The following is a 288,358-nucleotide window of genomic DNA, read 5'->3' on the forward strand; positions in this document are numbered from 1 at the left end:
GCAGTCCAATGTAATAATGGTCACTTCTTGCACTGGAACGGTGAAACAGCACCCACAGAGGATGCTGCCCATTTTGTACTGGGGGCACCAGATCCCTCAAAAAAATATTGCACAAGCGCACATTAAATGTAGGGGTTTTCTGTGGCACATGGGGGGGGGGGGGACAATCCTCTTTCACAAGAAGCTATGTATAATCAGCCTGAAAGGCGTGCAATGCTAGAATGAGGTTTTGAACATGCTGGTAGTTAGTGGCATTAAGGTCCTTGGTTTTTTAGGTCGAGACCTGCGTAGGCTGCGCTTACGCAGTCGCAGGGAGAGATCTTATGTTTACAGTGTGGAGGCTTGAACCCGCCTCTCTTCTCCATTGCTGGCCTTGTAAATGCTGGCCAGCCATTGGCGGAGAGGGGCGTCACTCCGTTCAAACCCTGTCTTTTTGGGATTTGGGGGTGTGTTTTTAACTTTCTTTCTCTTTTCTTTCTATCCTTTTCTCATTGGCTGGAATTTTACCTTCCAGCCAATGGGAAGAGGAGAGAAAGAAAACACGCCCCTGAATCCGAAAATCACGGGTCGTTTCTCCGAGGCATTCCTGCCTCGCCTCGGAGAAATGTGGTGGTGTCCCGGTGCCCCCAGCTGGTCTCCTCCGTGGTTTTAGTGATCTGTGGTTATCAGCTTGTTAACCTGCACAGTAAAAATGATCAGGGAATCACTTATAACGCATGCTAACTTTTTTTTTTTTTCCAAAGAGGTTTACACTAGCAGTCCCTTTCCCAGAGCTTTGCCAGGTAAATCTGATCTCTCATTCCAGAGATAGCCGCCCTGGAGGTGCCGACCACGAGGCGGAGAGCGATCCGGCAGCTACTGCGAGACCGTTACATCAGACACGGGACCGGCGGCCCTGCGCTGCGGTCTGAGGCGTGCCCTGCCCGTGTTGGGACCTCACGCCTCGTCACCTCCCGATCGAGTGTTTGCCTGGGCTGCTCGGAGTTGCGGTGGAGGCCTCCAGCGGTGTGCGAGCGGACTGACGCACTGTGTGGGTTCTGGTGCGTGTGGCCACCCTGGAGCTCTCCTCCCGCCTCCCTTATGGTGCCAAGTGACAGAAGTGTGAAGTGGGGGCCACGTTTGGAGCCCCCTCCCCGCAGTGCTTGTGGACTGGTGTGAGCTCGGCACCGGGGGCGAACAGTTTACCACGCCCCTCCCTCGCTGCTTCGGGCCAGCCTGAGTGAGGCATTTCAGACTGCACGCGACTCAAGAGCCCCCAAGAGCGCAGGTGCCCCCGCCCCCCCTGCTTCCCGGGTGCATTATAGGGCAGCAAATACACAATCAGCCCCCAGGCGGGTCACAAGCTTTCTCTGCACCCGGCGGTAACACTTTAACCAGGACATTGGAGAGAGGAGACGTGGCGCAGAAGGTGTGGCAGCCGAGAAGCGCGTTTACAGATCTCCTGACTCAACCACAATTGCTGATTCCTGGGACCTCGGCGGGATTTATGTACTGTGGGTACCTAGAGGAGGCTCACTACCACTACTATCCTGCCATGCTACTGGCAGACCCTGTTCTCTAGGACCGCACTGCTCCTCTGGCTTCGGCTCCTCACCCTATATTAAAGCTTGCCGCCATGGCTACTGTAAAGGGCTCCAGGCAATCCCACGTGGTAAAGCTAGCGAAATTCGCCCACTCCAAGTCCGACACTGTCAGGGAGACAAACTACGCGGCCGGACGACGAAGGGGCCCCGATGCTGGTGGATGTGATGGAGGCCCTTCAGGGGGTTCGTACTGCCGTGGAGCACAAGATTAACACGGTGTCCAAGGAAGTTACTCTTATACGTGCGGATCTGCAAAAATAAGGGGAAGGGTCAAGGCGACCGAGGATACAGTTTCAACCCTTCAACACTCTCCGTGTTTTTGGGTCGGGTGATGCCTGGGCACCAGGCGTTCCCGGTCCGTAGGTAGAATGGGCAAAACAGATATATGTAAACAGATGTGGCATAGCTGCCAAGGTTTCAGAATTGCTATGTGTGACATTTTCATAATTTCGGACTTGGATTTACCACCGCGACCGTCCGGAGGGAAGGCAGCGAGGACTCGCACAGCACGGCTGGAGCCAAGGGCATGGGGGCGACACTGGGCTGACTGATGCCCGCTTTACACACGCTGTGCCTGGTGAGGCTGGCGGCGGCGGCCCAGAAGCTGCTCCCACGCCTCACCTTCCAGTACGGTAAGCCGGCTGCTTTCTGCCAGTGTTTGTATTCATGAGCAGGCTGAGGGGAGTTTGCGGGGTTGGGGGTCATTTTAGTGTCCGCTTGCAGAAGCAGGGCGCCTATGAAATGTAGTGTTTTGTCATGCATCCTGCCACCGTTGTGCTATTTTGTGGAATTCGAAGCTTCTGTAATGGGATAACTCAGTGGGTTGATGGCACTGCTCTGCACATTTACGCATGTCCTGAACCTTACTAGTCCGTTCATTCTCATTTTGCAGATAAATAAGTCCCAGTACACTAGAAGGAAGCCACGGGGCTCTGCAGCCAGTTCTGTACTATCTGTCAGGGTGTGCAAGATCTCTGGCATGAGGGCCACTTTAAAAGCTGTCTAAAGGCATCATCCTGGCATTTGATGTCTTTATCCCAAGCAGATGTTTGTTCTCTGATGATAAAATGCATGTACCCAGGGGCATCGCTGACGCTTGCACTGTTCCCTCGTTGTGCTTGCTTTCCTGCCCCCTGTTCCCTCGTTGTGCTTGCTTTCCTGTCCCCTGTTCCCTCGTTGTGCTTGCTTTCCTGCCCCCTGTTCCCTCGTTGTGCTCTGTGTGTGTGTGGGGCTCTGTGTGTGTGGAGCTCTGTGTGTGTGGGGCTGTGTGTGTGTGTGTGTGTGTGTGGGGGGGCTCTGTGGTGGTGTGTGGGGCTCTGTGTGTGTGTGTGTGTGTGTGTGTGTGTGTGTGTGTGTGTGTGTGTGTGTGTGGGGCTGTGTGTGTGTGTGTGTGTGTGTGTGTGTGTGTGTGGCTGTGTGTGTGTGGCTGTGTGTGTGTGGCTGTGTGTGTGTGTGTGGGTGCAAATGCAATAGGTCTCGCATTTGCGAGAGATTAAGCTATTGACATTGTAAATGACAATGCCATTTATTTATCTGTTTTTAAAACCAACACAAATAAAAAAAAATAAGTCATTTACAATGCCAATAGCTCTAACTTTGGCAAAGGCGAGACCGTTGCATTGTAAATGCTTGTTGTAACTGGCTTCCCTGTTTCAGGTTCAAGGCTAGCACAAGTTTGGGGGAGGGGGCGCTAGAGAGCATGAAGCAGGATGGCCGCACATTAGTGCAGCTCTGCTGGTCGGGGCCAATATCCGCACAAAATCCGTCTTTTCTCCTAGTCATCACAGCACGAGAGCTGGCAATTCTGTAGCCCCAGTAATCACTGCACATAAAAATGTTCGTGTTGGTGCGATTACTGCTGCATAGCCCCCCTGTATTTCAGGCTGCATGGACCGGCAGCGGCATGGTGGACTGCGGAGAACCTGTGTGACAGCCGGCGGTTGGAACGGCATCCGGACGTGAAAACAGGGTGTTGAAGCAGACTGCCCCGACTGGCTATCGTCGCGCTGGGTGAGCCTTGCTGCCCCAGATAAGATGTGCATGTTACGGAGACTTGCTGACCTACTCCCGCGAGGCCTGGTGCTCCGGGAGTGGAGGCCCTGCCCGGGGGTCGGCTGGTGGCGACACGGCAGGCGGAGTTCGCCTACGTCCCTGATCGGGTCTGCACCTTGCGACTCGGCGTGTGCAAGGGCATCCTGAATTGACTGCCTGTCGCCGCTGTCCTGGTGCGGAGACGGATTCGATGTGGTGAGGAGTTGTGGGCCGCACCAGTGAGCACTACCAGCAGCGAGTTGTGGGAAAGTGTGGTGGGACAGGTGAATGTAAATGTACAGGAATTTATATAGCGCAAATCACCAAGCTGTTTCGAAGCGCTTGCTTAGGGAACCCGTCCTGGTATTCCCCTGTGAGATAACCCCGGCAGGGTATCCGCAAGGTGAAAGCCAGGCATCCCGCCGCGAGGGGCCGTTGTGGAGATTAAGCAAGCTATTGCCCAGAGTCGCAGAGTGTGAACCCGTGAATCGAGTAGGCACCGGAGCGAGAATTGCAGAGTCCATGGACATTTTAGGACTCTAGACCCCGCCGAGCCGGGAATTGAACCCTGGTCCCGGGCTGACCTCTGCTTCCCAGTCTGCCTCCTCTAACCAGTGAGCCACGCTTCTCCACCGGTGCTGGATATATCCTGCTACTTTGGCCCCACATCGCTTGGGTGATGAGCGATGAACCTTGGTCTGACCGGCTGCTGAGCGCATATTTGCAACATAGGTGATGTTGCAAATATGATGCATCTGTGACATCGCACTGGTAGGTCTCAAAGCGGCAATATTGGCGCGAACTGCACACATACTGATAGAAGAGACCAACTGCTGGCCCAAGGAGAGTACATAGGTCTTTGCGCGCCCTGCTGAGGACGGAGAGATTTTGGGCATTGCGACTGATAGCGAGACTGAGCACGGGCAGTGCAGTTCCTCGCTCTCCATCGATCTTCGAGTTGCAGAGCACCTGTGCGGGACGCATTTGAAATGTAGAGCGCCACTGCTGCACAGCTGACGAAGGACGGTGGACTCTGGCCTCTAGATGCGGTGAGTTGAAGATACTAGTGGCACAAAGCACTCCTGGACAGGCTGTGTGATTGCGCAGTGGTGGGGCAGTTGGGTTGTACTGTGGAGTACTAGACAAGACAACTGAGTCTGGCACCAACACTGGCAGGCATCACCTTTGGGGTATCCCCTGCTGTCGTGCAGGGAAAGTGGTGCGCATTGTGACAGATAAAGCTCTTGTGGTTGAAGATGGGCAAACCGGAAAAGCAACAGCAGGCCAAACTATCCTTTGAATCTAAACGGCCAAAGAAGACAGATGCAGGCTGCCTCAGATACCGAAACTGAAACACATGATGCTGCCCATGCAACAAAGCCCTCAAACAATCAATAGTAAAATGTAACACCTAAATCTGCGCATGGACAAAAGGACAGCTAAATTGGACAAGCATGGCATGTGGTTAACGGAGGCAAAGCAGCGCTTCTCCACCACAGAGGACAAGTTGGAGACTCTTACAGACTCCTGTAGCCAGATGGACAAATTGCTTGCAGTCATCCAATCTAAGAACGAAGACCTGGAGGCCCGGTCCAATAACCTCCGCATTACAGGTGTGCCGGAGACCACAAATACAGGTAAACTGGAGCTGTACGTGGAGGAGATGCTGAAAACCATGCTGGGGGCAGAACATTTTTCAAGTGTACTGGTAGTGGAAAGAGCACATCGCTCTCTTGCGCCCAAGCCCAACCCGGGGGGCGCCGCCACGTCCCATCATTGCTAGGCTACTCAACTATCGCGACAGATGTTGCACTTCGCCTGGCGAGAGAAAAAGAAAAAAACACATACCAGGGGGTGGAGGTGGCGCTTGTTTCCGGATTTCACAGCAGCGGTGCAGCAGGCGCAACGGGAATTCCAACAAGTGAAGAAAAAACTCCAGGAGTTGAAGCTGCAATACACAATGTACCCCGCGTGTCTGTAGCTACAACATGAGAGCAGAGCCAGGATCTTTACATCCCCCCAAGGACACAATGCAATTAATGCGGCAGCTGGAGAGACAAGAATCTTCTAGAATGGTAACGATGCTGATACTTGAGGTTCTGTGGTTTTCGACTTTGTTTCGTTTTTAGCCGCCATTTTGTGTCCAGCCGCCATTTTGTGTTGCCTTCACTCAGGCAGCACGGCGAAGGTAGTGTTTCTGCTTTTTCAGCTGCTATGCGTCTCTTCTGTTAAAAAGTAACCCCTTGTCCTTGTTTACGAAACCGATGTCAGGGTCTGACCGAGTTTGTTAATCCATGTCTAGACTGATTGAACCTGGTCTTAGTCGACTGTTTGGGTCCCACCATTCTTTCTTACTTTATCTTATTTGACTGGCCTTCGCTATTCTCTCCTTGTATTCTCCTATTACACAACTATCCTTTGAAGCACGCAAATATGTCCTGCCACCTGCAAATTGGATTACGGGCACTAGCAATGATTAACGTGAGGGGAGGAGAGTACACGGGGTCTGAAAGGAGGGCGTACTCAAGATACTTGATAGCTTGTTTTCAAACTTTTCCTATTTGTCAGCTTTTATGTTTAGGGAGTAGACGTTGTAAATATGTGTATTATAAAAGATTGTGCGCCACGGAATTAAGTGGCAGTCTCCTAAGAACATACAACTGTTGAGATATGTTTTTAATGTTATGTGTAATACTCTTGTTAAAGGATGGGGAGATATGGATTTGGATTTACCTCCTCAGGCTAAATTTGACAAAGGACTTATTGTGGGTCCCGAAGTTGAGGATGCCGTCAAAACACTTGTCACTTTTAGGTCTTCCTTTTTCTCTCAAGATTCTCTCGAACTGCCGGCTAGAGGGGTTTCCCCCTGACAGCCTCGTTTCAACTTTCAGTTTCGTTTTCCTACTCCGGGCCTTGTCTGATTGGAAGACGGCTCAGATCTACCCTTGATCCGGCTTGGCTTTGCTTCTCTGCCGTGTGTCAACATCCGTGAGCGCCTCGCATCAAGCTGCTTCGGCATTTATGTTACTTTGGCCCACTTTTGTTGACTTTTGGCCTCGCTACAAACGGCCATTTTCACCAGGTCTCGCGGGCCCCACCGGGGCACTTTTTCCAATATGGCCACCAGACTAGACAACGAGAAGCGTAAGACCAAGACGCCTCTCCGAGGGGGACCGACTCAAACCAATGTGATGGATCGCTACACTCATCCTAAGGGATCCCCGGGCGGTACCAGCCGTACTCCTGAAGACCCTAAGGCTGACCCTGCTGCTTCTTCTGAACTATCCCTACAGGATGTCATGAGCGCCATTGCCAGCATGAAGGCCTCTATGGGTCAACAATATGAGGCTCTTGCTTCAAAGATCGATACGGTGGCCGTTGAAGTCACCTTGATCAGAGCGGACCTGGCGAAAACCAAAGAGAAGGTCAAGTCGTTGGACTTAAAGACCTCCAGCCTGACTATCAACGTCTCGGACATACAGACCGAAGTCGGCAACCTGCGCTCCTCAAACGAACTGATGGCCCACCGACTGGAGGATTTCGAAAAAAGGGCCCGGCGCAATTACGTACACATTATTGGAGTCCCTGAAAACCCCGAAAACTCTGCAACCGACCTCCTGGTGGAAGATCTTGTCTTGAATCATCTCGCCCCCACCGGGCTTAGCAAATTCTTTGCTGTAGAACGTGCCCACTGAGTTCCGGGTGGGAAGCCAAAACCGGGAGACCTATTATTGCCAAACTTTTCCACTTTAGAGACAGAGATGCCATCCTGCAGGCTTCTCGGGTGGGCGGCCCCGTAAAGTTCGAAAACACATCCGTTAATTTCTACCCGGACTTTACCCAGTTGGTTCAAAGGCAGAGGATGGGGTTTCAGGGAGTGAAGCGAAGGCTGCGAGATTTGGGCCTTAAATACGCCATGCTGTTTCCAACGAGGCTTCGGATCGAATACGAGGATCGGACATTTTTCTTCGATCGTCCAGACAGTGTCAGTGACTGGCTTGATTCTTTGCCTAAAAGAGATGATCGAACCGAGCACCCTGGCAGTGCCGAGGGTGGTTCGCCGGAGCAAGAGTGACACTGTGGTTCCCGATGTCTGAACACTTCAATGGTTTCTCAGCTGAGTTGGATTATTTTAGTCTTCGTATGTCTTATTTGAGATTGGCCCGAGGGTGGTGGGGGAGAAATGGGACTCTTTCCTCTTCCTGGGATTCTTTGTGTAGATTAGTTTACTGTCTGGGCGACAGGCACACTGCAAGTTGGGGTGGCTCTTGAGTCGTACGCAGGGGTGCAGGGTGGGGGGTAGTTGTAACGGGTTCAATTTGGGGGGTGTTCGTGTGTTTGTTATTTTTCACAACGCAACGTATTGTTTTCTCCTTTGTTCCGATCATTGTGTTCCGTGTTGGGTGTACTCTGCATTCTTTCCGGAAATGGGGGGTAGTGAGTTGAGACTACTGTCTTGGAATGGGTTGGGGGATAGGATAAAACGAGGGGTTGTGCTGCAGTTCCTGCAACGTCATTCCCCTGATGTTGTTCTTCTGCAAGAAACACATTTAATTGGTAACGCATGTCAAGCCATGAATAGACGTGGTTATCGCCTTGTTGCTCACTCCGGATTCACTTCTGGCTCTAGGGGGGTGGGCATTCATGTTCGGTCCTCTCTCCCCTTTGAAATAGACGATGTAATACTTGACAGAGGGCGCTATGCCGCGCTCACTGGTAGATGGGAGGAGAAGACACTCTCCATACTCACAGTTTATGTCCCCCCGGGCATGCAGACTTCCACCTTTGCTGATATTGGACGGGTTGTTCTAGGGCTTCCTGAAGGTCTCTTAATCCTGGGTGGGGACTTTAACTCGGTTGTCTCTGGTACTTCGGATCGTTACCCTCCTAGGGACTTAGCTAGGTCTCAGTCGTGGTTGAGTGGGTTATTGGAAACTTTTGGGCTGATAGACAGTTGGAGGTTGATGCACCCGGTGCAGTTACAATATACCTTCCATTCGGGGGCCCACGGGAGCCTCTCCAGGCTTGACTATTTACTAATGCCAGCAGCCCAATCCTCCTCTATCAGAGAAATCAGACATCTTCCCAGGGGCATCTCAGATCACTCTCCCCTGTGGCTCTGCATGGAAGCCGGGGTGTGTAGAGAGGGCAGGGTGGCTCCCATAAACCCCTGGTTTCTCCGGAATCCTAAGACCCGCTCTGAACTGATAAAGTCTATTGACCATTACTTCCTTGATAATGTGGGGTCTGTTTCTTCATCTGTGTCATTGTGGGAGGCTTTCAAGACTGTTATACGTGGACATTCTTTGTCGTTAATTGCTGGTGCCAAGAAAGCCAAATAGGAGGAACTGGTACGTCTTGAGACTGACATAACTGAGCTTGAGAGTGACCTCGAGGCGGGTGTAACCCGTTCTAAACTCCATTCCCTCAGCTTGAAACAATCGGATTATAAAGCCTTGGTGACCGACGCTGCTAAAGTAAAGAATAGAGAGCAACAGGGCAGATTGTATGATGTGGGCGACAAGGCTGGTAAATTGATTGCATGGCTTGATAAGAAGGAAAGAGCGAATCGTGTTGTCCCTGTGATTGAGAAGCCGGATGGAGTATGTGTTACTGACCCAGCTGGGATAGTTGAATGTTTTGTGGACCATTTCCGAACTGTGTATTCTTCGGTCTGTGGTAGGGATAAGGAGGATTCCCAATTGTTGTTGCGTGACATTGCATTGCCCTGCCTGTCCGACGCAGATAGAGACCTCATGGATGCACCACTCTTGACAGACGAAGTCGCTGTTGCCATTCGTTCCCTTCGTTCTGGTAAGGCTATGGGCCCCAATGGTTTGCCTATTGAATTGTACAAATCACAACCTGACAAAATGGCGCCCTATCTTACGGATATGTTCATTGAGGCACTAGACTCTGGTTCCCTCCCTACGGATCAGCGGCTTGCCACAATCGTGGTAATTCATAAGGAAGGGAAGCCGCATGACCGTTGCGCTTCCTATAGACCCATATCACTCTTAAATGCCGAACCTAAAATTTTAGCCAAATTGTTAGCTAACCGTTTGATCAAGGTGATCAGTGACTTGATCCACCCGGATCAATCCGGTTTTATCCCGCATCGCAATACTGCCCTTAATCTTCGGCGCCTCCATGGCGTTCTCGCGAGGGTGGAGACTCTCTCTGAGCCGGCCATTTTGGCTTCCTTAGATGCCACAATGACCTTTGATACAATAGAATGGCCGTATCTTCGTATCTTTGGGCCCTGTATTAATCACCTGGGTGAAATTTCTCTACGAGAAGCCCCTGGCTCAGGTGGTGGTTAACGGAAAAGTGTCCGGCACTTTTACTCTCGGGCGTGGCACTCGGCAGGGCTGCCCGCTGTCTCCCCTGCTTTTTGCCCTCGCGCTAGAGCCGCTGCCTGCATGGCTCCGCTGGGAGCCTTCGATAAAAGGTATTCGGTGGACCCCTGATTTTGAGATCGTATTTCGCTCTATGCGGATGACATCCTTTTGTACCTCACATCCCCCCAGAAATCCCTGAACGTGCTTTTTGACGTGTTAACCTCCTTTGGGAAGAACTCTGGTCTTAATATTAACTGGACGAAATCCTGTGTCTACGTACTGGCAGGAGGTCTCCCTCCACTGCCTAGTAGATTCCCAATTCAGGTAACCGAGACAGGTTTTAAGTATTTGGGGATTTACGTCTCCCTGGATCCCGCTGTTCGCTATGAGCGCAATCTGCTTTCCCCTCTCCAGCGGCTGAAACTCGACGTTGCGTGTTGGTGTCAGTTACCATTGTCACCGCTTGGGCGTGCGGCCCTTTTCAAAATGATGGCGCTGTCGAGATTTTTGTATGCACTCCAAAACTCTTCTGACTCCATTCCCTTTAGCTATTTTCGGGAAGTGGAGAGCCTGCAGAGACGTTTGATTTGGGACGGGCGTGCGCGTATTGCTCTCTCCAAACTCACGCTCCCTTGGTACGATGGAGACATTGCTCTCCCAGATATTAAGCGCTATTATTGGGCCTCTCAATTGAGTGCGATTAACCATGCAAACTACGCACCCGGTCCTACCCCGGCTTTTGAGATGGACAAACACTTGTTACCGGGTGGGAATTACAGCAGGGCGCTTTATTCCAAGGGGATTTGTAGGACACTGTCGGGACCCACTAAAATTGCTGTGCGAGTTTGGCATGATGCGAATGAGGCTCTGAGATGGAGTGATAGACTGACCCGTGCAACCCCATTGTATGCATCTGAAAGATTAGGTTGTCTGTGGAGAACGAAAGGTTTCGAGAAACGGGACATGATTGGCATCAGCAGAGTGGGTGACCTCTGGTCCAAGGGGAATGTTAAACCTTTGAAGCGTTGAGGAAGGAATATGAGCTCGGAGACAGGGAATTTTTCAGATACGTGCAGGTTCGCCATGCCTTGATGTCAGTTTTTGCTGCGGGCACTGATATTCCTGAGTCTTCTCCTCTCGAGGACCGTATACTAGACGGCTATGTACCCGACAGCACGATTTCATTACTTTATAAAAAGTTGATTAATAATCGGGCTGATCTACTTGTGCGTCTTAGGGAAGTATGGATTGGTGACGGATTGGAGTTGGATGACGAGGACTGGCAATCCGCGTTGTCATCACCCAAGGAAGTTGCCATACCTGCCCGTCTTCGGTTTGTCCAGCTCAAGATCCTCCACCGTATATATGTCACTGGTCCGAGTCTGGTTCGAATGGGTTATTCTCTGGATGGGTTATGTAAGCGTGGCTGCGGCATGATTGGTACCTTCCTCCACATTCTATGGGAATGTCCGGAGGTGGTTGCGTTTTGGGCCCGAGTGCATGCAGTGATGGAAAGACTGTTAATGCGTGTATTATGAATTTAGCAGATATTGATTTGCTGATGGGAAATGTAGTCCCTCAGGCATTGTGGGCCCGGATTCGTAGGGAAGACCACGACCAAGCTTTAGGTGGTAATTGGGATGCCATAACTGCAGCGGATACAGCACAAGTAGGTGGTGCTAAACCTGATGATTTGATCACAGAATTGCCTGGTAGAATAATAGCTCTAATGAAGACGATGATGCCTGCCCTAAGTGTTAATTGGGATAAGTTAGCTGCGTGTAAAAAGAATAAAGATGTGTCTCCGATTCCTTTACTCGTTTTGAAGAGACGTTCATCTACCATAGTGGTCAAGATATGAGTACCGAGGGTGGACAGCGATTATTTGTGGATAATTTTGTATTTAATTTACTTCCAGAGTTATCGCATAAATTGAAAGACTCCAAGAGTTTGTGGGCTGTTTCATCGTCTGCCCAGATATTAGCTACTGCTCAGTATTACGAGAATAGGGATAAGGAAGAAAAGGATAAAGTGGAAAAAAAGACTAAAGAAGGTTCTTTTGCAACAAGCTTATCGCCCTCGTTCTGCTCAGCGTCAATTGCAACAGCCTCCACAGTTTCAAAGATTGTTACAGAAACCTGCACCTTTTGTTCCGCGACCTTTGTTGGGTCCTAATCAATGTGCCTATTGTAAAGAGGAAGGTCATTTTAAGAGTAGTTTTCCGGTTTTATTGCAGCGTAATGGTGGACTGCCAGTGCCACGAGGCCGTGGTGGTTTTCAGTCAGCATCTAGGGGTAGAGGGCGAGATGCGTTGTCTCAGGGACAGCGTTCTTTTCCCCCTCAGAATTCTATGAATTATTTTGATTAGCAAAATTCTCAGTCTGCACAATATTACAATGACGATTATTGTACTGAAAGTGAAAATCAGGATTTTCATACTAGCTAGGACAGCCATGGACAAAGTAAGGGAGTGGTATCAGTTCCAGTGGATCAGAATGGGCCTTATGTTAATGTTGTTGCATTGGGTGTTTCAGAGCCATTTCTTTTGGATACTGGTGCAATGAGAATTTCCATCATTCACTCCAAACTCCCTGGGGCACCTTTGTCTGGCTTAACAAAAGTTTCTGTAGGATTCTCTGGCGCCCCAGTACGCAACCCGGTTTCTTGTCCTTTGCCTCTTTCCATGGGTCCTTATGATTTGGAAGCTCCGCTTATTTTAACGACTGGTTGCGGCGAGAACTTGTTGGGTTTGGATTTGTTAAAACGTCTACATGCAACATTGTATTGTTCCCCCTCTGGTGTACATCTTACTTTAGGAGATAAATTGGTTTCTCCTATGTATTTGTCTAGAGATCAACTGCCACTTGAATTGCGTTCACTTCCTGCTACGCTTTGGGCCATGGGTCCGAATGATGTTGGTTTGCTCAAAATTCCACCTTACGTGATTACTGTCAAGACTGATGTTAAATTGCCTCGCATTCCTCAGTATAAGATTTCTAACTATGGCAAAAGAGCTCTGTTGGCTATCGTTTATGATTTAGTTCAGAAGGGTGTGGGTGAAGAAACAAGAGGAAGTTTGCAACAGTCCTGTTTTGCCTGTTCTTAAACGTACCGATCCTTCTAAGCCTCCTGTATACCGTTTTGTGATAGATCTTCGAGAGGTCAACAAAATTGTTGTCCCTCAGTTTCCCGTTGTCCCGGACATTACTGCTTTGCTCACAATGATACCTGCTTCGGCTGTTTGGTTTTCAGTTATTGATCTCAAAAATGCTTTCCTTAGCATTCCTATTGCTGAGGAGAGTAAGGATCTCTTTGGCTTCTCTCTTGGAGGACGAAGTTTTCGATTCAAACGTGCACCTCAAGGTTATTGTGAGAGTCCATCCATTTATAGTCAAGCTTTGAAATCTCAGCTTGACGCTTTTTATTTGCCTCCAGGTGCTACTATTATTCAGTATGTGGATGATTTGTTAGTGGGTGCCGATTCAGAGGCTATTTGTAAGGATGCAACTGTTTCATTGTTACCACATTTGTCTGATTTACACCATAAGGTGTCACCTTCTAAATTAAAATATTGCCGCCAAGAGGTTACCTATTTAGGTCATCTCTTGTCGAAGGAGGAAGGCGATTGACCCCAAAACGTATCCATGCCATTGCATGAATGTCTGTACCATCCACACAAAGGGAGGTGCGTGCCTTTCTGGGTATTACCTCTTAATGTAGACAGTGGATTCGAATTTTTCCTTATTGGCTAAACCTTTGTTAGCACTTATTCTGAAAGATACACCCCAACCTCTTCCTTGGACTGATGAATGTCAGCAGAGTTTTTCTGATTACGTACTGCTTTGTGTTCTGCTCCTGTATTGGGTACTCCACATTATAGTAAGAATTTCACACTCTATGTTCACGAAAGAGAAGGTTGCGCATTGTCAGTTTTAACGCAACAATTTGGAGACAAACAAAGGCCATGTGCCTATTTTTCGGCTACATTGGATCCAGTAGCCAAGGCATTGCCTAGTTGTCTCAGAGCAACAGCAGCAGCAGCGATCTCCATTCGTCAATCTGCTGAATTGGTATTGGATCATACTCTTGTTGTTATGGTCCCACATGCAGTGGATACTCTTTTGAACAGAACGAAAACGCAACATCTTACGAGTGCTCGTTTGTCTGGGTACGAGTTGACGCTTTTGGCTAGTCATATACATATCAAGCGATGTAATGTTTTAAATCCAGCAACATTGTTACCTATTCCAGAAGAGAAAGATACACAAGAACAATATGATTGTTTTCTTCGAACAGAGGAGGAAACTAAAGGCAGAATAGATTTAAAAGATACGCCCCTCGTGGACCCGGATGGGATCCTATGGGTAGATGGGTCTTGTTTCAAGCTTCCTAATGGCAAGACGACTGCAGCCTATGCTGTTACTACTTTGTATACAGTAGTAGAGGCTGCACGTATTACACAGAATTCAGCACAAGCAGCTGAGTTGATTGCACTGACGAGAGCGTGTGTGTTGGCAGAGGGAAAGAGAGTGACTGTTTACACCGATAGCCAATACGCCTTTGGCGTGGCTCATAGCTTCGGTCGATTGTGGAAGGAAAGAGGATTCTTTACTTCCCATGGGACTAAAATACAGCATGGTCAGTTGGTAACCGACCTTCTCGAATCACTTGCCTTGCCTACTCAGATAGCAATTGTGAAGTGCAGTGCACACAAAAGGATCACTCATGATGTGGGTCGCGGGAATGCTCTTGCAGATGAGGTAGCGAAAGAAACAGCGAGAGATGTTAAAAGTCACATGTATGTTGCAGGCCCTGCAAGATGGGTCAGAGAAGGAGGTATGTGTGAGGACACAGTAGAAAGTGTGAAAAATGATCCAAGAAGAAGCAACTGAGAAAGAATTGAGTAAGTGGAGACAGAGTACGGGAATGTTGGACGCAACAGGATGTTGGACGGAGTTGTCAGAACACCAACGTTGGTTGTTACCAGATGCCTATGTACTGCCTGTAGTTACTATGGCACATGGTCCAGCTCAAAGGAATATGTAAGCTTTTGGCTCTAGTATGGCAGAATGAAGGAATTCCTAAATGTGTGGAAAATGTGGTGAAGCATTGTATTGTTTGTTTGATGCATAATTCAGGAAAGGGAACCCAACTCCGGCAGGTCATTTGCTCCCCCTACGTACCCTTTTGAGGTATTACAAATTGATTACATTCACATGGAAAGTTCCAATAACCTCAAGTATGTTCTGGTGGTGGTTTGTGCCTTTTCCAGATGGATAGATGCCTACCCCCTAACGGATAATACTGCTTTGTCTACTGCCAAAGTCCTCTGAAGGAATTCTTCCCGAGGTTTGGTGCGCATTGTCTGGAGTGACAATGGAAGCAAATTTGTAGGCCAAATTATGCAGGTGTGTGTGGGTCTTGGTATTAGACAGAAATTCCATGCGGCAAACCACCCTCAGTCAGCGGGTTTGGTAGAGTGCTATAATGGCACACTCAAGCTCAAATTAGCAAAGATTCAGGCCAGCACGGGGCTTTGCTTGGTGCCTTACCTTTGGCACTTCTCTCTACAAGAACTGTACATTCTCGTTTAGGACTTAGTCCTTATGAGGTTGTTTTTGGGCACCCAGTCAATGTCTGGGGAGTCCCTCGACCTAAAAAGTATTCCAATATTCCATAACCATTGTTGGCTGTTTACTTGCATGACCTCACCGCTATATTACGTGTTATTCATCAACAGGTCCAAAACGCTTTGCCAGAGGCTTCCTCAGATCCAGGTCATTCCATCCAACCTGGAGACTTCGTTTGTCTGAAGAATTTCCAGAGGAAAAAGAACATGGAACTTCGTTGGGGCCCGCCACGACAGGTGCTTCTGGTGACACGTACAGCAGTGAAGGTCGTCGGAAAGAAAAATTGGGTCCACGGCGTGCACTGTAAGAGGGTACCCTTGCCTTTACCGTATGACCAGTGGGTCCAAGAAGGCGTAGGTGACAGGGAGAGTGAGAAAGTACCCCGATTTGTACCTTTCAGTAGTGCACGCCTGGACTGGACAAATTCTGAGAAAGAAGATGACGACGTGTTGCAAGAAGTTGTACCATCACATTTGCGATTGAATACAACGAACCCAGAGACTTTGTTTCGAGATCAAACGGTACCTGGCAAGACACGGTACAACCTAAGACCTAGGTTGACAAAAGACAATTGAACTTTTTTTCCCCCTTTTTCTTCTTTTCTGGTTATACCTTTTTTTATTGAAAGACATTTCTTTTCCACTATCCATCAAGTTGCAGGGTCACGGTATGAGTCTTAGGCTGTGACCTGAGTAGTGACCTGGGTCAGCAGGACTTGCAGTGTCATAGGACGGCTAATAACCACAACTAAGTGATCCAGGAAGATTATCGTGAGCAACGCTTTTAGAGAATGGATAATAAAGTGGAAGGGAATGATAAAGTTGCAATGAAAATTAAGTATAAGAAATTGTTTAGTCGATGTGGCGTAGCATTGTGTATTTTAGTATGTTTATGTATTTTATTGGCTTGTGTGGGTTGGGCTATCCACACTATGCAGCAAGCACCTGCTCCTACTTCGGTTTCTTTGCCTTTTTCTACTACTACTTCCCCGCATAAGTTCTATACACTCCCAGATCATGAACAAATTAGGAGAACAGAATACTTCAACAATTCATTCATCCAGTTGTTACATCAGCATCAACTGGTAGTCAACACTACTGACTGTTGGGTTTGTGGGCTCATGCCACATAACACAGAGAAAGGGATGCCATACTTAGTTCTTCCGTTTTCCTATGAAGGTTCCGCTTGGGCTTATTTGGCTATGTTTTCTAATGCATACCAGAATCCACTTCGATATGCTCTTGGTGGTCCATATAATGGTGGAGCAGATTTTGGTCCTAGTTCTTTGATAAAGGGAATAGTGACTATGGCTAAAATTGCCGAAATTGGTAAGATTCCCGTTGATGAGAAACGAGCATATGATGGTTGGAACGTGACTCGTTACGTTACTAGCCTCACTGATAAAGCTAGACAAAGAAGATCTTTACCAATTTGGACCATACCACATAGAGGTAACCTATGTCTGCAGATAAATGGTCAGAATACTAAGAATAAACAGGAAAAGAGTGTTTGCTCCCATACATACATCTATTCGCCCCGGATTTCCTCACCGTTAGTACCATCTCAATGTACATATTTTGTTTGTCATGATAGAGCCTATACATGGCTTCCCACCTATTTTTCAGGAACATGTTATGTGGCTTTTCTTCTTCCCCCAACATTTACTGCTCCTTCAGGTCATCACAGAAAAAGATATGGCAGAGGGGTTATTGATTCTAAAGACACAGCTGGACAAGAGGGAGGAGACTTTATCAAAGGGTTTCTTCCTTTCTGGGGCCCAATGGCCAATAGCAGAAAAAATTAGACAGGTAGTTAGTGTTGTCGAGGCTACCATAAATGTGACTTCTGGAGCCTTGAGTAATCAGACAGCCGAACTTCAGGCGGATCGTCTTATGACTTTGCAAAACAGAATGGTTTTAGACATTGTCCTTGCAGATAGAGGAGGAGTCTGTAAATTGATTGGGTATAGTTGCTGCATTTACATTCCTGATAATGCCCCTACAGTTTACCAAGCCATTTCTAAGCTACATGTAATTTCCGAGTCTATTCACCAGGACATAGGAGATTGGTCTATAATGGGATGGTTTTGGGGACTACTGTCCACATGGGGATGGAAAGTGTTAACTTTCCTTGGAATGATTTTGGCCATCATTTTCTCTTGCTGTCTTTGTTTGCAGTGTGGCCCCGCCATTTGTGGACTGTGCCACCTTGTGTGTCCCAAAGCCTGTGTCACAGAAAATAGAGAACATTAAAATGATGTTGCAGCAACAGCTCAATGACCTCATGACCATTGACATTGACTCAGACTAACTTGAGTCCTTTGTGTTTTGCCTGAGTAATGGCAAAAGGAGGGTCTGAGGTTCTGTGGTTTTCGACTTCCTACGTATTTAGCCGCCATTTTGTGTTCAGCCGCCATTTTGTGTTGCCTTCACTCAGGCAGCACGGTGAACGTAGTGTTTCTGCTTTTTCAGCTGCTATGCGTCTCTTCTGTTAAAAAGTAACCCCTTGTCCACGTTTACGAAACCAATGTCAGGGTCTGACCGAGTTTGTTAATCCAGGTGTAGACTGATTGATCCTGGTCTTAGTCGATTGTTTGGGTCCCACCATTCTTTCTTACTTTATCTTATTTGACTGGCCTTCGCTATTCTCTCCTTGTATTCTCCTATTACACAACTATCCTGTGAAGCACGCAAATATGTCCTGCCACCTGCAAATTGGATTACGGGCACTACCATTGATTAACGTGAGGGGAGGAGAGCACATGGGGTCTGAAAGGAGGGCGTACTCAAGATACTTGATAGTTTGTTTTCAAACTTTTCCTATTTGTCAGATTTGTATGTTTAGGGAGTAGACGTTGTAAATACGTGTATTATAAAAGATTGTGCGCCACGGAATTAAGTGGCAGTCTCCTAAGAACATACAACTGTACTTCTTGGATAACTGTGCTTAGCTGCAGCTAATAAACCTGATTTTCTACGCCTAACAGAGTGTCCTGTGTCTGTCTGACAAGGCAGGTGAACCCGGAGATATTATGCGTGCCCTGCGCCGCTCGGCCCATAAGGCCCGGTTCTCCATACTGAGGATTAACGCACTTCTCTGACCATCTGTCCAGATCGGTATTGTTTATATTATCTTCACCTTATACACGTAACTGAGATGAGCTCTATCTCACTGAATAGCAATAAGTCGGACACATAGTACATGAACGGTGTTCCAGTTTATTTACTGAAGGGATTGGGTTGTTGCGCAGTTGGGGTGTTGAATTGTATGTACTCTAGGAAGCTGAGCATACGGTTTGTTAGGGCAGCTGTGGACAAGGAGATGGACCTACTTATGGGACTATATGAGAACTACTGATACTGCGCCCCAAGAGGTGAGGCTGATGAGTGTCACCTGTGGTGAAGGCGCTCCGAAGATAGTTATATTCTGATCACATGGTTGAATTGTTAAAATAACAACTGATATAGCACGTAAACTATGCATGTTTAGCACCTTGACGGAACACTGAGCCTCAGCCAAAGTTACTGGTACTTACTACTGAATGTTATTCCCAATTGTTGGTGCTGTTCATATGCGGGGTAAATATAGGTAGTTTTTTGATATGTGAAACCAAAGCAGGCTGGGAGAACACATTAGAATTGCCCCCCCCCCACGCCATACTGAGGCAGGGGGGATCGAAGGGCAACTAGCGACCTGAGAGGGTACGCCCGTCGGCACTTAAAGATCAAATGTTCTGTGAGGGAGTGCTAGAGGCCATTGTGAATTATTTTACTGAAAATGTTGGGTCAGTTCACTGTCTTGGCACGCTATGGGAAGGGTTCAAGGTAACAATACGTGGTGTGTGCATAGGGTTGCAAGCCAGGGTGCTTAGATCTTTAAGGGGCTCCATGAAAAAGTCAGAACAAGAGTTGGGGCAACTTGAACGCACCAATGAACGCCAAGTAATGCCATACTGGCTACCATTAAAGGAAAGATCACTGAATATAGCGATCTGGCAGAATAGGAGGTGAGGCACATGTCAAAGTGCTGGATGGCCAAATATTACTGGGGGGGGGGGGCTGTGGGGTAGACCTGGGAGTGCGCTGGCTTCCAGAATTGCTGAACCCTGGGCCAGGAGCCATAAAGTGAAAGCGATTACCAGAGATGGTACGGTTAACTGTGACACGCAGGGTATTCTTCACTCCTTTGTGCACTACTATCAGGACATGTATGACAGTAGGCAAACAGCAACAGAAGATGAAATAGCGCAATATTTGGAGGATATAGCCTTGAAATGGCTATCGAAAAGGCAGCAGGATTTCCTAATGCACCCGCTGACAATAGATGAACTTCGAGCCGCTTTAACTGCCCTGCCCAATGGAAAGGCTACTGGCACAGATGGGTTGCTGTCAATTTTATAAGGAGTACATTGATCTCCTGGTCCCTCACCTCCATGAGATGTATGAAGAGGCCTATGATCAGCAACAGTTTCCAGAAACACTCTGAAGTGCTGATTATAGCTCTACTGAAACCAGGGAACCACCGGACAGCTGTGAATCGTATACACCGCTTTTCCCTGATGAATACAGATGTAAAGATGTTATCGAAGGTCTTGACAACCCACATGCGGTTGCTACTGCCTGACATGGTCCTCCTTGACGCCACTAAGGCATTTGACTATCTCGTGAGGTATATGTTGGCAGTGCTGCACCGTATGAGGGTGCCCTATAGCTACACAAACTGGATCAAGCTGTTGTATACCGACCCAGTGGCACGTGTCCGGATAAATGGCCAGATATCTGAAATGTTCCGAATTAGACGCGGAACATGGCAGGGATTCCCCCTCGCGCCTTTATTATTTGCGGTGGTATTGGAGCCGTTGGCCTGTGTATTGCGACAGGGACATGCCCTGGCAGCACTGCGATTCTACCAGAGACCACTGGCAGTATCCATGTACGCGTATGACATGGTGCTCTATGTGCGTGAACCTGCAGTTTACCTAGAACGGCTAATACGAGAATATATTCGCTTTGAATGGCAATCAGGCCTAGGAATAAATTGGAGAAAATCGATAGTGCTCTCCTTGACAGACTGCTCGACACGGGTTGAATTGGGATATCTGCTAGAGTGGGGAACTGACCCAGTTAAGTATTTGGGGGTTTGGATTCACAAAGACCCGCAAGTGATCATACGAACCAACTATGGACAGGCAATTACGCGGCTTGAGGAGCAGGTTTCTAGACCGATCAAACTGCCATTGACATTAGCAGATAGGGCAGCATTAATCAAAATGGTAGTGCTTCCGAAGTTTTTATACCGCTTTGTGAATATTCCCATTAAATTGACACAGCATTTCTTTAATACACTTCGCACCTTATTGGTCACGCTAGTATGGGGTGGTAAGAAACTGCGAGTTAAATGGAAAGTACTGACACTGCCGTATGAGATAGGGGGATTTACGGTACTGAATCTACAATTATTAGTACGCCTACTATGGCAGCAAGAGCCCAAATTAATCCCACATGTTGAGGTGGAGGCTGGTGCTGTCCACCCCACTCCACTCCACTTAAAGCAATGATTGTAAACACCACCACAGTCTTTGAAAAGGGAGAAGTGGATACTGCGCGCTGCACAGCTCATGCTTGGCAGGAGCTGAGGGAAAGGGCACAACCTTTGCCGCTCTACGTGCCGGCAATGCCTCTGGTGCATCACACAGTGCTTTGAGTAACAAGCGAAACGGGTGCTCTAAAGGCACTACAGGTAGCGGGTATGCGAACAATGAGTGATATATACATTGACGGGGAGTTTGAGCTCCTGCGATTTGTGGGAGAACAAGAGACCTGTCATGTTAACGTTGATATATAGTAGACTGCGGCCGGGGCTGAGGGCACTCTACCCGTGCTTTCCAGAGGAGCCGAAGACACTGGAGACGCTGCAAGTAATATATACAACACAAACTCAGGTCAAACTCATTACTCGATTATATAGTATCTCGCAAAAGGAAGATCGGGATGTTAAACTGGGTCCACTGGAAAAGTGGAATGAAATTTTGCCCCAACCCTTAGCAGAGTGGATAGGTTGTTGTAAACTAACAGGACAACTAAGTGCGAATGGGAATATTAGACTAATCCATAACAAGTATATACACCAAATGTATTATTCACCTGCACAACTCTATAAATATGGTCTGAGAGACTCACATTGCTGTATTGGATGTGGTAAGAGTATGCCGACTTACAGCATTTGGCGTTGAGTTGCCCAAAAATACAAGCATTTGAGGAAAGTCGTTCATACATTGACAAATTATAGGTGAGCCGAAAGAATGTGATATGAAAGTGTGTTTATTGGGTACTGTACTCAAACTTAAAGGTGTTCCTAAGAGGCTTGCAACTGTGGCCTTGCTTCTAGCAAAACATAGAATCTCAATCCACTGGGCGGGGGGGGGGGGTGGGGGGAGGAGGGGCAGACCGGCACCAAAGCATGCGCACTGGCTTCAAGATGTAGCATACTGTCGAGACCAACTTACATGTTACGCTGAAGAACTACCACGCGCATCTAGGCCCGTGATATTTGGACTTTATTCACCACATATATTATGACTAGAGCGGAGGACTAAATGTTCCATAGGATGATGTCTGATGTATTGTATGTTATTGCCATGAACCATGTTCTATTGTCACTGTCGAACTATAATAAGATGTACCCAAGAATTGATGTGTATTCCGTACGCATGAACAAACAGATGTATCTGGTGGTTGTTTTTGTTATGAAAATCAATAAACAAATAAAAAATTTTTTTTAAAGGATAGCACAAGTTTGCGATTTCACCATTTTGACTTCTTGCTCTGGATTAAAGCCAAACGCAACTAAACAAGACAATAGGACTTCTACAGACCTCTCTGGGAATTTAGACTCAAAACCAGAGTGTCCTGCCTTGTGTCTTCTCAGAGAAGAGCACATGAAGCAGATTACAAGCAGCAGAGTCAACCACAAGTATGAAAACGACTTGGGGGGCTTGGCCACCAAACCCTTAATTGAGAAATCATACGAATCGCATTGTATCGTTGCATCTGCTCTCAGCCCTCTGAAGTCTGCTGGGACGAGAGGTGGAGCAAATCACATGAATGGTAAACTACTACTGCAACCAAAGAATCATCTAGAGGGGTTTGAAAACCTTCATGCTGTTACAGGAAAGGAAACCGCTTGGATCTAAATTACCAGAGGCAAAGAGCAAAAAAAAACAAAAAACGTCACCAGCAATAAAATATCTTCTTAAAAAGCAGTTGAAAATAAATGCTCTCAAAAACAATCTGGAGAACTCAAGTTAGTGGCAAAAAACTAAAGAGACTAGCTTGGTGCTAGGTATTCTGGGAGCTATAAGTCCCTCGTAAATGTGGGGACGTTAAGCATTTTGATACCTGGTTAAAAAAAAAAAAAAAAGGAAACATTTTAAAATACATTTTTAAAACAAATGAGCACAGGGTTCCTGTGGTGCTGTGAAAATAAGCAGATGTCATTAACCTGGATAGATTAGAATGTTACGTAGGAAAAGCAGGATATTTTCTAGACAAGCAAGTGCCTGAAAAGCATATGGGAGGCAGCTTCCCAACTCTTTTTCAGTTTCTCAGAACCAAAGCCCTGATTAGATGCCATTCCTGCCAGCGTTTATGTGCTGCCGGGAAATTTCCAACTCAAAGACAAGATAATCCAAAGTGAGAAGTTATTTACCTTCGGTAATGCCTTATCTGGTTGAGACATGATCTAGCTGCAGATTCCTTACCTTGGAACTTCCAGGCATCCGGCTGGATATAGAAGGTTTTTCTTAGCAGTACTCCTGCGTGCCTGTAGGTGGAGTCGGTTGACTCCATGTGACATCTTCAGCTTCGTGATAGTCGATATCATGACGTTTACTTTGTCAATATAACCGCCACTATGGCACACTGACGTCAGTGCTTTTCATGACTTTCCACGCCAGAAGCCCAGAGCCACGAAGTGACTGACCATGGTGTGTTAAAAACAAGCTAGGGCCCTGAAGGGGATAAGCCTGGACACTAAAAACAATTCCGCAGTGCGAGGAAGATGGGTGGGTTTGTAAGGAATCTGTGGCTAATCAAGTCTCTACCAGAAAAGGAGTTAACGAAAGTAAGTAACTTGACCATCTGATACATATAACCGTAGATTCCTTACCTTTGAACAGATACCCAAGCAATACCTTCCACGGAGGAGGGACCGCGGAAAAGCTTAAACTAGAAAATCATGCAGGACAGAGCGGCCAAACAGGCCTTCCCTGCGAACCTAAGAATCCAGGCAGTAGTGTCTGGCAAATGTGTGCCGACACGCACGTGGCAGCTTAACAGATATCAGCAATCGGAACTCCATGCTGATGGGCTGTGGTAGCTGCCTTTGCCCAGGCTGAATGAGCCCAAAGGCCCTCAAGAGGTTGCTTCCTAGCGAAGGCATAAAAGATTTTTATACAGAGGATGATCCAATGGGAGATGATCCTCTTTTAAACCACATGCCCCTTCTTTGCTCTCATGTATCATAATAAGAGTTGGTCATACACCTGGAACTCTTAAGTGCAATCACAATAGAATGATGGCGCCCTTTTTGGGGCCAGGCGGTGGAGACACTACTCTTCCTTGGAAGGATGCAGAGGTGCATTGAAAGTGGGCAGGGTAACGGACAGTCCCAGAAGAAAGGGAGTTACAACCTTGGGCAAAAGGGGTGCCCTAGTTCTCAGCATCACGTTTTCCGGAAAAACGGTCATGTAAGGAGGCTGTGATGACAGTGCCTGCAGTTGACTCTCTCCTAGTAGAGGTAATTGCCACCAAGAATGAGGTGTGAGGAATATCGCCCAGCGATGGGGGGCACTGGTCCCACCCACAGCACAGGACTGGGAAAAAGACTTGGACTGGGCAATGTTTAGAGAAAAGACTGTATATGTATCACATGGACATCCCAAAAAATGGTCTTGTGTATGGGGCCCGTGGAACTCCTATCGTGGACAAATATGTCAGCCCCCCTTGGCCCTTACATTGGATGACCAACCCCCCCCCCCCCCCCCCCATTGCCCTAGACCTTCCATAATGCGTGATTATATTTTGTAATATTGCCTACTGTATCAATTATGCCTATCGTACTGCTCCCACTGTACTGTCATGCTATTGGTGAGGCTTGTTTTTCTTAAAAAAATGTTTTACAAACAAAAAGTAGTATGTGGTGTGATGGTGACCAACTGTAAAGGGCAGTTGTGCATCGGCTCAAATGGTGCGCAGATCAAGAAGGCGAGGACCAAATTAAGGTCCCATTGTGGCATAAGAGAAGGAGAAGGGGGAATCAAGTGGGTTAAGCCCTTCAAAAACCTCTGCATTAGAGAGGACTTGAAAAGTAAAGTCTGATTTAGTAGCCAAAGAAAAGCTGAGAGGGCCGAAAGATAGCCCTTCAGTGTGCCCAAGGAGAATCCTGCTGTTCCAAGGAAAGGATAAACAAAAGGATATCTGCCAGAGAGGAAGACAAAGGGTCAATGGACCTTTCTGTACAATGTTTACAAAATGTGTCCCATCAGCAGGCGTACACCGATTTCGTGGAAGGACTTCTGGCTGCCAGAATAACCTCACAGACTTTGGGAGGGAGGTCAAAAGCGGTCAACTGTCACCACTCAATCTCCATGTACGGAGGCGGATAGTGGACCGGTTCAAGTGGAGGACCCCTCTCTGCTGCTGCGACAGAAGATGCTCCTGAACAGGCCGCCTCATTCGCTTAACATATCTAGAAGCTCGGGATACCAAATTCTCCAGGCCCAGTCCACAGCCATAAGAATTACTTGTGCCTGGTAGAACCTGATCTTCTTGAGCACTCTGGGCAGGAGTGGTATGGGAGGAAAGGCGTACAAGAGGCCTTAGTTCCTTTGCCGACATGAGCAGCCTTGAAAACTCCAAAGCGCAAAACTGCTGACATTGAGAGTTCTCTTCGGAGGCGAACAGATCTAACCAAGGCTCTCCCCACCGCTGAAATAGACCTTGTGCCACCTCCGAATGGAGACGCCACTCATGATCCGCACGGCACCTACACGGAGCTCTTCCGCCCTGTTGAGACAACAGACCAGGTGTTGACACCAGGGAAAAGTGCTGTTCCAGCCAAGTACAGAGACGCAGGGCCTCTTGACAAAGTCCAAGGCCCCACTCCGCCCAGTTCGTTGCAGTACTGCATGGTGATAGGGTTGTCCGTGAATACTTATACAAGCCTTCCCTTTAACGACGACAAAAAGGCTTTCAGTGGCGGATTGCCTGAAGCACCAACAGACTGATGTGGAGCTTGGCTTTCGAAAGAGACGAGAGTCCTCTGATCTCCACCTCCCTCAGATGTCCACCCCACCCAAGAAGGGACGTATCTATCACTACTGTGAGCTCCGGGGGGGGGAAGGGAGAGGGGTCTGCCCTTCTACCAATCCCGGTCTGTTAGCCACCACTGCAGGTCTCTCGCATTGCCCTCTGAAATCCTAAACAGGTCGGTGAGATTTCCTCGATGCTGTGCCCATTAGAACTTCAAGTCCCACTGCAGAGCTGACATGTGCCACCGTGCATGGGTCACTAGCAGGATGCAGGAGGCCATGTGGCCCAATAGCCTCAGTAATTCTACCCAAAATCTAGGAGAGAGGCTGAAACATCGGTATCATTGTCGTTAGGGAGGATAGGCCATAAACTGAACCATGTCCAGATCCGCTCCAATGAAAGGGAGTTTCTGAGAGGGAGTCAGGTGTGAATTCGGCACTTTGATAGTGATAGGGGAAGACTGGAAGCCCTGATCTTCACAGATGACCTGCAACCACTGCCATCATCTTTGTGAACACCCGAGGGGTGTTGGGGAGGCCAAAAGGGAGCACTGCAAATTTAAAGTGCTTGTGGCCCACCGTAAACCGCAGATAGCGACGATAGGCAGGCAGGACGGGGATATAAAACTAGGCATCCTGCAAGTCCAATGCTACTATCCAGTCTCCCGGGTCGGGAGCAGACAGGATCCGAGCTAGGGGGAACATCTTGAACTTTTCCTTTTTGAGGAAGCAGTTGAGGGCTCTGAGGTCTAAGATAGGACGAAGGCCTCAGTTCTTCTTTGGAACCAGAAAATAGCAGGAACAACCACCACAGCCTGTTTCTGGACCAGGAACCATCTCTATAGCTCCCTTGGCCTAAAGAGTCTTGACTTCCTTGCGGAGCAGGGCAAGGTGATCCTCCATCAGCCGATCTTATACTGGAGGCATAGAAGGAGGGGTAGTCTCAAAATGAAGGGAGTAACCCCTTCGGACAATTTGCAGCACCCACCTTTCTGACGTGGTAGAGATGATGGCGTGCCCCGACACCAACTGGCTGTAAATGATCCTGGAAGATCGGACTAGGAAGGTTTTGCAGTATAGGAAAGGATTGTGGCTTGGCTCGACCTGGAACCCTCTCTATAGCTCCCTTGGCCAAGAGAGTCTTGACTTCCTTGCAGAGCAGGGCAAGGTGATCCTCCATCAGCAGATCTTATACTGGAGGCATAGTAGGAGGGGTAGTCTCGAAATGAAGTGAGTAACCCCTTCGGACAATTTGCAGCACCCACCTTTCGGACGTGGTGTCCCGCCAGTGGTAGAGATGATGGCGTGCCCTGACACCAACTGGCTGTAAATGATCCTCGAAGATCGGACTAGGAAGGTTTTGCGGTATAGGAAGGATTGTGGCTTGGCTCGACTTTTTGCCTCCTATCCTGCAGAGTCAGGCGAACTGCATCCAAAGCCCTGTAAATGCTGCTGAGCTTGCGTGCCCTCTGGTTAGAATAGGGTTGGCGTAGTTGATAGCCCCTTCCGTAGCCACGAAAGGAGCGAAAAGCAGGTGCAGCCCGGGGAGTTGTGGTGAGACCAAAGGATGTGGCCTGCAGTCGAAGATGGAATCTGCTTGGTCTCTGAAGAGATGGAAGCGATCTAAAGGCATGTCCATAAGGATAGCTTGGACATCGCCCGAAAATCCAGAGGTTCTCAACCAGGCATGGCGATGGACGGTCCGCCACCATCGTGGAAATCGCTCTACCCATCGAGTCTTTAGTGTCCAAGCCATATCTGATGGCGAACTTTGCTGCATCTCTCCTGTCGGAAATTGCTTGCCGGTGCTGCCCGGTCCTCCTCAGAGACCCTGGGTAGCACCTGCGTAACTGTGTCCCATATAGAATGGGATTAACGGCCCTACAGGCAAGTGGTGTTCACAGACCGCAATGTCAAACTGCCGGAAGAAAAAATTCTCTTTCCATAATTCTCCAGTCTCTTGGATTCCCTGTCTGGGGGTGCGGAAGGGAACGTGCCATGGGAAGTGGAACCTTGGACCACCAAGCTTGGTGGGATGGTTGGGGAAGAAAAAGTAGGTCGCCTGGTGCAGGGCGATGGCGGCGGGCAATTGTCCGATTCAACCCTGTGCTGGGTTTGGACCAGGTGCCAGAAGGACGTCCGTTAAGGCCTCATTAAAAAGCACCAAGGGTTCCGAGCTGGAGACCCCAGGCTGCAGTGTAGGAAGGTGGATATCAGACTATATGGTTACCCCAACTTTTTGCCTTGTGTTTTGCTGGTTTTTGACTTAGTTGGCCTGGAATCCTGCTATTCAGGGCCGCAGGCTATCTGCTCTTTCTATAAAATGGACTCCATGTACTTTAGGTACATACCAAATTGGATATTGGGTCACCTATGTGAGCCCCTGCATAGTGTACCATAAATACCCAGGGCATAGGTGCATCCAAGGCCTACCAGGGGCTGAAGCATGTATTATGCCACCCCTGGATGGCCATCCAAACTGACCACAGGCTGATCACTCAGCTTGGGTAAGGTGGTGTAATCACCCTTTACTTATATATAGTATACCTATATCTACCCACATATACACCTATAAGTCACTCCTATGGTAGGTCTCGACAACCCTGGAGGCAGAGTGCTTGGTTTTATGTGAGAGGGTGCCCTAGCGTGAGCTGAGCCCCTCTGCAGCTTTCGGAACCATGTCCTTATAGCTGTTCTATGATATAGCCATACCAGATACTCTGAAGTGCATTATAATCCTCGCGGTTAATGCTAACTTTGGTTTGGCTTTATCAAAACATGTCGTGTAAGGTGTCAAACACTTTGGAATACTACCCACCACCCCCCGCCAATTCTAGCGGCAGGGGTAGCATTCCACCCTTCTAGAGGGAAAAGACATGTATGTTACTGCTTTACCCAGTTAAAATTAAACAGAGCCTCAGCATCACCAAATGGATGCTGCTGCCACAGACCCAAGTCTGACCTCCTGCAGCTGGACGAAACTCCAGCAAGGGAGGTCTGGACAATAGGTTTCCTGTCAAAGGAGGTGCTAGCACCTCCCCAGACAGCCTGCAGTGTATTGGGGCAGGGTGGGTTGAATGGAAAGATGCTTTTCCAGACACTGCCTGGGGCACACAAGGTGCTCCATGCATAGCCCGGTTCAAACCAGTTTCTGGGGCACTCCAGCCCCGCTCTGGAACGAAACTGGACAAAGGGAAAGGGGTGTAACCACACCCTTCTCAGGGTCCACCCATAGGAGGGACCTAGCAGGTAATCCAGCCCCTAAAATCAGTATAAAGATAGTTGCTGAGTCCAGAGACTTTAGATTATCCTGGACTGAAACTAAACTCTTGGACCTTTGACGTTCTATACCGACTAGAAGACTGAAGACATCTCCCTTGTGGTCAAGGAGTGACCACCCTGTTCAAACAGGCACCACCAGTAACTTGCTGGTCTGCTTTGTCGACGCTCCCGATGGATCCCGAAGACTCAGCGACTCAGGAACTGGACTCTGATTTCTCTGACTCCGACCCACTTCCACAGCAAAGTGGAGACCCGTGCTGGACACGAGAGACGTGGGACCGGACAACCTGGACATCCTGCAACTTGCTAACTGTGCAACGACCGAGGCACCCTCGCAGTTGTGCATTGGGGTACGAGAAGCCCTAGACCCGAGCACCATTTGCACCAAAGCTTAGCCCTTCACGAGTGCGGCGTGGGGCCTGCTCCTGCATTTCATCGCGATGAGTCTTCCCGGTTGCTAGCCCGTTGGCTAGTGAGCCCTCAGAAGACGAACCTTTGAATCTACACCGTTTGCCTGGTTGCTCCAGGCTTGCTCCAGCTTCCCTACAAAGGAGAAGCGCCCCAGACCTTGCCGGTATGACCTGAAGCCTATCTTCACTTCCTGCGTGGATTGCGTTTGCCAAGGCTTGTTGGGTCCAATCTAGATACCGACACCGCATCCTTCGTGGGACAGCTCAAATCCAGCTCCTGGTCGTCGTCGACACCGCCTGGTCCTCGTGGCTGCAGAGACAAGCTTCACCTCTTCACCTGATTGCATCACAACATCGTCTGGTTTCTTCCTGGTCACTAGCTAGTGACCCAGACTGTCCCCTCTGCCTTCAGGTTCTTCAATTCTTCGATCCACCCTTGGATCCACCCGGACACTCTTCCTTTGGCCGCCTGCAGCACTTCTTTTGCAGATCTCCATTGAAAGCATCGACGAAACCAGACACGAAAAGACACCTATGCACCCGGCTTCCCTGGGTGAGGTAACTAGAGTCCTCCGGTGCTCCTGTGGGTATTGACTATCCAAGTGTCCTAGTTTAAAAGGGTTTTGTCGTAGTCCATCCGGAAGTGCCCCAAATCAGTAACTTTGTAACTTCTTTGTTCTCCATTATAAGTCCATGGTAACTCGTGACTGTGTTCCCACACTGCACACGTCTCCCGTGGGTCTCCTACTTCCTAACATTTGGTTCTGTAGTGTAGCCCCAGCAATTCCCTAGGCCTATTCACTATTCCTGAAGTGGTTTTTATACCACTTACTTAGTATATGGTTTGTGAGGCCCCTAGGGCAAAACTGTATTTGTGCAACTTAGTATGCTTAATGAGTAACTTGTGATGTATTTCGATCTCTGACCTCAAAGAGTTCCGAGGGGTGGTGTTAGAAATAAATACATATATATTTGATATATACCTTGTGTGGTGTCCTTTCATTTGGTACTCAAGGGATTATAATTGGTTAAACAGCTGGCTTCACATGCTCTCTGAAGTTTTAGCCTAAGACTGCTGGTCCATGCTACCACTAGGATAGCTTGTCTATAAGGTTGACTTTACAACCACCATCAATAAGGGTCGTTTAGACTGGTGCAAGGTGCCCACTAGAATAGTGGACATCATATGCCAGGCTAACTTCTCACATCAGGACCGCGGTCAAGACATTAGTCTTGACTTGCACCATAGGGAGCTGCAGGTCCAGGACCTCCGCAGCCCTACACCCAAACATAGCAAATTATGCCCCCTACTCCATAAACAGGGTAGCTGGAGACAGCATGCCTGATACTAGGGAGGTGTCCAAACCAATGGTGTCACCCAGTTCCTCATACAAGTCCATCTCTTGTGGGTGCTGGATTTTCAAGGGATCCTGCTCCCCCTCCCATACTCATCCATCCCTAACCCTTCAGAATAGAGCAGGTTGAACAACATGGCACAGTATGGCTCAGTCTAAACGAGTCTCTGCATCGCAGGACGACAGACCTGCTCTGTGTCGTTGGGTATGAGAACAGGGGAGGCGCTGCTGGCGACAGAGGATCTCAGCGCTGGACCTGGAGCCACGGAAGGTCACTGTAGAGGTGCGACCGGCGCCAGTCTGGACCCAGGAATGGGTCCACTCTGAGGCAGTGGCGCCGTTGGCAAGAGCTGCATGCGCAGAGCCAACGGGGATTCCTCCATTATCGGAGCCTGCGGGGCCCAAAGGCGAGCTGGCAGGGTCAGACCGCCCAAATATGGCATCAGAAAACTCTAAGCAGGATGGGTGTCAATCTCGGACCCGGAAAGGCTGGGAAGCGAAGAGCCGACACACCTGCTCTGTGGAACAGGGCCTTGAAGGCCTAGGTTCCTCCGTCACATCATGAGACTGGCAGAGAGAAGTCGAAGCACGCTTCAACTTCTTGTCCTTTTTGGGGTGCCCCTTACCTGACAGACAACTTTCACGAAGAGAGACCTCGATTCACCTTGGACCTTCCTCTCGACCGGGACGAACGAGTTGACCTCCACGGTGCCGGTCCGCGAGCAACTTTAGGGACCACTTCCTCAAAGCCTCCGGCACCACTGCCCAGAAGTCGGAGCATGACTTGGAGTCGGTCATTACGCCACAGACAACAAAGAAACACCAAGTAGGGGTCCGTGACTGGCATGGGGACAGGCACCACACGGCTTGAACTCCGAAGTCCTCTTGCTCGACATGACTCCTACACACCAAAAGAAGTCAACAAAAAGTCGCAAAAAGTGTCAAAAAATGACAGGGGTAGCTCTCAATGAATCGGCGCTGGCTGGCGTGTAAAGAAATAAATATGCTACTTACCAGTATGCATCTGTTCTTGGCATGTAGGGCTGCTAACATTCATATCTATTGCATAGATCGCCGCCTAGTGTTGGGTCCGGATGATTGCACATTGTTGTCCTGGAAGAGTCTTCGAAGTATCACGAGATAGGTGGCTCCTCCCCTGGACTACAGTGCGCATGGGCATCGACTCCATCCCCAGATTGTTTTTAGCCATTGTGGCAAAGATGGAGTGTGATAGTAGAAATGATGTCCATGCTAGTGATGAAATGCAAGAAGTAATCTGCAGCTGCTACAGGCGCCGGGGAGGAGGGTGGGCGATATGAATGTTAGCAGCCCTACATGCCAAGAACAGATGCATACTGGTAAGTAGCATATTCAGTTCGAGGCATGTGGGCTGCTAAATTCATATCTATTGCATAGAATACATAGCAGTCCCCTCATTTAGCGGCGGCCGCCCGTGCCAGCTGCAGAAGTCTGAAAAAGAGTTTTGAGAACAGCCTGTCCTACAGCTGCCTGCTGTTTGGAGTGCACATCTACACAGTAATGTTTGGTAAATGTATGTGGTGTAGCCCACGTGGCTGCTCTACAAATGTCTTCCAAAGGAATGTTACCTAGGAATGCCATGGAGGCCCCCAACTTGCGCGTGGAGTGCGCCCTGGGGGGGGACCGTTAAAGTGCGTTTAGCCTTCTGATAACAGATTTGAATACATTTAACGATCCACCTGGCTATTCCAGCTTTGGAAATAGGGTTGCCTTTGTGCGGTGCCGAGAAGGCAACGAAAAGTTGCTGTGTCTTTCTAAAGTGTTGTGTTCTGTCAATGTAGTACATTAATGCCCTTTTAACGTCTAGCGTGTGGAGCATTCTTTCCGCTACTGTTTCCGGGTTTGAAAAGAATGCGGGCAGTTCAATTGTCTGAGTGACATGAAACTGTGACACCACCTTTGGAAGGAACTTGGGGTTAGTGCGAAGCACTACCCTGTTTGAATGGACTTGAATAAATGGCTCTTGTATTGTGAGCGCTTGTAGCTCACAAACACGTCTTAGAGACGTGATAGCAATGAGGAAAGCCACTTTCCATGTCAAGAACTGAACCTCACACGAATGTAGAGGCTCAAAAGGTGGGCCCATCAACCTAGTGAGGACCACGTTGAGATTCCATACTGGAGCGGGTGGGGTCCTGGGAGGAATGACCCGCTTCAGCCCTTCTGGGAAAGCTTTAATGGCAGGCACCCTGAAAACAGAGATGCTGCCTGTTCTGAAGATAAGCCGCTATGGCGGATAAATGTATCCTAATGGAAGCGTACACTAGATTGCATTTGTAAAGATGCAACAAATAGCAGATGATGTTAGGAATGGATGCATCTAGCGGGTGTATGTTATGTGCTGTACAATAAATGACAAACCGCTTCCACTTTGCTGCATAGCAAGCTCTCGTAGTGGGCTTCCGTGCCTCCCTGATGTCCATGCATTCCGGGGGCAGGTTAAGGTAGCCAAACTCTAAGACCTCAGGAGCCAGATCGCCAGATTGAGCTGGTGCGGATCTGGATGCTGAATGTCGCCATGGTTCTGCGTCAAAAGTCTGGGTGTGAGGTGCAGCCTTTGGTGCGGTACCACGGAGAGTTCTAGAAACGTGGTGTACCATGGTTGGCGTGCGCACGTTGGAGCAACCAGGATGAGTGTCATCGAGTGTTGCTTTAGCTTTCTTGCCACCAGCGGTATTAGAGGTGCTGGGGGAAAAGCGTACGCAAATCTGCCTGACCAGTTCATCCATATCGCATTGCCCTGCGATTGTGGGTGAGGGAACCTGGCGGCAAAGCTGTGGCATTTTGCGTTTTCCCTTGTGGCAAACAGGTCTATCTCTGGATGACCCCACTGCTGGAAGTACGGGCGGAGTACTGATGGATGTATCTCCCACTCGTGCATTTGATGGCTGTACCTGCTGAGCAGACCTGCCATCTGATTGTCCTTGCCCGGGAGGTGTTCCGCCATGAGGAAAATGTTCCTCTGAATGGCCCACTTCCACATGCTCTGAGCCAGATGAGACAGCTGAGGAGAGTGCGTACCCCCCTGCTTCTGGATATAGTACATGGCAGTCATGTTGTCCGTCCGGATCAACACGACTTTGTTGCACAGATGTACCTTGAAGGACTTGAGTGCCATGAAGATTGCCATCAACTCTAGATAGTTGATGTGCATCTTCTTTTGCTGTGTCGTCCATAGTCCCTGCACCGTGTAGTGGAGCACATGAGCTCCCCATCCCTGGAGAGAGGCGTCCGTCGTCATGATGATCTGCGGCACAGGCTCCTGGAACCGTCGGCCCTTGCAAAGGTTGTGTGGATTCCACCAATGCAGAGAGCTGTATGCCCGACCAGTTACCAACACTAGGTCTTTCAATTTTCCTTGAGCCTGTGTCCACTGATGCGCCAAGCATTCCTGGAGCGGACGCATATGCAACCTTGCGTGCGGGACTATGAATATGCAGGAGGCCATCATGCCTATCAACTGCATAAACACTCTCGCGGGGAGAGATTGTTGCGGTCTGAACCTTTGGATGAGCGACTGGATGTTGTCGATCCTCACCTGGTTCGGCTGAGCTGTAGCAGTCAAAGTATTTATTGTCGCGCCTAGGTACTGCCGCACATGGGCTGGCTGAAGGTGCGACTTGGGATAGTTCAGTGAGAACCCCAGACTGTGAAGGAGGTGAATTGTGTGGGACATGTCCACGGCGCACTGCTGTTCCGACTTTGCTTGAACGAGCCAGTCGTCTAGGTAAGGGTAGACATGTATGTTTTGTCTCCTGAGGTGCGCCGCTACAGTCGCCAGACACTTTGTGAACACCCTGGGGGCAGTGGTCACTCCGAAGGGTAGGACCTTGAACTGGTAATGCTTGTTTTGTATGGTGAACCTGAGGTACTTTCTGTGGGATGGGTGGAGTGGTATGTGAAAGTAAGCATCCTTGAGGTCCAAGGTTGCGAGGAAGTCTCCCTGGTTTAACAGTGGAAGAAACTGCTGCAGTGTTAACATGTGGAAGTGTTCTGAGAGGATGTACAGGTTGAGGGGGCGTAGGTCCAGAATGGGCCTGAGCGAGCCGTCCTTCTTTGGGATTAAGAAGTACAGGGAATAAACCCCTGTGCCTTCTTCCTCCACCGGCACGAGCTCTATTGCGCCTTTTTGCAGCATCACAAGAACCTCTTGCTGCAATAAGTGCAAGTGCTCTGCTGACATAGGTCGTTGTCTTGGGGGTATGTTGGGTGGAGTGGACGTTAACTCTAAACAATAACCGAACTGGATAAGTGTCCTCACCCACCTGTCTGTGGTGATGGACGTCCAGACTGGCAGGAACTGCTGGAGTCTCCCCCCGACAGGTGTTGGATGGTCGGGGGGAAGGGACAGTGAGTCACTGTTTGTTGGCAGCAGAGGAGCGGGAACTATTGTTGCCTCTGCCTCTGGCGCTGTTGCCTCTGTAACCACCTCTATTCTGTTTCGGGTACGAGGCTTGGGCGCCTCCCCTGCCGAAATGTGACTGCTGTGCCAAGTGGCCTCTGGTAGTACCCCGCGCACTTGAGCGACGAAAAGTGTTTCCTCTGAATTGCTGAGACTGAAGCGCCCCCATGGACTTAGCCGTCTCAGTATCTTTTTTGATCTTCTCGAGTGTGGTGTCAACCTCCGGCCCAAACAGTCTGTCTGGATTTACGGGCTGGTTGAGGATAGTTGTCTGTATTTCTGGTTTGAACCCCGAGATGCGGAGCCATGCTTGACGCCGTAACATAACACTTGTGTTGACTGCTCTTGCTGCTGTATCTGCCACGTCTAGCGCACATTTAATTGCAGCGTTAGAAATGAGCTTGCCCTCTTGTATCAGCAACTCAGCTCCTTCTTTAAACTGGTCTGGAAGGTGTTGTAAGAGCTTCTCTAAGGTGTCATAGTGCGCCCTATCATACCTGGCTAATAGGGCTTGTGTATTGGATATGCGCCATATGTTTGCTGCCTGCGCTGCTACCCTTTTGCCCCCTGCCTCCAGCACTTTCGACTCTTTGTCTGGGGGAGGAGCTTCACCCGTTGTCTGTGAATTTGCCCTCTTGCGGGCATTGGAGACGACCAAAGAGTCTAGAGGCAACTGGCCCCGTATATAAGCAGGGTCCCCAGGTGCCGGTCTGTATTTTTTTTCTATCCGTGGGTTGACCACCCGTGCCCTGGTGGGTTCCTTGAAAATGTCAGTAGCATGTTTGAGAACCCCTTTAAGCATTGGCAGTGTTTTTACAGTCTTTTCCGATGCAGAGAATGTATCAAACAAAAAGTCAACTTCCACAGGGTCGGCATGCATCTCCACCTTGTGATTTGCAGCCGCCCGTTCGATCAAGGCATTAAATGCCGCTGAGTCTTCAGTAGGAGAAGCCTTTATTCCATAAAGCTGTTGGTCACCCTGGTCACCAGTGTCTATCCATGAGTCCTGCTGCTCATCAGGGTCATTATTGGCAGGGAAGTTATACTCCTCATCCTGTTCATTGCCATCCCCATCTGAGTAAGTGGGTGAAGGTGTTGGGCTCCTCCTAGGCTGTTGAGGAATGGGTTCCACAAGCTCTGGAGTATCTGGTGCAGGCCTTTTCTTTTTTAGAGGGATTACATAGGAGTCCACCGGCTGGGATGTAATTTTCCTCTTGTAGAGCATTAATTTTCCCGTGTCGGCGTCGATAAAATGCTCCGATTCGTCGTCCTTCGAAAGTGGTAGAGCAGAGCTTCCACTACGCTGAGTCTGCCGCAGCCCCTCCGAGTCATCGGGCACTGCACGAGGTGCGAAAGCCTTCAGGGCCACTTTCGGCGGCAGAGTATAGAGGATCGGCGTCGAAGTCTTCTTCGGCGGAACGGTCGGCGTCGGTACTGAGGGCGTTTTCGGCTCCGACGTCTTGTCCCGTATTCGCTTCAGGGAGTCCGCGACCTGCTTAGTAAAAGAAGCGGACGGCTTCGTCGATCCGACCGAGGGCCTTGATCCACCACCAGGTGATGATTCGAGCGTCAACGACTGCTGTTTGGGCGCGGAAGCACCCTCGACGGCAAGGGTTCGGTCCACCGTCTTGGCCTTAGGCGTGGACGCTGCCGGCTTCGGATCGGCAGATTTTTCCCTTTGCGACGTGGTTCCAGACTTCGGCTCGGCGGCCTTCGCCGACGCCACTTCGACTGCCCGTTTGCCTGTAGGCGCGGTAGTTTTGGGTGAAGGTTTTTCGACAGTCTTCTTCGACGTCGACTCCACCACCTTACTCGACACATGCTCGACGACCTTCTTCGAGCCGGCCTCCTTGGCCCCTTTGGGTGCCTTTTCGTGTTCGAGCGCCTTTTTTGGCTTCGAAGCCTCCAGTGTCGAAGTTGTCTCTGCCGTCTTCGGTTTCGATGGCGTGTCGGCCATTTTAGAAGTAGTCGAAGCCGATGGTTTCGGTTTCTGTAACGGAGGCTCCGCCGAAATGTCTGTAGCCGGGCCAGAAGGCGGGGCCGAGGACTTAGGTTGAGGGTTGTGGGTAAAGCCGAGTGGCGATCCCGTGACCTGAGCCTTAGTTATTGTACGGACGGGGCATAGCTCTTCCTCCGAGCTATCTTCCGCGGCCCCATAAACTTCCTCGTCGTCCCCTACCTCCTCGACGTAGTCGTCTAGGTCCAGGTCCTCAACGGCGTCACCGTAGTCGGCCTCGACCTCCGCCGGCGAGATCTGAAGCTGAAGCTCTTGCTAGTCTGCTTCGGGGTCGTTGAAGATGTCCACAGGTGCCGATCGCTGGGCCTCGAGGCGCGCCACGCGCCGAATCTTGAGCGTCTTCTTCGACCTGAACTTCGAACAGGCCACACAGTTGGCCTCGTTGTGGTCCGGCGACAGGCACTTGTTGCATACAGGATGCACGTCGATGTGTGGGTACTTCGAACCGCACACGGGACACTTTTTGAACGGACTTCGTTCCATTGTAGTTTCGTCGGGGTCTTGCTGTGCCGAAGGGCCTCGAGGACCGAAGAGTCACGCGACTCCCCAGAAAACCGACTCGAAGAGTTGGAGTATACACGAGAACCGAGCGCCAACAATACCGACGAGGTTAGAAAGCCTTTTGGCCTTTAGAGAACAGTATTTTACCGATTCCGACAGGAGACGTCGAAATCACATCCGAACCCAATGGCGGAAAAAAACAATCTGGGGATGGAGTCGATGCCCATGCGCACTGTAGTCCAGGGGAGGAGCCACCTATCTCGTGATACTTCGAAGACTCTTCCAGGACAACAATGTGCAATCATCCGGACCCAACACTAGGCGGCGATCTATGCAATAGATATGAATTTAGCAGCCCACATGCCTCGAACAGAACGGACGTCAGTGTACCAGAATAGCAGTTATATTGACGACGCGGACGTCACGACAATGATCACGATGACATCATGTGGAGTTGACGACATCACCTACCGGCACGCAGGGGTGCTGCTAAGAAAAATCTTCCAGATCCAGCATGACGCCTGGAAGTCAAAGGTAAGGAATATGCGGCTAGATGTCTCTGTCAGATGATATGAATCTAGAACAATCACTGTGGAACGCCATAATTTGCCTATAAAAACCAGTCACTATGCAATTTAAAGATTAGAAAATGTAGTTAAGAGAAAAAAGATCACAACTTCTGGAACTTTTGAGCCACTGTCCAAGAAAAGTAAAAATGCAAGAATTTTAAAAAGGGGTTTTCTATTTTTATTAAGAGATTTTTGTATCTAACAAAACATTTAATTGGGACAAATAGACAGAAAAACATAAATAGAAGCATGATGACTAAAGAGCATTGGTATCAAGATTTCAGAGTTTCTTGTGTCAGCCTGTTAAGTTGTAAGAAATGCGAGCCCCAGCCTCAAGGAAGCCCAACCCCTTTAGAGATGACCAGTCCGAGACAACTGGTGTGTGCAGAATATGGGAATTTTACCTCTTAAAAGGTATGATATGGAGATGCGAGAGTTGAGCACTCCTTGATAAGAGTGTAAGCTATAAAAAGGAGTTTGTACAGTGAAAAAAATATTCAACGCTATAAGTTAAAATAATGCAGGTGTAGATGTGATGGATGAGATGCTAGACAGTAAAATACTAAGCATATGGCACAGGAATCTTCTTGTTGAATGAGAGAACACGCAGATCGCTAGCCCCCACCCTGCAAGTGTACAAGGTTTTTTGTACCAATGCTCAAGTTGGGGTGCAACAAGATGTGTCCGGCCCATTTAGGCCTGCCACACCCCAATCCCTTGCAGAGCTATGTCTCCATCCTCACCCCTGTGACACAGAAGTAGGGTGCAGTACACCAGGCGGTTTGGCCCCTTTACAGTCACTATTCTGTGCTCATATGTTGCAGGTGGCATGGATGGATGGATGAAAAAGCTGAGCTGGAACGGAGCAGAGGATTCATCCAGCCACCCAACAGAAGCACAAGTTAAATAATTAAAAAGAAAAGGTGACGGAGAGTACTCCAGATATGAAAATATTTATTAAAAAGGCAAACACGTAGAAGAAAGTATTAAAAAGTGAGCACATCCCAGAGAGACAAGCATAGAGGAAGGGAAAAAGGAATATTGGTCTAATTTGATGAGTTTGCTTTTGAGCTACAAACACCACCTACAGACACCTCTCCCCAGAACACTCGAAATGTAGGGTCCGTTGTCCATTCTTGTTGTAAGTCTTGTATCTTGACAATGAGTGGTATTTTTTTTAAGTGTGGGGACGGGGGGAGGTTAAGGGGATGGGGACACTAACAAAGCCTACCCCTGGGGCAACAGAAATAGGTCTTGAAAATACAATCTTAGAACAGTGCGAGGCAGTAAGGAAACCCAGCAGGAGGGTTTGCAGGGAATGGCTAATATTTGAAGGGTACACACACCCTTGTTAGGAACAAACCGGGTTATTTCCAAGTCATAAAAAAATATTTGTCCGATTGAGTTCTTGAGTGTGGTAGGTCGGGACTGCTGCTCAGCACAGAAAGAGCAGAGGGGTGCCCGCTCTCTCAGGCACCTGTGCATGTTCCCTACAGTGTTTGGAATATTGGACACAGTTCCAGCTGATAAGGGAACAAAAAGGGATTAAGAGGATAAGAGCAGAAGAGATGCTGCCGAGGTCACAGGAAGTAATCTGCCACTGGTTTCTTGGAGGGGATGCCTCTGGTCTCCTGCGGGGCTGCCTCAAAGATGATGAATTCCTTCTGGAGGTGCTCGTCCAACTCTAGAATGGCTGCGACATTACCACATCTGTAAAGAAAAGACAGAAGTGAGTACACAAATCTATCTCTCCAAAGTAGATTGGCATTAGGGGAACGCAAAGATCACCAAGTGTTTTTGTGAAGCTATAAATATGAATCTAATGAAAACAAACCCGGATATGAAAGACAATGGTCATGCGCATGATGGGTGGGAATGTGCTACTGCAATGTTTGCAGTGCTAACAACCAGCTTTAAAATGGCACAAACCAGAGGCCTGTGAAGGAGAAGCTATGGAAAGGTTGGAATGCAAAAATGTGCACATTGTTAGCAACTAGCACAAATGCAAAATATCATTATGAAAATAGAATCTTGAAACTGGCAGAAGAAAATGGGACTTCTGCAGTGATGGGGGCTGTTTTGATGAGGGTTGGAGGGAATGTGTACGCAGGCAGCCTCCTGGCGCAACTCAAAATACATTGTGCATCCTTTGCACAGGACTTCAGAGACGGAACTACAAAGTAACATTAAACACTAGCATCCCCTTAAGCATAGCAATGCATCCCCAACCAAAACACATGCACAATTTAATAATTAAATATGAAAACAGCAAACAAATTCATCAGGAAACTGAAAACTAGCAAATTTAAATGCCTTCCTAATCAAGATCTCCATGTTGTCACTAGGGCCAGATTTTTTTTTTTAAAGAATTGCACCCAATGTATTTGCAGTAGTCTACCTTTGATTCTATTGCACCAAGAAGCGCTGTAAAGCAGCTTTCAGTTGCATAGAGAAATCCAAATTAGGCAAACTGACGGATTCATGCAAACTCAAACCAAAGTATTAAACTGACTGACTTAAATCGGAATATGAAAAAGTCAACTAACTAGAACTATAGTTTTTAACCTTGAATAGTTTAAGATTGGTATGCTGAGCATTTTAGTTAGCTTATTTAGTGGTCTGGTCATTGAAGTTGATTCTTTTCCACAAGGGTTTGCGCTTTGGGCTGAAACCACTGCAGTGTTTCATGGGATTAATTGGACACATTCTGCTTTACACAACATCCCACATTTATATGACAGGCCAGCAATGTGTTGTGTGCATTTTGTGCTCTGTGTATTTTGGTAACACTTTTTTTGCGGTGTCCTTATTGCTTGTGGGTTTTTTGCAAACTAAAAGAAATTTAGGATACTCACCTATAGCAGTAGTTGGGTGCCGACCACACAGTCAGCACAGTCTCATTGAAATGCCACTTGTAACCTTCCATGACCAACTGGTGGGCCCGGCAAATCATGTCTATGTCATTGGCCGCGTTGAACTGTGCCACCACGTCACTGCCGAAGAGATAGCCGGCTCCCCGTGGGCTCACGCCCCACCCGGTCGTGTCTGCAGCATAGGAGAAAGAGAAAAGTCCAGTCAAACATGGCCGAGAGTGAATGCAGAGAAAAAAGCAGAGCAAAAAGAATAGAAATATAGACAGTATATGGAAAATATTCTCAACAGCAAAATCCCACCTCAAGCTTGCTCAATTAACCCTTTTGCTAAATTCAATAACAAATAGGTTTACGTCACGTTTGCAGCCATGGTAGTGCAGGTACAAGTATGTGAATGAATAATTATACAAGCTAGAGACCAAGAGTCGCAGGTATGCAACATAAAATGTATTAAAAAGAAATATCAAAAATGTTCATAAGCACAAGCAAAGCCTAACGATCTGCCTAGTGTGGAAAGGGGTGGTTTTGTAATACAGTAGATATAAAGGATAGATATAGATATATAAATAAATAAATAACCGGCAGGGTCACGCCGGTAAATATTCACACTTTTATTTTTACCTCGCGGTAAAAAAGATTGAAACGTACACACTTGTTAACAGAAGTTGTGGCGGTTTTATTCACAAAGTTTCACCATGCCCAACGCGTTTTGCCTTCACATAAGGCTTGTTCACAAGATGTAATCACGAAAGAAAAGGGGCTTCTTTTATTTCAATAGGCACACAGTTACTTCCTGTTTTGTGTTTGCAGTGCATTGTGGTTTTCGTAGTGAAATATTTACACAACTTATGGCCCTAAGTTTCAGTGAAAAGTGCGCATTTTTCTTGTGATTTAAAAACATTTTGAAATCAATCCATTTAATAGGCTATATACATGCTATTTTGTCCTTTAATGTCCACACAGTTCATGGCTCTCTATTGAGCATTTAGTTTGTTAAGTTTTAACTCCATTTCTAATAATGGTTTGCCTTCTGCTACTTTTTTTCGTCCTGTATTTCGTTCCCGAGTAGTTCTTCTCTCTGGTGAGTTTTTATTTGGGAAATGGCTGATTTTTCGGACTCATGAGTGGTTTCTTAGAGGTGCACATAAAGTTCTTCATTTTGATTTAGACCCCTCGGATCTAGGGTTCTGAAGGAGAGTATATGTTTTGATTCTCGTTGTCTCAGGATTTTCTTGCGATCTCCACCTCTTTCTGTTGTTGGAATTTGTTCTAGAGCCCAGTATTTTAAAGACTCCCACTTGGAATCATGATGTATTTCCATGTGTTTTGCTATGGCGTTTGTGCGGTCCTTGTGATTCGTGGCTCGGATATGTTCGAGGTTTCACTTTTTTACTTCAAAGATCGTGCTTCCTATGCATCTTAGTGTATAGGGGCACTCAATCATGTAAATGACAACATTTCTTTTGCATGTAAGATGTTTGATTTGCCATTTTGTGCCGTCTCTGATGTCAACTTCCCGTTTGTGTTTTGCGATTTTGCACACTTTACAATGTTTGCACGGCCAGAAGCCTTCCCTTTGAAGCCAAGTTGTTACTGGCGCTTGTTGAAAATGACTGTGGACAATTTTGTCTCCTATGTTTTTCGCTCGGCGATATATGTTACGCTTGGATGATCACCAATTATTGCTGATAAGGTCGGATCCAGTTGTAGAATGCCCCAGTGTTTTTTTATTAGATTTATCAGACTTTTTTTCTGCATTGTATGATGTTATTAGTCTTATTGTCTTATCTACTGATTTATGTTTGTTCTTGAGTAGTTCACCTCGTTGTTGATTTGAGGCTCTTTGTAGGCATGTTTCAATTATTTTCATTGGGTATTTTCGTTTCTGAAATCTGTTACTTGTTTTTTTGCTGTGTTTAGTAAATTCAGATTCAGTTGAACCGTTCCGCCTTAATCTTAAGAATTCCCCATATGGGATGCTCCATTTACGCTTTTGATTATGGAAGCTTTCTCCATGTAATATGGCATTTGGAGATGTTTTCTTACGATACAGTGTTGTCTGTAGGGAATTATTTTCTATGTAGAGGTTTGTGTCAGGAAGGTCACCTGTGTTGTACTGACTTCATATGTGAATTTTAATTTTGACACATTGTTGTTGAGGCTGTCAAAATAATTTTCAAATTGCTGTTCCGTGCCATCCCAGATGATCAGAAGATCTATGAAGCGCAACCATAGAATTATCTTTTGTAGCGATTAATTTTCTGTTGCCCACGCCAATTTTTGCTCGAACCACCCCATTGTTAAATTTGCATAATTGGGCAAAAAGGAAAAGCCCATCGCACATCCTTTTTTTTGTTTGTATAGCTGTTAGTTAAATAAAAAGATGTTGTTGTTGAGGCATAGGGAGATCATTTCATTAAGCATGATATTATGCTCATAGTATTTGCTGTTCCTCTTCCCTAGAAAGTATTTACATGCCTCAGTACCAATGGAGTGTTCTATATTCGTGTAAAACAAAATTACATCCATCGTGATTAGTTTGTAGGTGGGCTGCCATGTTATTCCATCCAATTTTTTGAAGGAGATCGGTAGTATCTCCGAGATATGAGCTGAGGACTTTTACAAGCGGTGCTAGGAAGTAATCAATATAGTTGGAGATGGGTTCCAAAAGGAATTATTTGCCGACACAATCGGTCTTCCGGGGGGGTGTTCTTTACTTTTATGAATTTTGGGCAAGCAGTAGAACGTTGCTAGTGTAGGATGTTTATGGCTTAAGTATTTCTGTTCTTCTTCGTCTATCAGTCCCTGTTCATACCATGATAGGAGTCTCGTAGTTAGGTTTTCTTGAATTTCCAAGGTAGGGTCGGTTTGTAGTTCATTGTAGCATTCCATGTCTGTCAATTGTCTCCTAGCTTCTGCTACGTAATCTCTTTTATCAAGGATGATAATATTACCACCCTTGTCCACTGGTTTTATCTCAATTGACTTGTCTTGTTGTAATTTGTTCAGAGCTTCTCTTTGTTGTTTTGTCAGGTTGTCTTTTATTTTCGAATTTCTGATTTTATAAAGATCTCCCGTTATAGCTTCATGAAACAAATCTACCTTATTGCCTGGTGGTAAAATGGGATTATATTTTGACTTAAGTTTCAGTCCACTTCCTCCTGCCCCTTTTGAAGGTAGTAGATCTTTTAGTTCGGTTAATGCTGTATTTTCTTGTGATGTTGTTACTGCCCCCATAGTTACTAAAGCTTCCAGGCCATGTACATCTTCTGCTAGAAGAGTACTGTGTGTTGAAGTTGAAGTTGATATTGTTGCTTGTTTCAATGTGATATTTTCTGCATGCATCTTGCTAGCTTGATTTTTCTTGTGTACTTGTAAAGATCAATCCTGGTTTGAGCAATATCTATGCGAGATGTCGGGCAGAAATGTAAACTTTTTTGGGAACTTCTGTTTCAGTGTTTGTTAGCATTTTTTCAGAGAGATTGAGAACGTTTAGTTCTTGGCTTTTTTGTTCTTCTATTTGTTTCCTTGGTTGTCTCAAGCGTTACTTGGTCCATGTGTCCTGCCGTCCTGCTTTATTCTAATTTCTGATGTTTGTGGGGTGCCTTCATTTTCACTGGCATCTGTGCTAGTCAGGGAATCATAGCTTGAAAATTCTTTATTCGTTGTTTCCAATTGGGCTTTGCCTTTCCGTGCATCAAACTGTTGTCCAAAGGTAAAAATCCTACCTTCTTCAAAATAGATCTTATCACGTACAAATTTGTGCTGTTTTCGTTGTTTTACTCCGTCAGAGGGTAGTGTTGAACAAGTTACTACTTGTGTAACAATATATCTGTAAGAGACATAGTTAGTGATAAATTCCTTAACTTCGAATATCCCCAGGCGTCGGACTGGATCCGGGAAGTTTGGCTTAGCAGTACCCTTGCGTGTCAGTAGGTGGCGTCCTGCGGCTCCGCGTCTGTCACTGGCGCGTCAGCGGCGAGATGACATCACAGAGAGTACTTAAGCGCCACCCATGCGTACGGACGTCAGTTCTGTACACGACTTTCCACGCCAGGAACGCAGAGCCAGGCAAGATACTGACCATTGGTGCATAAAACTAGGGCCCTAAAAGGGGATGACCTTAACCCTAGTAATCAGTTCGCAGAACGGGGAGGATGGCTGGGGCGATAAGGAATCTATCACTAACTAATGTCTCTTACAGATATATCGTTACACAAGTAGTAACTTGTGCATCTGAAAGAGACACGTTAGTGATAGATTCCTTACCTTAGAATAGATACCCCAGCAATACCAACACGGTGGTGGGTCTGCGAACAAAATTACACCAGGAAGTCACGGAGAACAGAACAGCCAAAGAAGCAGTCTCTCTGGACTTGACTGTCAAGGCAGTAGTGCTTTGTAAACGTGTGCAGCGAGGCCCACGTAGCTGCATGACAAATGGCCTGCAAGGGAACGTTGCGTCCCAAGGCAGTAGTGGCTGCAGTTGCCCTGGTCGAATGGGCACACAGCCACACAGGAGGATCCTTCTTGGCCAAGGAGTAACATTCTTTAATGCGCAGAACAAACCACCGGGAAATCTTACGTTTGTGCACGGCCAGACCTTTTTTGGTAGCCACATAGCCAACAAAGAGCTGATCATCCACCCGGAATTGTTGCAGATAGAAAGCAAGCGCACGTTTTGGGTCCAGGCGGTGGATCCTCTCCTCTTCCCTGGAAGGATGCGGACGCAGGAAGAAGGTGGGCAAAGTGATGGTCTGCCCGATGTGGAAGGGCAGTGACAAACTTTGGCAAGAAAGAAGGACGGGTCCTCAGAACCACCTTGTCCGGATTAACTGAAAGGAAAGGAGGTTTGGAAGAAAGAGCCTGGAGCTCACTCACTCTTCTGGCAGAGGTGATAGCTACCAGGAAAGCAGTCTTTGAGGTGAGAAGACGTAAGGGACAGGCATGAAGGGGCTCAAAGGGAGCGCACATCAGTTAAGTCAAGAAAAGATGCAAGTCCCGCGGAGGCATTATGAAAGGCACGGCTGGAAACGTGTGTGTAATGCCTTTGAGAAAACGGTTAACAACCGGGAACTTAAAAAGAGAGGGCTGATCAGGAAGCCTCAGAAAGGCAGAGATGGTAGAAAGATAACCTTTGATAGTGCCCAGAGCGGAGCCCTGCTGGGTCAAAGACAGCAGAAACAGAAGAACCTCAGAAAGAGGGGCAGAAAGGGGATCCACAGCTTTTACTGTGCACCATGCCACAAATTTGTGCCATCGGCAGGCGTATACCGTTTTAGTGGAGGGACGCCTGGCTGCCACAATGACATCACAGACTTTGGGAGGAAGATCGAAAGCTGGCAACTGTCGCCGCTCAATCCCCAAGCATGGAGGTGGAGGCTGGACAGGTTCGGGTGAAGGACCGTCCCCTGCTGCTGTGACAGAAGATCCTCCCGAAGAGGCAGTCGGATCGGGGAATCTATGCTCATACTGAGTAGCTCGGGATACCATACTCTTCGAGCCCAGTCCGGAGCCACAAGAATAACTTGGGCCTGGTTGCGCCTGATCGTCAGCACTCTGGGCAGAAGTGGTATAGGCGGAAAGGTGTACAACAGACCGCAGCTCCACTTGTGATGAAAAGCATCTCCAAGTGAGTGCCGCCTTGGAAAGTCCAACGCGCAGAACTGATGACATTGCACGTTCTCTTCGGTGGCGAATAGATCTAACAAAGGCTCTCCCACTGCTGAAAGAGCCCTGCACCACGTCCAAGGTCAGACGCCATTCGTGATCCATCAAGCACCTTCGGCTGAGTTCGTCCACCCCGGCATTCAGAGAACCTGCCAGGTATTGAACCACCAAGGTAATGCCTTGATGTTCCAGCCCTGTCCAGAGGCGCAGAGCCTCCCGACATAGGGTCCAGGACCCCATCCCGCCCGGTTTGTTGCAATACCATATGGCGGTGGTGTTGTCCGTGAACACCTGCACTACACTTTCTCAGACAGAGGGAAGGAATGCCTTCAGTGCAAGTCGGATCGCCAGAAGCTCCAAAAGGTTGCTATGGAGCCGGGACTCGGCCGGAGACCAGAGGCCTCTGATCTCCGCCTCTCCCAAGTGGCCCCCATCCCAGGAGAAACGCATCCGTCACTACTGTGTGCTCCGGTTGGGGAAGGGAGAGGGATCTGCCATTGACCCATTCGCGATTCATGAGCCACCACCGCAAGTGACATGCAGTGCCCTCCAAGATCTGGACATGATCCGACAGGTTGCCCTGATGCTGTGCCCACTGGAACTTCAGGTCCCACTGCAGAGCCCGCATATGCCACCTGGCATGTTGCACTAATAGAATGCAGGAGGCCATCAGGCGCAGGAGTTGGAGGGTCATCCTGACAAAATCGGGATAGAGGCTGAATGATCGGAATCACAGCATGAATATCCCAGACTCGCTGCTTGGGAGGATAGATCCGAAACTGCATCGAATCCAGAACCGCTTCGATGAAGGGGAGCTCCTGAGAGGGACTCGGGTGCGACTTCGGCAAGTTGATGGAGAACCCCAGCAAATGCAGGAGGTCGGCCGTAGTTTGAAGGTGGGTGAATACTGCCTGGGCGGGCCCGCCTTCAACAACCAGTCGTCGAGGTAGGGGGAAGACTGATACCCCTGACATGCGCAGATGAGCTGCGACCACCCCCATCACTTGTGAACACCCGAGGGGCGATGGTAAGGCCGAAGGGGAGCATGGTAAACTGAAAATGCTCCTGGCCTCCCCTGAATCGCAGGTAACGCCGGTGGGCCGGCAGGACGGGGATGTGAAAATGTGCGTCCTGCAAGTCCAACGCTACCTTCCAGTCTCCAGGGCAGCCAAGACCTAGGCCAGGGTCAGCATCTTGAACTTCTCCTTCCGGAGGAAGCAATTGACGTCCCGGAGGTCCAAGGTAGGACGCAGGCCCACTTTGTCCTTCTTGGGGACCAGAAAGTAGTGGGAACAACAACCACTCCCTACTTCTGGCCCAGGAACGCACTCGATGGCCCCCTTGGCCAGCAAGGCCGTGACTTCCTGTCGGAGAAGAACCAAATGATCTCCTGACATGCGGTGGCACCGAGGTGGGATGGCTTGAGGGGAGGACTGAAAGGGAAGGGAGTAGCCTTGGCAGATATTCTGCAGCACCCACTTATCTGATGTAATCTCACGCCAGTGGGGGAGGTGGTGATGGATCCTGCAACCCACCGGAGTGGGGTGCTCCCCGAAGCTCAGATTAGGAAGGTTTGGAGGTGGAAATAGCGGGGGTGGAGGTGGACGGACGCGCACGCTGGTTCCCGGACCCGCCCATGCGGAAACCATGACTACTGCCGCGCTGAGGCTGGTTCTGCACAGGCCTGGTGGAGGGACATGCCTGGGTGCCTCTACCCTGGCCACAAAAGGAAAGAAAACCAGGAGTGGCCGGGTTCTTAGTAGAAAGACCCAAGGACTTGGCCGTAGCCCACGAGTCCTTAAAGCGCTCCGTAGCCCGCGAGTCCTTAAAGCGCTCCGTAGCCCACGAGTCCTTAAAGCGCTCCAGTGCACTGTCAGCCTTGTCGCCAAACAGGCAGGTGCCATCAAAAGGCATGTCCATGAGTGAGCTCTGGACATCGGGCGAGAAACCAGTCAAACGCAATCAGGTGTGGCGCCGCAACGCCACAGTCGTAGAAATCCCCCTGCCCAATGAGTCGGCGGTGTCCAACTCACACCGAGTGGCAAACTTAGCCGCATCCTTACCCTCAGCAATCGCCTGAGAAAGGGCAGCCTGCACCTCCTCAGGATACTGAGGCCAAGGAAACCTGAGCAACGGCATATCACACACAGCGTGGGAGTAGCGGCCCAACAAGCAGGCGGTGTTCACCGACCGCAGCCCCAGGCTGGCCGAAGAGAACCACCGCTTCCAAAACTGGTCGAGTCTTTTAGAGTCCTTATCCGGAGGGGCTGTGCAAAAGGCACTCTGCGACGTCTAGGCCTGAATGATCAGGTTCAAAGGGCGCAGGGTGAGTGGTCAAGAAAACAGGGTTGCCGGGCACCGGCGTCTGGCGGCGTTTCTATCCACTGGGGCCCACGTGGCTGGTCTCGACCAAGTGCCTAAGAAGACCTCTGTAAGGGCGTCATTAAAAGGAAGCAACGACTCAGACGAAGTAGATGCCGTCTGAAGCACCTCTGTGAGGAGGTTGGGCTTGAGGGCCACTGTGGGGAGGTCAATGTTGAGGGACTCAGCAGCCCGACGGAGCACCATTGTATAGGAGGCACCCTCCTCCATCGTAGGTGGGGGAGAGGCGAACCCCAGGTCAGAGGAGACATCGAGGTCACCTGCATCCTTCAAGTCATCCACCCAATCTTGCTCGGAGTCACATTATCCTCGGACCCTTCCCAGTCTTCGTCCGCCTCTAACGTAGAGGGGGCTGGTTGCGACGGCAGAGCCTGAGAAGGGACGAACGGCATCGGAAACGGCCTGCGGGAGCCAGAGGCCTAAAAAGGCAGTCCATGGCAGCAAGGAACTCTTGCATCTGTTCAGGAGTTGCCGACAGACCCGGGTATAGCGGGTAGGCTGCAGGACTCCCAGGCTCCAGAGGAGCCGCAGGGGCGAAGCCCCTGTCTCCCTCGTCCGCCTCAGAGGAGCGACGGGGGGACGTCGGAGAGCAAACACACTTCTTAGACTTCTTTTTATGGAATCTCTTACCGGAATCCGAAGGCGAAGACTTGGAGTCCGAGGAGCGACGGCTCCGGTCCCGCGAGCGGCCCCTAGACCCGGAGCGGCGAAGCGACAAATGCTGGACCTCAAGCAATTTCCGGCGCCGCTCCCGCAAGGCCATGGGGTCATGGCACGACAGTCTTAATCGGTCTCCAGGCAGTAGAGGCAAACATCGTGGGGGTCCGCCACCGACATATTCCGGCGACAGGCCCACAAGACAAAGCAGGGCATCCCTACATGCACCAGGAGAAAAAGTGGGGAGACAAAAGTCTCAAAATAGCAGTCAAAAAGTGACTAAGGTACATGCTCAATCCGGATCTGCGCTTACTGTCGCGGAAAAAGAAAGAACTGAAATCAGCGTGCATGGGTGGCGCCTAAGTACTCTCCGTAACGTCATCTCGGCGCTGACTACGCCAGTGACGGACGCGGAGCCACAGGACGCCACCTACTGACGCGCAAGGGTACTACTAAGCAAAACTTTCTGGATCCAGTCTGACGCCTGGGGATATTCTAAGGTAAGGAATCTATCACTAACGTGTCTCTTCAGGATAAGCATTTATTTTACACACACTGGCAAGAAAGGATTTCACACACTCAAAGACTGAACCCTGACCTATTTGTTTTGTATAAAAATATTATTGAGTTGTATTTTATTTCTAGAACCAAGCCAGGTCTGGTGCAGGTAAGTGAAATAATACTTGCAACAACAATACCGTTGTATGTACTTGATTTGTATAAAGATAGGTCAATTATTTAGGAACTGTTGAGATTACTTTTCCGTTACTTTGCAGGAACTGTATGATTAATTTATGTTACTTTTCAGATTACTTTTCTTACTCAGTGGGATATGCCTGGATATCACACTGGGACATTTCCTAGGTCAAAGGCAAGTAAAACAGTTTCTCATAACAGTTTCTTAGGCTCCCATACAAAACATCCTCCCCACTGAAGTTTTTCAGAGGAAAACAGTTGATGCAATCCTACAGAGGAAGATAGTGTTATCGTTTTGAAGGTAAGTAAATGGTCTTGAGGGGTGAGTTTCTGGGTTTAGAACAAGGGTTCCCCCAGGGTCAAGGATGTACTCTCAAAGCACCCTCAGTGGCACTAGGGCAGCAGAGTGCAGAGTGCTGAGGCCCAATGTTATCCAATGGGGAATAGGGGGCCTCCAGTTGGTGGCTGCTCACGAGCAGGCCACAAGGTTAGGGAGCAAAGCTGGACTTAAAGCTCAGGGCAAAAGGCGTTCAAGTTAGCACCCAAAGTGCACCCTCAGTGGCAAAAGGGCAGCCGGGTGTGGGGTGCTGTTTTGGCGTCGGGTGCCTGTTAATTTCAATGGGAATTCTCACTGCAGGCTTGGGCATGAAGATCTTCTGGAGGCGACCACTGGTTGGGGAGGCAAGTTGGGATGTTGTGGGATGCCAGGACATCATCGGTTTGGCCACCCAAGGTTGTGAGGTGTTTGGTGCAGGGGTGTCTTTTAGCGTCGGATTCTTCTTAGCGGCTCTGGTTTCCTCCAGAACGGGACTGCAGGAGTCGTTAGGAGACTGGAGGTAGGTCAGGAATCACCAGATCCCAGGTCAGGATGGCCAGGGAGACCACCTCCTGGCGTTGGGCCACTCGAACTCAGGCCGTGAGCGTCAGGTGCAGAGTGGTGCAGACTCGCAGATTTGGCTGGAGCCAGAATCTGTTGGTGAGCAAATCCTGTGCTCACTGGAGAAAAAGTCTGGCTGGGGAAGGCAAGGCAGGTTTTCCGGGTTCTGGCTGCAGGACACCGGAATTTCATTGGAGGAGGTTGGGACAAGCTGGTAGGGCAGGGCCAAGTCAGTTGGTGTCATCCACTTGGTCTTTCAGCATGGCTCTTCGGTCCTTCTTCATGTATCTTCTTGTTTGAGGAGGCATGGTTCAGGGTTGCCCCTAAATACTAAATTTAAGGGTGTTTCATGTAGGCACAGGTTGGAACCAATGGGGCGGGCACACACTATTATGCCACCCTCCAGTCGGAGGGGCATAAGCCTCACTCTTCAAGACAGTGGTGACTCAGAGTTGTGCTTCGACTCACCTACCCCACCTGAAGGGTGGGGTTGGCTAAGGTGGGCACACCTCTCCTATCTTAGTTTCCCACCGATTCTCCCGTCCACTTGCGGGGGTCAGAACCAGTGGTTGTCAGTTGCTGGGAGCAGCAATACGCCTGGGTCAGCTTACAAAGGTGGCAAGCCTTTAAAGCTTCCACTTCATGGACTCTGCCCATCCGTGGGGAGGCAGCTTGGCACCTCGACCCAGGATGAGATTTGTTTCACGACCCAGAGCAGCAGGGTCTCGACCCATGGGTCCAGAAACATGTCTGGTGGTGGCAGCAGGCGAGGAGCCACTCAGCCAGGACACTAGAGACAGGTCATTTTTCAGGGGGCATCTCTAAGATGCCCTCTGAGTGCATTTTTCATTTAATCCCACACTGGTATCAGTGTGGCTTTAATGTATGAAGAAGTTTGATATCAAACTTCCCAGTTTTCAGTAAAGCCATTATGGTGCTGTGGAGTTCGTAATGACAAACTCCCACACCATATACTCTTAATGGCATTACTGCACTTACAATGTCTAAGAATGGACTTCGACACTGTAGGGCTCCTGCACCTGTAGCCTCTCCAGTGGTATAGTGCACTCCGCTAGAGGGGTGGCTGACTTATGCCATGGGCAGTAGGCTGTAGGCATGGCACACAGGAATGTGTGCCATGTCGACTCTTCACTTTGTTCTGCACAAAAACATTCAGCCGGCAAAGTTAGTATGTGGGTGTAAAGGTACAGGGCCGCTAAGGGTGGCAAAACAAGTGCTGCAGCCCTTATAGAGCTTTCCTGGTCACAGTGCCTCTGGTACCTATGGTATATTTTACAAGGGGCTTACTTGTGGCCAGAGAATTGCCAATTTGGGTTTGCAACAGTACAGGGAAAGAACACAGGCCCTGGGTACCGGGTGGCAAGAACCCAAGACACTTGTCAAAGATCTTCAACAACAGGCAAAAAGTGGGGTGCAAGCATGCAAAAAGGGGCATTATCCGGAGTAGTTCAGCTGAGACCGACTGGTACTATGCAATGACTACTATCAATCTGGCTGCTGCATTTTGTCCTGTTTGCAGAATGATTAAAGGAGATTTGTTTAAGTCCTGATAGAGCACATTACAAGAGTGAAGCCTGGATGATATGAGAGCCAGAACCACTTGTTTACGCCCAGATATTGGAATGAATGAACACGATTTACAAAGGATCCTATTGATGCAGAATTAAGCGGAGACTGATTAACCTGCTGGTCAAAGGCCAGATTTGTGTCCACAATCACCCCTAGATTTTTTAACGAGTTAGAGGGGTTCAGCCGTGATCCTAGCATCTCTGGCCACCAATTGATAATCCAAATTGATGGCTCATTGCCAAACATTAGACCCTCTGTCTGGTCTCCATTTAGTTTTAAACAGTTATCTTTCATTCACTTGGCTACCGTCATACAATGGTTGAAATTGGCTGAGACCAATTTTTTTTTTTTTTTTTTAAATAGAGACAATTTGGCTGTCATCGGCGTATGAAAGTGCCTGTAGTCCAAATGTCAGATTCAGTTTCGCTGGTGGGGATAAATATAAATGGAATAACGTTGGGCTCAGGGAAGATCCCTGAGGAACCCAACATGGCAGGGAGGAGTCCGACTTGAATTGGTTGATTGTCACCATCTGAGACCCATCTGTGAGAAAGGATCTTACAAGCTCTAAATCAGAGCCTTTAATCCCTAAATCCTAAAGTCGACCTATTAGACTGGAGGGGGAAGATGGTATAAAAGGCTGCAGGAAAGTCCAAAAAGATATGTTTCGCAGCCGGACTGGTGTCAACCACTGATCTGATATTGTCCACTGCTACCACCAGTGCAGTTTCCGTACTGTGATTGCTCCTAAACAGAAAGCAGACATCCAGCATATCCTGTGCCTCCATATGGGACATGAGCTGTACATTTAGATGCTTTTCCAGAACCTTTGCCGGTACAGGAAGCTAAGAGATGGTTAGTAGTTTATTTTTTTCCCTTTAATTCAGGGTTATCCAGATCTGACTTTTTTTTTTTTAGAAGAGGTCTAACTGCAGCTTTTTTTCTATAGACTAGGGTAGCATCCTGTACTAATAACTACTCATAATAGAGGTCAGGGTAGGAGCAGTGGTATTAGGTACTACACATATTATATTTGGAGGGCAAGGCTCAAAAGAGGACCCTGACTTTATACTTTGGAGATATAGCTCCATTTGTTCCACTTTCATTGGGGTAAAGTATGTTAGGTTAGCTGAAGGCACCCCTATTTCATCTTGGAGCTCTGAAGCATGAGGTCCAGACTGTGATTCAGAGAGTGAAGACACATGCATTTCATACGAAGGTGGATCGAATTCCCTTTAAATCATAAAAATTTTAGTTTGGAAATAGCTAATGATAGCTGAACTGGAGTCAGGTCTGCAAAGATCATATCGGAAACAGACAGGAAAGTCACTGGATTCCAGAAATGTGTAAGGCCACACCAATGGCAGAATTTTTGCTATATAACACCCGTAACAAAACAAATGCTCAATACCTTCGGGGTCAGACCACAGTAGGTCACACATTGGGCCATCGTGGGGCACCTCCTGCTTCCGGTCTATCGTGCGGATCTGGTCGAGGGTCTGGATAGATGGGGACAGGCCACCATGTACGCAGAATATCTGAGGAGTCAAAGTAAAAAGGACTTTAAAAAAAGGTTATTTTTGGACAAAAGTACAAAGCTCTTTCCTACCTACGGAAACTCAGAGACAGCACACAACTAGTACAACACAACAAGTCAAAACAAACGTAAAAAGTTAAAGGCCATCAATGGAAGGTACACCAGCACTGAAAAAAATGCATTATCGGAGACAGTGAAAGTCCATGAAGACACTAGTCTCTCACCTGCTAATTTCCTGCTATATACATGATCGGCATAATCGGGGGGTTTGTTCGTTTTTAACCAAGGATGGCTACTGCCCTATCTACCCGGTTTATGCACTGACCCACTAAGGAGGGGTGACTAGTTCAAAGATTCTGGCAATTTCACCTGTATCCCAGTGGAGTGACAGCCCATTAGCTTTTTGCAGAACAGGTCTGTCCATGATGAAAAATGTGTTTGGCTCACAGCTGAAAAGGTGAATGGTGGGTCTATTTTGGTGGGGAGGAGAGTGTGTGAGGCACAGATGGATAGTTTTCAGAATGTAGAGGTTGTGATTCCACTCAGACGTCATTGCCTGCACAACGAAGAGGTGTGGGGTAGCGGCTAGGGCGACTGACTCTGGAACACAGGGGCTCACAGTTTGATCCCCGGCACCAGAAGCAGGTTAGCCCAGCACATTGTGACTGAGTATTAGCTCGCTTAATCTTCCAGAAGGCCCCCAGCGCCGGGACACCGGGAAAGCTGCACACTTTACAAATGCTTGAATTATTAATTATACACCCTTTACTGTCCACCTTCTTGAAATGTTGTACCCAGTAATAGGATGGGAGGTGTTCAGCCCATATTCATTTGGCCAGAGTAGGTTTCCCCCTCTATTGGCTACAACTCGTCCATTCCCCACTTCACCTCACTTAGCAACAGGAGTAGATGAAGGTCTCAAAGGTGAAACTGAACTCCAATTTCAGAATCATGCATAATCTGCCCAGCAACAGGATGGTCCTTCAAGACTGCAACATTTAAAGATTTGTCAGGTGTTTCAGACTTGCTAGTTGGTTCTGGCATCAAGCATCGACTACCAGAGGAATAGAAGTACTGGACCCCTACATTAATTGTCAGGACTGTGAGGAAGCCATCACACCAGTGTAGAAGAAATCGACAAGAGGACCTGGCGAGGATTATCTGCTTGACAAGGACACTCGCTCCAGACTAGGCATCAATTATTTGACTATTATAACCCCTCACGGTTTTAGAGATATCATTGTTTGAAGCAGTGACTAGGCTACCAAAGGGGACAGGTAACTGCAGGGAGTATCTGAGATCCGGTTGGTGACAGACAAAAAACAACCCTCTTGAAAACAAAATCAGTACATTTCAAAATACCAAATCCAAATGGAAGAGACACAATTAGTAATCAACTTTGAGAGCTATCCCATTATTTCCCTCAGTCCCATGTCATAATGGGCCTTTGTGCTCTGGACTCAAGCTGATGGGAGAAAGTCCTTAACCGGACACCTCGGACCAAAAAAAACATTCTCTTCTACCAAGAGAACCATACACTTTTCTTACTGATTATATTGGGTGTGATCATGGTTGTTTAGATGGTGGGTTTTTGGGCTTTACACTCGGCAACGCTGGGCATTAGCTTGCCTCATCTCTACAACGGCCCCCCACATTCGCCGGGGATGCCTGGTTTCACCTTGGAGATACCCAGTAGGGACCATCTCACAGGGATAGCCAGGACGGGTTCCCCAGCGGTCTACAGCGCCACAGGGCAGCAGTGCGCTTTACAAGACACATACATACATATGCATCCCTTGTACACCTTTAACACCAATTAGGGAAAGGAATGAGCATGGCTGCTGAGTCTCGGAACTCCATTCCTCCGGGTAAGGACACAAATTCAAACTCTGTGCGTTTGGAAGTCTCCTAAAGGAGGATGCATAACTGGAAGTCTTGCCAGAGAAGAGGCTTCTACTTGAAAAAGATGGAAGTCCCGCCAGCAGTCTGAGTAAACCTCATCTATCCATGGAAGAAAGGCTGCCATCTTTGATGACTAGAGGCTGATAAAGGGCTCACGATTCCACACAGAATACCAACCAACAAACTAGCAAGAGACTATTGGTATGGAGGAACTAGAATGGTGGTTCTACACACACCCCAACAATGAATGAGACAAAAGACTACAGAGCACAATAAGCAAAGAAATGTGTGTTGGAGAGAACAGGCTGCTGTTGTACCTGAACCTTAGCGCAGAACCCCCAACAAGAACAAGCATTTGCAATGCAATAGGTCTCGCATTAGGAAAGTTTGAGCTATTTGTCTTGTAAATGAGAATTTTTTTTTTTATGTGTTGGTTTTGAAAATAGGGAAATTAATAGCTATGTCATTTACTATGCCAATACTTTTAACTTTTGCAAATGTGACACCTATAGCATTTGTAATGCAAATTGTGTTGTATTTACGTGACTTAGATGTATTGATATTACAAATAACAATGTTTTTTTTTTTAAATAATTAATACTTAAATAAAAGTTATTGTAATTTATAATGGCAATAGCTTAAACTTGAGTAAATAACTTTTGTGAAGATTATGTTCAGTGTATTTTATTGTGGCGAAAATCCAAGAAAAGAAGTGAAATATTAACATCTTTTTGTGACATTTGTAATAAAGCTTGAAACATTGATAGAACATATTTGAACCAGTTGTTGAATGGTTGCACACATTGATGCTGTGGTGGTGCTGAGGGATGCTGTGATGATGCGATAGATAGAGTCAGGGCGTGCGATCGCGCGAGGGCGAGCGATAGCGCGAGGGCGAGCGATAGCGTGAGGGCGATACTTACTTTACAGCAGGTATTTTAAAGGTAGATAGACAGCCTAAAATTGTTATTCACTGTTTAGTACTGAAATCAGTCTGACTGAGTACAAGGAAACGGACTTGCGGTGCAAGGGGTGTACCTAAAAACCAGCTCTGGCAAAGCCAATAGGTATCAACTTTCTAAGATAGTGATATTTAGTCATGCTGTACAGCAGGGGTACTCACAGACATTTCTACAGGGGCATCAAAGTATGGTCTGTGGTGTGACAGAGGGCCGCACTGATGCCAGAGGGGTGGTGGTAGGGGTCTGGGTGGGTCGGAGACTGTGTGAGAAGGTCTTAAAGTTTTTTAAATAAACGGACAAGCATTTCTTTGCAGGTTAAACATTTTTTTCTGGATAATAGTGCTCAGCAGCTCGCACTGCTGTTCACTAGGAGGAGGCCGCATGTAAAGGTCAAGAGGGGCACAAGCGGCCCCCGGCCCCTACTTTGAGTATCATAGCTGTAGAGCATTGCGGCTGCTGAGCATCAGGGCTTATATTTTTGTTGGAAAAAAAATACATATATAAACGCCATTATGAAGCCAACTGTCATTTTGTAGGAGCATGCCTATATGCATGCCTACAAAATGCAGAAAGTACTTTTTTATTTACCAATATCTTATTGTGTGGTAATTGCTTTATATTGCGCTTACTACCCTGGATGAGGGAGAGGCGTTGAATAGCTTTTTTCGGCGAGTAGCACCCTACTCCGAAACCCATACAGGATTAGTGATGAATTAGTATAGTGAAATATGAAAGTAATTTGAGTGGTGGATATGATAGTTAATTATTTGGATTAAAATGGATAGTGGAGGGATAGAAGAGGGAAAAAAGGTTTTCATTTATATAGCGCTTGCTACCCCTGTTGGGGTGTTGAAGCGCTTTTTTGGCCAGTGCTATTCCGAAACCCATAAAGGATTAGTGGTGAATTAATATAGTGAAATGTGAAAATATTTTGAGTGGTGGATATGTTAGATTGGTAAAAACAGCAGGAAACGTGATTTGTTTTTACTTTTAGCACAAAGGTGCTCAAAAGAAAGAAAACCAGTAAGGAGGTCCGATAGAGGTAGAATAGAAGAAGTGAGATAACTGATCCCTGAGGGTCACTGCAGAGTGGGCTGTGGAGAGGGAGTGAAGGTGAGTGGGGGCCTGTTTTCTGGCATCTGTCTTTGAGGTAACAGGCGATTTTTTTTCAGAGTCTTTCTGTAAATTTCAAGGCTTTCCAGCCTGAGAATGAGTGTTTGGTGATGGGTTGTATCAGAAAGCTTATGCTAAGTCCATAAGGCAGCAGTGGAGTTGTTTTGTCCTCTGTAATATTTAAGTCCTCCAAGCTGGATATCTTTTAGGTCATTCTGATTTTGTGCCTCTGGCTGGTGGGAATCCTAATGATTCCTCTGTCCGCAGGTCGTTTCCCAGGGTGAGGTTAAGGAGATGTGCTAAGACCTTTTCTAAATCAGCTTATCCAGGCGTCTGGGAACTGGTCTGTAGTTTGCAGGTTTGGAAAGTTCAAAGTTCATGGTTAAAAAGAGTTCTCGTGTAGGAGGCCTTTTGCTTGGATTTTTTTCAGGATGTTACTTATTACCGATTTGGCACAAGTATTCAGTGTTTGATTCACTCTTTCACTGGTTGGTCGTGGGGTGTGCGAGTCACACATGCGTTGTATCTCGTGCTCCTTCACAAGAACATGCTTGCCTCTCTCTCTCGCTGTCAAAGCGCTTAGAAGCCACATATATTTGGTGCATTACCATGTATGCAAACAAAGTATTGAGTTCTCTCCTAAAGCCTGCATCCACTTCATTCATACTGCAAGTATTTAAATGTCTCCCTCATTGCTCTTCTCAGTAGTTTGCTCTGCTGCAGAGAATCCCTATGCCGGCTCCGCCTTTTACCATCGACCTGTACTGTCTTTCTAGCTGATAGACGAGCTTGCCTTTAAAAACTGTGCCTCCTCCAAGCGCCTGATCAGAGCCTTACCATACGAATCTGTGGTGCACAGCGGGAACAGGAAAGATATCAGTGATGAACCCGATAATAATTGTCTTTTTTTTGGAATTGAAAGTGCTGAGAGAGTGGAATTTTGCGGTACAAAAGGGGGTGGTGATGGACGGAGCATCTGAACCAATCAAACACTCACACCCAGTCAAAAGATCTGGGTTTGATCCAGCACCGTTCTTTAGCCCACTCTGCCACCCCAGTTCAGACATGGCTATATGCAAATCAGTCTGACCCTGTGCCTCATGGGAACAGTCCAGCCCGAACTGCCAAGCCATGCCTTCCCTGGACCGGAAACAAGCTTCCGAGGACCGAATTTTGCAGCTGCTGCAAGAGCCGTAGAAGGCGATCTAGATATGACGGAGGTACTTGTGGATGCTGTGAATGACAGCGGTGGAACAAACGAAGCAACAATGAGTCACCCCCTGTTGAAAAACTGCAAGGGCCACGTAACACGTGCAGCAAGACGCACGCAGACACAGGGGGCGGCCACACACACGCAGACACAGAGGCGGCCACACACACATGCGACACTGATGTGCAAACAGGCACCACGTGCAGCCACACACATACGACACTGATGTGCAAACAAGCTGCACGTACACTGTGACACTTATCTGCCGACAGCCACACAATTAATTAACCCCTTCGACGCTCATGACGAGCTCAGCTCGTCATGGAGTTTCCATTGATTTCAATGGAAATTACATGAACATCCTTGAGAAGCCTTAGCATCCAAGTGGTTAATGCACTCACATTGGCACAGATGCCTGCACAGGGATACTTGCACAAGCAGACTCTGGGACACTCCTACACAACGACACGAGCGGCACTACTAACGCACTCCGCGTGTGTTGCCTACGTAGAGTGCGCACCCAGGCACAACAGTTCTGCCCGCCAATGCCATACTCTTACGTAAGTACCACAACCGCGGGACGCTCACACCATCGATGTGAGTCTCACACTGCACAAGCCAACAGGTGACCGGGATCACTCCAGCGCGTGATGAATACATATGCCAGGCTTCCTCGAAACAGGCAGCAAGCAGTGTGACTGAAACCGCAGAGCCATGTGTAAACAAGCGCACGCGCTGTACGGCTAGCTCAGAACGTTGTGAGGGTATACCAAGGTGTGCTATACAAATCACATTTCGTGCAACATAGCAGCAAGATTTATTTAATTATCTGTGTGGGTGCAAACTGCAGTGTTCTAAAAAGCCATGTTTAACAGGCAGTGAGTTTTATTTCAAGGTTCCAGTACAATATGGGTTTTTTTACACTGGGAGGACCTACATTCATTCTGATTTCCTTCCTGCAGCCATTTAATATATAACGCATGATAGATAGTGCATTTAGATAATGATAGGTCCACACCACTCTATAGAACGTCATCATAGCCCACAGTTTAATCAAACTGTTCATGAAAGCGAAGCAAAACCTGACCGTTGTAATTACAATCAGGGCCTCTTGTTAGATGAACATAGCAGGAGCAGCTTAAACAAGTCTTCTTTAAAAACAAGCTGCCTGTGGGAGGGAGGCTGATGATGCGATGACGGGCAGAAATGAGAAGCGGCTGTGAAGCAGGGGGCGGGGCAGCGGAACCCTTTGATGTAGCTCACGGCCTGGCGGCCGTGAACGTGCAAGCAATTAGGGGGGAGGAGAAGTGAGGCCAGCGCGCACTGCGCACGCTGAGGAAGCCTGTGGGAGGGAGGCTGATGGCTTTGATGTGGGGAAATGCGCGTGCTTGTGGTCACGTGATTTCACGTGAACGGTTTGAAATCCGCCCGATGGTTTGAGAACTTATTTTGCCCACTAAAATTCTCCCCTATCCATTCCTGCGGAATGGGATAGGCTCGACCTAAAAAAGGGCAATTTATAATTCAAGAACACTTTCCATATATCTCCATATAGCAATGTTCATTAGCTACTCCTTGAAGCTCCAGGTAGGTAATGGGGATAAAAAAGTACTGTCACACAGGTAGAGGCAGTATTATCCTTCCTAGACAATGATTTGCTTGGAGTGACTACGTTCAAGTGATTTGGGGACATGTGGGTATATGAAGATTAAGAGATTGAAAGGTCATTGCCAGCATTACTTCAACCTACATTGGGAGGGATCCTCGAGAGCTGGCTTCTATAGCTGCTAGCAAGATCGCTCAACCTCTTTTGTCGCTTCCTTCTAAATCAGACTGGGAGCCACAACCATTTATTGGATTATGATGGCTATTGCAACCACACCAGTTAGTCTGGACAGCCGTTTAAGTATCACTCACCGAGGAGACTGTCCTGGTTCGTTGATGGAACACACATTCTAGCTAGACATGCTGTTAGATCGGGAATTTATGGAGGTCCTACATATCTAATTCAGTATTTATCAATTTTTTGATTGCTACCTTTGCATTTAAACAGTTTTGAGAGTAGGTTTAATAACTTTACAGTTTAACATAACACTTTTACAATTATTCTTTTTGGGCGATGTACCTAATTTTCTACTCACAGCTCAAGCAGAGTGATGTGTTGAGTATATTCTTCCTCCGACTACTTTTCAGAGCTTGAAACTTATCCATGAGTATCCCAAAAGAGAAGCATCTGTTACAATGGTCTGCAAAGGAGTGCTCAGTTGACAGGGACACACTTCAGAGGACTAGCTGATCAGTACAGGTAAGGAAAATAGTCGATTGCAGCTTGGGAGAGTTAACTTGTCTTCACCGCTGCCTTATGAGGGGGGGCAAGGGTGGGACTGAAGTACTTTGATGTCCTGAGGTTGGTTTTACTTTAGGTCTGTAAAATGGGCCAAATGCAATCCCTTTTGCCTCACACTCAATTCTCGGCATGGCGAGAAATCACAGGCTTCTCAGGAAGATAGTGGGGCGCTCAAGCTCAACAATCACACAACTGAATGTCCAGTCCAATGCTTCGCTTTATAAGAAAAATACTTTTACACACTAGAACAAAGTACATCAAATGTCATAAGAATGCAATTTAGTGTATTTGGACGCCTTCTAGACAGTGCTGGGCCTCTAACCTTTATATTAACACCTCCCCATGATCTAGACTTCCCTTCCCTGGGACTCAGTGAGCCCCTCTACATAAGGTCGGAGCTTGAATATAGGTCAAATTCAGTTTGTATCACTCTCAAAAGGTGAGCTCTGTTCAGTCTTACCAACCGCAGTGAATCAGTCACTCCTCCTGCAGAGTTGGCAGGCATAGCCCCTCTCTAAGCAGGTAGGCTGGGGCGTTAGCTCTGATGTACACCTCCTCTAGCAAGAAAATTCGACTCCATTGATGTCCTCTAAATTCTGGAATACTGGCTGCAATGCAGACAACAGCCCGATTGCACAGCAGTTCTCAGAGTACTGGGCAGAGCACAAATGTCTTTACCCATACAGGACTTAGAAATGGAACAAGTGGAGAAGTTCACACTTTTATACACCAAAATTAGACAGATGTGTCTCCACTTCTGCAAAGGATGGACCGGTTTGAAGTTGTTGTCCTTTCAATTGTCAATTCTAAACTGCTATCTAGACACAGCCTTTGTGTAGAGAGATGTTTCTCACAGCGGGGTTGCGTACAACTTGAGGCACCCACAACATACGCACAAAGGGTGAGGTTTCTGCACCTGGCAGTTAGTCAAAATAATTAGGAATCAGGAAAAGAAAAGGCCAGACTCACAATTAAAGGTGTCCTCGCTTCTACATAACAGTCTGTAGTCAACCAGTCTCTCCTTCCATCCACCAAAGGTAATATATTCCGAAAGACTAATTCCCAGCTCCTTGATAGCAAAAGATCTAATCGAATTTCTAAAGGAACCCTATCTCCAATCCCCTAACTTAAGTGACGATCTTCTCCAGCCAGCTTCAGGCACGTAAGCAACTGTCCATGACACAACCTCCCCATCATCTTGCACAAAGGCCCGGCATGGAGTATACAAAATGGATCACAGAGGCCTCATTAGTCTGGCTAGAGCACGCATATCATGCGTGTTCCAACACAGCTACATACAAGCATGCACAACTTGCACTGGGGATGCTGGCACTAGCAACTTGGTAAGCACACAAGCTGTACACTAGTGGGCCTGTAAGCTTTCACAACTGTAACAGTATTCCTGCACAAACACCTAAGAATCACCACCACTGGTCCTCCATGCACCATTGCAGCGGTCTCACCTGTAAGAGATGCAGGATGAAATGGAGTCCAAATGAAAATCAATTTGATGTGTTGTCAGATAGCTCATCTTTAGAAGCTTCTTACACTCAGATGGACATTACACAGACTCTCCACTGAAGATCTCTTGCCAACTGTGCACATGCACATCACTTCTCAGTAGGTCCACTGGAATTTTGCTATTCTGTGCATTCAAAGTTTCTTCAGCAAAAGTGTGGATTCGCTGCATGAGCCGCATAATCCACCACAAGCAGCAGAATTAAACAAAATATATATTATATATTCATATATATGCTAGCTCAAATGGATCACAAGTTACTAAACACATAGTTGCTCATGTTGCAACAAAGTGGATTCCCATTCGCGAAGGTTCATTGGTCCACTATTTGTTGCTTAATGCTGTATTTGGGTGTTAAAACTGTACCTTACTGCAGGGTTAAACGAAAAACCTACAAAATAATGAAGCAATTCAATCAAAAAATTTGCCTAATTGTGCTGCATAATTTGCCTTTTCTTCCAGATAACATAGTTTACCGGTCGGTGTAGTTTAGCAACTTGAAGACTTTCTGGATTCACTATGCTGTGCATTATTCCACCATCTAATGGTTGGGTCCGAATTGTAGTCTTTCTTCGCTCTTTTTTCCGTGGCCCAGGTGTTCGTCGACATACCACCATTTGGCGTCCTTTCGTGACGTTGACTAGTTTCCTACGGAAGCTCCCACCTTTGGTTGCCATCTTCGGGTTCTTTTTTCTTTTCTTCTGTGATTTTTGTTTTTCCTCTTATTTTTTTTAAGTCCTGTTCATCTTTAATCCCTTTCCTCTTGTCTCATCTTTCTGGCAGAGGAGGGTGGGTTCGCTATTGAATCCAGAAAGTCTTCAGGCTGCAAAACTACACCGACAGGTAAGAAACTATACGTTTTGCAGCGTGAAACTTTTTGGATTCACTATGCTGTGCATAGACTATGTAGCGGTTTGTCCTTATTGTGGTGGCTGGGTGGAATAGGTGCACCGGTTACTGAATATGTGTTGTAAGACCTTCTGTCCCACTTGAGCTTCTTTGTTCATTTGGATATCCACACAGTAGTGCTTAGTGAACCTGTGCACTGAAGACCATGTTGCAGCTTGGCAAATGTCTTGAATCGGTGTGTTAGCAAGAAACGCAATTGTAGCTCCTTTCTTCCTTGTTGAGTGAGCATGAGCTGCTCCCTGTAACTGTTGCCTAGCTTGTTTGTGGCATAGTTGAATGGTTTGTGCAACCCATCGTGCAATGGTATTTTTGGTAACTGGTCGTCCCAAAAAACTGCTTGCGAAGGAAACAGTTGCTTTGTCTTTCTGCACTCCTTTGTCCTTTCTATATAGTGCATCACCACCCTCCTGGTGTCCAGTGTGTGCAGCGCTCTCTGAGCTTGTGGTTGGTTTTTGGAAATAACAAGGTATTTGGATTGTTTGGCTGATGTGTAACCGAGACACTACCGTTGGCATGAAGTGTCGGTCTGTTCTCATTACAATAATATCACTGTGCATCTGCAGGTAGGGCTCTTGAAGTGTTAGCGCCTGCAACTCACTCACTCTCCGTAGTGATGTGATAGCTACTAAGAAGGTTGTCTTTAGTGTGAGCATGTGCAGTGTAACCTTGTGCATGGGCTCGAATGGTGCCTTCATCAATTGAGTCAGCACTACGTTGAAGTTCCATGATGTTGCTGGCATTCTGTTTGGCGGTGCAATCCTCTTCGCCCCTTCTAGAAATCTCTTTACGACTTGGGAGGTGAAGAAACTTTATCCCGTTTCTCCTCTAGTGTAAGCCACAATCGCCGCTAAGAGTACCCTTAGGGACGTGTAGCTTAGTTTGCTTGCAGTAGATGTGTTAAGTATTTTAGCACGGTTGACTTCCTTGCGATTTTCCTTTGCAATTCTTCCCTAATGCACCATTCTGCGAATCTCTTCCACTTTGGTACGTAGCATTTCTTGTGGTAGGCCTTCTTGCCTCCCTGAGCACTGCCATTGTGCTTGCTGGTAGTTTTAGGTGTGCAAACTCTAGGTCTTCAGGAGCCATGCCGCCAGGCTGAGCCTCTCTGGCTCTGGATGTAGCACCCTTTCGTTCTGCATTGTTAACAGGTCCCTTCTATTTGTGTGCTGGTGCCTGCGCCATCTCCACAATCTGCGAGAACAATGACTGTCTGGCCCACTGAGGCGCTATTAGTATCAGTTTTGGAAAAGGGGGTGGTGATGGACAGAGTTTCTGAATGATGCAGAATACTCTTACCAAGTCAAGAGATCATGGTTTTAATCCATCACCTGTTTTTTAGCTCACTGCACCATCCCAGCTCAGAACCTGGCTATATGCAAATTAGTCTGTTCCTGTCCCAGTGCATGATGGGAACAGGGCAAACCAAACTACCAAGCCAATTCTTATACTGGGAAGGAAACAAGCTTCCGGGGACCGGTTTCTGGCATCACAGCCTTCGTCGACCCGAAGTGTGTGGGAGGGTATACTCAGACGTGAGTCCCTTGCTCATTGCACCATCAGGATTCAAGCAAGCCGGGCCGACGAAGGCGGTGATGCCAGAAACCGGTCCCCGGAAGCTTGTTTCCTTCCCAGTATAAGAATTGGCTTGGTAGTTTGGTTTGCCCTGTTCCCATCATGCATTGAGACAGGAACAGACTAATTTGCATATAGCCAGGTTCTGAGCTGGGATGGTGCAGTGAGCTAAAAAACAGGTGATGGATTAAAACCATGATCTCTTGACTTGGTAAGAGTATTCTGCATCATTCAGAAACTCTGTCCATCACCACCCCCTTTTCCAAAATCGCTATTAGTATCAGTGACATGTTGCTGATCCTGCATTTGCCCTGTGTATCAGTGGGATCGCGCTACTGACCGTGTTCCTCCTTGCTTGTTGATGTAGAACACGGTCATGGTGTTGTCTGTTTGGATAAACACCCTGCTTCTGTACAGCTGCTTCTGAAATGCTTTCAGGGCCAGGAACACGGTTTCAGTTCCAGGTAATTGATGTGCTTGACCGCATCATGTTGCGACCATAGCACTCCCACCTTCAGCTTGCGCATATGCACGCCCCACCCCAGCTGGGAGGCATCTGTCGTGATGGGCACTGTTGGAGTTGGTTGTGTGAATGGTTTCCCCGGAGATATGTTTTGTTTGTTCCACCATGCTATTTCCTGATGCACTGCGTGTGTGACCACCACTAGATCTTCCCAACTCCTAGTTGCCCGCGACCATTGCTACTGTATCTATTCCTGGAATGGCCTCATGTGTAGTTGAATATCTCGGACTAGGTGAATGCATGACACCATCATTCCCTTTAGCTTGCTCACCATCAGAATTGCCCTTGCAGTAATGAGGTGTTTCCTTCAGTATAGCCAATGTTCTCTTCCTGCTGGGGAACACCTTGGCCTGTATGGTGTCGATCTGTGCCCCATAGAATATCTGGATTTGCTCTGGCTCCATTGATTATTTCTCCCAATGAATCGAGAAGCCCAGTCCGGTCAGTGTTTGGATGTGTAGTTTGCATTGATCGCACAAACTTGCCTTTACGAGCCAGTCGTCGAGATAGGGTTATACGTGTATCCCTTGCCTTCGTAGGTGTGCCGAGACAGCTGCTAGGCATTTTGTTAACACCCTTGGTGCTGATTTCAGGCCAAATGCCAGTACTGTGAACTGGTAGTGGCTTTGGTTGATCACAAACTTTAGTAGGCGCTTGTGTTTGTGGTTGATGGGGATGTGCAAATATGTGTCCTTTAAATCTATAGTAGCCATGAAGTCTCCTTGCAGGATAAGGAGTAGTTTCTTACCTGTAACTCCAGTTCTGTAGTAGGGGTATCTCTGTTCTAGTCATAATCTAGTGAATAGTCCCGCTCATGTGCGGGGACCCAGGAGCAATCAAAAATAATCTCTTAAACCGTCTTCTGTGCAGTCCTGCATAGACACTTAAGAGAGAATTAAAGACAAATAATGCAGCCTATAAATGCAAGGCTACACTGTCCAGTACTTCAACTAGAAATGCTAAAGATATTCCACCAATATCATATTCAGTACAGTCTCCCCAGTTTCACCCATAGAGAAACTTCCCCCTTCACAAAATCCTTGGAATGATGTAGAGGAAGGGATGGACAGACAAGCCCCCCATAGGCTCCCATTATGTGTCTTAAAAAGGGATTCCGTGCCTTTAAGGAAACTTTCCAGAACTCTCAGTATCCCAGAATGCACAGCAACTCCCTCCACTTTCAGTTCTTTTTGGAGGTGTATAAAGCTAGACCTCTAGCATTCAGTATTTCATCCTTTTCTCCATCAGTGAGGAGGGCGGGCGCTTATGACTATAACAGAGATACCCCTACTACAGAACTGGAGTTACAGGTAAGAAACTACTCCTTCTGTAGTAGGGGATCTCTGTGTATAGTGAATTTAGAAAGATTCATGCTGCAAAATGTAGCCTTCCCCAACCACATATTTCAAGTGGCCCTACATTTAAGTAATAATGGACTGAACTGAGATTGCTGTAGACTGATTTACTCAGGCCAGATTAAAGCTGGTGCTCACTGGAAACCGAAATGTAGGACTCTAAATTGATAGTGTACATTGCCAACCAGAAATTTTAGGAATGTGCAATGTTTCTGTATTATGATGATGTGGGGCGGGGGGGTTTGAGCAATCCGTTCTATCGCCTTTTAGATCAGGAGGGTGCCGACTTCAAATTAGAGTAATTATTAACGGTATAGAGCTAAGGACCAAACACTAGGCGGCGATCTATGCTATAGATATGAATTCAGCAGCCCACATGTCTCGAACTATATTTTTGGGCGGAGGAATGGAGCGAAATTTCATAAACCCAGAACAGCCATTATGCACAATATTCAGCAGCCACCTGTCTCGTTACTTTCTTTCACTCTTCCAGATCACTCTCCCACCGGAGTTATGAATGTAACAGGGGAAGTGGAAATAACTGCTTGGCTGGTTTGCCTGCAGCAGCTGGCATTACATAAACACCTTTTCCTTTCGAGTACTTAAAAGCTAGAAGAAAGTTTGATGTGGTTATTGTTGCTGCGGAGTTGATTGAACCCTCTGTTGCAGGTAATGCCCACTGATAGGGTTTGTATTGGTGTTTCCTATACTCATTCAGTTTATCTAAGACCATCACTTTCATTGTTTCCAACTCCGCCTTCAGGGACTGTATTTCATCTCCCACATGGGTTCCAAACAGAGTGGTTCAGAAAAAAGCAGGGTTAGCACTCTGCTGTGCCTATGGTTTAAAGCCAGTAAGGAAGGGTCTACAAGAGTGACACAGAACCAGCCCATGACAGCAACTATAGGAAGACTGTTAGAAAGGCGGTCCCTGGGGAGGCAGGAGATGTCTGACTGACCACCCCGAGACCCACTTCTCCTTAAGGAGTTGGCCGAGCGCCGTCGAGAGGCCTCCTGAGCGAGGGCCCTCTCCAAGAATCGTCACAGCAGAGTATTCACACACTACAAAGGGACACCACACAAGAGAGTACTTCTTAGAATCTTTATCGGCATTAATGGTTCGGTTCCTTCAGTAATATATACAACGGATCGAGGGATCCTCAGAGTCTCGTTCACAAGGGGGGAAAGGGTAGCGGGACAGTCTTAATATCAGGCTAGCACGGGGATACCTTACGCTCAGCTCTCAATCCTCGAGCTGGGGGGTTCCGTAATGTTGGGCCGCGGCAGCGCCAGCAGGACTCCAAAGATGGTTTCAGCGAGGTTGGGCAGCGGCAGCGCCAGCAGGACTCCAAAGATGGTTTCAGCGAGGTTGGGCCTCGGCAGCGCCAGCAGGACTCTCGACTCCAGGATACAACTACTGACCCATCCCAGAGCTGCCCCAGATATAGGTTTGGAGTCCTTTGATGTCCGGACCCTCGCGCCTGGGGGTCAGAGGGGCCGGGATGAGAGTGTCCAGACACCCGGCAAGGGGGGGTGGAGCCAGCGCCCAGGGTGGCCGGAGGGCGATCGAAACCAGGTGTTCGGGGACGGCTGGAGGCCCATCGAAACTCCCCTCTTCCTGGATCCGTTAAGTGGCCGTTTTACCACCTGGTTGGGTCTTGGTGCCTCAATGTCTGGGCTTCGCTGGGGCTGAGGCCGGGCCGGGGCCACGTGGTCCGGGCGTGTGGGGTCCAAGATGGAGTCGGGCCTGAAATGGTGGGCCGGAATCGGGGTCGGATCCGTAGAGTGGGGCGAGCCGGGGTCACCGGGCTCCCGAGGGGGAGAGCCAGGGATCGCCAGGGGTGGCGGCTCTCGTGAAGTTTGGAGGAGATTGCTTTTCGGCCGGGGGATAGGGGTTGATGTTGTCCAGGGCCCGCTAGGCGGGAGCAGTGGGACCACGCCACGAGGCCGGGTCCAACACACGTCCCCCCCCCCAGCTGAAGGCGGGGAGAGTCACCCATCTTCTTGGGGGTTCTCCTCGTCGAGGCGTCGGCGTGGTCGTGGCCGGGGCGATGTTCCACAGTGAAGTCCATCCCTTGGAAGGAGATGGACCATCGCAGCAACTTTGGATTTTCCCCTCACATTTGCATCAACCACTGCAAGGGCCGGTGGTCCGTTTGCACCCGGAAGTGGGAGCCGAAGAGATAGGGTCGGAGTTTCCTGAGGGCCCACACCACAGCGAAGGCCTCTCGTTCAATGGTGCTCCAGTGTTGTTCTCGGGCCAGCAGACGCCGGCTGATGAAGGCCACCGGTTGATCAACTCCCTGGTCGTTGAGTTGGGAAAGGACCGCCCCAACACCGTGCTCCGAGGCATCTGTTTGGACCACGAATTCCCGGCTGTAGTCGGGGGCTTGGAGCACGGGGGCGGTACACATTGCTGTCTTCAGAGTCTCAAAGGCGGCCTGACACTCGGGGGTCCAGTGCACCTTCGTGGCTGCTTCTTGGAAGCGAGTTCGGTGAGGGGGCCAACAATGCTCCCATAATCCTTCACAAAGCACCGGTAATACCCAGTGAGCCCCAGGAAGGCTCTGACTGCTGTTTGGGTGACCGGGGGCTCCCAGGCCATGATGGCGTCGATCTTGGGTTGGAGGGGAGCCACCTGGCCACTCCCCACTTGGTGTCCCAGATAGGCCAAGATTCCGTGACCTATCTGGCACTTGCTGGCTTTGATTGTCAGTCCGGCCCGTCGGAGGGCCGTCAGGACCTCCCAGAGGTGCTGGAGGTGCTCGGCCCAGTGGAGGCTGTACACCGCAATATCGTCCAGGTATGCGGCGCTGAACCCTTCTAGCCCCGCCAGCACCTTATTCACCAGTCTCTGGAATGTTGCGGGGGCGTTCTTCATCCCGAAGGGCATCACTCTGAAGTGGTAGTGGCCATCGGGGGTCGAGAAAGCAGAGCGCTCTTGGGCGCCCGGAGTGAGTCCGATCTGCCAATAGCCGGAGGTGAGGTCGAAGGTGCTCAGGTAGCGGGCCGCCCCCAGGCGGTCGATCAGCTCATCGGACCGGGCAATGGGGTGTGCATCGGTCCGGGTGACGGCGTTCACCCCCCGGTAGTCGACACAAAATCATAGTTCGGGAGAGGCGCCAGGGGCGGCTGCTTTTGGGACCAGGACGACTGGACTGGCCCACGGACTGTCGGAGGGTTCGATTACCCCCAGGGCCAGCATCTTGGAGACCTCCGACTGGATGCAGTTCCGCACTCGGTCGGGAACTCGGTAGGCCCAGTGTCGCACAGGCGGGCTGTCCCCGGTATCGACGTCGTGGACACACCACTGGGTGACTCCGGGGGTGAGGGAAAACAAGTCTGCGAATTGACCCAACAATTTCCGGCAATCCTGGTGCTGTTCGGGGGTCAGGGCGGAGGAGAGGGTGACCCCCTCGACGGAGCCGTCTTTTTCGGAGGTGCTCAGAAGGTCTGGTAGGGGCTCGGAGTCGTCTTCGGCCCCGCCATCGGTAGCCATCAGCAGGCTAAGCTCTGTTCGGACAAAGTGCGGTTTGAGCCGGTTGGAGTGGAGGACCCGGAGGGGGTTCCGGGGGGTCTCCATGTCCACCAGGTAAGTGACAGGGCTCTTGCGCTCCACCACCTTGAAGGGCCCCGTCCATTTGTCCTGGAGGGCACAGGGTTCGACCGGGGACATGACCCAGACTTGTTGGCCCGGCTCGAACTCAATGGAAGAGGCGTTTTGGTCGTACCAGCGTTTCATTTCCTCCTGGCTGGCCTCGAGGTTAGCTTCTGCAAGTTCCCGGAACTTCCGAGTCTGATTTCGGAGGGTTAGGAGGTACCGGTAGACATCTGGAGGAGTACCTTGGGCTGCGACCTCCCAGCCTTCCTTGACTAGGCTGAGGGGACCCCGGACGGGGTGTCCGTACAATAGTTCGAAGGGACTGAAACCCAGGGATTTCTGAGGGACCTCCCGATAGGCGAAGAGGAGGCAGGGCAGCAGCACGTCCCATTGGCGACGCAAAGGTTCCTCCAGGCCCATGATCATCCCTTTGAGAGTTCTATTGAAACGTTCCACCTACCCATTCCCTTGGGGGTGGTAGGGGGTCGTAAACTTATACGTGACCCCGCACTGGTGCCACAGGGATTTCATGTATCGAGAAATGAAGTTCGTACCCCGGTCACTGACCACTTCTCGGGGGAAGCCCACCCGGGAGAAGATCCCCATTAGTGCCCGGCCCACCACGGGGGCCGTCACAGTCCGGAGAGGGATGGCTTCGGGATAGCGAGTGGCATGGTCCACCAGGACAAGAATAAACCGGTGTCCTTGGGAGGTGCGGGAATCCAGAGGCCCCACAATGTCTATTCCCACCCGCTCGAAGGGGGTGCTGACGACTGGGAAGGGTTGGAGGGGGGCCTTGTGCTTCCCTCCACTCTTCCCACTGGTGGGGCAAGTCCGGCAGTGATTGTTCACATCGTTTTTCATTTTGGGCCAGTAGAAATGGTTCACCAGGCGGCTGTATGTTTTGTCCTGCCCCAGGTGCCCGGCGAGGGGCACGTCGTGTGCTAGGTTCAGAAGGAAGTCTCTGAATCGGAGGGGGACCACCAGCACCCGGCTGGCCCCTAGTTCGGCACATTTTTGTTCACTGTAGAGGAGATCGTGGTCCCAATAGATCCAATGGGACCCCGAGGGGTCTTCGGCGGCTTGTTGTCGGATCCCCTCGAGGGAGGGACAGGTTTTCTGCTCTTGCCGGAACTGTTCCTGTGTGGGGCCACCTTCTTGGCACCACTGGGCTAGTTCCGGGAGGTTGCCAAGTTCAGCAATTTCTTCACTGGGGGGCCCCAGCGGGTCGGGTTCTGGGTCGCTGTCTTCGGATACGGCAGGTGGCGGAGGTGCGGGCCACTTGGGGTCTTCAGTCGGGCGACTTCCGTCGGGGGGGGGGGGGGGGGGGGGACATGGCGACCCGGGCGGCCATGGATCGGGGGGTCGCGCAGGCCCACTCTGGAAGGCCTAGCATCCCCAGATGCTCTCTCCGTTCGACGCCGCCCCAAGGGGAACTTTCTAGGTCGTTCCCGAGGAGGCAGTCCACGGGGGCATCGTCCCGGACGGTCACTTTCAGCATGCCCAACACCCCCCCACCCCCATTCGAAGGGAATGCGGGCCATCTGGCACAGGCTTTCGGAATTGTCCGCCGACCGCACGGGGCACAGCACATTGGGCAGGATCTGATTAGGGGTTACCAAGTGGCAACGGACAGCCATCACGCTGGCTCCGGTGTCGCGGAGGGCTTCGGTCCGGCGCCCATTAATGGTGACCCACTGGCGGTACTTTTGAGTGTTGCCTGGGATCGGGGCCCGGGGGATCATATCTCTTTCGCCCAGACACACCAGGGACATCACGGCGGGCTCCCACTCTGCCTGTTCGTGGTCATCGTCCTCTTCCTCGCCCCTTTCTTCTCCTAGGGCGGCGGCGATCTGGCGGTTTGGAGGACCGGTGGGGCCGGGTCGTTGGTTCATCGGGCAGAGGGGGTCATTGGCATAGTGACCAGGCCGCTGGCATCTGTGGCAGGTAACGTTCGGTCGTGCTGGGGGGGGGGGCCTCTTCTGGCCAGGGATGGTGAAATGGAGGTCGGGGGCGGCCCGCGGGGGAGTCGCGGCTCCTGCTCGGGCCTCCTCCGCCGCCTCGCGGGCGGTGGTTCCCCGGGGAACCTCGACCGTAGTCTCCCATCGGGCTCCGGGGGACCCGGGTGCTTACCCATCGATCGGCCTCGATGGCGAGTTTACGGGGCTCGGTCAGTTTGCTGTTGAGGAGATGCTGCCTCAGTTCGATAAAACAGTTGTTGGAGAGGTGCTCCCACACGATGCGGTTGAACAGTTGCTCGTAGGTGGTGACCTGGCTGCCTTTGATCCACCCCTCTAGGGCTCTACTATAGAAGTTCACGTACTCCACCCATGTAGTACCGGGGAGTTTTTTACAGTCACAGAATCGCTGCCGGTACATCTCGGGGGTGAGCCCATAGCGAGTAAGGAGGGCGGCTTTCATGTGTTCATAAGAGGTCATCTCTGCGTCGGGGAGCTCTAGCAGGGCGTCTCTCCCTTCGTTGACGAACTTCCCCCACAAGCCGGCACCCCAGTCTTTTTGGGGTATTCGATGAGAGGCCATGGCTACCTCGTAGGCCTTAAACCACTGCTGATGTCGTCGTTTTTATAATATTCCTTGACGACGTCTTTGGGGATGTGGACCTTCGTGTCCGCAGGAGGAGGTGGGCTCCGGTTCCCGGAGGCGTTGGCCTCCCCAGTTTTGGCCTTGATCTCAAGTTCTTTTAAGCCACGCTCGTGCTCGAACGTGAGCTTCTTCTCCTCGAAGTCTCTCTGCCTTTGTTTTTCCTCTAGGTCCCCTTGTAGTCGTAGTTGCTCAAGGGCTATCTTTTTCTCGGCCAGTTGCAGTTCTCCGTCCAGACGGAGTCGGCGAGCTCCAATTCGTGGAGCCGGCTCCGTTCTCGCTCTCGGCGTCTTCGGGGGAGAGGCCCGTGTATGTTCGTAGGTCTTTCCCCCGCTGGGATTGCGTTGGCCTCGGGGTGTATGTTCGGACCCGTGTCGTCTTCGCTTTGGGGTGGCGTTGCTCCTGCCTCCAACCATGTTTGTAATGCCTGTTTGAAATCTTCCTTGGTGCTTAGTCCAGTGGTAGCGATGCCCAGGTCCTTGCAGAATTGTTTCAATTCTTTGTGATTATAATCGTCTAGTCGTTCTTTCTGGAACTCCGCCGTTGGTCTGGTTTCTTTGGTAGTCATGTTTGCGGTGTGTTTCTGTCAGTAGTGGGTGAGTCACTCTATACGGTTTGCGTCGGCTCGGATCGCACCGCTTGCCACCAATGTTAGAAAGGCGGTCCCTGGGGAGGCAGGAGAGGTCTGACTGACCACCCCGAGACCCACCTCTCCTTAAGGAGTTGGCCGAGCGCCGTCGAGAGGCCTCCTGAGCGAGGGCCCTCTCCAAGAATAGTCACAGCAGAGTATTCACACACTACAAAGGGACACCACGCAAGAGAGTACTTCTTAGAATCTTTATCGGCATTAATGGTTCGGTTCCTTCGGTAATATATACAACGGATCGAGGGATCCTCGGAGCCTCGTTCACAAGGGGGGAAAGGGTAGCGGGACAGTCTTAATATCAGGCTAGCACGGGGATACCCTACGCTCAGCTCTCAATCCTCGAGCTGGGGGGTTCCGCAAGGTTGGGCCGCGGCAGCGCCAGCAGGCTCCGAAGATGGTTTCAGCGAGGTTGGGCCGCGGCAGCAGGACTCCAAAGATGGTTTCAGTGAGGTTGGGCCGCGGCAGCGCCAGCAGGACTCCAAAAGGTTCACCGGGCTCCCGAGGGGGAGAGCCGGGGATCGCCAGGGGTGGCGGCTCTCGTGAAGTTTGGAGAAGATAGCTTTTCGGCCGGGGTATAGGGGTGGCGGCTCTCGTGAAGTTTGGAGAAGATAGCTTTTCGGCCGGGGTATAGGGGTTGATGTTGTCCAGGGCCCGCTAGGCGGGAGCAGTGGGACCACGCCACGAGGCCGGGTCCAACAAAGACAAATAAGCCGAGTCACAAGCAGTTCTCCTCACCTGGTTGGAGACCATTAAGCCCTCTTGTAGAACCTCTGAAAAGGTTTCAGTCATCTTGAAGTAGTTTCTCCTCAAAAATTTCCACATGATCATCACAACACCCACGTGTGGCAGTTGCACTCTCAATCTTCATGGCAGTTGTAAACAATGATTATTTTAACTATAGGCTCTTTACAATGTAAGCCCCTGACAGGAGACTGGCGGTATCCGGGTTGTTTACCTATGGCTAATCACCCCTTACTACCATAACCGTATGGCAACCTTCTCCTTTTTTTTTTTTGGAGTCTTCTATTTACCATCTGTCAATAGATATCCATAAAAAGCACTAACAGTTGAGATCCCACATCTGCTGCTTTTGCTTCCTAAACACTTCCGTGTTAATACTATATACCTCACTAAGCAACTAACATCTCTTGTGACCAATCGTCATTTCCCCGAATGCTCCAATTTGCAATGCGTTTTTGCCGCTCTAGTCATAACCAACACTTCCGAGTTCAGTGCGCAGAATGTTTATCCAGGTCACTAAGCAACCAACATCCCTTGTGACCGATCGTCATTGCCTCCAGAGCGCTCCGATTGGTAGCGCGAGTCTGACGACGTGCCTGGTCACGAAACCACGCCCACCCGGAAGCAATCACCGCCTCGCTACTTTGCTTTTAAACAGTGAACCGAGCCCGCTTCATCATCGCCGGGGTCCGGTTCGAGGGGGACGTAGGTAGACTGCGGGTGCTGAGCGTCAAGGGCGTAAGTGGAAACCAGCTACCAGTACCAAGCTAAGTACATATCTCGCTCCGTTTTACTAAGGGGCATTACATTGTTTTTATGCCTTTCTCCTTTTTCCTATGATTTGCCATTCAACAGGGTGTGCCGAATACGCTTCCACCCCCCTCCTGAGACCCATGGTGTTCATTCCTAACACCTACAAAGTGAGACATTTTTAACTTGATTGCGATCTTTTTAACATTTATATTGAATCGCTGAGTTGACGATCTTCTGTGAAGATTTTCACCTTTTTATTCCTTAGTCACTACTAGTCTGTACCACGAATAGTACACCGCACCTCTCATAGCTCATCTGAACCCGGGGCTAATAGGTGGTGTTAACCATAGCGCTATTCGACCACAGCTAGAATGATTATCACCTTTGGAGCACGATATTTACAATAACAACCAGTAGAAATTCTAAGTGTTTGTTCTGTCATACTTGTATGTCTCTGTCCTTTTATCTTCCAGGTGCAGAAACGATAAGTAGAAGCCTCCTAAACCAGGAGTAATTAGGAATAGTTCAATCATTCCTAATTTTTTTGCACTTTTCACTTTTATTTAATTTTCACACTCACGTCCCTAGGTAAGGGTGGGCCTTAGAGTGCCCATACCGCCAGGGTTTACCACACACAGTCCTGATGAATTGCCGGGTAAATTAACACCGTTTCGATGGCAAGAAACATGTCGACTACCCTTTAGGAAAAGGAACCCACCACTCAATTAAAGTGGACTGTTTCCTCACATATTTTAATATCTTTTGTCTTTAGTGATCATTTAATAAAATTATTACCTCAGATACACTACTGACCATTTTAATACCCCCACCATTCACTAGTTCACATTTGCACTCAACACGCCCTAAACTCACCATCCCGCTCCGCAGTAATCCTGGCGTTGCAGCACACCAAAGAGACACTCGGTCTCTTTGGTGGGGCCCGATGATGAAGCATGTCATCACTAGGTGGTGAGTGAGGGCTTTCTTCAACATCCCAGTGTGGTTGTTGTTTGTGCTCCCTAGAACGGCTTAGCCTTCTCCATAGACACTCTTCTTTTGATTATTGATTACTGACCGGGGAACAAGAGTGTCAGTGTACTCTCCCTACCTCTCTCCTTGTTACTCATACTTAGCAGCGCAGAGCTGTGAGAGCTTTTCTTATTGAGCGCTTTTCTGGCTCTTTTAAGAATTTTTATCTACCCATTTTGTCTCTAACAAACATCTAGGGTCTACCATGGCAAACTTAGGACTTACATTCTCTGAGTCAGAAATAGCTAACATCCTGTCTGACTCTGATCTGTTCGCTGATCCAGCTATTTCACAGGTAATAGCACATACTTCAGAGTGGGATAAACTCACTGAAATCAAACGAGACAGGATACGTACTATCCTCCATGGCACAATACTGAAACAATATCTCCTTAAAAACATAGCACCACGAGGACTACTCGTCACGAATGCCCCACAAATCTTTCTAAATGACGCCACATTTAGAAAGGAATGGGCCATGATCGCGTGGCATTGTACCCGCGACTGGCTTGTCCTGATCATAAAGACAGCCTTAAGACTCTCCGATGCCCTACAAATTGAAATACAAGAAACTGAGTCTAAATTCAAAACAACAATAACAGGTTACAAGAAAAAACTTGATGAGATAAATAAGGAGGTAAATGAGTATAAAGACAATTTGACGCAAGCTAAAGTCAATAAATTCCAGAAGGATCTGAAAAAATTTGAATATGAGAAAGTATATCCATACTCAACTCCAGCATATACTCCACCCTCTAACAAAATCCTACTAATGATGACCTGTCAGATGACAATACATCCAACAGCAGTGGATCCAGCACAGGGTCATTTAAACAAGGAAGAAGACGAGGGAATAGGGGTAATCGAAACAATCGCGGCCAACAGAGCTTCCACAACCAGCCCCCAAGATGGCCAGTACCACCTCAGATGCCAACATTGGGTCATCAATTCCCATTTCATCAACCACCATATCCGATGATGGGCTGGAATCCAGGATTTTTTCCACCTCCCAACTACCAACCCCATTATCGCCAGCCTTTTTTAGACCAGGGCAGGAGAGGAAAGAGAAGAGGCACGGGTCAACCAATGAACCATGTGTCATGGGAGGCCGACGATGCAGTGAGCAACCACACCCGCAACAGGGAACAACAACCAGGAACGAGCGGAATATGAGTCTTATAAACAATCTGTCTGACAAAGTCCTGTCCCCAACAGAAACCTCAGTCCTAGAAAGAGGTCTGGGCTTTGTACCAACCGCTCACCCTGATAAATTTAAGCTACATTGTGAGCTCTCGGCGTTCTTCAGAAAACTTAAACTCAAAGCTTTTTTCGAGGGAAAGGAAGACCCGAATGAAGCACTGTGAAAAGGTGACACTGGATTAAGACTGAACTCTACTTTTAATCCACCGATTCAGACAGTGCCAGCCGCTATCACTGCTTTTGAGCAGGCAGTATTCCTGGACCTAGAAACCTACCAGGACACTCCATCCTACAGCAACTTCAGCACAGAGGAATACCAACCATTGAGATCCTTGCAAAGTGACCCAAAGATCACTATAAAACCAGCTGACAAGGGCGGTGGATTGGTAATTCAAAATACAATTGATTATGAGAGGGCATGTGAAGTACTCCTGACAGACAGGAAGAACTACACCCCCCTAACACAAGACCCCACCCACGACCTAAGAGCTCGGATCACTAATCTGGTCAAAAGAGCTGAGGAGAACGGGGAAATCTCCAAAAATGAGGCGGATTTTTTGAGCACGAGTGAAAGTGTAATACCCTATTTTTACACTCTTCCAAAGACACACAAAAACCGGCTACCACCACCAGGGAGGCCGATCGTTTCTGGCATCGGCTCTCTGTTAGAGCCGCTTTCACGGTTTTGTGATCACTATCTCAAACCCTTAGTGCAAAACACTCCGACCTACTTAAAGGACACAAAAAGTTTACTTCAACTGCTTCAAAACCTTGATTTTCCTGGAGACACAGTCACACTGGTGACATTAGACATTGAGAGTCTGTACACCAGCATCCCCCAGGACGATACCATCAAGGTCCTGGGGACGGCTTTAGACTCCATAAACTGGGATTACCAGGCATCCAAGACCTTTATACTAGACTGCGCCACCATAGCATTAAAGGAGAATTTCTTTGCCTACAAAAACAACCTTTACCTGCAAACAACGGGGACATCTATGGGCAGTACATTTGCCCCCAGCGTGGCAGGCCTGTACGTCGCGGATTTTGAGGCGAGGCATATCACACAACCCAATGGCCCCTATACGTCTTCCATCAAAATATGGAGACGTTACATTGATGATGTCCTGGTAATATGGACAGGCAATGACGAACAATTACAGGCCTTTCTAGTTTGGATTAATACACTAGACACCAACCTGAAATTCACCTCTGAACTGAGTAAAACAGAGGTCACTTTTTTGGATGTGAGGATCCAGGTCTCTGGGACCAAACAGACAACAAAAACTTACCAAAAACCCACCGCTCGCAATAACCTACTTGAATTCACAAGTTTCCACCCTAGGCCCCTCAAAGAAAACCTTCCTTACGGACAATATTTGCGAATAAGACGCAATTGCTCTGATCTCCAAGATTTCAAGATCCAGTCTGCTGATTTAACCGATAAACTCAAATCTCGAGGCTACCCTACCCAGATATTGAATAAAGGTTACAAGAGGGCTCGTAACCAACCACGAGAATCTCTCCTTGAGGACAGGGTTACCGATAACAAGACCATACCACTGACCTGTGTAACCACGTACAGTACGATGTCTAACCACATGAAAAAAATCAATCAATAAAAATTGGCGCATTGTGTCCAGTATAAAAACAGATTGGGAAAAACCTTTGTTCTCTTTTAAGAAAGGACGCAGCCTGAGGGACTCCCTCGTGCATACCCGACCCAGAATTGAGGCATCCACCATGGAAAGATCGATCACAGAAATGTGGGGGGTCTTCCGCAAATTATTGGACATTTTCCTTGCACCAACTGCAGTGTGTGTCACCTCACGACACACACCAAAACCCTTGAGCTTAAGCCAGGCAAAGTATGGACACAGAAAGGTCATACAAATTGTAACACCCAAAATGTCATTTACCTGATCACCTGTCCCTGCGACCTACGTTATGTAGGAATGACGACCCGCAAAGTTAAGCAGAGGATAGGTGAACATAGCTCCAATATCAGGTGTAAGAAACTGACCACCAAAATGAGCCGCCATTACTTGGAACAAAATCACACTCCCAATGACATGCGATGGACTGTCATCGAGCAAGTGATTGGTGGCACGAACATTTCTAACCTTTTTGAAAAAGAACAAAGGTGGGTATACAGGCTGGCTACCCACCTTTTAGGTCTTAACGATGATATTCCTTGGAATACTGTGATGAAGTGAACCAGAATGGAGTCAAACGATTTCCTACTCTATGAATCAGTATGATTATTTTAACTATAGGCTCTTTACAATGTAAGCCCCTGACAGGAGACTGGCGGTATCCGGGTTGTTTACCTATGGCTAATCACCCCTTACTACCATAACCGTATGGCAACCTTCTCTTTTTTTTTTGGGAGTCTTCTATTTACCATCTGTCAATAGATATCCATAAAAAGCACTAACAGTTGAGATCCCACATCTGCTGCTTTTGCTTCCTAAACACTTCCGTGTTAATACTATATACCTCACTAAGCAACTAACATCTCTTGTGACCAATCGTCATTTCCCCGAATGCTCCAATTTGCAATGCGTTTTTGCCGCTCTAGTCCTAACCAACACTTCCGCGTTCAGTGCGCAGAATGTTTATCCAGGTCACTAAGCAACCAACATCCCTTGTGACCGATCGTCATTGCCTCCAGAGCGCTCCGATTGGTAGCGCGAGTCTGACGACGTGCCTGGTCACGAAACCACGCCCACCCGGAAGCAATCACCGCCTCGCTACTTTGCTTTTAAACAGTGAACCGAGCCCGCTTCATCATCGTCGGGGTCCGGTTCGAGGGCGACGTAGGTAGACTGCGGGTGCTGAGCGTCAAGGGCGTAAGTGGAAACCAGCTACCAGTACCAAGCTAAGTACATATCTCGCTCCGTTTTACTAAGGGGCATTACATTGTTTTTATGCCTTTCTCCTTTTTCCTATGATTTGCCATTCGACAGGGTGTGCCGAATACGCTTCCACCCCCCTCCTGAGACCCATGGTGTTCATTCCTAACACCTACAAAGTGAGACATTTTTAACTTGATTGCGATCTTTTTAACATTTATATTGATCGCTGAGTTGATGATCTTCTGTGAAGATTTTCACCTTTTTATTCCTTAGTCACTACTAGTCTGTACCACGAATAGTACACCGCACCTCTCATAGCTCATCTGAACCCGGGGCTAATAGGTGGTGTTAACCATAGCGCTATTCGACCACAGCTAGAATGATTTTCACCTTTGGAGCACGATATTCACAATAACAACCAGTAACAACCAGGAGAAATTCTAAGTGTTTGTTCTGTCCTACTTGTATGTCTCTGTCCTTTTATCTTCCAGGTGCAGAAACGATAAGTAGAAGCCTCCTAAACCAGGAGTAATTAGGAATAGTTCAATCATTCCTAATTTTTTTGCACTTTTCACTTTTATTTAATTTTCACACTCACGTCCCTAGGTAAGGGTGGGCCTTAGAGTGCCCATACCGCCAGGGTTTACCACACACAGTCCTGATGAATTGCCAGGTAAATTAACACCGTTTCGATGGCAAGAAACATGTCGACGACCCTTTAGGAACCCACCACTCAATTAAAGTGGACTGTTTCCTCACATATTTTAATATCTTTTGTCTTTAGTGATCATTTAATAAAATTATTACCTCAGATACACTACTGACCATTTTAATACCCCCACCATTCACTAGTTCACATTTGCACTCAACACGCCCTAAACTCACCATCCCGCTCCGCAGTAATCCTGGCGTTGCAGCACACCAAAGAGACACTCGGTCTCTTTGGTGGGGCCCGATGATGAAGCATGTCATCACTAAGTGGTGAGTGAGGGCTTTCTTCAACATCCCAGTGTGGTTGTTGTTTGTGCTCCCTAGAACGGCTTAGCCTTCTCCATAGACACTCTTCTTTTGATTATTGGTGAGTTGTAAACAAGCCACAGAACCTCCTACCAACATCATCCATCTATCTGCTTACTCTCCTTTACAGGGGGTACTCAGCGTTTAGGATGAAGTGCCAAGGTACTTCATACAGTATGCATGGCGCAACTTAAGTGATGAGATGTTACTTAAGATCTTCTCAATGGCTACATCTTTAGTGCTGAAAGCTTTACTACCAGTAAGATCAAAAGTGACGTCTTGGTGATACTGACCAGTGATGTCTCCTATGTTGAGGACTCCTAAAATGCCTCACTGAAGTTCTAGATCTTTCTCCTGAAGTGGTCAAACAACTCGCAGGAGTTGAGAGGGTCATAACGAAGGCAGTAAAGCCGAATAAGGCCACGTAGGTTAAGGTGGTACAGGAAAGGCAGGACAGGGATCTTCCGGAGGAGCGTGCAGCAGGTGGCTATATGCACTAGAGATTGCAATTGGTGAGGAGGCCGGGAACCGTCTTAACCTGATTAACTTGGCAAGACTGCGCCCGACTTTGAAGTCTACATGTACTCTCCACCTCATCTTTCAGACCCATTCCGCAGACACCTGGAAGAACTCAGTGAGATATCCCTTTGAAGCAGAGCACCTCCTCGGCAACGATACAGGCTTCAACATAGACATTTTGGTCGACACATCTGTCTTCCAACGTTAAACCAGGTCACGATGGTGAACAGGTTGTCACTTAAGTGTCATCCATTTGATATCATACCACACTGCTGAAAACAAGCATTTGAAATGCAATAGGTCTAGCATTACTTAAAGTTTGAGCTATTGGCATTGCGTTATTATTTGCAACTCTAATAGGTCAAACTTTCGGTAATGCTAGACCTATTGGATTGCAAATGCCTGTTTATCACTGCAAGCATGTGGTATCACGCAATTCAAAATAAATACATATGTAAAGTTACGGGCAAGCTACAGTAAGTACCACACTATACAGCATTATTTAATATTTGAGTTGCTCTTCAATCAGTAATATTAATACTTGGTAGAAAAATTCAATACCATTCTTGTGGGAAACTGCAAAAGAGTTAAATATGTGTCAAAACATACAAGTTGTGTATTTTGGCTAAATAATGGTATCATTCTGCTTAATGTAGTTACTTGCCAGCAGGTAATAATTGTGAACCACTGACTGAGGCCAAGTGAAGTATAGCCAGTCACTGGAATTATGCGGCAGCAAAGGGACAATTTATGCAGCAGGGTTATCATTTGAAGTTCTCTCTACCAGCGACATCCTGCAGACACACCAGACTCAAACGTTTTAGCAAACAATAGCGTGTCTTCTGCAGTGTGGTGCTGCATAGAGTGAAACCAGACCCAAATGTCAAGCTGGAATGAACGTAGGCCCTGAGAGGTTTGCGCAGTGTAGCACTGACAGCGGGCTATCGATCAGTGAATGATGCACGTGTCTTCTGTCACAGGAATCACATCCTGCATGATAAATAGTGTTCCACCAAGGCTAGTGCCATGCTGCAATGGCAGTCCATCCAAATTTGCTTAACAGGAAGGTGATGAATGTTATCTTTCAAAACGATTAACTGTACGAACAGGCCAACAGAGTGTTTTGCCAGGAGGCCTAGATCAGTCACACTTGACACCTTGTTGACCACTTGAGTACAACTTGGCGCACATCAATAGAGCAGAGCCTTGAATAACAATGTAGAGCGTAGCATCCTGCCTCCCTTCTAAATACACTAATCATTGTGCGCTCAAGAATAAAAGTTCCACAAACGTCTTAAACACCAGAACTGTTAACACTCATGTCACATGCAGCCTAGGAGGGAATAAACCACTCTTTATTCCAGTACAATAACCGATGGTCATGCCGTACAACATAATTGTTTGATGTGCCATCAACTTATAACACATCACCCATTAAACTGATGTACACAAATGAATCTCCGGTCCAATCTCGCCACGGCGTGAGGAGGATGAGAGCTCATGACCTCACAAGCCAACGTTGATCAGCTGTTTCACGCCTCAGCCAACCTCTGACAAACTATCAGCACAAAAAACATTCCAGTCCTGCCAAGTATCACGCATTACGTGTGACACTAACTCATTTCAGTGTGGTGTTCCGCATCACCGCACTGCAAAATGCTTTGTCACGCATATTAATGCCACTGAAACTGGCTGGTGCTAGCGCGCCGGCTCTGCTGCTCCAGACTTGTCGCAAGAAGCTCTGGCAGTTTGGCTCATAAACAGTTAAATTCTAGTGATCCTCAGCTCTGGCTGAGTGAGTGAGTCGTTGAGACGGCTGGCTGCAGTGCTGCTATGTTACATTTGCGGCCTCAACCGCCTGGCTGCATTAATTAATTCCCGCACGCAGAGCGAGAGGCTGTCTTCCAGCCCACACTCTGCCGATTAAACACCAGAGGTGGGGCCTGACCATAATCCGGATGTAACCTCACGCAGACCTGTGCCAGTGGCCCAGTCACCACAATCACCCCGTGCCGCTCAACGCTATGGCCCCCGGACGACTGTGTAGTCTTGACTGAGAAGTACGTTTTACTGTCAGTTTTCGTACTTATTCAAGTTTCCACCACTGCTGGGCAGGCGGTGGAGCTCTGCAATAGTAAGGGTAATCTTCCTTCCAGTCTGCGGGTCGTTGCGGAAGACAGAGTGGTTATAGAAAATTGTGGAGACTCGTTCGCTGGTTGTTTTTGTTGAGAGCTGGCGGATGCACCTTCTCCAGTGCTTCTTTCCCAGTCTTTCCTGCAGAGGTGAGTTGTGACAATTTATATAGCGAAGTATGCAGAGGACGCAGCTTCTTGGCACTCGTCTGATAGCTGTGTTTACTGACATAGGAAATGTTCTGCCTGTGCCTGGGACCGTTACTGCAGCTCTGTGTATTGCTATCTGTTACTTCTGAAAAAAGTTTATTTCCTAGTCCTTCTAATGGCGTTTGTCTGCCTAATGTTTTGGAGGAGGTGGTGGGAAGTAAGTACTTGGTGAAAGCATAACATCAGTAAGTTGAGTGGCCATGTTAAAAGCGCACTGTAAAGATTGCTTTCTTCCCTTAAAATCTATTACGAAGATTTAATTGTAATGATCCGCTGACTGTAAAGAACTGGCTAATGAAAACTTTTGCTACCCTAGTGCATTGACAGGATTTAAGAGTTTAGTCTACCTTGTTGCAAAATGTACCAGATATGCTTATTTCTTTGAAAGCTGAGAACCTAGTTCATCAAACAAATAAGTACATTGATGTTAGCGCTAGGTAAGGTGCCTGCTGCCGGCTTTCTCCAGCTTGTTCTCTGGTGCTATTTTTCTACCCACACCTCTAAGAAATATCACCTGCGCGCGGCCAGGCCATCTCAGCAGGGGTCATCGAAGGACTAAAGCCTCCTGGTGCCGGCTAACGGCAGCCACGGCATAGGCCCTTGGTTGCCCGACTCGTGCCCACTGGCCCTGGAAGGGCATACGCCATTGCAGCACAGCCCGTGATCTGGTCCACGTCGAGAGTGGCAAAGCCATAGTGTAGGTACTGGAAGCCTCAGAGTTGGGTCCTAACAGCCAACACATGAGTGCGTGTAGCAGTAAATCTCCATTAAGCACTATATAAATGATCAGACGCGAGCACATTTGGTCGTGCCCGCAGAAATGTTCTGCTAAACATAACACGTGTTCTTGACTGTTTTCTCTTGGCAGGTTGTCATGTGTTTATTTCGCTGTACGTCATATTGGTCTCTCATCAATTAAACAATACTAAGGAGAACATTCTGCACTGAAGTTCTTGAGCTGCCAGCCAACTGATTGGGACTGTTACAGTGTCGGTCTTTAAGTGACTGTTAACACCATTGGCCTCTTGAGCCAACATCCCAGACGACAGAGTAGAAGTCTTCGGCTACAATGTTACGATTTTTCAGAGCTAACCACTTATCGGTTCCCATGGGCTCCTCTGATCGCTAGAGCATATCGACAAACACCATTCTTTAACGCACGAGGGTCAGAAGTGCATGTATGTGATGGGATCACCGCCGAAAGCCTCTCATTTTCACATTTCATCTTCCCGAACAGCAACACATTGTTAATGCTACACCCAGGTAGCTAGTGCAGGTCGCCATTAAAAAAAAAAAGCAACGTGACTTGAAGAAACAGTTCCCAAACTCTTTCCTTCATTTAGTTGCTTCCCTGTGAAATGGATCAAAAAAAAAAAAAAAAACAATCCCGCAAGTGGTGCACACACACGCGCCACAGCGAGACATGTTATTTCAATTGTCGCGCCCGTGTCTGGGCACGATAATTGAAACCACATGGCAGCAGTGCACGTAATAGACACCAATAGGCCATGGGTGGAGCAATGCGCCCGTCTTCGGCCAATTGCGTGCTGTCTTTGATAAAAAGACGCACGCAAAGGCCAATAGCGTGGGCCAATAGGAAAAGCACACGCACAAGTGTGTGAGATTCCTAGGTCTGTTTTGAAACTCTGTACAAGAGGTCTCTCGCTGCGAGAGCAATGCTGCGCACTGGGACACAAGCGCAAGACCTAAAAACCTATTGACAATTTATCCTGTCCAAGTCTCACATGACTTTTTATGGTCAGACCATTTATGCTCTACTGGTCTCCTTTGACCAACATTCATTACCTTTTTGTGTCCGTATGTATTTTTCATAATACATTATTATCTACTTAAACTAGGTATAAAGTAGACTGTGCACGTTTTTGCATTTCCTATGGCAGGATAGTAATGTTGCTTTGCACACTACCTACCCACACTTACTCTGCGGCTGCCTTGTAGCTAAGATCAGATATTTCGGGCAGGCAGTTGTAAGCTTCTCTTGTTAAATATTATTCAAATCAAACTGAAACTATGCATGGACTGCTCACTGTGTGACAAGGGGACCCTGCATTATACCTTTTCTACACAATTCAGTCTCACTGGGAGATTGACGCAATATTTTCATGTGTGCTGCTCTCTTCTAGCACATATATGAATTAAATGATTACTGCCCTGCCCCTACTGTGCAAGAATGCGACTCAGAGGTTCCATTTGTTACTGAGTCCTCCACACAAAATGCACTGCTCTGTTCAATTAAATGACAGTGGCCCCTCTAAAGAGGAGCCTATTCTGCAGTCAGACAGATGTATACCATCACTGCTTACCTTTCCATCGATGATGGCAGACAGGCTGAGGTAGTCAAAGATTTCGGTGCAGTACCGCCATACTGTGACTGAGCCATACTTGCGCAGGCATTCGTCATAAAAGCCATAGACCTGGGTAATCTGTCGGCTCTCGTGGTTCCCCCGAATCAGAGTAATACGGTCTGGGTATCGCACCTGAAGAAAAGTGGAGAAACGGACACATAAAATGTTACATCTTAAGAAAAGGGAAGGGGTATAATAAGGAATGTTGGTAATTTGGGTCAAAATTCTGAATTCAAATAGAGGACCAAAAGTAAAATGCAAAAAGAAAAAAAAAAAAAAAAAGGAGGAGGAAGCACAATATATATACCACCACAGAGGGGGATTAGGTATATAAGAGGAAGGCGGGTGATCCTGTAAATGAGGGCGTTTAGAGGTGAAGTATATAAATAAATCAGTATAAAATAGTGTCTAGGAAAGAGCCCCGGTTACTCTGCCTGACTCATTGTAACTGCTGTGGAGGAACATCCATCAACATTCTTTTTCATATGTATGTGGATGACACGCAACTATATCTGAAAATCAACTCCTCTGAAGACTTCATCTCACTCAACTCCTCATTGACGAAAACAGAATTCCTTCTCATCTCCCCTCCCAAGCACACCCTCAAGATTCCTCTGGATGAAACACCTCAACTTTTAACTGCTCCCCGGTTATCATCGACTCAGCTGAATCTCTTGGAATCACTCTAAACCCGCACTTGAACATGAAGAAAAATATATTTGTAAGATGTGCAAGGGTGCGAATCACCAAATAAGGATTCTTAGAAACCTGAAACCATTCCTCCCTCAAGAGGAGTTCAAGCAGGTGGTACAAGCACTTGTTTTACCGAGGCTAGACTATGGGAGTGCAACACTCTGTGGCCTCCCCAAATATGCCTTGACCCCACTCAGGGCCTATTGAATGCAGTGACCAGACTGATCACTGACTAAACGAAATGAGCACATTTCCCCAGCCTTAAGATCTCTAAAATGGTTACCCTACGAAGCAAGAATTCATTTTAAGATTGCTTGTTTGACGCACAAAGCCCTACAATCTAACACCCCTGGATGCCTGGCTCAAAAACTGGATCTATCAGGAGGGGGCAGACCTTCCAGAAATGCAAACTCTTTACTTCTGAAACCTCTGACTTTTCGCAAAAAGAAAACGAGACTCAGCCTTATCTGGCGCAGCTCCCAAGATCTGGAACTCTCTCCCACCTGAAATTTGCAGAATCCCCTCCATGGCGGCGTTCAAACATGAAGTAAAATCAATCCTAATGAACAAGTTCCTGCCTTAATTGGCTAATGGCCTGTCTGTTTGCAAAATGTTTTTTTTCCTTTTTCTCTCCTTACACTTGTAATGTCAATGTTCTCTGCCTACCTTATTATGTAGCGTTTTGCTCGCATCTATGTACAATTTTGTTCAGCTCACCATGCTAGCCTGCCTTACCCTCTCTTCAACGTCCCCTTACTGTGTTGCCTCACCTCTACTGTGAAGCGCTCTGATAACCTTCGGGGTCTTGTTCGTGCTATACAAAACTTTATATAAATAAAGACATATCTGAAAGCATGGAAGAGGCAAATTTCTTGCTTGCTGTGAGAAAGTGGCTCTATATTGAATATGCTACTTACCAGTATGCATCTGTTCTTGGCATGTAGGGCTGCTAACATTCATATCTTAGCATTAGATCGCCGCCTAGTGTTGGGTCCGGATGATCGCACATTGTTGTCCTGGAAGAGTCTTCGAAGTATCCTGAGATAGGTGGCTCCTCCCCTGGACTACAGTGCGCATGGGCATCGGCTCCATCCCCAGATTGTTTTTCGCCATTGTGGCAGAAGATGGAGTGAAAAGTGTAAAGGATGTCCATGCTAATGACTGAATACAATAGTATATCTGCAGCTGCAACAGGCACCGGGGAGGAGGGTGGGCGATATGAATGTTAGCAGCCCTACATGCCAAGAACAGATGCATACTGGTAAGTAGCATATTCAGTTCGAGGCATGTGGGCTGCTAAATTCATATCTTAGCATAGAATACATAGCAGTCCCTCCATCAGCGGCGGTTGCCCGTGCCAGCTGCAGAAACCTGAAAGAGTGTCTTGAGAACAGCCTGTCCAACAGCAGCTTGCTGCTTGGAATGCACATCAACACAGTAGTGTTTTGTAAAGGTATGTGGTGTAACCCACGTGGCCGCTCTGCAAATGTCCTCTAAAGGAATGTTCCCTAGGAAAGCCATGGATGCCCCCAATTTGCGTGTGGAGTGCGCCCTTGGGGGTATCGTTAGAGTGCGCTTGGCCTTTTGATAACATATTTGGATGCACTTAACAATCCACCTGGCTATTCCTGCTTTGGAAATAGGGTTGCCTTTGTGTTGTGGTGCGAAGGCAACAAAAAGTTGTTTTGTCTTTCTAAAGGGTTGTGTCCTGTCTATGTAGTACATCAACGCCCTCCGTACATCTAAGGTATGGAGCATTCTTTCCGCCACCGTTTGTGGGTTTTGAAAGAATGCCGGCAAGTCAATAGTTTGGTTGAGATGAAACTGTGACACCACCTTTGGAAGGAATTTGGGGTTAGTGCGTAGCACTACCCTATTTGGATGAATCTGAATGAAAGGCTCTTGGATTGTGAGCGCTTGTAGCTCACTAACACGCCTCAGTGACGTAATAGCTATTAGGAAAGCTACTTTCCACGTTAGGAACTGGAGTTCACACGAGTGCAGTGGCTCAAAAGGTGGTCCCATCAGTCTGGTGAGGACCACATTGAGGTTCCACACCGGAGCTGGTGGTGTTCTTGGGGGAATGACTCGTTTCAGACCTTCAAGGAAAGCTTTAATGGCAGGCACTCTGAAGACAGAGAGATGCTGCCTGTTCTGAAGATAAGCCGCTATGGCGGATAAATGTATCCGAATGGAAGTGTACGCTAGATTGCACTTGTAAAGATGCAACAGATAGCAAATGATGTCAGGGATAGATGCATCTAGCGGGTTGATGTCATTGGCTGTACAGTAAATGACAAAACGCTTCCATTTCGCAGCATAGCATGCTCTGGTAGTTGGCTTCCTTGCCTCCTTGATGATGTCCATGCATTCCGGAGGTAGGTTAAGGTATCCAAACTCTAGGACTTCAGGAGCCAGATCGCCAGGTTGAGCTGTTGCGGATCTGGATGCTGAATTTCTCCATGGTTCTGCGTCAAAAGTCTGGGCGTGAGGCGCAGTCTTTGATGCGGCACCACTGAGAGTTCGAGGAACGTGGTGTACCATGCTTGGCGCGCCCACGTTGGAGCAACTAGGATGAGTCATCGCGTGCTGCCATAGCTTTCTTGCCACCAGCGGTATCAGAGGGGCTGGCGGAAAAGCGTACGCAAATTTGCCTGACCAGTTCATCCATATCGCATTCCCCTGCGACTGTGGGTGAGGGAACCTGGCGGCAAAGTGTTGGCATTTTGCGTTTTCTTTTGTAGCAAACAGGTCTATCTCCGGATGACCCCACTGCTGGAAGTACGGGTGGAGTACAGATGGGTGTAACTCCCACTCGTGCATTTCATGGCTGTATCTGCTGAGCAGATCCGCCATCTGATTGTCCTTTCCCGGGAGGTGTTCTGCCATGAGGAAAATGTTCCTCTGAATGGCCCACTTCCACATGCTCTGAGCCAGATGAGACAGCTGTGGCGAGTGGGTGCCTCCCTGCTTTTGAATGTAGTACATCGCGGTCATGTTGTCCGTCCGGACTAACACTACCTTGTTGCACAGATGTACAATGAAGGACTTGATCGCCATGAAGATTGCCATCAGTTCCAGATAATTGATGTGCATCCTCTGTTGCGTCGTCCATAGTCCCTGCACTGTGTAAGTGAGCAGATGAGCTCCCCATCCCTGGAGAGACGCGTCCGTTGTCAGGATAATCTGTGGCACTGGCTCCTGGAACAGTCGGCCCTTGCAAAGGTTGTGTGGAGTCCACCAATGCAGAGAGTCGTATGCCCGACTGGTAACCAACACTAGGTCTGTCAATTGTCCCTGAGCCTGTGTCCACTGATTTGCTAAGCACTCCTGGAGCGGGCGCATATGTAACCGTGCGTGAGGGACTATGAAGATGCAGGAGGCCATCATGCCGATCAACTGCATGAACACTCTCGCTGGAAGCGAGTGTTGTGGTCTGAACTTTTGGATTAGAGACTGCATGTTGTCTATCCTGACTTGGTTTGGTTGAGCAATGGCCGTCAGGGTATTGATCGTTGCACCTAGAAACTGCCGGACATGTGCCGGCTGAAGATGCGACTTTGGGTAGTTCAACGAGAAACCTAGATTGTGAAGGAGGTGAATGGTGGTCGACATGTCCGCGGCGCACTGTCGTTCCGACTTGGCTTGAACGAGCCAGTCGTCCAGGTAGGGGTAGACATGGATGTTCTGCCTCCTGAGGTGCGCTGCTACTGTCGCCAGACACTTGGTAAACACCCTTGGGGCTGTGGTGACTCCGAAGGGTAGGACCTTGAACTGGTAATGCCTGCCATGGATAGTGAACCGGAGGTATTTCCTGTGGGACGGGTGTAGTGGAATGTGGAAATAAGCATCCTTGAGATCTAAGGTTGCCAAGAAGTCCCCTTGGTTTAACAAGGGAAGAATCTGTTGCAGTGTAAGCATGTGGAAATGTACTGATAGTATGTACTGGTTGAGGGGACGTAGATCTAGAATGGGTCTGAGAGATCCGTCCTTTGGAATAAGGAAGTACAGGGAGTATACCCCCGTGCCTTCCTCTCCCACTGGCACAAGCTCGATTGCGCCTTTTTGCAGCATTGCCACTACTTCCTGCTGCAATAAGTGCAAGTGCTCTGCGGACATAGGCCTTTGCCTTGGTGGGATGTTGGGTGGAGTGGATTTCAACTCCAGGCAATAACCATACTGGATTAGCTGTCGCACCCACCTGTCTGTGGTGATGTTTCTCCAGACGGGCAGGAACTGCTGCAGTCTCCCCCCGACAGGTGTTAAGTGGTCGGGGGGCAGTGACAGAGAGTCACTGTTTGCTAGGGGTAGAGGAGCGGGAGTTGTTGTTTCCTCTGCCGCGTCCTCTGTTGCTGTTATTTCTGTAACCTCCCTTGTTCTGTTTCGCGAACGAGGATTGTGCTCCTCCCCTTGAGAATTGAGATTGTTGACCCATTTGTCCTCTGGTGACTCCACGTGCACCTGAGCGACGAAAATTATTGCCACGAAACTGTTGTGACTGCAGGGCCCCCATGGACTCAGCAGTTTCTGTGTCCTTCTTTATCTTTTCGAGGGTGGTGTCAACATCTGGACCAAACAGTCTATCAGGATTGACTGGCTGATTAAGTATTGTTGTCTGAATATCGGGTTTAAACCCAGATATGCGGAGCCAAGCTTGTCGTCTCAGCATGACGCTAGTGTTGATAGCCCTAGCTGCTGTGTCTGCGGCGTCAAGTGCACACTTGATGGCTGCGTTGGAGATCAGTTTACCTTCCTCTATAAGCAGTTTGGTGCCCTCTTGAAACTGTGGAGGCAGGTGTTGTACTATTTGCTCAAGGGTGTCGTAATGCGCCCTATCGTAACGTGCTAAGAGTGCTTGTGTATTTGAAATACGCCAAAAGTTGGCAGCCTGTGCCGCCACTCTCTTGCCCCCTGCCTCCAGCACTTTGGACTCCTTGTCAGGGGGAGGAGCTTCACCCGTTGTCTGGGAGTTGGCCCGTTTTCTGGCATTTGCGACCACAAGAGAGTCCAGAGGCAACTGTCCCCGAATGTATGCAGGGTCTGCAGGTGCTGGCCTGTACTTCTTTTCAATACGTGGATTGACCACTCTCGCCCTGGTAGGTTCTTTAAAGATGTCAGCTGCATGCTTGAGGACTCCCTTGAGCATAGGCAGCGTTTTCACAGTTCTTTCAGAGACTGAAAAAGTGTCAAAGAGAAAATCCTCTTCCACCGGGTCAGCATGCATGTCTACATCATGATTAGCAGCTGCCCTCTCGATGAGTGCATGAAAACCTGCAGAATCCTCTGTTGGGGATGCACGTGCACTGAAAGGCTGTGGGTCTTGCCCCACACCTTGGGTGCCTTGGTCACCAATGTCATCATATGCATCTGTGTGTGCATCTGGTTCATTTACTGGGAAAGTGTATTGGTCCTCCTCATTGTAACCCTCACCATCAGAATGGTCTGGTGAGGGAGTAGGGCTTCTTCTTGGAGGAGGCTGGATAGGCTCTATGAGGTTAGAAGCGTCCAGAGGAACTTTTTTCTTCTTTAGTGGGATAACATAGGAGTCTAGAGGCTCTGATGTGATCCTTCTTTTGTATATTGTCGTCGATGAAGTGCTCAGAATCGTCCTCGGATCAGAGTTCTCGACTTGAAGGTACCCCTGCCGTAGAAGAATCCACCTTCTTTGGCGTCGATTTTGTAGAAAAAGCCTTCGGAGCCTCTTTCGGCGGCAGAAGGAAGAGAAGCTTGCTTTTAGGCTTGGCCGGAGCATCCTTCGGCGTCTGAGGCGACGGTAACGGAGCCGACGTAGCAGCGGCCTTTTCCCTGATTCTCTGCAGCGAAGCGGCGATGGGAGACGCTTCATCCACAGTGGCTTTTGGCGCTGACGAGGACGTCTTGACCTTCCCCTCGGATCCGACGTGATGGTGGCCCTTCAGAGGTTTGGGCGCCGATGCCGTTGACGCCGACCCAGAGTCCTTGGACCGATGCGCAGACGTGCCAGCAGTGGATCCGTGCGCTTGAGTCGGTTCCGTATCCACTACACTGCCGGCCTTGGCGTGCTTGGACGGTGTCGCAGCGGTTGATCCGTGCCGACCACCCTTTTTAGAGGATCCCTCCTCCTGCGCCGATTTCGTTCCAGCGGAATCGATCGACTTCTTCGGCTTCTGCGGACCGGAGCCCGACGGAGCCGATGCGGCAGCGGGTGCAGTATGTTTCTGTGGGCCGGCCGCCATTTTAGGGACGCTCGAGTCCATAAGTTTCGGTTTCGTTTTCGGGTCGGCCATTTTAGGTGTAGTCGACACCGCAGGTTTCGGTTTCGATCCGGCTTGCCCAGCAAGTACGTCCGTGGCCGGGCCTGATGGCGGGGCCGTGGCTTGCGGCACTGGGTCTTGGGTAAGGCCACTTGGCGATCCCGTGACCCGATCTTGATCTTCGAAACCTTCGGGGCATAGCTCGTCTCCAGAGCTATCTGCCGCGGCCCCATAAATCTCTTCGACGTCCCCTACCTCGTCGACGTATTGAAGGTCTTGACCCGCGACTCCGTCGTCGTCCTCCGGATCCGCCTCGACCTCCGTTTCGGGTGGGGAGATTTGGAGAAGATGACCCTGTTCATCTTCTTCCTGGTCGCCGAAGATGTTTTCTGGATCGGGGGCCGCTTGTCTGGCCTCCAGGCGCACCGCGCGCCGAAGCTTGAGAGTCTTTTTCGACCTGAATTGAGCGCAAGCCTTACACTTGCCGTCGTCATGGTCCGGTGAAAGGCATTTGTTACAGACCGGGTGGAGGTCTATATGTGGGTACTTGGACCCACAGAGCGGACAGTATTAAACGGACTCCGCAACGTATATTTAACAAGGACCCCCTGAAGACATAGATAATGTAGTTCCTAGGTCAGGGTAAAAATCTCATGTGACAAAAAACAACCTAGGCAACTAAAGATATGGAGGACAATGATTAATGTGAAGGGACACAAGCTGGCAATTATTCTGAAAGTACAATTTTATTCTCCAATTTAAAAACACAATAAACAGTGACAAAGAACAAATTTAAAAATATGTTAAGCAAGAAATTGTAATACAATGAAAATTTCATAAATCTGACATAGTGCATAAAATTAATTTATACAATGACTAATACATAATAAAAAACAAAAAGAGACAAAATATAATCAAATATTAAGAAATGAGTGGCCTAATGGTTCTCTACGCGCGTTTCGGCGACCAGCGCCTTCTTCTGGAGTTGCCACGTGATATTCTAAAAATAAAAAAAGTTATACAAAAAATACAATTATTTACAACTAATGATATGACAAGTTAAAAACAACTGTACTTATCATCAACAATACAGCCATAGTGTGAACCCTTTCATTTTACTAAATAACTAAATAACATAGTGCATTTAGTAGACCTATTTTGCCTTTGTTCATTTCCCTACTCATTCAGTTCCTTTCGGTGGAATAATGGTTAGTTATAAGGGTATTTACTATTCTCTATTATACATGCAAGGTGGTTACAGGAAGTTAACAGCCTAATTCTGTATTTCCTAAGACATATCAGTCATTATGGTTAGAACAGATAAATAAATACTTACACGTAATTGTGCACTGCGATTAATACGGTGCGGCTGATGTGACGTATCGTATTGTTGTCTTTATAAAACTTCAAGGCAGTCTTTGATAAAGCTTAGAAGAGATTTCAAAAATTATAATTAATTCTCTTCAAATGGGCACATATTTCTTTTAGAGGCTTTAGAAAGTCACACCTTACCATGATTATTTATTTAAAACTATGGATTAGAGAATTGGACCCATCAGGCTCATATTTTAACTTGCCTATTGGAGAGATTAAAGATAGACAAGGCATATATCTATGTCAATACGTATTAGGGGTATAGTCAACCTAACTTACCCTCAATTTATGCGTCAAAGTACATTTATTTTTTCTTTTTCCAAAAGGATGTAGTTGGTGGCGTTTTAATGACGCTGAGTGATGGCTCCCGAATGTAGTTTAGATCAAATATAGTATATTGAAGGACCTCCCTACCTAAAAGAGGGGATATTAGAGATAACTATGAGACAAACCTGTATTTGAGACAGGAATGCATTAAGGTCATGCAATATTTCAAAGTTGGACTTACTCGACATTCGACGACAGGGCTCCTTCACTCATTTGGAGAGATATGCAGACATGCAGACTGGCGTCTTGGTTTATATTCAATAAAATATTTTAAAAGATCTCCCTGCCTAGGAAAATAACAGACAAATTTTCGAGTTAAGATATACTGTTACGTTCTGGCGGTCAATTCACTATGAGGCCAAACAGGGAAGAATCAGGCGAGTCCATTGTAACTTACCCAGCAAAAGCCAGCAGAGCTCCTTAAATCCTTTAAAAAGATGCGACAAATTCGCGTTTTGTTCAGAGCGATGGATGACTCTTGACAAGTGCACACATTGGTGACTGATTTTATATCTATAAGAGAGATTCCTGCCTGTAAACAAATATACATATAAGATAGGACTTATTTTTATTCCCTATTGATGTTTTAAGTTAAGGGGCAAGGCGGGTCAAATTTGACTTACCCAGTGATAAGGAGCAGGCTCTTTTATTCACTCGCACTGCAAGGATTCGCGTTTTGATAGGATGACGTATCGTCAATAGTAAATGTTTTAAAAGATCTCCCTGCCTATAGGGAAACACACAGAGGATGGTTTTAGGAAAAAAAAGGATATATTCTTATTCTTTTAGAGTTAAGTTAATCAATGGCCAGGGACGATCTGTCAAGACTTACCCGAGGATAAACGGCAGGGCTCCTTGATTCCCTCGAGATACTGCGCAGGTTACGTCCTGACCTACATGTAAAACCGACAGCCAGAAATACGTTGCTCCATTACCAGAGTTTCCATCCATCAACACAGAAAGACAGTATCCCGTTCTCCCAGTTCTTAAGGGTCAGACGTAATTGTACGAATCTGGCAGATTTTGACCGACAAGCTATGATAATGAGATCAAAATTCATAGAAAGAGGGTACCCTCACCGACTAGTGAGGCACTCCTACAAAAGAGCTCGGTTCTACGACCGTGATTGTCTGTTAAGAACGAAGTCAACGAAACAAAAGGACCAAATAGTGTGTATAACCAAACACTCGACGGTCAATGCGAAAGTGAAGCACGTAATCAATTCCAACTGGCATATTTTAAACAGCAACTGCCCAAATGAACAGAAATTGGCCAAACCCCTTTTTGCCCATAAAAGAAATAAAAATATCAAAGAATATATAGTCCATTCTCGTTTCAAATCTACCCCAGTTGAAGAGAATTGGACACAACGATCAATTCTAAACAACAATCCTGTGAGAGGAACCTTTCCTTGCTCCTCATGCACATCCTGTAATAATATCCTAAGAGGAGAGGAATTCACCCACAATGGCCATACAACAAAAGCCAAAGAAATGTGGAATTGCAGAACAACCAATGTGATATACTTTCTGCAATGTCCTTGCCTCTTAGGATATGTAGGGGAAACGTCACGGATGATTCAAACCCGTCTTAATGAGCATCGTTCCGCCATAAGAACAAAAAGGATTACTTCACCGATGGTGAAACATTTCCTAGAAAAAGGACATAGTGTAGAAGACTTCAAGTGGAGAATCTTAGAGAAGATACATACCCCGGATTCCAATGGCGGCACTGCAATCAGGAAAAAGAGAGAAGTCTTTTGGATTTTTGTTTTTAACTGTTTCAGTCAGGGATTGAACAGCGAAATCCCATGGGAACATGCCATTCATTAATACATTGACCACCCATCTTTATTGTCACCATCAGGAAAGTCTAGTTCGCTTGCCAGAAATGAAAGTTTTGACAATTAGATTGTTGCTCATTTCAACTAACTCAACGAAAGGGGCAAATATTGTAGACAGAACAGACACTTTTTGTATATAAATAGAAACAATTATGTCTGTGCAATGGCTGTTTTTTCCCCCTCCTCCCCCTTTTTGGCCTTCTAGTTGCTTCAGAGTTCAATCCTAAATTGGAAATGAAGTCTGAATCACTAGAAATATATATCTTTGACCAACAATTGTAAACACACCAACAACTTTGTGTTAAACAATACCATTCTCTTTTTATTAGTCCCTCTCCATTTTATACCACGGACCAATCCATGGGGTAAAAACTCAGATAATAGTGCCACGAAAGATCAGGATCCACAACAAAAGTTAGCTAGTCCATTAATTAAGTTCAGTCGCGATCCTTGCACCTCTTAGTAATGGACGCCATGGATCAATCGAAACAACAGAAGTGAGCTAGTCCGTCCTCTATTTTTAGCCTTTCAGTGGCGGTAGTCCCACTTCTCTCTCTTGTGTCAAATAATACCATTTTTCAATTCCCCTTATATCAGTCCTACTGCATTTTCTAGCAGGGATCAGCCCATTTGGCATAAATTTAGACAATAGCGCATTATTGCGAAAGATTGGGACACACAATATAAGCTAGTCAGTACATTAATTATCTTCAGTCGCGATCCGTGCACCTTTTAGTAATGGATGCCATGGATCGTTCTAAAACAACAGAAATTAGTTAGTCCGTCATCTATCTCTAGCCTTTTAGCAATGGTAGTCCTACTTCTCCCTCTCGCAAAACAAACATCCCTCCAGCTGAAGGTGATTTGAATTAAAAATACCAATATAAAAGCGAGAGACCCACGGAGAAACCTCATCTACCATCTCCACCGGTCGAGACACAGGACGTAACCTGCGCAGTATCTCGAGGGAATCAAGGAGCCCTGCCGTTTATCCTCGGGTAAGTCTTGACAGATCGTCCCTGGCCATTGATTAACTTAACTCTAAAAGAATAAGAATATATCCTTTTTTTTCCTAAAACCATCCTCTGTGTGTTTCCCTATAGGCAGGGAGATCTTTTAAAACATTTACTATTGACGATACGTCATCCTATCAAAACGCGAATCCTTGCAGTGCGAGTGAATAAAAGAGCCTGCTCCTTATCACTGGGTAAGTCAAATTTGACCCGCCTTGCCCCTTAACTTAAAACATCAATAGGGAATAAAAATAAGTCCTATCTTATATGTATATTTGTTTACAGGCAGGAATCTCTCTTATAGATATAAAATCAGTCACCAATGTGTGCACTTGTCAAGAGTCATCCATCGCTCTGAACAAAACGCGAATTTGTCGCATCTTTTTAAAGGATTTAAGGAGCTCTGCTGGCTTTTGCTGGGTAAGTTACAATGGACTCGCCTGATTCTTCCCTGTTTGGCCTCATAGTGAATTGACCGCCAGAACGTAACAGTATATCTTAACTCGAAAATTTGTCTGTTATTTTCCTAGGCAGGGAGATCTTTTAAAATATTTTATTGAATATAAACCAAGACGCCAGTCTGCATGTCTGCATATCTCTCCAAATGAGTGAAGGAGCCCTGTCGTCGAATGTCGAGTAAGTCCAACTTTGAAATATTGCATGACCTTAATGCATTCCTGTCTCAAATACAGGTTTGTCTCATAGTTATCTCTAATATCCCCTCTTTTAGGTAGGGAGGTCCTTCAATATACTATATTTGATCTAAACTACATTCGGGAGCCATCACTCAGCGTCATTAAAACGCCACCAACTACATCCTTTTGGAAAAAGAAAAAATAAATGTACTTTGACGCATAAATTGAGGGTAAGTTAGGTTGACTATACCCCTAATACGTATTGACATAGATATATGCCTTGTCTATCTTTAATCTCTCCAATAGGCAAGTTAAAATATGAGCCTGATGGGTCCAATTCTCTAATCCATAGTTTTAAATAAATAATCATGGTAAGGTGTGACTTTCTAAAGCCTCTAAAAGAAATATGTGCCCATTTGAAGAGAATTAATTATAATTTTTGAAATCTCTTCTAAGCTTTATCAAAGACTGCCTTGAAGTTTTATAAAGACAACAATACGATACGTCACATCAGCCGCACCGTATTAATCGCAGTGCACAATTACGTGTAAGTATTTATTTATCTGTTCTAACCATAATGACTGATATGTCTTAGGAAATACAGAATTAGGCTGTTAACTTCCTGTAACCACCTTGCATGTATAATAGAGAATAGTAAATACCCTTATAACTAACCATTATTCCACCGAAAGGAACTGAATGAGTAGGGAAATGAACAAAGGCAAAATAGGTCTACTAAATGCACTATGTTATTTAGTTATTTAGTAAAATGAAAGGGTTCACACTATGGCTGTATTGTTGATGATAAGTACAGTTGTTTTTAACTTGTCATATCATTAGTTGTAAATAATTGTATTTTTTGTATAACTTTTTTTATTTTTAGAATATCACGTGGCAACTCCAGAAGAAGGCGCTGGTCGCCGAAACGCGCGTAGAGAACCATTAGGCCACTCATTTCTTAATATTTGATTATATTTTGTCTCTTTTTGTTTTTTATTATGTATTAGTCATTGTATAAATTAATTTTATGCACTATGTCAGATTTATGAAATTTTCATTGTATTACAATTTCTTGCTTAACATATTTTTAAATTTGTTCTTTGTCACTGTTTATTGTGTTTTTAAATTGGAGAATAAAATTGTACTTTCAGAATAATTGCCAGCTTGTGTCCCTTCACATTAATCATTGTCCTCCATATCTTTAGTTGCCTAGGTTGTTTTTTGTCACATTAAACGGACTCCGCTCCATGCTGGAAAGTTGTAGTCGTGTCGCGATGAGAAGGCCTCGATGTTCGAAGAGTGTAGACTCCGTTGAATCCGACTTCAAGAGTTGGAAGAACCCGAGACCGTGCGCGAACAATACCGACGCTAGAAAATATAAGGCCTTTTGGCCTGAAAAAGTTAGTTTTTCTCGGTTCCGACAAAGAGAAGTCGGGACCACATCCGAACCCAATGGCGGAAAAAAACAATCTGGGGATGGAGCCGATGCCCATGCGCACTGTAGTCCAGGGGAGGAGCCACCTATCTCAGGATACTTCGAAGACTCTTCCAGGACAACAATGTGCGATCATCCGGACCCAACACTAGGCGGCGATCTAATGCTAAGATATGAATTTAGCAGCCCACATGCCTCGAACATACTGGACCAAAGTAAGGTACAGGGTGTAGAGGCCACCAACCCCAGAGGTATAACAGAGGTTAAAGTCAGGGCTGACCTTACTCTCAAAGTGGTAGCTTGGTCGAGCAGCAAGGCAGTACCAGAGGACAGTGTAAAGCATTTGTTGTACACACTCAGTCAGCAAAAGGTTTCACACATTCAAGGACTGAACGCAGGCCAATTGTTTTTATATCAAAAAGATATAGTGGTTCATTTTTAGAACCAACAGGTATCAAAATATACTTTTCTCAATTAGGAGTGATCTCAGGTAATTGCTTTGCAGAAAGGTAATAACTTAGTAAACACAATAGGTACAGGGGTTGCAGTAGGCAACACAATTCTAAACACAATTTAACATTGCGCTCAATGGGTTTTTCTACAAAAATCCAGTGAATTACTTTGTAGATTACTTTTGTAATTCCAGGACTGGATCCTAGATTCAGTCCTGGGGTGTAAGCTGAAAACAGTTTAGTAAAAACGTTTTGGTTATTGCAATGCTTTTTAAGGAATAAAAAGGTATTTTAAAAGTTCACACTTAGAAACTTTTCAGAGAAAATCTAGCAATGTTATCCAATGGGAGAAAATTCAGGTTACAGGTAAAGTATTTTCTCGTTACTTTTGTAATCCAGTACTGGGCTCCTAGGTCCAGCACTGGGATCTCTACTTAAGGCAGGTGAGTAATTCCGTTTCAGTAGTTGGTACGATTTTTAAGGAATATTTCAAGTTTTCAAAAGTAGACAAGAAATTTCATAGAAAAGCAGACAATGGATTCCTATGGAGAAAATTCAGTTTACTAGTAAACCCGGTTAGGATTACTTTTTCGGGTCAATATTGGGCTACAAGATCCAGTACTGCAACTGGCTATTGACTATCATGGATTATTGCTTATGTGGTGCCTGATGATTATAAGGAGCACTTATTTGCAAGGCCAATTTCATCACCACGACGATCTTTAAGATAGCACTGCCTGTCCCTAAGATGGCGCCCGTGACTCAGTTCTTAGAATATTCAATCAGAGACATGGCCGTTTGATACTGCTGTATTAGAGAGATTGGTTCAACCCTTCTCTATTACACCATGTCACTTCACCAACGGCGCCGCACCGAGAACTCCATTGCCACACTGCCGATGCCCTCAGGTTGGCCGCCGATGAATCTGAATTAGTAGGAGACTCATTTCCCCCCCCCCCCCCCCCACTGCCTCCCGACTTTGCCACCAATGGGTTTCCCACTGCCATCCCTCCTGGCTTGCCTCCCGTCTAACGGGTGGAACAACATCGAGGTTTTATCCAGAGGTAAGAAGAAACTATTCCTCTGGACTTTTGAACTACATCGCCCCCCACCATTTGTGGTCCATCTCCAATGGTCACTCCGGTCTCGCGCCACCATCTTGCAACTTGGTCCCTACTACCTGCCCCACTGACCTCCTCCAGAACTATTATTGTTTTTCTCTCCTCCCCACGGACATTCACATTGTATTAAAATTGTTATTGATACCTCTGCTCCCCCCATTCTCTCAGGTTATGTCCCCCACCCGATTATTTACATGTTTTAATACTATGGTTCGTATTGTACTGCACTAACTCTTTCCTTTACTCTCTCTCTCGGTTTAATTTGGTCTCCTACCATTACCCTTGCTTGCACACTGACTCCTCCGGGTTTTTTGCCAGCTCCGATGACTGTTCCCTGTTGAGCCTGCTTGTACCGGCCTGTCCTTACTATGGCAGCTGAATCTCTCTCCCCAGGCCACATCTTCCCTTTCCCTGCCCATTCAGTTTTCCCAAGGTGTCCACGTTTTCCTTCTCTGCCCACGCTCTTTTTCTGCTAGCCCCTTCATTTTAGACCTGGAGGCTAAATGGATTTTGATCTATTTCCCCTCTACCTTTTAGGTTAGCTAATCTAGGGATGTAGGCGCCTTATGGCCTCCTTAAATGTGCCCTTTGCCAAAGTGCTCCCTCTCCCCTTGTTGGGGAGGGATCCAGCATTCTTGCCCCGGAGTCTCAGACTCCCCTCTGAGAGAGTCCACAGTGCTTGGGACTGACATTATTGGAAAGGCCTTAATTGGCCTCCTTTAAATACACCCCATGTCAAAGTATTCCTTCTCCCCTTGTTGGGGAGAGATCCTGCTTTTCTGCCCTGGAGTCTCATGTAACCTTCTGAGAGAGTCCACAGTGTTTAGGGAATCTCACATTCTTGGAGGTTTAGGAAGGTTTCCATTATCGCTGGGAACCCATTCACCTTGCTACGTGATAGGAAGCCACCCTGTAACTTTTGACGATCCATCTACCTCGGCAGTCACCTACCCAGCCGGACTTTGGGCAGATGTTACTTTGTCTCTCTATCGTATCTAACTCCTACCCCTTCACCCTACCCGATTCCCCCTCTACGCTCCCTTCTTCTTGCCCTCTACCCCTTTAATGTTTTTCTGTTGAGACCTAGCAATTTGACTGATGCCTGGTGGAGCTACCTGATAGCTGTAGAGGAGATAGGCTACGGATTCCACCTCGGCCGTCACCTACCCAGCCGGATCTTGGGCAGACTTTCCCTTCGTCTCTCCATTATATCTATACCGTGCCCCTCTCTCCTCTACCCCCTTACCCTTCTCACTCCATTTTCCTTTCCTTCTATGCTCCTTAAATATTTTTACTGATATCATTGGTAACTTGTAACTGATGTAATTGTGCAACCATGTGGACCTTATGTAAAGCGCTCGGATACCTTCGGGTCTAGCCAGCGCTATGGAAAACTCTTTAAATAAATCACAGGTGAGTATTTCAGAATTCGGTTGATTTTATAGGAATATTTTAGAGTTTCAAAACTTCACACTTAGGATAACATTGACTGGTTTGACTCTCAAAATCTTCTATGGCAGGAAAGTGAGTTATCGGTTTGTAGGTGAGTATTCGACCAGTGAAGTTAAGATTCTGGGCATAGACCCAGGGGTCCCCCGGGGTCAAGGAAGGTAGGTACAGTTGGTACACCCTCAGCGGCACAGGGGCAGCCGTGTGCAGAGGTAGTTAGGCCCAATGTTATCCAATGAGAGGCAGGGGGTCTTCGGTTGGTGGCTGCTGGCTAGCAGGCCACGCGGCTGTGGGAGCTGGGATCCTGGTTACTTGCTCAGGGCAAATGGGGAAGTAGGATAGGATACAGCGTGCACGGCCAGGGGCATTCAGGCGGCTGGGTGCAGGGTGCTTTTGAGGCGTCAGGCGCTCAATGTTATTTAATGGTAGAGGTAAAAAGGGAACAAAGGCTGCAGACTCGGTGATGGTGATTCTTCAGGTGCGTCCACCACTTCGAGAAGTAAGTTGGGATCTTGGAGAAGAGGTAGGTACCCCAAAGGAAGGCACAGGGGGCCACAGGGCGCCGGGTGCAGGGGTGTTGGAAAATTTTACCCCCGGCTGGTCGCGGTTGGAGGGGTCCCTGGTTCTAAGGCTGCAGGCGTCGTTTGGTTCGTAGAGGAGGGTCTTTGGGCACTGGACTTCGGGTCCCAGTCGCCGGGGGGGCGTCCTTATGGTCTTGGTTCACTCGGGCAAGAGTCGGGCTCGGCGGGTGCAGCGTGGGTTGGTCTGGTGCTTCTTGGCTGGCACCAGGGGTATGGTTGTTGAAGCAGAGCCTCTGCTTATGGGAGTCCCAGTCTTCAAGAGGGTCAAGGCAGGCAGGTCCTCCGGGGGTCCCAAGGTCGCTGTCCGCAGGAGTCGCTGGGATTAAGCAGGAGCAGGTTCCAGGATCGACAGGCCGGTGGGCTGGGGCCAAGTCAGTGGGTGTCGTCCTGTTGACAGCTGCACGGCGGGTCTTCTTTCTTATTAGGATCTGAGGAAGGAAGGTTAAGGGAGCCCCCAAATACTGAATTTAGGGGCGTTACAGGTAGGGCAGGGACCAATAGGTCCCTGTCCTGGGGTGGGTACACCCCCTAGTCTGCTCCTCTCCTGTGGGAGGGGGGCAGGAGCCTAGCTGTGATTGGGCAGGGCTCCACATCTTCAAGATGGCCGGAGTCTGGGGTCGTGCTTCACCTCGTCTCTCCCACCTGAGGGGGTGGGGATGGCACAGGCTCCCCCCTTATCTGATGTAGGGTTTCCTGCCAGTCTTCCCGCCAGAGTGGGGGTCAGAACCGGTGGGGGCCAGTTGCTGGGTACTGCAAATGGTCTGCAGAAGCTCACAGAGGCGGCAAGCCTTTGAAGCTTCCCCCTGACCATCCTGGGGAATGAGACCTAGCACCTTGCCCAGGATGTGCATTGTTGCAGATCCAGGAAAGCGGGGGGCTCTCCACCCAGGGGTCCAGCAACATGTCTGCTGTGGGGCAGCCTAGGCAGCCTCTCAGTCCAGATGTGGGTTGTAGGTTTAGGTTTCAGGGGGCATCTCTAAGATGCCCTCTGGTGCATTTTACATTAAACTTCACACTGGCATCAGTGCAGGTTTAATGTGCTGAGAAGTGTGATACCAAACTTCTCAGTCTTCAGTGGGGCCATCATGGTACTGTGGAGCTCGTAATGTTGACCTCCCAGCACCATATACTCTTAAATACTCTTAATGGCAGTACTGCACTTACAGAGCCCAGGAATGGACCTGGGTACTGCAGGGTCACAGGGCTCATGAACCTGTGCCCACACCACTGGCATAGGGCACCCAGCTAGAGGGGTGACTGAGGTATGCCAGGGCAGTGGGTCTTGTGGGCATGGCAGGGTACGGGGCCCCTAAGGGTGGCACAATAAGTGCTGCAGCCCTTAGGGGTCTTCTCTGGTCACCATGCCCTGGGTACCATTTACTAGGGGCTGACAGGCGGCCAGAGATGCCAATTGGGTTTTAAGTTCAACACAGTGTTAGGGAAGGAACACAGGCCCTGGGTACCTGGTTGGCAGGAGCCCAGGGCACACTCAGTCAAAGCACATTAGCAGTTCAGCAAAAAGTGGAGGCATACCAATGCAAGAAAGAGGGCACTTTCTCACACTTGCCCATAAAGCCTAATTAGAATGATACAAGATGCCATGCAACCTAACCCGCCTAGAAATGATACTACCTTCATTGCAATACCTAGTTTTTTTTAAAAGAGGAAAATGCATCTACACTTCGAACACTGTACTTACATTTTAACAGGAAATAGCCCACTACATCAACTTCTACTCACAGGCATAATAATGAACATTTGAGACCAATGACCAATAGTTTTAAAGAGTGTTTGAGGTGCAAGTGTGTTAATATATTTTATATTGTATACAGTATATTTGTGGATTCACCTCTTCCTCACGAGTCAAGAAAAATAAAAGGTGAGGCAGCTACATACAGGCTGTTTGGTGTGGTTAAGAACATTTTGGGCACCTGCAGCTCTTGACATTCTGCTAAAATTATTAGTTGACAACACCAACCCAAGAGCGCTGCTCTACTTTAATCGCTCCAGGAAATTTGCACCTATTTCTCCATAAACTGTGTTCTCGATCAAAAGGAGATAATGGTAAATTTGTCTGCAAATCATCTGAACATCAGACTGTTCGGTCATCCAAGCAAGGACAGTTATTGCCACATTGGACCATGAATTGCCCCTGCACCTGGTGTCCAGGCCAAAGAACAATATACTTGAACAAATTGAATCAATCTACAGCAAGCTGTGTAAAAATGTCTGCATATACTCAGGCAAACAAGAAGTCACCAAATTGGTAAGCTGCCATAGCATATGTGTGGCCTGCAAATAAACACGATGCATTAAAAGTTTTAAAAGTCAGACTCCCCGAAAAAACAATCTAACAATGGAGTCTATGACCATGCGCTCTATCACCGGAAGGTAGTCACCTTACTATGTGACTGGAAAGCCTTCTTCGAAGATAAAACAACTTGCATACATCCGGACTCAACACTAGATGGCATGAGTATGCAAAACTTGCAAATCTACAGCACACATGCCTCGAACCCGCGCTTTCTTCCACTTGTTATCAAAAGGTCAGATTCACAAACCCTGTCTCCCATAGATCTGCACTAGCACAGATAAGGAGAAATGGTGCATTTTGAGTATGCACAAATTAACAAAGGGAATTTGGACAATCTGATTCTGGTGTATTCACAACGTGCTTTGCACAGCTGCATCTTGCCCATGTCATTACACGGAATCAGGTGTGGATATGGAAGGAGCACATTTCACACATCCCTCATTCAGTCAGACGAACTGAAATGTGCATCTGGTGCATTTTCAGTTCTGCTACAGCAGTCCTGCTCCCTTCAGTCATTTTGCCTGATCTTGCAAAAGCCTGTGATAGATCAGAAGTGTCTCCCCTCTACTTTTCAGACCTTTATTCCTCTGCTAAATGAACCGTGGAGCACCTATTTACTTTACTGCTTTTATCCTGGGTGTGAAAATATAGATCTAACCATTGACACAAGTCAGTTTAACTCCTCTGGTTGATAAATAATTCCTAAATGTAAAGCATGGCCATATCACCCTCTAACCCCTTCGCTGCGGGGGTTCTTCCCCCGCTGTGCTGGGGGAGGGGTGGCGCGCACAGCACCCCCATGCTCGTGATGAGCTCAGCTCGTCATGAGCTACGGCGCTCCGGTGCTCATGACGAGCTGAGCTAGTCACAGGTGTATGGACTCCCGTGGAACGCTCAGCACAGCAGGGGAATTCTCCCCGCACCTGAGCGTTCCACGGGCCATGACGAGCTGAGCTCGTCATGAGCACCGGAGCGCCGTGGCTCATGACGAGGTCGAAGGTGTTAAGGGTTTAAGGCGACGGGGGACGTTGGGGAGATTAGACAGCTATTGCCCAGAGTCACATGGTGCTGAGCCAAGCTGCCACTGGGGATGGAACCACGAGCCCCGTGCTCCGGAGTCAGCCACTTAAGCTGCTGGGCCACATCTCTCTCCCCCCCCCACCCCCAATGCACTTAAGGAAACAAACAAAAAACCTTGGCAAAGGATATAAGCCTTGGCAATCCAAAAGCTATTGCAGTTGTCAAGGTCTTTTAGAGATGTTGTATAACAACACGGCTGCTGTTCAGCATGGCTGAAAGTCATGGAAAAAAGCACTATGATGCCGTCACTACTGGTCTCGTCCAAGCACTTCTTTCATAGTACTATTCCACAATTTTGAGGAGCACTATACATTTCTTTCTTGCACCGAGTCCAAAATTAATCCAAATTAAATCAATGGTTATATTCCGCTTATGTTCAAGCAAAATGACAGCAAATGCCTTCCTTTAGCCCAGTTAAATTACAGCAGGAAAACTTATACTACTTTCATAAAACTCCAATTGTCAAGATTGTTTTTCATCTTTATTTTCTCAAATTATATAGTAATATAAAAAGATAAATGCACGTTGGGAACAGCCTGCGCGTTTCGTCCCGGTTCTCATGGGACTTCTTCAGGGCACTGGACCAACTTGTGGGCAGTCCTGTGTTTTATATAATTCCAAGAGTAGAATTTTTTTTGCTTGACCCAGAAGAGTGAGCATTTTTCTGAAAAATAGTAGGGACAAGCGGTGTTCAGGCGAAATTTGCATCCAAAACCGTTCTGTTGTATTATCTTTCATAGTACTACTCTTTAATTTGAGAGAAGCAGTGAAGTATAGAACTACCTGTGTATAAACTTAAAAGTCATAAACAAGTCTGGAGCGAAACAAAGATAGTTCGAGCAACAAGGAGCTAATGTACATTTGATGAAAAGAAGCTACATCTGGCACTCTCGAAAGAAACAGGCATGAAATAGTGGATTTATGAGGTGAATAAAAAGTAATTCAGACTGTCGAATTTCTAGTTTACTACTGGTTTACTTCCCTCTCTGTTAGCAAACTCGGGGACTGAAATTGCTTCCTTCTGATTTGAAAAGAACTGAACGGTGCTATTTTAAGCACATAACAGATCTTGGACTACAAAGGAAGTCACGGACAGGTTGCCATCTGATATGGCTAGTGTTGTGTACAACATAAGACATTGAAGGCGCTGTTAGATTGGAGCCAAATATGGTGCTCTTCAAGAAAAGGACCACCTGTAACGCAACAGAGGGCAGGATATGGTTATTACAGGAAGGTACTTATGACCATTTCAAACGAACTCCCCTTGAATCAGAAGGAATCTATATACGTTGGGGTTTGTGGATTCTTTCCGGGAATGTGGCACGGATCCGACAAAAGATTTCCAACAATGAATGGTTACGTTTTATTGAAGCTTTTAACATCATATGCTAATAGGGGAAATGGGCCTCTGACCACATCTTTTTTTTTTTCACCTGCAGTTCCCTCACCAACTGGAAGACCTGCTGGAGGAAGGAGGGGCGGGGGTGGTGATGGGGTTGGTAAGGGAATATTTAGTCCTTGTATCAACTGCTGCTGGGAATTTTCAAGTAAAGGAACTGTTTTTTACCTCATTTCCAACTAGTGAAGATATCTCATCCTAAAGAGTTTAACATAATTGTAATCAATTTTTATTATCATTATTTTGATACTCAACCAGTGGGAATTATCGAGGATCTAAACGCATCCTCTTGGGTTGAATAATTGAAGAACCAAATGTGGTTTCTCTTCTATGGGCGGGTGATTTTAATATATGTAAATGCATCATTAGTGGGAGCCATGTCTGTGGAATCAATAAGGAGCCGGATGATCCGGTTAGTCATTTCACGCGTTCTGCATATGGAGAGAGGCAAAGGAAGCACCATTGACCATATTCTAGAGTCAGATAACCTGGTTCCATTGTTAAAAAATACAGTATGGTCCGACTCTCCCCTTTTAGTGATTATCTTACTGTTACTCTTGCTTGCATACACTTAGTTTCCCCTATGCGTGGTAACTTCCAGCTCATGACCTATACAAAAAATAAGGGGTACGTGGAAAATGGCAACATGTTGACAGTAGTAAAAGTTTCACAGAAATGGTGAGCAATAATTACATGGAAATTCTACACTGAATGGGATACAATTGTGAGCCAGCAAGTATATGGGAAATTCTCTACTATTTGTAAATCAAGGAATGCTTTATTATGGATTAAGAACCCATGGATGTGTTTGTACATGGTTTAACTCCGAATGCACCAATACTTACAAAAAGTAGATTCCTTACCTTAACCTGTGGGTTAAAATTTGGTCTAGCACGGAGCTGAGTTTTACTCGGGATTAGTGGAGTATTGCCTGAAACAGACTAATATGTTAGCTATCCCACAGATCAAGTCAATAAAAAATACTCTTCAAGACCAAGAATTCGCTTCAAGAATACTAGTGAGATAAGTCCATACACGAAGGCCTTGGTATGGAACACATATCATGCCCACACAGGCAAGATGAGATTCGAGAATGTTTTAGTTACGGTTACTATCCATTTATATATTCCATTGGCAACCTGAGAAGGCATTGAGCCCCATCACTCATAGATAAAGGCACCTGAAAACAGATTCTATTTAACTCGCCTTTGAGTAAACATGATTCATTTTTTTAGTGGTTTTTCCCCTCACTGGGACTTCATTTGCTTCTTTAGCCCGTTATCCATGCAACAGTGTCCATACAGTCCACTAAGCACTTTGTTATTTTGCACTTTATATTCTGTTTTTAGAACTCATTTTTTATGTCCAATTTTAAATCGGGAAACACATCAAGAACGATTCCGGATTCTACAACATTTTGAGTCCGCAACAATCTGTTATGCAGTGTTGAATTTGATTACCTAGGCGACGAGTTTAAGGAAAAGAAATATGCTGCATGATCCAGCTATGATACAGGACGCCAATGATGTATATTTTAGTAACTGAAATTTGGGATACTGATTTGTGTAATGATTGTACTTTTTTTAAATATATGCTTTTGTGGTCATGTTGCTGACTGAAGATTATTTGAACCTGAACAATAAGACATTGTTTATCTGTCCTTGTATGAGCACCAATGCTGTGTTTGTAGAGTTTGCATCTTTATTATGTACGCATCTGGATTAAGTGCATGTGTGCGCACGTCTCTGGTGTAAGCTGATGAATTTCTAGTCTTTGTACTGCTTTTCTTTGTAGCAACCTTATGTTTGTCTTTGCAACCTTTTGTGCATGTGCCTATGTCTGCATGCTCCCAAGTCTCTGTTATATGTACTTCTAACGTGCGTTCATTGTGCTACCCTTGTGTGTAGTGTGAATGTTAAACAGAATACATGTTAATAGGTCTGCAGTGAGTTCCTGTGTAGTGGTGCATGGGCATCTGTACTGCCTGTAATTTGAGAATCTGTAGTGGGTGTATGCTTGAGATTGTCTCATGTACAGACAGCTGTACAGTATGTAATGTGTGCTCTGTGCCAATGTTGAGTGCATTTGACTGTGCAAGTTGGAGGGAGGGTGGAGGACTCAGCCTTCATGGTGGAGGGTCCGCTGGGCACATCCACAGGACTAGGGCAGCCCTGTACGCACCACCCAGATTTCAGAGTGGACCCCTCCTGCCCAGACCCCTCCCTTCCCCTTACAGAGAAGATGGGAACCTCTCGAAATTGGCGCCATGTACGATAATTACCGATTGGTGTGATATAGAAGCATAAAATGCTGATCTAATATTCATACTCAAATGAAGTCTGATCTGGCCTAAATGCACCTCTCTCCAAGGTGCTGTGTGGGTTGTGCAGTAGCTACTGCATAGATCTATATGCATTATTTAGGCTGTCTGCTGACCGTGTTATTTACCTACAACTTGCACACTGCTTTCCATCTCTCTTTGCAATGTATAAAATATTTTTGTTGCTCCGAGACACATTAATAGAATTCAATGCTTTTCAAAGGGGTTCTGTTAAACAAATACTTTACCTATATTTCTGTAACTTTTTAAAACTATTGATACAATAGGGGCTCTGACGAATTGGACGCCGTCTGGAACACCTCAGTGAGGAGATTAGTTTTTAGGGCCACCACAGGGAGGTCAAGGTGGAGGACCTCAGCTGCCCGACGGAGCACCCCCATGTAAGAGGCACCCTCCTCCGTGGTAGGTAGAGAAGTAAACCCCGGGTCAGAGGAGACATCAAGGCTGACCAGTCCTGCTCAGAGTCACACTGACAAGCAAGGGGATCCTCTGACCCCTCCCAGCGATCCTACACCTCCGCCGTATGTGGTACAGGCTGCGGCAGCAGGGCTGGGAAAGGGACAAACGGCGTCCGAAACTGCGTCAGAAACTGCGCCGGCCGGGGTCGAACCGGCGCTGTGTCCCAGTGCGGATCCCAGGCAGAACAAAATTGTCCTGGAACCTGGGCAGGGGTAGAACCAATGGTATCCACTGCAGCGCCGGAGGCAGAGCCGAGGGTGGCGCTGGAGCGAAGCTCGCACCGGTGGACCTTGTGGCGCAGTGGCTGGAGCCAGGGGCACAGGATCCTGTGGCGCTGTGGCCGGAGCTGCCGCCACACAATGGGAACCTGACACTGGACCGCGGGGCCCGAGGCCTAAACAGGTGGTCCACGGTAGCAAGAAATTCTTGCACCTGTGCGAGAGTCACCGACGCACCCAGGTAAAGCGGGTAGGTTGCGGGACTCCCAGGCTCCGAACCCCTGTCCCCCTCGTCTGCATCCGGGGACCGACAGGAGGGACGTCGGAGAGCGGCAATGCTTCTTCGACTTCTTTTGTGTCATCTTACCCGAATCCGAGGGGGAAGACTTGGAACCAGAGGAGTGATGACGGTGGCCCCACGATCGTTCTCTGGAGCTGCCCCTGGACCGTGAATGGCGCAGGGACGAGTGCCGGACCTGAAGCAGCTTCCGGCGCCGCTCCCTCAATGCCTTCGTGGCCATGGCCCGACAGTCCAAACAAGACCGGGAGTCGTGGTCATACTCCGGGTAGTAGAGACAGACTTTGTGGGGGTCCGCCACCGACATATTGCGACGGCATGCCCCGCAAGACTTAAAACCAGGCATCCCTACGTGCACAAGAGTAAATTTAAAAGTACAGGAGACAAAAAGTCTCAAAAAGATAGTCAAAAAGTGACTAGGGTACGAGCTCTAACCGGATCTGCGCTTACTGGCGCGGAAAAAGTAAGAACTGACGTCAGCGCGTGTGGGTGGCACCTAAGTAGTCTCCGTAACATCATCTCGGCGCTTATGACTCCAGCGACGGACAAGGAGCCGCACTACGCCACCTAGGGAAGCGCAGGGGTACTGCTGACGAAAAAACTTTCCGGATGCAGTCTGACGCCTGGGGATATTCTAAGGTAAGGAATCTATCGCTAACGTGTCTTTTTCAGATAAGAGGTTCTACTATAGGCACAGGTAGCCATGAAAAGCGAAACTCATGAAGGGTCTACTAGAAGAGAAAAAACACAGGAGAAAATAATTTAAAATTAACATTTTAAAAATGTGATCCAAAACGTTTCTACCAATAGGCATGTTTTCATTTAACCTCAACCTAAAAATTGTATTGTAAAATATGTTTCTGGATAATAAATGCGTGGAGATCTTTTGTTTAAGGGAGAATCTTCAAATGGAAAAACTTTGCCCAGATGGTGTCAGTCTCGGACAACAGATGGGCAAGGCAGAGATTTTGTTTCCAAGAGTATACCAAAATATACCTACTAGAAAGCAATTCAAACAATGAAAAGAAGAGTTGCTCCTTTTCAGAGAACCAGATTTGTTCCACCAGCGATACAGATATGAATTTCCATCTGACTAATCTCAAAGACTCAGATAATTTCAAGAGAACGCTCAAAGTTTAAAAGAATCTCCAAGGTATAAAAGTTTGGACCATAAAGAGGTTCCGAATGAAACATGTACACATTAAAGCTTGCATGTACAAAATCGTTCTCCACTCTGTAGCAAGAGGTCTCAGGAAGGATAGAACGCCACTCTGCGACAACGCACATGCTTTGTGTGAGAAGAGATCGTGGTTTTCATTTCCACATAGTTAGTTGTGGACTCCATGAATTGTGCAGCACCTGACTAGAGATGAGGAAATGAGAGTACCGACAAGTAACAGGGTGCTGCAACCAGCTATACAACCTCTTGGCAGAGTACAAAATAGTGAAGAATAATGCCAAGCTAAGGTAAAATGACAAGAAGCCAAAGGAGGTCAAAAAGAGCCCCAATGAAGCAACAGAATACATCTGTAGAAAAGTGAAGCAGCCGGGAGAGAGAGTAGTCAAGGTAGAGTACATAACGAGGGAACGGTCTGCTGAAAAGATGGGCCTGTTCTTTAGATTGTTTAAGAATATCTCAAGAGACTTCCCTTCCAATTTGTAAGAAATGCACATTTAGGAAGTTAGCTGTAGGTCCTTATTGTTTCTCGTTTCAGGTTGATGGCAGATTTCATTGTGCTGGTAGATGTAATCCCACAGCCAATAAATTGGAACCCATGGTATACGGTGTGCATGAGTGTGAGCTGTTTTCTGGCGTACCTTTGAATGGTGGCAAGCATCAAGATTGTGCTGTATGGTGGTACCATTTGGACAACCATGTGGTTCCAATGCACTTGTGAGCGCACAGAACATGTTCATTTTACTATTCATGGAAGGATGGGTTGTACTCTTAAAGAGCATTTCAGTTGACAATACAATTGTGGTAAATTTAAAAGTTATATTACTGGGTCTACCTCTAGTCATCATAATACCACCATCGAAGTACTCATTCAAGCATCTACCAACACAACATATTCCAGTTTCACACTACCAAAGAACTTTGGATGAGAAGAGCCAAGGAACGTGGGTGGGACCATTTCCCCATTTGTTCAGGCTTCTGGGGCGAAAAAGGCATCGCAGTTTATCTAAAAACTCTCTAAAACTAAACTTGTGGTGGTTTGCAGCATCAACAAAAAAACATTTCTCCTTAGTCCATCCCCAGCCTTGAGCAATGCTATCCCAATGACTCCTACATTAAAGACCTATGTCCGAGTGCAGAACGAAGCAGCTACATACCTTCAACGCTAGCAGCAGAAGGAAGGTCTCTACGCTGTAAAAACCACGATCAACAAAGTCACCCATGAAGAGATAGTTGGTTTCTGGAACATCGCCTCCAACCTACAAGAAAACGAGATGGGAGAAATGACAGAAGGTGGAAGGTTGGGGCTGTGGGTGTTGCATTTCAGAAGGGCCACGCTGTTACCAGTACAAAAAGATCCAGCATATGGGAAGATGGAATGAGCGATGGACTTAAAACACGAAAAAGGAAAGAACCAGCACTCACCCTAAATAACTCTTTAAGGTCATAGAACTGGCCATGGATGTCTCCACATACCTGCAAGGAAATAAGAACATCCATAAAAGTGTAGCCACTCATGTACCCAGCAGCTCATTTAACAAACCATATCTAGGTCACAAACGGCAGAAGCACTAAAGAATTTTCACAGATATTTGTTTGTATTATAAAAGCCATACTCACTGTGACTGGAGAGTCAACTCGCTGTACATTGCTTTCCTCCACCAATATCTCCCTGGAAGAGAAAAACAAAAGAAATAGCTGAGAAACTGCAAGTGGAAACAACTAAGTGCCAAATTCAGGATTCAGAAGACTAGTGTGTGTAAATGCACAAGCAGAGGAGACCACTGTTCCTCACAAAAACGCACTCTGAAGTTCCCCATACCCTCAGTCACTTGAACATAGTTTTAAGTATGTGCGTTTTAAACTAATTGTAGGAAAACCGGCTATAAATTATTGTACAAGTACAGGCAAGCCCACCAGATCAGCAACATACCGGCCTGTTCCACCATCTATAATGAAGGAATAAGACACTTTACCCTGCACACTTTTACTCCACGTACTATTACCCCGCCGTTTTTACACCGCAAAATCTTTTACAACGCATTCCATTACAACGCATTCCCCAATTACAATGCAATTTACTATTCTAACTTCACTGGGTATTACTTACAGGAATGCGCAGAAATAGCTTGTGGTGTAAAGCCCTACCTTGTAAAAGATTTTGCGGCGTATAACATGCAGGGAAATGGCATGTAGAGTAACCCATGCAGGGTAAAGGATGTCTCCCTTAATGAAGCAAATACTCTCAAAAACAGAGGTGTCAGTCCAAGACTCCACCAGCACTGCTATATTGCACTGGCCACCTGTGCAGCTTGGCAGAATAAAAAGCTCTATTGTTCCTGTAACCTGACCGTAGGACAGACTTCAAGAGACCAATAAATCCTTTCACTTATTCACATGATCAGCAGCCCTGGTGTTAAGCCTCCAAATGCATCAGCAGAGTGGTTGGTGATCGAAGTACTATGATAAAAAGGAAACTTAAAGGAAAGATCAAGTTAGACAGGAAGAGTTGTGTGGAAAAGTAGGGAGTGTTTTAGACCAGGACTGAAGAGCAATTAAAGGTCTGCGTCTCAGTGACACCGTCACGGTCATCTCCCCACATCCCCATGCTTAAATGTGCTTGGACCACTTACTAGCCTTTATTCACAGAAATATGCCCAGTCAGCACCTTACTTTAATCAATGCTAAGACAGCTAGAGTGAGTAAATAGTGGTATGTGTTTAGGGTGGCACTGGGAGAGGGTCTACAATGTTGTGGATCCTCCCCGTGTGGAAGTTTACATGGTACACTAGTACAATCTCAACCTCTACCAGTCACTGCCAAGTTCTTCAATTAGTAAAACATGTGCTCAAATATGATTGGATTCCTAATTAATTGGCCTCAGTGATTCGGCTTCTTGTAGATGCCCAAAGGAGTTGTCCGCTCTGTAGGACAGTAAAGTCAAAAAGTTGAGAACTTCACTGGCAGTTGAGACATCTCCATTTCCAACATTTACCAGAGAAATATCCGTAAAGATCTAAATTACAATAATCTTTGTTGCCGTTTGTTCAATTGAATACAGAGTTAAGAAACTATTTCCACACTGATTACCAATAAATAAATAATTCTTCATCGTTATGGAGACCAAATGTCTTTGTTTTCAGTCGTATAATGACTTTAGACTCCAGGCGTCAGTGGTTTTATTCTTTCACCACAGCTTTCATTTTGTGTGATCATGGCAATATCATAAAACTTCATTGCTTTCCAATAATTTTAAGGTTCTTTCATGTAATGCTTTACTATTGCATAGCTAGGGATCCTTATACGATACTGCACAAATGTGTTCTAGAATCCTCCTCTTGAGCTTTCAAGTAGTACTGCCTATGTATTTGAGGCCATACTCGCACCCTGCCATATACCACATATTTAGAGTCACAAGTGATTTTTAGTGTACTCTGAATTAAATGGTTATTCCTGTCCATTATTGGTCTCCTATTTTTTCCACTCTTGCAAGCTTTATAGGCATTCCATTTGAAAAAGCCGGTTTGTGATTTGGTGATCCAATCCTATGGTTTACGGTCCTTAAAGTGACTTCCGACTAATTTTTCTTTAAGAGATGGTACTTTTCCTAATATGCTTCCAATGTATGGATCATGGCAGATTAAGTTCCAATGTCTATTGAAAAGTTTTTGTATTTGCTGACTATCTTTTCTATATGGTAAAATTGGTCTTCTAAGTTGTAGCCGGCTGTATGCTAGAGTCTTCTTTTTTTGGTTAGGAGTGTTTGCATAAAGGATTTCTGTGTTACCCTAACAAGACCCTTTTTGATATCTTATTTGCAACCTCTTTGTTCCCTCTTTATAACTATTTGAAACACTCGTCATTGGAACAATTTCTACGCATTCGCAAAAGTTTACCATATGGTATGCTTCTAATTAAAGTTCTGTGATGAAACTTGGAGACGTGCAAAATGCAATTGGGGGCTGTTTATTTTGAAATTGACGCCCCCAAGCTGTAGTCTCCAGAGGCCCCCGGGAACCCTATCGTCAGGGCTAATTTCTAGAATAATGGAGGAGGGGCCACAAGCCCTGTCCCCTCCTTCCTGAGCCCCTAAAGGCCACCGGAGAGCCCACCCCTCGGACCAAAATTACTGAAAATGGAGTGGGTCTGTGCACCCCCTCCTCCTCCATACCATTAAAACCCCCAGGGAGCACAGTCCAGGTACTGAAGAAGTTCTGTTTACAGAACGAAACACGTTGGCTGTGGGTCATTTAAAAAGAGAGAAAAAGCAATAAAGAAGGAATTTCAATCATCTTTTTCAAAACGGACTGGATATCAATTGATTTGATTGTATACAATTGGAAAGTGGTGCAACTTTAATATAGCTTATATATCACTCATGAGATGTTCTATGACATCATTAGATCACAGATGACCTCTCAAAAGAGATCACTGATGACATCATTACAGCTTCTTTTGTACACATTGCTCTATAAACAACTATAGGATTAGAGGTATGAAAGTAAGTGCAAAATAGCTCAGAATAATAGGACACTTTTTATTTTTTTGACTTTTGCAAAAACATGACTTTTTACAACAACTTTGTCAAGCCTGACAAGAGAAGTAATCTGAACAATATGTCTAAATTAATTTTCACATTGTGTTTATTTCGTCCTTTAACTAGAGAAAAGTAGCCCCAGGTATAAATCGTTAACACTCACTGCAGCTGAAGTGGGTGATATTTATTTGTACATACAAAATTCTTAATAAAAGCACAGACTCATAACACAACATATATTGATACTGTATAGACGCTTATGAAAGTAGAGGGAAGTGACTATGTGACCCCAGTGAAGTGACCATATTAAAAGGCAGGTTATTGGAATTTAAACTATTTCCATTAGGAATTCTGATTCAATCCTTTTAGGTCCAAAAGTGTGTTCCGGTATTCTCAGGACTATACTTTATTGGTTGCCGACGTTTCGACTCCAATCTGGATGTCGGAGTCTCTTCAGGACAAGACATTCTGGGGACTAGAGGCACTTGGGCTCAAGTCGAAAGCGCAAATTCACTGTTACTTACCTTCAGTAACACCTTTTCTGCTATTGACAAACCTGTAGATTCTTCACCTTGTGAATACTCCCAAGCAACAGACTGGATCCGGAGAATTTTTAACAGCAATTGCCTCACTGGTCAGTAAGGGGCGCTGTCTGTCTCCAGGTCAGGTCTGTCCTGCTGCAGATTAAACGTTGAGGGCTGGTATACCTGCACCCTTTCGTACACTGACAAGAGTTTCTTTCTGATGTCGGTCCAGGCGATCGGATGTAGAGTCCAAAGAAATCAGAATATGCCAGCATGCAACTCATGTGGACCAGCCCTTTCAAGAAACGCATCACAAAAGGTGATTTGAAAAGAGATGGCAATTTTGGCAAACCCAAAAAGGCCAAAATGTAGCTCTTAACTATTGCCAAAGCAAGGCTTACCAGACTAAGGAAAACAATAGGAGGTCAGTTAACTTTGCCTGCAAAAGCTAAATACCATGGGGAGAATACCAGAGAATATATTTATCCCGGTGTCCTGCATGTACAATTTTGGTGGAAAGACGCCTGGACACCAGAAACATCTCCCACTTCAGGAGGGATGTTGAAAGCCATCAACTGTTGCTGCTCAATTTCTACACATGGAGGTATAGGCTGTGTAGGTTCGGGTGGACGACCAGACCCACCTACTGCAACAGGAGGTCCACCCGAAGGGGCAGTCGTAGTGAGGGAAAGATGTTATTCTAGGTACCACACTGTCCTTGCCAAGTCCAGAGCCACTAGGACGCCTTGAGTCCGGTCTTTCTTAGTCTTTTTCAGTACTCTTGGCAGGAGAAGTAGGGGCTGAAAGGCATACAGGCACCCTTGAGCACCTGTCGAGACAAATGGCATTTCAGAGTGAGACAAGACTTTGAGCACTCCATAGCACTAAAGTCTGTACACCGCGCATTCGCTACGATGGTGAATAGATCGAGCTAGGGTTCTTCCGATTGCTGGAAGAAGTCCTATGCCATCTTTGGGTACAAGTGTCATTTGTGAGCAGCTAGTCAACCTCAACTGAGTCAATCTGCCTTGGCATTTAAAAATTCTGCTAGGTGCTGGGCGATCTGGAATATACCCAGAGCATTCAGCCACTTAAGATCATGCTGCGCCTGCGTCTCGAGGCCCTAGCCCGTGCCTCGGGCTAGGGCCGTAGAAATCGCCTGCTGAACAAAGACACGGTGATCGGAAGGTCTCGGGAAGAAGAAGCGAGTCCTTGCTAACGGAAATAATGCCGGCTTCTACACTCGGCGAGTGAAGTTGCTGTGAGCTGCACTGAGGACATCTATGTCGAGTGACGTCAGACACACATCTGAAGCTCCGGTGAGGTATTATTTGAATTAGGAGCTGATTCCGGCAATATCGGTATAAACACGCTTGCCTGACTCCAAAAGGGCGGACATAAGGACATCCTGAGCGCGTAGCCCAGCAGTGCATTGCCTTAAAGCAAGAGGGGTCACAAAGGGTAGAGGCCCAGAGGCTACCACAGCAGGAAGGCTCTGCATCTCCCGGAAGCCTAAAGCGCGGTGCTACTTAGCACCCGCGCCAAGCGCAGATGAACCCACACAACAACCAGGGTGGATGAACCCACACAACCCACCGGCTGCACTGGGAGCCGCGCCAGCGCCACACGGCCAACGCGTGGGAGCGCGACCGTACCAACAGCGTCAACACGGCCTTCACCGCCCTGCGCACCCTCATCCCCACGAGCCCGCCGACCACAAGCTCTCCAAGATCGAGACGGGCCTGCGGCTGGCCTCCAGCTACATCTCCCACCTGGGCAAAGTGCTGCTGGTGGGCGACGGGCAGCAGTGCCACACCACCACCTTCTACCACCACCACCAGCAGGGCAGCAGCCCGGGAGGGTGATAACTCGCAGCCCAAGGAGATCTGCACCTTCTGCCTCAGCAACCAGCGCAAGCAGAGCCCCACGTCTCCGGCAGCCCCTGCAATTCTGGGCCAGCAGGGAGGGCCGGTGCAGAGCGGCACTCTGGGCACACACACCCCTCCGCAAAACAAAGCAGCAGGGCTGTGAAAACACCAGATGCAGCAGCCCTGTAGCCACATTCGAATGAAAGAAACTACGCCACGGACTCTCCTAGACTTCTTTACTTTTTCTTTTGTCCTGGCCGCCATTTTGCTGCTGATCTCGGCCGCTTTTCTCTGGACTCTGATCCGCCATCTAGTCCATTCCCTCGTCCTTTAACCCTTTTCCCCCTGGACGATCCTCAAATGTTTCTTCCCTTTTCTGATTTGCCTTTTCTCCATAACCTTGTATCCCTCCCACCCTCCCTTGGTGCTGTGACTGCATCCCCCCTCCGACCCCACTTAATGGAACTCTGCTTTTCTGTATATAGAGACAACTCTAATCACCAGTATATGCAGTAGATCTTTGTACTCTCTACCATTCCTATATGACTCTTAGAGTATATCCATTCGTATCTCTTCTTTCCGTTTGTATCTCTTCCTTGTGTGACTCTACATCTTATACATTTGCAATTTTTTTTGCAATTTTTTCTGTTTGTATCTTTTATGTAACACATTTAATCCTTAGTCCTTATGTTTTGTAACTGTTTCTTATGTAAAGCACTCTGACAACTTCCGGTAAAGTTTGCGCTATATAAAAATCGCTTTAAATAAAAAAAATGTAATGTAAAATAGTACAGGACCCATGACCCCACACCATTCTGTTTGTGCTGTACCACATGGCAGTCATGTCTGCAAAAATATGAAAAAAGTTACTTATCTGTAACTATAGTTCTCCAGTATTGGAATCTTTCATAGATTCACATGCTTGAATCATTCCCCGTCGTCGAGATGGGAGCCCCATCTCGACGAAGAGGAATGATTCAAGCATGTGAATCTATGAAAGTTCCAATACTGGAGTAAGTACATGTTCCCCCTTGATGGTTGAGATGAACACTGTCAGTGCCAAGCAAACAACTCAACTTCAGCAAAATATAAAACTTAAACAAACAAGCATTTGCAATGCAATAGGTCTCGCATTTACGCGAGTTAGAGATATTGACATTGCAAATAACGATGCCTTTTATTTTGTTTTCGTTTTTAAAACCTATATAAAAAAACAGTCATGTACAATGCTAATTGCTTAAATTCGCGTAAATGCGCGAACTATTGCATCGCAGATACTTGTTAAAATATTTCATCGAAATAGTTGCATATATAAAGTCACACGGAACAGAAATTACATATTTGTGCCTAGAGGATCTATTTTTAGATAGATGAAGTACGCTCTTACTTAATCTAGGGCAGTCCACTCCCACCAATAGATGGCAGGTAGATTTAAGGATACTTGTAACAAAAAGGGGAGTGAGAGAAAGAAGTGGATTCGTTCTCCCTAAATGTATCCAAAAACAAAGTAGAATCCACTACAAGGTGTGTTTGTAAGTGACCCCTACTGTGGAGGGGGACACTTTTTTAAATACCCCTCACACACCAAAAGGACCCTTGGTGTCATGCTTCATCATAGGGGTCTTTGTACACAGACTATGTGTGGTGTGTGTGGGTATTTGTGAAAGTCAGTGAGTAGTGAGGTTTGTAGTGCTAAGTGAAGGTTAAAAGACACCTGGCCCGTGGGGTGACTCAAAAAACTTTAATTGGTCCCCGGGCTGGTGTCGCTAAAAAAAGTGTGAAATGAGGTTTTCAATGTAGTATGATGTACATTAACCTCGGGTGTGCGGCGACATGTTTCGGAGTGCAGGACTTCTTCAGGACGGGGTGACACAAATCCCCACCTTACTCACATATACTACTTAGCTGTAATTTACAGAAAAGTGAATATAGTTATATTGTACCTATCATGGTTTTTTTTCACAAATTCACGAACCTGTAGGAAAGAAAAGAGGTGATGTACCTCCATCATAAATCAATACAGCCCTCCCGATTCTTGCACCTTACGAGAAAACAGGGGAGGTGTGAAGGAATAATATTGTTCGGCCGATGATACCTAGACAAAAAGATAATTTATCATACTAGCAGTACTCGTGCCTATGAGGGAAAAAAGGGGGGTGGGGGAGACCGTACACACTATACACAACATATAACACATTATTTTCAAGCCTCTGTGGTGGATTTGAGCTAGTTTCGTTATTTGGCATTCCTGGTGAGTGCCAGACATAATTGTTTTTCAGAAAGAGGAATTTCAACATACTTATTCAAAATCCCGGTTGTGCCTCATGAGCCTCTGCGTCAAGAAAGGGGCTGAGTCGTGCCAATATGCATCCTGTATGGAGGAAGTATCAACAGCAGTTGTAAGTGTGCTACTTACAGGTTTGATGGTTGTCTCGTAGCTATCAACCAATGCCATTACTCACGATCATAGAAGGACTGCTTCAGCGTTCTCTTCCCCTTGCGCGGCTCCGTCGATGGTGAGGAATGGTGTTGTGCTGGGGTTTAAGTACCCTCAATCGCAACTTAATGAGGCCAGTTAATTGATTAATTGAGGCCGGAAAACGCCCAAACATTGGCATCCCGGTGCCTGGATACCGTGGCTGCGCGTATGGGTGGCCCGGTAGTGTGATAATCCACGCGCATGTGCAGAGGTGTTCATCGCGTTCTGAAGCTCCAAAGTGTATTAGGAGTTGCGCATGCCCATAGGCAGCGGTTGTGTATTAACCCTTTACTCAGGAAACTGCAAAACTACTTACTCACGTTATGAATCCCCGAAGTTGTTAGATAGTGGCACTTTGGTAACGCATGTATTTTTCAAGAAACTTTTCAGGTGGCTCTAGAAAATGTATTCAAAGGCCATTCTCGGTGTGCTATGGTCGTGCTGAGCTGGATCTGAAGCATATTTTGGTGCCCCAAATAAGGTTATTAGCAGAAAGACAAAGTATATGATTATACACAATGTAATAGGGTTTTTTTTTTTTAACTGTACAGGTCATGGGCCAGATTTGCAGAGCTATATACCTGTACGTACATTTTGTGAGACACTGCTGACATTTCAGCAAAAAGTTGTTGTTTTAGCAAAAGGGGGATACTCATAATCCGGATATTGCTGGGTTCAGCGGAGTAGTCCCCACGGGATGTCATCATTTAATCCATCTATGTAGGTGCCCAGACGGAACACCCATCGTTGCTCTTTCTCAAACAGGCCAGATTCAGATGGAAGCTGTTCAATGACCGTCCCTTTCAGGTCATTGACACAGTGTTGTTCTTGCAGGAAGTGGTTTGACATTTTTGTTGTGCTTTTTTTGCACCTTATATTGCTCTCATGTTCGTTGATCCTCACTTTGACGGCCCTGGTGGTCATTCCAACATACTCCAGGCCGCATGGACATGTAATTAGGTATACTACCAGTTTGCTATTGTAATTTGTGAACTTGCGTTGGTCCCACTTGCTGCCATTCCTAAAGATCAATTGCTTGCTTTTTTTGGTGAGGTGGCAACTACTGCAATTCCCACATGGATAATGGCCCTGTACATTCTGTAATGTGGATTGTTCGTGTTTGATTTGTGGCCTTGTATGCACTAGGATGTCTTTTAGATTTCTGCCACATCTGTGTGCAAACAATGGGTTCTCAAAAGGGAGTTTTCCGCCTGTTCGTGTTCGCCAATGTTTGTTGATTATTTTCGTGACGTTGTTGGTATGTGTACTGTATGTGGTGACACATACTGGTCTGTTTAGGTTTGACTCTTGGCACCTTGTCCTCCAGGAGAGCCTCGCGATGGTTATTGCGTGCCCTTTTCATGGCTGTGTTTATGATTTTGTCGGGGTAGTTTCTTTGTTGTAGTTTCATTTTAAGATCAGACGCTTGTCTCTTATACTGGTTGATCTCGCTGCAGTTCCTTCGCAGTCGGAGGAATTGGTCGTAGGGTAGGTTCTCACGCAGATGGCAACCCTTGATCGAGCGATTAGGTCCAGTAGGAAAACAAGGTTCTGGGAACTTTGGGATGGTTAGAAGCATATAGAAATTAGACAAAGCTTAGTCATGTTTACTCTCACTTAGAATTTAGTATTGTAATTGCATTTATATAGCGCTTACTACCCCAGACGAGGCGTTGAAGCGCTTTTTCAGCGAGTAGCACGCTACTCCGGGACCCATAGAGGATTTGTGTTGAATTAGTATGGTGAAACATGCAAGTACATTTTAAGTGGTGGATAGGTTAGTCAGTTATTTGGATTTTGAATGATAGCAGAAGGATAGAAGAGGACAAAGGTTTGTATTTATATAGCGCTTGTCGACGCACGCTATTCAGGAAGCCTACAGCGGATTAGTGGTGAATTAATATGGTGAAATAAAGTTTTCAGTGGTGGATATTAGTCTGTTACTTGCAGTGAGAAGGATAGCGGAGGGATAAAAGGAGAAGAAAGATTTGCATTCATATAGCACTTGCAACCCCTGATGGGTCCTTGGTTCTTTTGCTTGCTGATGTTTTCTGTTTTTCCCTCTTTTTAAACATCTGGTCCTATGATTAGTAATATGCTACACAGGTTTTTCGGTTCACTAATGCCACTATATCAATAACCTGTTTCAGTGAAGTTAGTCCTTTTCGACCGGGCCGGGGGGTGTTAATAAAACCCTTAAAGCCTACCCAGGATGTTTATAACATCTCCTCTTTACGGAGAGATCGGGTTCCCCTGTCCTAGTAGAAATTGATCCCTTTTCTGATGGTTCTGCATATGGACAAATGAGGACAAAAAAAAAGTTCCTCTGAAAGAATTGTGGAAAAAGTTGACGCAAGATAGTGGTTAACTTGTCCTTTATCCATTTGCTTGCTTTCCTGAGATGAAAAATGGGCCTAAACCCCGGTTTGGTTCTCATTTTTCGAGTGAGAAAGTAACAGAGAGGAGTTGGCCTAACGGCTAAGGTGCTCGACCTCGGACCTGGGGATCTGGGTTCCAGTCTCGGTAACGATGCCAAAACCTCCTGTGATTCTGGGCAAATCACTTAATCTCCCCGTGCCTAAAAATGAAAGTGTGTGTCCTCATGTAAAAATGTAACTTGTGCTATGTAAAGCGCTCTGATACCCGATTCGGTTCGGGTCTAGTTCGCGCTATATAAAACTCTACAAAAAAAACAAAAAAAAACAGGAATACAAAACCTTTCCTTTTTGATGAGCGTACACCTACACAGCTTGTTTCTCCAATAGGGTGCTCACCTAGTTTTTGGAGCTCCAGATTGAATCAGGAGATTCTTGTTGGTGGCATTTCTGGAGGAGGAGGAGCCATTCAGCACAGTAATCAGCACACATGCTTTTAGGTTTTTTTGTTGCCCCTCTGGGTAATTGTTTGTAAAACTTTCAGCCAGCAAAGTGAGTAACAGAGAAGGGGACAAAAGAGGAGTCACTGCTGAGCTGACAGTTTTCCTGCTACTGCAAAAGCATGTGGCCACCTCTACCAAAGAAAATTTTCATCAGTGGTATGGCCGACTTTGCTGCGGATGTTCCTGGGGCCACTAAGGTGTTTGCAATCTCTGGGATAGGAAAAGCTGTCAAAGAGCTTAGAATTATGTTACTTACCTTCTTTTGCTTTTTAACGACCACCACTTTCAATATCTCAATCTGTCTTCTTACGGTGCATCTCATCATCACCATGAGATTTTTAAAAAATGTACTGCCTGACAAAGTGAGGTTCATGATTTGCCGACTTTATGACTAGAGTGTGGAGAGTTATTGCAGTCAAAGGAGATTACATCGACAATGCATGCTGCACTTCATTACGGATTTGCTGAACATCTGGTGGTCGGCATTTCCCTGCGAGGGGCAGCATTCGAAGCAAAATTCCACCCACACTCAAAATTAATGGGTGTTGCATAGTTTTAAGTACTCAACTGACCATTGGACCACATAAAATGTACACAGATTTAAATGGTGACTGTCACTATATGTGACAATATGCACGGCTCAGACCTAACAGACTCTCTCCTTTGATTATACTTAGGGAAGGGCAATAGCATAAATACATTAAAGTACTCCCGTGGAATGTGAGCATCTTCAAGAACGAATAGTTTACCTGCCGGTGTAGTTTTGCAGCTTGAATATCTTTTTGGATTCACTATGCTGTGCATTATTCCGCGGTCTGGTGGTTGGGTCAGGAATCTTAGTCTTTCCTTTCTTTTTTTCATAGCCCAGTTGGGCGTCGAAGTCCCACCTTTTGGTGGACTTCCTGAGACGTCGGCACGCTTCCTGCGGAAGCTCCCACCTTTGGGCGCCATTTTCGGATTCTTTTTTCTTGTTTTGTGTTCAGTTTGTGAATCCTTTGGCAATGTTTTCTATTTCTTCTTCGAGTAAGTGATTTTTCCGCTTTGTCCTTTAAGGTCTCTGTTTCTCTATAAACCATGTGTTACTACCTTCTTCTCCTGCCTCATCTTTCTGGCGGAGGTGGGTGGGTCCGCTAGTGAATCCAGAAAGATATTCAAGCTGCAAAACTACACCGACAGGTAAGAAACTATTCATTTGGCAGCATGAATCTTTCTGGATTCACTATGCTGTGCATAGACTTTATAGCGGGTTGTTATGTTTGTGGCGGCTGGGTGCAAGAAGAGCGTTGGTTGTTGAATATATGTTGAAGCACCTACTGTCCTACTTGTGCTTCCTTGTTCATTTGTATATCCACACAGTAGTGCTTAGTGAACGTGTGCACTGAAGCCCATGTTGCCACCAGGCATATGTCTTCAATGGGTGTGTTAGCCAGGAAGGCTATTGTTGCTCCTTTTTTTCCTGGTAGAGTGGGCTCGTGCCCCTTCTGCTAGTTCTTGGCCTGCCTGTCTGTGGCAGAATTGTATAGTTTGTGCGATCCATCGTACAATAGTTCCCTTTGTTACTGGTCTACCCAGGAAACTACTTGCGAAGGACACAAAACTGCTTTGTTTTCCTGTGCTCTTTGGTTCTTTCTATGTAGTGCATTACTGCTCTTCTAGCGTCCAGAGTGTGCAGTGCCCTCTCTGCACTTGTGGATGGTTTCTGAAAGAAGCTTGGCATTTGTACTGTCTGGTTGATGTGGAACCTTGCACCACCTTCGGCATAAAGTGTGGGTCAGTTCTCATTACCACCCTATCATTGTGTATTTGGATGTAGGGTTCTTGTAGCGTTAGCGCCTGTAGTTTGCTTACCCTGCGCAGCAAGGTGATTGCCGCCAGGAAGGCTGTTTTCATTATCACTTAATTCACAAAGTAGTTGTGGTTCATACGTTATTTACGAGTCAATGCAATACAGTCAGACTCCGAGGTGTCCAGCAAGACAACCAACAACAATATATGTGATTCACAAAGCACAAAGGAAAACAAAAGAAAAACAAAGCACATGGAAGATCTGCACAACACATCAGCTTAGACAGTACACCATTTTAATTATAGTTTTTTTGAGGAGTGCTGTCTTTTCAGTTAGTTTTTGATTCAAGTGAGGTACCAGTTATCATCACACATCAATTAGTACCACTCTTTTCTGTTTTGTTTGAAACAACCGCTGGTCACGACCAGCTTACATTACAGCCTTTTCTGAGGTCTCATACATTGTATACCCTCATAGAATTTGGAGTTGTTTTCATCTTCAAAGAACATTAGAAGACCCATCGCTGGCTTCTCTGTGCAGACATTTAGGCTGTCTGTCATTATGAGGTATGCATTTGAATGGATAAGCTCTATACCTCCAAACTCCTGGTTGATGAGTGGATTAATTATCATTTCCTTGATTTCCTCGGACAGCAATTTTAACGCTGGGTTGCAATTATCGTTTTTCATCCAAGGTCAACACCAGTTTTTCCTTGTGACCACCATAGAAGTAAGCCTATGTCACTTCTGAATTAGTGTCGTTAACACATGAAGTTACAGGTGTTGAGATTTTCCCCGATATCCCCGCACTCTTTTGGGCTCTGCACAAATGTGATTTTTTGACATGGGTGTTTTTTATCTGTGACTTTCACCTTTGCCCTCTTTCCACACGGTCCATCTCTGGTTTAAATGATTTAATTGGTTTTAATACTATGTAATATGATGATATAATATATTGTTATATTTGTTTAGGGTTATACATCTGGCATTAAATCTTGTGTCCTGAAGGTGGTCTAATGGACTGAAGCCACTGAGACCGAAACGTCGACATTCTCGCCAACTCCAAGAAATCTTTCTTTTTCAAACCATATTTATTGATGACCGGATAATATTGGTTTTGTCATGTTTAGGAGCGGACGTTTGGTTATGAATTGTGTGTTGAAATTTATTTGTGCATCTTTCTCATAACTTTTTTGCCGATATTTATTGTATTGATTTGCACCCTTCTTTATGTTTTATCAGATAAATTCTTCCTTTTGACTAGGATCTTCCGTGTGCTTTGTTTTTCTTTTGTTTTCCTTTGTGCTTTGTGAATCACATGTTGTTGGTTGTCTTGCTGGACACCTCGGAGTCGGACTGTATTGCATTGACTCGTAAATCACGTATGAACCACAACTACTTTGTGAATTAGGTGAAATCCCTTGTAGACACCCCCTCATCTGACTAATTTCATTGCCCAAGCCTACAAGGGTATATTGGGTTTGCCAAATCTTTTGAAACATGTTTTCATTGTCAGCATTTTTAGGGAGGCCTTATGAATGGGTTCAAAGGGCGCTTTCATGAGCTCTGTTAGGACTAAATTAAGGTTCCATGCCGGTGGCGGCATCCTCTTAGGTGGTGCGATCCTTTTTGCCCCTTCCAGGAATCTCTTTACTATCTATGATGTAAAGAAGCTCTTCCCTGTTTCTCCTCTTGTGTAGGCTACTATCGCTGCTAGGTGTACTCTTAGCAAGAATGAACTTAGTTTTGCTTTCAGTAGGTGCGCGAGATATCTTAGTACCGTTGATTCCCTGGTCATCTTTTTGTGTAGCTTCTTCTTGCTGCACCATTGTGTGAACCTCCTCCATTTTGCCACATAGCACCTTCGTGTGCTAGGTCTCCTTGCCTCTCGTAGCACCCGCAGGGTGCTCTCCGGTAACCTTAGGTGTGCAAACTATGTCTTCAGGAGCAATGCTGCTAGGCTGAGGCGCTCTGGCTCTAGTACTTCTCCGTTTTGCATGGAGAGTAAGTCTTTCCTTTTCCCGAACTTGTGGGGTGGTCCCTGTGCAATTTCAATTATCTGTGAGTACCAGGTCTGCCTGGCCCACTGGGGTGCCACCAGGATCAGTGTCATGTTGCTGGTTCTGCACTTGTTGAGTACTCTGTGTATCAGTGGTATTGGGGGAAAAGCGAGGAACAACACGGTCTTCAGTTCCAGGTAGTTGATGTGTCTGACCGCGTCTGCTGTAGTCCGCAGACCCCTCACTTTGAGTTTGTTAATGTGTGCTCCCCATCCCATCTGGGATGCGTCTGTGGTGATGGTCACCATTGGGGTTGGTGGTGTTAAGGGCTTTCCCCTTGTTATGTTCTCCTGCTCCACCATGTAATCTCCTTCTGCACTGCATGTGTTACAACAACTAGATCTTCCCAACTTCCTGTTACCATTGCTGTTGCAGCCATTCCTGAATGGTCTCATGTGGAGCCGTATATTTGGGACCAGGTGTATGCAGGGCGCCATCATCCCCATGATCTTGCTCGCTGTCCTCACTGTCAGAGCTTGCCCCTTCTGGTAGTGGCTTGTCTCCTTCGGCAGGGCAAGGGTTCTCTTGTAGCTGGGGAACCCTTCCTCTGTATGGTGTTATCTGTGCTACTAGGAAGATCTTCACTTGCTCTGGTTCCATAGAGGATTTTCCCCAGTGTATGGAGAATCCCAGGTCTGTCAGGGTCTCTGAACCGCTGTGCGTGTTCCTTGCATGTCCGGTGTGTACTTGCTTTTATTAGCCAGTCGTCGAGGTAAGGGTATACATGAATCCTTTCTCTGCGCAGGTACACTGCCACGGCTGCGAGACATTTGGTGAACACCCTTGGTGCAGACTTTAGTCAGTCAAAATACTTTTATTTGATTTTGATAAAATCATAAAAAGCCAAACAATTCATACATTTTAAAATACAATGATACCGTAACAGACATGATTTCAGGTACATGATTTTGAATAAAATTAATAAAAACATTTTCAGAGGTATTTAAAAAGTTCATTTAACAAGGCAGTAAATAAGGTCAATTGTGCAAAAAAGCAGTGTGCAGTGCAAAATGACAAGGTGGGGCTCAGGAGGTGAGCAGTCAATGGGTGCTAGCTGATGATTCATGGCTCGATTTAATCTGTGAAGCTGCTGCCAAAAAATTACCCATGCAAAACATGGTGCGAATGTTAGACATAGTCAGAAGATACAGAAGTGCCGGTCTAACTTGTGTGAAGCCAGCCTCCCTCAGCATTGGTGACAAATATTTGTTACGGGGAACTGAAAATAAAGAGCAAAACATAACAAAATGCATGGTATCCTGGGTTGAAAAGAAGTCACAGGAACGGGGGGGCTAATTCTGGTTTAACCCAGGAATGGTAGCTACCCAAATGATAATGAATGAGAATAAAACAAAATTTGGTCAACAGAAATCTGTGGAAAGGACTAGTGACAATGCTGAGGTAAGGTTCCATGGAAGTGGAATTAGTTAAAATATAATGAGACCTCACCATCGGCTTCTGCAGTTCTTTTTCCTCGCGCACAAGTCTGGCCAGGGACAAGAACTGTCTCTTGACTAGAGCTACGTCCGTGTTACGAATACGTGAGGGGCAGTCAAAAAGTTCCAATCTCCCTATTCGCTCAAAAGACTTCCTCAGGTAGTCCAGCCACAGAATCTTTTTATGGTGATCTAAGGACATGACATCCTCCATGATTAAATGATTCAGAGATAGCTCCTTGTTAAGCCATGTCCTTAGCCAAAAGATCAACGGGGCCAAGCTAAGCCTGTCTGTGATACGGTCCAAACCAACCTCCGCATGAATGGAATATGTTGGGGTGGAGGTGGGGACAGTCAATAGTGAGCGCAAAAACCTGTTTTCTGCCCTCTGTATGGGCTCTAGCTGGGCATATCCCCAGATGGGAGCTCCATACATTGCAATAGGTATGCATTTAGTGCTGTAAACCTTCAAAAGTGCCTCCATTGGCCTAGCCCCCAATCTTTTAGAGAAGGTCATAAGGGCCCCCGCTGACCTGGCCACTGATACGGATTTTACCCTCACCTGGGGGCCCCACGAACCCCTCTCGTAGAAGAGCACCCCCAGGTAGGGAAAAGTTGCTGTTCTAGAGACTACTTGACCCTTACACCTATATGTTTTTGGCTTCCCTTTGCGTCTATGGGCTCCGATCACCATCGTGTGAGATTTGCCAGCATTAACCTTCATGTCCAAATCGGTTATGAAGGCGCCAAATGCGTGCAACAAATTCTGCAGTCCATTACCAGTGCGAGCAATGAGTACAGCGTCGTCCGCGTATAGGAGAGCGGGAATCTTAGCTTCTCCTACACGCGGGACGTCCCTCTCCGACTCCTCAAGGTGGCTCCCCAATCCGTTAATGTATATGGTAAACACTAAGGGGGCCAATATGCAGCCCTGCCGTACCCCTCGCATAGACTTGAACGGGGGGCTGCATCTTCCCTCCCTGGTGACCCTAACCATGGCGGACAGATCCTGGTGAAGGGAGGCCATAAACCTAACCAGGGCCTCGTCTATCCCAATCCTCATCAGGGAGGTCCACAACTTTGTCCTGTTTACCAGATCGAAGGCCGAGGAGAGGTCCATAAACGCAAGGAATAAGGACCCCTCCTTGGGCACCGTGTACTTCGCAATCAGGAGGTGCAGATTTGAGCACTGCTCCAATGTCCCCCGCTTCTCCCTAAACCCATATTGGATGTTAGCCAGCCCGCCACAGTTCTCCATGCTCTCCCTCAGCTTGGTTAGCAGTCTGCCTAGAATCTTAACCGCAGAGTCCAGGAGGGATATGGGCCTATAACACCCAGGGTCATCACAGTGGCCTTTCTTAAAGATTGGGACTATGATGGAAGTTGCCCATGAGGTTGGGAGGGAGTTACCTGTGGCTGCATTAAATACATTTGTCAAGACTTCCGCCCACAGGCCTGGGGAGTGTTTGAAGAAGTCGGCCGGGACCCCGTCGGGGCCCGGTGCTTTATTCTTCATAGTTGCGTGAATAGCTTTTTCCACAGCTTTGAGGTCTATGGTGGACATGAAGTCTCCGTCCCTTATCTGAGGAATGATCTCTTGGAGGGATGTCATTTTGAACTTGTGTCTTTATGTATTTGTTTAGGAACCTTAGGTCCAGGATGGGTCTTAGCGTTTCGTCCACTTTTGGAACTAAGAAATAGATAGAGTACACTCCCTTGTTCCTTTCTTTGACTGGAACTGGTTCGATGGTCTCATTCCGGAGGAGTTCTTGCGATTCCTCTAGGAGTAGCGCTAGTTCTTTTCCTGAATGCGCCTTCCTTTTCGGTTTTCTGTTTGGTGGTTTCTTTTCCAGCTCTATGCAGTATGCAAACTGTATGATGTTGAGTATCCATCTGTCTGCAGTTATCTTCTTCCACTCCTGGAATAAGTGTCTTAGCCTGCCTCCTACTGGTGTTACATGTTCGTCGATGTTTGGTCCGTGTAACTCGTTGGTCTTGTTGTGCTCCACCCTCGGAAGGGTTGTGTGGGTGGGCACGCTTGGCGTGACCGAGTCACTTTGAGGTGGGTTGTTGGCCCCCCTCTTGTCTGCCCTCGTCCATACGCCCTCCCACGAAAGGACTGGCCCAGAGGCTGGTACTGCCAGGTTTGCTTTTGCTGCCCCTGCTGGGATTGGTTGTCGCCTTGGTGCGCCTGCTGGAATGTCTGGTGTGACGTTCCCGGCTGGTTTCCACCCCTTCCGTTGGATCTCCGTGTCGGGGTACCCCTTCTCATCCCTCTGAATTGTAAGGCCCCCCATGGACCTTGCCGTTTCATTTTCTTTCTTGAGCTGGGCGAGTTTCTCATCCACCGGTGCTCCGAACAGAGTCTCTTCATTGAATGGAGTGCTTAGAATGTTGTTTTGCACTTCCAGCTTGAATCCTGAGATCCTAAGCCAGGCCTGCCTTCGATCTGTGATTCAGATCATCATAGGTCTGCTGGATGTGTTAGTCCCATCCAAGGCAGTTTTCAGGCAAGCATTTGCTACATTTTTCCCCTCTTCCACCAGGTGTGATGCCCTTTGTTGGTATTCCTCTGGGAGGTGCTTGAGCAGTTGCCCCATCTCGTCCCAATGCTGGTACTGGTGTCTGTTCAGTAGGGCATTTGAGTTTGCCATGCGCCAGTGTACTGCTGCATTTCTCTCTACTTTTCTCCGTCAGGTCCATCCTCCTATTTTCTTTGTCTGGTGGTGGGCCTGACGTTGTTGGGACATTTGCCCTCTTTCTGGCTGTTGTCACAATAATGGAGTCCGCTGTGACGGATCCCTGGATGTAGGGAGGATCCTGAGAGGAGGGTTTGTATTTTTTCTCCGTCCTAGGTGTGACAGACCTGCAGGTTGTCGGGTCTTTGAACGCCTCCCTCCCTTGGTCCACGACACTCGGAAGCATGGGGAGGAACTGACTCTTTGTTTGAGTAGGGAGCAGGGTCTCTAAAAGGAAACATGCCTTTGGTTTTTCCTCCTCCAATTTGACTCCATAGGCCGCTGCCGCATTCTTGATGACCATGTTATAGGCCCCTATGTCATCTGGAGGCGAAGGCCTCGAAGGATAAGTCTCTACGGGCTCTTCCGGATTTTCGGAGTCGATGTCCTGCCATTCCAGGTCTTGTGTCAGAGGATGCCGAACCGAAAGTCGTTCGCTGATCATCGTCGCCTTCTTCTTCATAGTATAGGCCCTCTTCATCAAGGTGTTCCTGGGGCTCGGGAGTTTTTGGCGACCGTTCGGCGTCAAAAACCTCTTGCTCTTCTATTACGGCGATAGTCGTCGGCATTCGACGGAATCGTGAACCTTTATTTTCTCGAACTCTTTCTTCCTTTGCAGGATGTTCTCCATTTCGGCCTCGAGCCTTCTCCTTTTTCTCTCTATCTCGGCGTCGAGCGTTTCGGCCGATCTTCGACTTAGTAGTCGACGACGTCGAAGCGACCTTCGGGTCCTTCTCCTTCGAACTCGAGCGGTCCTTTTCGGGGACGTGCTTTGACGACCTTGGCTTTTCGCCGGTGTTCGCCGCCTGGGATTCCTTTTCGAAGGATCCGCTGGGGTGTTTGTCCTTGGATGCAGCTGCGGCCGCCGAGGTTTTTGTCGCCAGTGCTCCCTTCAAGGACTTAGACTCTGTTGTTCGAGAGTCCTGATCGGGCTTTCGAGAGTCTGTCGGGGTTTAGGGGTCGACGTCTCTCCTACCTCTTTAGATGCCTTCTTATCGGTCTCTACGACTGTGTAGTCATCAGTTCCCTCGGCGAGGTTGTCCTCTTCGTCGCCGGAGAGGCCCAGGTCCCGAAGCGACGGAGGTTGGCCTTTGCTTTGCATGTTGTAGTTGGCTCTCCTCTGTCTCTCTCTAACCCAGAGTGTCTTCGGGGTGAAGGCGAAGCAGGCGTTGCAATCATTGCTTTCGTGGTCGACCGGTAAGCAGAGGTTGCAGACTGGGTGCTGGTCCTTCTGCGCGTATTTGTGGTGGCGGTTACGGCAGAATTTAAAGGGTGTTTTGCCCATTCCTGCGCTCAGGGGGCCCCTTGTGTGCGCATTCTCCGTTGGACGTCTGAGATCTCGAAGTTCTCTTCCTTCTTAGTCGTCTCGGCTTGGTGATCTTGTTCTTTGGTATCTTCTCCAATCTTTTCTGTGAGAATTTCACCTTTTTCCTCTTCTTTCCGCAAAAAAACTCTGGAGCCTCTCGGTGACAATCCAGACCCAATGGCGGAAAAAGAATCTGAAGATGGCACCCAAAGGTGGGAGCTTCCGCAGGAAGCGTGCCAACATCACAGGAAGTCCACCAAAAGGTGGAACGCCTACGCCCACCCGGGCTACAGGAAAAAAAAAAAAAAAGGAAAGACTACGATTCCGGACCCAAACAAGACCGCGGAATAATGCACAGCATAGTGAATCCAGAAAGATTCACGCTGCAAAACTATTAAGCGACATAGGATTCTCTCCATTTAGCAATATATATTGATATATTGATTCTGCAAGAGACGTTTGACATTGCAGGAACATATTACACTGGCTATGAAGTGGGAGGGAACGGCTATATTCAGTCTTTTACTCATATGCTAGGTGGTATCAATCTGTGTGGCATGTAGAGTCCAGTTTGCATCTATAGATGTGAGGTCCGACCGTATGACTGTTTCTTCTGGTGAGCGATGTGTCAATTGGCTAAGCACTATTTTTAACATCTATGCCCTAATTTGGAAGATAGGACATCTTCCCTAAACTGCAGGACCTGGCACTTTCACATGCAGGGCATTTCTCAGTCATGGGCGGAGGATTTAATAGTGTGATGTCACCTAAGAAAGGCAGACGCATACAAAAACGAGACTCTCAAGTGAAATAGTGGAGATCAACCAGTGACAACTGACCAATATGTAGAGGGAAAGGCAACAGCATGCATATATTCTTTTTTTATTTGCCACAACATGGCTCCTACAATCGACTGGACGACTTTCTAACCCTGGACATTTGCATTGACTGCCTGTATGTAGACTATATGGATACTACTCTTTCAGACCATTCCCCGGTGGGTGCTGACATTTAAACAGTGTCACAGGAATAATGAGGACTGAGGCTCTCCTAGATGGGAGACACATAACAGATTATATTGGTGTTCATTGAGGACTTGGCAACCAAGAGTTACTGAATGGGAGGCGAGAAAGTTAGTTTTACGAGGCATAGCTATTGGTAATGCAGAGGTGTATGCTGGGCAGGCTACGGCCATTTTGGATGGGGAATATGGTAGACTGAGTAGTGAAGGGGACAAATCAGGGGAAAGGCTGGCCTGGGTGCTCCGGAAATATTCTAGACACTGGGGGACACAGTCATAGGACACAGGAGCCCATAAACTGAGCCTTTCTGGACCATTTGCTGCGGGTGTATGCAGGTGAGATTGCGCTGGACAGAACAAATGTGTCAAGATTTGGATGAAGTCTTTTGCTAGTAGGGAAGTTCTAGATCAGCCTATGACCGGCAAGGAATGGAGTGTGGCACTGGAAGATATCTAGACTGGAAGACCCTTGGTACAGACAGTTTCACCTGAATTCTATTGTCTGGCCCCAGGTCAGCTGATTAATAAACTGCTGGAAAATGAAGAGGAGCTGTATCGAGAAGGCTGCCTGTCGAGCACGATTAGGGAGCTACTAATTGTGATGATAACCAAGACAGGAAAAAACCGTGGCGAGATTGGGGTCTTACGGAAACTTATCTATGATCAACAAGGACACTAAATTAATTACTAAGTTGCTAGCTTTCTGATTGACGCAAGGTACATGTGTGGGACCACGAGGATCGGAATTGAGTCACTATGTTTAATTTCTGCAGGCTGGTGCATTTAGATTATCATTTGCACACTCAAGAAATGGATTATGAAGTAGCTTCACCGGATCTCAAGAAAGCCTTTGCTACTCTTGACAGAGTGTATGTTCCAGATACTAGAGGTAATGAACTCTGGGCCCTATTTTGAGATGGGTGTGACTGCTATATACAGGGGTGTGGCATTCATATAGCCCAACTCCCAGGACAATGTTTGGGGTCAAGGACAACAAGTTTCCATATTTATTTTGTCCTTGGGAAACGTTGGCCCAATCCCCTGCAGCACAAACCCTTTGGCTGCCAGTTTACAGTACCACATTAGGGATCAGGGAAAGGCATTGTCTGCAGTTAAGGAAATATATGTGTCTACGTGTTGATACTGTTCGAACTTGTATGTATGGTTAATTAATACAAGGCCTTACTAATTAGGGTGAGTGCGCTAAGGAACTGTTGTAAGCTCGGACTGCACTACTGACCATGGTTCCAGTGTAAAAATGTGTACACAAGTTTGCAAAATTAACAATGAGGCTACATGCACTTCTCCCAGAACGCTCTCTAAATCGATTCAACTGTCTGCAGGAGCTGGAAAGCAAATGATCATTTGTTTCGAAATAAAAGGTTTACCAAAAAAAATGCAACTAAGACAAGCACTGGCGTTGCCAATAGGTCTCGCAGTAGGAAAGTTGGAGCTATTGGTTTTGTAAATGACATTTTATATTTATATATCGTTATTGGCATTGTCAATAACAATATATAAATATAAAATGTCATTTACAAAACCAATAGCTCCAACTTTCCAAATGCGAAACCTATTGGCAACGCCAGTGCATGGCTAGTGCCAGTGCATCTGTAGATGTGTTGTGTATGTTGGCGTGTGCCTGGCAGTGCCTGCACGCCACTCTTTGTGCATGGCACTGGATTTGCTGGTCCTCAAAACTATGTTGTTTATTTGCATTTCACTTTGAAGCGTGTACATGTATCAGAAGTATGTGTTTGTGCACGTCTCAAATCACAAAAAACGTGCAGTAATTTACCACCTATTCTCTACATACAATTGTATTTTCTTTGTTAGTGTGCGCGCCTTCGCTATTTACCATGTATGTGTGCATATGAATGCGCATCCACAAGCTTCACTTCCCAGAACACACGTGTAATAGGTCTGCGCTTAGTAGGAGCTGCAGTTTGTATGCATGCGCGTGTGCACTGCGAGAATAATGTGAACAGCTTGTTTAATTGGCACTACCTTGCTGGTGAATGAACCGCACTATCCAGTGATATGCACATGCACATTACTGAAGTGTTGACAGCAGTGTGCACTGTACTGTGGGTGTTGTGTACTGGACCTGATTTATGTGTGCACGTCTCTGCTAAGTATATGCCTCATGCAGGACTGCACACGTTATTGGTCAGTTCACCCGGCCTCTGCACTCACGTGCACGCACCCGGAAGCTGCAGTGAGGCGCTATGAATTATACATCACTCACTATCCCTGAGCGCAGCTGGGGCTTCAGGGGGCGGAAGAGGGCATCCTTTCTGCGCCGTGCACAGCTTTACGGAGCTGTGTCCGCCGGGCTTTGGGTTGGTAATGGTTGTGGTGCACTGCACACAATGGCGGACGCACATTTTTCAATGCATTATTTTTAATAGCTTTGCAGTGTTTTAAAAGCAGGAGTTACTACAGCAGAACTCAACCATACTAGTCTAACTGACCTCAGGCGGGGAGGGAGAGGGAGAGGGAGAGGGGGAGGGGGAGGGGGAGAGGGAGAGGGAGAGGGAGAGGGAGAGGGAGAGGGGGAGGGGGAGGGGGAGAGGGAGAGGGAGAGGGGGAGGGGGAGGGGGAGAGGGAGAGGGAGAGGGAGAGAGAGGGAGAGGGAGAGGGAGAGGGAGAGGGAGGGGGAGAGGGAGGGGGAGGGGGAGAGAGGGGGAGAGAGGGGGAGAGGGGGAGAGAGGGGGAGAGGGGGAGAGAGGGGGAGAGAGGGGGAGAGGGGGAGAGAGGGGGAGAGAGGGGGAGAGAGGGGGAGAGAGGGGGAGAGAGGGGGAGAGAGGGGGAGAGAGGGGGAGAGAGGGGGAGAGAGGGGGAGAGAGGGGGAGAGAAAGAGAAAGAAAGAGAGAGAGGGAAGGGGAGAAGAGAGAAAGGGAGAGAGAAAGGGAGAGCGAAAGAGAGAGGAGAACAGAGAGGGGGAGAAAAGAAAGAAGGGGGGGCAGAGAGAGAGACTATAAACTGCTCGCTCTCGTGGTTGTTGTGAGTTACCCTAGGTGGTTAATGCACCTCCAGCTGCAGTGGTCTGCGCGTGCGCTGCACGTCACAGGTTGTCTGTCACGTGGCTCGTGGTCAATTCCCTGCCCTGCTACAGAGCTGGAGGTGTCTTGCGGGTCACGGGTTCGGATCCCGCGGATGGTAACTTATTTTATAGTAAATGCGTTGCATAGAGCTTCACCACCGTTGATGGGGCTTGAGGCGCTTTATGGTAAGTAGCCCAGTACTTGTGAACCCAGGGTTAGTGGTTACATCCAGCGGTTAATTGGATATTAGGCTAAGCCTGCTGCTCGGAGGGAAAGCGTTCCGTGCGTCCTTTATGGTAAATTTGATTAACATTTCGATGGTAACGTTAGTTGAGGATTTCTGGCACAAAGGAACTGGTTCGAGGGATGAATAGAGAGGGCTGGGATAGATGAAGTGTTATTGGGTTAAGGAACGAGAGGCTGTGAGCTAACTGAAAGTACGGCCGGCCACCGGCCAGCCATGAATAATTAGGGGAGGAGAAGCCGCACAGCACGCGCTGGGAGAAGCCCTTTGATGTGCTGTGCGGCGGTGAAAAAATGCAATTAGGAGGGAGGGAGGGAGGCTGATGCGCGTGCTTGTTTGGTCACGTGATTCACGTGAACTCAAAGAAAACCGCACGAACGAAACCCTTGGTTTCACGAGTTTTTTGAGCACTTGAATTCTCGCTTGCGCGCATTGATAGGTCGCGAGACCTAAAAAAACACGTTTTGCTAAACTGTGACATTGTAACATTTCTTTGAAGCATCATTTAGTAAAATGTGTTGATCCACGCTAGTATTTACTGAGAATATTCATAATGGAAAATCATTGTAACCAGTATCAAAACAATGGGAAAAATTAACAAACAAGCATTGGCAAAGCCAATAGGTTTGGTATTGGTGGTCTACCTTTTAGCTGTCAATGAGCGTCTTGTTGTGATATGGTTTTTGTAATACTTTGTGGGAGCTGCCAGACCCTCCCCAATAGAACAAACATTAGTGAAAAGCACTAATACTTTTTGGTCTCAAAAAGCACACATTACCACAGCAGTGCCTGGCACTGAACAAAACAACTTTGTGTGCCGATAGCTCCTTGTGAAAGAGCGGTTGGCAGTCTATCTAAAGATAGAGGGATAGAATTTTAATAAAACAAAAAGGTCTTGCTTAACTCCAGATCTAATCAGGGGCCCAATTCTTAAAGAAATTCACAAAATTGCACCAATGGTATGTCCTTGCATTAGTGTACATTTATGCCTTTCATGAATTTACAAGAACTTACAGAAGCAAGCCAGGAAATCGTACTCCTAGAAAATATTTGTGAACTTCTTTTTTGCATATTGCCACGACAGTGTTCTGCAGAACAGATACAATGACCACATTTCCTGAGCAGATTACGACCCAGGACACTGAAGCTTAATGAGAAGAGCAGTCAGCCCCTTCGAGGTTTTGTGTGCGATTTCCTGCTGTCACACAGATGCAACATCTGCAGCTTTGGAGGAATGAAAATATTAATTAAGACCGTTTTCTGCTGGTTGCTAACCCTTTGCTCGCTCTGAGGACAGTATATCTGGTGATGGAAAATGGGATAGATAATGCAAGTACATAGTGAGGGCGAACCCCTTTCTATCAGAGATAGACCTGGGATATTGAATCTTTTACAAGCTAAGTCAGACGGGAGAGACTAGGTGGACAAAAGACGGGTGCAGAGAACATGGAGATCTTTGATGGGAGAGAACTCTTTTAGATTTGAGGACGTTCTCAGTGGGCCCAGATCAGTGTTTAACGTTCGCCAGAAACGTATACAAAGAAGTGGTGAATGGTATGCTTGAATTAATCTCAGCCACTGGCAATTACTCAGGCAGCATCCAGGTCCATCCTAAGTTTGCACACCATGTCCCCCTTAGTTTGGACCCAGCCATATGCTAATCAGTCTGGACCCTGTTCCAATGTAACAGTCCAGCCCGAACTGCCAGGCGAGGTACGCCCTGAACCGGAAGAACGGTACCCCAGGGCAGATATCGCCATTATTAGGGTTCATCAGCCAGGTATAGCTTGGTCCTAAGTGGGACGGGTATGCCTAGACATGGGTCCAGTGCAAACTGAATCACTGGAACAAAGCTATACTTGGGTGGTGAGCCTCAACCAGGGCAACATAGATCCTGGGTTGCGTGTGTCCCTGTTCAGTTTAAATCTGCATCCTAGCTATTGATCCTTGCAGAACATGGAATCGTAAGAAACTGGAAACCGCCCCAGTGCTTTTCCTTGCAAATGTGGTACAAATATTGGAATGGTTCTTAGCAGAAGAAATCCAGTTAAAGATGGTGCATGCAGATGAAAAACCTCCAGATGATCACCAGGAATGGCGCGAGATTATGGACATACTGTTGGAAAGGGATGTCTCGCATAAAAATAATCATGAGAAATTTGCACCGAAGGTGGGTAAATATTCAATGATAACCAATAAGGATACTCAAGTGGGGATTCTGTCTATAGGAATGACAAGAAAGAAAAAGAAAGAAAATGCAAATTTCAAATTGAAGATTCTTTTTAACAGTATTTCAGATTATATTAAGACCCTCAAAAGGATTCTTGCAGGACACAATAGAGGTCCCTTTTTTTAGGGCAATAATAAAAATGACTTTTAGAAGCTCTAGAGGAATCGTTAAAATTAGTGATATGTTTAAGAGAAACTCTCCTATAACTGAAGATAAACTTACCTCCTGCAGTACCACAGGCTTGGCTAACCATAAAATTGTGCAGACCTTTACTTTTCTGAATGGTGCGATTACAGAGAAAGAACTGCTCCTGTAACTTCCAATCAGGTTCAATCATTTCTATAGTGCTCTTGAAAAAGTATGCTTGAAAAAATATGCTCAAATTGTCAATAACTACTCAGGAACGTCAGGGCAGGATTCACCTTGCTGCAGTCTTCGCCGTGAGGGAAACGGCTTCCACATCCCAGGTGCCTCCAGCCAGCCGCAGTATCAGCCGTGAGGGCAACGGCTCCTGCAACCTCGGTGCTCCCCACGCCGGCACTACAACTCCCAGGTGCCCCGGGTGTCAGGGCGCAACTGTGACGCCACTGCAGCGCCCGGAGGCGCTTGAAAAGATCGGAGCGCCGGGAGCTGCGGGAGGGAACGTCAGGGCAGCACTCACCTTGCTGTAGTCTTCGCTGTGAGGGCAACGGCTTCCACATCCCAGGTGCCTCCAGCCAGCCGCAGTATCAGCCGTGAGGGCAATGGCTCCTGCAACCTCGGTGCTCCCCACGCCGGCACTACAACTCCCAGGTGCCCCGGGGGTCAGGGCGCACCTGTGACGCCACCGCAGCGCCCGGAGGCGCTTGAAAAGATCGGAACGCCTTCCGCAGCGCGGGACGTGCGCTGGCGGCGCCGGGAGAAGCCCGGGACAAGGGCGGGACCGTCTGTGGCCGTCCAGGGATGGGCCCCACGCCCTAACGTCTGCGGTTCAGGGACTGAACGGAGAACACTGAGCCAACCAACCTGGTCAGTACAAGGAGGGATTTTGTTTATTTATTTGTGAGGTGTGAATTGCGAACTGCTTCTGGGACTAGAGACGCTTGGGAGTCACATAGACTGGTTGTTCTTAACAGTATGGCTAGTACGGTTCAAACCAGGTCCTCCAGGCACTCTAAGTGCACCTCCCCCCAGATCCAGTAAATAATAGCAAGACTAAAGGACCCCCGCCCTCTACTCGGGATAAGCCAACTGCCAATGATAGAATGCTGCGTAAAGCACTAGGGGAGGTAGCAAATGAGGTCGAGCGTACGGAGAGACGCTACTCACTAACCCCCCAGATGGATCTTACCACCCAACAACAGGACTTAGAGGCGCAAGCACTCCTATTACATACCTCACCAGATCTCAGGTTATTTGATATCCCCTGCGCTCAAGAGGGGTCCTCTTTTGCACAGGAGACATCAACAAGAGGGGAAACACCACAAACGGGCAAGACTAGGAAAACGATTGGTAAAAAAAAACAGGCGAAAGAGGGCCACCCCAAATAAGGTTCTGATTGATAAATCTTTCACTGAAGTAAGAGCTCATGCAGCGGATGAATTAAACTCACAAGTGCCCCTAATGTGGGTAGCTCTACTTATATCTGATTTACAGAACCACATAGAGCAACTTGTCGCCAACCAAATCAAGGTAATCCTTAGTAGGCTGGACAAGGTGGTAACTCTGATTAAGACAAAGGGGCTGGCCGGTGGACTTAGCCACCCACCCCCAAACAACACCACAGGGGGGGAAATCATCAGCACCAGCCCAGAGACGCAATCAATAAGCCTTGCCCAAAATGAACAGAACACCACTGCCACACACCCCGACCCCTTTAGGTACACAACCAGCAGGCACGATACAGGTTCCCCTGGGTCAACCCACAATCACTGGTGGAGTCATCCAGGGAGCCCCCAAAGGCATTCATCAAGTCATGGTCCACAGACAATCTTCACCCCCGCCCTTGACTAAGCACCCACCAGAAAAATCTAATAACAGGGCAAATTCCAACACTTCAGTATCCCTTAACCTACCCCCGACGCAGCCCCTTATGTAATCATCCTAACAGGAGTCCCAGAGTTGAAACCAGATCATTTAGAGCCATATGGTGAGCTCAAAAATAAGACCATGTTCTGGTTAAACAAGTGTAGACCCTTGGCAGGCAACGAACAGGGGGAAATAATAATGGTACGTAGGGTGAATTGGGTGGGAAGCAAGCCCAAGGACCATATCAGGGACTGTGTGGTGGTGAATTTTCGTAACAAGCAGGTTGTTGACCGGATACTACGGTGGGGCCCAACTACAGATGCAAGCAACATCAGATCCATGGCCTTGAACTATTTTTACTCTAGGGGGAACTATAACTGGGGGGCTGATCCCAGAAGGACAAGGATGCAGGGAATGGAACCTGGTCGGGCATTCTCGAAGGCCCCAATATGCAGCTATGATGAACAGGGGAGCGATTGCCCTCCAGAATAGATTTGACCCTTTGTCGTCCATCGAAGAACTGGACTGACTACGACCAGACACAAACTCTGAGCAGTATCAGGGCAGGGATAATAGCTCTGTACAAGATATTATACCTCTAACGAGAAAAGGGGGGTGCGAGTCAGCACAGAGAGTGGCCGACCAGCAGGCAAGCCTAGCTGAAAGCCCACAAGTCAGGCCCGTAGCAGAAACCGAAATAACTGGGCCTGAAAGTAGAGCTGTAACCACCCAATTAATAGCACCATATAGCCTAGCCGAACTGAATTACACCACGGCAAATGACAGGATTGCAAGTAATGAATGCATCACATCCCGTGCAAAATGGCCGGATAGGCAGGACGGGTTAAAACTGATCTCCTGGAATATAGCAGGACTAGCAGCCAAACACGATGAGCAGGAATGGAGACAATACATCACAAGGTTTCACGTGATATGTCTCCAGGAGACCTGGGCGATTGACTGCAATCCTCTATACTTGGAGGGGTTCAAGTGTTTCTCAGTCCCTGCCCAAAAATCAGCATCAGGGAGAGCTACGGGTGGGCTCATCATATATGTGGACCTTAAGATAAAAGGGGTTTGGTCCAATTTTAACTGGCCGTCACACAATATGCAGGCCTTGGGCTTCCGTACTAAAGGCGCAAATATCACCCTGATTAACTGGTATAATGCCAGGGGAGTTAATGGGAAGGGAAATTCACTAAAGGAATTAGACTCCCGCCTTAATACCCAGCCGATGGCTGCGAAATCAGTTGCAGCACCGTCCATTGTCCTAGTTGGGGATTTTAACTGTCACTTGTGCACAAACCTAAGACCATTTAACAAGGACTGGTCTCGCTGCACAGTGAAAAAAGGGCCGCACTTTTCACATTCACCCGAAGGGACAGATCTAGATAGGGTGCTGAAAGGTCACAATCTGGTACATACCATGGATCTGGTGAAGCTGGGAAGTGGAGGGGAAATCAATCCCACTTTTAAGGGCAGAGGCTGTCGCTCCTATATCGATTACATCATGGTCTCCAGGATACTCAAAACATGGGTTAAACGAGTAGACATAGAATGGAGCATATTTAGTGACCATAACCCTCGTGTTAGACCTAACAGGCCCAACCACCGAAATTGTCCCACGAGGGGTCGGCTCTGTAGAGAAGGCAACAGACCAGGGGAGGAGACTCAGATGGGCCAAAATCGATGGGGACACCTTTTATAAATCCTTAATATCTAAAGGGGCAGATGCACTTAATGCATGCCTCGATCCCACTACTGAGGGGGCCGCTGTGGTAATCGCCTTCGAGGAGATGGCTCATCTCATCGAGGGATTATTACAGTCCCCTAGGATCGGGACCCTCACCCCCTACCCCTAGATGGTTTGACAAAGAGTGTACACAGGCACACAAAGAGCTAAAAGCTAGCCTAAAATTAACACCTAGAGATAAGGCATATATCGCTCAATGTAGGCTGGCATACAAGAAGGCACAAAAAAACCGCAAACTTAGCCTGCAAACCCAGGCCTGGGAGGACCTAAGGGAGGCGGCAGACAGAAGGGATTCGACAGAGTTCTGGAAAATTATAAATAAACCATGTTTCCAGGACTCAAACACCCCACAGATCTCTAGCACTATTCTGCCCGATCAATGGTATTCCCACTTTAAAAATGTATATAACCACACGGGCGAAACCAATAATGACTAGGGGTATGGGCTTAGTTGCACAGCAAGGATTGAGATCACCCTGGGAGAAGTGGAAGGGGCTATTTTAGGCCTAACCAAAAATAAAGCGCCCGGCCCTGATGGTATACCTCCCGATTTATACCTCAGTAAAGTGGAGTTGTGGGCTCCTATTCTTGCGAGGGTTCTGAATGCGGCAGCGGAATGTGGCCTCCCGCGCTCTTGGTCCTCTGCGACAATAGTCCCGATATACAAAAAAGGGAACAGGGATGACCCCCAATGCTATCGCCCGATATCCTTGATTGATGTCACGGCGAAGGTGCTGGGGCGTGTCATCCTAAATCGCCTTAGAGAATGGGCAGATACCCACGAGATAATAAGGGACACCCAATATGGGTTCAGGGAGGGAAGGTCTACCACGGACCAATGCTTGAACCTCTAGGTGTGGCGCCGCGGCCAGGGCGACTGACGCTGGAATCTGGGGACCACGGTTCGATCCCCGGCTCCGGCGGCAGGTTAGCCCAGCACCATGTGACTCTGGGCAATAGCTCGCTTAATCTTCCCGACGGCCCCCAGCGCCTAGAGACCCTTACGGGTGATTGTGCGCTTTACAAATGTGGACTTTACTTTACTTTCCCTGCTGATCGCTAAGTACACCATAGCCAGCAAGGAGGCGGTTTACTTGGGGTTCATGGACCTCTCTGCGGCATTCGATCACGTGAACAGAGAGAAGCTATGGGCCCTGATGATAAACCTAGGGGTGGACCAGGACCTAGTTAACATCCTTAAAGCCTTACATTGGAACACCACTGCCTCGGTCCGTTTCAACACAGAGGGAGGCAGGACCTCCCCATTCCCATGTAATAGTGGCGTATGGCAGGGCTGCATCCTAGCGCCTGTTTTATTCTCCCTTTACATTAATAATCTAAATAGTGAATTATGTAAACTAGGAGTAGACTCCCCGCAAGTAGGCAGCCGCCCAGTTCCCGTCCTGCTCTACGCGGATGACGCGGTGCTGCTAGCCCAAACACCGAGGGGGCTTCAGAGGCTGATTGATGGATTTGTCACCTTCATGAACACGCTTCACTTATCGGCTAATCTGGATAAATCCTAGCGGGGGCCAGACCAGACAAGAAGTTCACCTATAAGATAGGCACCCATATAATAGGACAGGTGCAGTCCTACTTAGGTTTACTATTTGATGGGCTGTTAAAGTTCAGACTCCTTGTGGATAAACACTGCTCCAAACTGGTGGCCTCAACGGGAGCTATAATGGGCTATGGTCGCAGGCTGGGCATATGGTCCCCGGAGCAGATTTTGAATCTGTATAGATCAATTTGCTGCGCCAAAACAACCTACGGGGCAGAAGTTTGGGGCTTTGCTAATATCCAACAGATACAGGTGGAGGAAAATACATTTTTTAGAAGGATCCTGAAAGTTCCACACAGTACTCCTGCCTATATCACTCATAAAGAACTTGGTGAAGCCTACATTGGAGACAAAATCAAGGTCAGGCCACTCTTGGCCTGGGTGAAGATTTGGTCTAACCCGGAGGCTGACCTCAGCAGACAAATCATCACAGACTGTCTGAAAAGGGACAAAAGGAGATGTATCCCCTGGTTAAAATATGTAAAGGGCACACTAGAGGGTATCGGTTGCAAGGACCTCTTTTCCAATCCCGAAACAATTACATCTCAGGACAAATTGAGAGTTAAGAAGATGTATGGGGAATGGATAACTCTAAGTAGGGTGACATCCGAAGAAAGCAAACAGTGTCGCTGCTTACAGTCTAGTGAAAAGCGAGTGCTGAATGGAACCCTACCTCTCACTGACCTATAATGCACAGGACAGATTTTTTATGACCTGTTTTAGGTTCAACCTTGTACACCATCTACTGGCGGACCCCCTAGGTTTTACTTCAACTGTTGAACAGAAGGGTACCTGCGGCTGCGACAATAGGTCTCCGCAGGATACCCTTCATTTTGTACTATTATGTACATTTTATAGACCACCCAGGCGAAAGTACCTTGTCGGAATCCTGAAAAGAGTAAAGCTCAAACACGCTAAAGTAGCTTTATTGTTCTTGCAAAAGGCTAATGATGTACATACACTTTTGTATTACGAATTTTATTAGAATGGCGGTCAGGATTAGGAATTCGCGTGGGAGGAGCTGATTTTTATCCCCGTTAATCAAGTCTTCCTTGCAAAAATGAAATATTATGAATTGTAATGCTTTTAAAGTTTTATTGTTTTTATGTACTTTTATGGTATTTTTTAAATGCCGAATAAAGGAATTTTACTTGACTACTCTATGTTTTTCTTTTAAGTTTTGCGTCATACTCCTAGAAAGAATTAGGGAGGCCAGTCCATCTTGAATTCTATTATGGCACACTCACAGCATTAAGAGGTGGCTTACCAAGATTGATACTTTTTCAAACATCGATATACTGTTGAATCAAGAAACATGTTAGACTGACTGTCTAAAATAGTTAAGTCATCAGCAAAGTGCAGTTAAGGTGTCCTCAGGTAGCACTCGAAAGGAGTGCGGACATTCTTAAACTGTAAAGCAGTACAAAGTAAACTCACAGTTATCTTTATAAGTGTGAATGCGGTCTAAATGTTTGATTGTCAATAATAAAGGTGATCAATGTGAGAAGATAAACATAAGATCCAAGATAAACTTGTCACAATTTCAAACATCTGTGGTTTGCTTGGAGAGATCAGATTAATATTTGTAACTTGTCCCATCTGTACACTTGGTTGGCGTAGACTGGAATGTTGAAGCAATTAGACCCCCCCCCCCCCCCACTCCCCCAAAAAAAGACTTCTTGATGAGACAAGCCTATCAAGTTTGTTTTTTCTCATAGTTCTGATAGCCCCAGCATCTGTCCTGGGCTCGAAAAATCATAAAAATCTTACTAGACCTGCAGGTCTAGTAACTTGAAAACACTACTAGAGCTAACTGTAATGTACTTGACCCGCAAACTGGTCTCATCCCGATTGTCACACAGTTCACTTTACAAACTCCTCAACTTAAGTCGCAGAAAGAAAAGACATTAGACCAGTCTTTGAAAGAAGAGAAATGGGAAACGATACAAGACTCCGAGGCATCTTTATTGCTTATTCACTTTGTGAGCAAGCAGAACACCGGTTGTCAGCTTGTCAAAATCGGCGAGTAGGCCCCTTAAAATAGCTCGTCCTGATTACATCTGGCTCACTATTACGAATGGGCAAGTGAATATTTCAAGCCCTGGACTCTGTGGAAGTATGGTAGGGAGTCCTTCACAAAAAAACATTTGTGTTTATAATGGATACTTAAGCTTGGAATTCGCAGCTTGCAGAACCTATTTTCAGAGAATGAATTCAGCTCCAATGGATTACTTTGCTTAATGAGTGTTTTGAGATCAGTCTTGATTTCCCAGTCTTGGAATTCAATACTAAGGTAGCAATCATTGGTCAAGCTAGGCTTAACATCAACTAACAATACCATTTGGAAGCAACTGCATTTTGTTTTGATTATAGTTCGTGAGAGAAATTAAAAGAAAACAAGAGTTACCGAAGGACTGATGGAAGTATTAGAACAGGAGGATTTTTATTTAGGATAGTTCATTGATCCTCAATTCAATTAATTTATTATCTGATACTCCAAGCTGTCCTTAAAGTAATGGTATCCGGGAATTTCAATGGAGAATGAAGGGACAATAGAACTTGCTTCTTTAAGTAGGATTCAAACTGGATTAAAAAAAATATGTGGCTTAATAGGCATGGTAACAAATTGAAACAGTTCTTAGAACCAGTGAGCCTGAAGCTGTTGGATTTTGGTACCTAAATGCACTTTAAGCCACCTTGTCATATTTCAGAAGAAACATGGCAACAGCACTTGTCACCCCCATTTAAAATGGATTATGAGCCAGCGAACCTTGTAATGATTTTCAGGCTGATTTAGATTTTGAAAAATAGTAATGTGGAGCATTCCTTGAATACAAATCAATAAAGAACATCCAAACACTTCCTAGCAGTTATGAATTATAATCCTAGCTAGTGGGGCCAGGTTAGAAGGCCCTTTGTTTTGATTCACTGGACGGACTTGTACCTCCCACCTAGCAGGGTGCTCGTGTGAAATCAATATTTAAAAAGACCTTGGTTCTATCGGGAGGGGGTTTGTAATTTTAGTAGACAACGGCGCCATTATTCTTGGTCAAGAGTTCACGTTATGGTTTTTATTTGCTCTTCTCTAAGTTTCTGATAGTCAAGAAGAAGTGAGCAATTTCAAACAGAGTGCAAATATAAATACTAGGGAATTACATTTACCCCAATCAAACGTATTCTACGGCAGCTTCTACTTCTGGGGCTTGGTGGTGGTTAACGGAATCTCAATATTTAGCTTGGGGCCTTATGTAGGGAGCCACTACTTAAACCGAATGAAGCAAAAAGAGTGCCAATGGTATCATACAGACTTCCAGTATCTGTTCTCTAAACCTCAGATTGATTTCACACATCAGAAGGAATATTACTTAGGAAGGTCTTCTCACTTCCTCAAAGTAAAGTAATGTGTTATTTTAGTGCACAATTAGAATAACAATCATTAAACATCATGGTGGAGTACTAATTGCTTCAAATTCAGAGGTTGCCTTAAAGGAGTGATAGAGCAGTAGGGGAGTTGTTGTCAAGAATTATAGAATGTTAGCATTAAGTGGTTGGAACAGTTCCATAAAAAGATTAACTTAATGGAGAACAAGTACAAGATTTATGCATAGACTGGTGCTGCCCCTTTTAAATTTACTAAGGAACAACTCCAGGCACCGGGACAACAGAAGTCAGCAGCATTAATCTGGTAGCATGCTGAGAAAATTAGATCACTAAAATATTGGTCCAACATAAGGGTTATGGTAGGAACCACAAAAACTTGAATCCAGAGTCTGTAACAAATATTTAGCCGGGACTGCAGATGAGCTTAGAATTATACTTACATGGTTAATAAAATAAGGAAATGTTACATGTAAACCTAGTTTTATATCAAAGCTCTCTACACTGAAGACCTAAATGCAGAATATGATCACCTGTAGGAAGTGACCCCAGAATGCTTCTTTTATAAAATAAAGCTATCATCCTGGTCTTCAATTGGAGGCAATGGCCATAATTTTTCTAAAATACAGGTCCAACCTCCATAAATAAAACAGGACAGATCTTTAACATTTTTTCTCTTGTCTAACTATACATAGACATTACATAGGACAACCATGCAACATCAAGGGAAAACTGATGAAACTAACAATTAACATTGCAATAGCGAGGAGTTTTGCATTTTGGAAAGTGAACAGAGCTACCTGGAGGGAATCCTCCATCTTTGGAAGAGGTCTAGTAAGAGACTTTGAAAACTCATTCAGGGTTTGCTACAAAACATTTGTTCACTAGATCTGCCAGACACTTTTAAAGAACTAGGAGATGCACAGCCTGAATGGAAAGGTTCCTTGTCATATGCCGGCTAGAAATCACTTGGGTTTCCAGTAACAGAACTTTAGATCTGAAGCCAGTGTTTGTTGGGATAGTGCATTATGGTCATGTCTCTCTAGATCAATATTCGGTTTGATGTTAAGGATAATAGAACCTTGACAGCCAGATGGACTGCTTTAAACGTACAACAATGATGTACTGTGATTGATGTACTTTGTGTTTTGTAGCATTGCTCCCATAAAATAAAGTCTTAAGACCGGAGTTGAAGTTAATTTCTAGAGTTGACATGAAGGCTCAAACGATGCAACAGTGTAGTAGTGGTGCTGAAAACCTGAAGCATCTTCTCTGCTGTTTGAGATTTTATAATTCAATCATCAAGATAGGGGAAATGTAGCTCTTCTGTTAGAATAGGTAAGCCTTGACCACAGACTTGTACTTCGAAAAGGACAGAGGAACAGGACAGATCTCAGACAGAAGACAAGAACTCTGTACTGGTAATAGGAATTACTTGCCATCAACATCAGGAATCTTCCTTACCACTGGAATGCTAAAGTAAGCACCTTTTAAGTCCACAGCACATACTCAAGTCTCCCTTAATGGGCCAAGAATATACCTGGGACAAAGCCTATGTTCTAAACTGGTCTCTTGGCCCATTTACTGACTTGTCTACAATGCAGAATTGGTCTGAAGTCTTGCTTGGCTCCTTTTTAGGATCAAAAATTACCTCGAATTGATGCTTTATATTTTGAGAAGAAGGAATAGGCTCCTGTCGTCTTTACCAAGGACTTGCTATTTCTATTCATAGTAACTGCAGCTCATGTTCTGGCACAGGCTTTGGAGGGAATGTCATAGAAAGGGATTTGAACTGAAGAGTGATTTTTTGCAGGACTCATCTGTCATGGTTATGTTCTGCCACGCTTAGATGACTGGATGCACTCTTCCACTGGTGGTGTACAGAGAAAAAATGTAGGAGAGTCATTGTCTCAAGGGATACTGCGACTTTGTAGGAGAAAAGTTGCTGGTGTTGTTGCCCTCTACCTCTGGTGGGTCTCCTGTGTAATGAAGATTGCTGCTGCCCTTGAAAAGGAGTCAATAGGTCTAAAATATGGCCCAGAGGGGTAGGATCAATCTCTGCAACTGTATCGAGACTTGAGACTTCAAGAATCTCTTTTCCTATTCTAAGCCTACATCCTTAAGTGTGTCTCTCCCCTTCACTCCATTTCATCATCTGTGAGAGGCACGAAAAAAAAAAAAAACACTGATCCCTTTTACATTCCAATTATGACCTTTAGCTGCACACCAGTCTTCGAGGATGTTGTTAAGTGCAGCCATGATGGGCATCTGGGGGAGATGTGGCAAAAAAAAAAAAATTATGTGACCGATAGGTCTAGTAAGTATTACTTAACTGAAACCTAGTAGTCCTGTACAACTTCCATTAAATTAGGTCATCTCGGTGGAGCTGCTCAGAAAAAGTGGTTAAGGACTACTACAGGGCTCTGTTGCGTCCCCCTAGCAACGATCTAGCACTGGCTGCTTTTAACGCCAATTCTGAGGCACCATATACCTTACAGCCTCCTGCATCCACAAGTTTGCGTTCCCTGAGAGGAGGGTCATAGGTCTCCGGAGGAGACGTATGCTTTTAATTGACCACCAACTTTGACAGAGTCCGGTTTGGGTTCTTGGCATAAATACAGAGGGATCCTGGTCAGGAGTGGTGTATGATTTCAAGAGCCTCTGGGGCACCATCTTCGTTTTGGCTGGGGAGGGGAGCTTTTCCACAGCAAGCTTCGGAAAGCTGGAGATCAAAGGCAACATCTTGGAGCAGTCTCTGGTAATAATGTCTCAATAATGGCAGATGGGAGCTATGCAGAGTTCCTCTCCCTCCTAGAAGCACAACCAGGAAATGAGCAATATTGTCTATAGACGACAATGTTGTCAGTTAACAGGCCGCTGGTGTAGGTGTATACAAATTGTAGGAGGAATCCGAAGAGTAATGTCTAGAGAGGAAATCTACCTTCTAGGAGAGGCTGTATGGAGAGGATTGGAATAATCCGGGAAGGGTCAAAGGAGATAGTGCTAGATGCGCTGAAGTTAAAAGTATCTTCTAGTTTGAAGACCATCAAATCATGGCAGGTTGAGGTTAAGATCCAAAAGGTGCAAGAGGAACTTGAAGAGGACCTTCTGTAGGAATTACCAATCTCAGTGGACCTGACGGCAACCGTGAGATGGATAGTTAAGTGGAGGAAGAACTATATGGACTTCAACATTCAAAAGAGCTCCTGAATTGTCTTGAAGTAAGACGCTACATTAATGCTTCCATATATTATGTGTAGACTTATTACTGTATCATTTGGTTTGGAGCCACAACCCAGGACTTCTTCAGTAGATCGAGTCCGCTCATGGTCGGTGCCATATCGGTCAGAGAGCTGACCTTTGATGGCAACATGTGGGTGCCGAGCTATGCTTTAACAGACATGTGATATTGCATAGTGATCTTTTTTTAATTAAAAAAAGCAAGAAAAAATATTTTTTTTTCGCAACAACAAACATCCCACCATTTTATATATTACAATTTACTGTGGAAAGTGATTAATCCTCGCCCGGTGATCTTGAGATCTCACAGAAGGAGGGTGACATGACTTTGTATCCCTAGATCGAGCTCTTCTGGAGTCTTTACTTGTACAGCGCATGGAAATAGTAGAAGCACCTTGTCTGGCTGGCCTGCGCTGTTTTTTCTCTTCCTCTGACCTGGGATCTTCCAGTTTACCTCTTAGGTACAGCTCTTTACAGTCCTGTAGTGTGTTTTTTTCTGACATCCTGGAACGAATGGTAGGGAGAGTAAGAGAACCATAGAGACAGGAGAGATGCTTTATGGACTGTAAAGACAATGTAGGAAAAAAATCCCTTCCTAGATTCCAAAATAAGAGTATGTGGGGAGGGTATGTGTGTGGGTGTGGGTCTGTGTGGGTGTGTGGTGGGGAGGGGGTGGGTGGGTGGGAGGGTGTGGGGAGGAGTGTGCGCGGGGGGGAGTGTGCGCGGGGGGGAGTGTGCGCGGGGGGGAGTGTGCGCGGGGGGGAGTGTGCGCGGGGGGGAGTGTGCGCGGGGGGGAGTGTGCGCGGGGGGGAGTGTGCGCGGGGGGGAGTGTGCGCGGGGGGGAGTGTGCGCGGGGGGGAGTGTGCGCGGGGGGGAGTGTGCGCGGGGGGGAGTGTGCGCGGGGGGGAGTGTGCGCGGGGGGGGAGTGTGCGCGGGGGGGAGTGTGCGCGGGGGGGGGAGTGTGTGGGGGGAGAGTGTGTGGGGGGAGAGTGTGTGTGGGGGGAGAGTGTGTGGGGGGGAGAGTGTGTGGGGGAGAGTGTGTGGGGGAGAGTGTGTGGGGGAGAGTGTGTGGGGGAGAGTGTGTGGGGGAGAGTGTGTGGGGGAGAGTGTGTGGGGGAGAGTGTGTGGGGGAGAGTGTGTGGGGGAGAGTGTGTGGGGGAGAGTGTGTGGGGGAGAGTGTGTGGGGGAGAGTGTGTGGGGGAGAGTGTGTGGGGGAGAGTGTGTGGGGGAGAGTGTGTGGGGGAGAGTGTGTGGGGGAGAGTGTGTGGGGGAGAGTGTGTGGGGGAGAGTGTGTGGGGGAGAGTGTGTGGGGGAGAGTGTGTGGGGGAGAGTGTGTGGGGGAGAGTGTGTGGGGGAGAGTGTGTGGGGGAGAGGGTGTGGGGGAGAGGGTGTGGGGGAGAGGGTGTGGGGGGAGGGGGTGTGGGGGGAGGGAGTGTGGGGGGAGGGGAGTGTGGGGGGGGGAGTGTGGGGGGGGAGTGTGTGGGGGGAGTGTGTGGGGGGAGTGTGTGGGGGGAGTGTGTGGGGGGAGTGTGTGGGGGGAGTGTGTGGGGGGAGTGTGGTGGGGGGGAGTGTGGTGGGGGGGTGTGTGTGGTGGGGGTGTGTGTGGGGGGGGTGTGGGGGGGAGAGTGTGTGGGGGGAGAGTGTGTGGGGGGAGAGTGTGTGGGGAGTGTGTGGGGCGGAGTGTGTGGGGGGAGTGTGTGGGGGGAGTGTGTGGGGGGAGTGTGTGGGGGGAGTGTGTGGGGGAGTGTGTGTGGGGGGGGAGTGTGTGTGGGGGGGGAGTGTGTGTGGGGGGGGAGTGTGTGTGGGGGGGGAGTGTGTGGGGGGGAGTGTGTGGGGGGGAGTGTGTGGGGGGGAGTGTGTGGGGGGGAGTGTGTGGGGGGAGTGTGTGGGGGGGAGTGTGTGGGGGGGAGTGTGTGGGGGGGAGAGTGTGTGGGGGGAGAGTGTGTGGGGGGAGAGTGTGTGGGGGGAGAGTGTGTGGGGGGAGAGTGTGTGGGGGGAGTGTGTGTGGGGGGAGAGTGTGTGTGGGGGGAGGGTGTGTGGGGGGGAGTGTGTGGGGGGGAGTGTGTGGGGGGGTGTGTGTGGGGGGGAGTGTGTGGGGGGTGTGTGTGGGGGGGAGTGTGTGGGGGGGAGTGTGTGGGGGGGGAGTGTGTGGGGGGGAGTGTGTGGGGGGAGTGTGTGGGGGGAGTGTGTGGGGGGGAGTGTGTGGGGGGGAGTGTGTGGGGGGGAGTGTGTGGGGGGGAGTGTGTGGGGGGAGTGTGTGGGGGGGAGTGTGTGGGGGGGAGTGTGTGGGGGGGAGTGTGTGGGGGGGAGTGTGTGGGGGGGAGTGTGTGGGGGGGAGTGTGTGGGGGGGGAGTGTGTGGGGGGGAGTGTGTGGGGGGGAGTGTGTGGGGGGAGTGTGTGGGGGGGAGTGTGTGGGGGGGAGTGTGTGGGGGGAGTGTGTGTGGGGGGAGTGTGTGTGGGGGGAGTGTGTGTGGGGGGAGTGTGTGTGGGGGGAGTGTGTGTGGGGGGAGTGTGTGTGGGGGGAGTGTGTGTGGGGGGAGTGTGTGTGGGGAGAGTGTGGGGGGAGAGTGTGGGGGGAGAGTGTGTGGGGGGAGTGTGTGTGGGGGAGAGTGTGTGTGGGGGAGAGTGTGTGTGGGGGAGAGTGTGTGTGGGGGAGTGTGTGTGTGGGGGAGAGTGTGTGTGGGGGAGAGTGTGTGTGGGGGAGAGTGTGTGTGGGGGAGAGTGTGTGGGGGAGAGTGTGTGTGGGGGAGAGTGTGTGTGGGGGAGAGTGTGTGTGGGGGAGAGTGTGTGTGGGGGAGAGTGTGTGTGGGGGAGAGTGTGTGTGGGGGAGAGTGTGTGTGGGGGAGAGTGTGTGTGGGGGAGAGTGTGTGTGGGGGAGTGTGTGTGTGGGGGAGAGTGTGTGGGGGAGAGAGTGTGTGGGGGAGAGTGTGTGTGGGGGAGAGTGTGTGTGGGGGAGAGTGTGTGGGGGCGAGTGTGTGGTGGGGGAGTGTGTGGTGGGGGAGTGTGTGGTGGGGGAGTGTGTGGTGGGGGAGTGTGTGGTGGGGGAGTGTGTGGTGGGGGAGTGGGGGGAGGGGTGTGTGGGGGGAGGGGTGTGTGGGGTGTGTGTGGGGGGGGTGTGTGTGGGGGGTGTGTGTGGGGGTGTGTGTGGGTGGGGGTGTGTGTGGGGTGGTGGGGTGTGGGGTGGTGGGGTGTGGGGGGTGGGGGTGTGTGTGTGTGGGGGTGTGTGTGTGGGGGGGTGTGTGTGGGGGGTGTGTGTGGGGGGTGTGTGTGGGGGGTGTGTGTGGGGGGGGTGTGTGGGGGGGGTGTGGGTGGGGGTGTGGGTGGGGGGGTGGGTGTGGGGGTGTGTGTGGGGGGTGTGTGGGGGTGTGTGTGGGTGGGGGTGTGTGTGGGGGTGTGTGTGGGTGGGGGTGTGTGTGGGGGGGGGGGTGTGTGGGGGGGGGTGTGTGTGGGGGGGGGTGTGGGGGGGGTGTGTGTGGGGGGGTGTGTGTGGGGGGGGGTGTGTGGGGGCGAGTGTGGGGGGCGAGTGTGTGGGGGGGAGTGTGTGGTGGGGGAGTGTGTGGTGGGGGAGTGTGTGGTGGGGGAGTGTGTGGTGGGGGGGTGGGGGGAGGGGTGTGTGGGGGGTGTGTGGGGGGGTGTGTGTGGGGGGTGTGTGGGGGGGTGTGTGTGGGGGGGTGTGTGTGGGGGTGTGTGTGGGTGGGGGTGTGTGTGGGGTGGTGGGGGGTGGGGGGTGGGGGTGTGTGTGTGTGGGGGTGTGTGTGTGGGGGTGTGTGTGGGGGGGTGTGTGTGGGGGGTGTGTGTGGGGGGTGTGTGTGGGGGGGGGTGTGTGGGGGGGGGTGTGTGGGGGGGGTGTGTGGGGGGGGGTGTGGGTGGGGGTGTGGGTGTGGGGTGTGTGTGGGGGGTGTGTGGGGGTGTGTGTGGGGGTGTGTGTGGGTGGGGGTGTGTGTGGGGGTGTGTGTGGGTGGGGGTGTGTGTGGGGGGGGTGTGTGTGGGGGGGGTGTGTGTGGGGGGGGGGGTGTGGGGGAGTGTGTGTGGGGGTGTGTGTGGGGGGGGTGTGGGGGTGTGTGGGGGGTGTGTGGGGTGTGTGTGGGGGGGGTGTGTGGGGTGTGTGTGGGGTGGTGGGGTGTGGGGGGTGGGGGTGTGTGTGGGGGTGGGGCTGTGTGTGGGGGTGGGGGGGGTGGGGGGGGGGGTGGGGGGGTGTGTGGGGGTGTGTGTGGGGGGGTGTGTGGGGGGGTGTGTGGGGGGGTGTGTGGGGGTGTGTGTGGGGGGTGTGTGTGGGGGGTGTGTGGGGGTGTGTGTGGGGGGTGTGTGGGGGGGGTGGGGGGTGTGTGGGGGGGTGTGGGGGGGGGGTGTGGGGGGGGTGGGGGGGGTGTGGGGGGGGGTGGGGGTGTGTGTGGGGGTGTGTGTGGGGGTGTGTGTGGGGGTGTGTGTGGGGGTGTGTGTGGGGGTGTGTGTGGGGGTGTGTGTGGGGGTGTGTGTGGGGGTGTGTGTGGGGGGTGGGGTGTGGGGGGTGGGTTTGTGTGGGGGGTGGGGTGTGGGGGGTGGGGGTTTGTGTGGGGGGTGGGGTGTGGGTTTGTGTGGGGGGTGGGGTGTGGGTTTGTGTGGGGGGTGGGGTGTGGGTTTGTGTGGGGGGTGGGGTGTGGGGGGGTGGGTGGGTGTGTGTGGGGGATGTGTGTGGGTGTGTGTGGGGGTGGGGGTGTGTGGGGGGGTGGGGGGGTGGAGGTGTGGGGGGTGGGGGTGTGTGGGGGTGTGGAGGTGTGGGGGTGGGGGGTGTGTGGTTGGGGGTGTGGTTGGGGGTGTGGTGGGGTGTGGTTGGGGGGTGGGGGTGGCGTGTGGGTGTGTGTGTGTGGGTGGGGGTGTGTGTGGGGGTGTGTGGGTGTGTGTGGGGGTGGGTATGCTGGGGCGGGTGGGTGGGAGTGGTCGTGTGTGTGGGGGTGGGGGGTGGGGGGGTGTGTCTGGTGGGGAGGGGATGGGTTGGAGTGTGTGAGGAGGGTGTGTGTGTTGGGAGGGGGGGTGTGGGGAGGGGGAGGGTCTGGTGGTGTGTGTGTGGGAGAGGGGGAGGGTGTGGTGGTGTGTGTGGGAGGGGTGGTGTGTGTGGGGGTGTGTAGGGGTGTGTGGGTGGTGCGGGTGTGGGCGCATGGGGGGCATGTGAGATGTGTGTGGGTGTGGGTGGGGTGTCATGCACTAAATGAGGGTAAAATTCCTGTTGAATGCAGTATAAATAGAAAATCCTGTATGCTGCTTTTATTTGATATGGAATCTCCAGAAGTGCCACTACTAACTTTTTTTTAAAATACTGTAAAGATGGAAGAAAAATTATGTATTTTATATATTTTTATTAGGTAATGTACTGTTCTGTGTTAATCAGGACCATAATAGTGTAATAAACTGATATTCCATAACAATAACGATTCATTATTGAGCAGCAGACTTCAAACTCATCATGTCAAGCACTGACCCGAATGCTAAACCATGACAGTAGCCTTGAAGAAACCAGGTCTGAGGAGTCAGCCCCAGCGTTTATTACTTGGTTGTAAACCAGCATTCATTGAGGAAGTCCTGAAAATCTGGCTTATCCTTCCTCTGCAATGTTTCTGAGTCGCTAGTGTGAATCCCAAAAGCAGAGCTGCCAGATGTTTGGGGTGGACTAGCGCGTCATTCTTCTCCAGGTCAACGCCCCCTCTGTCGCAAAGCACGGAATACCTTAAGAATAGTAAAGTAAAGCAGAACTATGAACCTTCCACAAAAGGCGCACTATAATTAAGTCTCTCAATGTTCCGTTTTTTAACCGATTTTTTAACATAAATATAGAAAGAAAAACTATTGTCCCGACTGAATAAATTTTCTTAATATGCAACAGGTTTTCTTTTGGATGATACTAATGTCAATCATGAGTGATAGGACAATAACTGTGTAGATTGACAGGTAGGGGAGTTAAAAAAAAATCCTAATTAAGCTTAAATAACTGCAGCAGTACATCGGTTTAAGCGGTTCTAAAAAACAAATGTTTTCAAATGACAATTGGTGGTCGCCTTGAACCATAATGACACAGCTCCCACTCGTCTTGGCCCTTGCCTCGAAGAAGTGACTAGATGGATGCAACGTTCCCTTGTAAAACTCAATGGAGAGACAACCGAGCTCATACTCCTTCGCAATTCCTCCCCTTCTGTGGTAGCTTTCTCGTGGCCAGTATGTATGGGTCCCGTCCCGGCCCCCAAACCGGAGATAAAGAGCCTCGGTTTCTGGCTAGACTGAGCTTGGCTTTAAATCTCAAGCTAGAAGGGTTGTTGCATCTTGCTTTGGCATACTAAGAATGTTGCGCAAAATACTCCCTTTGCTACCTGCTCAAGCAAGAAAGCTTGTAGTCCAAGCACTTATTCTATCTCGCTTTGATGACGGAAACGCCCTGTATCTAGGTGCCCCATGCTCGGTCCTGGCTAAGCTTCAAACGATGCAAAATTGTGCTGCCAGGACACTCATGGGCACTCGGAGCCGTCAATCGGCAAAGCCGGCTTTAAGGGCTCTTCATTGGCTCCCATTGCGTGAAAGAGTCCAATTCAAAAGCCCTGTGGGTTGCCCACAGGCTGATTGGAGGAAAAGGACCAACTATTATTTCGTCTTTGATCAAGCCCTACCATGTAAACAGGCGACTACGCTCAAATGACCTTCGGCTGGCTCTCGTCCCCAGAATCAAGAGAGCTAGAAGCTGGGCCGCCTCTTCATACACAACGCAGCCAAGCTTTGGAACGCTCTCCTGCTTCAATTGAGAAAGGAACCCAATTATATGGCATTCCGTAGGATGCTTAAAACCTTGCTTTTCCCTAAATAACACCAGGGCTCTTCTTTGAATAACATCGCTGCTGCCTGATAATGCTCGCAGCGCTGGGATGCCTCCGGTTAACCACGCGCTTTATGAATGATGTTTTCATTTCATTTCCCTGTAACTAGCTACAATCCATTGGACATTCAAACACGAGTAAACATTTGACAGTTAAATAATGTGGAAATGTACCCACTACCACTTCATTTTCTTTCTCTAAGCACAAAATAAAGATGGATAAATACAGACAAATGTCAACAACATAAATACCATAAAATCGGGATCACTAGGTCTATAACTTAACCTCTTTGGATAGAGGCGATACCAGATATTGAACTGTTTTCCTGAAGCAGAGTGAAAGGATGCTGGAGTCACTTCTCACATCCCAGTACAGCACCGCCTAGGTGTCGAGGAAGACGCGTGGAGGTGGTGCAGCAGAGGGCTTGGGTGTAGAGTGCTGCAGCACATGATTGAAGTGCATTGGAAACGCTCTATGGCCATAGCACTGAGGCTGTAAGAAAGGCTACTCTGAGCTGCTGTGGGAACACAATTCAGCGATGCTTAAGTTTATGTTCATATCCAGCACAGACCTCTGGATAAGCAGACAACAAAAATCGCTCATTACCTGAAGCAGGTGCCAACTTTACTGAGTCCATCGGGGACACAAAGGATCATGTTTCGGCTCCAGCTGCCAACACTCCCCACATAATAGGCATGGGACGGCACAAGAACAATTATTACCAAAGGCACCCATCACACAATCCACTCTGTAGAGCTACTCCACCCTCCCCCTGTCTCAGCTAGACACTTTCAAGATGTCAGGCAGGAGCACCAGAACTACGCTTAGACAGCAAACATGCGACAGATGGAGAAAACATCAAATACTCCTGCTAGGGCTGCACAAAGGTGGAAAAACATCAAATACTCCTGCTAGAGCTGCACAAAGATGGAGAAGACACCAAATACTCCTGCTAGAGCTGTACTCAAACTGCAGAGTTGAGCGAGGGCAGAAACACAACAATGCAGAGATAGGCTCACTATAAAGGCCAAAGTGACACCGGCTGCCACTAGCCTCGATGGAAACCAAAGAACTGCGGTTCACAACAATAAACCAAAGAACTGCGGTTCACAACAATAACACACAGCAGTCGCACACTTACAAACTGGAAACCCAGATGAGACCAAAGACTCCCCAGACCAAGGCTGCCTATAAACGCAGAGTAGGGCCCTTTTCCAAACGACCACTGGGAACTTGCACAAAATTGCTGTGAAATCACCATAATAACAAACACTGTGTTGATTATTTACTGACACTTTGTTAGTGCGTGTTGTGTACAGATGATATTACTTTCCCCCTTCTGACATTTAACTTCACCTTGACACGGCTGAGCGAGAATTCACAAACGACTAGCTCAGCATCTGGAAGTTTACATTCCTTGAATGTTTTCAAGGTCCTCTTTCGTGCTGTCAGTTTTGGTTTCTGTTTTGGGTATTGTCGCTTGAAACATTTATTAAGAAACCTATGAAATGGTCATGAAAATCAGGATAGGTTAGCAGGAGGTGATCACAATAAATGCAGGAGAACTGCTGCCGCTGTGCACAGTGATTGCGCACTATTTTCTATAACAAACCAACAGATCTTACATGGACATACAAATAGGCTGCGTTATCTTTGGCACAAAAAAAGGTCAGAAAGATCATTGCATTTGGAATGACATATGAAAAGTGAGAGTAAAAATAACAGTCATAATAGTCTTGTAACAAACATCGATAACATAGTGATTGGTTCTGAAATATGGGATGGATCATAATCTACTGATTACAAGCATTTAGATACTGAAACTGTTGGACCTCAGACTTTGCTCAGCAAGAGCCAATTAACGCTCACCAACCCTGATCCCTTTTATGTTTGCTAGCCACAGTCTGCTCGTGCCCAGAGGTATCCTCCACGTTTTTATCGCCTATCTGCATGTGACACACACACAGGAAGCAACTCATCCTAGCCATCATTCCCAGAGATTAAACATACAGACCACACATTGCACTCCCCTGCTTTTTCCTAAACCCCCAAGCCTGACCGAACATCCCACAGCCATCACATTGCTAGACTTGCAGTCTCTTCTCTTCCTACTGAATGTGGGCAAACAATCACCCCTCCGGCCTACCTTTGGCACATACCACAGATAGCACTCCCTCTGCCTTCTCCTAACTCCCACGCCTGACCCCCGCATCCCACAGCCATCATCACATTGCTAGAGTTGCAGTACCTCCCTGCTGAATGTGAGCCAACTATCACCTACCTGGCCTTGGCACACAGCGCCTTCACTTCGCTCTCCTTGATGAGCTCGCAGCGTCTCAGTTGTTCTATTTGTCGGTCCAAATCACTGATATCAGCCATTCTCCCTCAGCCGGCAGACAGCACCACTGAAAAACAAGAGGAGTGTGTGATTGAGAAGATGCAGCTACAAAGAGGTCCTCCTACGATTCAGCCGTCCTCGTTAATCGCTGCCTGGAAAAGAGTGGCTGGGGAATCGGAACAGTCCTCTGCTCTCCCCCATCCAGATCTCTCCCAAGACACTACTATCTCATTAAGGGAAGGAAAAGAAGTTTTGCCTATCACACAAAAGAACCTCAGTCATTTACACAATGGCAAGGAGAATAAGAGGGCTAGGAGCCTAAGAGGAACACCGACTACATTTTGGCGTTGAAGTTCCAGATGTTCAAGTTCACCGACTAATATTTTAAGGAGCTGAAACATTTGTTCATGTTTAGAAATCAAATTAGGCTCATATGCATTTTAAACTTCCCAAACTTTTTCCTCACCACGTTTCAAATAAACAAGAGTAATGAGGCATCACTCCATACACACATTTTAAAAAGCGAGCAATTAGGTGCCATTGGGATCACAATCACAAAGTCCGTGCAGATTGAAAACTGTGGGCAAAGTAAAATCTTAATTCAGTTTTACAATTAGAGGGGGGGGGGGAACACAAACAGCCATCTCAGTAAACGATAAAAAGTGACTCAGATTTACGTTGCTTGTACCCATAGGGAATTAAGTAAATGAGCAATGATGTGGATAAAATAATAAAGATTAGCATGATTACTAACCGCAACAAGAATCAACCTAAGATATGGAGATAGGTGTTGTGGGGTAGGATAAAGAAAGATTATTGTGCGACACTTGCTAATTAAATGTGCCATTGTAGTCGAAAATCTGTTTGCTTTGAACTAGATCATCCTGAAATAATAGTTTAAAAAAACTATTTAATTCCCGGGTTTGGGGGGAGAGAGAGGGGAAGAGAGAGAGAGAGAGAGAGGGGAAGAGAGAGAGAGAGAGGGGAAGAGAGAGGGGAAGAGAGAGAGAGAGAGAGAGGGGAAGAGAGAGAGAGAGAGGGGAAGAGAGAGGGGAAGAGAGAGAGAGAGAGAGGAGAGAGAGAGAGAGAGAGAGAGAGAGAGAGAGAGAGAGAGAGAGAGAGAGAGAGAGAGAGAGAGAGAGAGAGAGAGAGAGAAAATAAGGGGAGATTAAAGAGATGAATCACTGGAGAAGATGTTTGAACATATAACATAAGGGAGAAGTATAAATGTCGTTCCTAAAACAGTGTGTGAATTGACGGACCACATAAAAACCAAGGTTTAAGGAACCATCTGAGACGGCCGACCCTGCCCCTCTTCGACCATCTCCAAACCCAGACACCCCCTTTCTCATCTAAAATTACTAAACTCGAATACAAGATTCTACTACCACCCGTTACCCAACCACCGAACACTCCAATCTTTCAACAGCACACCACTTTCTTGTTCCCCTGGCTGTGCCATTGCTAACATCTGTTTGTGGGGACATGACCCATTCCAGCAGAGCTTGCCCTTGTTGCCCACTACTAAACAGAGTCCTGTTTAAAATTAAACCGGCGCCAGCCTAAAATGCCCCTAGTACATTAGAACATGTATAACATCAGAAACCACCCAAACACTGGTACAGGATCAACTACACCTTCCAAATCTTAATATCGAACAAATGTCATTGCCACACTAAAAAACACTTGCAGCCACATGTTCAAGTCTTGGACCTGATGCATGTTTAATGCATCTCTCCCAGAAGGTTCTGTATTCAAGCCACTGAAACAGGCCATCATCACCCATCTAACAAAAGCAGCTGTGCAGCTTGACCAATAATTTCCCCTCTCCAATCTGTCATTTTCCTACAAAAAGCCCAGACTAGCACAGAGTATCTCTACCCTTCAAAAGGGAACAACATCTGTGCATGCCACCTCTTACATCAAAGAATCTTGCAAGCTCTGTTCAACATCTGTCATGTCACAAAATCATCAATATGCAGTTATGATTGCTCTAAGGGATCACGCAGTTCATCCACCCAATCCACCTGTGGGGCAATCAAGATCTTTGGTTACAAAGGATCACGGCTACTGTAATATGGCAGCAATTGCAATTTCAGGCAGTTAGACTAAGCGAATTGCCGCAAGTGCCACCACGTAAAAAGAGTCTTCAGAGCTTGCCACTGACTGATGGTGGTCAAGGAGAGTTACGCTTAAGCGTTTCTCTGTCATCAAAGGTTAGTACTCCACAAACCTACAAAAGACTAGATATGAGGCAGACTTGGGGGACCAAAGTTTCAGAATGTCTTGAAGGAGACCTGGCGGGTAGATCTTAAATACTGGTTTGCAAGGCAACTCTAGCATTCAGACTGGATTAAATTGTCATCCAGTAGGTAGTGATAATAATATATTTCCACTTATAAAGCGCCGTGGTTACACTAATGCCAGTGTGTCCCCGCGCTGCGGTAACTCAGCCAATAATCAAGCCCAGATCGAACCCGACTAAACCTTAAGGAAAAAGAAAGGTTTTCAATTTTTTCCTATTCCTCGAATAGGGTCAAAGTCTCACAATCAGTTACAGTCTCACAGTCAGTTACAGTCTTACTACTGTAATATCTTTGACATTCAATTGGACAAGCACAGCTCTGAAAATAGCTGCAAGGCAACAAGCAGCTACTCCTAAACATCTTGGTAAAAGGACTACTGGTACATGGCTGTTTTTCTAATAAAACCTCGATCATCAGGTCTAATGACCCTATGAATGTTTTAGTTGGTCAGCCTGATGGAAATCTAGCGCCCTGGGTCCAGAGGAGACTCAAGCATCTCAACAATGGTTAGATGGGATTCCAGATTTCAAGATCACAAGATTTTTGAAACCTAGGACAAGGTCAGCAAATGTCAACTTACTTTTATTGAAAACCCATGGCACTGGTTAAAGAGGGTTGCCCCTTCTCTTCAGAAGGTGTCTTGAAAAGGCTGCTCCAGTATCAGAACTGTAAGATCCCAGGCTTCTAGTACTGAGAAATGCTTTATGATGCAAAAAAGAACTCAAACACAACTAAGCTAAAGCAGGTCTTCAATAAAGCCTTAGTGGCAATCACTCAGATCGTAAACAGCCGTTACCATCATCTAAAAGAGAATGTTAACAGCTGTTAATTGCCTGCTGTTGGAACAAAAGTTATGATTTGCTTTGGTAAGCGGAGCTACCCTAACTTGTGTGCTTTTCTGGGCAGCCAGCCACATCTTATTTCTGGAGTGAGACTGATAAACTAAAACACATGTAACACTTTCATTGGGCTTGTATGGTTAAGTCAACAGCAGAGCTAGCAGAGAAAGGAAGGAACACTGTAGGAGTAGCAATTCGTTTCTCAACCATTGTCATTTTCCCAATTCACATATAAAACGGTAGTGTCTCAATTCAAAGCCAATATCCATTTCAGAGTCAAGAAAAATCATTGTATTTGACAGCAACCAAGGTACATTTGTGCACTATGGCAGCAAGGGTCAAGATCTTAAACATAGTGTACAAAATGGTTTATCAAGTGGTTCCTCACTACATAGGAGAGTCTCTTCCAATTTGGTTGGTGGATGGTAGCCTTAGCTCAGTGCAAGGTATGATTATCTATGCCACAGGTTTTAAAAGCTCCAGGAAGGGTGAGGAGGGCACTTGGAGGAGTAGTCTATTAAAGTCTTTGGAGAAAAAAATGTAGACTAGCCAGCTGGAAGGTCTGTGTAATACAAAAAAACACAAATTCAGAAAATCTAGGGAATCTTATTTTTTCAGACTCCACTAATGATAGGCTTGCAAGATTGTTGACATTTCACTGTGAAGATTACAGAAATAGGTGTACCAACTGACATAACATATAGCATCTATGTAGGTTTGTATACATTACTTTACTCCTAACGTAGGGAAAGAAAAACTCCCTCCACTGCACTACTCTACGTCTCATCCTTTACCTCTCTCAATATATCCTCTACTCGGACTCATCCCAAATCTCTTTCTACTATGCTCACCCTAATACCTCTTGACTTTTCCTTCATTATCCCGCTTTGACTCAGCCCAAACCTCACCCTACTACTAGGATAGCTCTTCTAAATCTTTTTAGGTTTCGCCTGGCGAAAAGCTGCGCAACTTTTGTTTACCAGTATGGATGTTCGTCCCACCTCTGTTTCCCATTGGCTAGCTCCATAAATGGACGCTAGCCATTGGGAAACAGAGGCGTCCGTCATTCTCCGAGGCGACTCGTGGGCGTTTGAGAATTTTTCTCATCCGGCCCCTTTGACACGTCAGTGCGGCGGTGGGCGGGGTTTATTTTTTTTTTGTTATTTAGGTTTGTTTTGGTCATTGCAGGCCGACCGCCGCAAGAAGTCCAGGTGAGGCTTTTTCTTGCCTTTGCCGTTTCCGCCCTCCCCTCCCGCTGTCAGTGTGCCGTTAACCCGCCCCCCTCCCGCTGTCCGTTACCGCCCCCCCCTCCCGCTGTCCGTGTTGTGATGTGACGTAGGCATTGAGCACCCGCGTTTGTACATGGAGAAAGGTCTGTCTTCATAAATTGTGTGTTTTTAGGTTCATCCTGGCCACCCCGAGGACCTAGAATACTGTAAACGCTGCCCATGGTTGTAATAGCCGCAGTGACTGCAGCGCCGGCTGGGTCACTCCCACGCACACGGACACACAAAAAACACACCCAGGATTGCACTGGTGCAGGGCTTGGAGACATTCTCACACTCACCGACACACTGCACACCTTTCAAAGACTTACATTGGCCTTCGGAAGTTTCGCACACTTATACCGCGGCACATGGAACCCCTCTCGCGCTCACACTGGTCACGGTGACCACAGCACTGGCTAAAAGTCAGTCACACGTACATGCTATCATTCTCAGCCTTACGCTTGCAAGAGTGACCACAGAAGGGGGTAAGAGGCCCTCACACATACACCGCGGCACATTTTAAGCACTTCCAAGCTGACACTGGCATCAGCCGCTCTCACATGCATGCAGTCCCACTATATGCCACTTCCTGTCGTGAATACATGGCAGCCACCAACTGGCACATCACAAGCCACCAGAAGACTTACACTGGACACTGCATAAGCATCAGTCACTCACACATGCACACTGACAAACTACAAATCTAGCTAGACGTGTACTCACTCACTACATGGCAAGAATGAGTCACACGCTGGCACGTCAAGACTACTGTTAGACTTTCCCTCACTGAGCACAGTATAAAATAAACATGACGCTCATTGCTACACTGCAAATCACTAATATGCTTACAGTGGTCAAGGTGAACACCGTGTACCACAGGGGTCACTCTGCTACACTATAAATCACTTCACAGTTTACAGACACCGCAACAACTGGTGAGTCACGTGGTGACATACTTCAACCCGCATTTAGGCAAACCAGGACGTGTCAGCGACGCCATATCTTCTTGTATAGCGCCTTATCAGCACTTGATGCGTTCAATAACATTAAAAACTCGTATGTTGCGATGGGGCTTTAAGCACTATCTCTTATTTCAGAGCAGTACTTCCGGAGTGGGAGATACTGAAGATGCAGTGTGTGGTCACCCAGCAAGTCAAGTCAAGTACCACTTTATTCGATTTAGTAAAAATCATAAAAGCATGCTACAACAATTAAAACAAGTCAGATACATATTAAAATGTTCATGCAATACAATATATAAAAACAGTAAAAGGGTCAGATTAAAAAAAAAGATCATCATGTGCAAAAAAGCGAAGTATACCACATTCATCACAGTCCCCGATGTTAGACTCATAATTTCCTCTTCCTGATCCGAACAGCAGCAACAAGGTAATTTGCCACACTGAACATCACCAAGGGCGTTTCAAGCATTTGTAAAAACAAAAGAGCTGGTTTAGCTTGCGTGAAAGCTTTCTCCTTCAACAAACGTACCAAATACTTCTGCCTTGGAACATCATAAAAGGAGCAGAACAGCATAAGGCGCATGTTATCTTGAATGGAGAAATTATCGCATTTACATACAGGTGCGTCCTCAGGCTTAAACCATCCCTGTCTATCACAGAGTACCAAGTAAATCTGGTTAAATCGGAACTTAACCAGAAGCCACCTGTGAAACGGGATATTAACTAGGGCAAGATACGGTTGGATGGCTGTGCAGATAATAGTCATATAATGTGCTCTAACCGTAGATTTTGTTAACTGGAGTTGCTCTCTCTCCAAGAACTTAAGTTTATAAAAGTTTTCCTTGACCCAAGCTAAATCTGCTTTTTTCAGGTCCAACGGAGAGGAGAAAATCTCCGGGCGTCCAAGTTCTACTGAGCACTTATTAATATATGACAGCCAAGCAATGTCTTTATGTTTATCAAGTTTTAAACAATCCATCAGAATTTTGTGGTTAAGACCTAAGTTGTTATTGATCCAGACCCTAATCCACAAAAGAATGGGTGCCATAGAAAGGATATCAGTAATGTACCCTACTCCAAGCTCCTGGTGGACCGAAAAGGTGGCTGTCGACAGAGGGAGTCCTAACATAGAACAAAAAAACTTGTTAACCTCTGTTTGAATGGTTTCAGTTTTTACATAGCCCCATAGTCCAGCTCCGTACCTAGCTATAGCCAAAGATTTCGCCCTGTACAAAGCTAATAATGCACCACTTGGTTTCCCTCCAAGTCTCCTTGAGAAGCTCAGGATGGCGTTAACAGAGCTCCTCACTGCTTTGGTTTTTGCTGTTATCTGAGGAGACCAACTGCCCTTGGTGTCAAAAATTACACCGAGGTAAGTGAAAACTTTAACATTAGTGATCACTTCCCCTTTACAGTGAAAAGGTTTAGTGTTATTTTTAGCAGCCCCAAAAACCATAACATGGGATTTAGAGTTATTAACCACAAGGTCAAGAGAAGACATAAAGTCACTGAATGTATTTAAGAGTCTCTGGAGACCAAGATGTGTCCTAGCTATTAGGGCGGCAATTGCAAAAACAACAAGTGATGGACTGAATGTGGATCAATGTCACACACTCCCCCAGTCAAAAGATCTGGGCCCAAATCCATCGTTTTTTTGCACTCCACACCACCCTGGGTTAGACAATGGCGATATGCAAATCAGCTCTGACCCTGTTGCCCCATGGGAACAGTCCAGTCCGAACTACAAAAGCCATGTCCTTCCCAGAACGGAATCAAGCATCCGAGGACCGGACCGGTTTCGAGGTAACACCTCTCTTCAGCCCGGCTAGCTTGACTCCAAGTGGTGTGGAGTGCCTGGGACCCACGTCTGGGCATCCCCAGCGCACTTAGGGCGGCAATTGCAAAAACAACAAGTGATGGACTGAATGTGGATCAATGTCACACACTCCCCCAGTCAAAAGATCTGGGCCCAAATCCATCGTTTTTTTGCACTCCACACCACCCTGGGTTAGACAATGGCGATATGCAACTTAGGTAACACCTCTCTTCAGCCCGGCTAGCTTGACTCCAAGTGGTGTGGAGTGCCTGGGTTGTGTTTGCAGTTACCGCTCTAAGTGTACTGGGGATGCTCAGACGTGAGTCCCAGTTACTCCACACCACTGGAATCAAGCTAGCCGGGCTGAAGAGAGGTGTTACCTCGAAACCGGGCCGGTCCTCGGATGCTTGTTTCCGTTCTGGGAAGGACATGGCTTTTGTAGTTCGGACTGGACTGTTCCCATGGGGCACAGGGTCAGCGCTGATTTGCATATCGCCATTGTCTAACCCAGGGTGGTGTGGAGTGGAAAAACGATGGATTTGGGCCCAGATCTTTGGACTGGGGTGAATGTGTGACATTGATCCACATTCTGTCCATCATTGTTGTGTTTGCAGTTACTGCTCTAAGTGTACTGGGGATGCTCAGACGTGAGTCCCAGTTACTCCACACCACTGGAATCAAGCTAGCCGGGCTGAAGAGAGGTGTTACCTCGAAACCGGGCCGGTCCTCGGATGCTTGTTTCCGTTCTGGGAAGGACATGGCTTTTGTAGTTCGGACTGGACTGTTCCCATGGGGCACAGGGTCAGCGCTGATTTGCATATCGCCATTGTCTAACCCAGGGTGGTGTGGAGTGGAAAAACGATGGATTTGGGCCCAGATCTTTGGACTGGGGTGAATGTGTGACATTGATCCACATTCTGTCCATCATTGTTGTGTTTGCAGTTACCGCTCTAAGTGTACTGGGGATGCTCAGACGTGAGTCCCAGTTACTCCACACCACTGGAATCAAGCTAGCCGGGCTGAAGAGAGGTGTTACCTCGAAACCGGGCCGGTCCTCGGATGCTTGTTTCCGTTCTGGGAAGGACATGGCTTTTGTAGTTCGGACTGGACTGTTCCCATGGGGCACAGGGTCAGCGCTGATTTGCATATCGCCATTGTCTAACCCAGGGTGGTGTGGAGTGGAAAAACGATGGATTTGGGCCCAGATCTTTGGACTGGGGTGAATGTGTGACATTGATCCACATTCTGTCCATCATTGTTGTGTTTGCTGCTAGCTATTAGGGCGGCATCATCCGCGTACAGGAGCACTGGAATATAAGTGTCTCCTGCACGCGGTGTGTCCACAGAAGCAGCTAAAAGGTTCTTTTCCAGAGAATTTATATATAAAGTAAACAGCATAGGCGCAAGGATGCAGCCTTGCCGCACACCCCTGCCTGATTTAAACCAAGCTGTACGATGTCCCTCTTGATCCATTCTGATGGAAGCCTTTAAATCCTTGTGCAGTTCAGCTAAAAAGTAGACCAGAGGTGGATCCAATCCCATTTTTAACAACATGGCCCACAGCTTTGCTCTATTTACTAAATCAAATGCTGTGGATAGATCCATGTAAGCAACAAAGATTGCCCCCTTTTTTGCCTTTGTATACTTAGAGATTATCATATGCAAGTTTAGGCATTGGTCCTCTGTCCCTCTTCCTGTCCGGAAACCATACTGGGCATTGGACAAAATATCATTTTCTAATGTCCATTTATTAATTTTAGCCAGCAGTACTTTACCCAGGATCTTCATAGAGGAATCCAGCAAGGAAATAGGGCGGTAGCATTTGGGGTCACTTCTTAGTCCTTTTTTAAAGATTGGGACAATGATTGAACATGTCCAAGTATTAGGGAAACCCCCTACAAGTACATGATTAAAAACATTCCTTAATATCGTTGCCCACATATCCGGGTTTGATTTATAAAAATCTAGAGGAACCCCATCGGGTCCCGGGGCTTTACTCTTAGCGGAACCAATTATCGCGGTCTTAACTTCATTTTCATTAAAATCTAGATTGGGTTGCATGTCAGAATAACAGGGTAAATGGAATGTTTCGTAAACTTGATTGCTCCCATAGATCACTGAAAAATGATTAAGCCACTCTGATTCTGGTATATTTGCCTCAAGGTCTGTATTACGTGATTGGGCAAATAAGGGGTTATTTATTATAGACCAGAATTTAGAACTGTGTTTAAGGGTGGTTGAATCCATTAAAGCGTCCCAGGCTTCTTCTTTTATGGCTTTTTTACGTGTTTTTACCACCTCAGCATATTTTTTCCTTAGCTGCGCTACCACTAGCTTATTTCTAGGGGAATGTTTGAGCGCTGCCATCAATGCAGAGTGAGCTTTCGAACAAGTATGGTCGAACCAACCAGAGACTGGGGCAGGTCCCCTCTTTGGGCTAAGTGTAAGCTCTTCTTCCACCTTAGAGCAGATAGCCTCAAAGGCGGCGACTATATCTTTACCCCCCCTTTCAGGGTCCCTACAAATCTGAAGTTCCACCGCCATGTCTTGTTCGATAAGATTTAAAAAGTCCTTTGGGCAAACTTTACACCATTTTAATCACCTCCCTTGGTCTTTGCTCTTTACATTCTTCACAGAAGTGACCATCAAAGCCCCTTTGAGCAGTCCAAGCGACCCATCCAGGATTAAAGACACCGGATTGTGGTCACTAAATCCGCTTTCAATGGCATTATAAAAATGAACATAATGGAGGAGTCCTGGGGATAGAAAAATGTAATCAATAATAGATTCACTACCCCTCGCATTACATGTGACCACACGATCATTCGGATCGGAGAAGCCCGGTTCATATAAATCATTTGCTGATAATAGATATTCCATAGCTGATCCCTTCAAACTATGCTCAAAATGGGGGGGGGGGGGGAGCCGTAAGGTCAGGCCCATTAAAGTCTTTGATCTGACAGTGTAAACCGCACAAATGAACGTTAAAATCACCCATTAAAATGATTTGAACAAAAGTGGTTTGTTTTGACATATAATCAGTTAAGAACATACTTAAACTTTCTAAAACAAAATTTGGGGGTCCACCCTGCAAGGAGTTATAACAATTGATTAGAGCAATCTTATTTTTGTCTGGGTGGAGGATTTCTAGAAACTGAAAATGATGTGACGAACTAGCAAGTTCCCTCACACTTCCAGCTATATTAAGTGACACCAGTAACATCAGGCCACCTCTGTCCCTTCCCACCGGGGTACACTGTGCTTTGACAAAAAATGAAGAGTAACCATCCAACCAAAAAGAATTTTCCCTTGCCCATGTTTCCTGCATGGCAACTATATCATATTCTTTTAACTTACCCAGCCAAATTGGGTCATTCTGTTTGGCACGTAGGCCCGCAATATTCCAGGACAGAATCTTAACTTTTCTGTTACCTTGCTCTATTGTAGCCTCCCCTTCATTAGATACAATATTACATGGGGTAATAATAGTGTTAACATTATCGTCCTGGACATTAGCTATCAAATTACATGGGGCAATAGTGTTAACATTATCGTCCTGGACGTTAGCTATCAAATTTGGTTGCTGGGGCTCTAGTCAGTCCATGTTTGCCTGATTAGCGAGAGCCGCAAATCTGTTAAAAAGTGGCAGGTTGTCTATATGCGTATTCCTTACAGAAGTGACTACGCCAGCGGCCCTAGATTTCTTTGTCACCCATTCATTCCCTTGGGGAGGGAAATTTTGTCTACTCTCTACCCCACGGTTGTTATTTTGCGGCGGCCTACTGTGCCCGCATTCAGCTGTCATGAGTACTGGTGGATAGAAGAAACCCAGAGGCATGGCGCGCACACCCTTACCTAGTGGATCCAACGGGGAAGCATCCCAAAAAAGGCGACTAATGACATCACAGGATTTAAAATTGACTATAACAGTCTCCTGCCACACATTTCTTAGTTTTTCCCACCCAATTAACCCTTCTACACCTCAAGATATTAGCTGCGATGTTACTTTCACCCGTGCAATTCGCATTACACCATTTTTCCGTGTGATTGAGCAGCGTTTCATGTTGTTCCACCTCCCCTGCGTCTAATTTAGGCACATTTACCAATACCGCTACAAAGGGAGTTGCATCGGGGGGTAGGTGCACTGGCGGTACCCTGCCCACCCGCTCACCCAAAATACCTCGTGGCTTTTCCAATAAAACACGGTTAGGCGCTGTTTGCGGCAGGGGCATGTATCTACCATTTACAACATTCCCATTGGTTGACAGTCTACAGCGGGCATATTTATAGCAGGGTTATTCGGCGGGTCAATTTCTATAGGGGCAGAAACCTGTGGGACGTCAGAGCATGGCAGATTTTGTGCTGGCAGTACAGGGGCCTGACTATCTAGGAACTCATTAATGCGTTCGCATTTTTTCAACAAAGCATTAACACAGTCCTTCAGAGTCTCTGTTATATCTGTTGCAATCTGAATTAAGGCAGATTCGAGTCTATCAGAAAAAGGTTTTTCCAGTAGAGACGAGAGGCCCTCCTCGTTGATACAAATAGTATGCTGATCTCTGGACTGAGTATTGGCCATATTTTCTTTAAGACCCGTGTCCATAGAAGGTACGACAGTAACAGGAAGCTCTGGAGAAGGCAGAATTGTGGGAGACTGTGCCACGTTTGGACGGCATGATTCAATAATGATCCTCGGCTCCAGTGGTACGCAGCTGATAGGCAAGGTATTTATAGTGCTTGTGCCTGCAGAAGTAGTTTCCAAACCCAGCGCACGTTCAGAAACCTTTATCTGGGTGGATAATTCGTCAACTTTGGACGTCAGGTATGTGATTATACTAGTCGTGTACTTGGGAACCTTGGCCTTAGCTTCACCCAGCACCGGAGTAACTAATTTGCTCTTACCCATGATGATAGAGATGTGGCCCGTCCCGTCCCTGGTCGTCCTTGGACGGCCTTAGACGGCCCGCCCTCTGCCCGGGCTCCGCCCGGCGCCGTCCGCACGCGGAGGCAGCTGCTCCCTTTTGTGCGCCTCCTGGCGCTGAATGCAGGAAGTGGGCGGTGTTTGGAGCTGGGCAAGCTGGGAGTTGTGGTCCACCCCGCTCTCTGGCCGAGTGTTGGTGTTACTCGGCGGCAGGGACGGCCACAACGTCAGGAACCCAGCGGCGCTTTGCAGGTCAGTGGCGGTCAGCGTGATAGCACAGCGAATTGTGTTGCGCAGGGCCCCCTCCTAGGGCCAGTTTCAATTCGCAAGTGACCCCCGCTCCACCGAGGCAGCTGCTCCCTTTTGTGCGCCTCCTGGCGCTGAATGCAGGAAGTGGGCGGTGTTTGGAGCTGGGCAAGCTGGGAGTTGTGGTCCACCCCGCTCTCTGGCCGAGTGTTGGTGTTACTCGGCGGCAGGGACGGCCACAACGTCAGGAACCCAGCGGCGCTTTGCAGGTCAGTGGCGGTCAGCGTGATAGCACAGCGTATTGTGTTGCGCAGGGCCCCCTCCTAGGGCCAGTTTCAATTCGCAAGTGACCCCCCAGCAGTTTTGGCGTGTTCGCACGGTTTTGGCCATGACAGCCCGAGCCAACCTTTACTGTAGAGTTTATATAGTGTTTGATGTAAAGCTGACCAGGGGGCGCATGCTTAAATTCCCACCATGGGGCAGTGAATAGGTACCTATGAAGCATGTTCCCTGCTCTGAGCCATGGTACGCCCAGTCTGGCACAAAGTATAAAATAATGTGAAGAGCATGCACGCGCTAGGAGGCACACGTGTGTGTGTGTACGTGTAATTCTCAGAGGCACGCAGCTGTCTTAACTGACGTGGTTCATGCTCAGAAGGTTAAACAAAATGAAGTCTTTGCCTAGTGAGGCGCAGCACCTCTGCACTGTAGAGCCAGATGTTGATTTGTTTTTTTTTGTTTCACACACTGTGTAGTGTAGAGCCGTCTGTTTTTGCCTCTGTTGTCATCAGAACTCTTGTATTCCTCACACAGGAGCCCCTTTGCTGCCCTTTTGGAGTGCAAACTCTCAACTGGCTTTTTGCGTATGTGAGGCTCTCACAGATGTCTGGTGCAGGCGCTCACACGTGCCCCAAGCAGACAGAGCTGGGCATTGTACCGCTCTGCGCCTACCCCAACTGAGCTGCACATGTCCGTAAATCATCTAAAAAATGCCCGGCCAAGTGTTAGCAGGGAACATACTATATGTGACCACTCAGTCTACCTCGCAAGCGGCGCTGCCTCCTTCAGTTGGGCAGGCTGCTTTCCTTTCCCTAAAAATATGCACAACAATCGAGAAAAGGTAGGGTCGAGTTGATGTCTGCTTTCAGGTGAAGCTGCTGTCCGCTTTCAGTATTTTCAGGTGCTTTCATCTGCGCCAGTCGGGGTGTTTGCTCTTTGACCCGATATATTTAAAGTGCACTTTCTGTTATAGCTGGTGAGATTACTTGCATTTTGTTAAGGTATCAGTATAGTAAATAACAATGCCTTGTATTTATGTTTTAAAACCCAAAACATAAATAGAAGGCATTGTCATTTACAATGCCAATAGCTCAAAATCGTGTGAATGCAAGACTTATTGCATTGCAAATGCTTGTTTCTTTTGAGGTACGTCTTCCGCATTGGAGTAATTCAGCGGACAATGACAGAATTCCTGAGAAATGGCATCTTACACCACCTGTAATAACTAGGGCTTGGTTATTAACCAGAAGAAGCAAAGTCCCATGAACATGATGAATGTGGGTTTAATAATGTTATATAAAATCGCCAAGTCCCCTTATTGACGTTAAAGGTTGAATAAGTGGAAATAATGCCTTGACTCAATTAGTGATGGCAGGGATTACTTTTTTATTCTGCTGTCAGTGGTTTAAATGTACTCCCATCAATGAATGCCTGTCCCTGTATCTGCATTAGCTTTTATCACTTGCCACCAACATGTATAGTCCAGTCATTTCAAGCCAGAATCCTGAGGTTGGCGCGTACTACCTCATGCACCATTGAGGGATAGATAGTCCTGTGCAGGGAGGACGTCTCGTGATACAGGGGACACCTTGCATTATTTTAAAAGTACAGATTTCGTGAGACTCAAAGGAAGGATTAAAGTAAGAGAGAGTGGTGACGCTTGGACGATTTGTTTATTTTTAGGTTTCGCCTGGCGAACACTTCTCACCCCTCACCTTTGTAGGATGAGCCGCTACACCAGTGTGACCCAGTGACGTGTTTGTACCAAGAAGGTTTTGGTGCTCTTTGATCTGCCGTGGTGATGTCACACTGCTTCATGCTGGTCATTGCGTTACTTGAGTGGGAACGGTGCTATTACATACGTGGACGCACCCTATTGTACTTATTTTATTCCCACTCGAGGTCCTCACAGTAAGGCTGTTCAATAGAATGTATGTAGTGTGAGGAGATGGCTCTTCCATCGACCTCCCATCACTTCAGGTGGGCACTCATTGTAAGAGCAGCCTCATTTTACAGGTGGTTGGCGCTTTACTTCGTTTGCGTGTCATATTTTATGTGTTGTCTCTTTTTTGCATATCTTGTTCTTTTTGTTGAAATTATTTTGCCTTTTATTCTATCTTATTTTATATGCAGTTGGCGTGTACTCTTTATATTGCCTTTTTCGGGTCTGTTTTGTTTCCAGCGTGTTTTTAATATTACTGCTTTTATAGTTGTTTGTTTTGCTCTACATGTTGGTGTTTCTTTTACTGGTTGTTGCTGTGTCTTGACGTTCTCTTTGTTGTGTGCGTTTTGGCTTTGCACCCTCCCCAATGGTGCTGTTCTCTTTGCTTTCTGTTTAGGGTTTATCTGTATTACAGAGCTGGCAAGTTGTTTCCTTCCTGCAGACACCTCACCTGCTAATAATGGGTCAGGACTAAAAGTGAAATGATAGGGCTGCAGTTTTGTGCCACATTTCCTGCCATTCCGTTTCCCACCCATGTTTTAAAGAGTTTTATTGCTGTGCCTATGAGTTGTGCCTCTCTGCTATTTCTAGGATTCTGTTTGTTGGAGACTAGTCACTTGTAGGGCGTGGGAGTTCTATGGCTTCATTCACAAACCATATCTCGCACCGAAGTTTAACATTTGTGAGCTCAAACACTATTTGCGAGGGTACATTCTGAGTGCTGACTCATAGGAACAGTATTTGCTGAATTTAGCTCCAGAAAGTGCATTTGTGAATGAACAGGTAAACACGGATTAGCTCACACATTTTTGGATATTGTCTGAGGGGTGGGTGCTTTAAAAAGGGCCTACTCCACACGTCTTACCTAACCCTAACCCCACAGCGTTTGAGACACACCCACCCTGTCAGTTAGGCTAGTGCAGGTTCCTGGGTACCAATGCTCATAGAAGGTATTCTGGGAGTTGTTTTCGTTTGAGTGGCAGACCGGATACCAATCGTTTGTTCAGAATAGCCAAGCACTGGAAACATGGCTGTGCTTGCTCCCCTGCCCCCTGGTTGTGCTTGCTCCCCTGCCCCCTGGCTGTGCTTGCTCTGGTGGGTCTGTGTGGGGGTCTGTGTGGGGGTCTGTGTGGGGGTCTGTGTGAGAGTCTGGGTGAGTGTGAGAGTCTGGGTGAGTGTGAGAGTCTGGGTGAGTGTGAGAGTCTGGGTGAGTGTGAGAGTCTGGGTGAGTGTGAGAGTCTGGGTGAGTGTGAGAGTCTGGGTGAGTGTGAGAGTCTGGGTGAGTGTGAGAGTCTGGGTGAGTGTGAGAGTCTGTGTGTCTGAGTCTGTGTGTCTGAGTCTGTGTGTCTGAGTCTGTGTGTCTGAGTCTGTGTGTCTGAGTCTGTGTGTCTGAGTCTGTGTGTCTGAGTCTGTGTGTCTGAGTCTGTGTGTCTGAGTCTGTGTGTCTGAGTCTGTGTGTCTGAGTCTGTGTGTCTGAGTCTGTGTGTCTGAGTCTGTGTGTCTGAGTCTGTGTGTCTGAGTCTGTGTGTCTGAGTCTGTGTGTCTGAGTCTGTGTGTCTGAGTCTGTGTGTCTGAGTCTGTGTGTCTGAGTCTGTGTGTCTGAGTCTGTGTGTCTGAGTCTGTGTGTCTGAGTCTGTGTGTCTGAGTCTGTGTGTCTGAGTCTGTGTGTCTGAGTCTGTGTGTCTGAGTCTGTGTGTCTGAGTCTGTGTGTCTGAGTCTGTGTGTCTGAGTCTGTGTGTCTGAGTCTGTGTGTCTGAGTCTGTGTGTCTGAGTCTGTGTGTCTGAGTCTGTGTGTCTGAGTCTGTGTGTCTGAGTCTGTGTGTCTGAGTCTGTGTGTCTGAGTCTGTGTGTCTGAGTCTGTGTGTCTGAGTCTGTGTGTCTGAGTCTGTGTGTCTGAGTCTGTGTGTCTGAGTCTGTGTGTCTGAGTCTGTGTGTCTGAGAGTCTGTGTGTCTGAGAGTCTGTGTGTCTGTGTGTGTGAGTCTGTGAGTCTGTGAGTCTGTGTGTGTGTGAGTCTGTGTGTGTGAGTCTGTGTGTGTGAGTCTGTGTGTGTGAGTCTGTGTGTGTGAGTCTGTGTGTGTGAGTCTGTGTGTGTGAGTCTGTGTGTGTGAGTCTGTGTGTGTGAGTCTGTGTGTGTGAGTCTGTGTGTGTGAGTCTGTGTGTGTGAGTCTGTGTGTGTGAGTCTGTGTGTGTGAGTCTGTGTGTGTGAGTCTGTGTGTGTGAGTCTGTGTGTGTGAGTCTGTGTGTGTGAGTCTGTGTGTGTGAGTCTGTGTGTGTGAGTCTGTGTGTGTGAGTCTGTGTGTGTGAGTCTGTGTGTGTGAGTCTGTGTGTGTGAGTCTGTGTGTGTGAGTCTGTGTGTGTGAGTCTGTGTGTGTGAGTCTGTGTGTGTGAGTCTGTGTGTGTGAGTCTGTGTGTGTGAGTCTGTGTGTGTGAGTCTGTGTGTGTGAGTCTGTGTGTGTGAGTCTGTGTGTGTGAGTCTGTGTGTGTGAGTCTGTGTGTGTGAGTCTGTGTGTGTGAGTCTGTGTGTGTGAGTCTGTGTGTGTGAGTCTGTGTGTGTGAGTCTGTGTGTGTGAGTCTGTGTGTGTGAGTCTGTGTGTGTGAGTCTGTGTGTGTGAGTCTGTGTGTGTGAGTCTGTGTGTGTGAGTCTGTGTGTGTGAGTCTGTGTGTGTGAGTCTGTGTGTGTGAGTCTGTGTGTGTGAGTCTGTGTGTGTGAGTCTGTGTGTGTGAGTCTGTGTGTGTGAGTCTGTGTGTGTGAGTCTGTGTGTGTGAGTCTGTGTGTGTGAGTCTGTGTGTGTGAGTCTGTGTGTGTGAGTCTGTGTGTGTGAGTCTGTGTGTGTGAGTCTGTGTGTGTGAGTCTGTGTGTGTGAGTCTGTGTGTGTGAGTCTGTGTGTGTGAGTCTGTGTGTGTGAGTCTGTGTGTGTGAGTCTGTGTGTGTGAGTCTGTGTGTGTGAGTCTGTGTGTGTGAGTCTGTGTGTGTGAGTCTGTGTGTGTGAGTCTGTGTGTGTGAGTCTGTGTGTGTGAGTCTGTGTGTGTGAGTCTGTGTGTGTGAGTCTGTGTGTGTGAGTCTGTGTGTGTGAGTCTGTGTGTGTGAGTCTGTGTGTGTGAGTCTGTGTGTGTGAGTCTGTGTGTGTGAGTCTGTGTGTGTGAGTCTGTGTGTGTGAGTCTGTGTGTGTGAGTCTGTGTGTGTGAGTCTGTGTGTGAGTCTGTGTGTGTGAGTCTGTGTGTGTGAGTCTGTGTGTGTGAGTCTGTGTGTGTGAGTCTGTGTGTGTGAGTCTGTGTGTGTGAGTCTGTGTGTGTGAGTCTGTGTGTGTGAGTCTGTGTGTGTGAGTCTGTGTGTGTGAGTCTGTGTGTGTGAGTCTGTGTGTGTGAGTGAGTCTGTGTGTGTGAGTGAGTCTGTGTGTGTGTGTGTGTGAGTCTGTGTGTGAGTGTGTGAGTGTGTGTGTGAGTGTGTGTGTGTGTGTGTGAGTGTGTGTGTGAGTGTGTGTGTGTGTGTGTGTGTGAGTGTGAGTCTGTGTGTGTGTGTGTGTGAGTCTGTGTGTGTGTGTGTGTGAGTCTGTGTGTGTGTGTGTGTGTGTGTGTGAGTCTGTGTGTGTGTGTGTGTGTGTGCGAGTCTGTGTGTGTGTGTGTGTGTGTGTGCGAGTCTGTGTGTGTGTGTGTGTGTGTGTGTGTGTGTGTGTGTGTGTGTGTGCGAGTCTGTGTGTGTGTGTGTGTGTGTGTGTGAGTCTGTGTGTGTGTGTGTGTGTGTGTGTGTGTGTGCGAGTCTGTGTGTGTGTGTGTGTGTGTGCGAGTCTGTGTGTGTGTGTGTGTGCGAGTCTGTGTGTGTGTGCGAGTCTGTGTGTGTGTGTGTGTGTGTGCGAGTCTGTGTGTGTGTGTGTGTGTGCGAGTCTGTGTGTGTGTGTGTGTGCGCGAGTCTGTGTGTGTGTGAGGGCCTGTGAGTCTGGGGGGGGTCTGTGCGGGGGGGGTCTGTGTGTGTGGGGGTCTGTGTGTGTGGGGGTCTGTGTGTGTGGGGGTCTGTGTGTGTGGGGGTCTGTGTGTGTGGGGGTCTGTGTGTGGGGGGGTCTGTGTGTGGGGGTCTGTGTGTGGGGGTCTGTGTGTGGGGGTCTGTGTGTGGGGGTCTGTGTGTGGGGGTCTGTGTGTGGGGGTCTGTGTGGGGGGGTCTGTGTGGGGGGGTCTGTGTGGGGGGGTCTGTGTGGGGGGGTCTGTGTGGGGGGGTCTGTGTGGGGGGGTCTGTGTGGGGGGGTCTGTGTGGGGGGGTCTGTGTGGGGGGGTCTGTGTGGGGGGGTCTGTGTGGGGGGGTCTGTGTGGGGGGGTCTGTGTGGGGGGGTCTGTGTGGGGGGGTCTGTGTGGGGGGGTCTGTGTGGGGGGGTCTGTGTGGGGGGGTCTGTGTGGGGGGGGTCTGTGTGGGGGGGGTCTGTGTGGGGGGGGTCTGTGTGGGGGGGGTCTGTGTGTGGGGGGGGGTCTGTGTGTGGGGGGGTCTGTGTGTGGGGGGGGGTCTGTGTGTGGGGGGGGGTCTGTGTGTGGGGGGGTCTGTGTGTGGGGGGGGTCTGTGTGTGGGGGGGGTCTGTGTGTGGGGGGGGTCTGTGTGTGGGGGGGGGTCTGTGTGTGGGGGGGGGTCTGTGTGTGGGGGGGGTCTGTGTGTGGGGGGGGGTCTGTGTGTGGGGGGGGGTCTGTGTGGGGGGGGGGTCTGTGTGGGGGGTGGGTCTGTGTGTGGGTGGGTCTGTGTGTGGGTGGGTCTGTGTGTGGGTGGGTCTGTGTGTGGGTGGGTCTGTGTGTGGGTGGGTCTGTGTGTGGGTGGGTCTGTGTGTGGGTGGGTCTGTGTGTGGGTGGGTCTGTGTGTGGGTGGGTCTGTGTGTGGGTGGGTCTGTGTGTGGGTGGGTCTGTGTGTGGGTGGGTCTGTGTGTGGGTGGGTCTGTGTGTGGGTGGGTCTGTGTGTGGGTGGGTCTGTGTGTGGGTGGGTCTGTGTGTGGGTGGGTCTGTGTGTGGGTGGGTCTGTGTGTGGGTGGGTCTGTGTGTGGGTGGGTCTGTGTGTGGGTGGGTCTGTGTGTGGGTGGGTCTGTGTGTGGGTGGGTCTGTGTGTGGGTGGGTCTGTGTGTGGGTGGGTCTGTGTGTGTGGGTCTGTGTGTGTGTGGGGGTCTGTGTGTGTGTGGGGGTCTGTGTGTGTGGGGGTCTGTGTGTGTGGGGGTCTGTGTGTGTGGGGGTCTGTGTGTGGGGGTCTGTGTGTGTGGGGGTCTGTGTGTGTGGGGGTCTGTGTGTGTGGGGGTCTGTGTGTGTGGGGGTCTGTGTGTGTGGGGGTCTGTGTGTGTGGGGGTCTGTGTGTGTGGGGGTCTGTGTGTGTGGGGGTCTGTGTGTGTGGGGGTCTGTGTGTGTGGGGGTCTGTGTGTGTGGGGGTCTGTGTGTGTGGGGGTCTGTGTGTGTGGGGGTCTGTGTGTGTGGGGGTCTGTGTGTGTGTGGGGGTCTGTGTGTGTGTGGGGGTCTGTGTGTGTGTGGGGGTCTGTGTGTGTGTGGGGGTCTGTGTGGGGGTCTGTGTGTGTGTGTGTGTGTGTGTCTGTGTGTGTGTGTCTGTGTGTGTGTGTCTGTGTGTGTGTGTGTGTGTGTGTGTGTGTGTGTGTGTGTGTGTGTGTCTGTGTGTGTGTGTGTGTCTGTGTGTGTGTGTGTGTCTGTGTGTGTGTGTCTGTGTCTGTGTGTGTGTGTCTGTGTTTTTGCGTGGCATTTGCCAGAGATTTAACTATTGACATTGTAAATGACAATGCCATTTATTTATCTGTTTTCAAAACCAACACAAATACAAATGTTGTCATTTACAATGCCAATAGCTCAAACTTTTCAAAAGGCGAAACCATTGCATTGTAAATGCTGGTTAGACTTTTCCGCCACTCTATACTTTCTTGACTAACTCCAAACCTACTTTACGGTTGAACGACGTAACAACGCAGGGAAATAGGTCTCAAGCTATAACCACACATTTTTACAACAGATGCCATTACCACACATTGTTTATTAATTTAAAAACAATGTATTAGTATGGGGGGGGGGGACCCCCCAACTTACCATAAATGTGTGGTAAAGGCATCCGTTGTAAACGCACGTTATAAAAACATTCATGCTTAAAAATGTCTGGTAAAGTTACTACTATGATCTGCCAAATAACAAGTCCTAGACTATCCTCCTTTGACTCACCCCAAACCTCATTTTACTACTATGAGCTCCCTAATATCACTGTCTAGACTCTTCCCTCCCTTCTTTATCCTAATCAATCAACCTAACAGACTTGCATGTCCACAGCACAAATCAACAATTTGTATTTCACTATACTAATCCACACCCAATCCTTTGGGTTCCAGAGTAGCCTGCTACTGGCTGAAAACACTTAAATGACTTGTCAGACGTAATAAGCGCTATATAAACACTATTACAACTTGCTAAATAAAAAGGTCCCCATCTTCCTGAAACAAAAAAGGAGACCCTTCTCACTGGATTCAAAGTCAGTTAATTTTGCAAACCGGCAAGTGTTCTACAACAATAGAAATAATATTTAAATGGCGTTTCTAGGCTGAAAGGCAATACATAAGTAGTTTAAGGTAATAATCATCTTCTTGACACATTCTTGGTGTCCAGCCCCTTATCCAGGTACCACCAAACAAAACACTCCAAACAAGAATATCAAGAATGGATCCCAGATTATAAATTGATTTGACAAAAGCAGGTATAGTCAATTTGTAGCGATTTATCAGGACTCACTGATCTCACAGCAGGACTATGCAATCTCAGACACTCTAGGTTAAAGTTAGCTTTGAAGAGTCGGTTTTGATACATGCAGATGGAACTAGAAAATGCCATCTCTACCATGCGTATAGAAGGCATGTCAGACATGAAGCTGCATCACCACAAGAAAGAAAACGTTAAACAGCTGGATAGAAATTTCAATGCACACAATGCAAAGTATTTTCACTTGCAGTGCACAAATACCGTGGTATATATTGTCTAATGGTCCTATGGGTTAAATTAATTTGCTGATCTACCAACCCAAGATAATCAATCACAATGAAACATAGTAGTAGAATGACTTCAACATGATTGACGATACTGCATTATTCTTAAAATTATAATACAACACATGCTATAAAATAGTGCAGACTGTGCAAGATGCAAGAAAGTGCTCCGTGCACGACAGAATATACATATATACTCCAAAACAACCGGGTATCACACAATAATATACCATTAGGTTAAATGTCTCCCAAGGACAGCAAGATCTTGCTGCTGAAGGTCTGGAGACCTTACCAGGGATGATCCCGGCTTGGCACAAGAACACACACTGGTTCTCTACCACACAGCTGGATATAATCAGCAACAGGGACAATTATTTATTTAATTTGAAATGTTTTATAGAGCATGAACAAGACCCAAATGGGTATCAGAGCGCTGTACAGAGTAGTCTTCAGCCATTACACAAAACATAAAGGAGGTAAGTGAGTACAAACTGTGGGAAAACATTCAAGAGTAACGAGTAGGGTGTATCAGAGGCGCCATAAAGCGCTCAGAGTAAAACAGCATACTATAGAAGGAACCAAGATGTGCGATGAGCATCAAGGGATATGAACAAAAGGGGATCAAGCAAAAATCAACAAATGATGCAGTTAAAGGAGCTATCGAAGATTGGGACAAAACGAATGCAAAAAGAAGGTAAAACCATACAGAACATCAGTGGAATATGTCAAGCATTTGGTTATTAACAAAACATCCGAACATGATCAATGCGGAAAAAGTTCGTTCATTAGTAGTCTTTTGACCAGTTTTTTAAAGGAAGTAGTAGAAGGATTTGATCTGATCTCGGATGGTAAGGAGTTCCAGATTCTTGTAGCAAGACCGGTGAACGCACGGTTGTACGATCTTGTCATTTTTAATCTTGGCGGCTTCAAGAGAAGAGTGAACGTACTTCTGAGGGTCTTGCTAGAGCCTGATAGCTCAAGTTTATTTGATAGGTAGTGTGGGATATTGTGGTGTATGGCTTTATGAGTCAGACAGGCAATCTTGAGTCGGATTCTAGCTTCATTGGATAACCAGATTAGCTGCAACAGGTCGGGTGAAATGTGATCAAATTTCCTAGATCCTGTTAAAAGCCTAGCTGAAGCATTCAAGGTAGCTCTGAGTGGAGCTAAGCTGGCTTTGGGAAGTCCTGCGAGGGTCACTAATCCATATTCAAATCTAGGGATAATCAGGGATTGTACTGCCGGCCTGAGGACTTCTGGGGGAGGAATGGTTTGATTTTCTTCAGTGTGTTGAGTTGGAAACTGGCTCCCCTAGTAGTAGCGCGGATATGTGCTTGCATATTTAATGTTTATCCAAGGTGACACCTAAAGATGTGGCAGAGTCTACAACATGAGGTGTGCAGTTCAGAGCAGTTAGTTGTTTAATCCAGTCATGGGTAGAAGCCGAGTGATAAGGTGGAGTGATCAAAAGAAATTCAGTTTTGAGTGTATTTAGTAAGAGATGGCTTTGGGATAGCCATTGTTGAGTTCGTGCAAGTGCAGCATTTAAAGTTTTTATGTCCTCCTGTGATGAGATCTTCGAGTACCATTGCGTTTCATCCGCATACATGTGGTATTGAATGTTGGCTCGGTTCAGAATGACTGCAAGAGGATCCATAAACAGATTGAATAGAGTAGGCGAGAGCGTGGAGCCTTGGGGGACTCCAATCGGGGTACTGGAAGCTAGGGCATAATTAACTTTGATCCTTTGCGTTGTGAAGGAAGGAGGATAACCAATTTAGTACCGGGCCTGACAATCCCATCCTATTTTGTAGGAGATCAATCAAGTTTTCATGTTTGATGGTTGTGAAGGGGCCACGACCCCTGCCTTGGCGAAGCCGCGCCTTCCCTCACGATCCCGGCGCCAGACTCATGATCCTCGGGCGTCCATAGCAACCCGGACTCCTCCCATCTCTCCTTCGTTGCAGGAGCCAATCACGGAGAGCGGAATCCCGGAAGGACTCTTCCGTGACCCCGGAAGTTCTTCCCACATTCCAGAGGCGGAGCCCAGAAAAGCCGGAACTGAGGACAACAGCGCGTTCAAGCAGGAAGACTCGTGGCAGGAGACAGCGTGCGGAGAACCCCGGGAGCCGAGCGGAGAGGCAGAAGAAGACGAAGTCTGGACGGAGGACTGGTGGAGTCCGGTGGAGGACTGGTGGAGTCCGGTGGAGGAAGCTGGAGAGCGGCCGCAACTCGCGGAAAGAGTTGCGGCGGGCCAAGTGAGTACCGACTCCCCGTGAGTGTAAATATCGCTGTGTATAGTCAGACCCTTATTCACCTTGCACCCAGCACTGTAGAATATTGTACATAGCCCGTTTGTTGTCACTGGCACGAATGTATATATTGTCCCCTCACTGACCCGTCACTCAGTCACCCTTCGACCTACCCCCTCTTCCTCTTTCCAGCTCTTACTCCTCCCCTCCCTACCTCACGTTCGCTTGGCTTCCCATCACAACCCCGGTGAAGGTAGACGGCTTCATACCGTTCTGTGTCGATAGAACTAACGGCCCTCTTTTTCTCTCCTTCTCATACCTCCGAGGATCCACCGTCCCGCTGCTCGACCGACCAACCCTTCTCTGGGAACCCTCACCCCGTCTTCCAGCCAAGTGCCTTCCCTCTGCGCAGAACCACCACCGCGACGACGAACAAAAGCCTCACCTCAAGACCCTGTTCTCCCTTCCTTCCCCCCCTTGAACTGTGTACAAACAAAGATCGGCTAAGAGATAGCCCACTACATACGGCCTCCACGCCTGTTAGTCCGGTCCGCCTACACCCCACGATCACAATGGTATCGAAGACTGAGGAAAGATCTAGAAGAATCAGGAGGCCAGGGTCATTTTGGTCAAGGACTCTTTTACGGTGTCATCAACGATGTGAGTTAGTGCTGTGACCTGCTCTGAATCCTGACTGTTGAGGATCTAGGAGATGCTATTTCTCAATATGTTTGCAGAGCTGTGAATGAACGCATTTTTCCAGCACTTTCGCTAGAGTCAGGCTACTGGTGATAGGTCGGAAGTTGTTAGGATCTGATAGGTCCGCATTGGGCTTCTTAGGAATGGGAGTAACTTTCCCCAACTTTTAGGCAGTCCGGAATCTTTCCCTGTACAAGGGATTCATGAATGATCTTGGACCAAAGAGGGAGAACGGCTGAGATTAAATATTTATAGAGCTTGGCGGGTAGTGGATCTCCAAAGTGGTTGGAGGGTTTGATGGATAACATGTTGCAAAGTATCTCAGTGTAGTCTGGTAGGAAAAAACTGCTCTAAGCAGCAGCGTTTTTGAGAGAGCTGCCAAAAGGCGGTGGTAAATTGTCATGGATTCAGCCCACTCCCCCGATTCTGCAGGTGGTATTTTGGATAATAAAGTTGGGGCGGTGGATAATAGACCCAACTCTATTTTCGTAGTTTTTTCGGCAAAGTGAGCTGTAAAATCATCACCACTAGGGAGCAGGGACAGCGGCGCAGAGCTCTGGTTAGAGGACTGGATAGCTTGCTCCTTAATGAGTTCGAAGAGTTTTTTTGGTCTATTTTTAGCTCCATCCAGTTGCAATCTGAAGTGGTTGATTTTTGCCAAGCGTATGTGTTTTTTGTAAACACTTCTCACCTTTCTCAATTGAGAGAGTGTGGTCATGGAAGGAGAGTTTCTTCAGAGACTCTCCGAGAGTCTTAGATTGTGCCGTTCATCATTTAGGGCACCAATAAACCATGGTTTAGAGAGTTTGACTGGGATCCTTTTCCGCTGTTTCGGAGCAACAGAGTTAAGAAGGTTAGAAAAAGTGTTAGAGTAGTGCTCACAAAGATCATCATGGTTGGTCAAATTAGAGGGGGGCTGTAGTTTATTTTTGGTGATTGAGGTTATCAAGTTAATGTCGAGGTCCCTCATATTGCAGATGTGTTTCGCTCTAAGGGGTAGCCCCTGTCAATCCAGTCTATTGTCTAAGATGAGGAAGGGAATTTGAAAGTGATCAGACCAATCACAGGGTAGGATTTCCCCCATTTGTATGAAGTGGTGTTTGTCAATGATGAGATCTAGAGTGGCGCCTTTATTGTGAGTAGGGCATTTACAGAGCTGTGAGAAATTGAGTTCAGAGAGGAAGATCTTGAAGGAATGGACAATTGGATTATGGAATATGTGGCAGAGTATGTGGCAGGAATATGTGGCAGAGTTGGTCTGAGTTCGAGCTGATGACCTCCATGGTTTGCTCAGTGAAGACTAGATTGTCACCAGGAGGGTGATATATCGAGTGCAGCACGCAAATCTTCCTGCCTTTGTTCCAGATTTCAGAGACGAGCTGTTCACACATGGATAAGACAGTACAAGAGGATTGTTGTATTGTGAGGTTGGAGCGATGAATGCAGGCAATGCCCCCGCCTGTTTTATCCAGGCGATAACTTCTGAGAATAGAGTGGTCAGGAGGGATTCAGATCAAGAATTGGGGAGGAAGTATTACCGAGCCAGGTTTCAGTGATGATCAGAAGTTCCAAATTACGCGCAATGGTGAGATCAGAAATATCATCTGCGTGTTTCACAGCTGATCAACAATTGATTAGCATCGCGTTGATGTGCCGGTTGGAAATGACCACTTCTTGAGTAGAGAAGTTTGTGTAGTAGGTTCTCTGTGTTCAACTTTCTGAGATTAAGGCTTGGTTCCCCGTCAGAGTTAGCAACGATTGAGGGGATGTTAAGAATAAAGTTGGGTTGGGAGATCATCTTTTGTTCAGTGTAGGTCCCAAGTAGGTCGAGAAGGTCTTCATCAGATAACGGAGGTAGGGGTCTGTGGGGCAGAGAGAGGTGGTTAGGCAGAGGCCTCGAGATCCAGCTGGAGCTAAGATAGGAGCAGAATGAGGTAGTGTTTTTGGAAGAGTACAGCTTCTGTGGATAGAAGCGATCATACCTCTGTGCAGGGGTGAAACCCTACTTTTCTCCTTCTTCAATGAGAACTGCAGAATGTTTTGCACCAGCTCTTTGACTACCGCTTTATCACCAATCTTCTTCTCAAGGCCTTGATTGTTTAAGCACTTATTCGCTACCGCAGGTAAGATAGGTTCTGCTGTGGTATGGTTGGTAGAGGGTTGGGTAGGACCATTGGCACAGTTACATAAGGAGATAGGGTCATACCAGAGATAGGGATCAGACTTTCGAGTGGGAGTAGGGAGAGGCGGAGTGGTGTTAGGAGGAGTAGAGGGTGGTGAAGCGCGTGGTGCTAGTGATGGTGAGTATCTGTTATTGTTCAATGTGTAGGAAACATCAACACGGTTCCTGGACATGAGATTGGAAGATTCAGGGCCTAAGGGATGAGTATCCAATCCTGTCTGATAGTTAGGGTTGGTAGGGTGGTCATCATTCCAGTTATTGGAACGAATAGTGTGCGATACCAGGGATTGAGGGTGGGAAGTGAGGCAAGGTAGATGAGAAACATAGTTACAGATACCAACATTGTGGGGGGTACTCTGGTTAGTTAAACCTTCATCGGCACAAGATAGACGTGGGTTTTCCAAGTACGTGGTGAGGGGGGTTGAGATAGCATCTGTTAACTTGGGTCGAGCTGAGGGGATCGTGTTAGCAGACGTGAGCGAGGGCAGTGGGGAGGAGGGGCCGTCAATCGCTTCTGTATCAGAGCCATTGAGTAGCACATTTTGACTGTCAGTGGAGGTGTTGGAGTTAGAGAGTTCTTGAACCTCCAAAAGGCAGAATTGAAATGCTGGAGGTTCAGATCCGACGCTTGGATAAAGACATTAACATTAATGTAAAGGGAGATAGTCAGCTCCGCAATAAGGGCCGTGGATGGAGGCGAGGTTAAAAGGAAACCATGTGGACTTTTGGTCTGTTTTGAGCGCAGTATAGAGGCGAGGGCCTTTCTCCACTTTGCTCTTCTGTTTGTGTAGAAGATGAGATCAGTCACTAAAGTGCCCTTATTTGAGGTATATGTATTGTAAGTGCATTTATATAGCGCTTACTACCCCCGACGAGGCGTCAAATCGCTTTTTCGGCAAGTAGACTCTTAGAGGATTAGTGTTGAATTAGTATAGTGAAACATGCAAGTACATTTTAAGTGGTGGATAGGTTAGTCAGTTATTTGGATTGATAGCAGAAGGATAGAGGAGGAAAAAAGGATTGTATGTATATGGTGCTTGTTACCCCTGATGGGGTGTTGAAGCACGCTACTCAGGAAGCTCATAAAGGATTAGTGGTGAATTAATATGGTGAAATATGAAAGTAATTTCAGTGGTGGATATTAGTCCGTTATTTGGAGTGAGAAGGATAGCGGAGGGATAAAAGGGGAAGAAAGGTTTGCATTCATATAGCACTTGTTACCCCTGATGGTTGTTGAAGCGCTTTTCTGGAGAGTAGCACGCCACTTCGGAACCCATAAAGGATTAGTGTTGAAAATGTGTTTAGTAAAATATGAAGTAATTTGAGTAGAGAAGGGTAGGTGGGTGGATAGAATAGGGAAAAAGGTTTGTATTTATATACCGATTGCTACAACTGATGAGGTTTTGAAGCGCAAGTAGCACGCTACTCTGGAACCCATAAGGATTGGTGTTGAATTGGTATGGTGAAACATTAAAGTAATTTTAGTGGTGGATATGTTAGTCAGTTATTTGGATTGGGAAGGGTTGGGGAGGGGTAGAAACGTGAAAAGGTTTGCATTTATATAGTGCTTGTAACCCTGATGGGGTGTTGAAACACTTTATTGGCGAGTAGCACGCTACTCTGGAACCCATAAAGGAATAGTGGTGAATTAGTACAGTTGAATATGTACTTTGAGAACTGAACAGGTTAGTCTTAATTTTGATTGAAAAGGACAGTGGAGGGATAAAAAAAAAAAAAAAAAAAAAAAAAAAAGTGTGAAGGATTTTTTGTTAAGGTCTTAGCAGTAGGAGTAGGCTTTTGTATGAGTAAAAAGGAGTTGGAGGGGAGGAGTCAGAGGGAAGAGTTTAGAAAGGTTCGTTTTAGGGGATCTGTATAGTAAAAGAGGTGTCAGATGAATGCCCAAGTGGACAAACTAGCAAGATCAAGCTTTGTCACTATAAAAACGCTGCAACGAATTTTCCCTCATTTGGGATTTCCACACAAGGTCCAAGCTACCCTCTCTCTTGTTCTGTCCAAACTCGATTACGCCAATAGGCCTTACCACGGATCACCTTTAACAACCATGAAAAGACTACAAAGGATTCAGAACTCGGCTGCCAGACTACTCTTGCACATCAGACAGCGAGACCACATCTCCCCTGCATTGGTTACCGGTTGCCAGAAGATCCATGTTCAAGCTGCTTTACATCACCCACAAAGCAATACATGGAATGGGACCGCTATTCATCAGGAATAACACCACCAAACACATTCAACAGAAGAACCTCCTCTCTAAAGGAGCATCTCGCCTCAAAATCCCAAGATACAAAAAAAACAAAAAACATGGGTGGCACATCCTTCTCTGTTCAAGCAGCCAAACTATGGAACTCTTTACCCCCCCCCCCCCAACATAAGATCCACCAACAACCACTTTCTTTTAAAATTATTTTTCAAATTTCGTACAGCATCAATTCACATGTTAAATGAGGAGTTCCAGCAAAGTTACAACATAACATGTAAAGGTTGCAATACATCACACAAAATTACACATGCATCAAGATCAGTTCTCCGCAGTCATATGTCTAGGCCGCATTAAATAATAGACCTGTGTTAATCCTATACATTTTCTGAATACAGTTGACCCCCAGATAAGAATACAATCCCTGTGAACTTTGGGAATGAGCTTTACTAAGCCTTAACTGGCATGCAGATTATACTAGACTTTGTCCAGTATTGTGTGGGTGTCAGCTTCCTCTCGAGTATGAATCTCTGGCCATGAGTCATGCGAGTGGGAGATCTAGAAGATACATTGTGAGAGGGGCCCATATGTCCAGAGGTCTAGAGGCAGCTGGGAGCAGCTCTGCATAGGTGTTCAATTGCTCTTGCCACAAGATCAGGTCACCCAGTCACTCCTTAAATTTTGGTGCCCCTCTGCACGCCACCAGTCGGCGAGCCAGTGCCACACTAAAGGTGACAAATTTACGGTGTGCAACCGGGATCTTCTCCACATACCCAGCAGTGCTACTATAGGGGACGGCTGCAATTCCAGTAAGGTCATCAGCGTTGGCGCTTCAAACACCTGTTACCAGTATCTATGAATTGTGTCGCAGGACCATGCAAGGTGTAGAAAGTCTGCGCGATCCACTCTACATCTATTGCATCTCGCATCCGCACGTAATCCATAGCGATATAGTCTGGCAGGGGTATAATACATACGGTGTAAGAATTTGTAATGTGTAATGTGCAATGTGGTATTTGAGGAGACGAGTTCAGACTGTTTACAACAATATTCCGCTGCTGATCTGTGATCTCACACCAACTCCTAGCACCATTTATCCCGAGCAGGACATGGTTTGTATTCCGTCTCAGTGTATAGGCTGTGATACAGTGTTGACCCTAAATGCGAGGCTTTAGGGGCGCGCAGCATATGATGCAGTGAGGCAACAGTAGGGGGGTCTAGCGGGTAGGACGGCGTGTACGCCTTTACCCCTTGCCATAAGCGCACGTACAAGAATATGTCCATGGAGGAGGTGGATGTACCTTGAAAAAGCTGTGACAGGTCTTTAAATTTACTGTTTAAACAAAGGCCACCCTAGGTCTTGATATGAAATTTGGATTTAGTTCTGGAGAATAGACCCTCTGCCAGCACCGGCATCTGCGGATGATATGCAGGGGGGAGTAGCGGGGAATAGAGCATTGGCGATTTCAGCATACGGAGGAGACATTGCCAGGCCTTCACAGTACAATCTAAAGCTGATGGGCAGCCGGTATGTTTTCAGGCTCGGAAAGAATGACCCCGTTTAGTGGTATGGGGTGCGCAAGCCAATGCTCAGTGGCAACCTGAGGCGTATATCTAGGGGGTTGAAACCAATAGTGTGCAAAATGCGCCTGCGCGCAGAAGTAATACAGTTCGAAATTTGGCACATCAAAGCAGCCTTGCGAATAGGGCCTCCCATTGCAACAGAGGCGGCTTGCCTCCCCAGACTAACCGAATGAGCTCTGACTTAGGCATGGTAAAAAAGGGGCGTCCTGGGCAAAGCGGGATGTTTAAAAAAAAAAGTATAGAAACTTAGAGAGAATGACCATTTTAATAAGTGATATTCGACCCGCCATGGTAAGAGGGAGGGCTATCCCCCTAGTTATACAATTTGTAACGTGCTCTAGGGTACTCCCATAATTGCTACGCAAGAGTTCATCACGGTCGTTGGTAATTTGTAGGCCCAAATATTTCACCCCCTCATCACACCACTCTATAGGGTAATCAATGGGAATTGATTGCGCCGCCGAGGTGAGCGGGAAAATCTGCTACTTGGACGAGTGGATAGTGATGCCCGACAGTCCGCCAAAGCGTATGAATTCCCTCAACAGAGATTGTGTATCGGGTCTTTGGCGTACAAGGTGACGTCATTTGCACATAGGAAGACTAAGACCGGTCGTAAAAAACATCTGAGGGCTTTCTCCGGGTGATGTTGATGGAGTCTTGCCGCAAGGGGTTCGATTGCTAGGGCGAATAATAGCAGGGAGAGGGGACACCCCTGTCTGGTGCCCCTCGTAAGCTTAATTGGGGCAGAGACATGACCATTAATTTGCACCCGAGCCGTGGGGAAGTGTAAATAAGCTGGATCCACGACAGGAATCGAACCGGGAATCTCATACACCGTAGCACCATGAACAGGTAGTCCCACTCCACTGAGTCAAACAAATTTGTGGCGTCTAAAAAAGACCGACACAAGCGCCAGTTGCGGGTCCACACTGTGCATGACCGAGAACAGAGTGGTGCGTAGGTTATGGGAGGTAGCCCTCGCAGGTATGAAGCCCGCCTGGTCGGGTAACACCAGTTTCTCCATTAACAGACTAAGTCTGTTCGCCAAAAGCTTGGCCAGGATCTTCACATCAATATTAATCAAGGATAGGGACCTATACGAGTCGCAGCGGTCTGTGGGTTTATCTGCCTTTGGCAAGGAAATAATTAGGGCTTCTCTCATTGACTGAGGTAGAACCTGAGACTCCAGCGCCTCCTCATATACCTCACATAGGACTGGCATCAATTGATCAAGGTACATCTTGTAAAAATCTAAAAGGTAACCTGTCTGAGCCCGGCGCTTTACCGGATCTCATGTGCATCACCGCCTTTCGAAATTCGTCCATCTGGAAAGGCTCAGCAAGAAACTCCCTTTGGGAATCCCCCAGCCAACTCCGGGTGATATCCTGCAAAAAGGGGGCGAAATCTGGGGGCGCTACACGCTTAGAGGTATAAAGTGTCTCGTAGTAAGAGGTGAATGCGTCTAGGATGGCTCGGCTGTCTTTTTGGTGGGTGCCCGCTCCGTCTAGTATGTCCATGATATAGTTAGAAAATTTAGGCTTTTGAACGTCCTGAGCAAGCTCCTTTCCCGGCCTTTCCCCCCTCCCCATACCAGCGTGCAGTAAAGTGTCTGTGTACTCAGTAAATTCTGACTGGAGCGTGGCCCTGCTCTCGCCACATGCCTGCTTCCAATTGTTTCAATTCGCCCTCCAATTGGCGTAGATTACGCTTAATGTCTCTAAGCACCCCAAAGCTTTTCACCATGCAGAAGCCCCAAATAGTTACTTTAAAAGCTTCCCACAGGGGCGTGGACAAGATGGCGACCTGACCAGATGTCCTTCCATCGGCTCCCCGGCCCTGAACCCCATATTACTCTTTCATTAGCAAAATACCCCCTCAGAATTCACAGATTCCACTTTGCGGAGTTTGGTGATACAGCGAGAAGCGCTTGCCCAGCTCATGGCGAGGGAGATGACCGCTGGAGCCCCTTTTTGATCCTCCACGGCGCGCCCGGCGAGGGGCGGCTGTCATGGCGGCGACGGCCTGAAACTACCGGACGTGTCGGAACATTATCCTGCACCCGACCGGAGAGCAGTGGGGTGCAACTGCGTACCCGGGGCCAGAGACCAGAGGTCGGCATTGGCAATTGGTCCTTGGGGCGCCGGGGTCCAACGGACGTTGTGACCTGTGGTGGCCTGGCCTTCCCGGGCGCGCCCGGCCCTGGGGTGAAGCCTCTGGTCTCTGGACTGGCCCGGCCTTGAGAGAAGCCCTGCTGACCGCCGCTCCCTTGGCCGAGAACCCCCTCCTGTGTGCTCGATTGGTGTGGCCGGTCTCCGGAGCGCGGGAGCAACATACCCAGAGGCGACCGGTGACCGGTGTGGAGGCATTGCACGTCCGACGAAGGTGAGCAACAGGCAGTCGCCAAAATTGAGCCCCCGACTTGGGGCCTAACCCCGGTACAAGAAAGAATCGCGCCTACCGCGTAGATCCGGTGACCGGACTCCGGAGGGAGGGCGTGAGACTTTTCCAATTCAAGGCAGACCTCCCCCCTGGTGTGTGCAGCCCTGAGGGACGGCGGCGGGCAGAGAGGCCTGCGCACGCGGGGCCTTCCAGATATAACCCCGGCTCTGGGCATAGAGCAATATCGGCGGGGACAGGCTTTCAGCCAGCGCGTCTAGGGACTGGGCCCTCCCTGTGGGCCCTGCGACACCCGTACACCCGGCACTTGGAGACCCTGTTGCTGCTGAGCCGGGAGGCCTTACCCTTCACCATTAGCGCCACGGCCCGGCCTTGGAGTGGAAGGCCCGGGCGCCGCCAACGCTGAGGGGGGGCTCGAGACTCTCCACAGCACCTGCACGCGGTGCGGGCCCCATCGCAGACTGATTCCCGACCTACCTGCTTGCCGCACTACAGCGGCCCTGATCCCGGAGGCCCAGGCCTAGAGGAGACGCCGGCTGGTTCTCCGCGGGAGTCGGCCGCCCCTCTCTAGACTGACTAGGGCGCTGAAAGAGACTGGGCTGCGCTGCAGCGGCCCCCTGGATGACACAGGACCCCGCGGTCCTCGAGATCCCTGAACCCGGCAGCGGCATGGCTAGCGGGGGGCGCAAGGGCAATCGCACGATCCCCGACATGCTCAGCAAAAAAACGTCCCTAAAAGGGGGGGAAAACCCAGGCACCCCCCTCGCCATCGACCAACGCCACTGGGCAACATAAAGAGGAAGGAGAGGCGCCCATTACGAGGACCTTCCTGGAATCCCTTTTTAATACCCTACGGGAAGATTTCCAGACACTGAAGCAGGACTTAGTTGGGGAGCAGCGAGAGCTACGCAGGGACATTGACGGACTGGGCGAGCGAGTGGCTGCAGTGGAAGACGCTGACCATACCCGCAGTGAAGAGCTAGCTCACCTTCAGCAGGAGGTCCTCCGCCTTCAAGAACAACAGGTGGACCTACAGGCACACGCGGAGGACCTCGAGAACCGTTCCCGGAGGAACAACATTCGGGTCCGGGGTGTACCGTCAAAGGCGGAGGGGAATAGCGTCACTTGCTACCTGCAGGACCTCTTCAGAGACATACTTGGGGAACCACCTGAATTTGTCATCGGCATCGACCGTGCACACAGAGTGGGCCTGGCGGGGCGCGCGCCGGCCCCACTGCCGGACATCCTAGCATACCTCCCAGATTTCCCCCTGAAGGAGCGGATTCTACAGGTAGCCCGCCAGAAGCAGCCTCTGCAGTTCCGGGGCGACTCCATCGCCCTGTTCCAGGACTTATCAGCCATCACGCTGCAGAAGAGGCGAACTTTTAAAGTGGTCACGACATTTCTACGCGACAATAAGGTGCCATACTGCTGGGGTTATCCATTTCGCTAGATCTTCAAATGGCAGGGGTCTTTGCACCGACTCCGCTCTCTTAGCAAAACATGCGCTCTACTGAAACTCGACCTGCCGGACGACGAGGAGTCCGGGGAGAATTTCCCAGGCAGATCGCAGGATGGGCCCGCACAGCACTCCCGCGATGACTGGCAGCGAGTTCGGCGACGACGCCAATCGAAGGCGCACCTCAAACCTGACCCAGAGACAATGGCCCAGGAGCAAGCAGCGGCCGTCCAGGAAGTCGTCAAGGACACCACAGCTTCTTCCTAGGAGGCCTCGATTGGGGGGGGGGGGGGGGGGGGGGGGGGACGGATGCCTTTAACGCTTTGCTTTGACGGGTGGGAGGGGCCGGGGAGCCACAGGGGTTGCCTACATGATGACATTCTACGGACCTGAACTTCGTTCTGACAGGCCCGAGACTATGGTTTGCATTTGGGTTTTTCAAGTTGGGGTGGGGGAATGGGGGTTGGAGTTGGAGGAGATGGCTGAGGATTCTGAAGTTGGGGTTAGGGTGGGCACCGGGAGGAGTGGGGGGGGGGGTCTGGGGAGGGGGTGGGTCGTCAGTGCTCTATGCCGGTCTCAAGTCCCTGGAATAAAATTCCACGCCAAGTGCCGCTCAGGCGGGGGAACAGCGTTTTAGACTCCACTGTCCCACATGCCATCTACAACCTTTAAGATTTTGACCCTTAATGTCCGGGGCTTAAATAACACAGTAAAACGGCGCGCAATACTGTCCCATTTAAAAAGCACCCAGGCAGACATTTGCTTATTACAAGAAACTCATCTGCTATCCCGCGACTGCCACCGTTCACACAAATTCCCGACTCAACCCTTTTCTTCGGGCAACAACAAGACAGCAGGGGTGGCGATTCTGGTGGCACAGCATTTTAAGGGGGAGATTCTACACAAATGCGCAGAACAGAAGGGGAGCTGCTGGCATACCGATTTAGGATAGGGGGCCTCACGTTTACGGTTGGGTCCCTATATAGCCCTAACAAGAACCAGGGGCACTTTTTACACTTTGCCTTGACAGACGTTACAGGCACGCCAGATAGACATATCGTACTTGGGGGGGGATTTCAACATGGTCTTCGACACTGTCCTGGACAGGTCCGCCCAGCGCACCCCCCAAACTGGAGCGTATTCGTCCGGGTGTAGGGACCGGATGGCGGACCTTGATCTTCACGATCTCTGGCACTGTACACCCCCCCCGGGATAGGGAATATTCGTACTACTCCAATGCCCATAAAACGTACGCCAGGCTGGACCATCTCCTGGTCACGGGGCCTGTGTGCGCCTTAGCTACCACGACGGAGATAGGAGTTATCTCCCTGTCAGACCATGCGCCAGTATCTACCACAATCCACTTGCCACTGATATCATACCCCCCCAGGGTCTGGCGTCTCAGACACCTTATTGCATAAAAAAAGCGGTGGTGACACGCATCCAGGACGCTATCCGCGACTACCTCACAACACCGACACCTCCTTGGCGACTCAATGGGCGGCCATGAAGACTGTAATCAGGGAAGAATTTCTGTCCCTTTCCTCTGCCGAAAACAGGGATCGGCAATGCAAACGAGACGATCTCACCCAGCGGGTGCGCGAACTCGAACAAATGCATCAACGCACGGGAGCTCCCAGAATCTGGAAGCAACTTAAAGTGGCGAGGAAACTCCTAGCGGCCCTGGACATGGACAGGGCGGAGTATGCGGCACTGCGATTGTGGCACGCCTACTATACCGGAGGGGACAGGTGTGGCAGTCTCCTGGCGAATAGGCTTCGGGTTGCGCGCCAACGGCACTTGGTGAAAGAACTCTCTGGGCCCGACGGGGCCATGATCACAGAGGATGCCCGAATCGCGGACACCTTCCGCAGCGTCTATGAGGCTCTTTACACAGGTAGCCCTTTGGACGACCTAGCAGCAGCGGAATACCTAGACTCGGTCGCTCTCCACTCCCCGACTCCCTCACAGGCGGAATACCTAGATAGGGACATCCGCATTGAGGAAGTGATCTCCGCCATTGCCAAACTCAAACATGGGAAGGCTCCAGGGCCGGACGGTTACACGTCCCTCTTTTACAAAACATTTTGCACGACGCTGGCACCGATCCTCACTCGCCTTTTCAATTCCTTTTCAGCACCAGGCGCCATTCCACCTGACCTCCTGCGGGCATCCCTTACAGAAATCCCCAAGCCGGGAAAAGACAGAACCAAGTGCGGCTCCTATAGGCCGATATCACTCCTGAATGTGGATCTTCAGGTATATACCGGGATCCTGGCAACTCGATTGGCCCCCCCCACCTGCCGGGACTCATAGATCCAGACCAGGCGGGGTTTATTCTCGGACGACAAGACGGTGGATAACACCAAAAGAATCGTCCATCTCATAGAAAAAGCTTCCCGGATCCCTGTGGAGAGGTTGATGCTAGCGGTGGACGCTGAAAAGGCGTTTGAACGAGTACACTGGCCGTACCTAGAAAGGGTCCTAACGTAAGTCGGTATTGGGGGAAAATTTCGCTCACTCGTATTCGTTACAAATTCCCCACGGCAGTGGTGCGCGTGAATGGTTGCAGCTCGCAGAGCTTCTCCATCAAGAGGGGCATGAAACAGGGGTGCCCCCTGTCGCCCCTACTCTTTGCCTTATATATGGAGCCATTCGCCCAGAGGGTCCGCCAGACCCCAGCGGCAACGGGGGTGAAGTTTGGTGGTTTCACCCACACCATCAGTCTCTACGCAGATGATGTCATACTGTCGCTAGAGAATCCGCGAACGGCCCTCCCGGCCTGCATCGCGGAGATAGACACCTTCGCAAAGGTTGCGGGATTCAAAATGAACTTAGATAAATCCGTTGCACTGGATCTGTCCCTCGCTCCTGCCACCAGAACTCTCTTACAGGACCTCTTTCCCCTACAATGGTCGTCAGACCTCGTGCCGTACCTGGGGATCCAGCTGGCCCCTACTTTGCCGGCCATGGTGATGGCCAACTACGCCACACTCCAAGGGAAGATACAAGAGGAGTTGAGACGTTGGAGGCACGGCACACTTTCTTGGCTAGGTAGAATTGCAGCAGTCAAAATGACCGTCCTCCCCCAAATTCTCTATCTATTCAGAGCGCTACCACTACAGCCACCTGTGGGCTGGATTCAGCAAACGCAGGCAGACCTTTAGCGCTTTATCTGGCAAGGTCGGAAGGCCAGACTAAAGAGGACACTGTCCACTCTAGCTCCAGAGGCCGGGGAGCTGGGGATACCGGATCTGCGCAAATACTTCAGGCAGCACAGCTACGCTATCTAGTAGAATGGAGCAAGTGGGAGTCGGACAAACACTGGCTCTTCCAGGACCAGGCAGTGGCAGGGCGCCCACTCCAGGAAATACCCTTCCTACGCAAAGCCCATTGACCCGCTAACTTATACGCTTACTTTGTCACGAGAGTTCCCCTGAAGGTGTGGGACGCTACTAACACCATACACGAGCTCACCACCTTCCCCTCACCACTTACACCACTGGTCGATTTCACTCCGGGGCTAGACAAGGGAGCCTTTACACACTGGCGGCCCGCGGGGTGTCGTTTCCTCTACCATATATATGGTCCGGACGGCGTCATTCCCTTCCCACTCATTAAACAGGAATACACATTACCAGAGACGGAACGGCTGCGCTACATGCAGGTCCGCCACTGGGCACTGCACCCACAAGTGAGAAAGGCGGCTGACCGGAAACTCCTACCCTATGAACAGTGGCTTCTATCCCGCACTTCGGACGCCAAACTTATAACAGATCTTTACAGATTCTTGCAACCACCGTCCACACACCTCCATAACCCAGGCAGGGAACGCTGGCAACGGGAACTGGGTAGGCCGTAGAATGGGACCATATCTCGTACAGAGCTCGACACTCAGCATACCACACGGGGCTCACGGAAACACTAACTAAGGTATCTACATACTGGTATTATACCCCGGAACGGATACATGAGATGGACCGCAGCAAGACCAAAACCTGTTGGCGGGAATGTGGGCATGTAGGCACATTATCACACATCTTGTGGGACTGTCCGCTTTTACACTCTTACTGGAAGCAGGTGATAGATGACATTGACACCCATTTTAAGACAGAGCTGCCTCGCTTCCCCGCCTACATTCTACTGGGGCTCCCTAACTGATTGACATAGCAATCTGACGTCCCCTACGGGAGCGCAAGGGGTATCGCCCTGGGCTCTGCGGTGCAGAATATCCTTACACATTGGCGCACTACTACGGTCCCTTCACTTACGGGGTGGCCACATAGGCTGTGGCATGTGCTGGGGATGGAGAAGTTGTCACTTACCTTAGCTGGAGATATAGATCAGTTTGATGAACTTTGGCAGCCATTCCACTCCCTGTTGATCACTGAATTTAAGGAAATCACCTGCCCGAGATATCTTCGCCTATTACGCTCACTGCACCTGAAGGGGGGGATCCCTAAAAGGGCTCCGAATGGGATGTCCTTCCAGGGTGGTGGTGGGGAGAAACGAGGTAGGATAGGCCTGAGCACTGGACGGAGGGAGGGGGGGTGGGAGGGAGTTTCTTCCCTTATTGCAGCACTGCCTATACCGGTATGACTGTTGGCTGGATTACTTTTGGAATGTCATCAGGAGGGCTTCCGAGCCTCACGCGCGCTTCTAGCCATCGCAGGTCTGCATCTCATATGCAATGTATGTTCTGTTTCTTTGTGCTGCTTCAATAAAAACGATTTAACCTAAAAGCTTCCCACACTGTGCCTACGCTTAGAACTGAGCCCTTATTGCGGCTAAAAAATTCTGAGATCTCTTCCCCCAGCTCGGTCTGAAATACTGTGTCTAATAGCGCTTCGGAGATCAGCCTCCAACTGAAGGGGGAAGTGACTGAGCATGGGAGTTTTATTTGCAGTAGCACTGGTGCGTGGTCAGAGAACGTTCTAGCGATATGCGTTACTGACTGTATCCAAGGTGCCACCCCTCTGCTAAGCAGCCAGTAATCTAGACACGACCATGTAGCATGGGCTATCGTGTAATAGGTACCCTCCCTTTGTCCCAGGTGCCAATATCTCCACACATCTATCAAACCATGAGCGTTAAGGAGTTGTGACAGCGTCTCCTGTGTCAGTGTGTAATGATGCAGTTGAGGGTGTAATCTGTCTAGGGCTGGGCACAATGACGTGTTGAAGTCTCCCTGCCAAAGGATGTGAGTGGATCCTAGTTGTATGATTCGGCCCCATAGGGAAGTGTAGTAGTTAGGATCATCCACATTGGGCCCATAGCAGCAGACCAGTGTCAATGATTGCGCACCTAGTTGGCCCCATAATAAGCATTGTTTACCTGAGGTATCGACCTCCGAACCCCCAACACGAAGGGGGTACCTCAATTAAAATCACATGGCCTCGTGGGTACGAGTAAGAAGAGAATATCCGTATGGATGCACACCTACTGCCGAAGCAGGGGCTCCCATTAGGAGTTGTGTGCGTTTCTTGCTATGACGCAATATTTATATGACGGCTGTCTAGGTAAGATAGCAGTTGTCTGCACTTGCGGCGGTTTCCAAACCCTCTGACATTCCATGTTAGTAGATTGATTCTCTGGGGTTCAGCAGTTGACACCATGTGTATGTTTTGTACAGCAAATGTAGGATAGCATGTGAGGAGTTCGGGGTTGACACATACGCTTATGTGATAGTGTACGGAGTTGGTGATGTGCTGTGTAGAAACTAGGTAAGTACCATAATGAACATCCCCCCCACCTACCTCAGCACCTCAATCGTGCTGGGAACAACCCACCCACTCCGGTCCCAAATCAGCGAGGCTGAAGTATAAAACATGAAAACATATCTGGAATATGAGACAAGTAAACCCAATAACCAATAAAGGGGAATGCCCATATAGGGGGTTGCCAGAGCAGCATGGAACACAAACCCACTCCTCTCTCAATCGAAGGCCGAGTTAACAGGTGTTACGATGGGGGGGGTCAAAGCGGACTAAGAAGGTGAGGAAGGGGGGGGTCACCTGGCTAAACAATTAACATTACCAGCTGCCGTGCTGAAGCATGTGTCATTAGTAAGCATAGGTACGGGAAACGTATTCAACTGCTCGTGTAGTCACTGAACCGTAGTCCACTGTGTTTAATGCACGTTTGCTAGAAGACCTGACCTCCTCAACGCAATACATACGTGTACATTGTTCAATGTTTCTTGCGTGCCATATTCCTGTCAGGACGCCTCTGACTTCTTGCAGAGACTCACTTATTTACTCTCCTCATATAGGTCTTTCACAGTGCGTCGGTCCATTTGCGGGGAGGACGAACGCGGAGCTGACGCTCCTCCAGAAGAGCGACATTGGATTGTTTTGAGGAACTCCTCCACCTGGTGTGGATTCGTAAAGATGCTGTTTTCCCCCTATAGGTAACACGCAGGCATGCCAGGTAGAGTAGAGCATATTCAATCTGTGCCTTCTAGAGGTTTTTTTTTCACACCGAGGAATTTGCGTCTGGCTTCTTGTACTGCCACCGTAAAATCAGGGAAGATAGTGAACTCCACACCATCATACTGAAGATTCTTGTGTTCCATGGCCACCCTCAAAGCGGCATCGCGGTCCCGGTAGTTTAGTAGTCGTGCCACTATTGGTATAGGCGGTCATCCGGGAGGTGGCCTGGGGCCTAGTGAGCGGTGAGTCCACTCCACGATGAAGTGAGGAGAGAAGGGGTCTTCGTCACAGGCACCGCGGAGCAGCTTCTCCACATAGTCCTCCATGCGGCCCGTGTTGGTACTTTCCGGAATACCCATAATTCGTATGTTGTTTCTTCGGCTACGGGCTTCCAAGTCCTCATTTTTTGCTGCAATAACCTTCAGCAACTTGTCCATATGCGATACCTGTTGCTGCAGCTGTATGGCGGAGTCCTCATTATCTGATATGCAACGCTCCGCTTCTTTTAGCTGCCCATCATGTTTATCAACTTTCCGTACCAGAAAAATCCAGTCGCGTGTTCATGGTGTCCATCTTGCCGGACAAGTCCGACATGCTGTGCTGAAGGGCTAGTAGTAAGGATTTGACCTCGTCCTCCTGCCCTGGCGGTTGCGAGTGCGCCATGTCTCCCGCAACCTGGGGTGTATCTTCGGAAGTGGAGTGCTTGACTACTTTCTTGCCGTCGAAGACCAGCTTCGATTGTCTACCATCCAGCTTGCCCATGGCCTAGGAGCCACAGATTCTACTCCGGGATGTCATGTTACGGGGCTTCTGTCGTGCGGCCTATGATATCAGGAACACTGGACTGGCACCATTCAGTTAGGGCGTTGGTGATTGTCTTCGTCGGCTTGTCCATGTCGCAGGGTAGGTGTTAGCCCCATCTCCCACCCAGTTGCACAGCACTGCAGCATGATTACGTTTCCAGATTGGGGGGGGGGGGGGGGGGGGCAAATGTACCATTTACTCCCTCAAGCTGTGCGTGTGCCGTATTATAGTACAGTATGCATGAACTCCAGCGCCCAGCCGCAATAAAAGTCCAGGCCCTGGCCCACACGCATGGACAGGGGTTCAAATATCAGACTGTAGGCCTAAATTCCGCAGTGTCAGAGGTCATGCCAGTATTCAATGATTTTAAGTCTCTCTCGCTCCACAGCAGACCTCAATGCAGTATGCCCAAGCAGCAGCAAGCCTCCGCGCTTTGCTCCCAGTATAAACGGCCGTCGTGCAATAATGTCCACCGCGCCTCCGCCGTCATCAGTTTCACGCCACAGAGTGCGATAAAGGACTTATAGCGCCAGCTCGGTCCGCGCGTCTTGCACCCAGACTAGACACGCACACCCACCAGCAAGCAGACTTCTGTGGTGCAGCGGGGCGGCAAATCAGCGGGGCTCAGTGTCTATGTCCGCCTCAGTGCGGGTCGGGCGGCCTTGCACGCACATGGGGATCCTCGGCTCTCGAGTGGCAGCCGGCCCCAAGCAGCGCCCCAGACCAGCGAACTCCACCTTCCGCAGCTCACTTCTCAGATCACCACTTCACGCAGCTGTCTGCAGCAAGGAACGGCACCGGAGGCAGCGCAGCGTTGAGGAGGCTTCAATTTCTGCTGAAATCCCGAGATTCTCGGCAAAGGTAGCAGATAAGTGAAATATATTAAGCCAGGTAGCCGGAGCCTCACAGGCGTGCGGCCATACTGGTCGTGCGCCACCTAGCGTGCTCCCCCCCCGTATCTTCAGAAAACTAATTTTAATTGATCTCCTGCATCACTTGTTCTAGTGAAAATCTCAGCAAGATGCACTCCAGTGTTTCTGGATGGTACTAATCGGGTCTAGTTTTTGGTTATTACTTTGGGGGGAAAAAATCCAACAACATATAAAACAGGACAGCAAAGTAAAACAAAGAATGCAAAAAAGGGAGATTAGTACTGCCTCTTTATAAAAGCTAAGACCTCCAAACACAAACATCGTAAACAAAAAGAATATTAACAACCAATTCAAATATCATTGTGTAAGCAAAGTAAATACTTCAAGGAGGGCACACTGGCTCTAGTTTGACAAAATAGATGTGGGGTCCAACATCTCCCAAAGCCTAATGGGAACCCAAATGGGCCAATGCAAGCATCTTGAAATTACATATCCTTGATGGACAGCAGGTCCAAGTAATGGCAAACCAGAAAGCCAAAGGAGGCAATCTAAAGCCCACTCTCTCATGTCTTTTTGCATTTCTTTTTTAAACTGATGCGATATCGCCATTTAGAAGTGAAAGCCATCAATGGTCATATTTAAAAAGTCCCCGGAAGCTTGTTTCCTTTCCAGTAAAGAATTGGCTTGGTTAGTTTGGTCTGCCCTGTTCCCATGATGCACTGGGCCAGGGTCAGACTAATTTGCATATAGCCAGGTTCTGAGCTGGGATGGTGCAGTGAGCTAAAAAACGGTGATGGATCAAGCCCTGATCTTTTGACTGGGTATGAGTGTTCTGTTTAATTCAGATGCTCTGTCCATCACCACCCCCCTTTATGAATCATATTTAAAAAGTCAGCAATCTAGATCATATTGACCATATTAGTATTCTGCTAGGGCTTCAAAGTAACAGTTAATCTAAATTAATAAATAATTAGCATGGATACAGTACACAAAAACTGAACTCTCTAGCCAATAAAACTATGTGTGACAAAAGGGGCACCAGTATAACCAAGATGAACACGTTCATCAGGATACACTGCTAACCAAGAATGTATCACCAGCAACTCGAGGTAAGATGAAGCTTCAGGAAGGACATGCAGGTTAGTCAGTGTACACTGCCAGAGGAGATGGTGAGGGTGACTCTGAATTAATTGTAGATGATGCTAAAAGACAGCTCATGAACAAGTCAGTGTACACAACCTTTAATTAAATCACTAGGATTCACAAGAATGTATGTCACAGGTGGAAGCAGGTGTAAATATGGTGATAATAAGGATGATGAACATGTATCCAGGTTACCTTGATTCCACGACACTGCTCCTACAGTTGGATATTGCTATGTCCATTTAACTGCGACTGCCACAACAGCAGATTGAGGAACGATTACTCAGTAACAAAGCAGAACATTCAAACAATTACAATAAATCCTAATCAGAACCGCAATACGCCAGAGTTCAATCACTGGTTTTCCCACAGCTCAAACTCCATCTAGCTTCCGCTCCCAACTAGATTGGATTTATATTAAGTATATAGCTCAAACTGTCACCTCTAAAAAGAGGTATACTGGAAACAAAGCCAGAAAACATTCTAATGTAAGAGATACTACAGCATAAGAACACCGCTTATAATTTAGGGGAAGGGGGTATAGCCAGGCTTTTAGCTCTCTTCTGGATTAGAGAAGATTTGTCTCGGAAGTGACCAGGCAGTGATCGCCGCAGCAACTGAAGGAGAGACTGGTCCGCAGAGCCAAATGAGGGGAGGATGGTAAAAGTGAATGTTGTCATTGAACAAGCACACTTTCATATAGGTCACCCCTCTTTCCCGATCTCTCGAACAATATGCTTCACTGACCTCAAATCCACATGGAGCAAGCTTATTGCTAGAGATTCGACATGGAGAGTGGTGAAAACGGGAGCACTGCAGGCCCGACAGGAGTTCCCCAGGTCCCTCATACTAACTTAATATATCGACACAGGGACTTTGGTCTGCACGCAGAGGGCTATCAAGGAGGTATTCCAAGCCCATGTATAGTGAACATTTATACCCCCTTCTGAGCGGCTACAAGAATTTCTAGAGAACACCTACCTCCAGAGTCTTGACCCAAAAGCTAGGGAAACCCAAGATGATCCACTCTCTAGAGAGGAGATCCTTACCACTATCAGACACCTCAAAACTGCGAAATCTCCGGGTAGCAACGGCTTGCCCCCGGAGTTCTATCATATATGCTGACATTGTTGCAGACAAACTCCTGGCAGTTTTTTAAAGAAGCTCCGCGCATCTGTAGCCTACTGGCAACAATGCAGGAGACATCGACTGTAATGGTACTATAGACCGGTAGAGACCCAATGGCACCTTAGGCCAATATGTCTACTTAAAATCGATGTTAAACTTCTTAGCAGTTTGCTTGAAGGTCGCCTACTTCCTCACTTAATGGGCTTCAGTCATATGGGCTTTATCCCACAACGTAATACCCTTCAGAATATACAACTGTTAGCCCAGAATATCACGCCCCACAGCTCCAGGATGATGCCTACGCCCTGACAAGTTTAAACATTGAGCAAGCATTTGACTGCCTAAATTGGGCATACCTATGGCATGTGCTGCCTAAAATGAGCCTCGCCCCAAGATTTGTCACACTAATTAGTCTCCTTTATTCTGACCCATGCGCCAGGGTGCATTCCAGTGGAGTGGTCTCTGGGTGATTAAGTAGGGGTACTAGACATGGGTGCCCTCTCCTGTGTTAAGCTTGCCACACTAAAGAGGACATGGGGCAGGGAGGTCTTGAAGTTCCACATCTCTAACTCTAGTACATGGTGGCAAACCTGCAGCATGTGGCTCATTGGCTTGAACCGGAGGACAACTGGGAAATACAGCTCCTATGGGGCACCTATGATGGTGTTCCTTACAGGTCCTGCTAAAGAGAGGTTTGTGGGTCCACTCCCCTATATTGTTTGACTAGTGAGCAGTGCCAGTGTGGGGGGTGGGGGGGTGTAGTGGATCCAACGTGTGGTTCAGGACGCACCTTACGTCCCAGAAAAGGCATTGTGGATGATGCACCCCTCCCTACGACATACCGACTCCATGTCAGTGCAGACATGGAAGGACGGGGTTGTGATACTACGGAGAACCTTTACCCTGGAGGTAAGTTTATTGAAGAGGAGATGAGGCCACAGAATCCTTTTCATTCATTACAGGGCAATACCGCCGATATGTCAAAATATTGACCACGGCTCGCGAGCTGTGACTGACCTTTCCCGATGCACCACTCTGCTCCAACACCCTGGTGACACTACTAGATATGGCTCAAGGCAGTAGACTGATCTCCCACATTTACAGGTAGCTGCGTGATGATCTACTGATGTTGACACTCCACACGCAGGGCAAATGGGAGGAAATATAGGGTGGGGGGACCTTCAACCGCTGGGGAATGGGTAATGGTGCACAAGGGAGTGAGTAGTCCGCTCCAATGCTGGCTTCAAGCTGTTGCAATATAAAGCTTTGCATGTTCTCTACGCTACTCAACGAGCCAGCTGCACACGCTGTGGGGCCCAGACAGCAGATTTTATACATACATATGGTATCATCTTGTACTTCTGTCTCCTTGCTGGCGGAAGACACTGCAAAATACGAATAGAGCTTCAGGATGGGCGATACCCATTTGAGATCCATCAGGTGCTGGGCTTGATTCCCTCTTCCACAAAGACAAATTGAGCAGGAAACATGTCCTCCTATGCCTGGTGTTGGCGAAGAGGCGCATCGCAATTTAGCGGCTTAGCACAATGCCACCCACTATGCAGAATGGCTAACTGATGGGTCTGAATGGGCAGCTGCAGAAGAAGTGCAAATAACACATGTTCGTAGAGATGGTAAACTAGAGGACCACTTGTGAGCCTGGTCTGCAATGTTATCTGATTTAAAGGAACCACTGGTGGCAGCCGATCCTGGGGTTGGGATGCCCGTGACATGATCCTTGTGCCCATACATCATTGGGGGTGAGAGCGGAGGATACCCAGACTTATGAATGGGTGCACCACAGACTGCTAGGGACTATTTACCCGGAACGGTGGTGTAATGCAGGGGGAAAATATGCACGCAAGCGGGCAGTGTTTGGTTACTGGTTTACAGGATCCGGCAATACATTGCAGACTGTTTTCCAAAAGAACAGTTTTTTCTTTTTCTGGGCTATGCTATGAAGTCTACTTCAATATGTAAATTCTGCCAATAGGTTTTCTTCTGTCCAAATCTGTTAGGTCTCTTAACAGATATACAACAAAGACATTATTCACAGTATATCACCACATGTCCCCAGAGCCAGGCCTCCGACATGCCAATGAAAATGCGCACGGTGTCATCTTTATTTTGTACAACTTTGCTGTACTTAGCCAATGAGGATTAAGTACAGGTGACAGCCCTAATAGTATCAGAGTAGGAGGCAGGGCTGAGCATAAATTTGGGTGGAACTTGCAGAATTACATTACATTTTTTCTTGACGCGAAAATTCTCCCACAAGTTCAAAATAGTCTATGTTCACCCACTTTTTAATAAATAAAAGTTTGTTCAATATATTTCAGTATCAAGGGGTATGCCTAGTACTTTTTGGCACATTATTTACCTCAAAAAATGAAAGATGAGCAAGGGTAGCATAATATAGGCAATTATTTTCCCTTTAAACTAAGGTACGGGTGACTGCATCACCCCTGTTCCTCATTCTTCAGGATTAAACTGGAAGCCTTTAAGGAGCTGACGGACAAATGCTGATTCTGTTAAGATAGCATGGTGTCCTGATGGCATAGGTTAACAGGGGCCTCGAGTTTCAATAGCATGTATTTTATCATGCATTTTTAGTGTCATAAAACACACGAAGAGTACCTGAAAGACCTAGCTGTATGCAGGATGCCACAACTAAAAAGGTTTGCGCTGTTGGTGAATTAGTGTTACCATTCCAAAATATGCTTCTTGTGGTTAAACCAGGTCAAGAAGCAGTGACCTGGAGGTAATTACTCGGACAGCCAGTAGCGGCAAAGCCCAGGCTGAGTATTGGATGATAAAAACTGTTAAGTGACAGAAACTAGGTTATTAAATTACTACTCAGATGATTCAATATAAATAGGCATTTAAATTCTCGCTGTACCAAAGCTCCGGTGTAGGTAAAGTGGACATTCAACAGGTAATGGTATCGTAATAGGAAATTCAATGTCTTGTTCTCAAACTATTGCATCTTTTACAAACATGATCTTCGCTCCATGACAGCCCCAGCTTTCACCACATTCATGCTGAAATATTTCAGCATGGAGCGGTTAGTTCAATTGCTTCAGTAATTGTCAGAGGACTAACTCATGACTTTGAACCATACTTCAAACGTTTAAGTTTAATATATTGCCCATTGTGTAGATCACACATATTTATGAAACCTCAGAAGATCTTGTTGGTCCATTCTCAATCATATTAAGTTTCACAGCAAGTTTCAGTTTATTTTATTTGCATAGTTAATTAAAACCGTTGCAATACAAAAACAGTTTCAATTTAAAACCCAAATATACATATAAAAGAATTCCCAATTTATACATCTTATATTTATAATTCTTTAAATCTATGTTGTAATCAAACTAGTGTAAAACAAGTTTCCCAACCAAATTATTTTTTAATTTGCATATATCGTTTGATGGTTCTAGTCCATACTTCCCTTCACTACATATGTCGGAAATCAGTAAAAGTGCAAAGAGGTGCTATGAACTTCAATAAAGTGCTTTAGTGCCAAGACAAAGTAAATTGTGAGAGCATCCACTACAAATCATCGTATTAGGCTTTCACTTGTTCCAGACAACTAAAATAGTTAGTAGCTATTATGCTAGCATTTCCTTTCCGCATAGCCTCAGGGCCTTTACTAGACGGTAGTTCGGTTGGGAGTCGTTAGGTGCAACATACTTAGTGAGTCCATTCTTCCCATCAATACTTATGCCAGAGTTCAGAGAAGTGCTTTGGATTTGTATAACGTGCATTAGTGGCAAGAATAGAGTAAGTGGTGGGGAGGAATCACTTCGAACCTCGGTATTGGACTTACGGCTTGTTCTAGACGACTGAAGATGATTAGTGACCACTGTGCTGGCCTTTTCTTTTCGCATGACCTCAGGAACTTTACTAAACAGCAGTTCAGTTGTGGATCGTCTGGTGCAAAGCATGCCAGGACTGCTAGTTTCCTGGTGCATACCCTTCGCTGATTGAAGTGGCATTTTAGAAACTGTTCTCGTTTGAGTTCTTTCCATAGACATAGCAGGTGCAGCAGTCTTCTGGCGCTGAGCCGAATAAGCGGCATGTAATGCCCGCTTTTTCCTTTTGCCAAGGAGGAAGGTGCTGTATACAGGGTAGCAAACCAAGCCTGTACTTCAAAAAATAGATTTTTGTGGTTTAGCATACCCCAGATTAAAGTAATTTTGAGTGGCAGGCACCGTAAAGGTATTCAAAGTCATCTATTCATGCGCTATTTTCGAGAGAGATGCATTACCCTCTACCTAAGAGATGTTTGTCCGTCTTCCAGACCAGCTTTTTAAACGCGGTGGTAGTTGTAGGTGTTTCCCAGAGCTGATTCAGCCCTATATTATGCAGGCTGCTTTTCAGATATTTGGCAGTGGGTGAGGCAATTCCATAGATATTCGTTTAAAGTTCCTGGAGTGACTTTCCGCACTTCGTCCCAGGTGATAATAAATGCCCCTTGTCTTGCAAAAGATGGTTTCTGTATGCCAAACTCTAGCCTGATTTGCACAGACGAGGTGTATTTGGGCAGACCAAAGATGACCATATAAGCAGCTTTTACTGTAGTATCAAGTATTTTTGGCATCTCTTCCTTTCTCCGCTTCGCAGCCATAGGTAATTGTTGGCAGAATTTTTGCGCGGGCAACCTGTACAAAGGGCAACTAAGTCTCTTGGAATATAGTCTCCCCAGTGTCCTGGCAGAGTGTGGGAAGCCACACCGAAGCCTACTTCAACCGTGGTCTGCCATGGGTGTCAACATCCAGCAAGCAAGATAGCACACATATCATATTGACCTTTCGAGTGCATCAATACAGACTGTGAATCCACAAATTTCTGTAGACAGTTTTGTTTTTCTGTACGCATATGATCCACTTACATATATAAAAATGATGCACAAAAGCACACATGCAGTCTTGTTGAAAGGCCATAGTTCAGGGTCCCCGTAAAAAAGGTAGCCATCCACCCATTACAACCCCCCTTATTGCCACTCCCTTTTGTCAGATTAATTTAATACTTCTTCCAATTGCATTATTCTCTGCATTCTGCCTATTTTCCTGCCTATTGTAACCTTCACAGCTACCATGGAAATGTGTAGGAACACCCTATACAGCATTTAAATAAAAATTGCACACAATTGGTACGAAGTACTATATAAATACACATTCACCGCTTTTTATGCTCCAAGGGCAAATATATTAAGCTACTCAATTCCTCTTTCAATTCACCCTCTACTCTTCCCTGTTATCTCACAGTCCTTCCTCACCTCTCAGACTCCTCTTCTTTGTGGCCCTTCCTCCAATAGCCTACTTTCCTCAACTTTATTTCTTCTCTTTCCAGAAAGTAGCTACAGGCAGTATAGCGTTACTCCAGGTCAGACTGAGGGCTTCATTCCTTTAAATCATGTTTAGCTCTCTAGTCAGATTAATGATTGTTGTGGCAGGGATTAGAATGCATGTGCAAAGGGTCTCACAGGCAGAAATCTTAATGGAGCAGTCTCCCATCTAATGGTAAAATTCATTCAAGCCTCATTTTGCTAACAAACCTTTCAAGAGAAAGCCTACCAACTGGATAGGGGACAATGTAACCGAGTCATACATCAGGGCACTACTACTTTTGGATAATGTTTGGTATTGGTGGGTAACAAACAAAAATCAAATTTTGTTGAAGAGCTGTTTTCCATCACCAGAGCATTTTTGCCAAAATGTACGCTCAAACAAGCCCAGTTGCAATTCTCAAGAAGCAGTACGATTCTAAGTGAAATGTGTACACACTAGATAAGCTAGGCTTTGCTTACAAAATTGTACAGTCAGAAGGGAGAAGACCAATCCCACAAATACCTGGAGCAATTTGTCCTAGCCTGCAGGGAGGAGGCTGCCAGTGTGAACTAGAGAGTGAAAGATCATAAAAAGCTAGAAGACTCTGGTCTATAAATTGCTTGCAACTTTGCCTGTGGCATGATAATCACTTTGCCCAGCTGGCAAATTATTCAAATAAGGAGACGAGGTGCCAGAAAGCGATGGTTCCAAGAGTTTCGGCAGGATTGACAGTGGCATACGTTGGTCCATTTTATCTCAGCTCCTTTATCTTCACTTACTACAAAGCACAGCAGTAACAATGACAAACTTATGTTTGGCATACACATCCAATAGCTAACATTTAGGGCAAAACAGATGTAAGCGGTGTGATGACACTGGATAGGCACAGGCCCTCTATACGACAATTTTTCTTCCCCAGAATAAAGCCTTAACAAATTAGGATGGATGCTTTCACAAGCCTAAAACCCAAAAGTACACTTTCTTTTTGGAGAAGGCTCTTGAATGTTTCAGGTCATTCACTGGACCATAGTACTACCCAAGAATAACTTTAGGTTGGCAGAAAGGATTGTGGCTTACAGACCAAGCTTGAAATTCTAAAGACCTGTACTGTTGGAATTAAATGGGGCTGCAGAGCAAGGGGGCTGCTTTATCAGTTCCCTGGGATAGTTACTGTTACTCTCTGCTTTTTTCCAGTCAAATCTTTTTTTAGTTTTAAAAACATGGCAAAAAAAGAACGATTAACTTACCAGAGAGAACATTCTTTATTGTAAATAATGTATCGAATCACATACTGCTCATCTTTATCCCAGGCAATTGACTTGATCCAAAGATTTTCCCCAGTACTACCAATGCATGCGGATGCCCGTTTCATTTATCCTTTGCACTCCGCATCTCCAGGCACAGAACATTGCACAAACTGCATGTGAGAATGTAGAAGTCCCTAAATTAAGACCTTTTTAGGTGGCAAGGAGGTCACTTCACAAGAACACAGAGGTGGCAGGACAGTAAGGAATCTACGAGATAAGAGCATCAGCCAGGAGGAGAAAAAACAATTACGTTCTTCTGATGAATACTTCTAACCTCAGATTTACCACCTTTAGAATAGATACAATTGCAGTACTTCAAAAAAGGTGGATGATTGGATAGTGGAATCAAACAAAAACTTTCTGAACACAGCAGGCAAAGGGACCTTTCCACCAGACCCGACTAGCATGGCAGTAATATTGCATGAACATATGTACTTTCTCCCACATTGCAACCTAGCAGAAGTCTAGGACGGGCACCCCCCTCGCCAATGCAGTTGTAGCAGCCCTGGTCCTCATTGAATACCCCTGAGATTTTCCAGCGGGCTAGTTATTGGCCAGTGTGTATTAGATTTTGACAGTACTCTTTTACAGCTCTTAACCTTTCTTTATCCTTATAAACATGAAAAAGAGCTCATCTACCAAATAGTCTCTCGTGAAGCAGATGTAAAAACTCAACACCCTTTTGGATCAAGGCATTGGGTCCCTCTTCCTCCATAGCAAGGGGAGGTGAGACAAAGAAAACTGGCAGTGCAATTAATTGGCCAACGTGGAAGGCTGCACCAACTTTGGGAAGAAAGGTCACACGAGTCTTAAACACCAACTTGTCCGGAAAGAAGATGGTGTATGGCGAGTGGCTGACAACTTCTGTAGATAACTTACATGGCATGCCGGTGTGATGGCAATAAGAGTCTTCAGCGTCAGGAACTCTTAAGAGAAGCGGAGCAGAGACACAAATGGTGTGTACATAAGAAATGTCAGGACCAGTGTCAGGTCCCACTGAGGCATCTCAAAAAGTTGAAGGGTGGAGATGGCTTACTTATGAGTCAAGCCTTTAATGAAAAACATCACAGTGACATTAAGAAGAACAAATGGTTTGGTAAGCTCTGAGAGAGGCCAAGAGGGGATAAATGCAACCCTTCACATAGCCTTTCACAGTACCAACACGACCCAGTCAGCCTACATAGAGACCAGCATAAGAACATCTGAGAGTCTGGTCTGTAAGGGTGGAGGTATTTCAGGCATCACACAGGTGATAAAGTCCATGTGTGCTGGGAGAAGTTTATCAACAACTTTGGACCGCAAGGCACACTTGGTAGCTCAGATGCAAGAGCCCCCTCCTGTGTTTTGAGACAGAAGGTCCTCCCAAACTGGTAGCCTGACCGAAGCACAATGCTCAGTAGTTTTAGGTACCACATACTCCTAGTCGAGTCCAGGGTGACTTAAGACGCCTTGCGCCCAGTTTGAACTGAAACAGGTCTTTGTTCAATTATAGCTAGAATATGCAAATGCCTTTTAGGAAACACCAACATGCAAAATTGCTCACACATCACGTTCAACTGTGGTGAATAGTTCGAGCCTGGGAAAACAACTGTCAATTTTAGGAATTAATGATAAGAGAGAGTTCCAAACTGTGTGGTTTGATTTGCCTGTTCACACTTCTCCACTGCTAGAAAGGCTATCGTAGGTGCCATGTTCTTGAAATAAGCAACTTAATTCAGCACCACACTCCCAGAGATACCTGGCTCAGGCACCACTACTCAGAAACCAAGCTGTTGCCCACCTGTGCACACATAGCCACTTCTCCTGCAGTCTGAACCATAAATCAATGCATATGAACAAGCACACCTCTCTTTAAGCAACTGAACACATCCAGAATTATCAAACCACCAAGCAATCAGTTACACGTAAAATACTATGAGCCAAAGCAACAGATTAAGTCACGTTACTCGGTGTTGTCTAAAAACAACTCTTGGAACCGGGCCGAATCTGCATACAACTTTGACACAGTTCTCCTAAAAATAAAAAACACAACAAAGGAAGAAGGATCCCAGTGGTCTACCAAGCAAAACGCCAATTTCTACAACGGAGGACCTAGCCACATCATCCAGACCGTTCGAAATGCCTTGAATTTTGCAACAATGAAAAGCATAGAGTAGTGTTGCAACTTTAAAACAATTTGGGATCGCAATAACACCGAGCTAAATACATGTTTAGCTTCCAAATAATGCAGCCGAGAATAGCAGTCATTCAGTCTTTATTTCGATATACATATCATAAAAGACAACATATTAAAAAAAACTTAAACATTACAAATCTCATATCAATAACAGAGTAGCTCTAGAAAAGGATTTGATTGTCAAGTTAGTCCATCCAATACACAATAGTTTATCTTAAAAGCTCAGTAAAAAACGTAACTATTAAAACATAAGAAGAATCCAGGGCCAAAATACATTAAGCATCACAGAGTAGATGTTTTGTTTTACAATAAATATATACAAAACATTTTAAAAACAAAATCCTAGTTCTGGCTTAACTTGCGCGCACGAGTTACCCACATCCAGTGTAAAAAATTTCCAACAGCAATAACTATAGGTTATGAGCAATTTGTTTTTAGAATCCTTAATGTCTCAGAAACTGTGATAATGCCCATCTGCAAACAAATAGGCTTCAACCACGTATGCCTACGATGCTTGTACTCTGGGCAAATAAACAGAATATGTGCTATACTTTCCGGCTGAGATGGACAAAATGGACAGCTTGAGTTGGTATTAACATGCCATTTGCAGATGAAGGAATTGACAGAAAGCGGCCGCACCCTAAATTGGTGGTACCGCTTCCTGTCTCCGGGGAGCGTGATAAAATCCCAGTATCCCTCATAAGCAATTTCATGTTTAAGCTCCAGGAAGTCTCTTGAGAGCGAAGGACTGGTGCAGTTCCTAAACCTTCTCAAAGAGACAACTGTCCAATATAACTCTACAAAAACCTTTCTAGACGGAAAAGAATTAGCAATAGGTTTCTCCCACAAAGAACTCAAGCCCATGGCAGTATAGACAGCCCTTGCCTCTCTCATCCAAGGGATTCTGCGGGCGCTGTCAGCATCTCTAACTTCGAGGAATGCCCGAGCATACTGGGAGAGCTCTGGGGTAACCCACTGTCTCCTCCAGTATGCCACGGGTCTAAAACGTGCTACATCCTCTATTCTCTGGCAACCCAAATCATAAGAGAGGGGCAGTAATGGCGTCGATGATGAAAGGCCTGTTATTCCCCTCACAAACTTGTTTTGGGAGCTCGTTAGTAATACTAAGTGCTAAACCCCCACAACTCTGCCCCATAAAGAACTGACACGCTAATGTTAGTGCCATAAATTTTGAGCGCTGGGGTGATAGGTTTTGTAGCGGAGGGGCAAAGCTCCTTAGTTAGGGCACCAGCTAGTTGTGCGTGTTTGGTAACCAGCTGGTTAATATGGGGCTTCCAGTCTAATTTGGAGCACAGAGTTATGCCAAGGTAAGAAAAGACTTGGGTCTGCTCTAACATAGCACCATTCATGACCACCCTCCCTCTTACAAGCTTGTGAAGCACCATAAACTTAGTCTTGCACACATTAATGGTAAGGCCAAAATCCTTGCAGAATACCTCGAAACGCACTATGGCCTTCTGAAGGCCTTGCTGGGTTTTAGAAATTAACAAGGTGTCATCTCCAAACATTAGCAGAGGGGTCAGTTTGCCATCCAGCTTAGGGGCATCAGTGGGATGATTCTTAAAATACTGAATCACCCTGTTAATGTACAGCGAGTAGAGTGTTGGTGCTGATACACACCCTTGGCGTACCCCCCTGGAAATGGGAAACCTGTCTGTTACTTTTCCTTGCTGACCCCAACGAACTTGCGCAAAGTTAGCGCCGTGAAGTTTGATTAAAAAAGCCAGTACATCAAGTAGCATACCCTGTCCTGCAAAGACACTCCACATCTTGGCACGCGGCACTACATCAAAAGCAGACTTAAGGTTGACAAATGCCGCAAAAAGTGAGCCTCCACTGAGTATTACCACCCGCCAGTAAATTAAAACAAATCTAAAAACTTGATCTATAGTGCTCGTATGAGAGCGGAACCCTGCCTGGAGAGGAGATAAAATATCCTCCTCCTCAATCCAGCCTTGGATTCTAGTCAAAACGAGCCTAGCTATCACCTTCTGGATGCAATCTATTAAACTTATCGGCCTATAATTTCCTGAATCGAAGCGATCCCCTTTCTTAAAGATCGGGATGATCTCAGCTCCCTTCCAGGTGTCTGGTATGGGAGAGCCTTTGGCGATAGCGTTGGCAAGGGACTGAATATATGACACCCACACTCCCCTCATGTAAGAACAAATCGGCTGGTACCAAGTCCAACCCGGGCGCTCTACCCTTCGGGATGGTATTGTGTTCTTTCAACCTCAATTTTACTGAAGTTTAGAGGTATAATATCTTTGGGGAAATTCAGGGGGTCTGGGTTCAACTCAATATCAAGAGCCGGAAGGGCGAACTGGGTCGTGAAGTGCGAAACCCAGAGATCTGGTGAAACGGGATTGAGGGGTTGTCCCCTAGGATGCCCCTTACCCCATTTAACCAGATCCCAAAATATACCCATGTTCCTATCTCGACTAGCATGATACAGCTCCCTCCAGTGCTCTTCATCCCAAACCTGTTTAGCGTCCTGTTGCGCTTTCTTGTACACCATCCGTGCATTTTTAATACCGTCCCTATTTTTCGATCTTATAGCCTTTGCAAGCATCCCTACATGATTTCCCATACCAGGTTTCCTCCCTATTTCTAGGCCTCTTCTTCAAGTTTGGTACATTAGTAGTAAAAAAAGCCCGGAGTTTGTTAAAAAAAATGGTATGGATATGAATAACTTTAGACACCATATCCTCCTGTGTGGTGCATTTCTGGAGATCTGCTGTCGCCTCTACTGCCAGCTCTCTCATTTCTGCTAAGTGATCCTCTCTCAGGAGACAATTTGAACATTTTAATCTCCTTTTATCATTGGTGAGGAAGGTATCGTTCCCTTCTAGGCGGGCTTCTCAGGGATCACATACGGCCAACTGGAAGGAGAATACAAGCGGCTCGTGATCGCTTTCCACTCTTTCCAGTACGGCCATGTCCTTAATAGAAGACCAACTTCCTTTATTAAGGAGGATGTAGTCTATACGGCTCCTACGCAGTCCGTTGTTAAAAGTGGGGGCTCCCTGTTTATCAGATTCCATTCTTCAGTTCACTGCCTTTAACCCCTGTTTGAGGCATAAAACTTTAGCTGGAGTGCAGCCTCTGACCACTTCTTAATTGGGGGTAGGGACAGTTGTGGGATGTTCCAAGAGCGGTCTTCCTCCAGAGTGAGGTCTATGTCATTACTAACTAGTGGTTCAAAATAGCAATTAAAATCTCCAGCTACTACGATGTTCCCCTTTCCATTATAAAAATCAAGATATGATTCTAACAAAGCAATGGTGTCCGAGGCTTTACGCCCCGGCTTACCCCTAGCATAAATGTTAAAAATAAAGAGGTCCTTAAACTCTGGACTTAGGATTTGAATTATTAGGATGTCGCTACTCTCGGAGTCCAGCTGTTTGACTTTATAGCTATCATCCTGTGTCACCTAATTGTTAAGCCCCCCATTGATCGACCCCGCAAACTCGGGGTAGCGGGCTTAAAAAAGTTTAGATAACCTGGTCTATACTCCGGTTCGGTTGACCATCTTTCCTGGAATAATATAAAGTGTGAGTACGGATGGGTGAATAGCAGTCACCCATCCGTACTCACACACATCAAAGTTGGACAACCCCATCGAAAGTTTGTAAACATTCCGAAGACACGGACTCTCAAAGCCTACTCTCTTTTAAGAGCAAAGGGAATAACCCACAACAGACTATCAAAACATCTATAACAATTTAATGCACATATCATACAGAAAGCAAACAGCTTAATACCTCCATGTATGCTCAAGACAACTTGCATGTCGCATACAAATAATCTGCATTTCTCCAAGGAGAGTGGTCGATAGTTAAGGGACACCTTAAAGCTAGTATATCGGCAACAAGGCAGTTTTCATCATGGCCTAAAGCTTTCAGATTCTGACAAGTCTGGCAACTAGGTGCGGGTGTAGGGGCCCTCTTGAAAGGGAAGCTAGGAATCTTTTGTATAATGTTAGAATGGTAAATTACACAGATGAATTATGGCTAGAGACGGATAAAGTCACGGGGGTGGAAATGCAAACAAATCCGCAGATGTAGGGGTTATCGGAGGGGGGGCGAACTCACTCACTCGTTTAAACTACATTACGACGAAATGTTGTTGAAAAGCTGCATGTTGGTTAAGAAGACATGGTTTTTACATAACGAGTTGTTATGAAAACCAGCAAAGACTGCTTTACTGCTCACTAACTTTGGGTCTCTCTTTACATTTCTCACTGTCCACACATAGCCGTGCACCTGAAAACAGCAGAAGGATGGTGGGGGTCTAGCAGACTCCACCCCTTAAAATAAGCTGTGACATTTCAGGTTTCGTTGCCTAGGTAGATTATGTGGAGCATTATGCCCCTTACACAGTTTCTATACTATCTACAACGCACGAATGCCCCTGAAATCGCTCGCACTGTCCACCATCGCATTTCCCAGGATAGCAACAAATAGTGAACTCTAATAACCCACTCCCTGCACACTCCTGGTCTCCAAACCCCCAAAGTCTGGCAAAAACAATATTACAATTAGCGCTCCTTACAGTCTTTTCGGCACGAAACATATATACTCCTTACATTACCCCCCCCCCCCCCCCGAGTCACCACCGAAAACATAGCACCCACGTTCACAGTGGCTTCCTAGCTCCCACCCTCTTTCGGCTGTATTTCACCTCCGGATCAATCAGTTAGGACGCTACCGTGCCCAGGCCTCTTCAGATCAGGCCAATTACACAGCTAACTTGTACAGACAACGTTATACTCACCACTGCTCACCAGCCGGTGTCCAGGCCCACCGTTTACTCCCGGCCCGGGCCTCACTCCCCCTCCTCCGACCGTCCCTGCCGGAAACAACTCTGACTTCGTTTGAGGCTGCTGAACGAATAGAACTGCCGGAGAGGGGGAGGGGAGAGCGAGAGCGACGTGCGCGTTCTCGGCAAATGACGAAACTAGGCAAGGCTAGTGCGTAGCCAATGACAAAACAAGGTTGCAAATTGTATAGGACGTGCGCAGGCGTGGTACATACCCCTACACCAAATAAAACAGAAATCAGGAGGCGCGCTCTCGGCCTGTTAAGAGAGGCTGAACAATTCTTTGTGAGCGCGCAACCAGTTCAATAGGAGCGGGACAACTTGTATTTCCTTCTCGCGTACACGTCGGATAAAGGAACAAGATCTGCGGGTCGACTGTACGTGTTCGCGCAGCTTGTTAGATCGATTAACGTTCACGACCGGGCTCCTTCAGTACTTATCGTCTGCTTTTGTAATTGTGTTCATTTGTAATTTTCTGTTCATATTGTGAAGCGCTCTGACGCTTTCGGGTAAAGTCCGCGCTATATAAAAACGCATAAATAAAATACAGTATATTTATAGGCAGGAGCCATCTTATGCGTGGAGTGCAACGGAAGCGGAAAGACAACAGGGTGACGCATCCTCTGACGCGTTCAGTTGTCGCCGGATAATAGGGTAGGATAGTTGATGTCAGCGAAGGGTACTGTAGTGTCCTAGCATGGACACGTTCTAGTGTTCCAGTGTGATGTAACTTACTTTACACCCACCCACCACAGACGTCATGGTGTCACATGACGCTGTCAATAAATGGGGCGGAGCGCACGTGCTCGAGGCCATTCCCACTACCCTCATCTGGTGTCTGTGTCAGGTCATTTACTGCTCCTCACATGTGGGCCCAGGGCCCTCCACCACCAATCCTACAATGGCGACGAGGCCGGTAGTGCGTCCCATGCGTGCCACTACCCTCGGCTAATCGAAAAGGAAAAGGGGAAGAGAGCTGCCCGCCTAGAGGGCATCCCCAGTGGCGAGGCGCAACGCGCCGTGAGGCTGGTAGGCACGCCGGCGCCATACAGCAAGCCGACCGGAGCCCACCCGCGTCGACCGCCACCACCGAGTGCCACCCAGCAGCTGCGGACCGCCCAGAGCCCACCTGCGACGGCCGCGAGGCTTCCGACCCCCACCGGAGAGGTGCACGGGCCGAGCGGAGCCTACCCGCCACGACCGCGACCAAGCATCTGGCCCGCCGGCCGAAGGTGAGCCCCACGGGCGAAGTGCCCGCCCCGAACTGTGCCATAAATAAGCAGGACCAGCGGAGCCTACCCGCGGCCTGCCCGAGTCGTCCCCCGCCCCCGCCGCGTGTGAGCTTGGAAGCGGCAGGGGCACAGAGACTGAAGACCGCGGTGAACATAAGTGCGGCCGGACCCGCAATCACCGACGACTACGAGGGGGAGGGAGCGGAGTAGCTAACCGCCTCCCGACCCCCCTCGCCACGTCATCCGGGCCAGCGGAGCCCACCCGCGGCTCGCCGGTAGCCCCCAGCGAAGGAGGACTCAGCAACGCCAGCGGAGCCCACCCGCGGCCTGCCGGCGGCACCCCAGCGTGTATTGACACTGCAGAGCCAGCGGAGCCTACCCGCGGCCTGCGAGGTACAGGGCAGGTCTCCGCCGCGCAGCGTGAGCAAGGTGAAGCTGCTGCGGCGGGAGACCGGGGACAAGTGAAGCCTGCCGTGCCCGAGAGCTATTGAGCCATTACATAGGCAGAGCCGGCGGAGCCTACCCGCGGCCTGCCTCAAGCGTCCCCTGTCCCGGGGAGAGTGACCAGAGCCTACCGCGGGTGACGCCCCGCACGGCCCCAGCGCCGAAAAGGAAAAGGAACCGCCAACAGCACCGCCTCTCGGTGCTCTCACCCGCTCCGCACAGGCAACGCCCCCGCACGACCACGCATCGCCCACCAACCCCCCTGCCCGCGCGGGGACTGAGGAAGCCTGCCACGGGCGGTGAGGGCGCAGAGCAGTGAAGGCGGAGTGGGCGTCAGCAACAGGGGCATGCCTCACCACCTTGGTTTCCCCGGCGGGACAGTGAGGCGCCTGCATGCGGCCAGGAGCCGCCGAGTCCACATGTGCCCTCACAGAGAAATGAAGTGACGGTGCACCCAGCACGAAACCCCCCCTTTGGTGGGTTTTCACCTTAAGCACAGCAGTGCATTCCACAAGAAATCTGCCCCAAAGCAGGAAAGAGACTTACTGTGCATCAGCAGCAGCTCCAGCCCCACGATTGCACTGAAGAGTGGATGATAGAGTGCAAGGTCAGGGAAGAAGGTATTTAGCAAAGCATGCTGCTACAAAAGTGAAGTCTACCGCCATCTAGTGGCCAGAGAGGAAAAGGGCACCTGCATCGATAAGCAAGACAACAAGCACTGCACACTACAAGTCCATTCCGCAATAGCAAGGGGTAACAGACTAAGTCTAAACAACGCCCCTAAGGAGAATTTACGACTCCCGCAGCAAGTAATTTCTCAACAGCGAAAGTAACAGCGAAAGCATCTAACCTCCCGCAGCAAGCAACTGCGCAACAGCGCAAGTGACACCCACACACACCAGCAAGGAGTCGGCGGCTGCCACTTCCAACGCGACGTGGGAAAAGGCACCAATGCCTCACGAAGCATCCAAGCACTGACGTCTGGAGGAAACGGCTGCCAAGCACTAAAAGAACGTCCAGGGAAACGACTGCCGCGATCAAAGGACGGAGAGAGCAGCGACGCCTTGTGGCCACAGGCGCTCACCGCATCATCAACTACTCCCGCCAACGGTCCAAAGCATCAAGTACCCGACGACAGCCAAAGCAGCAAGTACCCAACGTCACGCCGCAGGCGTCCCAGAACCCTGAACAGTAAGTGCGCAAACAACGCGCCACGTGGCGACGCACAGCCACCGCAAGCAGAAAGAAGAATGCAGGCAGCGCCATCGCGCAGAACAATCTTCGCGAACGATCGCCCATCAAGTGCCGACCCGCGACAGATCCATGGCGCCTCCCAGGAGCCGATCCCCAGAATGATCGCCCATCAAGTGCTGACCCACAACGGGTCCCTCAGGAACTGTTGTAGCGCAAAGTCCGACAGGACGACCGAAAGCAACCTGCCAGGCATCGGCAGAAGTGGACCACCTACCGGTCCAGGACGTTCAACCATGAACAGGTCTCCAAACATGGACCCCCGAACGTCACCAACAACCATCAAGAAAAGAAAGCATCAATAAAAGAAGGTTCGCGACACCAACTCTGGCTGCGGAGGAAGAAGGAGAAAGTGTCCCCGACGAGGACAAGACCAGCGGTACACATGCAGGGTGCGCGCACTGCATGGAGGTCCCAGGTCAGAAGAGAAGACACAAGATTAGTCCAAGTGATGTCGCGATGCAGTAGGAAGAAAAGGAGAGATCTGAGTGGCACGTTTGCCACTGCGAAAAAGAAGGAAGAAAAGGAGAGATCTGAGTGGCACGTTTGCCACCGTGAAAAGGAAGGATGAAAAGGAGAGATCTGAGTGGCACGTTTGCCACCGCGAAAAGGAAGGAAGAAAAGGAGAGATCTGAGTGGCACGTTTGCCACCGTGAAAAGGAAGGATGAAAAGGAGAGATCTGAGTGGCACGTTTGCCACCGTGAAAAGGAAGGAAGCATATCCATGTGGCCTGTTGCCACAATTAAGAGTAGAAGGAGAAGTCAGTGCGAAGCAACGTCCTCACAGAGAAACAACTAAGGAAAGACAGAGAGGAGTGCAGGAAGACGAAGATCGCTCACTCCCGAAGAGAAGTAAGGTGACAAGTGCCAGGACAACAGTGAGAGGAACACGAGGCCGGAAGAACACCAGTGGCAGAGAAGATCAGCTGACAGACGATGTTTCCGCACACCCAGGATCTGCGGAGAGGAGCAAGCGAGACCGTTAGTGACATCCACCTTTGGGGTCACACGGACACTGGACACATGCCAGCCGTGGTGACCCAGGGGCAGAGGCCTCCGGGACGCAGTCCCCGCGACGAGAGACGGTCCTCCGACGCCCATCCGAAAGGTCCGGGGAGGGCGAAGACATCGCAAGCAAAGACAGAAACCAACAGCTACCTTGGGACGAGGCTGCGGAATCTGAGGTGAGACACATCGTCTCTTCCATACCCCCACTGACGGCGGCGCAGGAACAACTGATGTGGACACATCCAGCCCAGCGCGAATCCGAGAAGAGGACCTCAAGGATATCCCGTGGCAGGGGAACACCGACGAGAGGGGTCATCCTAGTGAGAGGGATGCCTTGCAACGGATCTGCCTTTTGCCAAGTAGGACACAGACTACAAATAAAGCTAAGGCCAAGGCCGGAAATCGTGCATCATTCCCCGGCGAACCACCAGAACTCTAACTGCACCCATCGCCGTGGAAGTGAGCAAAAGAAGGACTGTGAGGACAATTTGGTTGCAGAGTCGTCAACAGACTGTGTCCATCGAGCACCACAAACCGGTGCCACTGTGAACTGATGTTTCCCGCAACAGATTGAACATCATCTGTGATTCCAAGCAGCAGCGGATCGAAAGACACTGCGGAAGCTGAACACTTGACTACACCCTGATACATGTTATTTTCCCCACAGGTTGATTTTTGAATGTGGGTCCTTGCAATTAAAAAATGGGAGGGATGTAGTGTCCTAGCATGGACACGTTCTAGTGTTCCAGTGTGATGTAACTTACTTTACACCCACCCACCACAGACGTCATGGTGTCACATGACGCTGTCAATAAATGGGGCGGAGCGCACGTGCTCGAGGCCATTCCCACTACCCTCATCTGGTGTCTGTGTCAGGTCATTTACTGCTCCTCACATGTGGGCCCAGGGCCCTCCACCACCAATCCTACAGGTACGAGTTGCGAGGAAAATCTAGTGGGTAACAGAAGTGTTTCCTTTTAACAGTGTTACTGTGTAGTTGTGATTCCACACCATCCTTAAAGTAATCCATTTTTTTATCAGAACTACAATGGTAACGCTTTGCGCTGACTGTACAGTAAGCCGCTATAGATAGTTCCGGGGGTAATGGGGATAGCTCGCTCGGCCTTGAGCACTGTGGAGGAATGGCGTCTTTTTGGTACTGTTACCATGTGAGTTTGTAACCACGGACGCGATTCTGAAGACCGAGCCACTGACGTGACCTAAGTTTACAATTCCAGAATGCATTACTATGTTAGAAGAAACACCCGATCTATCTCACTGTTCCTTTGCAACATGGAGTCATCTTGTAACCAATGTTTAGTGCCCGCGATTAGTTAACCATGGCAACCAGGCTGGCTCCATGAATTTTCATCTGGATGGTCCATGGGTGCCGTTGGGTGGGCCACGGCGGACTAACTTTTTGGTTCTTTCGAAGGTAGCCTGAACTCCTAGATTACACCATATCTACTTCCAAACAGGCAACACAATACAAATGGTAGATCCTGTGTGTACATAGAGGGTTGAGTAGTGGGAAATCGAGTTCAAGTTCATTTTAGGGTTTACTGGTGGGTAGTTAGTGCTACAGGGATGTAAGCATTTTGTCTTGTCTTAGTTTACTTCCATCACATTTATTATACAAACACATAATGCCAATGATTTGTGAGTGTGAAGTGAATGACTGGAAATTGTTTGTGTTAACATGGAGGGAAGCTGTAATTCTACACGCATAGGTAAATGTTTCTCGTGCCTCCAGAACGTTTCCCTAAATGGAATGACGCCTAGACAGAACAGCTGGGATTGAAGTCACCAACTCTCCAAGCTGCAATCCTCATGTCCTTTGCACTGGAGTTTAGGTTCGCCTTATCACGTGTAAATCTTAAAACCGCAGTTCCACCATCTAAGACAACTAAGTAAGAGGAGTAAGTAAGATAAGCAAGAGAAGGTTAACATAGATATCTACAAGCACTGGTGGCAAAGTGGAGAAGCCAACATAGAAGATACAAAGAAAAAATCCTCAAGGTCATACGTTGATGGTCCAAAATAAGTTATTAAACCCGCTGGGGAAGAGCCAGCAGAGGCCGGTGGGGAAGTTTAGGAGTTATGTTAACGCATTTGCAATCATGCCACGTTATCTTTCTGCTGTCACAAAATGAATATTTGGTGGGCGTGGTCAGCCGCGCTGCAAGATGGCTGCTTGCTAAGCGCACTCTGCAGGCCGGGACCTAATCTTTTCAAAATACGCACAACAGGAATGCCATCAAGCATGAAAAAGTGTCTCTAGGCATGGCCTGTGAGGCTCTGAATTGTGGGTGCTGTCTGTAGCCGCAAGAACCTGTGGCGAGCTCCTCATTGCTGTGGCGTGCGGTGAGCCCCGGGCTGGCGTGACGCTGCGGTCCTGAGCGAGGCAGCTTACGGCCCTGGCCTGAGACTGATGGGACGTCACTGGACTGGCGAGGATGCCCCCTGCCTCTGAGAGCTACAGTGTTGGCACTCAGTTGATGAGAGAGACTGGGGCTGCCCCTGTTGAACCGAGTGATCTCGCGCTGGTGGTCTGGCGGCCACGGAAGCTTCGGCCCGGCCGCGACCAGAACGCACCTGAGAGTCCTGCTCCGTGCTCTTGTGTGGCAGCAGGGCTGCGGCTATTGATCCTGAGTCTTCCCGCCACCCGATAAGCCTTGTTGGAGGGTGGAGGCTCCGGAGTGGGGCAGCTTGGCGGAGGCTGTCCGCGGAGGAGCATCTTTGGATCAAGCGCGCCGGGTCCCAAAACGAGTCTGGCCACCTTGGCGGCCTCTCAATCTTTGCATGCTGGGAGCCCTAATAGTGGAGGAAGAGCGGCTTGGGACACAGAGGTATCGCTGGAATGCTAGTATCCGATCAGTAATTCAACGACAGGCAAAGCGCGAGGGGTGATACATATCGAGGTCGCCCTCACTGGGGATTACCACTGAGAGACTGTGCATTTACAATCACACTGTTGCCTGCACCTAAAGCGGCCTGGAGGGCCCAAGCGCCATTGGGGTGTTGCTGCATGATCCCTGGGGGAATTGTCATTCTAAACAGATCCCTTGTCTATTGCTGCACATAACTGCTGCTAGTGGCGTGGAATTCATACACTATACCGACCAATTTGAACAGCCAGCATTTGCCAGGTGCAAGCCCTTCCCCACTCACACCACCCTGGGGCAACAATACCTGTGTAGTGTGCCTGCGGCTATGTCAGCGCCAGAGTAGCGCGTCAGCTCTGCAGTGTTAGAGAGGCCCTTCTGTTGCAGCGGCAGAGTCAGCAACGAGTTGGGCCCTTCCCCCAGTAAAAGTGTGGGACTCTAGGTTATTGCACCGAAGTCGCACATGTTGTTACAGCAGTGCACATTGGACAGCCCATGGCCTTGACTTTTACAACACCATGGGGAAAAATGACGCGAAGCAGGCAAAACTCTCCTTCGAATCCAAGAGAAGCACCAGACTGACGGAAGCAGAGAAGGAGGGGGGCTCGGACAGGCCGCCCAGTGACCAGTCGGATGATCAGGGTGAGTACCTTCGATCACTACTATTGGAGATGCGCGCCGGTCTCAGGAAAAATTGATACTAAGCTCGACATGCTCACCTCACAGCTGGACCAGGTTAAAAGTCTAGTGAGCGCGCACAATATTAGATTAGATCAACTAGAAAATCGGCACACCAAGCAGCATGAGTTCCAGGTCGAAACTAAACAACAGCTACTGAGCATGGAAAAGGTGCTCACCCTCATAATGGCCAAGAATGATGACCTGGAAGCTTGGTCCCGCCAGAACAACATACTGATTACTGGGATTCCTGAGATGACAGCCATTTCCAAAATGGAAATCTTTATCGAGAAGCTCCTGCGGGATCTGTTTGGTCCTGGTCTGTCTACAATGTTTGAAGTCGAGAGGGCCCACCGGGCGCTGCCTCCCAGACCGCCAGTTGGAGCCACAGCCCGTCATATTCTAGCACGCTTGTTGAACTACCAGGATCCTGATGCCAATTTAAGACTGGCCAGGGAGCAGGTACCGTTAATTCGAAAGGAAACAACATTTCTTTCTATCCTGACTTCACGCCGACGGTGCAGGCGGCCCGCAGGGAGTTCCTGCCGGCCAAGCGTCTCCTACTGCAGGCAAAAGTCCCCTACTCGCTCATATACCCAGCAAAAGCTGAAGGGTTCTCGTGATGGCACAGCACACTTTTTTACAGATGCAAAGTCTGCCCTGAAATTTGCTAAAACACATTGGAGGGAGGAAAGGCAACGGCAAAGCGGCATCTAGTCCCCAATCAGACGCCATACTTAAGTGATGATGATTAATGCCCTGCCTTCACTGCGCCAAACTGAGCAGTAAAAGAGTGGTGACTCAGCAATGTGGTGTTCTTTAATGCGGGGCCCATGAGTAGGCAAGGGGGGGATGCAACATGAGCATATGATTGTTTATACTACGAAACAAATGTTGATCAACATGTGGTTGTAGGTGAATGGCTCTTCTCAACTGATCTAGGCCGCCCTGTCTCCGGGCAGGGTAGTATGCCGGTGGTACCAAGGCCCCCAAGGGAGAGCTCCCATTTTCACTGAGGTTGTTCACCTGTAGTGAATGTTTTGTTTGTTTCTCAGGGTGGTTATTTGCACACAACCTAGTTGGGGGGGTTGGTGTGGTGAGGGGAGGGTACAGTTGGTAAGTTTGGTCAAAATGCGCAGAAAATTAGAGGTCAATACATGTATGCACATGTGGCCAGAGATGGGCACACATGGGTCTTCTGGGATGATCGAGGCGAGGGAATCCCACATCAGGTGCTCCTACTTGGGGGAGGTGATCATGTAGCCCAGCATCAAAGTCGAGACCAGATACGCAGAGCACTATCGTGACTACCATCAATTTATTAAGCTGGAGCATTCGGGGTTTGGATGATCACAGGAAAAGTAGACTAGTACTCGCCTACCTAATTAGACACCATGTCGACATTTGTTTCTTACAAGAAACGCATTTAAATACTACCTCCACCACTAAATTGCAACACAGGCATTGGGGGCATGTTTACTCCTCCATATACTCTACTACGCACATGGGGTAGCGGTATTACTTAGACTGGGATTGGACACAACACTTGTGGCGACATATGAGCCAAATACAGACAGTCCAACGTTTTTTCAAAGACTTTGGGCCAAGATCCATTCCACCGGCAGCGCTACAATAATATGGGGGGGTGATTTTAACACCGTGCTGTGTGACACTATGGACAGGAAGGGACTCTCACGTATACGACACCCTAACTCTAGCTCCACACTTAATGCAATAATTGCAGATAGCAACCTGTCGGACATTTTGAGGAGGCGTAATCCTAATGCACTGGAGGGTACATGTATATCTGCCTATCGAGGTGACTGGTCCAGATTGGACTTTTGGCTAGTTACAAGTGCGGGGAGCAGGGATTTGTTGGCGCTGTGGGTCTATCGAGGTCGCAGCGCGACTGGGGTGGGAGGGAGAAGGGGCCTGCAGGCGGGACCGGTGGGGGGGCACTGGCTTGGGCGCCTAGGGAAGAGGCAGCGTTTGGTTTGGTGACGGGGTTAGTGGAGCTGCAAGACACCCTGGAAGTAAGGGGGCAGGGTGGGGGCACCAGCAGGAGGGGGCAGGAGTGTCATCGCCCGGCTGGGGGGCACCGGAGCCCCTGGAAGCAGACAGCCCCTTGCAACATCTGCGCCGTTTGCATTGGAAGTGGCCGGTGCGCAGTGATTAAGCCATGAGGTACCGGAGTCACTCCATCACATGACAAAAACAAGGACTGTTCTGCGAATGACTGAATAATTGAACACTGTCTTGTAAAGCACAGCAAATATACTTCCCAACTTCACAATGGTGAGCGAAGCCTTTTTCATGCAGTAGTCAATCGAAAACAGTCTTTTTGAGACAGTGGCATCCTGAGTAGTGTCAATGATAGCTGCATCCACACCAGATTTTCATGACAACCGCTGAACACGCAAATGAGATTCAAGTAAGTAATTTTTTTATGTGGATATTCTGAATATCTGGCATGGATCTAACCATAGTGAACCTTTGGTAGACAGTTTGGCATTAACATGACCATCTTTTTCACTCAATCATACTTACGTGACCCAAGGGACCAGCCAAGACTTGTTGTGTAGATGGTAGTACACCACCAAAACCCCCCAAATATCTGGATTTGCCTACATTTCAATCTCCACAGTGCGTTTCACGCCTGAGAAAGGCATTGTCCTCATGAGTGAATGTTGGAACTGTAAATTCTTTCATGTGGGCATACCCCTAAGTCCGTACCAAATTTTAAAAACAATTATTGGCCCAAATGACACACTGCTATGTAAACTCCTGCAGGCCAGGTCACTACTCTCAGTAATACGCCAGCTCAAGTGCTCCGGACAGCCTTGAAAACCGGCACCACCAGCATAAAGATGGTTGCCAGGAGGCAATAGCAAGCCTCCCAAATGAGGGGGGGGGAGGTGTCGGTCTGGCCTCGCCAATCGCAATCATAGACTCAGTCTCATGGCCCCTGCCGCTACACCACTCTGTGTCACGCACGCGACAAGCACAATGCGTCCAGCCCAAGATCACAGGTGCAGCAGACGCCGCGCTCGGTACCAGGCTTCCCCACCCCTTCAATAGGCAACTAAAGGCTTATAGCAGTACATCAGAAGGCGAGGGTAATCGGCTGAAAGCCAAAGACAGTGCAGCATGAAACATGGCAAAGCAAGCGCGCACCATTCCAAGGCAGGGCGGGAGCCTAGCAGTGCTAATGTTGCAGACCCCTGCTATTGTTTGAGGGAAGCCAGCACGACTCAAACCTGAGTCCTGCAGAAACAAACGAGGATGGAAACGCCCGTGAGCTAATATAATAAACCGCATAGCTCCTAGGTTTTTTATTTGATTTATTTAAATAAAGGTAAGCCCTGGACCGCATCAGGCATGCTGCACGGTCACACCCACGGCCGGTGAACTGTACCCGGTGCCCCCCTCTTGTGCTGGGCACAGGCACCCCCTCTCCTGGCTCTCACTGGGGGGGCGAACCCCGATGCTGGCAAAGATCACGCGGCGCCCGATGGAAGCGTGCCCACGGTTTCCCCGCACACCAGCTGCAACACACTGCCAATTCATGTTGGTTGAGGGATCCCGGAAGACTGCACTCAGCCCTACAATTGGGTGGCGGCATGGCCGTTAACTTTCGTGCGGGCAGTGTGGTGGTTTGCAGCCCACCCAGCCTGTAATGGCATCACAGTCGTGAACGAGCATCTTTCAAAACTCACGCAATCGCACCCGCTCTGTGTTCAGGTGAGAATGCTGCATCAAGTAGTATCCTCCTTAAAGGGCCTACCAGACATCGAACCAGTTTTGGTACGGGATGAGAGTAGGCTGCTATCGATATAACTCCCTCTCAGATGCCAGTGTAGGGCTGGCAGTGCATTGCTGCACAGATACTGTCTGTGCTCCCCCCTAGGGCATTCTGCAGCCTCGGCGCAGCACGTACAGATGTTTACAGAAGTAACGGCTAGAGTACCACCGATGGGATTTGAACCAGTGTCAGGGATTCCCGAGAACGGTCTTAGTTCACTGAGCCACTGGACCCAGCGAAGGGCCCTCCTTGCGCCACCGCCAACCGTGGCCGCGACCTGCTCGCCGTGGCCCTCCAAAGCACCCGATCGGGAGCCGCCAAGATCACGTGCCTGCGAGGAGGATGCGGGGACCAAGTCTGACCGGATCTGGATGCTACCCATGCCCCAACCCAGTCTCTGGGAGAAGGGCAGCCCGCTCTCCCCTCCCACTGGTGGAGCTACCCCCCCCCACCCCACCCCATAGCTAATCACTCCGAGGGCAGCACGTGGGCCATCACCTGCAAACCTAAGGCCCCACTCGGGCAGGCCCGCATAGCGGGGGGCATTAAGTCTGCATCAGTTGTGCGCCCCGCTGCTCAGCACAGCTCTAGCCCGATCCAGGCTGGGCGCCGCTGTCTTGGACCACCAGGAGCTTGCACCCCCCCCTCCACTGGCGGGATGTCGCCCGGCCAAAGCAGGCCACGCACACACCCAAAGGGAGGTGGGGGGGGGGACTTAAACACTCACCGGATTATATGCAGCTCCTGGGGAATCAGACGGACCGAGAGCTGCTTAGACTGATGCGAAGAACAAGCGCACAGCCTTTTGTCCTTTTCTGACTGGGCGCCCCAACTTCCTGCTGGGGTATCTTCTTGATGGGGCCATCTGGACCCATAAAGAAGATAAGAAATCTTTTACTTCAGCAGTAAGTCAAGGAACCCAATCTGAAAAGGACGGGGCTTAAAGAGAAAGAAGAACGTCACTAGGACCTCTTCTCCAATGGCTGGCCACTATTTAGGAGGCCAGCCAATGGAGAAGAGGGGCGGGGCTTAACTCTCGCTTGTGAAGTTCACTAAGAGACATAAAATCTCGCATGCTCGACTGCGCATGTGCGCAGTATGCCACGCGAGACCTAACAAAGCCTAGTTAATTTGTTCACAAAAACATCATAATGGTCTTTTAAAGACCTGTGAAAAATTCGGGCATGGCTGAGATAGGACCACAGACACTGGCCAGCGGAGCCCACAGCAGCTCAACTGCAAAAAAGAACAATTGATGGACAGAACAGAACAATTTCATACATTCACCCCAGTACAGAGATCCGGGCCTAAATCCATCATTTTTTTGCTCACCATGCCATTTCAATTTGGACCCAGCCATATGCAAATCAGTCTTGACCCTGCGCCCAATGGGAACAGTCTAGCCCGAACTGCCAGGCCTGGTCCTCATTGGACTGGACATAAGCATCCTAGGACCGGTTCGGGCTTTTAGCACTCATTAGCCAGGATTACTTGACTCCAGTGGCACGGAGAGCACAGGACCCAATAGTGTTCAGCATTAACAAAATCAGATAAAAATCTGTACATACTGAAACAGGTCACATGCCATGTGTTTAGGTGCCGGTGTGCTCTCGTAAGCACTGCCCATCAAGACTTACCGCACTCCAGCTTGTCATTACACTCGTTAAGATTGGGCTCGGTTCAGACACCAAACAAAGCCCAAATATGTAGTTAACGGACCATTAAAAATACAACACACTTGCTATTTTAGCTACTTGCCATTTAGAAACATTTCAGGAGAATAAACTCCTTTTAACAACGTAGGAAAGATGTAATAATTTGGTACTTCCCTTCAGTCTCACCCACCGAAAACTTCACAAATCATTGAAAGCGACATAATCACACTACTGAATACACACATCCACAGACACTGAATTACACTCTGTTGCCATCGAAACAATCTTACTCTGGACTACTGAAATGCACTGTGATGCCGTATTAATGTCAGATTGTGCGCTATACACGTGTAACTTAAAAACTAAATATGCTGCATGAGCATAACACCGGTATCTGTTCAGTGTTGCTAATAGAAACTTTTTTTAAAAATTCTAAATGCTCAGGTATTATAAAGCAACTTGGCTAGGGCACAGCCAGAGGTAGTGAAACTTAGCAATGGGGGGGCGGGCGGGCGGGGGGGGGGTTGGCTACGGAGACAGATTCTCAATGACAGACATCTAGCAAAGAGTCACCTGCTAGGTAACACAGAGTACCTAGAGCAGGATTGGAGTTACAGAAGCCTAGTTAAGGCTGGGGCCTGCCAACCCACAGTATTTCTCGAGTGATAGAAACATACAAAGCAGCCACATTGTGGGGAAAACAAGAAACGTGCCAGAGCTGGATTGACAGAAACCTAACAAAAGGACTTGGGATGCACATTACTTGTCACAGCCTTAAAGGCCAGTGGGAATCAGACTGGGAAGCATAATACAGACTCACTAAAACAACTATGTAGTGACACAAGCATAGCACAGAGGCTTACCTGGAACAGCTGCGCACAGGACTGGCCCATGGCCTTAGCAAGTCAGCCTTACTTTATAGCACGTTTGACTACAGAAATCCAAGCAGCTGAGTCTATATAAAACTAGGCGTTGTTTTGTTGATAACATTGCGTCCCACTAGTTTTCTATTTAGAATCTTATTCTGCTGCATCATAGGCAAACCATACATGGAATAAAGTAGTAATCAAGTAGAATATATTCCTGTATGGAATGTGACGAACATTGCCTCGGTTTTATGATTTACATTTCAAAGCTAAAAAGCTTTTATCCGAAAAGTTGATCTAAAATTTGTTATGCTGGTAGAGAAGGATCTGGGCGGTGGCGAGAGGCGGCCCCTACGGAGTATCTGGACCTGAGCGGTGAGGTACGGGGGATTCCAACCCCAGAGGCGGCTGCAGGCCGGAGGACTGAGCGGAAGCTAGCGGCACAGCATAGAGGGCCGACGCCCCAGCAGAATAGGTCGGATGCCCGGCCCTGCCGCCTGCTCCCCCCTCCTGCTGCCTTACAAAGGCACCCTGAGGCCCTGACTGACGCTGGCCAGACGTGACCTCCAGTGGGCAGACGAGCGCAGGAGTGGTGCCGTTGATGGGGCGGCTTGGGTCAGAGGGCTGAAATGGAGGGCCTACGGCACGGCAGAGGACTTCGAGGGCCAAGACACCCGCAGGGCACTACTGGCGCGGCCGCTGATTTCCCTTGGCGGAACTGTTGCCGAGCTGCGCCGCCTGAGTAATACGTAAGCAGAAGCCGAGGTGAGGCTGGGGCTGGCTGGCCGGGTGGAAAGCTGCTTGAGGACCGTGCTTGTTCGCAGGCTCTGGGCCTTTGCCTGGAGCTGCTGTGGCACTGCATAACACTGCGAGGCCTGACTGGAAGCCTGCACACGATCTCCTTGCCCAGCAGGCGGTAAGTGCAGAGAGCTTGGTCACAGGGGTAGTAGAAGCGCATCTGTTTCCCCGCGCCTATCCTGCAGACCCCAGGCTATCGCTAGCTGAGGCAGCTAAGGAGGGGGGACCTGATAGTGTGGCATGTCGAGCAGTACCAAGGGCCACGGCTGGTGAACACCATTGCAAGAACCCACTAGCATGAGGGACCTGGTATAGCGTCACAGAGACAGTGGTGGTTCTCTGCCGAGGGGCACGGGGGCTGCAGGCCGAGATCAGCGTTATCTACAAACGCTACAGCATAAGCGCGGGCCAGAAATACTGCTGCAACATAAAGAGCATGGAGAACAACGTAAGCAACTTCAACGGCAGGTAGAGGGACTCCAGGACGGGGTGGACGAGGTGGAGGGGAGAGCCAGACGCAACAACATCTGCGTAGTTGGGCTGCCAGAACGATGCGAGGGGCAGAACGCAACTGCATTTATGGAATGATGGTTCAAAGACCATGTGGCCCCAGAGGGCCTCTCGGATTTCTTTTGTGTAGAACGCGCACACAATTCCTAGTGGCAGACTAACGGTGGGAGCCCAACCCCGCCCTCTGATAGTATAAATATTTATTTTCAGAGACCGGGACGTACTGCTTCAGAAAGCTAGAGAGCTCAGATCCAGTACAAAAATCAGAGGGTATCGCTATACCTAGACTACACTGTCCTGCTGCAGAGAAAACGCTCCGAATACCAGGATGCTCAGAACAAACTCAGAGCCCTGGACATCAAATATGCCCTGCTATTCCCGGCCAGACTCAAAGTGACTCATGACCAAAAACACTCCGGAGAAGGCGGAGGAATGGCTTGAGATCATGTTCTCCCCTTCGGGGTCCGGACCCTCCTCACAGAGTGCTTCTAGTGCCCCAAAGCCCAAACGGAGCTGGCGATTGCGACGTCGAGTGACGAACACTGCATCCCAGGCCAGGCACCCCCCTACCAGACCTGGCTCAGAATGGACGACCGGAGGCGCTGGCGATGGCCTGCATGCTCCGGGAAGGCATGAACCACATATCCTTGGACTCCTCTGAAGAACACACTGTACATTCAGACTCTGAAAATAGCATAGCGTTGTTTAGTGGTTTTGCGCCTCAAACTGCAGATGGCTTCCTAGGTTGGAGCCAGGTGTGTAGAAAGATGCAACGACCGCTGAACGAGAAACACCAAATCAGAATAATCTCTGCTAGCACAGAACCACCCTCCTTTCTGGAATCCCGATCTTGACACACACTACTAAAGTCAGTCCGTGTTGTGTAGAGCTCGCACCGTCTTTACTTCCATAGTTAGATTGCTAGAGCCGCTCACCCCCAACAGCTACAATGTTAATAGCTAACACTGTTGTAATTATGGTTTGGACCAGCACTGTTCTTCTGCTGGACTGAGTATTCTTTGTTAGAGTTCAAATGTTCATTCAGCTTGGCCCAACCCTCCCTGCTACTCCACACACTGCTGTCCCCCTCTCGCTGGAAATGCACAGGACACTGATGACTACACATACGCATGCGGGATAGCTACAAAAAATGACCTGGAACGTAAGGGGATTGGGATCCATATATAAACGGAATAGAATCCATACGCAGTGCACATATAGTCTTTCCGCAGGAGTCCCATCTCACTGTTGCTGAGACAGTCAAATTGCGCAAGAAATGGAGAGGCCAAGTCTTCTCCACATCCTACTTCGCCTTTGCACGAGGCGCCTCCATATGGATACAGAGTGGGATTCTCTTTAAGTCGCTGGAACAACTGGTGGACCCATTGGGGAGATATATACTGGTGAGGGATACCCTAGATGGCACACAAATAGTAGTAGGGAGCATATACACCCCTAACTTCGAACAGGATAAATTCCTTCTGAGCCTCAACCCTGTACTTGCGCCCAGAGCAGCATACCCATGGATACTAGGCGGGGATTACAATGCAGTGCTCAATATAGACATGGATAGATCACATCCCCCTCTCCAAGGCGCTGGTGCAAATAGGCAGGCTGATGGGTGGAGGGCTGGTCCCTGGGGGACGCCTAGCGTTTGAAGTACCCAAGCAGCAGGGAATACTCCTTCTCACACCCACACCAGCTGCACACTAGAATAGACAGAATCTTAAGTTCTCTTCCTACCACTATCCAGGTAATGCATGCTACGTATCTGGGAAAGACCTTCTCAGACCATAACCCATTAGAGGTCACTCTCCCTTGGGGCAGAATCCCCCCTCCAGTCCCCAACTGGAAGTTATGGCCTCAGATGCTTGAAGACCCGGTCTTTCGCAGCACACTATCTGCGGGAATCACAATGCTGGCACCGCCTCCTAGCCGCAGGTGGAGTGGGGTGCATGCAAGACGGTGATCAGAGGAATAGCAATTGGCACCACGGCAGGGGCTAGAAAAGAAATACACAATAACGTAACAGAGGTTGAAAACTCATTGAATAAACTAGAACAGGAAGCGGCAATAGACCCTACCAAGGGCGCAGCACTACAGGAAGCTCCCATCAAACATGCAGAGCTGTTAGAAACGCTCATACAAGTTGATTACACTGCCTACACACGCACAAAGCACGCCGAAGCCGACAAAGCTGCCCCACTCGTGGCGCGTATAATCAGAGACGACCCCCCCGCAGACCCCAATACATGAGGTAACCATGCTGAGTGGGACCATTGTAGACACACAGCAAGACATTTACAGCGCCTTCTGCGAGTATTACCAAACCCTATACCAGCCACCTCTACCGATGACAGAAGGCTCTCTCCATGCATTCTTAACTGACATCCCATTCCCCAAACTTACACAAACAGCGCAAAAAGACCTCTCCAGCCCTATCGCGAAGGCAGAAATTAAAGAAGCTATCCACGACCTCCCGCGAAACAAGGCCCTCGGCCTAGATGGCCTTCTTGTAGAGTTCTTTGCAACTTACGCAGACGCCCAGGTCCCACACCTAGAGCGACTATATATCACTGCAATAGACTCAGGAATGCTATCCTACACCACGATGCAGGCGTTAGTGGTGTCCCTCCCTAAGCCGGGCCGCTCGTCATTAGACATCTCGGGATATAGACACTTATCCCTGCTCACAACCGAATTTAAAATACTGAGTAAGGTTCTATGCGCGTCGCCTACTCCCGTATTTACACAAACGAATCCACCCAGACCAATGCAGGTTTGTACTGGCGTGGTGCACCTCGCTTAATACTATGAGTCTGTACCACATGGAAGCAACTCCCTCAGACAATCACAAGGCTAGTTGCATTACATTAGACCTGAGGCAGGCGTTTGATACTCTTAGATGGGATTACATGGTCCAGATACTGGGAAAGTTTGGCATACCCCCAGACTATCTGAAATGGGTCAAGCTGTTGTACTCAGCACCCACTGCAAGGGCCCGCACTGGCAGACACATCTCACGGGCAGGGGCTTTCGACAGGGATGCCCGCTGTCCCCTTTATTATTTGTACTGCTCTAGAACCGCTGGCTTCCGAGATACGGCTAGCGGCCGAACAGAAGGGGATCCGTCCGGGCACTACAACACATGTGTTATCTGCCTATGCAGACAACAGAATATTATATATAGATGACCTGACCACTGACCTCACACCAATGCCGGAGATCTTTACTCATTTTGCACTACTTTCAGGGCTTACCATAAATGAGACCAAGTCGCATGCCTTCTTCTTCCACCCGGAGGGAAGCCCGGATGCAATACAGTTCGGGCCATTCAAACTGGCGGTTGCCCCGTCTACCTTTAAATACCTGGGCATGCAAATTTACAGAACCGCACCAGACCTTATAGAGGGGAACCTGAACAAAGCTATCCAAGCGCTCCGATCTCGGGTCGCGTTCTGGACATCCCTACCACTCTCGGTGATGGGTAGAGTGGCAATTTCGAAAATGGTGGTTCTACCCCGACTACTTTGGAAATTTACCAGTAGTGATTCCAACAAATACACTCACTTCCCTGAACAAGATACTGACTGACCTGATCTGGGTAAACGGCTGCCGCAGAGTGGGCCTGGCCAAACGCAAGCTGGACACGGATAAGGGTTGTCTGGGGTTCCCAGATTTCCGTACCTACTGCTACGCGAGCCAACTGCAGTGGTTATCATTCTGGTTAGCAGGGCATAATTTACACGAAATTGGCTACACAACCCTCGAGCTCGACCGAGGGGAGCTACATACCATACTGCTCCCGCGGGCCAGAATGCCCCTAACTGCCCGACAGGCTTACCTACTGCACTTACATACTGGAAAAAATCCCTACACTACACACACAGTTGCCCCCCATACTCTGAAAACACGCCACTAGTAGGAATCCCCACCCCTACCTGCCTGCTTACTAAATGGAGGAACTTGACCTGGGTGAGGGCAGGGTAGCCACGGTAGGTGCATTGTTCGATGACGGCACCCTTATGGACCATGATAACTTAACCAGGCATAACGGTGTCACAGACAAACTATACCTCACACATGCTGCAGTTTTACAATATGTGAAAAAAACATTGGGCTCCACGCAGGGAAGCACCCGCTCAACACGAACTGCTCCACATGACATATCTCATGGGAAATGGCCGGCACCTCACTAAATGGCTATACAAAAGCATTAGAACACATACTGGCATTACTCTGACAGACTTGTGCACTAGATGGTCTAGGGACCTGGACAAAGAACTGACAGACAGCAAATGGGACTCGATTTTAGAATATCCCAGGAAAATCCCACGGAATGGCAAATTAAAATGTATCCAACACATAGTCATACACAGGGCATACCTTACACCGTAACAACTGCAGAGTATATTTCCAAACACAGCACCATTTCACTAGATGCAAGGCAGAAGAGACAGACTTGCTCCACATGCTATGGCAGTGCCCTGAGCTTGCTGGGTTTTGGGCAGAGGTGGTGACAATTACTACTGTGGCAACAGTGCCATGTATGGCAGGCAATTGCTTGTTGGGCATCACCCGGCGCACTAAAGCATTGAAGGTACAGCTTTGCTTCACGGGCCTAGCCCTGTTATGTGGTGGGTTTTTCACTCTTGTGCTCAATACCTGGTGTAGATCCTGTTGCAAATGATAAGATGGGGTAGTGACACTGTAGCAGAATAAAATGGACATATATGTTACACCGACCCAAGCATGGATCTGCTGGACAGCCCCTCTTAGAAGAATAGAATATCACTAATGAAGAAGCGGCCACATCCTTTCTATTGCCTTTATTCTCCATGCAATTCTAGATACTCAGCCTTCACTTGAGGGGAAGACTGGGGTAGTGGGCCTGTATCTCCTCTGACAGGATCTTCTTTATACGGTGCAAAATGTCAGTGAAGAAAGAGGATTGCCATATCTTGGCGACAGAAGAGCCAGTTCATACCCTTTAGAGCACATTGGCACGCCTGGTTGCCTAAGCGTTTTTAAAGATAGAGTTTAGGATGCAGATGGAAGAGCATGCCACACTTAAAGATTGTGGTGGTTCCATGTGATGGGAGACAGGGGAGGTCCCAAATGGACCATAGACTGGTCACCAGGTTGTGTGTGCCCTTAAAACACATCTACTCATTTTATCATTGAACAAATGGCTGTTGCCAAGGCCACTCACCTCAAGCTCCGTCCTGACCACTAATTGATAGACTACTTAACTATGTGAACAAAATGCTATCTTTCATGCGGCTGATCACAGCTGAGCAATGTTCCACGATTCCACGAAGGTGATGTTTTATTCAGACTACACAAAACTGGTTCATCAGCAACATACGTTGTTTGAGAGTAGTCAGACATAAACCTTGTGCATGTTCCTGCACTACGAAGCGCTGACGCGTAAGTTTGCACGCCTGTGGGGTTCTGGGAGCAGGGAGCCTGATACACACCCTGTCCTCTATGTGTTGTTCACCCTTGGCACCGCAGGCCACCTGGGTAAACGGCTCTATGCCCCATTAGTGGAGGCTTCCACCGGCCCCCTGGATGGATTGCGGTCGCTTTGGGAAAGGATTAGAGGCAGGGCCTTTACCGACTCTGAGTGGTGCAAGGTTTTGAGCTATTTGGGGAGGGTCTCCCGAACACTTGGTTGAAATACATCCAATTCAACTACATTCATATGACCTCTACGACGCCTCACCGGATTAATGTGACATATGGAGGGGAGGTGCAACAATGTCCCTGCTGTGCCCACCCAGATGCTGACTTCGGGGATATAACCTGGGATTGCCAATGGGTGCGTTCTTACTGGAAGGCGATGTTGATTAAGATCAAAGACGTGCTTGAGAGGGAGCTGGCCTTAACAATTCAGACGTGCCTGCTGGGTCTTTTCCCCAGGACACCTAAACGCGAAGTGGGGAATCGTTTGATAGATCTTGCACTGGGACTAGCTAAGCGCAGGATAGCAATGGAGTGGAAGTCCTCAAGAGGGCACAGATCGCAGCCTGGAACAGGGATGTTATTGCATGGGCTGGGGCGGAGGGCAGAGCATTGGTATGGGAGGAAGCCAAGGCAGTGAGATTGCGCCCAATTGCCGAGCAGTGGAGAGAGGCTCTGGCTGAATGGTAGAAGCCAGCGGGATCCAGCAGTGAGGTGGGAGAGTCGGAAAGTGAACTACAAAAAGATGCCGTGGCTCAAGTCTCGTGGGCAGGGTCTCCTGGAGCCCCAAGAGTTTGATTTTGGAGAAGGGGTATTTGGGCCTGAGAAGTCCTCTAGAGTGTCTGGCCAGGTACAGGAGGGATGCTATGATTGCATCTTCAAATATATATAAATATCCAAACAATGCCCTTGCATTCGGACACGCACTCCTCCAGCTGGTGATTTAAAAAAAAAAAATCATTTTATTCGAAAGGAACATGCAACCTCACTCCAATATCTTTGTCCCGCTACTTGACGGGTTACAGAGCTTACAAGCTCATTCCTCAGAGGCAGTTCGAGTGTGCACATTTTACTCTCCCACAGTTCCCTGCATTTTACTTTGCTTAATGAGCCTCTGGTGTGCTCTTCTTGGTGAAAATAGTTACCTTGCATGCCGGAGTTTGTGGTTTGCATTTAAAGTTAGTTACATCCTCCAGTGGATTTGTGCAATTTCGAAACTTTGCCAGGACCTAAATTTAGCCATATATATATATATATATATATATATATATATATATATATATATATCATATGTTCAGGTATATTGACGATCTGTTGCTCATCTGGAAGGGTACAGAGAGTGAAGCTCAGATCTTTATTGACTCTCTAAATGTGAACAACAAGAATCTACACTTTACTAGCCACATTAGCAAGTCCACAGTGGTTTTTCTTGATGTAGAAATATTTATCTCAGAAAATCTCCTGAATACCAGATTGCATAGGAAAAGCACAGCGGGCAACTCTGTGTTACATGCGGAGAGCAGTCATCCTGCCCATTTGATCCGCAGCATCCCCAATGGGGAGATGCTGCGGATCAGAAGGATTTGCAGCCTTGACACTGACTGTATCAGAGCACAGAGGGAAGGTCACTCTAGATTCATTGAGAGAGGATACAGTCCAAAAATGATTGATAAAGCCACCAATAGAGCTAACACACAGGGTAGATTTCAGGCATTGGTGACCAGAAGTGCAGTCAGGAAGATCCCTAGTGAGGATCAACCGTTGAGGCTGATATTGACATACAGTAATCAACATCTTGCGATCAGAAGAATCATCACTAAAAATTGGCCTCTTATTAGGAATGATCCCACTCTAGGGGAGAAACTTACACGCTCTCCCAACCTGACATTCAGAAAGGCTAGTGCTATGAGCAATACACTGGTCACTAGTAGTCCAGAGATAAAAACCAGTGACTTATGGATCTTGGGAAGCAAAGGGTTCATTAAATGCGAAACATGCAAGGCATGCAAACAGGGTGTAAACAAGACTGAATATCATAGCCCCTTTAAGAACAAGCCTATCAAAATAGATAAGAAACTAACATGCCGAACAGAATTTGCCGTATACGTGCTGGAGTGCCCTTGTGGTTTAAAATATGTGGGGAGCACAAAACCCCAATGCCACAAAAGGATACTTCAGCACTTACGTGCAATCAAAAATGGTGACGATTCGTACCCAGTGGCTCGACATTTTGAGGCTATGCATGCCAAGAATCCAGATGAGCTAAGATACTTTGTGGTGGATTGTATTCCCCCGTTAAGACGAGGAGGAGATAGAAATGCAAAGCTGAGACAGTTAGAAACAAAGTATATACTTGAGATGGACACAAAAAGTCCTAATGGATTGAACTCCACCGAAGATTTTTTTACGTTTTTATGATAATATTCTGTTGCTAAATGTAAACATCTTTGATTGTTTGTCATAAATGAATTTATATTTGCCGTTCGCTGAATATGAATTATAGTTTTTATTCACTATTTTTTACAAATTTTTAGGGTTGGTACACATAATACAATAACACTTTGCACTTTATCTTGGACAATTCCTGCATTGCCCACTGGGGCTTTATTAAGTACGTGGTCCTGCCACTGATGTGTTTGATGCTGCTATTTTTTGATGCGTGAAAAGATTTTATTCACAACAAAATTGTCAAAACACCCGACGCGTTTCGGTGCAGCCGCACCTTGGTCACGGGTGCGGCTGCACCAAAACGCGTCAGGTGTTTTGACAATTTTGTTGTGAATAAAATCTTCATGCACCACGAAGCTGGGCTCGAGTCTGCTCCTTTTCTGGAATTGAAAGGTTTGCGCAAAAATAACATATATATATATATATATATATATATATATATATATATATATATATATATATATATATATCTAAGAGCAAAGCGTCCCTGCGCTGTAGAAGGGCTCACCACATCATTCCCCACCATCCGGCTCTGTCAGCAGCACCCGGCAATCTCACTGCTATTCTCCTTAGTATAGCATGAGTCCGACGCGTTTCGGGGCTGAAAACACCCCTTCTTCATGGACAAAAACATGAGGCATGACTTCTTCACCTGTTGTGTTTCAAATACGGTTTTTATTTGAAAGTACCACCCTGAGTGGGTGTGGCTCACTGGATGACGTCTGCCAGGATTTCTGGTAGTTGGAGTCCCACCGGTGAAGATAAGTAAAATCCCTTGAGTAGGTTTCATGTCAACATGCGAGTGTGTCTTTAGTTTAACAACCTTGAGTAGGTATGGAGAAAGTTCCTGAGATTGCAATATTGTCTTGGGATGAGGCGCCGAACGGCAGAATGGGGTCATTCCGCCGCAGTCATCACACACATGGTCCTTTCCAATGCGTGTGATGCGGAGCTCCTTCTTCGGTCTAGGACAGACCGCAAACAATGTCTAAGAGCAAAGCGTCCCTGCGCTGTAGAAGGGCTCACCACATCATTCCCCACCATCCGGCTCTGTCAGCAGCACCCGGCAATCTCACTGCTATTCTCCTTAGTATAGCATGAGTCCGACGCGTTTCGGGGCTGAAAACACCCCTTCTTCATGGACAAAAACATGAGGCATGACTTCTTCACCTGTTGTGTTTCAAATACGGTTTTTATTTGAAAGTACCACCCTGAGTGGGTGTGGCTCACTGGATGACGTCTGCCAGGATTTCTGGTAGTTGGAGTCCCACCGGTGAAGATAAGTAAAATCCCTTGAGTAGGTTTCATGTCAACATGCGAGTGTGTCTTTAGTTTAACAACCTTGAGTAGGTATGGAGAAAGTTCCTGAGATTGCAATATTGTCTTGGGATGAGGCGCCGAACGGCAGAATGGGGTCATTCCGCCGCAGTCATCACACACATGGTCCTTTCCAATGCGTGTGATGCGGAGCTCCTTCTTCGGTCTAGGACAGACCGCAAACAATGTCTAAGAGCAAAGCGTCCCTGCGCTGTAGAAGGGCTCACCACATCATTCCCCACCATCCGGCTCTGTCAGCAGCACCCGGCAATCTCACTGCTATTCTCCTTAGTATAGCATGAGTCCGACGCGTTTCGGGGCTGAAAACACCCCTTCTTCATGGACAAAAACATGAGGCATGACTTCTTCACCTGTTGTGTTTCAAATACAGTTTTTATTTGAAAGTACCACCCTGAGTGGGTGTGGCTCACTGGATGACGTCTGCCAGGATTTCTGGTAGTTGGAGTCCCACCGGTGAAGATAAGTAAAATCCCTTGAGTAGGTTTCATGTCAACATGCGAGTGTGTCTTTAGTTTAACAACCTTGAGTAGGTATGGAGAAAGTTCCTGAGATTGCAATATTGTCTTGGGATGAGGCGCCGAACGGCAGAATGGGGTCATTCCGCCGCAGTCATCACACACATGGTCCTTTCCAATGCGTGTGATGCGGAGCTCCTTCTTCGGTCTAGGACAGACCGCAAACAATGTCTAAGAGCAAAGCGTCCCTGCGCTGTAGAAGGGCTCACCACATCATTCCCCACCATCCGGCTCTGTCAGCAGCACCCGGCAATCTCACTGCTATTCTCCTTAGTATAGCATGAGTCCGACGCGTTTCGGGGCTGAAAACACCCCTTCTTCATGGACAAAAACATGAGGCATGACTTCTTCACCTGTTGTGTTTCAAATACGGTTTTTATTTGAAAGTACCACCCTGAGTGGGTGTGGCTCACTGGATGACGTCTGCCAGGATTTCTGGTAGTTGGAGTCCCACCGGTGAAGATAAGTAAAATCCCTTGAGTAGGTTTCATGTCAACATGCGAGTGTGTCTTTAGTTTAACAACCTTGAGTAGGTATGGAGAAAGTTCCTGAGATTGCAATATTGTCTTGGGATGAGGCGCCGAACGGCAGAATGGGGTCATTCCGCCGCAGTCATCACACACATGGTCCTTTCCAATGCGTGTGATGCGGAGCTCCTTCTTCGGTCTAGGACAGACCGCAAACAATGTCTAAGAGCAAAGCGTCCCTGCGCTGTAGAAGGGCTCACCACATCATTCCCCACCATCCGGCTCTGTCAGCAGCACCCGGCAATCTCACTGCTATTCTCCTTAGTATAGCATGAGTCCGACGCGTTTCGGGGCTGAAAACACCCCTTCTTCATGGACAAAAACATGAGGCATGACTTCTTCACCTGTTGTGTTTCAAATACGGTTTTTATTTGAAAGTACCACCCTGAGTGGGTGTGGCTCACTGGATGACGTCTGCCAGGATTTCTGGTAGTTGGAGTCCCACCGGTGAAGATAAGTAAAATCCCTTGAGTAGGCTTCATGTCAACCGGATGGTGGGGAATGATGTGGTGAGCCCTTCTACAGCGCAGGGACGCTTTGCTCTTAGACATTGTTTGCGGTCTGTCCTAGACCGAAGAAGGAGCTCCGCATCACACGCATTGGAAAGGACCATGTGTGTGATGACTGCGGCGGAATGACCCCATTCTGCCGTTCGGCGCCTCATCCCAAGACAATATTCAGCCCCGAAACGCGTCGGACTCATGCTATACTAAGGAGAATAGCAGTGAGATTGCCGGGTGCTGCTGACAGAGCCGGATGGTGGGGAATGATGTGGTGAGCCCTTCTACAGCGCAGGGACGCTTTGCTCTTAGACATATATATATATATATATATATATATATATATATATATATATATATATATATATATATTGCACAACTCCCCTTTTCAAGTTGAGCAGGGATTATCTTTTGACGTACATCCACCTTGCCTTGACTAGAGGAGAGGGTCCCTAGTTGGTCAGAGGCCGGTTTCCCTACCAAGTATGGACCCCCAATTCTGACAATATATATATATATATATATATATATATATATATATATATATATATATATCCACAGCTTGGCTCGATTTCACAGTCCAATGGCGCTCTTTATCACCGGTGCTTGGACTTCTAAGCAGAGCCCCGCTTGCATATATTGCACAACTCCCCTTTTCAAGGGAAATAAGTCCGCACTCACAAAAAGGTTTCCTTCCCCAATCCTTTATTTCCTTTGTCGATACTCCAGCATTTCAAGGTACAACCAACGCGTTTCACAACCCACAGTCGCTTGTTCACGGTCAGTGCATAAATGTTCTTGCTCCTCCTATATTACGAAGGATATAGGATACATAGATCTTGGCACAACAATTCACAGTAGAATGTACTAATAGTGATCAATAGATGGCTCACGTGCATGTAAGGCCGATTCACGGCGTCATATCTTTTTGTGATAAACATGTGGGTCAAAATATCCCCTTTGCCAATTTATGGCTTGATGTTTAAATGAAATTCATATGTTATATGTATACATATTGCACATTCCAAGATGGCGCGTAAATTGTAGAGCCTTTTGGTCCTACCTCTATTCTTGACTACCCAGCATGCAATTATAAAATGTTGCCGCGAAGGAGCGTTCTGATGTTAACACTGACGAAGGGAATCTGTTTTCCTGAAACGCGTTTGTTTCAATAAATAATCCGTGCTGTCAAGCTGCTTGAATCCCGTGAGTGCTATTTTCCTTCGTCTGGCCCGGCTGGGTATTTCTCGGAGGATTTTGGAGCTATCATATATATATATATATATAAATATATATATATATATATATATATATATATATATATATATATATATATATATATATATATATATATTGTTAGAATTGGGGGTCCATACTTGGTAGGGCCACGGCCTCTGACCAACTAGGGAGCGTCTCCTCTAGTCAAGGCAAGGTGGATGTACGTCAAAAGATAATCCCTGCTCACCCCCTTGGTAGCTTGGCAGAGCAGACAGGCTTATCTCCAGGGCAATGTGTAAAGTATTTGCACCAACACCTTCAGTAATTAATAATGAACTCCACAAACGGACACCACACAGGTCTGATATAAAAATAATATTTTTATATGTTGTGAGGCAGACTTAAAAACGGACATAAACCAACATAAAATAAGCTTTTCTTGTGGAAAGTGTTCCTACACGGTAAAAGGAGTCTATTGCCAAAAACTTGGGCACCTCGGTATCCCCCACGATCAGTCTTTAATGGCCAGAGGACTGCCCCTCTCTTCAGGGGGATCCGGTGGTTAGATACACAGAGGAAGGCACTGCCCCGTGACCGGCCATTCCCGGGGGCTACGGAGCTGGGGTTGACAACGGTAGAGTCCTCCCACCCGGTACCGCCCTTCACTCTGGTGCCAGTACGAGGGTGCAGGGAGGAGTTTGGCAGTAGAAGATTCCCTCGCCGGCTGACGCGGGCGAGGCACACACACCGGGCCTCCCTCTCCCCCCAGGTGGACGCGCTCGCACTCGTCCCACACTCGAGCGTTACCTGGGGGGGAAAGCTTCAGGCTGCTCGGCTCCCGGGTCTCGGGTATTCCTCCTCGCTCGCTGGGGCAATCCACGCTCCTTCTCGGGGTGAGGCAGGAGCCGCCAGCCAATCCCTACGCGGCTTGCCGGTGACGCGGCGGGCCGCCAGCCAACCACAGCGCGGCTTCAGGGAATCCCAACCGTGAGGTCAGAGCCCGCTGTCCAATCCCAGCGCGGCGATTTGGGGCGAGCCTCCCCTCTTCTTCTCGGCTCCCGGTGCCTCGCAGATCTCGCTGTTGGGGGCCCCGGGGGACGCCGGGTTTTCTCGGGCAGAGTCAGGGGCCCACGGCGCTCCTGTTTAGTGGCAGGGGGGCGGCCTCCTGAACTCTGGCGATGCTGTCTGAAGTTCGAGCTTGGGGAGAGAGGATACGAGCCCACGAGCTCCCGCAGCACCCTCTCTCTCTCGGCAATGCAAGTCACCCACAAGTCGTTCCCCCGCACACAGCAAGGAGGGGGGGAAGGCCATGACCATGGCAGAGTTTCTTTGTCCCTGGACTCGGGGGCCAGGAGGCTAGCTCTTCTTCTAGCCCTTGGAGAGTTCTTCTCAGCAGGAGGGGGACAAAGCACACAACACAGTCCCAACGGTCCCTCTTAGGCAGGACAAGACAAGACAGCAGGTCAGCTTCCAGACACACAGCAATGGCAGCACTGTTCCTGGGGTCTTCTTACGGTGTCCTCTTCAGCAGGGATTCTCCTCTTCAGTCAGAAGTAGTCTGATTCTAATGTGCACGGGTCTTTCCTTTATACAGAAAATAGTCTTTGATGCCTTTGAGGTTTGGTGATTTAAGCACGGGTCGCCCTTGTCCAGGCTCTGGCGGCAGGAGTCTCTCGGTCCTGGGGAATCTTCCTTTGAAGCAGGGAGGCAGGGACATCCGTCATCCAGCTGACAGGGGAGCCGTTATCGCAAAGGCAGGGCACAGCCCAGCACCACTCCTCCCTCTAACCTTCAGGGGCAGCCAGCTATCATCCCACTGCTGGAGCTTTCCCAGACCCTGTCACACTCCCTCTAACTCGCACACCCAGGCAGACCCACAGGCAGACTGGACAAGAAATTAGCCACTTTCTAAAAGTGCTATTTTCAGACACAACATTTAAAAACCACCTATGCTAAAAGATGTATTATGGATTTCTGAATCCAGAGAAACCAGGTTTGGATTTTCTATCTTGTTCCTGGGGGAAGATAGGCAGGCACCCATGGGCCCCCACCCCCCCTCATTCTGTCCTATGGGCAGGGTAGCCTTGCTACAGTGAAAAACGAATTTGGCAGTAATCCACTACTGCAGCATGTCCCTTACATCTGTACAGGCCCTACTAGGAGCACTTGCACCTTGGCACTGATCAGCAGTGGCAAAGTGACCAAAGCATCTAAACCAGCAAAACGTAATCCAGCATAGAGTCAAAAACATAGGAGGTAGAGATCAAAAAGTCAGGGGAAACCACGCCAAGGATGCCAGGTCTAACACGTGTCCCCTCCAGCTGAAAGTGAGGGGAACTACCCAACCCCTTGGGAGTTCTCATCGCTAAGGCGGAAAAATCTGGATAGACCGTCAGCATTGGCGTGTTCGGCGCCAGGGCGGTGTTCCACCGTAAAGTCCATTCCCTGTAGGGAGATTGACCACCTCAACAGTTTCGGGTTCTCCCCCCTCATCTGCATCAACCATCTGAGGGGCCTGTGGTCTGTCTGAACTCGGAAGTGAGTCCCAAATAGATAGGGCCTTAGCTTCTTCCGTGCCCAGACCACAGCAAAAGCTTCCCTTTCAATCGCGCTCCACTTCTGCTCCCGGGGGAGTAGCCTCCTACTGATGAAGACCACAGGTTGGTCCCAACCCTCTTCATTCAGCTGGGAGAGCACTGCTCCCACCCCATGCTCTGAGGCGTCTGTCTGCACCACAAATTCCTTGGAGAAATCAGGGGCTCTGAGCACGGGTGCGGTGCACATGGCAGCTTTCAGGGTTTCAAATGCTGTCTGACAGGCATCAGTCCAGATCACCTTTTTGGGCTGTTTGTTGGAAGTCAGTCCTGTCAAGGGGGCCACAATGGTGCCATACCCTTTGACAAACCTCCGGTAATACCCGGTGAGTCCCAAGAAGGCTCTCACCTCTGTCTGGGTCTTGGGGGGTTCCCAATCCAGAATGGTATCAATCCACCTGGCCGCTCCCTACCTGGTGTCCCAAGTACACCACAGATCCCTGCCCTATCTGGCACTTGCTGGCCTTGGTAGTGAGGCCTGCATTCTGCAGAGCTTTCAACACTTCCCAGAGGTGTTGCAGGTGTTCCTCCCAAAGGGAACTAAACACAGCAATGTCATCCAGGTACGCGGCGCTGAATTGCTCCAATCCGGACAGTACCTGGTTGACCAGTCGCTGGAAGGTGGCAGGGGCGTTTTTCAAACCAAAGGGCATGACTCTGAACTGGAAGTGTCCCTCGGGGGTTGAAAACGCCGACCTCTCCTTTGCCCCCTCAGTTAAGGCAAGCTGCCAGTACCCTGAAGTCAAATCAAATGTACTGAGATACTTGGCAGCCCCCAGCCGATCCACAAGCTCATCAGCTCGGGGGATGGGGTGTGCGTCAGTCTTGGTGACCGCATTGAGACCGCGGTAGTCCACACAAAACCTGAGTTCTGGGGTGGCACCGGGCGCAGCAGCCTTTGGTACTAAGACCACTGGACTAGCCCACGGGCTGCTGGATGGCTCAATCACCCCTAGCGCCAACATCTTTGAAACCTCCTCCTTGATGCTGACCCTGACTTTGTCAGCTACCCTGTAAAATTTCTGTTTCACAGGGGGGCTATCTCCAGTGTCCACATCATGGACGCACCAATTGGTGACTCCTGGGGTCAGGGAAAACAGGGATGCAAACTGACCCAACACATGGCGACAGTCTTTCTGCTGCTCTGGGGTCAGGGTGGGGGAGAGAACCACCCCATCCACTGACCCATCTTGTTCCTTGGCTGCCAGGAGGTCAGGAAGAGGATCACTCTCCTCCTCCATCCCATCATCTGTAGCAAGGAGCATTGTGACATCCGACCTCTCAAAGTGGGGTTTGAGGCGGTTCACATGCAGGACCCTCAAAGGGTTCCTGGGAGACTGAAAGTTAACCAGGTAGGTTACATCGCTCTTGCGCTCCACCACCTCATACGGCCCAGTCCACTTATCTTGGAGCGCACAAGGCTCCACTGGTGCCATCACCCACACCTTCTGCCCAGGTTGAAATTCGACCAGAGTGGCATTCTGGTCATACCATCTTTTCATTTCCTCCTGGCTGGCTTCTAGGTTCGCCTGAGCGAGTTTCCTGAAGCGTTGAGTCTGGTTGCGGAAGGCCAGCACATAGCTGAACACATCCTGAGGGGTCTTACCATGGGATTTCTCCCAACCCTCCTTCACCAGACTCAGAGGTCCTCTCACAGGGTGACCGTACAGAAGCCCAAAGGGGCTGAACCCTAAAGACTTCTGGGGCACCTCCCTGTAGGCAAACAACAGGCAGGGTAGGAAGACGTCCCACTTCCACCTCATGGGCTCTGTGAGGCCCATTATCATGCCTTTGAGGGTCCGGTTGAATCTCTCCACCAGACCATTCCCTTGAGGGTGGTAAGGAGTGGTGAACTTATAAGTCACCCCACACTCCTCCCACAGCTACTTCATGTACTTAGAGATGAAGTTGGTCCCCCTGTCGGATACCACCTCCCTGGGAAATCCCACACGGGAGAAGATCCCCATCAATGCACGGCCCACCACAGGGGCTGTGATTGTCCGGAGAGGGACAGCTTTCGGGTACCGGGTGGCATGGTCCACCAAGACCAGGATGAACCGGTTGCCTAGGGCTGTCTTGGGTTCCAGAGGACCCACAATGTCTATGCCCAACCGCTCAGAAGGGGTGCTAACCACGGGAAAGGGTTGGAGGGGTGCCTTGCACCTGCCTCCACTCTTGCCACTGCCTGGCAAGTCTGACAAGTCCTACAAAAAGTTCCCACGTGCTTCTTCATCTGGGGCCAGTAAAAGTGGGTGACAAGCCGTTGAAAGGTCTTGTCCTGCCCAAGATGTCCTGCGAGAGGCACGTCATGAGCCAGACCCAGTAAGAAGGTCCTGAAGCGCTCGGGTACCACCAGCACACGGGCTGCACCGGGCTCAATGACCTTAGGCTCACTATACAACAACCCATCTTCCCAGTAAATGAGATGGTGTTGGGACTCTCCATCTGCTGCCTGGTCTGCAGCCTGTTGCCGCATACCAATAAGAGAAGGGCACTCTTTCTGCGCCTTGCAGAACTCCTCCCTGGAGGGACCCCCTTCTTGCTGCCAATGGGTCAGCTCAGGCAAGTCTCCCAGTTCGGCTACCTGTTCCCCTGTAGGTACCAGAGCATCCCCCTCCGGGTCTGCTTCTTCCTGGACCGTGGGAACGGCCGGGGCTGGTTTCCCACGCCCCCTGACCTTCCTCCTCTGGGCAGGTACCTGGGCCACTGTTTCAGGCTCCAAGTCTGCTTTGCCACCCTTGCTGGCGGCCATGGACCGAGTGGTCGCACAGGCCCACTCAGGCCAACCCAACATCTCCAGATGCACCTGGCGTTCCACCTCCCTCCAGGGGGAACTCTCCAGGTCATTGCCTAGCAGACAGTCAACCGGCATGGAAGGCCTCACAACAACTCTCAAGGGACCTGAGACCCCTCCCCACTCGAAGGGAACTTGCGCCACTTTGCAGCGGCGCACAGAGTTGTCAGCTGACACTACCGGGTGTAACACATCTGGGATAACCTGCTCCTCAGAGACCCACTGACACCTGACAGATGTCACACTTGCTCCCGTATCTCTGAGAGCCTCCACCCTCCTCCCGTTGATGGTCACCCCCTGCCTGTACTTTTTAGTGTTTTCAGGCAGGCAGGTAGGTTTCCTGGACCATCTCTTGGTCTCCTAAAGAGACCAGGGTCATCACTGCCAGCTCCTCCTTCCCACTAGGTACTAACTCCTCCCCCAAGGTTACACTCGTCAAACCCGGTTTGGGAGCAACAGGGGGTGCTGGGGACTTTTTGGGGCACCTAAGGGCAACGTGACCATTCCCATTGCAGTTATAACACCTAATGGGACCTTGAAAGGTACGCCCACCCTTAGGGGGTGGTGGTGCCTGCGACTGGTGGGGCTGAGGACTCCTTTCCAACCGAACTGTTTTGGGGCCCTTTAGGGAACTCCTTCTTGTTACCTGTGTCCCCCCCCACTCTTCTGCTGGGGACCCTGTCCAACTTTGGCTGTGGTACCCACGATCCCCTTGTGGACCCTGGTGCTGGTCCAGCGGTCCGCTTCCTTAGCAAGCTCCCTGGGATCAGTTAACTTACTATCCAAAAGATGCTGGCGCAGCTCTGGAACACATAGACTGCTCAAGGGCTCCCAACTAATTAAATGGAACAACCCCTCATAATCAGTTGCCTTGCTGCCCTTTATCCAACCACATGTAATTTATCCAAACGGTTTCCTTTATACACTTCTCCTGATAGAACCAACAACAACCCTCTGAATTCTGTAACAAATCTTTTATGAATGAAAAAATAATAAATCTAAATACTCATTTGTAGTATCTTTATCTTGTTTTATAAATCAATGTGTCATTTCTATACATTATCTACAGTAACTGTCAGTATATCAAATACAATGCAAAAACAAGTGACAATCATAAATAATGAACTTGTGAGCAACAAAATTTGTTCAAATTTCATACAAGAAAATATACATTTATATACAAATTATTTCATAAGACCAACAACTAATACAATCTTGGAACTCTTTAATTTCTTTCCAATTCGTTGGAGGCTCCAAGTTTATATGGCCTGGGAATAATGTCGACGTTTCGACCCTGAACGCGCCAATATTTTCAGTCGCTGCGGGTCTTTATCAAGACAATAATATGCGCAACACGACAGTCCTCTCAACCAGGTGCGTTAGTCACATGGGAGTGAAGAATGTTCGTATTTAATCCTCTCACACAGGTACTTAATCACATGGAGATGGAGATTAATCGTTTAATCGTGAAAAAGTCTTCCGCTTCTCTTGCAAACTTGAGTCGGCTTGAGTCGGCTAATGGGAACAGCTGTTCCCATTAGCCGACTCAAGTTTGCAAGAGAAGCGGAAGACTTTTTAACGATTAAACGATTATTGGCAGATCCTTTGCTCCAAAGCCATTCCCTGGTGGATTCTCCGTCTCTTCAGCACCTGTCCCCGCTGCCTCTTTGGCCTCCCACCAGACCTTTAAGGCGTCCTGCAGCTCGTCCTTTCTAGAGCTGCTTTTGATGGGGCACCCAAACTCTCTGCAGTACTTCCTGAGAGCATCCTTGTGGTAGGAATACAGATCCTCAATGTTAAAATCAACTTCTCCCCTTATACTGGCTTCCTTCTCACTTGGTGCCTTCTCACTGGGCACATTTTCACTGAGTGCCTTCCTGGACTGTGACATGGTGCTTCAAGGAAATTCAAAAATAGGACCAAGAACAAAAAATAATTTGGTATGTGGTTATGTAGGTCTGCACTAAACTAGTGGTGCTCACCAATCACTGTAGGTCAGGCGCAAACACACGTCCTCATCCCACCGCTACACCACCAATGTTAGAATTGGGGGTCCATACTTGGTAGGGCTACGGCCTCTGACCAACTAGGGACCCTCTCCTCTAGTCAAGGCAAGGTGGATGTACGTCAAAAGATAATCCCTGCTCACCCCCTTGGTAGCTTGGCAGAGCAGACAGGCTTATCTCCAGGGCAATGTGTAAAGTATTTGCACCAACACCTTCAGTAATTAATAATGAACTCCACAAACGGCAAAGTGACCAAAGCATCTAAACCAGCAAAACGTAATCCAGCATAGAGTCAAAAACATAGGAGGTAGAGATCAAAAAGTCAGGGGAAACCACGCCAAGGATGCCAGGTATATATATATGTGTTGAACCGTGGTTGGACGACTTCTCAGATACGTACCGTGATGTAAATGGCCTCGTGGGGCATACACTCCGAAAAGTAGACAGTGGTTGATGATGCAACATGTTTTGTTCTTTTTTTTCCTTATTACAGTTAATGTATAGATTTGTAAAACTGTCAATAAAAATATCTTTAAAAAAAAGACATAAACCTTGTGCAATGCTGCAGGGCTTGTTTCAGCCAAGCTGATAGCAAATCCCAACCGTAAAATGCATTTTGGGCTTTGCTAGGAGGAACAGTGCTGCCCTGTCACAGGAGAGCATGCTAAAGAAGAATAGTCAAAGGAGACATTGCTATTGTGCCACAGGATGTTCATCTGCGCTCTGGCATGGTGACCTGGAGCATGGTGGAAACACTTCAGATCAAGATCACCCTCCTCATACTATTCCTTATAGTGCTGCCAAGGCTTGAATCTGAAGTCAGCCAGGTACCTGCGCCTACAAATTGTTTTCTCTTGATCCTTTGTCTCTCTGGCGTCGTAAGGACTTCTGATCACCCGCTTCTTTGAACGAGTGTATCCCACTCCTCAGCTAATTCCTTATTAAGTATGGCCACTTTGACCAACACCCAGTTGCTTTTGGCTAGTACTGTTAGTAGGGTTGAGGACATGGTGGTGGCTCTTAAGAGGGCTGAGAAGAGTACTCTGTATGATTCAATGTTCCTACCGTTGACTAACAGGTCACCAGGCAGGCATGAGAGGTTTTTCTATTTTAATCTCTGTATTGTCTTCATTTTCTCTCTGTAGCTGGGTGTGGAGGTAGCAGCCTTTTAGAGGGTTTTCCTTTTTTAGCTTTTGGCTACTGGTCTGCTTTGGTTGAGGTGGTGGGATGTAGTCTTGACTCTTTCACTATTGTTGCCACAGGGAAGATTATGTAATTGCTAAAATTTTCATAAATGTTGGTGATGGGGAAGGAACTGTAATTAATTTCCAGTTCACTTGTTTTCCAATGTTCTGAGGATGGGACGTGGCGACAACAGATAATTCTGGGGTAGAAGCTGGGTTGGGGAAGTTGGTGTTTACATTTTTCTTTATTTTATGGTTTCTTGTGCTGTTTTTGGTTTTATGGCACCTAAATAGACTGAGACATGATCTTACGTTCTCCATAGTCTAATGGTCGGGCATTGGCCAGCAAATGGCATGTGTAGGTTTTGGATGTGGTCCTGGAATGTTAAGGGACTCAATGAAAGAATTAAGAGGTCCTACAATTCAGTAAGTGGTATTCTTAAGCTACACAAAAAAAATGTTTTTGAAGGCCAAGTGCACCTTCTTAGGGCAGTATGGCTACACATGTGTACCATGCCAGGTAATTTGAGGTGTGGAGAGGGGTGGTAGTAATCCTTATTAGGAAATCTTTTTACTGTTACTAAAACTTGTTCTTATAGGGAGGGTTGATCTGTGGTAGTAGTGGGCATGTTTGAAGGACAACCCAGGGCATTCATTTGCACATATGCTCCCACTACTGTGTCACATGCTAGATAAGACAAGCTGAGTATACGCATAACAGAAGCACACAGGGTGCCGCGATCTATGGGGCGACTTCACTGCTGTGATGGACCTGAGTTTGAGCTATGTTGGAGGCTGAGGATTGATTCGCACCAATTCGCTCTATTCTTTGACTCGGTTACTGTGCTAGAGTTATGTGATGTATGGTGCAAGTGGTACCCCAAAGCCAAAGCACATTTTTTGTTCTCAGCAATCCCAAGAGTCCTCTCTCTTGCATAGTGTTTCCATGCTGACCCCAGATCTGTCCTAGGTGTATGTCAAATATATTTTGCCCCGTAACTTATCAGGCCACATGCCTGTAGAGATTCATATTTTGATAGTCTGATAGTCAAAATGTAAAGCGAGCGGTTGACTCTGAAATGCATGGTGATTGAAAGATCCAGCATTTTCTGCATGTCTGAGGGAAGAGGGAGAGACTTATTTCAGACTAAACGCTGGCTAATATGCTCTGGAAGGCCAGTTATCCAGAGGTGGGCTGTGTCCTTACATTCGAAATCAAGAAAGGGGCAAAGACGAAGGTATTGTTTGACTTTAAACTGAGGGCCATATTTTAGAGTTTTGTGTCACAGGGCAGCACAGTAAGTCACCTTGCTGTGTTGCCCTGTGTCAGAGGGAAAGGGAAGGAATGTGCCAAATGTATCCAATATGGTGCATTCCTGTCCTTTTCCCTTGCGCTGTCTTGGCAGCCTAGCGCCAATGCAGGCAATCTTGCACCATGGTGCAGGGGTGCCTGTGTTGTGGGCAGGATTGTTTTTGTGCTGGAAGACAAGTTTGCCTCCCAGAACCAAGAGGCTGAGAGAGTTCAAAAGATGTTGGCTTTCTTTTAAATACAATTGAAGATTTGGAGAATCATGCTAGATGATCAAATCTATGTGTTGTGGGCATCCCTGAGGACAGCGAGAATCAGGAGGCTTGTTATAGCCCGGTTCAATTCATCCAAAATGTTATTAAATCTCATATTTTCTCTGAGGTTCTCCAAAGATTAGTCAATAATGAGAGCACAGCATGTGCCTACACAGCGCCCACCTAACATGAACCAACTACATAATATACTAGTCATCTTGCTGATTATGGTATTAAGGAACAAATTCTCACAGTGGCAATCAAGCAAAAGGCATTTCTGCTTCAGGGGGGTATCAACTCTGAGTATTTTCTGACATGTCAATTTCAGCCGCACGTTGACAGAAGGACTTTCAAGGCTTCTTGGATCAGTTCAGGTCTGCTGGTGCCCAGGCCTCCTTGGTTCAACAATCAAAGCTTAAAGTTCTATGTAATGGAAGGTTTAATATCTTTTTAATTGTTGGTGAGGCCCTGGCCTTGTTTTCTAAGATTCTAGCCAGTCAAAAATTGGGAGTTAGTAATGGTACAGCTGGAAAAGATTTGATAATTTCCACCGTATCTGGTGTAATTTTGTTATGATAGAAATTTGGCAGTGTGTGGGGACTGGGATTGAATCAGTTGGGGTTATTGAGTGGAGGCTATATTATGGTCAGCTTGAGTCACTGTTTGGGGTTGGGTTTGGAATCGAGGGGTCCTTTTTTGGAGAAGAGAAAGCAGAAAGGCAACACCAGTTGCTACAACATGGCACCATTTAAGGTATTGGATGGCCAATGGAAAATTTCAGTTTTATTAAAAAATGAAGTCTATGTCTTCCACTATGGCTGAAAGACAACTTAAACAATTAGCTTTAGAGTTCATTTGTAAATGAGATTTCGTAATGGTCGACCCTTGGCGATCAGACCATCCAGATTTTTCTCAATTTGCTTGTTTTTTACGGTGTTTTAATACTGCTTCTCATGTGGATTGTTTTTTAGTTTCTCAGAGAGTAAGAAGAGGGGTAGCTACTTTTGTTGCTAATACCTTTTCGGATCATTCAATAGCCTCTCTGGAAGTTGAAGTAAATGGTCAAGGTAGGCTCACCTATAGATGGAAAATGAATAGGCATCTCTTGGCAGATCAGATCTGGAGGAAGGAAACTAGAGTATTAATTGACACTTTTTTCCAAATTAATAGGGATTCAGCCCAAATTTGCTCTGTTTGAGAGACCTTTAAAGCTACAGTTAGAGGGTGGGTCATTGCCAATAAAGCTTAGGCAATTAGGTAATGTGGCACTAAAATATATGAGCTACAAAAGATTTTCAATGCTGCAGCGGAGGCCGCAGGTATAGCTTCGGGCTGGAACAAAAGTGAGCTCGCAAAAGCATCCCAAACATTTAAGAGACTTCTTTTTATCAGAAGAGATATGTAATGAGAAAACTTTTCAGCAGAGAACTTATGAAGAGGGCAGTAGGGGCCGGATTATAGAAAGTGCCCCAGGGGCGCAACAGGTGTTGCACCCGCTTTGCTCACCCCCGGGGCACTTTGGTATTACAGAAGGGGCCGCAGACATTTGTGAAGCCTCTTCTGTAATACAGATAGCGCTGGCCCAAATATAGCGCCAACGCTGTCATCATAGGGTGTTCCCTCATTTGCATGGGGGTGTGGTCCCATGTATATAAGGGAATCTCTTTGCCTCTTCAGCCTACGTCGTATTCTAGATGCGGGCGCAGAGGTAAAGAAGTTGTAAGGAGGTGCACTGTAAGTGTGCCTCCTGAGGGCAGCCCTCTGAATGGGGTAAACGGGGTTTCTATGGACTCCCTAGATATCCTCTTGCAGGTGGGTGCAGTCACTCACTACACCTGCCTGCAAGGGGATCTCTCAATCCTCTAAAAAGTACTGGCGGATTGCGGCCTGCACAGTGAAACATGGAGCGGCGGCGTGAAAGCGCTCCGTATTTCACTTGAATGCGCTGCCCCAATTAGGGCTCCCGGTTTTATGGTATTTATTTTTTGAACATTTCCATCTGTTTTTATCCACATTTAGTTTTTTGTTAATTTTATCTGTATTTATCCACATTTATTTTTGTTGCAAGCAAAAGAAGACGCAGCAGCTAGTATTTTTTCACATTTATTCAAACAGACACTGCACACTTGCACTCAGGTGTTATAGGTTTAGATATAGTTATATATACGTCAAATTAGGTAAACAAAATACATTCCTCTGAAAACGTTGCCAAAATAATTTTAAGTGAGCATAGGCCTAAACAGACCTTGAGTAACTTGCATTAAGAAACCTTTACTTTGGCGCTGTACACCCTAAGGACCGTAGGGGAGGATAGAACTCCCTTTCTGTAAACAGGGATTTTATATCCTTTTCTTATCTAGTCACATTTGCTGTGCATTCAAAAACAGAGGTCAAATTTCAAGCTGTGTCTTTGGGGGAGCAACCCATTCTGTTTTTTCATTGCAGAACAACTTTGCTGGGATTTAGACCTACAAAAGAATCATTTTCTGGCGGAATTTTCTTCTATTTTTTTTAAACTGAAGAGATCGTTCTTTTCCAGCATACACTATGAAAATCTGTTTATAAATTGCTAAAATCTAAGGTGAGTTTTCATATTTTTGAGGGTAGGAGGAGGGTGTGAAATGAATTGTTTCAACATAGGAAGTACCCCCCCCCCCCCCATCCCGAGCAAACACGCAGAACAATGGAACTAGCACAAAAGTCTTGGAGTGCTTTACCTGAGCGCCAGACGAATTTCATCTTGTCATGTGCATTCTTTACAGGCATGTGGAAATGAAGTGATATGCCTAGAGTCACATAAGGCTTTGCTAATGCAGCAACCTCAATGTAAATGTGGGTGTGCTTTTTAGTGGCACCAGAAAACATTCCTGAAACTGCCATCCACCCTCATCCTAGATGGCCATCAAACATCGTGCACAACAATTAAAGTTACGTGCAGCGGATGGTTCAGCACTGGCTGCACAGTCTTGTAAATACATTCTGATGCTGTAGTAGTTAGTTTTAACAGAGACATTAACCCCACTCACCGCCTGCGGAACATGAAGAACAATAGTGCTGTGAAAATGCACACCCTGTAAAGCAATGAACTCCCCACAGGGAGCGCACTCCAGATGAGGATGGCTACACCTGGTTCCCCAAGGGGGTCTACTCCTGATGAATGGCATACAGGGAGAGAGAGTGTCAAATGCAGCACTTAGAGTCTGTCCCCTTAGTAAGGCGCCTTTTATGCACCGAGGGCAGCTGCATTCCTCTATGCACCAGATAAGGCAACCGTGGGCAGGAGCACGGCTGCTCTTCCAGATTGTCTGAATCTGGTTTGTACGTATTTTTCTGTTTATATTTATGAATGCAGACAAAGGAAAAAAGGTTTTCTGTCTGCATTTATAAGTAAAAATCAGTTTAAACGGAAAACCGGGAGAAATTATAATATGATTCAGAAGATATACTTGTTACTAAGGGGGCTGACCAGGATGGCGGTCGGACTTTCGTCCAACCACCATCCTATCGGAGGTAGGATGGTGGTCTGTGGTTTTGTGGAGGGTGCTGCTGGCTGCAGCACATGCCGCAGTACAAAAAGAGGACACTGCACATATCCCAGCACTATGTGTAATGCACTATGCTGTTCCTGCCACATGGCGCAGGGATGTGTAGGGGCAAATGCAAAAAGAACAATTGATGGACAGAATGTCGGACAATGTCATGCATTCACCCCAGTACAGAAATCTGGACCTAAATCTATCGTTTTTTTGCTCCCCATGCCATTCCAGTTTGAACCCAACCATATGCAAATCCCTCTTAACCCTGTGTCCATTGGGAACAGTCCAGCCCGAACTGCCAGGCCCGGTCCTCCCTGGACAGAAAGCAAGTTTCCAAGGACTGGTTTCGGGGTTTCACCCCTAATCAGCCAGGATAGCTTGACTCCAGTAGCATGGAGAGCACGGGACCCATGTCTGGGCTTTCCTGTCCCACTCGTGGTGGCAAATGCAAAAAGAACAATTGATGGACAGAATGCCAGACAATGTCATACATTCATCCCAGTACAGAAAGCTGGGCCTAAATTGTCGTTTTTTTGCTCCCCATGCCATTCCAGTTTGAACCCAGCCATATGTAAATCAGTCTTGACCCTGTGGCCAATGGGAACAGTCCAGCCCGAACTGCCAGGCCAGGTCCTCTCTGGACTGGAAACAAGCATGCTAGGAACGGTTTCGTGGTTTCACCCCTCATCAGCCAGGATAGCTTGACTCTAGTGGCATATGCAAGAGTGCCTGCATTGGTGCTAGGCACCAAAAAGTGTGTCATTAATAGGAAAGGACAGTAATGCTTTATATAATGTGTTAAATATGGCACATTCCTGCCTAATCCCTTTCACTCAGCGCAGCAAGGTGGCTTGCTTTGTTGCACTGCGTGTAAAAATGATTCATTTGAGACTGTATGTTGTTAGACTTTGAAATATGTCAAATGAACTTTATTGGTGGATTGAACTTAATTTTTTCCCGCCAATGAATAGGATTAAATTATGTATAGAGAAGAATATGATTTATTATGATGAATGTGGTGTAATCCGCTTTTAATTGATTGGCATTTACATTTATATTGTTCTACACTGCTCAATAAATTAAAACATTTTTTTTTTTTTTAAAGGATGGGTCTTATGATCATTTTATGAGCTTGGTTTGGACCTGAGAGACTCCTGCAAAGTTACTGGAGTCTGGTAACATTTGACAACCTCTAAACTGGCTTGGAGCCACCCCTCTCTGTTAAACACAATGATACCGCCTATTTAAAGTAACCACATAGCAGTGGGTGATTGTTGAACTGCATCTGAGAAGCGCTGAGTGCAAATGTGCCTTTGGCCACTTGATCCCCTTGATCCCAGTGTAAGTTTGTGAGTCCTCTATATGCAAGGACCATTGAAGTCATTGCCATTGATTTACCTTTGACAGACCTAGAGCACTTAGGGCCTGATTATGATGGCTATGGTACCGCCACCATCAGTCTGTCAGTGGCAGTTTTACCGGGGAAGCGCCCCTTACATCGGATACATCGCATCGCGCTGACATTGCAACGCGCCGATTACATCATGCCCGTCATCACATCGCATGTCATCAGGACGCATGCAAGTGCATCGCATTGAATATTACATCGTTAACCATGACATCGAATTTACAGCACAATAATGTACTTCAAATGGGAAGCAGCGCATATGTTTATTTAAGTAATTTCAGTATACGAGCACAATTGCTGATGACATCGATTTAAATGAAAGATCACAATCACAATTAACACATGTTTCTGTTTATTTAAGTTATTTGACAGCGAGCAGTATGGTTGTATGACGAACCATCGCATCCGATGTAAGGGGCGCTTCCCGAGCAGTATACGATTAACACAATTTACATAAAATGTGAAGCATTGCTGATGACATCGAATTAAGCAGCGCATATGTTTATTTAAGTTATTTGACAGCGAGCACAATTACTAAATTGCACAATTTACATAAAATGTGAATATGCGACCACAAACAAGCAAAGCAGCGCATATTTGGAAGTATGTTTATTTAAAGTAAGCGAAACATCAGCGTCAATCACTGCAACAACATGTGGTCTGACGGAAACATAGACAGACTTTGGTGCTGACAGACGAGGTTCAAGCCTCCTACCATCCATCCCTGCTCACCCCCTTGGTAGCTTGGCAGAGCAGACAGGCTTATCTCCAGGGCAATGTGTAAAGTATTTGCACCAACACCTTCAGTAATTAATAATGAACTCCACAAACGGACACCACACAGGTCTGATATAAAAATAATATTTTTATATGTTGTGAGGCAGACTTAAAAACGGACATAAACCAACATAAAATAAGCTTTTCTTGTGGAAAGTGTTCCTACACGGTAAAAGGAGTCTATTGCCAAAAACTTGGGCACCTCGGTATCCCCCACGATCAGTCTTTAATGGCCAGAGGACTGCCCCTCTCTTCAGGGGGATCCGGTGGTTAGATACACAGAGGAAGGCACTGCCCCGTGACCGGCCATTCCCGGGGGCTACGGAGCTGGGGTTGACAACGGTAGAGTCCTCCCACCCGGTACCGCCCTTCACTCTGGTGCCAGTACGAGGGTGCAGGGAGGAGTTTGGCAGTAGAAGATTCCCTCGCCGGCTGACGCGGGCGAGGCACACACACCGGGCCTCCCTCTCCCCCCAGGTGGACGCGCTCGCACTCGTCCCACACTCGAGCGTTACCTGGGGGGGAAAGCTTCAGGCTGCTCGGCTCCCGGGTCTCGGGTATTCCTCCTCGCTCGCTGGGGCAATCCACGCTCCTTCTCGGGGTGAGGCAGGAGCCGCCAGCCAATCCCTACGCGGCTTGCCGGTGACGCGGCGGGCCGCCAGCCAACCACAGCGCGGCTTCAGGGAATCCCAACCGTGAGGTCAGAGCCCGCTGTCCAATCCCAGCGCGGCGATTTGGGGCGAGCCTCCCCTCTTCTTCTCGGCTCCCGGTGCCTCGCAGATCTCGCTGTTGGGGGCCCCGGGGGACGCCGGGTTTTCTCGGGCAGAGTCAGGGGCCCACGGCGCTCCTGTTTAGTGGCAGGGGGGCGGCCTCCTGAACTCTGGCGATGCTGTCTGAAGTTCGAGCTTGGGGAGAGAGGATACGAGCCCACGAGCTCCCGCAGCACCCTCTCTCTCTCGGCAATGCAAGTCACCCACAAGTCGTTCCCCCGCACACAGCAAGGAGGGGGGGAAGGCCATGACCATGGCAGAGTTTCTTTGTCCCTGGACTCGGGGGCCAGGAGGCTAGCTCTTCTTCTAGCCCTTGGAGAGTTCTTCTCAGCAGGAGGGGGACAAAGCACACAACACAGTCCCAACGGTCCCTCTTAGGCAGGACAAGACAAGACAGCAGGTCAGCTTCCAGACACACAGCAATGGCAGCACTGTTCCTGGGGTCTTCTTACGGTGTCCTCTTCAGCAGGGATTCTCCTCTTCAGTCAGAAGTAGTCTGATTCTAATGTGCACGGGTCTTTCCTTTATACAGAAAATAGTCTTTGATGCCTTTGAGGTTTGGTGATTTAAGCACGGGTCGCCCTTGTCCAGGCTCTGGCGGCAGGAGTCTCTCGGTCCTGGGGAATCTTCCTTTGAAGCAGGGAGGCAGGGACATCCGTCATCCAGCTGACAGGGGAGCCGTTATCGCAAAGGCAGGGCACAGCCCAGCACCACTCCTCCCTCTAACCTTCAGGGGCAGCCAGCTATCATCCCACTGCTGGAGCTTTCCCAGACCCTGTCACACTCCCTCTAACTCGCACACCCAGGCAGACCCACAGGCAGACTGGACAAGAAATTAGCCACTTTCTAAAAGTGCTATTTTCAGACACAACATTTAAAAACCACCTATGCTAAAAGATGTATTATGGATTTCTGAATCCAGAGAAACCAGGTTTGGATTTTCTATCTTGTTCCTGGGGGAAGATAGGCAGGCACCCATGGGCCCCCACCCCCCCTCATTCTGTCCTATGGGCAGGGTAGCCTTGCTACAGTGAAAAACGAATTTGGCAGTAATCCACTACTGCAGCATGTCCCTTACATCTGTACAGGCCCTACTAGGAGCACTTGCACCGTGGCACTGATCAGCAGTGGCAAAGTGACCAAAGCATCTAAACCAGCAAAACGTAATCCAGCATAGAGTCAAAAACATAGGAGGTAGAGATCAAAAAGTCAGGGGAAACCACGCCAAGGATGCCAGGTCTAACACGTGTCCCCTCCAGCTGAAAGTGAGGGGAACTACCCAACCCCTTGGGAGTTCTCATCGCTAAGGCGGAAAAATCTGGATAGACCGTCAGCATTGGCGTGTTCGGCGCCAGGGCGGTGTTCCACCGTAAAGTCCATTCCCTGTAGGGAGATTGACCACCTCAACAGTTTCGGGTTCTCCCCCCTCATCTGCATCAACCATCTGAGGGGCTTGTGGTCTGTCTGAACTCGGAAGTGAGTCCCAAATAGATAGGGCCTTAGCTTCTTCCGTGCCCAGACCACAGCAAAAGCTTCCCTTTCAATCGCGCTCCACTTCTGCTCCCGGGGGAGTAGCCTCCTACTGATGAAGACCACAGGTTGGTCCCAACCCTCTTCATTCAGCTGGGAGAGCACTGCTCCCACCCCATGCTCTGAGGCGTCTGTCTGCACCACAAATTCCTTGGAGAAATCAGGGGCTCTGAGCACGGGTGCGGTGCACATGGCAGCTTTCAGGGTTTCAAATGCTGTCTGACAGGCATCAGTCCAGATCACCTTTTTGGGCTGTTTGTTGGAAGTCAGTCCTGTCAAGGGGGCCACAATGGTGCCATACCCTTTGACAAACCTCCGGTAATACCCGGTGAGTCCCAAGAAGGCTCTCACCTCTGTCTGGGTCTTGGGGGGTTCCCAATCCAGAATGGTATCAATCCACCTGGCCGCTCCCTACCTGGTGTCCCAAGTACACCACAGATCCCTGCCCTATCTGGCACTTGCTGGCCTTGGTAGTGAGGCCTGCATTCTGCAGAGCTTTCAACACTTCCCAGAGGTGTTGCAGGTGTTCCTCCCAAAGGGAACTAAACACAGCAATGTCATCCAGGTACGCGGCGCTGAATTGCTCCAATCCGGACAGTACCTGGTTGACCAGTCGCTGGAAGGTGGCAGGGGCGTTTTTCAAACCAAAGGGCATGACTCTGAACTGGAAGTGTCCCTCGGGGTTGAAAACGCCGACCTCTCCTTTGCCCCCTCAGTTAAGGCAAGCTGCCAGTACCCTGAAGTCAAATCAAATGTACTGAGATACTTGGCAGCCCCCAGCCGATCCACAAGCTCATCAGCTCGGGGGATGGGGTGTGCGTCAGTCTTGGTGACCGCATTGAGACCGCGGTAGTCCACACAAAACCTGAGTTCTGGGGTGGCACCGGGCGCAGCAGCCTTTGGTACTAAGACCACTGGACTAGCCCACGGGCTGCTGGATGGCTCAATCACCCCTAGCGCCAACATCTTTGAAACCTCCTCCTTGATGCTGACCCTGACTTTGTCAGCTACCCTGTAAAATTTCTGTTTCACAGGGGGGCTATCTCCAGTGTCCACATCATGGACGCACCAATTGGTGACTCCTGGGGTCAGGGAAAACAGGGATGCAAACTGACCCAACACATGGCGACAGTCTTTCTGCTGCTCTGGGGTCAGGGTGGGGGAGAGAACCACCCCATCCACTGACCCATCTTGTTCCTTGGCTGCCAGGAGGTCAGGAAGAGGATCACTCTCCTCCTCCATCCCATCATCTGTAGCAAGGAGCATTGTGACATCCGACCTCTCAAAGTGGGGTTTGAGGCGGTTCACATGCAGGACCCTCAAAGGGTTCCTGGGAGACTGAAAGTTAACCAGGTAGGTTACATCGCTCTTGCGCTCCACCACCTCATACGGCCCAGTCCACTTATCTTGGAGCGCACAAGGCTCCACTGGTGCCATCACCCACACCTTCTGCCCAGGTTGAAATTCGACCAGAGTGGCATTCTGGTCATACCATCTTTTCATTTCCTCCTGGCTGGCTTCTAGGTTCGCCTGAGCGAGTTTCCTGAAGCGTTGAGTCTGGTTGCGGAAGGCCAGCACATAGCTGAACACATCCTGAGGGGTCTTACCATGGGATTTCTCCCAACCCTCCTTCACCAGACTCAGAGGTCCTCTCACAGGGTGACCGTACAGAAGCCCAAAGGGGCTGAACCCTAAAGACTTCTGGGGCACCTCCCTGTAGGCAAACAACAGGCAGGGTAGGAAGACGTCCCACTTCCACCTCATGGGCTCTGTGAGGCCCATTATCATGCCTTTGAGGGTCCGGTTGAATCTCTCCACCAGACCATTCCCTTGAGGGTGGTAAGGAGTGGTGAACTTATAAGTCACCCCACACTCCTCCCACAGTCCTCTCTCTTGCATAGTGTTTCCATGCTGACCCCAGATCTGTCCTAGGTGTATGTCAAATATATTTTGCCCCGTAACTTATCAGGCCACATGCCTGTAGAGATTCATATTTTGATAGTCTGATAGTCAAAATGTAAAGCGAGCGGTTGACTCTGAAATGCATGGTGATTGAAAGATCCAGCATTTTCTGCATGTCTGAGGGAAGAGGGAGAGACTTATTTCAGACTAAACGCTGGCTAATATGCTCTGGAAGGCCAGTTATCCAGAGGTGGGCTGTGTCCTTACATTCGAAATCAAGAAAGGGGCAAAGACGAAGGTATTGTTTGACTTTAAACTGAGGGCCATATTTTAGAGTTTTGTGTCACAGGGCAGCACAGTAAGTCACCTTGCTGTGTTGCCCTGTGTCAGAGGGAAAGGGAAGGAATGTGCCAAATGTATCCAATATGGTGCATTCCTGTCCTTTTCCCTTGCGCTGTCTTGGCAGCCTAGCGCCAATGCAGGCAATCTTGCACCATGGTGCAGGGGTGCCTGTGTTGTGGGCAGGATTGTTTTTGTGCTGGAAGACAAGTTTGCCTCCCAGAACCAAGAGGCTGAGAGAGTTCAAAAGATGTTGGCTTTCTTTTAAATACAATTGAAGATTTGGAGAATCATGCTAGATGATCAAATCTATGTGTTGTGGGCATCCCTGAGGACAGCGAGAATCAGGAGGCTTGTTATAGCCCGGTTCAATTCATCCAAAATGTTATTAAATCTCATATTTTCTCTGAGGTTCTCCAAAGATTAGTCAATAATGAGAGCACAGCATGTGCCTACACAGCGCCCACCTAACATGAACCAACTACATAATATACTAGTCATCTTGCTGATTATGGTATTAAGGAACAAATTCTCACAGTGGCAATCAAGCAAAAGGCATTTCTGCTTCAGGGGGGTATCAACTCTGAGTATTTTCTGACATGTCAATTTCAGCCGCACGTTGACAGAAGGACTTTCAAGGCTTCTTGGATCAGTTCAGGTCTGCTGGTGCCCAGGCCTCCTTGGTTCAACAATCAAAGCTTAAAGTTCTATGTAATGGAAGGTTTAATATCTTTTTAATTGTTGGTGAGGCCCTGGCCTTGTTTTCTAAGATTCTAGCCAGTCAAAAATTGGGAGTTAGTAATGGTACAGCTGGAAAAGATTTGATAATTTCCACCGTATCTGGTGTAATTTTGTTATGATAGAAATTTGGCAGTGTGTGGGGACTGGGATTGAATCAGTTGGGGTTATTGAGTGGAGGCTATATTATGGTCAGCTTGAGTCACTGTTTGGGGTTGGGTTTGGAATCGAGGGGTCCTTTTTTGGAGAAGAGAAAGCAGAAAGGCAACACCAGTTGCTACAACATGGCACCATTTAAGGTATTGGATGGCCAATGGAAAATTTCAGTTTTATTAAAAAATGAAGTCTATGTCTTCCACTATGGCTGAAAGACAACTTAAACAATTAGCTTTAGAGTTCATTTGTAAATGAGATTTCGTAATGGTCGACCCTTGGCGATCAGACCATCCAGATTTTTCTCAATTTGCTTGTTTTTTACGGTGTTTTAATACTGCTTCTCATGTGGATTGTTTTTTAGTTTCTCAGAGAGTAAGAAGAGGGGTAGCTACTTTTGTTGCTAATACCTTTTCGGATCATTCAATAGCCTCTCTGGAAGTTGAAGTAAATGGTCAAGGTAGGCTCACCTATAGATGGAAAATGAATAGGCATCTCTTGGCAGATCAGATCTGGAGGAAGGAAACTAGAGTATTAATTGACACTTTTTTCCAAATTAATAGGGATTCAGCCCAAATTTGCTCTGTTTGAGAGACCTTTAAAGCTACAGTTAGAGGGTGGGTCATTGCCAATAAAGCTTAGGCAATTAGGTAATGTGGCACTAAAATATATGAGCTACAAAAGATTTTCAATGCTGCAGCGGAGGCCGCAGGTATAGCTTCGGGCTGGAACAAAAGTGAGCTCGCAAAAGCATCCCAAACATTTAAGAGACTTCTTTTTATCAGAAGAGATATGTAATGAGAAAACTTTTCAGCAGAGAACTTATGAAGAGGGCAGTAGGGGCCGGATTATAGAAAGTGCCCCAGGGGCGCAACAGGTGTTGCACCCGCTTTGCTCACCCCCGGGGCACTTTGGTATTACAGAAGGGGCCGCAGACATTTGTGAAGCCTCTTCTGTAATACAGATAGCGCTGGCCCAAATATAGCGCCAACGCTGTCATCATAGGGTGTTCCCTCATTTGCATGGGGGTGTGGTCCCATGTATATAAGGGAATCTCTTTGCCTCTTCAGCCTACGTCGTATTCTAGATGCGGGCGCAGAGGTAAAGAAGTTGTAAGGAGGTGCACTGTAAGTGTGCCTCCTGAGGGCAGCCCTCTGAATGGGGTAAACGGGGTTTCTATGGACTCCCTAGATATCCTCTTGCAGGTGGGTGCAGTCACTCACTACACCTGCCTGCAAGGGGATCTCTCAATCCTCTAAAAAGTACTGGCGGATTGCGGCCTGCACAGTGAAACATGGAGCGGCGGCGTGAAAGCGCTCCGTATTTCACTTGAATGCGCTGCCCCAATTAGGGCTCCCGGTTTTATGGTATTTATTTTTTGAACATTTCCATCTGTTTTTATCCACATTTAGTTTTTTGTTAATTTTATCTGTATTTATCCACATTTATTTTTGTTGCAAGCAAAAGAAGACGCAGCAGCTAGTATTTTTTCACATTTATTCAAACAGACACTGCACACTTGCACTCAGGTGTTATAGGTTTAGATATAGTTATATATACGTCAAATTAGGTAAACAAAATACATTCCTCTGAAAACGTTGCCAAAATAATTTTAAGTGAGCATAGGCCTAAACAGACCTTGAGTAACTTGCATTAAGAAACCTTTACTTTGGCGCTGTACACCCTAAGGACCGTAGGGGAGGATAGAACTCCCTTTCTGTAAACAGGGATTTTATATCCTTTTCTTATCTAGTCACATTTGCTGTGCATTCAAAAACAGAGGTCAAATTTCAAGCTGTGTCTTTGGGGGAGCAACCCATTCTGTTTTTTCATTGCAGAACAACTTTGCTGGGATTTAGACCTACAAAAGAATCATTTTCTGGCGGAATTTTCTTCTATTTTTTTTAAACTGAAGAGATCGTTCTTTTCCAGCATACACTATGAAAATCTGTTTATAAATTGCTAAAATCTAAGGTGAGTTTTCATATTTTTGAGGGTAGGAGGAGGGTGTGAAATGAATTGTTTCAACATAGGAAGTACCCCCCCCCCATCCCGAGCAAACACGCAGAACAATGGAACTAGCACAAAAGTCTTGGAGTGCTTTACCTGAGCGCCAGACGAATTTCATCTTGTCATGTGCATTCTTTACAGGCATGTGGAAATGAAGTGATATGCCTAGAGTCACATAAGGCTTTGCTAATGCAGCAACCTCAATGTAAATGTGGGTGTGCTTTTTAGTGGCACCAGAAAACATTCCTGAAACTGCCATCCACCCTCATCCTAGATGGCCATCAAACATCGTGCACAACAATTAAAGTTACGTGCAGCGGATGGTTCAGCACTGGCTGCACAGTCTTGTAAATACATTCTGATGCTGTAGTAGTTAGTTTTAACAGAGACATTAACCCCACTCACCGCCTGCGGAACATGAAGAACAATAGTGCTGTGAAAATGCACACCCTGTAAAGCAATGAACTCCCCACAGGGAGCGCACTCCAGATGAGGATGGCTACACCTGGTTCCCCAAGGGGGTCTACTCCTGATGAATGGCATACAGGGAGAGAGAGTGTCAAATGCAGCACTTAGAGTCTGTCCCCTTAGTAAGGCGCCTTTTATGCACCGAGGGCAGCTGCATTCCTCTATGCACCAGATAAGGCAACCGTGGGCAGGAGCACGGCTGCTCTTCCAGATTGTCTGAATCTGGTTTGTACGTATTTTTCTGTTTATATTTATGAATGCAGACAAAGGAAAAAAGGTTTTCTGTCTGCATTTATAAGTAAAAATCAGTTTAAACGGAAAACCGGGAGAAATTATAATATGATTCAGAAGATATACTTGTTACTAAGGGGGCTGACCAGGATGGCGGTCGGACTTTCGTCCAACCACCATCCTATCGGAGGTAGGATGGTGGTCTGTGGTTTTGTGGAGGGTGCTGCTGGCTGCAGCACATGCCGCAGTACAAAAAGAGGACACTGCACATATCCCAGCACTATGTGTCATGCACTATGCTGTTCCTGCCACATGGCGCAGGGATGTGTAGGGGCAAATGCAAAAAGAACAATTGATGGACAGAATGTCGGACAATGTCATGCATTCACCCCAGTACAGAAATCTGGACCTAAATCTATCGTTTTTTTGCTCCCCATGCCATTCCAGTTTGAACCCAACCATATGCAAATCCCTCTTAACCCTGTGTCCATTGGGAACAGTCCAGCCCGAACTGCCAGGCCCGGTCCTCCCTGGACAGAAAGCAAGTTTCCAAGGACTGGTTTCGGGGTTTCACCCCTAATCAGCCAGGATAGCTTGACTCCAGTAGCATGGAGAGCACGGGACCCATGTCTGGGCTTTCCTGTCCCACTCGTGGTGGCAAATGCAAAAAGAACAATTGATGGACAGAATGCCAGACAATGTCATACATTCATCCCAGTACAGAAAGCTGGGCCTAAATTGTCGTTTTTTTGCTCCCCATGCCACTCCAGTTTGAACCCAGCCATATGTAAATCAGTCTTGACCCTGTGGCCAATGGGAACAGTCCAGCCCGAACTGCCAGGCCAGGTCCTCTCTGGACTGGAAACAAGCATGCTAGGAACGGTTTCGTGGTTTCACCCCTCATCAGCCAGGATAGCTTGACTCTAGTGGCATATGCAAGAGTGCCTGCATTGGTGCTAGGCACCAAAAAGTGTGTCATTAATAGGAAAGGACAGTAATGCTTTATATAATGTGTTAAATATGGCACATTCCTGCCTAATCCCTTTCACTCAGCGCAGCAAGGTGGCTTGCTTTGTTGCACTGCGTGTAAAAATGATTCATTTGAGACTGTATGTTGTTAGACTTTGAAATATGTCAAATGAACTTTATTGGTGGATTGAACTTAATTTTTTCCCGCCAATGAATAGGATTAAATTATGTATAGAGAAGAATATGATTTATTATGATGAATGTGGTGTAATCCGCTTTTAATTGATTGGCATTTACATTTATATTGTTCTACACTGCTCAATAAATTAAAACATTTTTTTTTTTTTTAAAGGATGGGTCTTATGATCATTTTATGAGCTTGGTTTGGACCTGAGAGACTCCTGCAAAGTTACTGGAGTCTGGTAACATTTGACAACCTCTAAACTGGCTTGGAGCCACCCCTCTCTGTTAAACACAATGATACCGCCTATTTAAAGTAACCACATAGCAGTGGGTGATTGTTGAACTGCATCTGAGAAGCGCTGAGTGCAAATGTGCCTTTGGCCACTTGATCCCCTTGATCCCAGTGTAAGTTTGTGAGTCCTCTATATGCAAGGACCATTGAAGTCATTGCCATTGATTTACCTTTGACAGACCTAGAGCACTTAGGGCCTGATTATGATGGCTATGGTACCGCCACCATCAGTCTGTCAGTGGCAGTTTTACCGGGGAAGCGCCCCTTACATCGGATACATCGCATCGCGCTGACATTGCAACGCGCCGATTACATCATGCCCGTCATCACATCGCATGTCATCAGGACGCATGCAAGTGCATCGCATTGAATATTACATCGTTAACCATGACATCGAATTTACAGCACAATAATGTACTTCAAATGGGAAGCAGCGCATATGTTTATTTAAGTAATTTCAGTATACGAGCACAATTGCTGATGACATCGATTTAAATGAAAGATCACAATCACAATTAACACATGTTTCTGTTTATTTAAGTTATTTGACAGCGAGCAGTATGGTTGTATGACGAACCATCGCATCCGATGTAAGGGGCGCTTCCCGAGCAGTATACGATTAACACAATTTACATAAAATGTGAAGCATTGCTGATGACATCGAATTAAGCAGCGCATATGTTTATTTAAGTTATTTGACAGCGAGCACAATTACTAAATTGCACAATTTACATAAAATGTGAATATGCGACCACAAACAAGCAAAGCAGCGCATATTTGGAAGTATGTTTATTTAAAGTAAGCGAAACATCAGCGTCAATCACTGCAACAACATGTGGTCTGACGGAAACATAGACAGACTTTGGTGCTGACAGACGAGGTTCAAGCCTCCTACCATCCACTCATAGCAGTGTTTACTTTAAGCTGCGCTTAAAATGGGAAGCTGCAAAGACCATATATATTTAATATTTAACAATGATATACTTTTATGTCTTCAAATTCGAAATACATTAACACATCATATTTCATATCGTAATCACAGCGTCTATAACTACAACAAGATGTGGTCAGACGGATAGCTAGGCAGACTTTGGTGCTGTCAGACACGGTTCGAGCCTGCAAGCATCCACTCATAGCAAGATAATATACTTCTTTTTTTTTAAACATTTGATGGCAACTGTATTTTTCACGCACGATGGGTGGGTGGGTGGATGGATGGATGGATGGGTGGATGGGTGGGTGGGTGGGTGGTTGGACGGGTGGGTGGGTGGGTGGGGTGGGTGGGATGGATGGATGGATGGATGGGTGGATGGGTGGGTGGGTGGTTGGACGGGTGGGTGGATGGGTGGGTGGATGGATGTGGGTGGGTGGGATGGGTGGATGGGTGATCGTGGATTAATGGATGGATGGGTGGGATGGGTGGATGGATGTGGGTGGGTGGGATGGGTGGATGGGTGATCGTGGATTAATGGATGGATGGGTGGGTGGGTGGGTGGGATGGGTCGATGGGCGGGTGGGTTGGTGGATGGGTGGGTGGATGGATGTGGGTGGGTTGGATGGGTGGATGGGTGATGGTGGATTAATGGATGGATGGGTGGTTGGGTGGAATGGGATGGGTGGATGGATGTGGCTGGGTGGATGGGTGATCGTGGATTAATGGATGGGATGGGATGGGTGGATGGATGTGCGTGGGTAGGATGGATGGATGGGTGGGTGGGTGGTTGGATGGGTGGGTGGATGGGTGGGTGGATGGATGTGGGTGGGTGGATGGATGTGGGTGGGTGGGATGGGTGGATGGGTGATCGTGGATTAATGGATGGATGGGTGGGATGGGTGGATGGATGTGGGTGGGTGGGATGGGTGGATGGGTGATCGTGGATTGATGGATGGGTGGGTGGGATGGTGGGATGGGTCGATGGGCGGGTGGGTGGGTGGGTGGATGGGTGGGTGGATGGATGTGGGTGGGTGGGATGGGTGGATGGGTGATGGTGGATTAATGGATGGATGGGTGGGTGGGTGGGATGGGATGGGTGGATGGATGTGGGTGGGTGGGATGGGTGTATGGGTGATGGTGGATTAATGGATGGATGGGTGGGTGGGTGGGATGGGTGATGGGTGGGATGGATGGCATGGGTGGATGGATGTGGGTGGGTGGGATGGGTGGATGGGTGATGGTGGATTAATGGATGGATGGGTGGTTGGGTGGGATGGGTGATGGGTGGGATGGATGGCATGGGTGGATGGATGTGGGTGGGTGGGATAGGTGGATGGGTGATGGTGGATTAATGGATGGATGGGTGGTTGGGTGGGTGGGATGGGATGGGTGGATGGACGGGTGGGTGGGTGGATGGGTGGGTGGATGGATGTGGGTGGGTGGGATGGGTGGATGGTGGATTAATGGATGGATGGGTGGTTGGGGATGGGTTTTGTCATCAAATACAATAATAATGTTACGGAACAGAGTTGGTAAACACCTCCGCTCTATTTAACAATGTTATTGAGCATTCGTATTGAATTACAAAATAAGTATATTAGGCCTGTAGTGTTAATAGGATCTCCTAGTACAAAATGTTCAGTTTATGATTTGATATAAATCAAAGTGCAGTGGAATTGGATACACCAGTTCATAACTGATAAAAGTCTACGTTGAAAAAATGATGAGAGACACTTATGCTTTTATTTGGAATATTGAATGCAAGTATCTTGAAGGTACTATGCCAACATTGTAGTGGTCTCTAAGATATTTGTATTTATTCACTAATGTTGAATCTGCGGATGAAACAAGAAATTATTTTGTGCATTACTAATAGTGCTTAAGAAATAGATAAACCGGCAATGACAATCGCAGTACACTTCAAACATTGTCCATAAGAACATGGATGATATACAAAAAACATGTCTGTATAAATTATGTGAACAAGTTCACTAAATATGAATGATTGTGCAACTATAAGTTTGAAAAACATTTAATATTAATTTCTTATGATTATATTTTGAATCATGAGTTTGTTTCCATTTTCTTTTCTTCTTTTTGTTTTGTATCCTGTCCTTTTGATTTATTTTGCTCACAATGTTAGTCACACAATTGGGCTTTGATTGTTGTCTTTGTGATGATTAATTCTGATTGGCTAATTCGGCAACAGCATTTTATTTTAATTTTCAATTATATAGTTCTCAATTCATAACGCATTATTAGCCTGGAAGAACGAACAAAACAATTATCATGGTCGTGACGCATGGAGTAGGTCTCTGCTGGAGTAAGTTAAGATTGGAAGACATTGGCCCTCACTCACAGTGACCCGGCGTTTGGGCAGATATTTAGTTCACCCAATCAAATCTGACACCACTGTGTTGGAATTCATTGAGTATGTTAAATGGCACTCAATTATGAGTTTGTCCCCGCTAACGGGGAATAACATTCACATTTTGGTGCTCATTGCATCAACATTTGAAGGTTTGACCTGCCGAAATTTACAGGAGAAAAACTTCAGAGCTACGGTGTTAGCCACCAAACTCATAATTCGGGTATGTGTGGTAATCAACGATGAAATACCACAATGCCTTCGCTTGTCACACCATAGCCCAGTTAGACTTGCGCAAGGCCTCCAGAGCCACAGCCAAGCACAAAAATGGAACTGAGAGCCAATAAGCGACCACAAAACTCTTAATCCTTGCACGATTGTCTTCGTGCTGTGTTACTGCGAGACAATACAGACGAATCCTGTGAGACTAAATTCAATTTCACGAAATAAATAAATAAAATCAACTTTCATTAGCTCTCATTTTACGTGAGGGGAGAAGAGGTCAGATAAAAAAATAAGACTTAATGAGAAAGGATGCCGGAACGACCTAATGAATGTTGGATTTCACATGTTATAATGGGCTAATGTGATTTATTATTTCCAAAAGTGACTTGAATAAACTCCGAGTTTTAACCTCCTCTGGTAGCCGGGCCCTGTCAGCTGCCACTGACACCTGGACGAGCTACCTGAACACAACCGCCAGTCGCACAGCAAACACCCGACACGAGAAATGTTATTCAACCTGCTCTGGAAGCGTCCCTGCTGCATGCAAACGCACATTTCAATGCCAGAATGCTTTTCTCCATTCCCTGCAGGTCTCCGGTTTCCTCTGCTCCCACTTGGTTGTTGATTATTAATATTTTCCTAGTTTTCCAAACTAATAAGTGGCACTATCAGGCATTTGGAAGCTCTCAGAGACTGCAGACTTTTCTGCTGGCTGCCTTAATTGATATTGAACGAGCTGCTGGTAGACGGGAACGGGAAGCGCCCCTTACATCGGATACATCGCTTTTTTTTTTTAACTGGAGGCTAACACATCGCGTTGTCATGTCGCGCGATGTTAAATCGCCGATGTGACACGCGATCCAATGAAATTGCCGCATTTGCGGCGCAAATGCTTGCGACGAAATAATGGCCGGTGTAACGGCCGATGCGATGTCGTGGCCGCGATCTAAAGTGCCGCGATGCGATTGCGCGCGATGGTTCGTCATACAACCGTTTTACCGCCTTCCAGCCCATTGGATCCGACCACTGCATTAGAATGCAGGCGGTCAGAGCTCAGCTGTCGGGGGGAAAGACTGCCGTGTCTGACAGGATCAAGGATCTTCTCAAGGCGGTGGTCGGACTCCTATTCCCTGCAAAGACAGCGGTGCCTGCTCAGGCACAGCCGTAGGGATTAGGATGCCCCTTTCCACCTGCCCTTTCAAGGCAGTTCACCCGCCATGAAAAGGCAAGTGGAAAGTGACTTTGGGGGCCCCTAGCGGGGCGCACTTCCCCCCTGGACCTCCGCTATTGGGCCTGGGGGGCTCCTATGATGCCCCGCTAAACATCCTTGCACCATATGGCAGGCACTGCATGGTGCCTGCCACATAGTGCAGGGATGTTTTAAATGTGTATATTTTGCACTACAGCGTGTGCTGCGGGCTGCAGCACATTCCGCAGTGCAAATTTACACATCGCAACTGTAGTGAAGGCGATCGCATCGTAATGCGGGCAGCGGGACCGCCCACTTCTAGTCGGGCAGTCCTGCTTCCCCCACGGTGCCAGTCTAACGATAGTCCGACCGACATTGTAATCGGACCGTTAGTGCCTACAGACTCTCAAGACACCCTGGAGTTCTCAGAATATATTATGAGTACTAATTGCTCTTGTGTACTAAAGAACGTTTCTGTTTACTATGCAAAGCAATGACTGAAGTCATTGTACAGACCTCATCTTGGAGGAAGACTTGGACTTCTCTGCTACACTTTCCTGAGAGACAAGTACTAGAAAGGAGTACCTGTTAATGAGTCTGTCAGTCAGTAATAACGTAGGCCCAGGGCACTAGTGCTAAATGACACCAATTGTGACAAATGGAGCACAGAGTCTGCGGATTTCACAAATACCATATATAAATACCATCAGGTTTACACAAAGCATCATCTCAGCACGCTTAAAAATAGTGAAGTACTGAGCTGGGGGGTTGAGAGGGGGACAGCGCAAATTTTCTAAAATCTTTTTGATAAAACAGTTTATTGAAAATTAGTACACACAGCAGCGAGTGACCCAGTTATACACCCAGACAATTCACAATCCAATAGTTATCTTAGAAACATAACAAGACACTTGATCAATTACTCAGAGCAAGTCAGCAGTAAGAAAACACTGACACAACATCATTGGCGATCCAGAAAACTAAAAATGTTCCCACCACCAATCCCAGTCCTTAGCATGCTTATTTGGACAACCACTTGCTTTATAAATGGGTTGTTCAAGCAAGGAGCACTTATCAACCCCCGCAATAATAACTTGAGGGTCAGATGCAGCCCACCAGTAATCAGCAACATCTCTTTTAGCAAGTAGAAGCCCTACACCGGAAACAGGGTGCCCCCCGCACCAGTGTGGCCATTTTACTACATAATGCTCGGTAGCCAAGCACTTGACAATGCACATGAAATTCTGAGAGAGACAATAACTTTGAATATGAGCACAGCCTGTGAAAGTCGCAGGATAATTTCACTGAAAGGCCCAGGTTCCGGGATGCCATCTTGCCCTCGCAACATTAATAAACATCTAGAAGACTCTAACAGCTAGACCTGAACTCTGTGAATTTGTCTGGAATATTGAAGCCTGAGAGACTGACCATATGAGTAGGCCGCATGACAAGCGAAGAGATGCAGTATAAGGTCATGGTACATCATGGCCCAGAAGTTCATCTTGAGAAAACCAGTAAGTACCAAACATTCCTGGATTCCGACTGTATGAACTTTAGGACCTGGTAAGGCAGGTAAGTAGTTACACTGTATTCGAGCAAGCAGGTACGTCTTACAACTTTGGTAGCCGCCTCCAACTGCCAACCACACTCACCATTCCAGAACCCATACAGAGCCTGTGGCATCCTGTTACCAAGAAACCAGGATAGCCCATCTCCCTTCTTTACACAAATAAAACCCCAAACGTAATTAATTTTAATTGCAAGGTGTATTTGTACCTAAAAACTCAGGGGCATATTATCAAGGAACTGCGTTAAAATTATCGTCGCTTTAGCGTCAGGAAACTGCTGCTAAAATGGCGATAATGGGCTTGATAATACGCCCTTGAGAATTCCAATAGAAGCTCATGTTCTGGTGTTAACATGGGCTTCTATTGGAATTCTCTACGGGATATTATAAAGCCCATTATCGCCACTTTAGCAGCAGTTTCCGTACGCTAAAGCGGCGATAATTTTAACGCCTTTCCTTGATAACATGCCCCTCAGTCTACAGGAGGGGCAACCTCCATAGTATAATTATACATCCTATACCTTTACATATAATTTACTAACAAAAGGTTTTTTGAGAAAATAACTAAATGAGCTAGAATACTAACCAAAAGAGTTACCAATAGATAACTAATTGAGCTGTAAAGAACAGAGATATCCAAGTAGAATACAAGGCATTACTTAAATTCACTTTCTGAATTGTGATTGGTTAAACAAGGCATAACATAATTCACATTCTGAAATGTCATTGGCTACACCCGATCCTCCTTCTTAGTAAAATGAATTCCATGACAAAACTTCTAAATCTCTTGGGTAAGATCACTGATCTACCCCTATGTGTTATTGGCCCACCAACAAACACTCACTGGTTGCACCTTTCCTCGAAGAAGAAACGGGTACAGCAGTATTTTCTGTATTAGTATTAGTCACTTCTTCCCTGATTTTATACTTTTGCGGGGGGGGGGGGGATTTTGCAGTGCATCATACAAATAGAAAAAGCATTATTGAATTAATCCAGTCATTAAAAGAAACAGATATCGGGCATCAGCAACAGTTCATAAATACAATCCATAGAGAATAAATAGCACAGTACATCTTATCTTACAATACAAATTGTCTAGTCATCTAAAACGGGATGATAAAAACAGATAAAAGGATAAACACCATTGTAACTCAGGCGGTTACAACTTGTTCTGCCTCCAATTAGTAACCGGGGCCCAGATCTTTCTTCCAAAATCTCTTGACTTCACCCCTTTTTGTTCAGACAAACGCGTTTCAATATTATGGATTCCCAGAAACCTAGAAAGCCACATTTGAAAGGACGGGCCACAACATCCTTCCATCCTGCTGAGATTAAGATCCTGAGCACGGCCACAGAGATAAAGACCAGGGCTTCTTCCTCTTTCCCCAACTTTTGATTAAAATCAATGCCCATGATCATCAGGGTAGGGGATAGGTCGTTCTTTTTACCTAGCAACCCCTCCCAGAATTTCTCAATCTCATTCTTCACGGGGGTCAAGAGATTACAATTACAAAACATATGCAATATATCTGCTTGCCCAGCCCCACACCTTGGACAGGTATCGTCATCCCTCACCCCACAGGAAAACAATTTAGAGGGAGTGTAGTACAGATTAAAGACAGTTTTGTAATGCTGGGCCCGCAAATTTGAGGCTCTAAAGATCTTTTTATTCAATAGTAAAGCCAGGTCGAGATCTACCTCCGGATTCCCACGTTTCCTAGACCAGGCTACTTCCACCTTATCAACATCATCTTGAATTTCTAAGAGAAGTATGTTATAAAGAGTCTTAATTTTTTTACATCCTTTAGTCGGTGCCTCCAAAAGCGGGCAATTATCCAGAGGTGGCGGTTTTGGTCTAAGTGCCTTCAGGGATCGTAACAGTTGACCATAAACAAACCAATGATTAGAGAGGATTCCAAATCTATTTTGTAGGGCCAAAAAGCTTACAACTGCATCTCCATACATTACTTCTCCCAGGGTCTTAATACCCATCCCCCTCCAGGTTTTAAAGGTCCTATCGGCCCCTATCCCTGAGAAGAGGCTCGAGTTGTAAATCTGTAGGTATGGATTAACCTTGGGAATGTTACACTTCTTTCGACAACCCTTCCACACCCGCCAGACACTGTCCACAACCTTATACCTGGCTTTCTTATAAAATCTACGGTCCACTTCACATAGCATTAAACCCAGCGCCTTCCTACCTAACAATAGCTCATATATAGAGGGGGGCTGCTGATCTTCAAGGTTTACATCATTAGAGCATGCCTCTGTCTGAAAAAGTACCGACATTTGTGATAAGAGACAGGTCCAATGGTACAATCTTAGATTAGGCATGGACAGCCAACCCCTTTCTCTTGGAAGTGACATTAAATTTGTTGACCGCATTACTTTCCCAAATTGCCATATGAACTTTATAAAGACAGATTCTAAATTTTTAATTATTTTCTCTTCCAGGAATAACGGTATAGCCCGAAAGAGATATAGTAGCTTAGGGAACATTGTCATCTTGACCACGTTAACCCTCCCTATCAATGAAAGATGTAGCCCATCCATCCTTCTCAGATCAGTCTCTATGGATTTAATAAGCGGTGTATAATTCTCTTCAACTATTTTATCTACTGAGGCGTTAATTTTCACTCCTAAGTAAATTGCTGCATCAACAAATCTGGAATCAGTTTTAACTATGTTTTTCGTACAAATAATCTGGGTCTTTGCTTCGTTTAGTAGATAACCAGAGCGGGCACCAAAATGTTTGGTAAGCTCGGACAGAACCACCATTGCCTGCTGGGGGTCTGTTAAGAAAACCGCGAGATCGTCCGCGTACGCTAGTATTTTATTTTCAAATCCATTGAAAACAACTGGTCTTAACCTAGGGCAACCCAAGATAGCCTGGATGAGGGGGTCAATATAAAGAGAGAAAAGGATCGGGGAGCATGGGCACCCTTGACGCGTTCCTCTCTTTATAGAAAACAGGTCAGATTTCGCACCCATAACTGTGACTCTGGCCATAGGCTCTGAGTACATTGCTCTAAGTGCTCTGATGGTTTTCTGCCCGAACCCTCTTCCTGCCAAGATACCCCAGAGAAAGCTCCAGACCACACGGTCGAAAGCTTTCTCTGCGTCAAGCAGGATCATGGCCATCTCCCCTCCCGTGGCAGCATGGGCGTCAAATAGGGCTATTGCCCTACTAGTATGATCCGTAGTGCCACGCCCGGGGACAAACCCATGCTGCCAAGCGGAAACGAGACCGCCAATAATCCTGCCCAACCTCAAAGCCCAGATCTTTGAATACAGCTTGGTATCGGCGTTGATCAATGAAATTGGTCGATAAGACCCCGGGTTCTCACTAGGCTTCCCCTTTTTGTGGAATATACACAAATCTGGGATCAGCCCGGTGCATATAATCCCATTAAAAAGATCTAATAGTAGCGGTGTGATTTCTAGTTCAATGCGCTTATACACCTCCAATGGAATGCCATCGGGGCCGGCAGCCTTCCCCGAGGCTAACTCCTGTAAGGCAGCCTTGATCTCCATTTCCGTAATATCCCTATCCAGCTCCTCCTGAAGTGACTTGTCCAGGCGAGGTCCTATATCTAAAACGTCATCCACATGCCTCCCTTCCATAACCTCCCTACCATACAATTTCTGGTAAAAGTTTCTAAACACCGCTAGGATCTCTTTAGCCTCTGTAAACTCCCTACCGCTCTCTACTATTTTTAGAATGACAGTTTTTGACTTCTCTTGCCTTAAACGAAGGGCCAGGGCTCTACCTGCATGTTCTCCCGTTTCATACCTCTTAGTTCTGGTGGCCTGATATTCCCCTATCGCCTTTTGGGTAACCAATTTCTGTAATTCTGCCTTAATCGCCGATAAAACATTATGGCTTTTACTACCATCACCACCCGAAGTGATAACCTTAATGTGCTCTTCTTCTACGGTTGCTAACCTCTCCACTAAATTCGTTTCCTCAATCCTATCTTCTCTCCTCATCTTGGCTGCGAAGCTGATTGTTTCGCCTCTAAAAGCCGCTTTAAAGGACTCCCACACTACATTACGAGATGAACTATATCTGTTGGCAGCAAAAAAGTCATCCGTCCAACTCTTAATGTGGGCTACATATCTAGTATCTTCCAGTAGCCTCCTCTCGAAGGACCAAGAGGACCTTACCCTTTCGCAGACCTCTCTTTGGTATGTAATTACTAGAGGGTTATGGTCTGAAATTACCATCGGTAGCCTAGATATAGTAACTCTATTAATTTCGGGAGTGGAAATAAACAGGTAATCCAATTTAGAATATTTCTGAGCTGGGTATGAAAAATAGGTAAATCCAGGGTTTTGGGGCTCCTTAGTCCCCCAGACGTCCACTAATCCGAGTGAATCCATGAGGGCTTTTATCGCCTTGAAGACCCTAGGTTTACGCCCAGCATAGTACCCACCATTGACCCAGTTTGCAGAGATATTTAAATCCCCGCATACTATTAATGGTACGGGCCAACCAGCTAATTCAATTTCCAAATAATTGAAGATCTCTGGGTCGTCACCATTTGAGCCATACACTGCGCACAAAGTATAGCCCATTTCTACTTCTGCGATAGCCCATCTACCACAACTATCTACCTTCGTCCGTTTCACACCTCCCAAAGATCTCCTAATCAATATGGCGACCCCCCTAATTGTAGAAGATTGAGATAAACAGGCGACCAACTCAAACCCATTTATAGACAACAGATTCCGTTTTAACCAAGGCGGGTGGGTCTCCTGGAAGCATAGCACATCGATCTTATTAAATTTAACAAAATAAGCCAATCTTTGTCTCTTCCACCAGTCGTTCAATCCACCCACATTCACAGTACAAATTCTAATGTTTGCCATCCTTGCTTTTGGTTCGACCCTCCAACAGACCATAGATCTTATACCTGCCAATTTTCCTTAGATACCCTTTTAGTCCAGATAGAACAGCCACAAATACAATACCAATGATGCACCATTTCCTCCCATTTTCTTTTTTCACCCTACCACACCCACCCACTTCCCTCTCAAACCAACCCCCACCCAACCCCTCTACAACCCAACCCCCCCTGCAGCCCCCCCCCCACTCAGTGAGGCGCACAGAACTGAACTGTGCATGTGACGGACGTGCAGTGTTTGTGGTGAGGACAGCAATAAACACCTCTTAAACCTAAATTAAGCCCAAGAATACAAGAAAAGAGGAAAACCAAAACACTAAAAGCGAGGCACAAGGAACAGCTTTCCTACATCTAAAGAAGCAACAGCTATTACCCTAATGATATGCCCCATAGATAAGCCTATTTGCCCAAACTGTCTAGATACTCCTTGGCCTTGATTTCTGAAGAAAAGTACAGTGTTTTCCCCTCATTAATATTTTTTAACTGCGCTGGGTTGATTAAATACGCTTGGAGTTTCTTGTCCTGGAAGGGTTTGACCAGCCCCCTAAGACGCCAGCGCCTTTCCACAGTCACGTGGCAAAAGTCCGGGCGGACAAAAAACGACACCCCATCACAGCTTCTCCTGGCATCAGGTCTTGCCCTCTCTGCGATTGCCTGTCGTAAAATACAATTGCCAAGAAATATCAGCACCGCCCTGGGTTTATCCCCTTCTTTAGCATTCCTTCGTACTTTAAAGGGGGTACGGTGGACTCTTTGTAGTTCGTTTGGCCAGTCTCATCCGGACAGCTCGGGGAAGGCTTGCTGGAAGAGCTTAATGACATATGACCTGATGTCAGACCCCTTGATCCCCTCCGGAATTCCCAGGACTCTCAGGTTGTTCCTTCGAAGCCTATTTTCCATCTCCTCCAGCTTCCATTGTATGTCTGTAACCTGGGAATGCTGTGAGTCCACCTTAGCCACTGCTCCTGCCACCTCGGCTTCTGTAACCACCACCCTCTCCTCCAAGTTTGACACTCTATGCCCCGTGGTAGCACAGGCCCTGGAGAGTTTTCGTACCACTCCTTGCATTTTCCTCATAGCAGCCTGTGATTTGTGGCTGTCTTGGCGCGTTTCTTCTCTTTGTGCTAAAATCTCTTGGTGTATCGTCTCTAGCAGGGACAATTGTGTCTGTTCCATCAGAGGGCTGCCTTGCAGGGGTAAAGCAGAAGAGTGGTCCCAACTTAGCTCTCATCGCAAATGAGCTTGACCCCCTGCGGCGTTTTGGAATTTCAAAACTGTAGCGGCTGATCATTCTCGGGGTCACTTTCTGATTCCACACAAGAGCTACGCTCATCCTCGTCTTCTGACCACTCTGCCCCCCGTCTGAGACAGAATAAAAGGCTTCACTCGGGACACTCTCTTTTTCAATGCTGGTTCCTCCAGTTGCCCCATCTATTACTTCATCCAGTGCAGCTCCTGGGGGTACTATTGTGCCAGTTAGTTCAACACTGGTCCCCACCCTAGCACTCTGAGCTGAAGATTGAGGACCTCCCCCTAGCTGCTCCACCCCAGGGGGGCTCATAAAGGACTCCTGGTTACCCTTACTCGCGGTGTCCGAATTCACTGCCTTCAAGCCGCTTTCAGCTTCCCCGAGACTTACTATTTCAGGCAAAGACTCAGGAGCCAAGTCCGAGTCACCGGCTATCTCAGAGACGTTATCCGCTTTCAGCTCCTTAGATCCTTTCTCCTTATCCGCTTTTGTAAGTAGGTCGATAATTGTAGTAGCCTGCAGAGTCTTAGGGGCGCTTTGCTGCCTCTTCTTTTGCTGGGGCTGGGGTTGGGGCTGACTATCCCCACACGTGTCATCAGGGGCGACATTCTCATTTTCCTCCTTTAAGGCTCACTTTTTCTTCAGGCTGTTTGCCTTGGATCCCAGATTCTGTTTGGGGGCCATACCTCTCACAGACAACCACCTCTGCTGACTCCCAAGCCGGCCGTGACCACTGTAAGCGCCAGCGGTCTCCACGCCCGATTTCACCTTGCTCCGCTGACTCCGCCGGCCCCGCATCAAGCTCCGCCCTCCTCCTTCCGAGTAGCGTCCTCGACCGGGAGTAAGTCTCTCCAATGTCCACACCACGGCCCGCAGGAGCAATCTCGTCGATCCGAACCCGGTAAGAGCCGACAGCATTACCACGTACGAACACCGAGCTAAAAGCACAATTTTATCCGCCGCTCCTTGCTGTGTGCTTAAATCGCCATTGGGCTTTCACCTAGCAGCTTCCTCACCGCAACTCTGCACCGGCCACTAAGCGGCCGCCATCTTGCCTCTCCGGGACAAGACCTTTCCTTCCCTGATCTTATCCATAGAAGTTGATGCATCAGTTATTGTGGTATTTTCCGCACCCAGAATTGTATTGCATCTTGCTGTTCTACTGTGGTGCCACACTTTATTGTCACTCAATTTTACAGACTTAAAATAAGTTTCAACAACTTGCATTTGCACTGAAAACTTGCTTTCACCCTTTTTTGTTTTGAACCCCAATCTCACTCTCTCCCAATCTCCTGGATTTGAATACACATCCTACGTACCATGTTTCCTGTCATAATAGGATTTATAGACTTCCTGCATTTTTCTCAAATTAGATCTTACCACAGCAGGTGACC

General features: G+C 47.8%; 1 protein-coding gene across 1 annotated transcript; it reads right to left on the bottom strand.

Annotated features, from left to right (window-relative positions):
- Positions 1–39,406: 39,406 nt before the first annotated feature.
- PPP4C (protein phosphatase 4 catalytic subunit) lies at positions 39,407–222,071 on the bottom strand. Its single transcript, XM_078652391.1, has 9 exons — positions 221,893–222,071; positions 163,488–163,611; positions 115,899–115,950; positions 115,704–115,754; positions 115,436–115,537; positions 87,795–87,968; positions 54,626–54,752; positions 41,325–41,514; positions 39,407–40,179 (listed from the first exon to the last, which is right to left on the bottom strand). Exons 2-9 carry the CDS (start codon positions 163,583–163,585, stop codon positions 40,050–40,052), a joined length of 924 nt encoding a protein of 307 aa, XP_078508517.1. The 5' UTR covers positions 163,586–163,611; positions 221,893–222,071; the 3' UTR covers positions 39,407–40,049.
- Positions 222,072–288,358: the final 66,287 nt, after the last annotated feature.

This window comes from Lissotriton helveticus, chromosome 7 (genome assembly GCF_964261635.1).
Source record: "Lissotriton helveticus chromosome 7, aLisHel1.1, whole genome shotgun sequence".
Taxonomy (NCBI): Eukaryota; Metazoa; Chordata; class Amphibia; order Caudata; family Salamandridae; genus Lissotriton; species Lissotriton helveticus.

What these genes read in the sequence shown, in the direction of transcription:
- PPP4C (XM_078652391.1), bottom strand. Translation starts at nt 163,585, where the DNA reads ATGGCTGATATCAGTGATTTGGACCGACAAATAGAACAACTGAGACGC. An exon ending in ACCTTAAAGAGTTATTTAGG is followed by an intron (nt 115,538 to 115,703) that starts GTGAGTGCTGGT and finishes GTTTTCTTGTAG; the next exon opens with GTTGGAGGCGATGTTCCAGA. An exon ending in ACTGTGGTCTGACCCCGAAG is followed by an intron (nt 41,515 to 54,625) that starts GTATTGAGCATT and finishes CCTATGCTGCAG; the next exon opens with ACACGACCGGGTGGGGCGTG.